Genomic DNA, 288,358 nt, shown 5'->3' on the forward strand with positions numbered 1-288,358 from the left:
AGACTTTAATTAAACCGCTGATATGATCTGGTAACGTATGGCACCAAGAAGACACACAATGTGTTCAATTACATGTACGAGACGGTTAAAGACCAGACTGGTTCAGACACGTTTTACTCAGATTTAATTGATTTTACAATCTCTGTTTAATGGAATAATTTTACAGTGTAATCTTTATGCTCTTATTAACACAAATTACAGTTTTACATGGCCTGCATATCTAACCATACTGCTTAGTCTAATCTTTTTCTTTTTTAAAATGCTTTTTTAAATAGTTAAAATAGTATATTAGTTTAAATAGTTGTGCAAAATAGTGTTTTTTGTATTTATTATTTCTTTTCTTTTTTTTTACTGTGCACTTGCTTTTTATTTGGTGTATTCTTTTACACTTTATTCTTGTGTGTTTTTATCATACTTTTTTAAATGGAACAGTTTTTGTACTTGTGCAATTACAGTAAAGACGTTCTATTCTATTATATTGTGTTCTATATAGTTAAATGGTATCTGTGGACACAAATATAAATGTTCCAACTGCAAAATCAAAAGCATACATGTAAGTAAGTAAGTAAGCCAGAAGCCATAAATGAAGCTATTCCAACTTAAGTTCGGTAACTAGACCAATTATTAAAAGTGTGTCTTAACATTATCTCTAGGTTTGTCTCCATCTTCCACCTTTCATTACAGGAGTCACTCTGCAGGTTCCTCTACCATTATCTTCCTCCCCTTTTTATCCCATCGCCGAGACCCCTTCACATCCCTTTTCATCCCATACCCTTCAACCCTTAACATCCCTCCATCTATTTGTGTCACCACCTGTCACCTCAACCCAACTCAATTCATATAGCAAAAAAACAACAAAAAAAGACACAAAACCATTAAAAAGCAATAAAAACAATGACAACAAAAGAAAATAAAAAATAAAATACGCTAAAAGCACCAAACTCTCATGCTGAGTTGACCAAAAATATAAAATAAAAATGGGTTTTAAGACCAGTTTTCTGATGTGCATTGGTAGATTATTCCATAGTTTGGGAGCAGCAACAGAAAAAGCTCTTCCCCCTCTGAGCTTCCTCTTGGACCTCGTCGCCTTCAGGAGCAGCTGATCAGCTGACCGAGGAAGCTCAGAGAGGTGAGGCGGGGCGAGACCATTTAAATTTACTGTCTGGAAGTGCTGATGTGCAAGAAAAGGCTTCACCTTTCCCAGCCTTAGGTGAAAAAAGCTGGACTTAATTACTGCACCAATTTGACGAGCCAATTAAAAATCACTGTCCATCTTAAAACCCAAGTTGGAGGCTACTGGCATTATATAAAACAGTAGCGGGTTCACAAAAGCCACTAGAACCAAACTCCATCACCTCTGTTTTCTTTAAAATAAAAAAAAGTGCAAGGCGGTCCAGGTTTTAATGTCCTCAAGTCATGCCAGGAGTGGATCAACAATCTTCTTCAACGGCACATATATCTGACTGCCGTAAGCGTAACAATGGAAAAAAGCAGGGGCCCTAAAATCGTACCCTGTGGAACGCCATACGACTTAGAAACACCAAGGCTTGAACTCATGGTCCTGTCTACCAGATATGACCTGAATTCTCAATTGAGAGCAATACCACAAAGGCCCACTATTAAAATGAATTAAAGTGTGGTGTTTGATAGTAAACGATAAACTATAAAAAACATGAGTCATACCGGTCCAGCGTCTACAATTAGACGACAAAATACTTAACTTACCTTGTCAATTCAAGGAAGGACAATTTGTAAAGTTCATCTTTGAAAAATCATGACTGGCTGGCTGTCTACCCGTCACCATAATCCATCAAAAGTGTCACAAATTATGTATTTTTTGTAAGTTATGAGGCTTTTGGTAAGTTTGTTTGCACATTGAAAATGTCTAAACAATACAAAATTAGTTACTGTGTACGATAATTACAGTACTCCATATATTAACCTATAAGTTGATGAGTGTTGTGGGACCCAAATACAGGGGACACACACAGGGAACATAGCAGAATGAATAATAACAAAAAAAGCTAATTTAGTGAAACACAGTGTGAAATAAAAGCGCTGCAGTCACAAAGAAGGGGAAATCCAGAGAGATTCTGGCAAAACGAGAAATCCAATTAAAAGATTGGACTCATACACATCAGCATCCGAACAGAATCCAACAAAAGATGGTCCAACAGAAAAAAAAACAACAACAACAAGAACAACAAGGAAAATGAATCTGAAAAAATACGTGGAAGCAGGAGCAGAAGAGTCAACAGGGGGGCATCAGAAACTTTGGGCAGACAGATAATTGCAGGACTAGTGCTGGGAGGCAGCTGGCATTGTGATGACTGGAAGAAGGGTTGTATCCAGAATTTAGACAAGTCATGAAAGCCATTTTAAAGAACACAACAAATTATAATATAAAGTATAACTTAGTAACCCATATAAGCCTTTGAAGGTAGATTTTATCAGACAGTGCAAAAAACGGCATGTATATATAAGAATACAGGTACGTACATATAGTTAAGATTAAGAGAAGTATTGCACAAGTATATGTAAGAGATATTGCACATTAATTGGGATATTGCACGTATGTAGTTGTGGGTCTACTGGGAGCAGATGTGGTTGTAGAGTCTGACAGCAGAGGGAAGGAAGGACCTGCTGCTGCTAAACTTAACTAATAACCTTTTGGCTTTCACATTTAAGTAACTTTAGAGCTTCATAATATGAGTCTGGAAACGTTCCAATGGTGCATTTCAAGATGAACAGTTGGGTAACCAATCATTCTCACTGTTAACTGTTCATCCACTAAAGTTACTATACTGTCATTTTTCTTTCTTTTGCAACAGACATGAAAACTAAATCCAAACATCTCACTTCTCCTGAAATGGTAGATATTTTCTTATCAAACTAAACAAAGAACAATAGAGACCACAATTCCCTCAATAAGCTGCCACTTATTATGGCAAATCATCCAAACAGGATGCCGCGTAATCTCTGTAGGTATATAACTCATCAACGTTCGTGTTTAATACGAGCATCTTTGAGTGTTGTCAGAATAAATAGGCAGCAAATGCTCAATTTCTTCATTTCATTAAAAGTTTACAGAGCAAAATGAAAAAGAAAAACATTTTTTTAAATAAACATTTATTTATTATCCTTCATCATCTTGATCCCAGAATTTAGTTTTGTGCTGAAATCTTTGTCTTACTGGGAAGAGTTCTTCATTAAGGTGTTGTGTTCCAGCCCTCTCTGTTTGTCCCCATAAAGAAACATGTTCCCAAATTCACCTTTTAAGTAACTGACTTAAATCAGTGATTGTGGTGTTGCATTTACTGGCGCCTCAAAGTCTCGCGGATCTTCCAGCGCGCCTCTTTGATATGTTTCATCACTCTGGAGACGCACACTTTGAAATCCTAGAAAAAGGGACGGCATTTTTAGAAACAAAGAAAAAATGTCTAAGAATAAAGAACCAAAGCAGGTTTCAGTTGTTTTCTTTTACAAAGGAAGAGGCGTTAAAGAAATCCTTTATGAATCAGAGGACTCTCCCCTCTCTCTCTCACTGTCTCAGGTTCTATTTGTAGTTCTTCAGGGACCTGCTGGTTTTAAAACCACGATCACAGCAGCAGCATCTTTAACTTAATGTGAAAAAAACAGGTGGTGGTGGACTTCAGAGCTCAACACACTGTGACTTGAGAAAACGTAAGCAAAGTTAAGAAACACAGACGATATATAAACGTGGAGCAGGACAGAGACAGCAGCCTGTTTCAGCAGCTTCTCATTCTTCATTCTTCCAGATGGACCAGAGTTTGTTCAAGGTCCTTGTCTCTGTCTGCACCACTTTGTCCAGCTGTGAGGTGTCCTTCTTCTTAGCGCTGCCTCCCAGGGACAGTATACACCACAATCCACAATACAATATTTATATACACAGCAGATTCCTGGAGATGAAAAAATCTGGAGTGAAGCAAATAAGAGTCTGACCTGCAGCTGTAAACTGATGCACTAAATTTTAAATAAAGGCATTAAATCAACAGGACGGTGCGTAGTATGGACACTTTCTTATATGTGATTCGTAAAATAAATGTTATATCAGAATATAGTTCTATTCAAACGGTCCATCACATTTCCTCCTCCTCTATGCTCCACACACAAAACCGTCCATTCACCTTATATGTCCATGTTTTTTTAGCCCAAGCTGTTCTCGTCTTCTCATTCATCAGAAGTGTCTTCTTTGTAGCAGTTTAATAAAGGTCTGATTCACACGGTCTCCTCTGAACAGAAGATGTTAAGATGTCCCTGCCTCTTTAACTCCGTGGAACATTTATGTTGAAGTTTTTAAACTTTCTGCATTGACTGAGCTTCGTTTCTTAAAGATACAATGAGCCTCTGTTTCTCTTAACTTAGCTGAGTGGTTCTTGCATTAATAAAGTTTATGAGAGGAACTGAAGAGGGCAAATGTGCATCAACCCTTCCCTCTGCACAGCACAACTGATGGTAAGTAACTCCATTAATTCCCTCTGGACGAGGCTCACCTGTGACCTGAGAACCACCTGATCTCTGGTCACTGAAGACAAACGCACAATCTGCCGGTTCTACTTCTTCTTCTTCTTCGCCACAGAGGATCATCTGCCTTCCTTCTGTCACACATCAGTCCAGACACTCGTCTCCACCCACCCTCTTCTTCACCTCTTTCGTGCGCTGTCCATTAATCTGGATGGTTGACCCCAGGTACTTGAACTCGTCCACCTTCGCTACCTCTACTCCCTCCATCTTCATCTTTCCAGCTGCCTCCCTCTCGTTCACACACATGTATTCTGTGTTAGAATTAGGTATACTACAACATAGGACTGGCTGGGATACCAGTTCATACCAAATACAGATATTTTCTTTTTGTTATAATATGAATTTTTAATATAATGGCATACCCCCGTTTTGGATGACCTGTCCCCCGGCCCTAGATGTCTGCGAAAATTTCCCCAATTTTAGCATTTTATGAATGAGAAAAAAAAAAACGTTGCACGTACACTACAGTTATTACGGTAGCCGGTTAGCTACAGCAGCTATAGCAGTTTAAATATATTTAAATATGAATAAATATGTAAAAAATAAATGAAACCAGAATTGTCCCTGTTTCAGATGTCCCCAAATACTTAGGACAGTTGGATGACCAGTCCCCTGGCTATAGATGTCCCTGGAAATAGAAAATATTGCGCACACACAACAATTATTACGGTAGCTGGATGCGCTACAGACATAGCAGTTTAAATATGAATAAATGTGTCAAAATAAATGAAACCGTGTCCCCGTTTAATAGCATAGACTTTTTACAAAAGCAAATGTGCTGTAAATTTGACTAATTATACTGTTGTTCCTTTACTTATGGCTTAACTGACCAACAATTAATTTCACTGTTAATTTTTTCAAGTTAATCCTGCACATGACTTTTGACTTTGACACCCATTGAAATCAAACAGAAGCAGCACTGATTAAGAGATCATAATGTAGCCTGTAGGGAGGGGTTACTTGGTCGGACGCCAGCGCGTGGACAGTGTTAATCTCTCCATCTCCTCCTCCTCCTCCCTCTCAGAATTTTCACATCTCTCATTCAGCAGGTTCACCAGACCCCTGAGAAAAGTCTAACCTCAGCATGAACCCGCATTTCACCTCAAATATGACAGCTTACACTTCCCTCTCATCTCCCTGTTCTGCTCTCGCTCTGACACACACACACACACACACACACACACACAGACACACACACACACACTGAGGCAGACACACACTCGTCTCAGTTTCCCTCTCATCTCAACACGAACAGGAAAGTTTGCAGCTTCCCTTTTCCTTTCTCACTCTTTTGCTCTATATCTCTCTCTCTCACACACACACACACACAGACACACACAGACACGCACACACAGACGCACACTCAGACGGAAGCTCGGCTTTGTGAAGAGGCGGTAAGAGGGAAGAGGAGGTGGTGAGGAGAAGAAAGAGCTGGGGAAATGTAAGATGTGTCACCGTGACCTTTGATGGTGACAAGTGTGAGAGCACTGCCATACAACTGCTGTCTTTACCCCCGTCTCTGGCTCAGTCTCCGTCTGCCTCCTGCTCTCTGAAATGTGTGGATGAAGAGCAACTCGTGTTTGTTCCGAGATGTGAGAACACTGTTCTGAAAGCTTGCCAACTAAAGCAATTTAAAATTGATCACAGCTGCTTGTGTAGTTTCAGCAGATACAGAAAGTTATAATCTTACTCTGCGTTGGGCTGTTTTGGTATTAGAATATATAAGACATAATATAGGTGTATGGGGTGGGGAGGGACAAAATGTTTGGTTGATTAGACATTTTATATATTAGTTTTCCCCCACAAATTTAAATTTCCTTAAATACACATTAACATGAATATATATATAAAATATATTTTGTTTTCCAGCTATTCTGTTCATTTGCTTTATTACTATAGAAATGTTTTTACGGTATTAATAATAGTAACAACAGACAACAGCAGGTAGAGGAGTAAATATATGTAGATAGCAGCTGAGCAGAATTTTACAAAGAGGAAATTCGGACGGGCATCTCTTCCCAACAATACACCATCACATCATCCCATCCATCAAACACCCAGGTGCCTTGAAATACAGGTGCATCTTTGCACAAAAGTGTCCATTGTCAGCTGCAAACCTGCCGTCATTCGCTCCATCGTGTATAATTAAATATTTCCTCTATAACAAAGCGGAGAAATAAGTGTCTGATCCATCACCAGTGACCAACCTAAGGTTCATTCTGATGATGTTCTGTTACATTTTTAAAGTGGGTTATAATAAATTACTTTTGTTTCATGTGACAAATGTAAAAAATTTACTGCTCTAGGAAGATTCCTCGGACTCAGATCTTATCAGAATATGAGAATAGTGACTAGCGAGTAGTGGGATAGCGAGGATGACGGCAGATCTTTGCTGGAGCGACTCCAGATCAACTCCAGCTCATGGAGATAGAGTGACGTGTGAAAAGAAACTGGGTGTGCAGCTCCGAGCATCTGCACTCACGTTCTCATGTTAAATCTGTTTTTGTTGCATCCAAATCATGAACTATTCACTCTCTGGAAACTACAGATGCCTGTAGGTGTATATGAGGCAACGCTGCAGTCAGCCTATGTCTTTAATGTTATTTTGGTTGCGTCTGGACCTTATAGGAAAAGTCAGACGTTCACCAGTACCATTAGAATTCATCGTCTAAGGACCAGGAATCCATCCACATCCGTCCATTAGTAGGCAAGACGTGTCAGTCAAGCTATGCAGCTCCCACCTCCGACTTCTTCGCTTTAAAAGGTCTCCAGCTTTGCGAGTGTGTGCGCGCCTGTAGAAGAGAGAGCTCAAAATAGTCTTCGCTCAAGTCCTTAATGAGAGTCTTTCCCAATCTCAACCGCTGTGATATCTATTTTAAGACTAAAGCCGCGCTAATAGACGCGCAGAGAAGTTGTCGTTCAGTGACTGATCCTGCACCTTGTCACCAATTAGCGTTCCTCCGGGCTGTTTCTAATTCCAGACTTTGTTTTTCAAGGTCTCCCCGTATCCGTGCCTTCTCTTTTAATTGTCTGTGATGTTTTCTCTTTCTCTAGTCAGTTCCACAAAGTCGTGTAAAGAAGTATTTTGGGTAGGAACAGTTATTTCTCATTACGCAGTCACGTTGAGGCATGTTAAGCAGCGACTATAGGCACCAGGAAAACAACAACAGTGTCCTTGTTGTTTTCTCAGATATTTACAATGATTGTTCGTTAAGTTTTTGTGACAGTACAGAGTTCACATCCAAATGAATCCTGTGAAGCTACTCACTCCTTGTTTACAGCACAGGTTCAGGTTCATCAGGACTAGAACTACCAGATACCTGAACAGTTCTTTTCCACCCTCCCAGATTTGTACCATTCCCAAAGACACTTAGAACAGTAGAACACAACCGCCCCATTTCTACATGCACCATCCACAGCAACAGCCCGTTACGTTATGTGGCGCTGTGTCAGGCTGGGACACAAACAGAACCAACTTTATTTAACAAACAAAAAAAAAATCACTCCAGATGGAAGAAAACCAATGAGGCAAAAGTGCAACCAACAACTCACGGTAAAAGCGCTACAAAGAAAAACCACTCCAACGGATGGAAACCAAAAATCTCTCAAGACAAAGTACAAAGAAAATAAAGAGGCAAGATTAAGATAAACTGCGGCAAAAAAAACATGAGCATGAGCAGCTGGGGTGACCGCATGTTAGAACAGACGAAACACACATGACAAGCGAAGACGCAGACAATATATACAAGCAGACAGGAAATGGGGAACAGGTGGAAACAATCAGCAATCAGGCAGGAAACACACCAGAGACACATGAGGGAAGGGGAAGTTACCTGAAACGAGAGGAGAGTTACTTTTCAAAATAAAACAGGAAATCACGTTGTGACACCGTGTACGTTTTGCATTTGGCCAATAAAGAGATTCTAATTCTAAAAAGCATGCAACGGACAATTAAATTCTTTTGATTCTTCATCCATTGCCCTTATGGTGACTTGGTCCATAACTTTATGCTGTGTATTTTTTTTTTTATTATATCTTGAAATTCTGCTTCGTGTGCTCCCTCCATGTGACCCCTCTCCCTCCACGCTCCCACTGATCTCCACATCTCCATCTCCACCTGCGCCTCCCTGCACACCTGCACTTTCTTCCCCACCTGCGAGCACAGACCCTCCGGGGCACACAAAGCCAAGTGAAACGCCGGCCATAATGCCCCCCGTTGTTGAGCCTGGGAACGCCTCCATTCCCACCCGGTGACACCCATCCGGGGCAAACCTGCATGCAAGACAATCCCCTAAGAATGTCCGGGCTTATCTGAGGGGCTGTTATTGCCGCTTTGTCCCGTGCCATTTCCCAGATTTCTGTGAGCCCCGAGGCCCAGACCTGAGGGAGTATCCGTTTGTCGCACATAAAAAAGTAGAAATACATTTTTTCTTTGTTCACAAGGAAGTTCTCCTGCTCGCCTTACCTCTCCGCCTTCTCCTCTCTCTGCTTTCAAGATGCCAGGAAAAAAAGACGTGAGAGAGACTCGGCAGGAGAGGAGAGGAGGAAGACAGAGAGAAGGTGAACAGAGGTGAAGAAGAGTGGAGAAAAAGCGGTAGTTTTCACCTCCTCATCAGGGTGCTGTCAGGTTTATAAATAACAGTAATCAATGGCTCAGCTCACTCCGTCCTCTGCACTAATTGCTTTAAGTGCTTAAAAACCAGCTCATGCACTTTTTTTTTTTTTTTTTCCGAGACAGCATAGTTACAGAGCTGCCACTGTGCTTTTGTCTTGTCCGCCGCTTGTTTCACGTGCTTTCGGATTCATGTGGTCCCATGATTAGTTGGCAGAGGTGGGATCGAGTCATTGTTTTTCGCAATTCAGACGAGTCAATTTGTCGCTTTGTAGGGATGGGGCAGTACGACCAAAAATATATATCATGGTATTTTTCGAAATTCTTACTATATCACAATTTTGTGATGTTGTAATTGTGTGTTTACAACATTTTCTACTGGTTGAGAGAGGAATTAATGCAGTAGATTGACTAAAGATGATTTTTTTTTACTGTGATCAGTAAATATTGTAGAATAATCCCACACTAGTAGTAAAACAGGTTTGAATATAAATCCAGGGAAATTTACAGATCAAAGATTAAAAAAATAATAATAAATTTAGTTGGCAGAAGCCCAAGGGTTATAGTAGCATTATGCCTATCCTAAGCAATAATTCCAACTGAATATCTACAGAAAAATCCAAAAGTTAAACTATTCAAATAAAAACCAACCAAACAAACAAAATCAATTACTACAAGGCCCAAGTTAAGTCACTTCAAACTCCATCTTCTCTCCTTCTGCTTAGATTTCTGATCCTGACGACTAATGGCAAGTTTTAAAGTTTACTTAAGGTAAATTTAAGACAGATTTAACAGAAATTTATATTTAGCATATAGAGTATACTGCACATACAGCACATACAAACACTTCATTTGTCCTAAAATCAATAGAAACAAGAACCTAAAAGGCCACTTTTGATCCTCTTTCATCTCTGACTATGTCTGTGATGCTCTCCTTTGCATTCTGCCTTTTCACTTCACTGATTTATCTCTGTTCATTAGTTGATATACTTAACCAAGGGTGGCGTCACCTTTAAAGGTTAGCTCACCAAGATTTATGGAGAATTAACTACTACTTTTCTCCTTCAGTAATCATTGATAATTTTGTACAGCTCGACAGTGAATGCTGTACCTGTTCAGAATGAATGAATGAGTTGTTTTTTTTAATTTGTGTCTGTTTTTAACATGACCCTCAGATTTCTTTAGCAGGGACGGCAAGATATTTATGTAGACATGTCCCGACCAAGTCCAAGTAAGCTGAGGTGTGCGTTTGGTCCGCGGAGTTTCAGACTACCAAGCAGAACTCTACAGCCATGAAAGTGACGGATTTAATTTGTCAACCTTTTGTATCTCTTACTTTAAAAAACAGTTTGATAAATAGCCCTGAAATGCCAGTTTGTTAGGGATAAAGCAGAAAGCAGCAGAAATAGGAACAGCAGTGTCGCTTTCAATTTGACGCTAGAAGCTCTGACGCTGAGAGGTCTACGAAGCTCAGCATCTAGCATCCTTCAGGCGCCGGTGTGGAGCAGCCCGGCAGAATTTTTAGGTCAGTGATTGGATGTGTTCATACTGCAGTGCTCCGTAGGACTTGTAGCTTAGCGCTCTCCAGTACTTTAGACTTTCCATGAATTTTTTACAACCCTATTGTTCATTGTTTGTGACAGACTGGAGAGTTTATCCAAGCCTGAATTCCTCCTCCAGCTACCACTCTCCTCAGTGTCTATTTTAAAAGCTGTGGACTTGATATACTGTACTCTTACCCATTAAAACTCATCTAAGTTATTACTTTTTTTTGTCATATTTGACTATGTTGAGCACCCACCTGCCTGGTGTAACCCAAATTTATCTAAAACAAGGGTCTGCAGTCAGGATGTTCAAGAGGATAATGACATGAAATGATTTTATTACCTCTGTGCTGCATGGATAGAGTGTCCCAAAGTTTGACTCCACACAATGAGATTAAAGAAATACAGTATTGTATAGACGCCTTCATGGCCGACAACACTGTGACATCGCAGCGTTAGCTGGAGGCAAAACAGAGGGAAGCTTGAGGCAAACAATGTCAATCAGGAAAATGTTGTCATGCTGTATTTTTGGGAGCCAAGATCGAAAAATCAAAAACACTAACTTGAAGTTTCACCGTATACCAGTCACTGTCAGTCGTAGACAAATTTGGTTAAACGCGATTAAAAGAAAAGACTGGAGTGACACAGTCATGAATAACTCTCTGTTTGAAGTGCACACATGATGGTTAGACTAAATTGTGACTGAAATAACGTTAAGTTGATCGTTATTTGGAGGATTCTTGATATGTGCTAATGCTAACACTAACCATGAGCTTACGCAATGTTAGTTGTGTGTTTCCAAGCAGAAGTTGCATTCACTATGTTAACTTCCACAGTGGTTCCACTTACTTCTTGTAATATCTTACAAGGCTTCACTTGATAAAGACAGACCCTGTGGGCCCCTTTTCTCCTTTCGAATCGTCCATCCAAAGGTGATGGTGAGTAGTGGTAACTCACAGTCTCGGGGAGTGAGTGTATTAATATATTCTCTAAAATATATGTATTTCCTTGTCCATTCTTGCCAAAACAGTCCATTGAGATATGCTAAGCAGCGTTTACAGGCTATAATGTTTGAAATGTTTTACCTCCAGTTAAGCCCCGCCCCTCAAAAAACATCACACTGTTTACAAACTGTGAAGGGGTCTGTACTATTAGTCTGTTGGACTAATTGCCACAGTGAACATGTCTGATCAGTGTTTACTTATTGCATTTCAAATTTGACATCACATTATTATTATTATTAGGGGACGATAATGAGTTTTTTGTTTTGTTTTGTTTTGTTTTTCTTTTTAGTTCTCTGAGCTCAAAGGTTTTCCAGCACTAAGTGTAAGGCACAGTTTCAGCTGATCTTACAGACGTGTGAAGTTCCACAGCTCGCGCCCCAACAGTGCAGTGGGTGCTTTTGTACTGATCTGTCCTGCTGTCATAGATCAAATCAAAATGAAAAGAAACAAACCCCTGGGACATCCCAAAGGCTTAGTGGGCTTGACAAATCTCTTTTCGTCTCTGTCTTTGGTTTGTCTCCTTTATTTTCCTTATTTTTTTGTTGTTTTTGCTTTTCTTCTTCTTCCTCTTATTTCCCAATCCTTTCGACCTATCATAACCCCCCTTTCCACTTTTCTCTCATCCCGAGTCTCTGCTCTCAAATCTTCCTTCTCTCAAAGGGAAGCTCAACGGAACACAATCTGTTTTCCCACTGACCCCGGAAAAAGTTTGTTACTTTCTATAAAGACTAAATATAACTGTAAAAGTTTTTTGTTCATAATTGAAAACACATTTGCAGCCTTGGTCAGTTTTGATTGTCATTTTGTCTTCACAAAACTTCTTCAATATTGGCCAAAGCAACTAACACGTCCAATGACGTAGGGAACAACGTAAAATAAAGTATGGAACAAAATGTATCGTAAGTGCACTTAACTCTTGACAACATCCAAAGTGACATCTCAAGGTTAAAACTAAGGGTTTAACTAACTTTGTTTTTACTAACAAATTCCTCAAAACAACTCTCTCTTCCTGGGGCCAACAGCACCATCATTACCGTAATGGAAGCTTTGTGTTTCAGAAAGCGCAAATTCCAGAAAGTGTGAGCTACTGTAATTCAAATATCGCAAGTTTTTTTTTATATGCAGGCAGATGTTCACATCTTAAAGGGTTAAAAAGCTGATTTTTTTTTATGTAGGTCTGGGTGGAATGAATAAAAATGTATATCATAATGCATATTTTTCAAATTCTGATGGTATCACAGTATTTTTTTTTCATGCATAATCACGTATTCAGAACATTTTCTACTGTTTGAGAGATAAAGGAATGCAGTAGATTGACTAAGCATGGACCATTTTATTGTGATGATGAGTAAATATTGTAGAATAATTTCACACTAGCAGTAAAACCATCGCACGGCCTCGTGTTAGCGCTGCCTGCTGACGAGGAAATCCAGGGACGTTGACAGCTCGGAAATAAAAAAAAAGAAAGATGAAATGAAAAAAATGGTACATGGTTTCATTTATTTTGACATATTTAAACATATTTAAACTTCTACGTCTGTAATGTCAATAGCAGCGCGACCGATTACCATAATAACTGTAGTCTATGTGCAACTCTTTTTTTATTGTTAAAGATCTTTTTTTATTAAAGATTAAATTGAGGACATTTTCAGGTAGAGATATAGCTGGAAGACAGGTCATCCAAAACGGGGACTGTCCCCAGAAATCGGGGACGGCTAACCCTAAAAACAAACATCAAAAACGTAAAAAATACCAGCATTCTGTATGAGCTGCCCAGCCCTAGTATGTTTATATAATAAGTACGAATGTACTATATTGGTGTCTGTTCCATTTGTTTCATGTCCTCTTTAAACCTCTTTAAACCTGACTTTAAACCTCCTTCTTAAAATGGGGATTCAGAGGAGCTCAAATCAAAAGTGAAATGCGCGGCCAAATGGCCGGTGAACCGCAAACCAAAACAGATTTTGTTGGGATAAAAACAATTATGTGTGAGAACATTAGAGAGGACAATTAGTGGTGAAATGGTGCTTTCGTTCAGCGACATTAACAACAACAAAGAAGTCTTGTGGCTGTTTGTTTAGCATGATAAAGGCTGCACAGAGTGAGTCAAATAATGTGGGCTTCTCCAGACAAAAGCAGTCCATCGAAACTCATTAGAGCTGTGAATGAGACGCATTAGCAGTGTACAAAGCCTGGTTATGATGATGAAAGCAAAACTGGAGCTCTGAAAGTGAAGGATGTATTCATTGTCGTAAATTTCAAATGCTTTTTTTGTTGTTGTTGTTGTTGTTGTTGTTTTTTTCAACAATATGGCAAGAAGGTACAAAAGGTCCCGTTTGTATTCTGCAGAGACTGGCAAGCCGGCTCATCCCAGCTGTTATTATTTTTGGCATTTGCCTCGGCTATAAATGGCACAATGTGCGCAGTGTTTGCTCAAAACACCACCTAAAAAAGTAATGCCACCACCTGTGGACACAAACAAGGGGTCTGGAGGCTAATGTTGGCCACAGAAGCGTAAGGTTGACACAGTAAATCTTGTCAAAGCGGATAAACACTTATCTCCGACTGCAGTGAAAAGCTTTCTTTGTCTCGGAGAATGTGAAAGTCTCATAAAGATTTTATTATTTATCTTCTCCTCTACCACTTGTGTCTAAAACTGAGAGAAGGAAAGACTGAGCAACACAGGAATAAAAAAAAAAAAGAAAAAAAAAGAAGAAGCTGTTTAAGGCCAAACCGCTGCAATAAAAGTGATGTATGAGATGTCATCTGGCGATTGGCTCGATACATCACGCTCAGAACATGAGCACATCTGTGCACATGCACACACTTACTCTGTGGTGTGATGACGCCCCGTCTGCCCGTAGGCTAATAGATGCAGGATAATTTAAGAACTTTGCAAATAGGGGCTGAAGAAATCCTTTATTGCAGTGTATTAGCTCCACGTCAACATCCACACATTTTTTATTTTTTTCGTTTAGGTGGAAGTTTTGTAGTGCTCGGGGCACGGGAGCATTAAGGATGAGAATAAGCAGGTGAAAACTAAGTGGGATAACAGAGACGGCGGCGGCTCTGATTGATGTGTCTGCTCTCTGATGCTCGACGTTCCAGCAACACTCAGGTTGTGTTCACGGGTTTAAAATACTGGATGTGGTCCTCCTAAAGAAAAATATCTGTGAGCAATCTGTTAATTTAAGGTTTTTCTTGTTTATTTATTGTTACTTAGACTTAAACTTAGGGCAGCTCGGTGGGTAGCGGTTGTTAGCACTGACCAAATTTAGACTTATATAGACTTACATCATTCACAGTGGAACTGTCCTGGTCACAGTAGCTTAGCTGCACATCTCCAACTCACTGCCGACAAGCCCTTCAGATCAATATGTTTATCCTACTAATGTCCTTTTTGCTGGTACGACTCCCCCAACAAACCACAGCTACGACAGACTCGCTGCAGACATTGAAAGACCTGAGCTTCCTGAGAATGTAGAGTCTATTCAGGCCCTTCTTGTCCACAGCATCACTGTCGTTCCTCCAGTCCAGTCACTGATTGGCACAGAAAAAGATTAGTAGTTAGAGAATAAGTCGAAGAAGAAGAATCACGGAGCTACTGGTTACCTGGTTTCTAATTTAGATGAAACAATTCAGTGTTCTTTATAATTAGTCGAAGAGCCAACCTGACCCCCAATTACAATTTTCTTAAGGTGGAAAGTTGATCTGGAGTCGCTCCCTTGGAAACTGATAACATGTTCCAGCAAAGATCTGCAGGGGCAATTAAACCGTCTGGGTGAGCTTTATGTGGCGATGGACAGAGGAGTAACGGTGACATGGTTACACATGTCATCTGGGCGCCGTGGAGTTTAATTTGTTTCCAACAACATGACTCTGATTGCCCGTGAGATTTTCCAGTTGGATGCAGTATTTGTATTGTTCTGCATCGGCTGAAACATGCCTCACAATGATTATTTTACAATATGTTTTGAAATGTAAAATTTTATTGTGCTACTACCTACAGCTGTTAGATAAACGGTGTGAAGAAAAAGTACAAAAACATTGTGTACTATTGTGTACAGTATGTACCGCAAAACTTGCAGACCTATCTAATAAGAAAATTAAGATAACAATTTATTACAAGCCAATAGTTTCATAGTTTAGCCAAATTTTAACGTAAATAAATGCATAAACTTCAGTCTTGCTTTTAAATGTTTTGATTTGTGAGGACGCTGTGATCTAACTACTACTACTTTTGTAACTACAAAACAGAACTAAATTACCTGTGGTGCAGCCTGATCAGAATTTATTGAGTGCAACCAACTAGCTAGTATCATACGCTAGTATAGTGTACGTGTGTTAGAGCGTAGCACAGCAGCACAGAAAAGTTGACGGAACCCCACAACATCACTTGAGTTTTCTTTAGCCAAGTTGTGCTAATATAACACTTGCTAACAAGTAAGCTGCTAATGAGCTAACAGGCTAACTGCCTAGACTGAGCTGAATATTATGCACAACATTATAAGCTGTTGCCATACAGTAGCGCTGGTTATACATTTAAAGCTGTGGCTGCTAGCAGCACCGTGACTGAGGAGCGGCTAATCAGTCAACGCTGAGTTCTGAACAAATATTAGTTCACGATAGAACGACTTCTTTTGTTTTAAAGGTAGGTTAAGCATTTTGTGTTCCAATGTGAAAGAGCTGTGAATAAATACCGAACCTCCTTTTTGACAGTATGGATGTGAATTGGGTCTTAAATTGTATTCGTTGTGGTCTTAAAAAAGTCTTAAATTTGACCACCTGCAGAGACCCTGGTATAATAAATTAAAAGTAGAATACTGAACCCGTGTGGAGGCATAGCCTACTGTATTCTCTTTAGCTGGTGTCAGGAACTTAAGTAAGGATCCCTAGGATGCATAAAGTTAAGTGATGTGATATATAATACTTATAAAGTGACACGTTAATAAAGCCGCTTTAAGATCTTTTCATATTTTCTCTTTTAAGCATATCTTATCTTTAGCTTCCACTTTCCACTAGCTCAGGATGTGTCTTTGCAAACTACAGTCTGGGAGTTTTCAAAATCTTTATGTTTGACTTGTGCCCTCAACTTTTCTCCTTCTAAGATATCTTCTAAGAGCATTTCAACTGAGAACCATCTAAGACATAATAATAGGAAATGACTGCACACACAAACGAGCCCCTCTCACTTTGTGACTGTGTCGATAACGTTTAAAAAAAAAATGACTGCTCGTCATATGGCTGAGGCTAGTTTCAGGGTCCTGACCAGTGCATCAAGTCAAACGCTGCAGACCCTGTGTGCACCTTTTCATTGCTTGGAAAGTGAAATAAAAAAGTTGCAGAATTTTTTCTCTTCCACCCGCTGGGAGGAGATGGTGACAGTGGGTAAGGTCTGGACTGGCGGTAGGGTGGTGAAGACACTTGAAGTTGCCCACCCTGCTGGCCTTGCCCTTGGCGCTGACAGCACTGTTGCCCCTGCACTTGAAGATGTCAACTCCTTGCGTGTCCGAGTGTGTGCGCGAGCGGCCTCGGCTGAATGGAGACACTTGGATGGCAGTCACTGTGACAGGGTCAACAAGGAGGGAGAGCACTGACACTGACATTGCTCGACCTCCGATGACCGCTCTATACGCACACACACAAACACACAAACACACACACACACACACACATCGGGTACATGTGCATATAACACGCGGAGAGGAACGAGAACAAAGTATAATATGAAAAATCTGGTCTGAGATTTAATTTTCCTCTTGAGAATCAACACAGAATTGTCACACTCACACACTTGGAAACTGTTTATGCTCTTTAATCCTGTAAGTATTAATTTCATGATATTATAGCTGCAAAAAAAAAGAAACTGACATATTAAGCTGTGAAAGCTGATACTGCTATAAATATATAAAGACTTCTCTAGTAAACAGAATGACTGGCTTTGGTGATATTAATGAAACCATTTGAAAAGGTACAGTGTATTCTCACTGAAGCTTTGTTTGATGCACTTAATATGCAACATCAGGTAAATTAAAGCTCTGACTGAAAGGAAGCGTTCATCTTTAGAGGAAGTTCTTCAGCTTCGGAGGATACTACATATATTACTGCAGTACTGGGAAAGTTACAGCAGCATGAATGTGCGTCGTCATTGGCTGCACCTAATTTGCAAGAGGGCGGGTTCGTGTTAGGGGTCCTCCTTACTTTACATAATTTAATTCCAGGTATTTAAATTCAATTTAACACTATTTGTCCAAGCGTTATGCTTGGTTGCACCGGAGACTCCTGGAGGCTAGAAGAGCTGTCACGGGTCAATGGGTTGCACCCGGTCAGCGTACCTGAAAACAGGGAGGCATTCAGAGTGTTATCTGGCGCAATGGACCACCGTGTCCAACTCTCATAGTGCGGAGGGGCAAATAAGAATGTGGATGAAACTAGGTGTGGTCGGACAAAGGTGTAGGTGAGGCTTTTGCCAGGTTTCCACCATTGACTGAGTGGATGGATGATATTTAGGGGATGTTGGCAGACACTTTTCAGTACATGAGCAAAAAGAGCTACATTCTTGAATCGAGTTTAGTTGGTGACGACAACAGGAAGAATAGATGTCTTCAGCAGAAACCATGAACACGCGATGGGTAATTCAAAAAGCACAACTTCATGTCCTAAAAGATTTGTGTCCAAAATAAATAAATAAATACCTAAATATATGCCGTAAATGCTATTTATCTATGTATTTATTTATTTATTAATGCATGCACTTCAGCATGAACTTTCTGCCTATTAGTTGATCGGCGAATACACGGATCGACTGCACATGTCTTGAATTGAAATGGTGCAAACCAACTAATGTGGCAGAAAGTAACACTGTCAGTCAGTACTATATACATTCATACATGCAGTGGAAAACCTGATTTAACTATTTATGGCATAAATATTTAGGTATTTAGTGATTCATTTATTTATGTGAAATATCTGTAAGTATTTTCTTATTTATTCATTCATTTTTTTTAATTATGAGTCGGTCCTCCATATATAGGTGTCCCTGTTGAACAATGTTTAAATCATCAACATTATTACCTGTGGTGTCCCTCAGGGATCAGTGTTGGGCCCTGTTTTGTTCATTCTATACATAAACAACATATGTAAGGTTTCATAAAGGTTAATGTTTATCTTATTTGCTGATGACACCAAGAGCACTGACATTCTTGGAGGTCGCAACATCAAAAGCTGGTTTGATATTGTGTATATAATATAAATGTATACTGATAAATTAAGGGTGTGTTGGTCACGGTTAACGTCATCCATTTCTGCGGCTGCGTTACACTCCACAACTGACTACAAGTGTCAGTACCGTACAGTTCCACCCTCCCGAGGAGCATGGATAAAATACTGAACGGAAATAGTTTTAAGATTTGAATTGGTTCTTTTTTCTTTCTTTCTTTCTTTTTTACAACTTAGCAGTGCTTCTGGAGTAGCTTACGCCAACGAATGTGGCTTGAATATTTATAATAAAGTGAAGTAATGTGTGCTCAGAGGTGAAATTAAATGTGAGAGGCACTGTTATACATAATAACAGCCCATATTATAACATTATACGGTATTTGACTTTGGCATTACTGTCCAGGTGTAATGTTTCGCATTTATCGCATTGTGACTGTGCTCGTGGAGAGCTTTTGAGTACACCTGCTGCTACATTAAGTCGTAGAATAAAAAGGGCAGAATTCTCAAGATGATTGATTGTGCTCAGTAAGAAGCTTCACCCAGCAGCGAGAAACCCTGCAGCAGACACAGTTACCATTATGGGTTATAGTGTGAAGTCATCATCGCGGTTATCATTCTTGATGATAATGGACTTTATGTGGAGAAAGAGACAGATGGAGAGTGACTGCACAGACACATTAATGTGTCTTCTTTCATTTTTTAACCTTGACCCAGCTATCCTGCTCCCGCGGTAACCACGGCCACAGTAAAACACACACTCACGCCCGAAAAGATGAATTCTGCAGAGGTGGTAATTTATAATTAGTTGCACAGCGTGACCGTAGTCCCGCTCCATCATGGACAACCTACAGCATACATCCTCCACCGCATGCACAATAGCAATCAGTGTTCAAGGCAATCAAGTAATCACATTTTTAATAATGCATCTCCCACTGGGGGACAGTCTACCAGGATGTAGGCCAAATATTAGATAATAAGCAAAAACTGAATAAAAATGCAACCCATTATCCTCCATTTTTACTGTTTCATTGCACTTTTAACACCAGTTTCTTCTTCTTTTTTTTTTCACTCAGCAGCAGCGCTTTCAGCAGTGTGCGGCTGTCAGAGACTGACAGCTCTATAAGGTGACTCCAGCAGCGAGACAGGTTGCCACAGAAACCCCAGAGAGAGCTGCAGGCTAATGCTGAACAGCAGCAATTGACACTGGAAATAGTGATCTCTTTGTGGCTCCAACCAGGTCTCAGAAAAGACAGGGTTTCGCGCTTCCTGGATGAGTCCGAGCTCAGGTGTCTGTCTCGGAAAAGGAAAGCTCACACCTGCACGCAGCGTGAATCCCTTTTCCCACTGTGTCGAAAAGTGTACGCCGCAACTTGTGTTACCGCGTTTAGTGTTTTTTGGATAAATGCCAACATTTTGAGGTACACACAGATGAGGCAGAACATTAAGACCGAACATTACCATAGAGCTAATTGTGTTGATTAGCTTGTGCAAGGCCTGGGATATGAAACAGGACCGGTTTCATTTGGTTTCAAGAGGATGCTTTAAGAGATGGTGGCAAATAGTTTCAAAGAGCTGTAGACCTCTATAATGGCTCTTAGCACCGGATATCAAACTACTTGCTGGGTTGGAGCATCTCAAAGACACCAACAGAACTTTTTCAGTTCGTCAGTCGTCCATTTTTTGACTGACAACACATATGTCATGTACAGTATGTGTATAAACATTTGGGATGTTACTTTTGAGTCCTTTTTTTTTTTTTTTAATTCACCTCAGTCCCCCTCTCTCCATTTCAACAGCTGGTGTTTTTAAAGGGTACGCAGACTTCATCGGGTTAGTCCTGAAACTCACCATGGCGCCAACCTCCAACACCGTATGCAGCCTCACTTCCACGTTGTGCCCATCTGTGTTTCTGGATTTGCACAGCACCTGCAGTCACCGTCACTGCAAAACCGCATTTGCACGTACGCGTATGTGAATTGAGCTTTACGACTCCTACGGCCACGCTTTGCTTTTTACTGTAGTGACTCGAGCTGAACGGCAATTAAGCAACAAACTGCGTCACGTTGATAATGCTGACGAGCAAATGTTCAAGGGCTAAAATATTTACCATTTCTACCACTTTAGTTTGATGTACACACAAAATACTGAATTAATATTGAGGGTGATAGCGGTGACTGGAGGCATCGCCCATGAAAAATCCACAAGAAGTTTTAAATAGTTTCAGTTCAAAGTATTTCATGTTCATGGACTAGACAACAAGTTTTTGCACCTGTTGCCTTGTCTAAAAAATTGTGATTAAAGCAAAGTGTCTCTTAATGTTGTGGCTTAGTTTAGCAGCAATAATATAATATAATATAATATAATATAATATAATATAATATAATATAATATAATATAATATAATATAATTATTTACTTGTTTTTGTATAATTTTTTTATTGCTCAATTTTCAGTGTTTCTATATTTTATTCTGTATTTTTATTCTGCATTTTATTTGATTATATTTATATCTGTCTCTGTTTTATATTTTTATTTATTCTTATTTATTTAGATAATTTTTTTGATAATGATCTTTTATTATTTTAACGTGTCCTTTTTACAGTCTACATTATTCTCCATATCCTTTGTTTGTTGTTGTTGTTTGTTCCACTTTTTTTAATATATATTTTTGTCTGATAGGTGCTATATAAATAAAACAACATTGATTAATTGAATATGCTGGAACACCAGAACAGTGGTTTGTAGCAAATGTGCATGGTCTCATTAATACAACATTGTTGATCAGTAACTGGCACAATCTTTGCATGGCTGTGTGTTTATTTGTCTGCCTGGACGCAATTCTTATTTAGCTGGTTCTCTTTCTCTAAGACGTTCTCTGTTTGCTCTGTGCACTTTGCGCTTCGTCATTTCCAACGGATTGCAACCATTTGAACTCTTACACTTACTCTTACATTTCAGATCATGGTGCATTAGAGAGCCGGCCTCCCTCAGTCCAGGTCCATGGATTTATCTGAGGTCTGCTATCCCCTGAAGACTTCTACAGTTGGAAAGCCGATGACCTCCACTTTGCTTACATTTTCCAATATTAGCTGTTTTGAGGTCATGCACATTTGATGTGCTAAGATTGGCGATTGCAGTTTAAAACCTCACACACTGTCAAGAAATTATTTTTTCTTTTAAATATAACAAATCTAGGGCATGACCAGAACAAGTGTGTCAGACCTCCAGGGGGCTGAGAACATCCATCGAGTTATTGACTGTTTTTTTGGGTAAATCTAGGTCGATAAAGTTTATTAAAGTTTCCTCATGTGTGGTCTGGGTTCCATCCCGGGGGTCTTGTGGGCATTTCTGGAGCGTCACAAAAAACAAATGGTGTTCATACTTGATTCTGTTTAGGGTAAGAAAGTAAGAGATTTCTCCTTTATTATGTAGGCTGCCGGTAGGCAAGAGTTTACTTCACGAATAAAACAACACCTTAGGTTATTTGTGCAAAGATTTTACTACCACACATAGTTATACAGTATTTTCTGCAGACAGATGTTGGGGCAGAGTTGAATGTAGATGTGTGAGAATGCAGGAAAGAAGACCTGGGAGGAAAATATACGTGACGTTTAAGACGAGAACCAATGAAGCATTTCATTTTAGTGACCATTTTTAAACTTAAATTTTCTGACTGTGTGTGTGTTATACCTGCGAGTTAGCATCCTGGTCATTGGAGTGGGAGGGTGGACACTGCACAGTGTTCACAGCAGAGTTGCAGATGGCACACTGAACGATAGTTAGGCTCAAAGGATGGATCACCCAGCTGTCCCAGCCCAGATCTGCCAGATATGATGACTTTATTTAAAAAAAAAAAAGATGTGCGTTATTACAGAGTACATATAAACATCTGTTGTGTACTTTTCATGAAGATCTCTGTGGCCACGGAACAGCATCTCAGGCTTGTTTTGTTTCCGCTGTCAGGAGACTCAGAGGCAGCCGGAACTGCAGCCGGATGCGTGAAAAGACATTGTAAACGATGAGCTCCAGGACTGGGCCACCGCAAAGGCTAGTTTGAATTTTAGGTGCCACTTACGTTCGCTGGCTCGGTGAAAAATTGTGCTCGTGGTTCTCTTCCACTGGTCTCTGATGCCGGCCAGCCCACCGGCAGGAAGCCGCGGCTCGGTCTGCATGTTGAGAGCCTTGAGGAGGTCCTTCCTGACGGACTGCCATGACTCACCCTGGCACCTGAACGCCACATATAGGTTAACAACAGAAACACGCAGAAAATCTATAGAGACAGCATGAGTGCAGCAGCTTATCCCAGCGCACGGCTTTTGCTCACGTTCACGTTACACATTGCCGACTTTCTAATAATATGTGCTGAAACAATCCCCATGTCCACATATGAGGACATCATCTTTTTTTTACCCAAAACTACTTCCTGTTCAAAGATGATGTTCCGTTTTTTATTCTTCTTAGGTGTTATTAATCCCAAATACCTTGGAGAAATTAAAAATGCACAACAAACAAAAGCTCACATCTCAGAAAGTTAAGCAAAAAAATCCAGCAGTAGCATCGATGTCAACCCAATACAATGGCAAAATATACATAAAACTCACCAGAACTTAAGTGTTACATTGAGGGTTGTAAAAAAAATGTGAAAAGGGAATCAAAATCCACCATGAAAATGTTTTTCTGGGCATCGATTGCCTCTCCTCCTTCTGCCATTGTTGGTTCAACAAATAGCTCAAAAACGTTAATAGGGACAATGTGGTTGTGCAGCTGGCGAGAGATGAACATGACTTAAACAGAGCAGCTCTCTGACTGTCCGATCAGAGGAGGAGAAAACACTGACGCTACCACAGGCCACAGAGAAGACCTAAGAGTACGAACTTGAAATATGATTGGATAAAAGCTCTGAGGCAAATTACACTGCCAGAAGCGCCACAGCTGAGACAGACAAGCTGCAAAATGAAAGGAATAGGATATTAGTAATAATTTAATAAGATTAATGGGAAGGTTCAGGCCGTTTAGGCCAGCAGAGAAGGTTTTAGCCACCACTGCTACTGCCTCAGTAATGTGCTGACAGATGCCATAAAGGTCTGGAGGTGTTTACACCTCAGTGGGTGGTCGCTACATGGCGACACGCAAAACACTGGTAGCAAATTAGCCAGAGTGGCCATAATGTCTTTGCTCCTATCTGAACACTCACTCACATGCAATGACAATGCTTAATTCTCTTCATGCTTTTTATAATAATTCACCTCTTTCACCAATTTCTCTTAACGCTTTTTTTCCCCCCTATTGTGCAGTAGTAGTAATCCTGTTAATTATATTTAATTTATTCTGGTAATGACTCAAAACAAGACTGAATGAGATTGTTTCATTCCAAGGAAGATTAGGTTGAAGCACTAAAATAGACATAACAATTACACTTGGCAATAAGAGGGGTATTTCGCAAAGAGAAAATATAACACAATTGTCGTGAAATGCAAAATTAAATATAAAGTAACACCAAAAAGAAATGGTCAAATTAAGCAGTATTACAGCTGGCTGCATAACACTAATGCTAAGATCCCATATCCAATGTAAGTGTCAAAATAACACCAAACACAGAGACTTGAATTTAGTGTGCATCATTTTATGATGTATATGTTAGTAGTATTAGTGTATTTTCCAAAAAAAAAAGCTACGCCACAGCCTGTTACTATAATTTAAAGTTGTTAGATCATGGAACAGTTAAAACAATGTCCAAACATCCACCAGTTCAAGATACGATATAAAAACATGGCATTCAAACAGTACACAGAGAAAGAAAGGGGTTAACGTAGGGGTCTTATTCATTTCCACAACAGTCAGGAATTATTTATTTACTTATTATTCATCTCTGCCTGCACTGAATATGTGCTCATGTATGTGTTTATGTGTGTGCGCTAACATGTGCATGTATGTATTTACATATAACAATCCACTCACTCCTTTTCAAGTATGTAAATTAAATTATAAATTGTTAGAATATTTATTTATTTATCTGCTACCACTATCTATGCTTGTGCAATAGTCTTAAATTTTGATATATTTGCATTTTTTGCTGTTTCTTGATGAACGTTTATTTTCCTTATTTACATATTCGAAACAAACTTCTCACTCATTCACTCATGTGTGAGATCCTGTAACTGTACATTGTGTGGTCAGATCATCCAACGCTGTCACCTTGTGTCAGAAAGAAGAAACTGCACTAAATGTGCTCATTGGTACGTAAATCTTCACCATTAGAGGCCTCAGATCTGCACTGATCCTGGCTTCTGAAAGAACGAACGAACACCAGCCGTGTTGATTTAGCCTCTCTCGCGGGATCAGGCCGGTTTGATTTGCTGAAAAAAGAAAAGAAAGCTTTTGATATCAATATTCAGTCTTACATCGATCCATTCTGAACGGTAACTGATTCACGTATGTGGATAATTCGTCAGCCCCCGATCTATGCATGCATCCTCCATGCAGCAGTATATTTCGGTGGAGGTTTGTATGCGTGTCACTGAGCCACCCTGTCCTCTCTTTCACCCCGAAAAACAGAAATACTCCCTCGGCATCTTGCTCTTCCCCTCTCTCTCTTTCTGTCTCTACAACCCCCCCCCTCCACACTCTATCTCCCACCGCCTCCAACTTGCTTTGATCCGCCCCTGCAGCCATGCTGGAAAGATGACAGAGAGAGGAGGGGGGGGGGGGGGGGGGGGGGGGGGGGGGGGGGGGGGGAAGGAGAGAGAAGAGAAAGACGTGACAGCTCCTCAACAAGTGTGGAGCATCTGGGGAAGAGAGAAATGGAGAAAAAGAGGCGAGTGCTATTCTGACGATGAGCTTCTCACCACGGGAGGAGGAGGAGGAGGAGGAGACATATGCAGCATCAAGAGCTGCTGGCGCTGGGTTAAGCGCGCACATGCTCGCTGCTCTGCTTTTACACTCGCATAATGTGTTAGCTGAGTCCGTTTTAATGCGGATGCTGACACATCCACTAATAATCAGTCGCAGAAACTTTTTCCGGCACATTAAACGGATCTTGGTAGTGAAGCAAAGACATCAACAAACTAATCTTATTTAACAGGTGTTGTTTGCGCATCTCATCTGATTTGTGTTATTTCCAACCGATGGGTCAACGACAGGGATGCAGATTTAAGTTACTTATCCAAGTTACTGCGCTTCACTATTGTCCCCGTATTCCTGAATAAAAAGATATATTTTTGCTTTCTTCTTGCATCTCAGGGAGTGACGGCACAATGCGACAGGTCTTCGTTTCCGACGAAGTGAGGACAACTCGCTCTAGTACAACGCAGCATCACAAACAACTGCAAATACCGCCCCCATTTTGAGCTTGAGTCAACTGTGGGGAACTGTGGTGTAGTGGTTAGAGGTGCTGCTTGTAGGCCAGAGGGTCACAGGTTCACCTCCCCAATTTTTCTCCCATGCATAGAGATGTAAATAAAAGACTTTGACTTTGTAGCAAAACCAGTAAGTTGCAGAGGGAATGCTGCCTGTTTTTATAAAAACATGTATTTTATTTATTTTTTTAAAGTAACTTTTGATCTAACTTAGTTACTTTTAAAATCAAGTAATGAGTGAAGTAACAAAGTTACTTTTTAAAACCAGTGATGAGTAATCAGATTACTTTTTCAAGGTAACTGTGGAAACACTGGTCAAAGATATGTAGTTGTCCAAAGACATAGCAGTGAGTCCAGCTGGCTGTCATTGGGTGAGCGGTAGGGGTACCTCTTATGTAATTTTAACAATTACCATAACATAAAGTTGACGTTCTTAAGATCTCTATACAATCTACAAAAAAACCCCATCAAATTACGCATTTTTACTATTAAGACAACAACTTTACATTGTTTTGCAATTTGTGTGGCTGTATAGTTTATAGAGTGTGAACAAAGATAAGGCAACACGCTGGGACCCTGATAACACATCACTAATGTTAGAAATAAAACAGATACCCGTATCTGATGGGTCTCTGCTGTTGTGGAAACCATTATCTGGCATACAGTCCTAGTAAGACATTCAGGTCCAGGTCTCCGGTCCGTCGCAGGGCAAAGAAACAAAGACAGAACCGCACTCACACCTACGTCCAATTTAGACCCACCAATTAACCTAACGAGCATGTCTTTGGACAGTGGGACTTACTAGAGCAAAATGTGTATTAATTCACAAACTACTCAACAGTATCCTCCTGTTTGACTGAAGTCTGCTGAAACAGGCAGTGGCACCTGTTTGGGGTAATTACTCAGTATTTTTTGAGGATCCTTTTGAGTACATTTCCCCATATTCACTACCGTAAGCAGGCAGCGTAGAGAAGGTGGGGAATCTTGGAAGAAGAACCTGGAAGAAGTCCAGACATCTGTGCATCCTCACAAGGTTGGCAATCCAGAAGGGTTGCAGGGTTAAGGGTTTAGGCATGCAAGCCAATGAATAGAAAATACAAGCCAGGATCACGTTTGCAGAATAGCTATGCTTGGTTTATTCAATAAATAAACCAATATTTGCTCTGTAGCTTCTGCTGCTTTAAATTCACGCATAACGCCACTGGAAATGTTTGCAGTTGGGTTTGGAGATGTCATAAAGACTCATTAGCATGTTGTTTGTTTCTGCCTGTTTAAGAGATTTTGAGAATCATTTCAAATAACACCGGCTTGATGTTTTGTGTGCTACAGTTTACAGCTTCCTGTCCAACAACCCCAAGGACTCCACACCACTCACACTGAGAAGACATATGTATCTCAAAAGCTATTAAAAGAACTTAGCAGGGAGGTGCTGAATGTGGTTTGATCAGTATTGGTGCTGATCACTGTGTATATATATATATTTTTTAAATCGTTTGCCTTTGTTTTACGACTACCATATCCAACCTTAGCCTGGAAGCAGGACCAACGTCCACACCAACAATTAAACAAGTCATTATGCTTCGGCAAAGATCTGCCAGGCCAGTAGATCGTTTGTGCGGGCTTTATGCAGTGATGCACAGCAACATAGACATATACGTACATCATCAGAGCACCATGGAGTCGAATTTGTTGACAACAAAATGGCTCCGACTGCTTGTAGGACTTTTCTGTTGCACACAGATGTATATTTTTCTCTTTGTACTGGTTGAAACGCAGTTTATAGACTGTGCAAAGTAGATGCTAATGGGTTCTCAAGAGACAATATCCTTTTTTTTTCAACATCCAACGTGTTTAAAATAAAATTTAAATAATTAATAATTAGCTTGGAGGCAGGTATTTCTTTGTTAATGCACTGCAGAGCTATTCATAATATATATATATATGTACCTTTTGAACACTCAAAATAAAAATGATCAGGACCAGATTAGGGGCAAAACAACTTGAGCTTAATATCCCCTAACAATTACATCTTTATCACCGAGGATGGAGGTAATGTATAACTAATGTATTTTCTTCTCTCCCCGCAAATTACTTTGGATGTTCTTGTCTTTAAAATATACTAAAACAGTAATCCTTTTACTGTGAAATGTGATGAACTTGTAACAAAGTGAAAAATAAATTAAAGTCATTATTCACAGTGTGACCCCATAGGGAATCCTGATGCATTTTAAACTCATTCCTATATAATAGAGCACAGAAAAGTATGGCCATACTTTTACTCTGTAATTACTTTTGAAGGGCAACTGCATAATTACTCCTTTAGAGACTGAGCAGAATCTGCAGTTATTTTAACAATAACCATAACGTAAAGTTAACGTAGTTAGGATCTTGATACAGTCTAGAAAAAAAACATCAAACTATGCATTTTTACTATTAAGACTAAAATTTAAAGAAAATGTAGATATTCCTTTTTTAACAACTTAACATTTTTCACAATTTGTGTGGCCATATAGTCTGTAGAGTGTGAACAAAGATAAGGTAACATGCTGGGACCCTGATAACACATAACTAAAGTTAGAAATAAAACTGATACCCGTGTCTGATGGATCTCTGCTGTTGTGGAAACCATTATCTGGAATACAGCCCTAGTAAGACACTGCATTCAGGTCCATGCATTCCTTTTGTTTGTATAATATCTGCTATTCCCCCAAAAGAGAAAGGCTTTTTCATTTGGCAAGCACCTGATATACAGTATGAAGTACATGCACATATGTGATGCATAATTGCATATAATACACGTCTCCTCAATAACAAGTTATTATCCTAAAGTTGATCAGGAACAATTCATAAACACAGACTTTCCGATTTAAATTCCTGCCTCTGCAGACATCATACAGCTAGCCCGAGGAGAGTTATCATATCATTTGCATTCAGATAATAAATCATCATTGTTACGCACATTTAAATTTGATTTATTTTAATCACAGAATGGATTAAAAAAAAAAGATGCTATAAATCACTTCTTCTTCTTGTATGCAATATTTGGCTTTTGTTTTGCAATTCAGCGTCAAATGGTGAAAGGCATGGAGGGGAAACTTTCCTTTTTACATTTGGGATTTCCATACTGCAAGACACTGGTAGAACCCACAGGGGTGACAGATGCACAAGCAGATGTAAACATGCAGCAGATAAACTGAAACACAAAAAAATTTGTTGTTTTTTTGTGATGTTGAAACGGTTTGGTTAGGTGTAAACATACAGGTGCTTAGGTTTGGTCAAGAGTCATTTGGCAAAAAACAAACTGGTTTCCAATAATAAACACAAGGTTAAGGTTATGAAATGGTCATGCAGAAACAACAGTACTCATCCATTCATCCTGACCTCCATCCAAACATTTGGGGCAGATTTAGTAAGCACATAAAATTAGTGGCAGGCAGCAATTAAAAAAGACACACAAATATCACTTATGGGGGTCACTTCGCCAAGAGAATTATCAAAAATGTGCAATTCTTTTAACACGAGTGCAGTTCATTTCCATAATGACCAATGCAGTCTATCAAGAACTGTGAAAATTAGCAAGCAACAAAATTCATTCATTCATTCAGCCACATGAACTATTCCATCTATGCAAATACCATTCTGTGTAATTGAATGGAGGTATTTTTCTTGACATGTATTATTTATTTCTACATATAAATCAAATAAAATACATCATCCACTGCAGTTCACTGATATATATATATATATATATTAACAATTGAATAGTTCTGCTACATCAGTGTTTATAGACCAATACCCTGCCCGCAGCATAGTAAAATGGAGTTTATTGACATCAACAGAAATGTAAAATAGCGTTATATTCGTCCTTTAAGTGTGTATGTGCATGTGACAACAATCATAACCACACTGATAAAGTTCAGCTGTGTTCTCACTTCAGACGTGAGATTGAGATCTTCAGGTTTGTTGAGACCTGTAGAGCATCTTGTGCAAGAATCTGTTATGTTAATAAATTCTAATAATGGAATGACCATAATTAGACCGCTGATACTGATGCATCAAGTCATGAGACGTTGCCAATAATTTTTATTTATTTTTTTTTTTCAGTTCAACTAAACTCCATGGAAATAGCATTTTTTTTCAAATTATATTTTGAAGTTTGCCTCAAACACAAAAACATTAAAACTATAAAAACTCGCAGATGACGAGGTCAGATGGGATAGCGGTCTATGAACCTGGCCAGGAGTGTTCAATCAGCTGGAAAAATGTAGTTACAAGACCACCAAATGCTATGAATGATTAATTGGATCTCAAATGCATTCACACCTGTATTTAAAGCTGCCCTTTTGTGATTGGATCGCCCAGGATGCATGCTAATAGTATACCACGCCTGAACAGGGCCATAGTTGAATTTATTAATTCCAGGAGTCCGGACGGCTTCACAAGTACCGATGGGATGTTCAATGAATGCAAAGAACGTGGCCTACGTGTGAGGAAAGAGGATGTGATCTTGAAAATGTTGATTTTTTTTCTTTCTCTCGCTACATATTTGTCTACATAAACCGTGTGGGAAAATTAGAGGACAAATCTTTTGGTTTAGGTGGAATCGAAATGTCATGAAGATTTAGTGCTGGACTGTTCTATTTGAATGTTTTCACTAGTGTACCTAATGAACTGGCAAGTCAATGTATATTTTACGCACACTAGCAAATAACACATGCAGAGTAGTTTTATTGTCTGCAGGTTGGTAGTGCATCTTGATGTTTAATAATAGCTGCAAGAGAAAGCTCTGCAAGTCTTGTATGAACTCGCATCAAGAATGTCTTTGGCACTGAGGATGAATTATGGTTTGATGCATCCGATACAAAACTAAGGCAACTGGACTCTCGTTGACTGTGTTTCACAACTCATGCAGATCAACAAGGAACTGAAGAATCTGCAAAGATGAAGAGTCCACTTGCCTTTGTTTTGGTTTTTAACATACCATGACTTTCAAGCCTCATGAGAAAGTACACTGATAAAAAGACACGGTGCTCCATCTAGTTAAAAAAAAAAAAAAAATTCCCCATCATTTTATCCCGTAGATCAAACAAGAGTAGTCTCTGATGGAACAACATTAATTCTGTAAAGTCAGTTTACTTTTTCAAGTTAACTTTACTTACAAAATAATGTGGTGCAATTTCATAAAATTATACAAAAAGTTGCCTCACTTTTGTAGTAGATGGAGCATCATTTTGTTTGTTTTTTTTAGCAGTACATGGCCGATTTACAGCTAAAACCTGCTTGCTAACAGTGTTAGCTAGTCAGTTTACTTGTGCAGATGATATCAACTTACTTTTAGTTAAGTTTACTTAACTAACAAAAGTGAGTTGAAAAAGTTACTTTTGCAAGGGAAGTGAACTTGTAAACGGGATAAAATGATGCAAAAAGTTGTCTTTTTTGACAGTGGATGTAGCACCGTATTTTTATCAGGGCATGGCCATTTACAGCTAAAATACCTTGCTAACGGTGTTAGCAAACGGCTAACCGTTGTTAGCTAATGGCTAACCGGTGTTAGCTCCATCTCAACTTACTTTAAATTACAGTCATTTGCAAACTGTAGGTAGAAATTATATTTGACTCAATTATTTTAAAACAACTTGCTAACATTAGTTTCACATAAAAAGTCTTTTGAAGCCACTTTAATTCCAAATTGCATCGAGTAATTTAAAGTATATCGATGTAAAACCTGAAAGACTGCAGTGACTAACAAACTATATCACTAACATTAACTTAATTTCTACCTTTAAGTCAATTTTTCCGATTTCCTTCTTTTGCAGAGCTGCATCGGGGCACTGTTGAAGCAGAGTTAATAAAATGAGCAAACTGTGTCTTCATACGATTTCTTGAGCCACTTACATATATCTTGTTCATGAAAAAAATCTAAATCACTTGTATTTTGAACAAATGTAGACAAATTCAAAACATAATATATTCATCTCAAGAGACAAACTGTTTCTTTTAATCATTATTATCACATTGTTTCTAAATTGCATACTCTTAGATTGACTTTTTTTTTTCAGTGCAGTACTTGTGCACAGTTTTGGTCTCTCGTCGAGGAAGCTGTGAAGAGGGCAAGTAAGGACGAGAAGTTACCATTCCATGCAGGTCTCTGACCCTTGTTGGCTCACATAACTCTGAACGCTGCCAAGCATTCGAGTAATTGTTGTTGTTTTTTTTTTTTGCTTTGGGCTTTCAGATATTAACATCACCTGCAGGAGTGTTACACTTCTTCCCTCCTGTCCTTGAAAACCAACTGCAGGGGAACAATATTGTTATTATGTTTATCAGGAGAGATTTCCGCCTTTCATGTAGAGCCGAGAGATGTGATTACTCGTATGCACATGTGAATGGACACGTTGTGCTTCATAGTACTGAAAGTTTGTATTATTCACTTGTATTTGTATTATGCCAGGAGGAATTCTGGGTCAAAATGCGGAACAAGTAAATTCTGATTAGAGACACCTGCACAGTCTAGTCTAACTGTGAAATAGCGAGGCCTTTAATCACCGGTTTTGTTGCCGCTATCGCAAAGGTGTTAATTAAATTACATGCTCCAGCTCTGAGGTTATTACATTTAGGCGTGGTTTTCATAACTTCGATACCGCTGAAAGGATCAGACAAATCAAATACGAATTCACATTGACAATCTCAAGAAAAACTGAACAGTAAGACTTTCAGCCTGGCTTTCTCATGTGTGTACTTCTCAGGTATATTGTATCAAACACATGTGGAATATGTCCTTTATTCGTGCCTCCTCTCCCCCCCACACACACTCATTCCTGAATGTTCTCTCTCACATGGAACAAGGGACAAGGCAACAATGTTAAGTATCTCAAGGCCAAGTTGGTGTACAGGAAGATAAAAAAAAAAAAAAAATGCCAGGTTCCCAGGCCCGCGTGCAGCATCCCCGTCTCGTTACGCCCATCTCCTCCTCCAACCAGACGGACGGGACCAGCCTCTGTTTGCCGCCGGTCAGACTTGAACGTTGCTCATTTGTAGATCGACTGTCCTTCTCGCCCACCATGTCCTTTGCGTCCATTGTCATGACGGTGCTTCTGGGCACTTCAGTCGTGATTGCATTTGTCTTGCGTTCATCCAACGAAGATCCTGCGGCCTCTGCCAATATGATTTCCCGCCACGGGTCAGTATCACTGCATCAGTATGTGTTGTTGGTAGTGTCATTGTCGCTGATTTATGAAGAGCGTGCATGCATATGTAGTGAGGTCACGTAGGTTAAATACCAGACTCTGAGTGCGTGCACAGATTAAACCAAGACTGACTAACAAAAACGTTTTTAAATTACTTTAATAGATTTTTGAGAGTGTGATGTCGATACATATATCTGGTGTGCGCTGGGATAAGCTGCTGCGCTCACGCTGTCTCTATAGATTTTCCGCGTGTTTCTGTTGTTAACCTGTATGTGGCGTTCAGGTGCCAGGGTGAGTCATGGCTGTCCGTCAGGAAGGATCTCCTCAAGGCTCTCAACATGCAGACCGAGCCGCGGCTTCCTGCCGGTGGGCTGGCCGGCGTCAGAGACCAGTGGAAGAGAACCTCGAGCGCAATTTTTCACAGAGCCAGCGAACGTAAGTGGCATCTAAAAATTCAAACCAGCCTTTGCGGCGGCCCAGTCCTGGTGCTCATAGTTTACAATGTCTTTTCGTGCATCCGGCTGCAGTTCCGGCTGCCTCTGAGTCTCCTGACAGCGGAAACAAAACAAGCCTGAAATGCTGTTCCGTGGCCACAGAGATCTTCATGAAAGGTACGCAACAAATATCTATATGTACTCTGTGATAACATGCATCTTTTTTTTAAATAAAGTCATCATATCTGGCAGATCTGGGCTGGGACAGCTGGGTGATCCATCCTTTGAGTCTAACTATCGTTCAGTGTGCGATCTGCAACTCTGCTGTGAACACTGTGCAGTGTCCGCCCTCCCACTCCAATGACCAGGATGCTAACTTGCAGGTATAACACACATATATATATATTTATCTATTAACAGTCAGAAAAATTAAGTTTAAAAATGGTCACTTAAATGCAATGCTAATCTAATCTAATCTTGTTAGATTAGATTAGATTCAACTTCATTATTACACATATACAGGTACAGAGCAACGACATGCATCTAACCAGAAGTGCAATAAGAAGAAGTGCATGTTGCATAAATAGCGTGTTATATAATAAGTATGGTACAGGTTGGTTTTATAGCATATGGACAATATTTGTGTGCAGGTGAGACCATATGTACAGGCAAGTGAGTACAATATACACAATGACTGATTGACTGATATTACTAATAATATACAGATGTACTTGTATATTAAAAGACTATAAACAGGATCTATAACATAATTTATACCAGTGGAAGTGGGAGATGATAAATTAGGTGATCCGAAACACAGATAAAGTGAGCATAAAGTTGTTACTTTCCACCCTTTGCGCCTGAGTTTCTTTTTACACTGGCATGTTCTGGAGGTGAACAGCTGCAGCAGCTGTAGATAAGTTCGCTGCCAACATAAATGTGCTTTGCCAAACGCAAGCCAGTGCTTTCCACCGAGTCGGTTAACCAGACCGCAGCGTGACACCAGGAATGCGTCGCAATAGTGACTAATAGTTCGATTATGCCTAAAGATGGGAGATTTACTAAAAAAAAAAAATAACTCACTATGGAAACTTTAAGAATATGTCCAAATAATCTGTAGATTCTGTGAAAGTTGTGCATAAAGTTGCATTCCTTTATTTACCTGTAAATACGATCACATGCACACCATAACCGTTTGACTTCCACACTAAGAAATACAATTAAATATCATTCATTTTTGGTCTATATTGTGCACCGCAAACTGAATATTTTGACAAGTCATTATTAAAAAAGTTCACACAATTGTTCAGATTCATACAATATAAATACTGACGTTGTATGATGTAGGTTTTTGAGCTATGGTCGTCTGTTCAAAAGTGCTATATCTCAAAAAGTATAAAAGCCACAGCATAGAAATTTGTGTTCACACGAGTAGCAAATTTGTGTATATTACAAGTTGAATGGTTAGCTATGGACTACATTGTCTACTACTACGAAAAAGTGTGGTTACAGTGAAAGTTTAAGGATTAAGATGGGTAAAATAAAACAATCCATTCATTGAAGCCTTCTTAGGGAAATGTGCAGCAGCACTGTACAAAGTAGCACTGCAAAAATGTACGAAGTATTCATTCACATTTTATTGTTCAGAGAAGAACTTCCACACTAGCTCTGGTGCGTCTGTGCTCCACTGGCAACAGCTTTTGTCACAAACTGCAGCTGCGTCTTCTAAAATGTAGTTTATAGACGCTAAGCTTTGTGTGTAACAACACACGCCTTCAGTCTAAGTGTGCGTTTGTGTTCCTCCAGGACCAGGTGCCGTGTTGTCAGCCCACCTCCCGGGAAATGGTGCCCATTGTCTACATGGATGAATCCAGCTCCACTGTCATCTCCTCCGTGCAGCTGACCCGCAGATGTGGCTGCGCACCTGCCGACACCCAGCAGCCCAGTGAAGAGTAGGTCGTCTGAGAGGCTCGAGTGTGTGCGTTGTACTTACAGACACCAAATGAAAAACATAAAAAACATCACATGCAAGTTTGTAGGTTGTCGCTTTATTTTAGATTTTTACAGCGTGTATTCAGCTCTCATTGGGGGAACCAAAGATATGCTTTCCTTTCACTCTTATTTTTGAAATAATACAAAAGTAAATAGCCAGACAACGGGGGAAAAAAATCCCCAAGCTCTGCCAATACAGTCTACATATATGTGTTTAATCTCTGTAGGTAAATCCACGTATACTTCTTGCACCAAGCAGTGGAAATAACGAAGTAAGTACAGCTGACACGTGGCTAAAAATGCTGCCGTTTTATCCTTCTTTAAATCTCATGCGGCGTATTTATAGTGGCTAACTGAGTATTCCCTCCAAAAAACTGCTGAGAGCCAAATCCAAGCATAAGCCAGTCTCTAATCTGAGCAGGCAAACTGAGGTCAGATAGCTGGGGTCCTACATTGTGTGTAGACTCGCTGTTCTGAGGGGTAAAAGTTGTTTGCGGGAGGAGCGGTTAGGCGAAGACCAAGCTTGGTGTCAGTTTCTTTTCCAACATCTGTACCAAACGGCACTAATGCATTATGTTGTACAAATAACTAAGCCCAACCACTATGAGCTTTAAAAATGAATCAATTCATAATAAATCAAAAGAAGTCATTGCACCGTTGCTGCTTTCACCGGGGAAAGAAGGAATATAATTTACGATCCAAGTGAATGCAAAATATTATTGAATTTATTTTGTTGTGTTGTGAGAATACAGAACATTGAGTTTGGTTCACGAAATACAATTAGAGTGCTTTTACATTCATTTACTGGCAGGAGAAGTAAATAATGTTCTGCTGGGAAATTTTTGGACTGCTTAGACATGTACCACCCACTTAGACCAGACCAGGCGCCCCTCAGCTCATAGCCTTAAAGGCAGCATCCAGCAGGATGATTCACAAATTCACTAGATCCCAAACTGATCAAGTATCTGTGGGAAGATCCACAGAGATCCCTCCCCTCAACCTATAGCACCCAAAGGCCATCAGCCATTAACAACATCCTGTTGCCAGACGCCACAGTGCACCCTCAAATGGTGGTCATAATGTTATGCCTGATCGTGTATATGCTGTGTCAGTTCTCATTTGTGACTGTTTTATCTTTGTCGTGCATTTTGTGTTGATTGTTTTGTTAATACCTCACGGTTTACTATTCACAAGTGTCTTATATCTTATCACAGTTTCCATCGTATCAAGTTTAATTCATGTGCTTTACCATCATAGTAATTACTCTACGATATTTGAATAAAGGTGATTAAAAATCTATGTTTTGCTTTCAGTTCTCTCTGTGACCGTCTTCACAAGCACATTATACCATTCAACTTCACTTACTTGTTGAATTATTATATTTTATCTGTTTGGTATATGGTATCATTTCAACTTTCATTGCTGAATTTGTTGCGTGGACCCCAGGAAGACTGGAGACCACTTGGTGGAAGCTAATGGGCATCCTAATAAAAACTAAAGAAAGAATAAAGAGTATGTAAAAAATTTAAAAAAAAAAGATTCTGCCTGCTGGACAGTGCTGTTAAGACACGTTAAGAGTAGAGGGAGGGAAATATCAGATGACGAAATGCTGGCGCTGTACTCCAGGAAACCAGGCAACATGTTGCGCACTTGTGAGCAGCCTTCATCGATTTCAGCTGCCGTGCATGAATTTGAGTTTAAGGCTTGAATATAAATCTTTTTCTCGCCGCAGTGGAGTACTAACTTAATGATTCTCGGATCTGGGAAGATCTGGGCCTAAAGCTCAAAGTTGCCACCAGTTTTTTTTTTTTTTTTTTGATACTGGACACGATGCCAAGGTTCATCAGCGTTTGTGTGTCATTTGCCGTACTGTCCCGACTTCTGCTGGCTGCCGGGGCGGTCGAGTGTTCAGAGAAAGAAACGCTGCTGAGGCCAATTCCCAGCAGGGTGGCCCAGCCAACGGAGTGTTTGATGGAGTGCACTGGCATGACGTTCATCAAAAAGCTGCAGCTTCAGGACAATCGCAACATACGGCTTAAAGACTCCACGGAAGGTAAGGAGCTTCAGAGTGACGGTCTGGGCTCTTCATGCAGGGTTACGTTCTGTGCACGGGCCTTCATAAACTAATTTCTTTTCGCAGGAGACCTCGGGGAGTACTGTTGGTCTACTGAGCTCAAGTGCACCATTGGCGAGAGCTTCGAGCACGCCTACGTGGTGCTGCCCGTGGATCTATCTGCAGCTGGAAACGAGCAGCTGGAAGTCAAAGCCGCCGCCGCCGCCGCCACGCTGACCTTGCACACCAGCCCCACCACGGTCGCGGACAGCTGCGGCCTCCGCTACGACGCCACGCGGCACTTCGGCACTCCGGGCGCGGGGACGGCGTTCTGCGTTGAGGTGGTCGCCCAGGGGGACGCCCTGGGCGACAAACATCTCAAATGTCCTCCCTATCTGGTCACCTACTGGCAGAGGAATCCAAACCAGTCCAGCCAGCGAGGCGGTGGATAAATTGTTGGCAGGAGAGCTCGGATCTGTTAACCAATTCCACCCTGAAACCCCCTGCGTTGAAATGTTGGTTAAGTCTGTAAATATAGACACTGAAAGCAGAAAGTTTGGCCTCTCCTGTTCTTACATACTGTATTATGGTGACCTCTACTGTTCAGGACTGTTCTTAGCTTTGATCTCACAGCTGATAGTTTGCTAACCGAACCCTTCTGAGGACACCTGATCTCATATTCCTGCCAGCGACATCTTCTAAGCACATTTGGTGGGAGTTTATTCATGTTATTTCATCCATAAATACACCATCCTCTCACTGCACTACTGTGATGTTTTGTTAGCTTCCTCATACTTTATAAAAACACTGTGTCATTTATTTTATCATCAAGCTATGAGCACGTCATGTTTGCTAAATTGATCACATGCAAAATTCTTTTGTGTCATGCATGGGGGTTTTAATGTCCTGAGTTTGTATTTTTCGGGCTCCCTGTTCTATTTACCTGTCCATTTATTATTTATTATGTCCCTCATTCTGAGCCTGTAGTTACACCCGATATGCACTCACTTGTAAGATCATTAGGTTCTGCACTAAAACTTAGCTTCGTAGTGGTTATGTTGATCTTCTGCATTTGTTAAGTAACGGAGAGAGCCGTGGATTCAACTGTGTTTTTATTTTGGATATATATATATATATTAGAGTGGATTCGATTGAACGAGTGCACCTGACGCAGGTTTATTATCAAGTCAAATGCAAACGTGCAGGTTCTCGTTCTATAAAAAGGAGTGGATTGTTTTGATGTTGATATCTTTGTAACTGCCAGCAAGGTTGATTTTTTTTTTTTTACACTCTTTTACAGCTGCTTGTTGACATGTCATGTTTTTTTGTTGTTGTTTTAACCCATTTGTCTTCTTGTTATCACATGTTCCAGTAGTCTAGATCTAGATGTCAGAATCTAAACATTAAAGACTTTGAAAAAGTAAAACCAGATTATTGGATTGCTCAACATTGGGGCGGCTAGTTTTTTTTTTTTTTTTTTTATTCCTATCTCGGTGTTGGGTTCAGTGTTCGGTTATCGCAGCCTGCAGCTGCTGACTCCTAGCAGTAGCTACAACCACAAGGAAGCGGTGGGAGACGTCTGATACTCAAGGACTCCTCTCATTCATGCTTCTTTGTCAAATATCTGAAGCTGCAGTATCCCAGAGTAATCTCCTGTCTGTCTGTCTGAGTGTGTGTGTGTGTGTGTGTGTCAGAATAATTGGCTGGATTTATGGGTGACAGGAATAGTTAAGTGTGTCATTTGGATTTTCAGGGACAAGGGTTCACTTGCTGGTGAACGCGGCAGACAAAGACCCCTGCAGAGACACACATGCACACACCAGCTGACTTAGATGCGTAGGAGTTTCTCGGCTTAGTGTTTGCATGTTGCGGTGATGTCTTTATTCGCGACGGATGTGTGGGATGGAGAAGCCTGCATGTAAGACAGAGGCAGACGCTGGAGCTCATCGCACGATGGAAACACACACACACACACACACACACACACACACACACACACACACACATATGCACGCTTTCCCAAATCTGACAAAGACTGCAATAAAGCTGATGTGCTCAGCATTACCGACTGTCCCACAGATGAACTCCTGCTACTGAGATTCACTCTAAATTGAAGGGAGCCTCATCAAATACTCCAATTCCCCGCTGTTAGCCCCCTCGCTTTAACACACACACATGCACAGACACAAAAAAACAGAGCACGGGACGGCGGTTGAATACTAATGGCGAACCTATTTACATTTCAAGCTGTACGACTGTCAGCTCATCTCTGTTTCAGGGAGAGTGTGGGGAATTGTCAAGAACACAGAGTTCTCGTCTGGCTCTTAGTTTTATTCCAACCTTTAAACCCGCGACATAATGCCGGGATGCTCCGGCATCAAGGCCTGATAATGAAACTTTAGTCAGGCCGTTCTCATCTTTCATTTTGTTTACAAATCCTGTGTTTACACCAGCGTCCCGTCCTCTGAGAAACCGACACAGGGATGGATGATGATGTGACGTCTCCCTCTCTCTAGTTCCTCCCGCCCTCCCCGCGCCGCTGAAGGCAGTCAGAAGCCGCTTTTGAAAAATGGCACTGCTTTTCAGAGTCTAGACCTATTGAGATATTCTCATTAGACGTCCTTCGCTCTGTATGAAAAGCTCAACTGGTGCTGCGCTGAGAGGTTTAATGAAGACGGAACGAATGAAGTGTAACCAGAAAGAAAAATGTTGCTAAATGGAGATAAGGTTACTTGGCAGGACTCAGTCTGAACTCCCAGCAGCAGCATCCGTATCAGCTGATAACGTTCACACTCAGAAGGGTTTATTCAAGGGTTGCTTCACCCAAAATTAAAAAAAACAAAAAAACAGCAACAACTAATTTTCACTTGTATCGTCACGTGCAGTCCCGAAAAGCATCAAACGCTATAATAGTCTCATGGAACTGGCTCTCATTAAGACTGCCCCAGGAGAGGAAGACCAAGAGTTCATTAAAGTTACCAGCATCAGAAACTGCAAATTAACACCAGCTCACGTAAATTCTTCATTCACAGAGTTCAGGCCTAACCCTAACCCTGACCCTAACCCTAACCCCTCTAGCCACTCCCCCGAAATCATCCCCTCCACGCCAAGATCCTGCCAGTAAGTTGAAAGACAGACAACTTTTGTTAAAATGCCAAATATTATTTTCAGTGCCAAAGATCGAAGTCAGGGTTCTAGCCTATCGCAAATGACGTCGTGCCTCTTTGGTGAAATTGGGAACATGTGGTTTTCACCCAGCCAATCAGTGATGATCCTTTACGTCTTATAGTTAGTTTGATACCACTGATTTTCTTTCTGACCCGATGCTGAATAAAATTCAGGCTAGTATCGGCGATACCGATCTGATAGCGATACTTTGTGTAAATTCACCCTAATGTGTCTGGTAAAGCTAAAAAAAACATAGTGTTTCAAATAATAAAAAATACAAAATATCAGAGTAATTTATTTATTTATTTCAAACTCTGAAGTATATTGAGGTAGAGGCAAAAAGAAAAACCAAACAGAGACACAATCATACAAAATATGTGAAAATGCTTCAATGTTTCAAACACTAAAAAAGAAATAAGTAAAATAATTGAGAGATAATTAAAATAAATGATTGTTTCTTAATTGTGACCCTGTTCTCTCCTCTTCTGTCCTCCTCATCATAAATACCTCGTATTCTGTGTTGTGATTTAACCTGAGTTTGTGTTTCACAAGGTTTGTTGTGTTGCCACAACTCAATAGTTTAGTTACTTTCCACCATGTTCCTACATTAACTACATTAATTAAGTATCGATATTTTGATTTGAGAATCGATTTTCGAGCTTAAAGACCTGGTATCGGAAGTAAAGTATTATCGGGAACCACATTCCAGACACGATGATAAGGGTCGATGCTGGTTTGAAGGCAGAGAGTAAACACACCAAATACTGATGTGATTTCAGTCTTTCTTTTGTTCGCTCACTTTGCATTTTGTAAATTGATAAAAACAAACAACCACAGCTCGTGTGAGACGTTTCGGAGATAAAGTTAGAGAGGCCGGGTTGAGATGGTTTGGACGTGCTCAGCGGAGGACCTTTGAATGCATCGGTCGGACGATGCTGCGGTTACAGCTGCCAGGCAGGACGTCTGGACGATGACCAAACAGGAGGTTTCTGGATGTAGGGAAGGAGGACGTGAAGGTGGAGGAGGATGGAAGCAGATGATCAGCTGTGGCGCCCCCTGAAGGAAACAGCCGAACGGCAAAGAAAAAGATCCTGCACTGGTATATTTTCCTCTTAGTTTAATGATAAAGGATTAGTATTTGTTTCTGTTACGTTCCTCTGTTTGTTTTTCACTATTTTTACTACAGAAGGGAAGGGAACACCGAAAACACATACCAGTAACCTCCCTTACATTTAGTTTTCTGGCTCATTTAGTAAATTCTGTATGTGTCTTTGTAGTTTGACTGAACTTTATCTTTAGACGTTTATGGTTAAGGATCTTATGTTTAGAGGGTGTGTGTTGGGCTCACATTTAATGCCACTGCCAGATCTTTGGTTTTTGGTTCGTGTGCACTTAGTGCTGTTTCCAACACATGCACACGCTTTACATAAATCACTGCGTTAGGAAGGAACTTAAGCAGCAGCACAGCCTCCTCTCCATCTATCTCCCTCACACTCCCTATATTTCTTCCTCCGCTTATCCACAGCATTGCCTGCAGCTACTCATCTGAGAACAGAGCAGAGAAAATGAGGGAATCAACTCCAAAGTGGAGGAGGATGATGTGTAAGAACAATCGTTTGCGCCAGGAGGCATGATAAGCCTTTGAATAGGAGGTTCATTTACGGACGCTCTTAACCCTGTTGCTTTTCCTGTTTCTCTCACAGCGTCAGCAGGTTGTTTGCAGACTGTCAGACAATGAGTTCACTAACTGAGGGTGTCACAGTCAGGTCAAGAGACATTTTAATCAGACGTTCACACACACAGGCAGAGTTACCGAGTCAAACATTTGGCCAGCAGGCATCCACCACTCGTGGCTGACTGGAATTAGTAATGGGCTCCGTTCTGGCAAGCGCTCGTCTGAGATGTGAGCGCAGTCCTGCACTGCCCTCTTTAGGCCAAACTCTGAAATGAAAAGAACCTAGTAACAAGAATCTCATCTTAGCATTTTACTTGAAGTTATATTAAATACATCACAAAATACAAATATTGTATTGGATGTCTTTAATCTTAACTTTTTGTTATGACATTTTAAGAACTCTCACCTCTATTAAAATTAAACTATCTGTAATTTAGGCATTTGCTAACAAATAAAAGAAATCTCAAATCATAAGTCACACCCTAAACATTAGAAACAGCTTCTTTAATCTTTACAATTGTGTTTTTTTATTTTTAAAATTATTATTATTCCGAATCATACTGACTGTTGCATCTCAGAATAAAGTTTGTATGTATTTTGTTTGTTTGTTTATATTCATATTATTTGTCTCTGAAATGACTGTAAGTGGCATCAAACGACAACATTCAAAGTCTCTGAAAACTATAGGGCATGCACGTGATGTTGTCGCAAGCGTAGTCTCCATGGTTACGGCCACGGAGATTAGCAGCATTAGTTTGAATCATAGGCTTTAATAGAGTCTAAATTGAAAAAATGAATTAAAAAATGCAAAGAGCTGTTGTGCAATTGACTGACCCAACAGATTTGAAGTGTTCAGAGATATATTTTTACAGATATCTGCCAAAGAAAAGAGAAGTAAATGGGTCGCTGCGTTTGCGGTCTCGCTGTATTTACTGATACATTTCACTGTTTTTGCCTCTCAGGGGGGCGTGGCCCCAGGTGGCAGTGACGTCAATGCGTACCCTCTACACAGTAGCTTAATGTACTTACTATTTCTAAGCCAATATTAATTATCTCTCTGGAGGGGTTTGGCCCACAAGACAAATCTATGATAAATTATCTTTCTTTTCACACAACCGTTCGACAACTAAACTGGGACAGAATGTCAGAGTGGTCAGTAACATGACTGTAAAGACACAAAGCTCAGACTGGAGAATGATCCACGGGCGACTATGCAGGCATGAAGAAAGAGAGTCACTTCCACGGTTACCATGGAAACATACCTGCTCAAGACGAAATACCAAACAGAGTTGTGCAGCCTTTTTCACCCAAAGCCAACTTCGCATCATTTCCAACTCAGATTCAAAACAAACCCTCACCACTGTCTACAATTTGACAAAACCTGCACAAACTCAAAACACGTGTGAGTTTTGAGCTCTTCTGTGTGAGGCACAGTATTTGCTCTACATTCGTTTTCGAATGATGAAACATGTACTGTGTTTATGGTTTACGTATACTTTGCATTTTTTGCAACGTTATTTTGCATTTCTCTCTGTAACACCTCTTATTTTTTATTTTTTCTTAGTCATATTTTGTTGCCTTCATTGTCAATATCTGTACATCAGTCTTACTCCAGGCAAGACTAAATGTTTGGTGGTTAATAGTCAATGTGTCCAGGATCTCTGTATGTTTAGTGAATAATCACTTTTTTTTTTTACAGCTGAAAGGAGCCAAAATAACTAGCGTTAGACTGAAGAGCTAAAGGTTTGGGGAGCGGCATTTGGTTGACCTTTAGTTGTCAGATATGGTTTTCCTGAAATATTTCTCCTGGATTTCAGCTACAGACTGATCGCATGTTGCTGATTGTGATCTTTACATTTGTATACATTTTGATTGATTTGGTCGAATTCTAGGTTTTGGCATTTGAACACCACTTTATTCCCATTAGACAGCTAGTTCTAGGATCAGATACCGTCCTTCTGAAATATCTGTCTGATGAGGTTTTGGTGGCTGAAGGTTAAGGTGGTGATGGTCTTGACATCCCTATAGCTTTTGGTCACTTTTATTGCTGGCACCACTAAATCTCAGGAACACAGAGAGAATTTCTGCCAAGGTCTCTGTGGTTTAAAGTTAAAGTGTCTAGGATTTCTATGTCTGTAGATATTTACTTCAGTCTTACTCCAGGGAAGATTAAATCTTTGGTCAGTGTGTCTATATGTCCAGTGGATTATCACTTTTGCGTTTTTTTTGCAGCTGAGCGGCGCTGAAATTGCTCAATTGGGCGAGTGTTAGACTGAATATCTAAAAGACCCTGCTTCAATCCCGGGTTTCAGCAGCTGGTCATCCCTTTAATCCTTCAAACATCTGGTTCTAGCATTCGGTTGTCCTTCTGCCCTCAGAAATGGTCTTTTTGAAATATTTCTCCTTGAATTCAGTGACAAACTGCTGGTGCTTGTGGTTATGATCTTTACATCTGTAAAGACATCTGGAGACAGTTTTGCAATCAGATGTGGATTTCTATGCCTGTGGTCCCTTGTTCAATCCCTGGTTCAATTCCAGGTTTCCAGTGAATACAACTTTAATCCAATTAGACTGCGAGTTGTAGGATTCACGTCCCGTTTGTCGTCTGATACGGTCCTTCTGAAGTATCTGTCCATGATTTCAGTGACAAACTAATGAGGTTTTTGGTGGTTATGAGCTTTCCATCTGTACAGGTTTTCAACACTATATTTCAGGAACACTTAGAGGGAATGTCTAGAATTTCTATATCCGACGACCTGTCCAGGGTGTACACCACCTTTCGCACGATAAACGCTGGGATAGGCTCCAGGAACCACTTCAACCGTAGTGAGGATAAGTGGTAGTAGAAGATGAGATCTGACATTAGTCTTACTCCAGGCAACACTAAATCATTGGTGGTGGATAGTCAGTTTGTCCAGGAACTCTTTATGTTTAGTGGATTATGACTTTTGCACTTTTTTATAGTGAAAGAAGCCAAAATAGCGGTAGCGGGAGGGCGAGAGTCTGTATCTTCCCCTCCAATCACGTCGCCCCGTGTCCATCTTTTTCCATCTTTGCTCTCGGCCAACCCCCGTAGCCATTGTCCAAAATTACCGGGGTGGACCAATCGCGGCCCGACATTTCCATCTTTCCGATGGCCAATCACGACGGCGCAAAATTCAACCGTCCGGCCTTCACGCAGATGTAGATCATGCCACTTCTTCTGCCGAGGTTCTGGTCTGTCTCCTGCCTCAGAGGCCAAACGCCTGATCTCCACAGGAGGGATATCCACTCCTCCTCTCCCATGACCCTATGTTTTTTTTTGTTTGGAAGCCATTTGCTATTAACAGGAAAATTATATTTATACCAATACAGCTAATATTTGCTCATAACAAAAATATGACCAATGTGCACACTTTTGTAACCTACTAATACACAGATATTTGTGCACATCGTAGGTTCTTACTTGCATACAGTCACACAAACAAACAGCTAATTATAAACTAATAGCAGTAGCCTACATATTATATATTTATGACAACAGAAGTGAATACTATACGGATTTCATTTATACCGTAGCCTATTATCAACTAGTAGCCTACTAGTAGCAGCAGTGCATATTGAAGACTTTGGTTACAACAGAAGTGAATGTAGACAGTAGACAGATTTACTGCCTAACGTTACTGTAGCTTATTATTAACTGGTTACAGTGCACATTCAAGACTTTTGTAACAACAGAGGTGAAAACTATACAGATTTCATTCATACTGTTATGCTAAAAGTACATGAGAACATACTCTCATACTCTGACGTCATACTGGCATACTGATAAGCAGCACGTTACAGTGATAGAGCGTTACTGTACGTTACTGGGGATTACAGTAACGTACGTTGCTGTCGGAGCAAAACGGTCACGTTGGAACTACAGACGCGATGCGACGTCAAAGTCGTTTCTTTTAATAGTTATTTCTCTCTTTAATATATCATTAATATCTGCCTAGCTACACGTTAGTTGATTTAATACAACATTAAAAAGGAGCGTGTTTACGTTTTGCGATGAATGAAAAGTTAACTCCGAGCAAGCTAGACAGTTGACGGAATACAATGATATTAGCCACATATTTACCTTTTGTAGTTAAAGACAGCTAAGGTTGGACGTCTTTCCAATCATTCGAAGCGGTAATTTTGAAATGACAGTAGAGGTCTCCTGCGCCAGCGGCTGATGGAGAAGCGCCGTCGGATGGGCCCTCGGAAAGATTGGAGAAGCGCCCGATTCCGTCAATTGGCTGGTACGGGATTGGAGACAAAAGTCGGAACCCGCGATTGGTCCACCCCGGCAATTTTGGACCATGGCTACGGGGATTGGCCGAGAGCAAAGATGGAGAAAGATGGACACGGGGCGATGTGATTGGAGGGGAAGATACAGACTCTCGCCCTCCCGGGAGTTGGGAGAGCGTAAGACTGAAGATCTAAAGGTCTCTGGTTCCATCCGTTTCCTTCCATTTCGGCAGCTGGGTAAACTTTCTGATCCTTTAAACACCTAGTTTGATTTGGTTGTCCTTCAGTCGTCCTGTACGGTCTGAAACATCTCTCCTTAAATTCGGAAACAACCTGATTGCCTATTGGTGTCTGTCTTACTCCTAGCAACACTAAATCTCAGGAAGAAAGAAAAACAATTTCTTCAGAATTGCAAACATTTTCTTGGCTTCAGCTTCAGACTGACAAGGTTTCTGGGGTTGAACGTTAAAGTTCCTCGGATATCTGTATCTGTAGATCTTTTAGACAGAAGTTCTAAAGGTACGATAAACGCTGGGATAAGCTCCAGGAACCACCACGACTGGTCAGCCATTCAAAGCTTTTTAACATCTGGTTCTAGCATTCGGTTGTCCTCCTACCCTCACATATGGTATTTCTGAAATATTTCTCCTTGAATTCAGTGACAAACTGCTGGTCCTTTGGTGGTTATGATCTTTACATCTGTAAAGACATCTGGAGACTCTTTTGCCATCAGATACGGATTTCTATGTCTGCGGTCCCTTGTTCAATCCCTGGTTCAATTCCAGGTTTTGGCATCTGAAAACCACTTTAATCCCATTAGACTGCGAGTTGGATTTACCTTCTGCTGCCAGATACGGTCCTTCTGAAGTATCTGTCCATGATTTCAGCAACAAACTTATGAGGATTTTGGTGCTTAACCAACCACCACAGGTTTTCAGTAGTCTCACTCCTGGCAACATTTAATCTCAGGAACGCTCAGAGGGAATGTCTAGAATTTCTATATCCGACGACGTGTCCAGGGTGTACATCGCCTTTCGCACGATAAACGCTGGGAATAGGCTCCAGGAACCACTTCAAACCGTAGTTAGGAATAGTGGTAGTAGAAGATGAGATCAAGTGTATCGTCTTACTCCAGACAACACTAAGCCATTGGTGGTGAATAGTCAGTTTGTCCAGGAACTCTATATGTATGCTGGATTATGAGTTTTACACCTTTTTTTCATGCAGAAAGAGCCGAAATAGCTCAGTTGGGAGAGCGTTAGACTGAAGATCTAAAGGTCCCTGGTTCAATCCCGGGTTTTGGCAGCTGGGCAGCATTTCAAAGTTTTTAAACATCTAGTTCTAGCATTCGGTTGTCCTCCTACCCTCACATATGGTATTTCTGAAATATTTCTCCTTGAATTCAGTGGCAAACTGCTGGTGCTATGGTGGTTATGATCTTTACATCTGTAAAGACATCTGGAGACTCTTTTGCCATCAAATACAGATATCTGTCCCTGTGGCCCCTTTGTTCAATCCCTGGTTCAATTCAAGGTTTTGGCATCTGAATACCACTTCAATCTCATTAGACTGCGAGTTGTAGGATTCACGTCCCTTCTGCCGTCAGATACGGTCCTTCTGAAGTATCTGTCCGACGACCTGTCCAGGGTGTACATCGCCTTTCACACGATAAAAGCTGGGATAAGCTCCAGGACATCTGGTTCTAGCATTCAGTTGTCCTTCTGCCCTCACATGTCCAGGGTGTACACTGCCTTTCACACGATAAAAGCTGGGATAAGCTCCAGGAACCACCACAACCCTAGTGAGGATAAGTGGTAGTAGAAGATGAGATCAAGGTATCAGTCTTACTCCAGGCAACACTAAATCATTGGTGGTGGATAGTTAGTTTGTCCAGGAACTCTGTATGTATGCTGGATTATCAATTTTACACCTTTTTTTCATGCAGACAGAGCCGAAATAGCTCAGTTGGGAGAGCGTTAGACTGAAGATCTAAAGGTCCCTGGTTCAATCCCCGGTTTCGGCAGCTGGGCAGCATTTCAAAGCTTTTAAACATCTAGTTCTAGCATTCGGTTGTCCTCCTACCCTCACATATGGTATTTCTGAAATATTTCTCCTTGAATTCAGTGACAAACTGCTGGTGCTATGGTGGTTATCATCTTTACATCTGTAAAGACATCTGGAGACTCTTTTGCCATCAGATACGGATTTCTGTCCCTGTGGCCCCTTTGTTCAATCCCTGGTTCAATTCCAGGTTTTGGCATCTGAATACCACTTTAATCCCATTAGACTGCGAGTTGGATTTACCTTCTGCTGCCAGATACGGTCCTTCTGAAGTATCTGTCCATGATTTCAGCAACAAACGTATGAGGATTTTGGTGGTTAACCAACCACCACAGGTTTTCAGTAGTCTCACTCCTGGCAACATTTAATCTCAGGAACGCTCAGAGGGAATGTCTAGAATTTCTATATCCGACGACGTGTCCAGGGTGTACATTGCCTTTCACACGATAAAAGCTGGGATAGGTTCCAGGAACCACCACGACCCTAGTGAGGATAAGTGGTTGTAGAAGATGAGATCTAGGTATCAGTCTTACTCCAGGCAACACTAAATCATTGGTGGTGGATAGTTAGTTTGTCCAGGAACTCTGTATGTATGCTGGATTATCAATTTTACACCTTTTTTTCATGCAGGAAGAGCCGAAATAGCTCAGTTGGGAGAGCGTTAGACTGAAGATCTAAAGGTCCCTGGTTCAATCCCGGGTTTCGGCAGCTCGGCAGCATTTCAAAGCTTTTAAACATCTAGTTCTAGCATTCGGTTGTCCTCCTACCCTCACATATGGTATTTCTGAAATATTTCTCCTTGAATTCAGTGACAAACTGCTGGTGCTTTGGTGGTTATCATCTTTACATCTGTAAAGACATCTGGAGACTCTTTTGCAATCAGATACGGATTTCTGTCCCTGTGGCCCCTTTGTTCAATCCCTGGTTCAATTCCAGGTTTTGGCATCTGAATACCACTTTAATCCCATTAGACTGCGAGTTGGATTTACCTTCTGCTGCCAGATACGGTCCTTCTGAAGTATCTGTCCATGATTTCAGCAACAAACGTTATGAGGATTTTGGTGGTTAACCAACCACCACAGGTTTTCAGTAGTCTCACTCCTGGCAACATTTAATCTCAGGAACGCTCAGAGGGAATGTCTAGAATTTCTATATCCGACGACCTGTCCAGGGTGTACATTGCCTTTCACACGATAAAAGCTGGGATAAGCTCCAGGAACCACCACAACCCTAGTGAGGATAAGTGGTAGTAGAAGATGAGATCAAGGTATCAGTCTTACTCCAGGCAACACACTGAATCAGTCAGTTTGTCCAGGAACTCTGTATGTATGCTGGATTATCATTTTACACCTTTTTTTCATGCAGACAGAGCCGAAATAGCTCAGTTGGGAGAGCGTTAGACTGAAGATCTAAAGGTCCCTGGTTCAATCCCGGGTTTCGGCAGCTGGGCAGCATTTCAAAGCTTTTAAACATCTAGTTCTAGCATTCGGTTGTCCTCCTACCCTCACATATGGTATTTCTGAAATATTTTCTCCTTGAATTCAGTGACAAACTGCTGGTGCTTTGGTGGTTATCATCTTTACATCTGTAAGACATCTGGAGACTCTTTTGCAATCAGATACGGATTTCTGTCCTGTGGCCCTTTGTTCAATCCCTGGTTCAATTCCAGGTTTTGGCATCTGAATACCACTTTAATCCCATTAGACTGCGAGTTGGATTTACCTTCTGCTGCCAGATACGGTCCTTCTGAAGTATCTGTCCATGATTTCAGCAAACAAACGTATGAGGATTTTGGTGGTTAACCAACCACCACAGGTTTTCAGTAGTCTCACTCCTGGCAACATTTAATCTCAGGAACGCTCAGAGGGAATGTCTAGATATTCTATATCCGACGACCTGTCCAGGGTGTACATTGCCTTTCACACGATAAAAGCTGGGATAAGCTCCAGGAACCACCACAACCCTAGTGAGGATAAGTGGTAGTAGAAGATGAGATCAAGGTATCAGTCTTACTCCAGGCAACACTAAATCAGTCAGTTTGTCCAGGAACTCTGTATGTATGCTGGATTATCAATTTTACACCTTTTTTTCATGCAGACAGAGCCGAAATAGCTCAGTTGGGAGAGCGTTAGACTGAAGATCTAAAGGTCCCTGGTTCAATCCCCGGTTTCGGCAGCTGGGCAGCATTTCAAAGCTTTTAAACATCTAGTTTCTAGCATTCGGTTGTCCTTCGTACCCTCTACATGGTATTTCTGAAATATTTCTCCTTGAATTCAGTGACAAACTGCTGGTGCTATGGTGTTATCATCTTTCATCTGTAAAGACATCTGGGACTCTTTTGTCATCAGATACGGATTTCTGTCCTGTGGCCCCTTTGTTCATCCCTTGTTCAATTCCAGGTTTTGGCATCTGAATACCACTTTAATCCATTAGACTGCTGAGTTGGATTTACCTTCTGCTGCAGATACGGTCCTTCTGAAGTATCTGTCCATGATTTCAGCAACAAACTTATCAGGATTTGGTGGTAACCAACCACCACAGGTTTTCAGTAGTCACTCTGGCAACATTTAATTCAGGAACGCTCAGAGGGAATGTCTAGAATTTCTATATCCGACGACGTGTCCAGGGTTTGTACATTGCCTTTCACACGATAAAAAGCTGGGATAGGTTCAGGAACCACCACGACCTAAGTGAGGATTAAGTGGTTGTAGAGATGAGATCTAGGTATCAGTCTTACTCCAGGCAACACATAAAATTGGTGGTGGATAGTTTTGTTTGTCCAGGAACTCTGTATGTATGCTGGATTATCAAATTTACACCTTTTTTTCATGCAGAAGAGCCGAATAGCTCAGTTGGGAGAGCGTTAGACTGAAGATCTAAGGTCCCTGGTTCAATCCCGGTTTCGCCTTGGCAGCATTTCAAAGTTTTTAAACATCTAGTTCTAGCATTCGGTTGTCCTCCTACCCTCACATATGGTATTTCTGAAATATTTCTCCTTGAATTCAGTGACAAACTGCTGGTGCTATGGTGGTAGTAGAAGATGAGATCTAGGTATCAGTCTTACTCCAGGCAACACTAAATCATTGGTGGTGAATAGTCAGTTTGTCCAGGAACTCTATATGTATGCTGGATTATGACTTTTACACCTTTTTTTCATGCAGAAAGAGCCGAAATAGCTCAGTTGGGAGAGCGTTAGACTGAAGATCTAAAGGTCCCTGGTTCAATCCCGGGTTTCGGCAGCTGGGCAGCATTTCAAAGTTTTTAAACATCTAGTTCTAGCATTCGGTTGTCCTCCTACCCTCACATATGGTATTTCTGAAATATTTCTCCTTGAATTCAGTGGCAAACTGCTGGTGCTATGGTGGTTATCATCTTTACATCTGTAAAGACATCTGGAGACACTTTTGCCATCAAATACAGATATCTGTCCCTGTGGCCCCTTTGTTCAATCCCTGGTTCAATTCAAGGTTTTGGCATCTGAATACCACTTCAATCTCATTAGACTGCGAGTTGTAGGATTCACGTCCCTTCTGCCGTCAGATACGGTCCTTCTGAAGTATCTGTCCGACGACCTGTCCAGGGTGTACATCGCCTTTCACACGATAAAAGCTGGGATAAGCTCCAGGACATCTGGTTCTAGCATTCAGTTGTCCTTCTGCCCTCACATGTCCAGGGTGTACACTGCCTTTCACACGATAAAAGCTGGGATAAGCTCCAGGAACCACCACAACCCTAGTGAGGATAAGTGGTAGTAGAAGATGAGATCAAGGTATCAGTCTTACTCCAGGCAACACTAAATCATTGGTGGTGGATAGTTAGTTTGTCCAGGAACTCTGTATGTATGCTGGATTATCAATTTTACACCTTTTTTTCATGCAGACAGAGCCGAAATAGCTCAGTTGGGAGAGCGTTAGACTGAAGATCTAAAGGTCCCTGGTTCAATCCTGGGTTTCGGCAGCTGGGCAGCATTTCAAAGCTTTTAAACATCTAGTTCTAGCATTCGGTTGTCCTCCTACCCTCACATATGGTATTTCTGAAATATTTCTCCTTGAATTCAGTGACAAACTGCTGGTGCTATGGTGGTTATGATCTTTACATCTGTAAAGACATCTGGAGACTCTTTTGCCATCAGATACGGATTTCTGTCCCTGTGGCCCCTTTGTTCAATCCCTGGTTCAATTCCAGGTTTTGGCCTCTGAATACCACTTTAATCCCATTAGACTGCGAGTTGGATTTACCTTCTGCTGCCAGATACGGTCCTTCTGAAGTATCTGTCCATGATTTCAGCAACAAACGTATGAGGATTTTGGTGGTTAACCAACCACCACAGGTTTTCAGTAGTCTCACTCCTGGCAACATTTAATCTCAGGAACGCTCAGAGGGAATGTCTAGAATTTCTATATCCGACGACCTGTCCAGGGTGTACATTGCCTTTCACACGATAAAAGCTGGGATAAGCTCCAGGAACCACCACAACCCTAGTGAGGATAAGTGGTAGTAGAAGATGAGATCAAGGTATCAGTCTTACTCCAGACAACACTAAGCCATTGGTGGTGAATAGTCAGTTTGTCCAGGAACTCTATATGTATGCTGGATTATGACTTTTACACATTTTTTTCATGCAGAAAGAGCCGAAATAGCTCACTTGGGAGAGCGTTAGACTGAAGATCTAAAGGTCCCTGGTTCAATCCCGGGTTTCGGCAGCTGAGCACCCTTTCTCAGCTTTTAAACATCTGGTTCTAGCATTCGGTTGTCCTCCTACCCTCACATATGGTATTTCTGAAATATTTCTCCTTGAATTCAGTGACAAACTGCTGGTGCTATGGTGGTTATCATCTTTACATCTGTAAAGACATCTGGAGACTCTTTTGCCATCAGATACGGATTTCTGTCCCTGTGGCCCCTTTGTTCAATCCCTGGTTCAATTCCAGGTTTTGGCATCTGAATACCACTTTAATCCCATTAGACTGCGAGTTGGATTTACCTTCTGCTGCCAGATACGGTCCTTCTGAAGTATCTGTCCATGATTTCAGCAACAAACTTATCAGGATTTTGGTGGTTAACCAACCACCACAGGTTTTCAGTAGTCTCACTCCTGGCAACATTTAATCTCAGGAACGCTCAGAGGGAATGTCTAGAATTTCTATATCCGACGACGTGTCTAGGGTGTACATCGCCTTTCGCACGATAAACGCTGGGATAGGCTCCAGGAACCACTTCAACCGTAGTTAGGATAAGTGGTAGTAGAAGATGAGATCAAGGTATCAGTCTTACTCCAGACAACACTAAGCCATTGGTGGTGAATAGTCAGTTTGTCCAGGAACTCTATATGTATGCTGGATTATGACTTTTACACCTTTTTTTCATGCAGAAAGAGCCGAAATAGCTCAGTTGGGAGAGTGTTAGACTGAAGATCTAAAGGTCCCTGGTTCAATCCCGGGTTTCGGCAGCTGATCACCCTTTCTCAGCTTTTAAACATCTAGTTTGGAAGTTTGGTTGACGTTTGGTCGTCCTATACTGTCTTTCTGAAATATTTCTCCTTGAATTCAGAAACAACCCGATGGCCTCATGGTCCTTATCATTGTTCCATCTGTAAAGAGTTTCATCACTCTGAACATGTTTTTTGTTGATGAAGGATAAGTAATCTATGATTTCTATGTCAGTGGCCCCTGGTTCAGTCCCTTGTTTAATTCCAATTTTTGGCACCTAAAAACCACTTTAATCTCATTAGACTGTGAGTTGTAGGATTCACGTCTCTTCTACCATCAGATAGGCCCTTCTGAAGTATCTGTCCGACGACCTGTCCAGGGTGTACATCGCCTTTCACACGATAAAAGCTGGGATAAGCTCCAGGAACCACCACAACCCTAGTGAGGATAAGTGGTAGTAGAAGATGAGATCTAGGTATCAGTCTTACTCCAGACAACACTAAGCCATTGGTGGTGGATAGTTAGTTTGTCCAGGAACTCTGTATGTATGCTGGATTATGACTTTTACACCTTTTTTTCATGCAGAAAGAGCCGAAATAGCTCAGTTGGGAGAGCGTTAGACTGAAGATCTAAAGGTCCCTGGTTCAATCCCGTGTTTCGGCAGCTGATCACCCTTTCTCAGCTTTTAAACATCTAGTTTGGAAGTTTGGTTGACGTTTGGTCGTCCTATACTGTCTTTCTGAAATATTTCTCCTTGAATTCAGAAACAACCCGATGGCCTCATGGTCCTTGTCATTGTTCCATCTGTAAAGAGTTTCATCACTCTGAACATGTTTTTTGTTGATGAAGGATAAGTAATCTATGATTTCTATGTCAGTGGCCCCTGGTTCAGTCCCTTGTTTAATTCCAATTTTTGGCACCTAAAAACCACTTTAATCTCATTAGACTGTGAGTTGTAGGATTCACGTCTCTTCTACCATCAGATAGGCCCTTCTGAAGTATCTGTCCGACGACCTGTCCAGGGTGTACATCGCCTTTCACACGATAAAAGCTGGGATAAGCTCCAGGAACCACCACAACCCTAGTGAGGATAAGTGGTAGTAGAAGATGAGATCTAGGTATCAGTCTTACTTCAGGCAACACTAAATCATTGGTGGTGGATAGTTAGTTTGTCCAGGAACTCTATATGTATGCTGGATTATGACTTTTACACCTTTTTTTCATGCAGAAAGAGCCGAAATAGCTCAGTTGGGAGAGCGTTAGACTGAAGATCTAAAGGTCCCTGGTTCAATCCCGGGTTTCGGCAGCTGATCTCCCTTTCTCAGCTTTTAAACATCTAGTTTGGAAGTTTGGTTGATGTTTGGTCGTCCTATACTGTCTTTCTGAAATGTCTCTCCTTGAATTCAGAAACAACCTGATGACCTTATGGTCCTTATCATTGTTCCATCTGTAAAGCGTTTCATCACTCTGAACACGTTTTTTGTTGATGAAGGATAAGTAGCCTATGATTTCTATGTCTGTGGCCCCTGGCTCAATCCCTTGTTCAATTCAAATTTTTGGCACCTGAAAACCACTTTAATCTCATTAGACTGTGAGTTGTAGGATTCACGTCTCTTCTACCATCAGATAGGCCCTTCTGAAGTATCTTTGATTAATTTCAGTGAGGTTTTTGGTAGTTATGATCTTTCCATCGGTATAGCTTTTCATCACTCTCAGTGTCTAGGATTTCTATGTCTGTAGATGTGTACTGATGTACACATGAGATTTAGTTTTGCCAGAAGTAAGAGTGATGAAAAGATTTACAGATGTGTAAAAAAAAAAGGCCATCAGTTAGTCGCTGAAATCAAGGACAGATGTCTCAGAAGGACTGTATCTGACGACAGAAGGAATGTGAATCCTAGAACTAGCTGTCTAATGGGAATAAAGTGGTTTTCGAGTGCCAAAACCTAGGGACTGAACTAGGGACCATGGACATAGTAATGATGTCCTTCAACCAGAATAAAAAAACATGTACAGAGTGATGAAAAGCTTTATAGATCATAACCACCAAAAGCCATCAGTGTATCAATGAGAGATATTTCTGAAAAAGGATGAAAGTGAAAACAGCGAAAGTGACAGTCCAATAAACATATAGAGCTCCTGGACGTACTGACTATCCAACACCAATGGTTCAGTCTTGGCTGGAGTAAGACTGATGTACACATCTATGGACATAGAAATTGTTCAACCACAGAAACCTTGTCCGTCTGAAGCTCAAGCCAAGAGAAACTGTCAAGAAAGTCTCTCTGAGCGCTCCTGAGATTAAGTGTTGCCAGGAGTGAGAGTGATGAAAAACTATGCAGATGTAAAGATCATAAAAAGCTGTGAGTTTGCCAGATATTTCTGGAAGACCATATATGATGGCAGAAAGTCAACTGAATGCTGGAGCTCACTGTTTAAAGTGAAAAAGTAATGAGCTGGCAAAACCCAGGATCGAATCAGGAACCTCAGTGTAACAATCTCCCATCAGAGCTATTTGTGCCCATGTTGGTTATAAAAACGTGAAAAAGTGGATAATCCACTGATCATACAGAGATTGTGGACACATTAACAATCCACCACCAAAGATTTACTCTTGCCTGGAGTAAGACTGATGTACAGATCTACAGACATAGAAATCCTAGACACTTTCACTTTCAGCCACAGAAACCAAGATAATGTTTTAACAATTGTCAAGTATCTGTCCTTCAACGTCAATTTGATGAGGTTGTGTCTCATCAGTTTCTCATCAGTGTCTGTCTCTCTATTTCAGCCCTGCGATGTACTGGCGACCTGTCCAAGGCGTACCCCGCCTCTCGCCTAATGACAGCTGGGAAATGCTCCAGGCCTCCCGCAACCCTCCAGAGGACAAGCATTTACAGGAAAAGAATAAATTAATGAATGAGGGGTTTGGGTGGTTGGAGGTTAATATTCACATCTGTAAATCTTTCCATCCATTTTTCTCCATAATGAAATCTTGAAGTGAATTTCTTGAGATGTGAGACAAATATTTTTGTGACATCAAACAACACAGCAGTTATATTTACAGTGACAACTGTGATTAATTGTTGATGGTTGAATTTTAAGTTGTCTAGGATTTTTATGTATGTAGACCTTTATGACACACCTGCTGAGGTTTTGGATGAAGTTTGACGGGTCTAGGATCTCTATTTCCATCCATCTGTGCATCATGTGAATTGGTTTCACTGGGAAAATATGGATTAAATAAGGATAAAGATTAAATATTAGCTTGTTAGCGTGATACCACAAAAATATTCAAATCAAGCTGTGCTCTGCTTACATACTTGACAAACAGACTGAGTGATGTGCTACGATTTATGTCTTTTAACAACCCAAGTACATGCCTATAATTTTAAGGAGTGATTGATTGACTAAACTTTCTCATATGCTCAAATGGACAAACAAAGAAATAAATAATAAAAAAAAACAGAAACAGTTTCATTAAGGCACTGTTAAGACATAGAAGATTGTGGCAGTTTTATTTTTCTATCTTTCAGTCTTATTTAGGTTTTATTAAAAAGATTTCACATTAATTTTGACATTTATCAATTATATTAATAATACTTCTCCAAAAATAAATAAATAAAATAATATAATAAAAAAAAAAATCATCAATGTTACAAATTACCCTGTTTATGTAATTACTGCTCTAAGCCTTTGGAGGGCAGAGTGGACTTTTTTTCTTTAACCCTTTAGGGTTTGAAGCTGATATTCCAACAGATTCCATCTGATTAGCAGTGATAAATGAACAATTTAGTCTTTGAGTTCCGTAAATATGAAAATTATGCAAAATTAAGTGAGCTGAAATAAGCCAGCAATGTCGATGTAAAAGTTAACATGTCACTATAAGTGAGATTAAGTCCACATAAAAGATTCGCCTCCACCAACATCTCGACACCATAAATAGATTGAATGACATCTGTCTACTTTACAGTTCTACGGACCCTCATCAGGGTGGGCGGTGATTGCAACACACACGGTCTAGGAATGGCGTAACACTTTGCCTCCGGTATTATTAATAGTTTGTATCACATAAATATTGCCACACCTCATTCGCTTGTCACTTCACTAATTCGGGCTGAGCCGACAGTGCAGTGATTTAATCACGCAATCCTGACATTGATTTGGGGACAGAGACACAGCTAGCTAGCCAGTCTGTCATATTTACTGTTTGTCAAATGTATGCAGTGCATTAGCTTACAGGCTCACATCTGAGCCAAAGGACATTGGAGAAGTGTCCCCTCGCCGAGTCGTATCTAAGGGTCACCCTGTTTGATTCGTGAACAATGGCGCCGTTAGATCAGGAGATTGTGTAAGGGGTAATGGTCAAATTTTTAGGTTTTAACAGGCAGTCCTGAGGTAACCACAGCATCAATGACACAGTACAAGCCTGTGTTAATAATTCATGGCATTACCTTAACAAGCTAACATTTAATGTGGTCATGAGTTCAGTGAGTTTTATTGTATTGAATGTACTTTGTTTTACTTTTGTTTTAAATTTTTAATGTGCAACATTTTGTCTCGTGAAGCACTTTGTTTTTTCTTAGTTTTTTTTACCTGTGAAAGTTGCTATATAAATAAAATTTACTTACTAGATTATGATGTTGCATACACAAAACCAACTGAATAATAATAAAAAAAATAATCATTAACCATAGCTTGAATAATCAGAAAACAAGCAGAAACCAGGACAACTGGACTTGAAGTGTGTCTTGAGGATGCTTGGCCACTCCTCAGAGTAATTCCTTTAGCTATAAGAGACTGGTGAGGAACATCTGTGGGTGTTTCCCCATCAGAAACTCACATGACTATTAAAGACCAGATACTTTGTAGCTGGAAAAAACACTTTTGATCCTGTCTCCTTCCCTGTCAACAATAAATCCTGACGATATGATTAATTAATTAAGCATGAACTTTGCAGTTACTGATCCTAAACCCTGTGTAGTTTAATTGGGGAGTTTGGGAAGTAGAATAATTTTACCCTAACTGTGCAATGCTGTATTCTTTGTTTTGTAACAAGACGGTCTCCAACTATTGTGAATCACTGCTAAATATTCATCTTTACTTCATTCTCAGTGTGAATACGGTGCCTTAAGTTAGAAAAAACATATGTTTACCCCTTTATATGTGAGTGTCGCTATGTGAGAGAAGTATAAAACCCTGAGCCCCGGCCGGCCTGAATGCATGTTGATAATTTTTAGAGGAACCTAGAAAGCAGATTTATCCCTGCAAAGTAAAGCTTGGAGGAAGAAATTCTGAAATATCTTTTGCATAATAATTCGGAGGAATTGGGTAAGGTGAAATTTAGCTACAGATATTTTTTCCCCCAGAGATAGTTTTCATGCCTTTTTAAAAAATAAATAAATAAATAAGAGAAAAGAACATACAATTGCAATGCTACAGGCTGCACTTGTACAGATGCAACTGCTGCCTGCATAATATGCTGCTGCAGTCTGCCAGGTGATACAGGGGGGAAAAAAAGGGCTTGTCAAATAATAGCACAGGCAATGTGATCACTGAAATACGTATTGTATGTTAGCACGAAATACACCCTTTACGCAATGTTTTGCACACTACGTAAGCTCTAATATTGTCATGTTGCTTTGTGATCTTTTGGACAGATACATGTTTGCATCCAACCTGAGGGCCTCTTTTTGTTTTCTTACAGTGCCATTTCAACCGAGCCTGATAACGGAGGCGGAGGAGTATATGCTGAAAGTGCCCCAACGAGCAGCTGAAATACCCAACGAGAATAACATTTGTCGTTCAAATCGGCCAATGGGGGCCGCGGAGCGCCACGCTGTGCCTCTCGCGGCGCCGTAGGGGGGCGGTGCTTGAAGCCGAGGACCCACCCCTCAAGGCCGCGGCGTTTGGTTGCACACAGGCTGCAGTTTCAGTTTGTTTTATTCACCATTTTGAGTAGCTGAAGGTAAAAAAAAATAAGAATATTTGCGTTTGGGGTGCAAGTCGCTGCCATACTTTTATTTTCACGCGCTCTCTCGGACGGTGGAGTTGTGCGTCAGACCTCGTTCCCGTCGGTGTTTTGCAGAGCGGGAATCTATATTTCTTTTTTTTTTCTCCTCTTCCCCCCCTCTCCTGTGCTTTTTCTTCTCCCCCCCTTTTCTTACATCCTTTAACCTCTACAGTATTCCTGCAAAATGTCAAGACCAGTGAGGTAGGTGTGCTAAATCTGTCCTGTGCTTTCCCCCCGTGAGTTAATAACGACACCGCGCAGGCAAGGCTGGCTGGCTGGCTGGCTGCACGGAGAACGCGCACGTCGCCTCCATGTTGTGTTTTATGAGCCGGGAATTTGTTTATTTCATGAAAATATAATGGGAACGTGCGCGCGTTGCGTTTCCGTTCTGTGTGTGTGTGTGTGTGTGCGCGCGTGTGCGTTGCGTGTGTGTGTGTGTGTGTGTGTGCAACCCCTCGTTTTCTAACATGGATCCCAGCAGCGGTGTGGACTGTTCGCCATGTCTTGTGGAGATACGCCGCCGTGTCGTGTCTGCCTCGCATTTTCACGGATCCATTTATGCGCATTGTTTGGGCCAAATGTAGGGGAGGGAGGGGGGTGGTGGAGGCACATTGGTCGGTGCGATTTGAGCGAGCTACGTTTTAGCGGGTTGCTCGAGCCAGGCCTGATAACATTTTCCCCTTTCTCACCCGAGAATGAGAATATGGCTACCCATTCATCCAGGGAGGCTCCAAAACCCTAATACCCCCTCCCTCCCTCCTCCTCCTCCTCCTCCACCCCCCTCTTTCCAAAAGAGAAAAAAAAAACACCGGAGGAGGTGTTGGTCGGCCTCAGGATTTGATCTCGTTACCGCGCAGACTGGGCACGTCGGTGCTGTAGTCACGATTACATGTAGTGTTTTTTTTTTTTCACCCGTGCATTTTAATGCGTAAAAGTCGTGTTGGTGAAAGGTAACGTGGTTGAGGGGGGGGAGGAGGACGCAGGGAGAGCGGGACTACATTTTCGGCGCTGGCAATAAATTAACACTGATGTCAGAGGGAGGCGGAGAACTACAAAAAAAAAAAAAAATACCACACCCCCTCCTCCCCCCCCGGTTCAAAAGCCCTACTGTGATTAAAACGCATGAGGTGTCTCTAGGCTCTTTTATTTCGAGTTAAAATGCCCTTCTGCTTCAGACTAGAAGTCATTTCATGCTTATCCAGTGTGGGCGTGATTCTCGAAATCTCGCGTTTGTTCGTGGAGTCCTGTTTTTTTTGTTTTTTTTTTTTTTAAACTGATCTGTTCCTCATTGAATGAAAATTGGATGCACGTTGTTAGGACTTGGAGAAATCTTTAGGGACCGTGTGATAGTAACGCTTCAGGAGGGAATGGAGTGTAAATACACACACAAACTGAACTGAACTGAACTGCAATAGGAATTAGTGTTCATTAATTATTTATTACAAACACCGTCACTAAGGTTTTCACCCAGTGAAAAATACTTCCCAGCAAAAACATGCATGAAAAACACATGTTGCACAAATATTGCTCCAAACAAATCAACATGACAAGTAAGCGCAGCCTAAAACAGCACATTATTAAGGTTCTTTGACGGTGTCAAATATAAACAGAATCCTTAATGATAAAATTCTTTAGCCAATAAGAAAATAAAAATCAACTGCACCAGCAGTCTTCAATGGTTTTTAGGCCGAGGACCCCCAAACTTATGGAGAGATTAAGCAGGGAACCCCTACTACTATATTAAACATGGCCTAGCACTGTTTATACATTTAAATTATTATTATTATTATCATTTTGCAAATAATACACAGGCACAAATATTCCTTTTTTTTATTTCGAACATGCAACGGCAGGCCATAAAAATGTCTGGTCAACCAAAGATTTTGCGCCCCCCTCTCCCTGCACTGTGGCCGTGGACGCCCCGGTTATGTGAACTACAGCTTAGGAAGATAATAAATTAAAGTTTTGGGGAGTTTTTGACTGATGGTCACAGAAAATGGTCACCATATATGACAAAACCCTCCTAGAGTGATATGCTAGTTTGTAGCTGATGAGAATGACAGTCATCATGGATGGATGGATGGATGCTTTTTTCATCCCAAACTGGGAAATTTCGCAGTTGCAGCTGCAATGTACAAGCACTCAACACCATGCATACTACGTAACAGGAAAGCACAATATACTACATACACAATATTTACAAGAATTATGAAAATAAGTGAACACAAAAGGAAAAAAAGAGGCGTTATCTGTCACATACGGATGAGGAATTGAACAGTTGGGTGGCTTGATGCAGAGCCCCATGTTTGCATGATGCTCTCTCCGTTAAATTATTAGATGGATGCTTTCAGTCTTTGCACAGGCTTGGATCATGTTGGACCAATATCATAATCATCATCTGCAACTGTTCTCTTTCCTGAGCCTGAACCCATGACAAACCTTTCATTTAGAACTGATGAAGCCTCTTGGATCAGTGGTAAAAAAAAAAGTTCAGTTGCCTTCTGCTTTTGATTTAATCAAGTCTTTGTCCAAACTGGCTGGAGATTTCAATCCTTACCAAGCACATATAAACAATAGTTTCATCAATTCACCCTTTCTGCAGTTTCGATGACTCACTAGAACTGGGCACACTGAGATTGTGGTCTCTGCCGTCCCCAAGACCTGGACCGTGATATGGTGAAAGTTCAGCTGGCATGTCACTGGCTCCTGTCTGGGTCTATTAATGTGATGAGTGTCGGCATGTGTTCCTGCTTTTGTAATCAAAGTACTTGTAAATGTTTATGGCACCATTAGACTACCTTCAGAACAGACACACACTGCTGCAGCATTGTGTTTAACCCGGTTAAGACCCACAGATGCCTAATGAGTTTACCAGGCAGCTGTTGGAAATGATACGAGATACCAGCAGCACGCTCAGTTTGAGGTGGTCGACTCATATAAGAGGTCTTTTGCAGTTCAGTTTTGTTATTTTCAGTTGTTTGCATGTAAATGGATTAACCTCTTATCATTCCAGACTATTTGCCAAACTCCCCCCTCCCCCTCCGCCATACCAAAACTCAATTGAATGCTGTTCATGAACATTTTGGAGCTCACGCATGGTCTTGGTCTCTTTTTGAAAGCCAAGACTCAGAAGTTTCAATCACAAAAGTGAGAGTCACTCCAAGTGGTATTGTTCTTGTGCAATCAAAGTTAATGCACAATCAATAAATAAGCTGGTGTTGGTTGTTTCGGCTGTTGGTTGAACCCTATAATGACTTTTATCAATCAGTGCGTTAAAAAAAACTAATTACTGCCCTAATTGGACTATAACAGGAGAACTTAAGCACATGTAAACAGGTTACTCCGATTAAAATCATAGTTCTTATTATCAGATTGAGACACCCAGATAATGCGATTGGAATTCAGTTTTCTCCGGCTTGTATACGGTAACCGCAGTTTTCCAATCGGATAATGCTCCACAACCACTGCGCTGGTGTGTGACCCCTGAACATTAACATCCAAGAAAGCCAGTCGTAGAAGAAGAAGCTAAACGGAGCCGCTAGAAGAAGCGTTTGAAAGATATTGCATTTTTACCTGCACCAGAAGTAGCACAAAGGTTATGTACGAGATTCAAAAATGTACTATTATCCCTATGGTTGTTGTTGTTTGAAATGCTGGTCTGCCGCATGAATGACTCGTTTATTATATGACGTAATGGGTCAACTGGAAAATGGGCCGTATTAACGTGGTATTAACCCGCTGAAAAGACACGTTTCGCCACCTAGTGTGGAGGAGGAGGACAGTTATTCAATTTTCTTGCGCTGCATTTAAACTGGGACAAGGACTGTAGTCAGGAAGTCGAATTTTGAGCATAGCTCGATTAAGCTCTGCATGTAAACGTGAAATCAGAGGGAAATTACATACTTCTTGCAGCATTTACTCAAACAAAACCTGCGTGCAGAGCTCTGATTGGTTCAAAAAGCTACTGCCGTCCCATATAGGACCGAGCTGAATGTTAAATGTGACTTAATGCGAGTTGCTATTTGTGAAACAAAACTTTAAAAAGTAGAGCTGAGTTTCCAGCGTTTTTAATGGTGCTCAGCTCAGTGTCAGCACTGCGTTACAGCTTTTTGAAGGTGTGTGTTACCTGAACCACTGCTGTCACCTGAGGCTTTCCCCATACACTCTGCCAAATTAGCCCGGGAAACTGTAGAACTTACACCAGTGTCTTATTCAGTCACACAGTCAGGGCGGGGGAGCAATTGAATAATACAATTAAGACATCCGTGCACTGCCAACATGTCGTATAATAACTTCATCGCCCACACCCCAACTTCTCTGTCTGCTGTGTCTGGTGTCAGGTGAAGGCAGCAGAGTAACTCATAACGTGTCTGTATTTTTTTCACAGGAACAGGAAGGTGGTGAACTACTCACAATTCAACGAATCTGACGATGCAGGTAAGAGCAAAGCTTTCAGTTTATATGAGCGGGGACAGAAAATACAAAAATAAATAAAATTAGTGGCGTCCTGGTCCATGCATTTTTAAAAAAACATTCTCGTATGGGTATCACCCTTCATTCAAACCCTGTCTTTATGTTTATTTTAGGTCTGCCATAAACCAAAACTGCATCCCTGTAGCGTCAAAACATCTTCTTCCTCTTCTCTTTTAAGGCCGTGTTGACAGTAACACCGTACAGAAGTAATGCAGTTACTGTAATGCATCACTTTTTGCTGAGAAGCATAACAAAAATAATTGTAATATTTTACTTGATACAAATGTCAGTAACACACGTTACAGTGGATTTTACACCCGAAATGAAATAAATTAAGTTGTTCGTTTTTATAGCAATTCAAGATTAGCAGAGGAGGAAAAAATATTTGAACAAATGTTAACTTCCTGTTAGTGACTCTACATTCCCCAGATGAACACATGCTCATTATTTTCAGTTCATCAGAGAAAAGGATACGAAGAACATTATAGTTTAAGTTCACTTTGTGTGTGAAACCAAAAGATGTCATGAAATAACACAAGTAACTGAAGGAAACATGTAGCGTGGTGCAGCTTTCTTTAGGTGTTCGGTTACGATATACAGTAGTAGCTTCTAGTAATATTGATTTCAATATGAATACACCTAAATTTACAGTATCTCTATCACAGCATGTGTTGGGCCATAACTGCTCCTCTATGTTGTACTGTTGTTAGCGTTAGCTTAGCTTAGTCATGATGTCACATCACCTTCTACTGGATGTGGAAATGAGCTGCACTGAATGTAATAACATCTATTGAGAACGCACAATCCACATTTCCAGTTATTTTTGGTGAAAGAAACGCCTTAAAATTCAAAGATGGTATTATTATAATGTAACTAATTACTTTAAAGTTACAGTAACGAGTAATAAGTAATACTTTTAAGGCAGTTGGCTAGCTGTGTGGAAGTACTCTGGAAAATGAAGTCAGCAATATGTAAATGATGCAAAGAGGATGTTTGGCGAGGTGGTAGTAAGAGCAGGGGTCTTGAAAAGTATTCAGAATTGAATTATTGACTTTTGAGAAATGAAGACCCTTAAAAAGTATTAAAAAGAAAAAGTGGAATGTGTCCAGTACGCTAAGGAAAAGACCGCACTCCCGTCTACAACATCTCGATGTTGCACCAAATTTCCAGATGATTTAGGCGCTCTGCCTGTGTGTTGTCCCTCCAGGGTTTCCGTGGGGTTTTCAGAAGTATTAAAAGTTGATAATTCAATTTTGGGGCATTTCAGACCCTTAAAAAGTATTAAAAAGTCTTATCACGACATTATGAGGTCTTTAAATTCCGAAAACATTTAAAAAGTGTCGGAGTTTATTTATTTATTTAAAAAACAGAAATGGACCGGCAACATAAAAACTGGACTACTGTGGGTGAATTGTCTCTGAGAGCGGCAGGACTTGCGTGGAAATTCAAATGCACAAATGACATTACGAAAGACCAGAGAGTGCACATTACGAACCTACTTTACGTCATGGCGTTAGCCACAAGGACACTTTTAGTCACCGTAAGAGGAAGCTCTCCGCTGCTAGCTTCTGTGCCAGTAGCGTTACGCCACCACAACCTAGTGTTGACGTCATACCTTCACTGATAGCTGCACATGAAGCTACAGCTAAGACGAAGAATTCTGTGGTATGATAGTGGTCTATGGTCTTTATCATATCAAGTGTCACTGATGTAAATGGTGACAATTCAAAGTGGCAGCGAGGTGTAAAAAAATGGTGAGAAGGTCTTGAAAAGGGTTTAAAGAGGCACTCAGTAAATTCAGTTATATGCACTAGGATCAAATACTTGTAAACTAATATCTACCTCTCAGGATGTTAGCATTCTTAGCTAAGATAAAATACTTGACTTGCATGACTGTGGACTTATTCCTTCCTTAATTCTTGTGTGCAGATTTATGTAAGAAAGAAGCTATAGTCATTTCCTTTCTCTCTCCGTGTGTGTAGATGAGGAGTATGGTGACGACAAGCCTAAGAAGGTGCGCACAGCCCCTCGTGAGCCCAAGCACAAGCGCTCAAAGAACTCACAGGATGACAGGTGAGTCCTCGGAGTTGTGATTGAACTCCCACAGCAGCTTCACTGTAACGGTAGAAGTAGAATCCACCAGTGGCAAAGAGACACACCGTGAAGGCAGCTGTGGGGTGAAGGGCTGCATTTATGGGATAAATCCCTATTCAGACATTTATTTTCCAAATCAAACAAGGATTTTCATAGAAACCTGCATCAACATTTCAAGGTTTCACTCTGCAAAGTAAGCTCAGCCGAATGAAACCACTGCATGAATAAAAATTTAATCATTTAACCTTCGAAAGCAAGCATGTCCATGTAATTTCAAGGTTTTTGTTCATCTTGTCGCCAAACTCTAACAGTTGTATTTGTTTTTCCCAATTCTTCGTACCAGTGAGGACTCCGATGACAAGCTCTCCAAATCTAAAAATGATTCAGCAGGTAAGTCGGTCAGATTTACGGTGGGGAGGTTGGCTCGGAGCGCCCTGTAAAACGCTCACCGTTGATTAGTGCACACTGGACGCAGGAGACCCGGCTCACTGACTTCCTTCTGTGTCACTGTTGCAGACGACTTTGGCAGCGAGGAGGAGGACAATGAATTTGGAGAGGAAGAAGAGGAAGATGGAGGAAGTGACTATGAAGAGAAAAAAGGGAAAAAGGGAAAGAAAGCCAAGGTGGAGAAGCCCAGCAAAAGGGGGCCAAAGAGAAAACGGGCTGCAGGTAACTTTAAATATTCTACATCTTTGAGTTTAATTATATAAATGATTGAATATTTAAATGTTATTGGATGTAAAGTTCACACAGGAGCAGTTTAAATTTATAAACTCCAGGCCTATTTCACATAGTTTTACATATAAATATCAAGAGTAATCACTAATGAATCTTGTTTCCACACCTGTAGAATTAAACTTGCTATAGTAGCATGTTTTTCTACTGATACATACACTGATGTGTATGTTGTTTTATCACACAGTACATTGAATTATTTAATAGGCAATTTAGACTTAGTTAAAGTTAAGTTAAATCACGTTAATTTGATGCAGAATCTGGGTCTGTAGCTGATGTGCACCTTCCCAGAAATGCAGGGCTTAAAATTTTGCAGCACCGTGACTGAACTCCAGTGTTTGGTGTTTGATTGCGATTTTAAAAAAAAATCAACATTTAGGAAAAAAAAAAACAGCCAATCAGAAGTAGGGTGGGAGTGGGTGTTGGAAAATTTGGTTCCAGAATAAAAATATTTTATGTGCTGCACATATTTTAATGGTCAGCAAACGGTGACAATATACCAAACTTATTTGTTCTGCTCCGAGTTAACCTGTAACGTCAATGCTATGATATCAGAAGTCTGAAATTTCAAAGCTGGAATATAGAATTTCAGAGTTTTAGTGAAGGCATCATCCAAGTTTTTTCACAGAAGTCACTGTTGTCGGAAAGATGGAGAGTAAAATTATGAAGCTAGGAGAACGTATCGTAAATTAATATTACTAATATTAATGTTAATCACCCCCAGAAAAAAAGTTCAGGTTCAGGATTTTTTTCATACTTAAAGCCCTGGAAATGTAACTACGCACCAGGGCGACAAGCTGTGATTGGTCCGGTTGGTAGTAGCATATTTCTGCTTTAAGCTGCTTGTAGAGTATTGAGGGCCGACATGCAGTAACCTTCATGCCTTTTTTGCTTTCGCCAACATTTTGGCCGAAGATCTCCAAACCTCCTCAGTTAATCTTGTGGAATATTAATTGATACAAAACAATCAAGGTGGAGAAGCAGTTGGAAATCCGAAAGCACAAACAGGTTACTACCAAACGGACCAATCAGACAAATGGCCCCAAATGATGCTGTTGCTATGCAGTTTAGCTACTTAAGCTAACATTGGTTTCATGTACAGTAGCACATTTGTTATTTGTCTTTAAGGGAAATCTTCCAGATAATTCATATCAAATTGGGTTCAGATTGAGTCCTACTGCATATGTGAAATGTCTGAAGGATGGAAAAATAGGTGTGTGTGTGTAGAGTGTTTGGTTGTGGAGAACTGAGCTTACCAGACTTTCCTATAGCCTAACAGTGTTCTAGCATTGTAACGCAAAATCAGTGCAGTCATTTAATTCCAAGATTTTGAATTGAACGGTGAAGATTATTCATGCGTTTGTTTCATCTGGCTGTAATCTTGTTTACAAGTGGAGCACAATCCGAGCTGCTAAACTCTTTATGTTGGCTTCTCATGATATTCTAAATTTACTTTGACATTTTTGTGATTACTTAAAGAACATGTCTTCTTTAGTGCCTTAAGACCTTAATTTTATGTATTCAGGAAACTTCTTGTTGTTGCCGTTGTACAATAACTCACAGAATTAATGCAAGCACCAGCTGTGTAAATACCTGCAATAGTTGTACACCGATCAGGCATAACATTATGACCGCCTATCTAATACTGTGTAGGTTCTGATATTTCAGAAAATGGACATGGACCTTCTGAGAATTGTTGTTAGTCGGGGTCATACATACTTGATATCTACTTCTCCTGTCGGTGGTTTTAATGTTGTGGCTGATTAATATGGAAAAGTACCATTTAAAACCATAGTACCATTTTAAATATATTAATTACAAAAAATTAACAGCGTTCGTCACTGCACAATTTCCCGGTGCACCAATTACACTGATGCATGCGTCAACTAATGCAAAATGGAGGAATTTGTTAAAAGCTTGTTGCTATTTCTGGTTGATTTACCAGAAGAAGAAAGAAGAGGAAGTTATTATTATTATTATTATCTTTTTTAACCATTTTAAGTCTATTCTGTTGTACTTGATCTCCTTAAAATGGCACTTCAACTTAAAATTTCGATTAATTGAGATTAATTTTTAACAAAGCCTCTAACTAATTGAATTAATTTTCTAGTCAAGTTCCTAGTTTTTATAAATGTTAAATGTGATCTAAATTGTTACATAGACTCTTTGTAAATGTACTGATAGATTATGTTTAATCTCGATTAATGAATTACTAGAAGAGAAAAAATAACAATATTGCAATATATCGCGATATTTTTTCTTCCGATACAATATCGTTTTTAAATGTATCATATCGTGACTCAAGTATCGTGATACGTATCGTATTGTTAAGTCCTGGCCAGTACCCACCCCTATTAATCACACAGAGCCACGCTGGATCAAATTTACCAAAGAGGTTTGATGGATATTAATCTTCTCATATTGAGAAAAGCTTTGGCAGAATTTCAGCAAATTCGACCAGAAGAAGTCAGTCTCAGTTTTCCACCTTTTTTAGAGATCTAAAATAATGAAGAGAGAAAGTGGGGGCCACTGACCTTACTTCAAGCTGACGAATATCTAAGCAATACCTTTACAGCCTGAGCCCTGTGCTTGATTGGCAGCTCTGCGTGTACTCTCCCATACATGCCCGGAGTTAATTCCACCCACATTCCTAGCTGACGGTGACTGATTGAGCCGTTTGCCTACAACACTCAGACATTGTGACATGCAGCTTTGATTTATTACTGTGAATAGAACGGGGTGATCAGTCGGGCTCCGTTCAGACCCTGCATTAACATCCATCCTGAGCAATCTGGACAGCTTAAGTACAGGTGTGAACACATCTAGGATGCATTGAAGTCAAATTTGAGCGACCCAGTTTCAGAGAGCACATTTTGAGGTGCTCTGTAACACATTTGAGTGCATTCCTTTGTGAATCCTGGATTACATTAAAGACGACCTCCGCAGCAGGGGTGCTCTTGCATAAGCTGCGTTTTACTGCTTTCAGAAACAAACTGCTACTTTGAATGATTGGCAAAAGAAAGTGTGGTAGGTTCATTAGTGTTAAAAGCTTTTTAAAGCGTTTTACTAGCTGTTAACTAACTAAATGATAAATAAATCTGGACTAGAATTAGCAAATGTGTGCGATTCTGTCTACTTACATAGACAAATTTTAATTAATTTTTTTTTACATCTCTCACAGTATGTTTACAGAGCGGTTGGCATGGCAACTGGTGGTCGCCATCATGTCACATCCTGCTTCTGTAGCATCAAATAACTAACTAAAATGAAACTTATCCAAACTGACCTTGAAAAAAAATGATTTGACCTGTATTTTAGTATTTTACTTTGGCTCATCCACTAACATGGAGGAGGTGGAGCTTATGACCTGTACTGCAGCCAGTCACCAGGGGGAGCTCTGCTCGCTTTGGATTCACTTTAATAGAGCAGTTGTGCTGCCCATCTTGAAACAGTCTATTCTCTGTTGTCTTATTCTTATTTGCCTGCCACGCTCTAATTGGGTAAAAATGTGTGTCCTCTTGTGTAGATGACAGCGACGACGACAGGGAAGTGAGTCGAAAGCGTACAGTGCGTCAGGCGGCCTCCAAGGCTGTGTCCAAACAGAGAGAGATCCTTCTTGGTGATGGAGGCAGCGAGGACGAGGAGCACGAAGACCAAGAGGAGCCCTACCTGGACCGTACGTACAACCCGACGTACACCAACACAGCAACCAGCATGACTAATAATTATATAAACCTGGCTCCGTCACAAAGAAGATTGCCTGCAATGTGTCCTTTTCTAGTTATGCTTTATATGCACCGTGAACATTAGCTTCTATTCAGATCAGTCCAGCCTGTGTTTAGTGTGAGATTCTTACTTTTTCCCATTTTCCCGTGCAGCTGACGAGTCTGGGAGCGACGAGGACTTCATGGTGGAGGACGATGACGACAGCGACTACGGCCGCTCCAAGAAGAGAAGCAAGAAAGTGATTCGACGGGGACGGCCAGACAAGAAAGAGAAGAAAAGTCCCAAACCCCGACTAAAGGCTACAGGTGAGACGGACGATCGCAATTCAGCTGCGCAGCAAGTATTTATAGATTTTGTCGGAATCTCTCACTGATAGAGCAAAAAAGGAAATCAAAAAGACCAGACAAACCTGTGGTTAAATGTGATGAGATTAAAGGATTGGACTGAGGCGATCATCAGAAATGCTCATGTGTCGCATTATAAATAATATGCTACGCTAACACTTTGATAGCCACCTTCATTTACTTCGTATTTTGATAAACATAACACAGTTAACAACATTTTAGTCTCTTAGCCATTAGCATGTGTAATAGACTATTGCATGTGTATAGGTCACAACTACGTACACAGATATGTAACTGGTGCAGTCGTTGACCCCTAACCTGAAGTCTGCTAGCGGCTAGATGCTATTCCAGCTATTAAAAACATTTAAGACAGTGTATGAAATGTCTGCACCTAAAATAAGAAGCCTGTGTATTTCATTTACATGAATACTAAACATAAGCTGTTGAGATGTGGTGGTCTGCGGACAAATATATTGAAGATTAAATTAAAAATCAGCAAATAAAATGTATTTAGAAAAAACAAACTGTTAAATTTGAATGTAATTTGCAAGTTAGTTGTGATGAAGTTTAACTAGTTCATGCTACATTTACAGTAGTTTCCTCCTGGTTTTGACCTTCTCTCTTTTTAAATTATTGTAAATCTCTGTGACGTAAACCGATGATTCCCAACCACTGTGCCACAGGAAATTCACCAATTTTATTTAATTGGTCAGAAAATTATCATTTATTTTACTGCAGATAATTAGTCGTGGTTCATTTATGGCAGGAAAAACAATTAAACACTTTCCCACTAGATGGCAGAAGGTCGATTATTAGCCTGTCAATCTACCATTCAAACAACAGAATAAGATGCGTGGAATGGGACAGCAGTGATAGAGAGATGAATAAAATATAAAGGAATATAAGTACTGTAAAACTACTGGATCCTGGAGAAAGTTCTGACCCAGATGAAGGTCCTAGTATGAGTAGTGGTCAGAAGGTGGCAAAAAAGTTCAGTTCAAGACGATACAATGAAAGTTTTCTTTCCTTTGGATTTACTTTTAGCGCGGAACCAACCAGACCATTTATTTATATGGGCTCACTAACATCAGATAAAGTCCAGATTCTACAGCTAGTGTGACATCAAACTGACAGCAGACGATCTTTGTTTCATTATTTATACTTTAATTATTTATTTAATTGTTCCGGCACCGTGAGGCGTTTGATCGCGAGATACTGTCAGGTTCAATCAGTCAGTTGAGTTCACCAACGCGCAGCTTTCCCTTTCCAAACTAACGTCACTAGCCAATCAGAAGTAGGTAGCTGGGGGGGCGGGGGGCGGGGCCTTAGAAAGCTTGGTTGAGATCCAGCTGCAGGTGGAGCCCTGAGGCGTCACACTCGTAAATTACTGCTTCCAAAATTAAACTACTGCTGCGCATATTTTAGAGTTTTTTTTCTCCTCTGAGTTTACCTGTAACCTGATATTGGAAGTCTGGCTTTTCCGAAATGGAATATAGAATTTCTGAGTTTTCATGAATGCATCATCCAAACTTGCGCTTTTTTTTTTTTTTTTTTAAATGAAAGTCATTGTTGTCTGAAGATTCAGAGTAACTTTATGAAGCTAGGAAAATGTGTCCTAACTGAAAACAAAGGACTTAAAATAATAAGAAGAATTAATATGAAATGTTAGGATGTAAATTTATGCAGTTTAGAGCTGGAATACTGCTGCACTGTAAGAGTTTACAAATAGTTTTTGTATCAATTGAAGCTGAATAATAAATAAATTATTAATTCGCTTTATTTATAGCTCTGTATACTTTCTGTGACATTTTTATTTAGTGGTGGGCCATGGATGAGGAAAGGTTGGGAAACACTGGTCTTAAAAAAAAACAAAAAAACATCAGGGTTTAAAAAGTTGCGTAATGTAAAGTTTTATTAACACAAATAGCTTCTCATGCTACATTGTGAGACCACTGGTAAATTAGACCCTGTATTAACATGGGAAACGCTGTTGTAGCCTCATCCATTTAAAGCATTTAAATGTCCCCGTCTCCACAGTGACCCCCAGCCCGATGAAAGGAAAGGGGAAGGGGCGCCCCAGCACCAAGGCCGTGGAGAAGAGCTCACCCAAAGAAGAGGAGGAGGAGGAGCCCGAAAGCCCCCTGGAGGAAGAGGAGGAGGAGGCAGAGAAGAAGGAGACCTCCCCAGCCCCCAAGACGACAAAGGAGGCCGCGGGAGGAGACGAGGAGGAGGAGGACGAGGAGGAGGAGGACGGCTCAGAAGAGGAGGCGCCCTCTGGAGAAGACTAGAAGATGGTTCCCGTTTGAAGCCCATCCTCGACGTCTCTCTCTCTGTCTCTTCCCAACGTTTTTTGTTTTATTTTGTTGTGATTCTGCATTAGGAGAGCAACAAAGTTTGAGTTTTATTTTTTATTTTTTTTTTTCTGTCCCGGTGGCCTGGCTCAATGGTTTGGACTTGATGTGCTTCGCCCCCCTTCCTCCTCCTCCCTCCTCCTCCTCCTCCCCCCTCCTCCCTCCCCGCCCTCTTTAGCGCCCTTCAACCGAGACAATGTGCTTACGTGACCATACACTATATGTAAGGAAGTTGTATCCTCAGCAGCCTCTTTCACCCCTCTATCCTCTTTATATTTTAGGTCTTTATCCTCGTGAGCATCCGTCCCGAGTGTGAACAAACCAGCTCACTAGTGTTTGTTTCTCCTCTTTCTACTTTTACTCTTGTTTGCTTCACTGATACGTGCAACCTTTTTTTTTTTTTTTTTTTTTTTTGTGGGGGGTGGTTGTATCAGTAAGCAAAGCGCTGTATTTTCCAAAGCACCGTGAAGTCGACTCATGTAGGGGGCGGAGCCTGCGCCATCTCTTTGGTACTGCTTTTAACTGGGCGTGCAGCTGCTGCTTCGTAGATCAATTACAAGTCGTAGACCCGAGCGTTTGCTACACACGCCGGACTGCTTTTGTTTGTTTTTTTTTTCCTCCAGACACCGTGTGTGCGTGCGTGCGTGCGTGTGTGTGTATGCGTATGCGTGTTTTATGCTCATGATTAAATTTGTATGCTTGTGGGGTTACTTCCTGTGTTATTGTTTTATTTTTCCTCTATTCTCAGCCCATCAGCTGCCTTTGTGAAACACATTCTGTTGTATGTTGGGCTTTCTAATGATCTAATGATGATGCACCATGCTACGTGAAGCGACCCCCTCCATTCGAAACACACGCCCCCCACCCCCGCCCTCCCCTCCCTCCGCCCTACACACCTCCCTCTGCATGGCTACAGCATCTTCTCAACATTCAGCCCCTTGTGCCAGGCACCCTAAAGTATTTTTTATTTTTTAAGAAGGCAAGCGCAGAGATGTCTCTTCTCCCCGTTTGTTTTTGTTTTGTTTGCTTGTTTTTTTTTTTTTTTTCCTTTTCTTTGACAGTTAAAAACAAGAATGTTGTTTTTTTTTTTTTCTCCTGTTGGTTCATTGTTCTAATTCTCTATTCAGATTTTTTTTTGTAATGTTTGTTTTTTAAGAAAAGAAATAAAATGTATCTTGATTTTAAAGAAAAAATTTGACCCCTTTCAATCTGTTTAGCCTGACGGTCGGAGCGGCCATCTTTCCCCTACCTGTCTTTTCATTCATTTTCCTCCTCCTCCTCCTCCTCCTCCTCCTCCTCCTCCTCTGCCACTCCCATCAGCTTAATGGTTACTGTTGGTATCCATGTCTGTTTCTTCAAGGCTGTTTTTCCACATGAGTATTTCACACGGATATGTTACCTGTATTTCTTTTGTTTGTTTGTTTTTTGTACACTACTGAGGCTCACAGTCGATTAAAAGCCGCCTCGGTTTGTATCTGCTACTCGTTCTCGTCTGTTACTGCCTTAATTTTCATTGAGTTGAGTTTCGGTAGTGGCTCTGACATCACCACTGGAGGCCCGAGAATGTAATCTGTTCCTCACGTTTTAGGTATTTGCTACAAGAGGGCAAAAAAAAAAAAAAATTAGGCTTAAAACTAGTCGGCGATTTGTATGATCATCCAAAGCCATACGCGATCTTAAAACTAGTGACTCGGAGATCAGGTGCAGCACTCGTGAGACGAACCCGTTTTGCGATGAGTAGCGTTTGACATCAAAGCAAAAAAAAGCAAAAAAAAAATATATAAAAATAAAAAAAAAGTGCTATTGCGATCTTGGGAATGTGTTTTCATGTTGAGTCGTCCCAAGTCTGCAATAGGGAGTCAGTCCTGGATGCCTGCAGGACACACTTGAACCTAGTCCTTGGTTTAGAAGCACATTGGATTGTTTTTCCGAGTCCTCGTTAGCAGGTTAGTGTGTTTTCCAGCTCCTAAATTGGCGCCAACTCTGTACCGTCATTTTAACATGATTGGACTTGAATAAGAACATATTAAGAGGAAAAGAAAAAAAAAGTATTTCTACAGATTTAAAGCTCCGAGAGCTGTTTGCAGTACGATCAAATACTGTCTTGTAGTTAACAGCACTGAGGGCTTGAATGAGGTACCTCTTCATAATCCTAAAAGAGGCACATGGCATAAGGCTATGAATTTCTCCTCTTTCATCCGTTCTACGGTTTCTTATGTTGTACTGTTTCTTTCTTTTGTTTTTTTTTTTGTTGTTTTCTATCAACCTTCAGTTGTACTGGCAATGTAAATGTAAGCCAAATTGTGATTCCTACAGGAGACCAAGTGGAGAAGCTTTTGTCAGTAGTGCGGGAAAGGATCGCTGAACTCTTGAATCTTTTTGCATGTTGTGGAAAAAAAAAAGTGTGACGCGACGATGATGATGATGACGATGCTGATGCTGGTAATGGCAATATTGTGGTCTTACAAAAAAAGAAGTATTAACGACGATGTTGATAATGTTTTGGTTTCCCAGCTTCTAATAAAGGCAACCTACTTTTTATACAGATTAAACTACTTGTTTTGTGACGTTAAGCTCTGTGGGGGAAGGAGATGCGCTGGTTAGTGTGTCTACCACTAAGGATTGAAGTGTGCACACAAATATTGTTTGTTCTTTATACCATAGACTGTGAAATGAAGCCAAAGGAAGTAGAGCTCCCCCTGGTGGCTGGTTGCAGTATCGGTCATAAGCTCCACCCCTTCTGTGTGGGTCAAACTAAAACACTAAAATACACGTCAAATATTTTTTTGGATACGTTTTAGTTATTTGACAGTACAGAAACAGGATGTGACATAATGCCGACCACAAGTTGCCACTGCTTCTGTAAAATGGTCTCGTTGAAGCGTGGGAATTGTTAAAGACTATTTTTATAAATAAGTACAGTCCATCAACAACATCGTGGCTCCACTCTCGGACCGTACTGATCAGACTCTGGTTTCAAACTGCCAAGATGGCGCCGCCCGTATTCCTGGGAAAATAGCTTCAGTTTAGCCTCCAAGGAAGTGGAGACACGTCGTCCATATTTATATACAGCCTATGTTTTTTTTTTAAATGTAGCCCATGTTGACACTGCTGACCCAGATGGACAAGAAGACTCTTTTATCTATGAGCCATGCTTAACTTTATTTTTTCTTTATATATAGATAGATATGGTAAGACATTGCACACAAGGAATCATAAATGTGGTTTATCTACCCACTCTCCAACATAAATGTACCTTGACCCTTACAACTTTGCTCTTTATTGTCCCACAACAAGAAGTAAATCCTGCAGCAAGGCCCGTAAAAACAACAGAAACAGCAGGTCATAGTAAAACTGAAAACACGATATAGAGACAAGACAAGATTCGATCTGGTTGAAACTAATGTGAGGAGGATACTCACTGGGTACGTAGCTCTGTGTTTTAACCATGCTGGTGGCACAACTGATCAAATCTAACTATATAACACAATAAATTATATGATTGTACAAATTGAATTCTGCGAAAAGCCTTCCCCTCAGTTCTCTGGAGGGTTGCAGCGTGTTTTATTTCTGTTTTGGTGAACAAAAGTGAATAAATGGGCTGTTTTTCCCATAGCAATGTTTTTCAACTTTAGTCCCTAGCCAGAGCCTGGACCTGAATACAGCAGAAAATCTTTGGGGGAAATCAAATAGGACTGTGGACCTCCCAATTTGACAGATGTGGCACTAAAAGAGGGAAAATATTCGAGAAGAGTTGAGTATCTGGTAAATATCAGGAGAATTAATTTCGTGTCAGTGTTCGCTGACCATTTGGCAGTTCGTACGGATCATTGTCGAGCCCAATTTTTCTCACATTTTTCCTGGTCTCTCTGTAACCCCCTGCTACATTTTTATCATGTTTTTCCCACTCAGGGGGATGAAAACAGTTATTATTGAATCAAATAAAACCAGAGTGCTCCTCTTTTGCCAAGAGCACACCTGCAGCGAGATGCCAGAGGCATGCCTGGAGGTTCAGTAGGTCAAAGACTGTCCCGGTTTTATGTACGTAAAAGAATAAACCTTAAGGTCCAACCCCAGCTGCAGCCCATAACCATCAATGAAAAGAGTGTGTAGAGGTGGATTAGACCTAGAAGTATCTGAGTCTACAGCTGGATCACAAACTGCAGCACGAAGAAGAAGGAACCTCACGGCTGGATGAACTGATACAGAAAGTGGACTCTGTGACAGAGCTGGAGTCCTTGGACGTTAGTGGCAGAAGATTAAAGGACCTTGATCAAACTCATCATGACTGATGTCCACCACCCTCTACACAACACCACAGTTATTTGTCCCCAAGGCCGTAAGACTGTACAACACCAAACTGGACTGTGATCACTGATGATACTACTACTCATATATCTAACTATCTATCTGTCTGTCTAATCCAATTTTAAAGTGCAACAAGTCAACAACAAAAAAAAGCAATGGTATTTTCCTTTAATGAAACCAGATGTACTCCACATCTCACCCATGGATAATTACAGCAGCCCATGCTCTGCACTGAATAAACCCGGTGCTTGTCCACATTCAGAAGACAAACGTTCAGAGTCAAATTCAGATGACAAACCCAGAGTCATAAAGTCTAAAATTACATCTGAATATTGTTCCAGAGTCACGTCCGTGAAAAGTTTTCCATTGACTGCTGTAAACAACTTTCTTTTTCTTCATCCTGATCCTCGTCTTCTTCGCCTGGTTTCACATGAATCAAATCAAGGCCGTTTTCTCGTTTAGCTCCTTTTCTGTTTTTCATTATGTTGAAGGAGGAAAGGTAAATTTGTGGGTTTAGCATGTTTTATTTTTGCTTCTTGCTTATTTACTGTACTATTTTAGAGGCTAAATGGAGGTGCCCGCTTGAAAAGCCCAATGATATGCAGTCTACTGCTGTTGGCTAGGCTAGGCTAGGCTAGTTAGCTGGTGTCTTCTTGTTGGTTTCTAGCTGGTAGCTGACTGCTAGCCTGCTGGTTAGTTTTCAGATGGACTGGGCCTCTAAATGTGTTTTGGCACAAGGTATTGGAACATCTTATCCTGTGTAATAATGATTCTAAAGCCATACCTGAAATACCAAACAGCACAGAGGCCGTGCTTTACATGCGCAGTGAAATAATCTGTGTTTGAAGACATCATGGCCCTCGACTTCCAAAACATAACAGAGAGCAAATGTAAAGAAGTGATAACAGTGTGTTGAGAAGAAGTGTGGGAATTGGAAAATGCATCCTGGCAGTTTATGAATTCACTTAATTGTAGAGAGACTGGAGGAAAATAGCAAATATAGCTGCAGTTATTAATCCATACACACTTGCTAATTTAATGAAATTACAGGCAGTCAGTGCATAAACTAGGTTTCTTTCAGTGGTTCAACAAATGCAAACGGATTCAGCCTGATCGCACCAGAAACAAGAGACAAAAATAATCCCGATCACGCATGTAACATGTTATGTTATCTTCCTCTGCGTATCTGCGGGCGCTGCCACACCACGAATGAGTCCCGGCTTCGTGTTGTGAGGCCTTACGCGGCCTCCACCTGCTGCTCCAGCCTGCTGGCTTTTTTTTTTTTTTCTGGTCTCCGTCGCGAGGCAGAAATGTAGAACCGACGATGTGACGTGCCGGCATGTATGTGAGGCAGTCTGGTGAGAGCCGCGTTGCTAGCTAGCGCGAGGCACATGTGCGCAAAGTAATAAGATGTGAACGAGCGCTCCGCTGTCATCACACCCACTGGGAATGAAATGAATATACAGAAGTGCATGCCCATGTATCAAGTTTAAAATAAAAAAATAAAACATTCTTGCACAGGGAGTCGTAGAGAGCAATACCCCGCCGTGCACTGTTGCTAAGAAACCACTGGAGTCTTTGCACTCCTTGTGTGGTGCATTATGCTGCAGTCCTCTCATCCATATGCTGCTTGCTGGCTGCTACAGGGCATCAGTTACTGCCAGCGTGACAGCTAATTACCCACTGATTGGAAATCACCTTCAAATTGCCCAGCTGCTGTATGTGTCCTACATGTTTAGCGTTGCTCCTGCTATAGTCCACTGTTACTGATAATGTAGGCCAGTGGCTGAAGTATTGTGAAATGATTTCTCTCCACACCCTGACCTACCATTGTTTCCCAACTCAGCGTAAACATCTCAGACTTTTCAAAGTCAGCTTCTCTTATCGTTGACACCTAGAGCCTAGTAGGACATTTTCTTTTCAGTCCTCTGCACAGATGGACTCACAACACCACATACAAAGTGTAGATAGCGGCGAAATGAGCAAAGAGTTCACAAAACAGACTCGCTTTATATCCCTCATCTACCGAAGGTCACACAGCCCCCCCACCCCCCTCCTTACAGAGATAACTTGAACTGAACTGAAAGCAGTAAAACAACTAGTGTAATATAAATGCCAACTCCTCACATCTGCGGTGTTTCAAACAAGTGACAAGGCTAACGTTTAAATCAGGATTTAAACGCAGAAAGAAAGAAAAAACACATTTCAAAGAGATGAATATATGAGACCAGGTCCCCCCCCCCCACACACCTTCGAGCATGAAGATGCTCACAAAAAAGATGAATACAGATACCTGACGTTTATTGTGTAAAGATTTACCATTTGAAGCCTGATGTTTATGATTTTATGCAGAATAAATGTTGTTATTCGGAGGACATGATGTGTGATGTCCTGTAATTTATTTCAGACTAAGACGTCTCATTCTATCTATCTATCTATCTATCTATCTATCTATCTATCTATCTATCTATCTATCTATCTATCTATCTATCTATCTATCTATCTATCTATCTATCTATCTATCTATCTATCTAGAAGGTCTTTCCTTCCTGCTGCTGTTGGGCTCCACAATGAACATTCGTCATGTGTGCAATACTATTACACCTCAAGGTCCAATACTTTCACCATTCACTACTTACTATATACTGTGTACTACCACTATGTACTCGTCATCTGTCCAATTCAATACCCTTTGTATATATGACAATATTTGTATTTTTCTTTTATTCTGTTTTATTTTATTATTATCCTTTTATACGGTCTGTTCTTTACTCTTGTTACTTTTGCTTTGTATGCTGTCGCAAACTGTAATTCCCATTGCAGGACATATAAAAAAATGACAGCATCAAGGGATGAGGCTGAAGATTTAACTGAAAACTGCTTGTACAGGAACATGGACCTCACGTCTTAGTGTCCTTGAGTGAGACTCTGGACCCTGAGACCTATTGTACTGTCCTACAACCACTCATTTGTAGCATGTATGGTGATGTCAGTGTTCCTCTTAAGTCCATCACTAATTGCTGATGATTCTCAGCTGATGTATAGAGTAGAAAGTAAAAAAAAATGGGCGGGTTTTTAATGTTGTTTGCATATAATTAGAATATTATTAACTGTGTGAGAATGTGCAAGCAGAATTTTGCTACTACTTAATTTTTCACAGTTTTTCATAATCTCAAAATCATTCTATCTAAATGACGTTTCTTAAGTAAATAAAAATTATTAATAGTGTCATTAATTAATTTCCTGGCAGCTTTTAGCTCGACTAATATTTACTGCTGGGTTTTAAATTCTAATACAGCACAAACAGAGTGTGTATAAAGCTCCCATGTCTTAGAACAGCTGCAAAATGTACTTAAATGAGTCATTCTGAATCGTTTGAGGGGGTTTACGTGTTTATGTTCGCCGTGTGAAGAGCTACTGTTTGAGGGCTGACGTTTTATGGCTCTGTTGAACCACCAGAGGCCCTCTTTGCACAGCACACCAACACCACATCATCATCAACAGCCTCCTAACCTGACGTTCATTACTTGTGCATGCTACACAACTCTCATAATCTTTATATATTGCAGAAATGTTTGCAAACTGACGACAATGAAACGACTGATTACTAGTTTGTATTTTTTTTTTCACACTTTCATAGAAAAGTGAAATTAAAATTTCTTATTGCGCCTCTGCTGGCTCAGATTATGTGTTTTATCATTATTATTATTATTATAATATTATTTCCATTGACATAGAAACTATCTACACTAGCAACCTAGTGGTTTATGAGTACCAGTATTTAAATATGTTCACTAAACCTTCTGGGATGAACAGAAACATAAATTGCTCACTTTCTGATGCCAAATAAAACAATCAAGAAATGGAATTGATAATGAAAAGAAAGAGTGGGTACGCTGCAGGCCCGCTTTCTGTTTTTTTTTTTTTCTGTTTGGAAGGAGCCTGGGAAAGGTGATTATGGCACTAGTGACTTCCAGCTGTCAGGCCACACAATGAAGGCATGTTATTCCTCCTGTTCCTACCCTGGCTTCCTTTGTCCCAACGTGAATAAAACCATATCATCTGTTTTTCCTATTGTCGCTGTGGAGCGGTTCAGAGTCTGTGATTTAACCCGGTGTGTCATTAACTCTCTTCTGACAGGATTTTTTTTTTTTACTTTGGAGGCGTGGACATGCATGTGTCGCTGGCGGGTTTCTGCTAGCCCTTGGGAGGTGATCTCCATTTATCCTGGCAACTTGCAAATTTAAACAACAACAATGTAATAAATATCAGGTTAGTTTGACTTCACAAACAAGGGAAGTTCAGAAGCTGCCTTAAATACGTAAACTCAACTTTGAGGAAAGCTTTATTTATAATATAATATAAATTGCTCCAGAGTCCGATCTTTATGCTCCCTAGCAAACTGAAGCCTTTTTTTCCCAGTTAGCCTCACTGATTATTGGTTTTCTTAAGGCTACAGAGTCGTTCAGTCCCAATCCCTTGAATTCCCTTCACATTCAACATGTGGAAATGCTCTTACTTTCACTACCAAACATAGCCCTGAGCTCTACTGTTGTTTTTCTTTGATTTGATTTCACCAAAATGTCAATCAGGATTTTTCTTCTGACCACATTCCTTCCGGCAAGATGGGAAGAAGAATCCTTCCAGTGTTTAACAATGTGTTGGACAGTTCTTCACCCAACTTTAGTTTCTGCTTCAATCTCCTCAGATTTTATTCTCTGCTTTATTCTCTGCAGACCTAACGTCTTTTCCACATGGTTGTTTCAGAAATGAGAAGCTACTCATTGCATCAGTTTGGGTTAAATAACTTGTTGCCAGCTGAAAGATATTGCCTGAATGTCTCATTGTCTCAATGTCGATGTTTTGCCGCTCATCCAAGTAGCTTCATCATTTCTAAGGGAAGTGGGAGTGGGAAGTTGTTGTTGTTTTTTAGAGGCCTTTTGGATATCCAATAGGAGGCTCGTACCAATTAGTTTAGCTAAATGCAGGTGGTGACTGACTGAATGCAGTAATTATCCAAGGTTCCCAGTTATCCAGGTCATGGTTTATAACCAAAAAGCGTTAAAAAAAGCAACTGGACTTGTTGAGCTTTGAGAAGATGTTTCGCCACTCATTCATTTCTTCAGTTTTATTTATATTGCGTCAATAACAATACAAATTGTCTCAAGATCACTGGCGCTGTTAGACCTATTTTATCCTTAAGCCCTCCCTAAATAATTTGGTGTTGTTTTATTTATTTATTTATGCAAAAATTCAATATAAAATGGTCAAAATATGAGTTTAAATAAATAACTGTGTTAATCACTTAAATATGATCATAAATCCATTTCCCTTCACTTCGTAGTGTTGGGTAGAGTGAGCCCCTTCAGTGCATCTTTATCTCATCCACCTATTAATGTTAATTTATCAAGTAATTAAGTAATATTTTTCAGCTTTAAATTGCAGCTATTTTAGTCACATATATAATCTGTGCGACTACAAGATATTTGAGAGCAAACAATTATGGTGTTATGAGTGAAAGTCATGCCTCTTTGTTGACTGAATTAATAACTATAAATACATTCTCTCTTTGTTAGTTGTTTGTGCATCTCCTTGGGGGCAAAGCCCCCCCTGTCCTTAAAACCTAATGACGCCCCTGCACAGGACGCTTTACAAACCTCCAGGCAAAGAAAAACTCCCTTTTAACAGGAAGAGCAGCTCATATAGAGGAACACATCTGCCCCTAAGAGTCAGAAAATAGAGGAAATACATAAACAGATAGATATTTAAACACATATAGAATCTGATGATGATACAGATATAAAATGTAGCTGAGTTTGAGAATATAACAAGTATCTTATGCAGCTCTATAACTGAAGAGCTGCTCATCTGAGTAGCTTCTTCAGTTCTAAGGGACTAGTGGAAAGTGTTTTTTTAGATATCCAAAGGAAAAAGGAAGCTTGTACTTATTTGCTTAGTGAAATCCAGGTGGCGACTCTTTTATTTATTTATTTTTTGGCCAGGCAGTGTATATGTGTGTTCTTGTTATTTTGTCGACCCCTGCGTGTACCCCAATCAACAGGCCACTATTGTGTCCCATGAAGTGCCGGACCCCTCCGTCAACACATGGCAGCGAGGCTTCGTGGAGCGGCGGCCAATCGGCGCGCCGCTCTTAGGGCGAGCCTCCGCGGCGCTCGTCCAATCGGCGCCCGGCTCCTCTCGAGCTGTGTGCGGCGATGCGGTCACGTGACGCGTGGAAAAGGAATGCCAACATGGACCCGTGGCAAGGACGGGACGTGAGAGAGCTGCGACAATAACACGACGGAGGCGGCGGGCAGAGAAGACGGAGAAAAACACGGAGAGACGTCGACGCCGAAGCTCCTCGCCAACGAGCCCGCACCCAGCCGCGCACGGTAGGTCGAGCCAAATGTCCGGGAGTCTCCTGCTCGGGTCCTCCGGAGCTACTGGGGGAGTATAAATAGAACAAATTTTGACCCAGGCGAACTTGAGACGACGTGGATTCCTATGCACGCGCAGTCGTACCCCCTACTTTAGTAAATACTCTCGTATCTCAGTTCATCTGAACTCGGGGGGCTCGTTTCGGGGCTGGTTCTTGGCCGTGCGTCTGTGGGCGCGTCGGTGCGGGCCGTGTTCAGCCCAGCGCTGCTTTTTCGAGGCCCTGCTGCAACATGTGCCCGACGCTCTCTCCCTGCCTGACAGCAGCAACAAACATCCTTTACATAAGTGCAAACGGGGGGTGGGGGCATCTTCCTTCTTCGCGGTCGCCAGCGTGTCTGTGTGGACTCCAGCTTCAAAATTTGGGGGTGGGTGGGTTGGGGGGTGCGGTTGAAATTTGCGGACCGGTCAGGCGTCGCAGATGCACGGGTGGAGGTCGCCCCAGCTGATCAGAGCGGAACTTTTTTACCTGCTACTTACAAGAAATAACAATTTGCCCATTATGGGGTTTAAAATTTAAAAAACTGGAGTCACACACAGCATTTCAACGAAACAACAGATTATTTTGGGCCTGTTTGGTGGAGGTCTTTAACACATCTCTTTGGAGTGGCTATTAAAAAAAAAAAAAAAAACTAAAAAGCTTGGGAGTATATAAGAGGAAGTATTGTACATTTGGCTCCAACTCATGGCTTCCAGACAGGAAGTGTTGATGCCTCACAATCCCTTTGTTAAAACTAAGCTTCAAGTCCTGAATATCATTGTTGTTTTTTTTTAATATTGTTGCATAATTGCAAAAATAATATTTAATAAAGTGCCCAAAAACTGAACAGGAATGATCTTTCAACCTATTGGTTGTCAAAGAGCTTCCCATTCGCTCACGCTAGCCAAACCAGGAGCTACTCAGTTTTTGGCTCAAGGACAATTGAGGACGGAACTGTTTCGTGGATAACTTGCTCTACCGACTCATAGGCTATGGCTACAGCCCAGATCATACATACCTCCCCAGAAATGTGACTATGCGTGCAAGAGTGCCAGAGCTGGGATTGGTTGCGTTTACATGCACAGCTTAAACAATCTATGCTTGAAATTTGACTTTCTGAATGTGGTCCTTGTCCCAGTTTATATGGCAATGGAGAAAATCGAATAACTGACGGGAACATGTCCTCCTCCACACTAGGTGGCGATGTGTGTCTTGTCAGCGAGTTAATACCATGTTAATACGGCCCACTTTTCCAGTATAATAAACAAGAGTCGTCCATGCGGCACACCAGCGTTTCAAAACAACAACAACATGGATAATAGTTCAGATTGTTTTTTTTTTTATCTCATATGTTATATGCATGCTGCGTACGGTGCAGATAAGATGGCGCTATCCCTCAGGTGGTTCTTCTACCGGCTCTGTTTACCTTCTTCTTCTTCTGCGACCAGCTTTCTTGGATGTTTTTGTTCCAGGGTTAGACACAGTAAATACACAGCGCAGCGGTTGTGGCGCATGCTAACACGTATTGTCCAGTTAAAGTCCAATTAAGGTGTATACATGTCAAGTAACAGTGTTTACATGCACTGAATTTGTCCGGTTAAAGCCGAATTAAGGCAATAATTAGTTGTTTTTTTCACGTGCACGTAAATGTACTGACTGAAGAAAGGTTAGCCGAGGAGGTTCATACATGCAAACATTTATATGACTCCTCATCAGCAAAATTTCGCTGAAAATTTCATTTGCCGTTGTTGAAAGTGAAACGGGAAATGGGAACAAAAATTAACCCGACTGGCAAAAAAGACACAGCGCGGACTAGTGTTTGGGTGGAGTTGTTACTGAGCAAGTCAGACTGATGAGTGCATGAATGCCTCGCAGGTCCTACAATACTCTAATAGGGCCTTAAGGGAACAAACACGCTGCACAAAGGGTGGTATGAAGAAAGTCAGTAGGGGTGCAACACACAATTAATTAAGCAATTAATTAAGCCAACAAAACCCTACCAGGTGTCCTTCAGCAAAAACTTGAACCTGAAATTGCTCCATGTGTGTGACAACTGGAATATAATGAAGCGTCGGATGGTAGTGGACATCCCCCTGAAAGCCCCAGAACATCCGGGGCTTTCTGACCTCAAAACAAAAGACAGCAGTGTTAGTATTTGAACTGTTACAGATAGATAAATACTTTTCTTCCTACAAGGTCTAGATTCAATTCGATTTGATGTCAGTCACTGAGAGATTTTTCAGTTTTGAAATTACTTCACTAAAACTAATCATCTGTTCTGGAGATTTGTGGAATTTTCACAATAATTTCCCCTCTAGTTTCACATCTTTCATGTACCTTTGCTTTTGTGCAGCTCATCTCTGTCGTTACACTTTTCAGTCATGATGATGCTCTTTGGGTTGTAGATCCTGTCATGTTATGCATCTCTCTCACACGGTTACTGATACCGAGGCTGCTGCAAGATTTCTAACAAAAAGATGTAGGAAATAACTTTGATTTAAAAAAAATTACATCTTGTAGATTTTTTGTTGTTGTTAAACCTAGACACTCGGGGTGTGCAGGTGAATAATACAGGCGCATTTCCCATTGCAATCTGTATTAGCCGTCATTCTCACCACTGTTTATGCTAATTAATGGCAGAACATGGCAATGTATAGTAAAGACACCTTTCCTAATTCAGAATAGAATAGAATAGAAGCAAAATAGTGCAAAAAGGTATTATTTACAAGAGATTTACAAGAGAAAGGTAAATTATTTCTTCATTCATACTTTCGCATTGAAATATTTTGTATTATGAGAAAATATTGGAGGAAACACTCAAAATTATGGTTATTATATAACTATATATATAATATGTATTATATTATATGGTTATTGGGATTTAATTGCCAAAAACTTAAGTATGGGAGTAGCAAAATTACACCCCATATAATCAGGTCTCAGAAAAGTTCAACTAAACTCTACCTGTTGTAAAAGTGACAAAAACAATAAACCTGAAGTTGCTCTGTTTGTGTGTGAGAATGAAGGATATTTCATCCTTCTACCCCAACACTGGAAGGCGTAAAGAAGTTCCTGAGGGAAAGTCTAGTGGCAGAAATGGTGGTTATTATCTAGCGGCGAGTTAACCAAAGAATTAATAAATGGACTACTTATAGAAATGATCCTGCATATAGGAAAAAGAATCCACAGTTAAATCAATTGTTTGTTGCCGCAACAATTATACGTGTTTTTCCCTGCTTTTGTTATTAATTAATCTGACAGTTCGCTCTGACAGTAAAGAGAGGAAAACAGCTCCTAGAATTTCCCACATTCCCTGAAGTGCACGTCTTGTTTTGCCCAACAAAGAGTCAGATGATTAAGACGCATCAGATGCATCAGATGGTTACAAATGACTGAAACATGTAATGGATTACAGTCTGTGAACATTTTTTTTGTACGTTTTAATATATTTAGTCATGAAGAGAACTTTATTGTCAACTTAGTAGGATTATCGCCTGTGTGTCATTTGGCAAGTGCTTAAATACAGTAAATAAAACACGGTAGTGTCCTTTAAAAGCATTAAAGTAAACAGGCAGGGCTGTGCGCTGCAATGCCATTTTCACTTTCTGGTGCATCTTAAAACCTAATCTCACTGCTGCCTCTGCAGGTTTCGGTGATACCTCTTCGGGCTAGAATTTCGTCAACATCCCTTCTACAGCATTGGCCTGGATCAATGGTGTCTCTCAGCAGCAGAACGCTGAGTTTGGAGAACGACCTGTTCAGGGACAGCGGCCTGTTCTCCCTCGGCCAGGGGGATGGAGCCTGCAGCAAGGGGGGCAGCTCGGCCTCCTGCGACAGCCCTGACGCCGGGGAGCTGGGGACTGCGCTCTACTCCAGCCCCGGAGAGGAGGAGGAGGAGGAGGAGGACGAGGAGGAAGATGAGGACGAAGGGGCGCATCTGCATATTTTCCTAGGAGCAACAGGAGACGGGGAACTCGACAGTCAGGAGCCAAAGCTGCCGGAGTTCCCTTTCCAGCCGTCTTCTCCGTTCTCCCCGACCCTGGAGGATATAGAGGAGTTCCTGAGGGAAAAGATGCAAATGGTCAAAGAGGGGCTGCTGGTCCCCAAAGAGGAGCCCTCCACTCTGTTATGTAGCTCCACTGACACTCCATTCTCCACTGCGCCCCAGGTTGCTTCTCCAGAGACTATCAGCGACCCAGGGACGAGTGACTCTCATTGCACTTCCGGCCCAGACACTCCTCAGAATGACAAAGACAGCCCTGGCCCAGCTAACCCTTCCCCTTCGGCTCCGGTTAACCCCTCGCCATCCACCCTGACTCCCCCGGTGCTCCTGGGTGCTCCGCTGGTTCTCCAGCTCCAGCCTCTACCTTTGGCCCAGCCTCAGACTCCAGCGGGTTCTCATCTTGAAGGCCAAAACGGCATTTGGCTCACTCACCTGGTCATGGGGCTCCAGGGTGCCGCCGGACAAAACGTCACCCTCCTAGCCCCCCAGATGCCCACCACCCCCACCACTTTGCTGTCTCTAAATAGTGTGGATAACAAGTCAACTGACCAGAAGTACGTGAAGATCGCCCCTCTGCCCATCACCATGAGGACTCTAGAGATCACGGGCGTGACGGGGCTCGCCGCCGGGCAGGGCGGCGGCCTCTTAAAGACCGTGCCCCCCCGGGTCACCAGAGTGCCGCCTACGGAGAGGGTCCACAAGTGCTCCCACCCAGGCTGTGGGAAGATGTACACCAAAAGCAGCCACCTGAAAGCTCACTTCCGCCGGCACACGGGGGAGAAACCCTACACATGTAGCTGGCCTGAGTGTGGCTGGAGGTATGTAGCGTTCTGAACACGTTTATGAACAAGATCCCACGGGTTTTGGGAGGTTTTTGTACTCGTTGGCGCGATTGGCGGGATTCTGAGAAGTCCACTTCGAGTTTAAAGGCCTGCCAGCTGTAAAAATCTCTTCACAGCGGTTTATAACAGGAGGACAACAGCCAGTAAAGATATCCTAGAGACATCCTTTTGATCTTTATCACAATGACTGTCATCTAACTGGAATGCAGCTGGTACATATTTGTGTGTTTTGGATTATGTCACATTGAGCATAAATATTCAAAACATATTTATCGGATAGAAAATCACACTGGTTGGACTGTTCAGCTCTGCCACATGTGCTTTTAGGTATTCTGTTTTATCTAACACATCTGGTCCAGACTGTCTTTATGCCTCCCAAGGACCATTGTTTTGAGTCTTCTTTGGGAGTTAAAGAATCATCATTGTCTTTTTGCAGTTATGAATGTCCAGTACCAAGCACAATGGCTTGTTATAGGAACGAAAAATAGATTTTTGGAAATAGTCGTACGATGTGGAGTCGCAGATTAAAAACAATATAGAACCGGAAAGTCGGACGTGGAAATGTGCCTGATGCATCATCTTTAACAGGACGTGTAGCTTGTGTGCTAATCTGAAACCCTTCATATGGTTTATATCAGAGGTCTTCAACGCTTTTCAGGCCCCAGACTGATGAGAGATTAAGCAGGGACTCCCTATCTACTATATGTGTTCTATATTAAACTTGGCTTAGTGCTATTTAAAAATATACATTATTATTATCATTTTGCATCCAATATTAAGCTCTTCATCATTTTTTTTTTAATTAAAAATGTGCAGCAGTAGGGTTTCCATGCAACTTCTGTAAACACAAACATACATGTAACGGAAATAAAACAAAGCTGTTAGCTTCTCTTCTGCTAATATTGCTTCTGGATTTCACCTGGGAACTGAATAGGCTCTCGGCCAATTGCGGGGAACCAGCGTGTAATATGCTGCCTCGTGATTGGCTCAGCAGTGATAGGGGCGTGGCCTACTGTATCGCTGAATGAGTGACGTGTTGACTGAAAGATGGCATCTTCTGCCTCCATTTATCCCTTTACTAAAATATGTTGGACTCATATTAATGTTTATTTAAAGAAATTTAAATTTGTGGGCGAAAAATTTAAAAAATACATATAAAAAATGTCTAATCAACCAAAGATTTTGCGACCCCCCTGCAGTACCCCCCCTGTGGTTTATATAGTTTATAGCGTGTCTCTAACTCCGCCCATTTGCTCTTGCGTCCCCAGGTTCTCCCGATCCGACGAGCTCTCTCGCCACCGACGCTCTCATTCGGGCATCAAGCCATACGAGTGCTCACTGTGTGAGAAGAAGTTCGCCCGCAGTGACCACCTGTCCAAACACACAAAGGTGCACCGGAGCTCCAGGCCCAGCAGGATCATCAGAGCCACAGTGTGACGCCTTCAGCCGGCCTAAAAAGCCCTGCCCCGCTCGGCTTCGTCTCGGGCGGCGGGCACGAGGGTCCACGTTCCCCTCAGGACTTTTGGTGCTTTCCGAGCAGAACTTTTCAAAAGATTCTTGAGAGAGCTGACGCAGCTGGCGCAGTTACCTTCCTTTCTCTTCCGCCCCGCTATTTACCTTTCAGTGTTCCTTCTGAGCAGCTCATCTTCTCTTAAGCTAACGGCCACCTCAGGAAAAACTCTTCCGAAAGTGGATTTTCTGGCCTTCACACAAACCCTGACACAGCAACATGCATTAACGGGAGACGTTGACAGAGGCCCTCTTGTAACCACTGCTTGCATCAGGTGCTTTTGACAGTAGGGGTGAACTAATAACGGGGTCATCTGTAGTTACAGTTCAGAGTTTGTATATTACTTGGACTAAGTTTTTGTACATTTTGTTATGTTGCAGTATCATTCTACAACTGTTTAAATAATTATTTTCCTCAAAAGTCCCATAATATGATAAAAAGTGAAAACACGAACATAGGACATTTGTGCAAATTTATTTAGAAAGAAAGACTGAAATATGTAATTGACAGTAACTTAAGCTTTGGTGGCTGTAGAGTATTAATTCTCACCAGTTTTGCTCGATCAACTTTAAAATCTGCTCTGTGCCTCAGTTGGTGGACATTTGAGGTCAATTCAATACCTAATATGTAATTAAGACATATGTGTGTACACCGATCAGGCTTATCTTTATGACCACCTTCCTAATATTGTGTAGTTCTCCCTTGTGCCTCCAGAACAGCTGTTTAGAACAAGGTATCGTCACAAGATGGTTTAAATGTTACTTACTCACCCTGTCAGTGGTCATAATGTTTTGCCTGATCTGTCTAGTTCAGAGACAGGACACCATGACCTAATGACCCAATGCACGGGGGAAACATTTGCAGAAAATTCAAAAATTTATTTCTGCAACTTTTTGTCGTGTCACACAAGAAGAGTCGAGGCCGTAATTGCTGCCAAACGTCCCTCGGTTAGTTCACTAAGACAGCGTCAGGATATTGACTCTAGAAAAAATGGAAAAAAACAAATAATCTGTTAATATTGAGCGTGGATTGATGGGGAAAATAATCATTTTATGATGAGACTGCAAGATAACATGAAGGGGGTAGAGTAGTTTCCGAATGCACGGTATGTAAACATTTTACCTTTGCAGTTCCTCAAAGGCAAAACTTCAGGGTTCACATACACACGAAGCTTCCAGACAGCGTCCCTGTTTGTGTCACGTGATCCGATCGTAAGGCTCGGATGGACACGACTCACGCTGTGGAGGCATTTCCGTCAGATGAATTCTCCTTAGATTTCTCATGTTCAGAGGTTGATCCGACTCTGAAGGAAGGACGTGACTCCTCGCATCAGAGACGTCAACTCCCGTCGGTTTTACTCACAGCTCGGCCTGAGGAAGAACTCTTGACTCAGTGTTTTATGCTTCCAACGCTAGCCTTTATTGCATTCATTCAATTGTGATCCGCCGTGTTTGGACCCCTATGCCTTGTTTTCTGTCCTAATCTCTTTATCGATGCCTTTGTCCATATCTGACAACCTGTCGTGATCCTACTGTCATCATATGACTGCTTTTATTAACTGTGATCCTGATAAGGGAGGGGGGTTGCCAAACCAGAAATCCCTGCTCTGCCCATTTAGAGAATGGAAACTACACCCTAGGTGTGTATTGGTTTATAAGCTTCTTGTTCTCTGAATATCATTGTGGCCTAGAAAACTACTCGGCCTATACATGACACTTTGGTTCAATGGTGCAACAATGATGTGAAATACTGCTCTTTCTTATTTACAGTAGCAGTTACTGTAAACATGTTTCTGTTGGTTACTGCAGCAAGAAAAGCTAATAGTTTAAACGGCTGGAAAGGCAGCTAACATCTATTCAATCACCTGTATTAGCATATTCATTATGACGTGTACGGAATTTAAAAAGACAAAGATAACGTGTACAGCTTGTAGCCTTTATATAGATGTTTTTTTTTTTTTTTTTTTTTTTTTCTTTTTAATCAAAGAGAATTTTTCAATCAGCGCGTTAAGCTACTCAGTCGTGTTTCTGGAGAGGTTTTTTGGTCTGTTATGATGAGTTTTGATTGTAGCGTGATCAATCTGTGGAATGTGAGACTGATTATAGTCTGGGATGTGGAGTCCCGCTCTGCCCATTTACAAACCGTTTGAGCTGAGTCCGCTGGTATCAAGTGCACTTGTGTTGGTGGAAAGTGAGAAACGGTCATCGTGCTCTTAATAGGCAGTCCCGTTAAATGTACGGGAACTGTACGACGCAAAAAAAAAAAAAAAAAAAAAAAAACGAGAGAGAGAAAAGGAAGGTTAAACTGCACCATGCAGCACTGTCGCTATCCGTTCTTTAATCTCAGAACTTTGGTGCTCGATAACCCAGCAGTGCTCGGCGTGGAGAGCCTGTGCAGCTGAAAGCATAAGGCTTCACATAACTGGATTGTCTCTGTTGAACCAGCAGGCACTTAACTACTACTACGCACCGTAGGCTACTGGCAATCTTAACTTTAGCTCGAGCAACATTGGTGCTTTTGAATAAGCTCAGAAAGCAGAGCACTTCTGTATGCATGTAGCAGTGCACAGCCATGTACACAGCGATCGTCCTCATATCCTAGCATTCTGAATACACTCGTTTCACTCTTTTTAAAAAAACAATCATGCTCCGTAACATAGAAACCCGTTGAAAGCAGACAGACGGACAGACGTGTTTATCTGTCTGAACCACTGCCGTCTTTGTGTCTGAGCCTCCCCAGGCTGCTTCTACTGACCTAGATCCAGGCCTGTGTTCCCTAATCATCATCAGATTCTCTCTCTCTCTCTCTCTCTCTCTCATTCATGCCTGTGTATCTCGTTTAACACAGTCACTACTTTTTTTGTTTGTTTGTTTTTTTTAAATACCAGAAATGCTATTTTCCTATTTGCAAAAATAAAGAAATAAAAAAATTAAAATCCCTGACTCTTTTGATTAGCTTAGTTTAGCTATGGACATTAGCTGTCCTCATATGGGGACTTTAGATTTTAGGTTTGTGGCAACTTATTCTGCTTCATTTAGAGCTGTTGTCCTCATAAGGAGATACTTTAATTTGCCGTGTACTGGTATCGAAGAGTCAGTACACTTGTTTCTTTATGCTTATTAACTTCTCTATTTTGATATGACATGAAAATTAAACAAATTCGCAAGTACTCGTTTGAGGACGTTGGGATTTCATCGTTTCCAATTCTGCTTTTACATTAAAATAAACTTTAAATACACTTTTCTTTTCTTTTAGTACACTTAAAGTGACTTAAATTATATACAGTGTAATATACACTGAAATAATCCATGCGTCTGCATAATTCCAGTTCAAAGATAATGCTTATTTTTTCTCCTTCTTACATCCTACTCATCTTCAAATACCCGAAGATCTTAATGTCGTTGTAAAGAAGTTCGGATACATTCCAAAGAGATGCTTGTGTCTCAGGAGGTATAACTACAGCGTATCCCCAATACAGGAAATGCAAGTTCCTAAATATTGCCAATAGTGTCTTATGAGCTAGCTTTTAGCTTATTTAACTGTATGACCCACTAGTTTAGGTTCAGTCTCATCTCATTAAATCTGTCAACAAATCTGGCTACAAAAATGTATTGTATTCACATTTTAGTGGAGGTCAAAGCCAATTATAAAGACGATGACGAATGAAAGTTAAATCCACCAAGTGGCCAAAGGCATAACTGCAAACGAAGGCTAATTTGGCTTCGTTTCCAGTGAACGTGTAAATCGTGTTTGCTACCATGTTCAATGTGACGCTAATAATATTAATGATGTGTTCAAATTAACAAATCAGCAGAAATATAATAAAATAAAAATAAAATGGTAATAATAATTAAATAAATACAATAAAATACATTTTTTTTTCACAAGTCTTGCATATGTGCAGCTTAACTAGAGATAGGAGTAAATATACACTATATACATGGGAAGGATAATGGTGATAAGATTCAGCGTGAAAGAGAAAGAGGGGGATTCTTATTTTTTCGCTTTGAAGCTGGTCCTTTCTTCCTCTGACAGACACAACTGGAAAGTACCAAGAGCCAGAAATTCCATTCCATATTCTGATAAGAAATGATTTTGGCTAAAACACTGCGCCGTATCTTCACATTTCAAGTCAAAACATCTGACACAGTGTCGCATCGTGATATAAAACAAACACAGAGCATCAGTGGTATTTATTTGGAGGGGCCACGCCCCTTCTAACCTGTAGCTAATTTTTCTCGTTTTAGTAGCTGTAGCTGCCTCTTACTAATAATTGTGACCCCTAGGGGCTGCGCAGAGGTACTGCAGGGAGGTGGTAAAAGTCTTTGGTTGATTAGACATTTTTTTATGTTTTCTTTTCTTCAACCCCCACAAATTTAAATTTCTTGAAATACACATTAACATGAAACCAAGATATCCGAGTAAACAGATAAGGGATAGCTTAATATTGAATGCAAAAGGATAATAATAATAATAATAATAATAATACATATTTATAAACAGCACTAGGTCGAGTTTAATATAGAACACATATAGTAGGTAGGGGGTCCCTGCATAACCTCTCCATCAGTTTGGGGTCCTCCATCAAATTACACATATTTGTTTGGCCCAGTGTTAATATTAAATATAAGCTAATCATATTGCACTGGTCATTATGAAAAATTTAAAAATATAATAAATCTAGAAATGCTGCTTATATACACGTTGAAAAATATTAAATCAGAAATGTGCAGTAACATATAAAGCAGCACATCTTAAATGTGGATTTCCAAATATTGCCTGGCTTTGGTGTAACGGGAAAGTTGCCGCCCCGCTCTCCTTTTACTTGCGTCTCTGTTTACCTGCTCTCTCCTAACACCACAGATTGTCTCACTGAAGGGACACCGATCAGCGTTTCCCGCAGCGCTGAAAGACAGCGGGGATTACAGCGCAGAGTGGGCGGGCGGGATAACCAGATCGAGGCCACGGTTAACAAAAATGCTGCACAGATTTAAATCCCCGTAATTGCTTTCAAGTTCTGGGTTTGACCTGCAGGCAGCGTGGCGAGGCATCTCGCTCTCAGCTCGACGCTCTGGGAAGCAACAGCCAGGCTGCAGCTCTATCTGACTGCACGCATGTTATGTTGGAATTTCTGGCTCTCGGTACTTTCCAGTTGTGTCTGTTGAAGGAAGAAGGGACCAGCTTCAAAGCAAAAAAAAAGAAAAAGGAAAAGAATCACCTCCTTTTCCCCTGTTGGTCTTTCACGCTGCCTCTTATCTGGAGGGGTGCAGTCAGATAGAGCAGCTCATCTGATTCCTGGTTTTTCTGTTTTGATTCAAGAGCTTCTTTTTTTTTTTTTTTTTGAGAAGGAAGTGGGGCCAAACAGGAGAGAAGAGAGCAGGGAGTTTCCTCTTAGAAATGAAATGCTACCCGGAGGCTGTAATGTAACAGGAGCACTTGACAATAGTCGTGACCAGAGGTTACTATAGGACAGAGCACTGTACTGTCTTTTAAAGAGGAACAGTACCACCTTTAAGAAGCTGTAGTGTATGTAAATGTGGCGATGTTTAAAGACAAGAGTCAAGTTATTCACCTGGTTCACTGGATAGCTTGAAGGTATTTCTCTGCAGTTGAAAAGAAACTTCAGTTGAAAAGCCTTTTATCCCCTTTTTCTTTTGTCACACTGGCCTAGATACTGGAAACTGAACTGAATCAAAAATCTTGAGAAAAGTTCAAAGCAGCAATTCTCGAGGGTGTTTTTAATATTAACAGTGGATCATGTGTGTGTGCGTGTAATTTGAGAGAAACACAGTGTTCAGCGGATTTCTGTACACACACAGCGAAACATTACGAAATAAACAGTTTCACCAGTGTCCAGTGTGTTAAGGTCAGTTAAAAATAATTTTTTACTAAACAGTGACACGAGCTGTCGCCTGACTGCAGTTCGCTGTAACTATAAAACACACGTTTAAATATCTTTGCTTTGGCTCATTGCTTTGGCTGAGTCACCCAGAACGTTGCAGTGTTTGTTGACACAAAAAGTTTGCATGTAGCTGGGGAGCATAGGTAACATTTAGCATGTTAATGTTGTGCTCGATGGATGTGGGAATAAGAAATTAGGATTTGACACCTGTGTCTATTCCTCTTCTCCTTCGACAGGGCCATAACATCTGTTTTTACTTTCTAAAAAATTGCAGATTGATGTTGTTTCTAGATTAGCTTTACATCAAAATATAAAGGTATGAAAGACTGAGCCAGACTGTAGCTTCAACAATAAACACAACCTGCAGAAGATAAAGATAATAATCACAGGAATTATTATAGAGCACATTTTTCCTTCAGCTGTGAAGAGTCACTCAACTAACAGGTCAGTCCGGTATGACCACTCTATAAATACTGTAAAACAAACAGTAGACCTATTCAGCTCCAATGTTTTTTTTGTTTGTTTGTTTGTTTTTTTTTTGGTGGGATGACAGAATCCTACTGGGACCTGTACTGTGATCTGATCGGCTGCACTCAACTGTGGCCTAAAGCCTAAAGGCCTAAACACTGTATAAAGATGAACAGTGGAACGGCTCCTGAAAAGTGAAGCCAAAGCAAGTAGAGCTCCCCCTGGTGTCTGGCTGCAGTATAGGTCACAAGCTCCACCTCCTCCATGTTAGTGGGTGGGACTAAAATACATGTCAAATAAATATAATTTTAGGTAGTAAAGTTTAATTTATTTATTTATTTTTTTTTGGATAAATTTAGTTTTAGTTAATTATTTGATGCTACGAAAACAGGATGTGGCATAATAGCGACCAGCGGGTGCCATAAAGTGGTCCTTTGGGGCCGTGAGAGTTGTAAAAACAATTTTAAAAGTAAGTGCAGTGTATAATCCAATATTTACTTGTAACTGGTGGAGGAAGAGCAGAGAGTAATATTAATTAATTAATTAATTAAATGAAACCCAAGTGAGTCTAGAGGAATATGGTACAAGATTAAATGTACCTTATTGAGCATGGTGTTTTAGATTTTGCCCATTAAACAAATAGGGTTTTTAAATTGGTTGGTTAATTAACACAGGTTGTCACAAATGTTGCTAGGCTAAATTTGGCAACCTGTTTACTCTGTGGTCAATGAATAACCAATGAACATGTTCAATGTGTTAGGCCAAGGCCCAGTTCCATTTCCTCTGTTGGCTCGATCACTTACACCACCCTTGGCACCACCCTTTTGTTTTGCTGGGTGTCCTGTATCCGTTACAGATCAAGGTGTATTAATCATTTAGGTCTGGCCCTCTATATCTTTGCAAAAAAATTGCAAACGACTTCAAATGTGTTCTTTAATGTAGATATGAATTTTTTATAACAAGTGCTCCAGAAAAAAACAACAAAACTCAATGTCAGTAGACCAATGATTTGTGGTTAACAGTAAAGTTATGTCAGTGTCTTGTGTGGCTTGGAAAGTTTCCCGGGGAGCTTATTTCCTCTTCCACAGGACCAATCAAATCTTTTCGGGTTTTACGGGTGGATCTCATCCACGTCATCTGAGCTCCACTGAGCTCAGTTTGGTCACCAAAAGGCAAACATTTCTTTCAGTGTGACTCCATGGAAGTACCCAGTATAAATAGTTTTGGTAGATAATGGTAGGATGTAACCAAGAATGTATAGATTATAATGCTATAATCAGTTCTTGGACATAATAATAAATATCTTAAATATTCTGATAATTCCCTTAACCATTATGTGAAGGCTGGTATGTCAAAAAACAAAAACAAACAAACAAAAAAACTAACTAAAACAACTGCTTCTGCTCTCAATTGAAGAATCCACTTGGATGAGGTGTGAAATGTCAAAAGAGAATTCAGACAAGATCAGGTGAAATACCAGTATTCAGGTGAAGGGACTCCAAAACTAGAGGTCTTGCTGAAGGGAGAACGGGACTGGGTGACGTGCTGCCCCCTGGTGGTTAATCTGAAAACATACAGCTTCTACTGTGTCTAGAAATGCTATTATAATGTATTATATACACATAAAAACAAACAAAACAAACAAACAACATCTCCACTGCACAAACATAAACCACAGACACAGGCAGAACCTGACTGTATGTGTGTACAGACTGTATACAGCCTATGAATGACTATAATGGTGACACACTGATGCCGCTTAGTTTTTTTTTTTTTAATCTTTTTTTATTTTTAGGAATCAATTTACTGATTATGTTTGCGGAGGGATAGATTATGCAATCTGTCTATGAGTGGGGATTCTTGAATGAGCTTGAGTGTTCCCAAGTTCATGTTAATGTTCCTGCTAAGAGATGTGATGTTACAAAAACGTCTCTAATTGGTGATGCTCGTTAAGCTCAGAGCACCGAACTAGTGATATTCGGCTGCAGTGCAAAACTAAATTCAATACAACGAAACAGCAATAAAATAAAATTGTAAAACTTAAAAATAGATAGATAGATATTCATGCATTATATTCACTTTATAATAAGTAAATATACACTTACCTCTCACAATAATCACCCTTGGAATAAACAGAGATATAATAATAATAGTAGTAATAATAGTTATTAGATAGATATGTTTTATTTGTCACATAACATAATACAAAAGTGAAATGTATTTTTGTACCTACAGTCAGTAGCAAAATTAAAAAAAAGTACTACAGTAAAAACATAAAGTATAGTATAGTATATTAACTACCCTGGCATTGTCACAGTTTTATGAGGTAATATAACCTGCAAGTGTTAAAGTTCTGCATCGAAAAAAAAAATAAAAAATCCTTGCCCCTATATTTCAACACACTGTAAACTACTGGCCTACGTTGCATTTTTTGTGGGCAACAACAAAACAATAAACACAACGAGAGAGGAAGTGATCTCAGCGTGAGTTTAATGACGCATTTATGTACTTTTCGGAGCGTGGGAAAATTGGAGCGAGCGAACGCAATCGCGCGCCGACGAGTGAAGCGGCGGAGATTGCGCAAACTAAATCTTTAAGCATTTGTACGGGTGGCACCACTCGTAGCAGGCATGGCCCCGACGCGTCAAATCAAAGTAAAGCGATTCACTTATCTTATCTAGCTACTCAAACAGAAACCAAATCGAGCATTACAACTCAAGCGCTGGTGTAGACACGGAAGTGTACGGGGATCAGTGAATGCGGCATTATTTCCTGTTCTGAGGATATATACCGTCAGTGGAAGCAGTTTAATGTCTTTTATGTTCAGGTATTTGCCTGACGCGCGGTTTGACGCTTCTCCTCCGAGCTATGGCCGCGTAGGAAGCTTTTCGGAGATGTTTTGGGAACACTTCGCCGCGGCTCGACGACTCGGAAATCCAGCGGGCTCGACGAGAGAGGTAATACTGGCAGGAGGCAGGCTAACGCGAAGCTAAAAAAGCTAACTCACAGTCAGCGAACTAACGCCAGTGCTTTGATTTGTGTTGTTTTTATGGTCTCCTTTTCGGTGTGTGCGTGCGTGCCAAACGCGTCTTTACGCGTCCGCGGTGCACTTTGGTGGTTCAGCCAACCGGGAAGGGGCTGTCTAGCCTTGAAACGTAACGAAACTAACCCTAATGTTGTGCATCAACAAGTGGTCTTTTTATTCTGCTCGCTCTCACCGTGTGGGTGTCTGACAGCAGAAACCAGTCCCTCCAGCCTGCAGAGCGTTTTTCTTTTTTTTTTTCTTTCTCTTTTTGCGCACGAATAACCAATTTCATACGATTATTGAAGACAAGTCGTTGTTATCTCCCTCAGCAGATAATGTCGAGCGTTACATAACCTTCATTGGTAATCTTTTTCTCTGGCAGCAGTGTTTGACACCGTCCTATTTTTGCCCTAAACATGACTACTTGGGACAGATTGTGTGTGTGTGTGTATGTGTGTGTCCGTGTGTGTGTGTGTGTGTGTGTGTGTGTGTGTGTGGGTTGGGGTGTCTGGATGAGTCAGGGCAGATTTATTCGTCCACATAAGAAGCTTATGCGCACACGCAAACACACATGCGGTGACAGATTCTGACAGCCAGAGCTCTAGTCATATTCAGCCTGTGACACTGAGTGAACAAAAAAAACAAACAAACAAAAACAATATAGCGGGAATGCCACCTGAAAAGCTCAGGTTGAGTGATATTTGATGGTTTAGAGCCGGGGTGTCAGACTCATTTTTAGTTCAGGGGCCACACACACAGAACAATTTGAGATCAAAGGGGCCGGACCAGTTGCACAATAGCTTATTACCTGGTAAATAACGACAACTACAAATGTTTCCCTTTGCTTTAGTGCAAAAAAAAAAGTACGACAACAGTGAATTTCTTAAAAAGTGCAAGGTGCAAGCGCAATTTCTTATTTTATCAAAAAATTTCAGCTAATATCTTCAGTGTAATTTTAGAAAATTCATCTCACGGCCCAGATTGGATTCGATTTTGGGCCCCCGGGCCTTATGCTTGACACCCCTGGTGTAGAGGGTGGTGGACGTTCTCCACGATGGACCGGAGTTTGTTCGAGGTTCCTGCATCCGTCACCGATGTCTCCAGCTCTTGTCCCACCTTCTGTATCGGTTTGTCCAGCCGTTGTGTTCCTCCTTCTTAGTGCTGCCTCCCCAGCTCGGCAACAATAGCCTGGTAGAACATCTCCAGCAGCTTCCGGGCAGATGTTAAAAGATCTAGAGCGCCAGTTTAGGTTGTGATCCAGATGTAGACCCGGGTACTTCTAAGTCTGAACCACCTCTACACACTCCCCTGGACCTCCGGACGTCCACAGCCATCTCCTTGGTTTTAGCTGCACCGATCAGAAGGTGGTTTTATTTGCACCATGAGACAGAATTGTTCACCAGATCCTTCCCTGATGCACCTCACGGCCGCAGAGTCGTCTGACAAATTTAATACAAAGAAACGTCAGTGAAACAAAAATTTATTTATTTTTTTTTTTCAGAAAATTTGTGAAAAACACTGTTAAAAGCTCCGACGCAGGCCGCTCTCGTCAGGACGAATGTCACAGCGGCATGTGTCAGCGCGGCGGTAGCTGTTAGCGTGGCCCTTTCGCCTCAGCTCGGGTTGTCGGGGTGTGAATTACAGGAACACAAAATCTAAAAGCGAAAACATGGGGAAGTAGAGGCCCCTTCGACGGCGAAGGAATCGAACGCGTTTGTTCAACTCGAGCAGATTACTGGGAGTGGGCTCTGAGCGCCGGCTAATAATAGGGTCTTCAGCGAAAACGGTGATTGCATGTGGCAGAAGGTTTTTTTTTTGTTTCTCGTCACAATGACAAGTGGAGCTGCAAGTCCCTTTTCAGTGTTGGTAATGAAGTGTGTTCAATAGCTGCGTCGAACACAAGACACCTCATCAGAACATCTGCCACGTGGGAGGCCGCCCTTCGCAGACGAACACGGGTGACAGTCAGCGTCTTTGGTCATAGCTGCAGCATGTGTGCTACGCTCCTGCATGCAGAGTAGCTCTTCCGAATGGCCATATTTACTCGTCTGTTAATGGTTATCTGGTTAACTTACAGTATTTCCTCTTGAGGGAACAGTGGATATAATTAGGTATGAAAGCACAGGCTTGTGGGGGGAGTTTAATTGTTGGGGGTTTCTTCAGCTAGCATACAATACCTGTAGACTGATCCATTAATAGCCGTGTGGGAAAGCACATCTGACTGCGCTCGCGTCTTGTCTATTTGGGACCTCTCAGTTGCAGCGTTTCCACTACATCTAGAAATGCGCAAAACCAAAATATCTCAATAAAAAGCTGGTAATGACGCTGCATTTTGAAAAACCTCTAAAAATAAGTCCGGTGGAAACACTTTTTTCCGTGTCACCACACATGACGCAGGGGGTCATGTGACCAGTTCATTTGAAGTCCATCTTCCTCAAAGCGAAGTCTCGCATAACAAGAATTTACAAGATTCGCAAAACACCTTTCAATGGAAACACGTAATGTACTTTATCGAAATAAATCGAAGCGGTTTGATCAAAAATGTATGTCACGGTATTAGTTTTTTCATGCATAATCACGTGTTCACAACATTTTCTACTGGTTGAGAGAAGAATTAATGCAGCAGATTGACTCAGGATGGACTGTTTTATTGTCATGATGAGTCAGTATTGTAGAATAATTCCACACTGGTAGTAGCACTGCAACTTTAGCCCGACAACACTCGCAAAAAATGTTTTTTTTGGTTGACATTGGATTTTTTTTAAACCAAAAAAAAAGCCCCCAAACAACTGACACATCACTATTTTTGGCTTCTTTCGTGTCTTCATGGTCTTCTCGTTCTGCTGCTTCATGTTTTGGACCTTTCCGTCTTCACCACAGCTCGCAGTCACACCATGTTTGTTTAGAAGCGCCTCATTGGAAATGGTTCGGTCTGAAACAGAGTGTCGTGGTGCAGCGTTACGAAAGTTGTGTAATCAAATACACGGTATGGTATATTAAAAATTCATGTCATAACAGAAAAAAAATCCCAGTATTGAGCTGGTATACCTCCCAGCCCTATGTATTTGTGTTGTTGTATTGTTGTTAAATGGGTCTCATGGTGCCCTCGGAGGGCGGAAGTCGGCGCTGGGAATGACGTCACACCTGAGTTGTCGTCGTTCCAGTCACAGAAGTCTGAAAACAAGATGGCCGTGTCGGTGAAAGCTCCTGCCTTGTCCAAATATAACTTGGTGGAAACTTGATGTGTTCAGTATTTACATTTTAGTTGAGTGCAGAGGGAAATTAAAAGAGTTCTTGATATTAACTAATATTGCTGCTATAATATTAAACTAAGTTACACAAATTGTAAATGGAACAGATGGAACTCATGAGTTTTTTACTAGAATTATTTACAGTGATGAAATCTACTAGACCACACGAGGCAGAAATGTATAAAAGTATTCAATTTAAATGTAGAAAAAAATACACTATAAATCACAGTTTGCCACGATGGTGTTTCACACTGTTTTGGTTTTACCAGGTGTTTTTAGCCGTTGTTGGCGCGACATGGATTTGTAGTTCCCATATAACACATGAAAAACCTATATATGTGGAAAAATACTGTCTGTATGCAACAAAAACTAATCAGAAGTGCTAATAAACGGAATATGACGGGACCTTTAATCACTGTTTACACACGGGGCGGCCATCTTGGTAACTGAGCTCAGGGAGCAGTGACGACTGTTTGACTTTCTGAGTAGAAAATCCCACTTTCCGGGAGTTCCAGTTGAAAATTCCAACTCGGAACTCGTAAATTCCGACTTTCTGGGTAGAAATGAAACGCACCACGAGCCTGGGTTGTGGAACAGCTCCAAAGCGTATTCAGACCGAGGTGTCTGTAAGAGGTCTGTTTGTTTTTAGCCACAGGTGTGTGTTGATTAGGCAACAGTAGTTCCTGTCCATTGTGCCGAGCATCATGAGATATGCCCGGAATTTCTTTGTGTGGTTTGTTTCTTCTTTAGTTGAATAAGTCTTATTTTCATGTGTCTTGAGTGTTTTGATATTGTATTCAGTTGATATTTTAATCCTTGTAAAACATCTTTAAAGCTTCTATCACTTAGTTATTAACAGAAAATAGTCGGGGGAATCAATTAATCTCCCGTTTTCACTCCTTAAAGGGAAAAGATTCAGCGTCTTACATTAAGTATAAGAAATGAACTGAACCGTACTTTGCGTGTGAGAGCGAATTCATTTGAAGACGCATCGACAGATTAACACAACTACACACCGTTTGCAAGTTCTTAGGTTGCACTAATCAAAACAACGTGTTCTAATGTAACAGTCCCGCGCTGCTCAGTTTATACTGAATCTGAATTTATTTATTTATGGAAGACAAACAACCATAACACTTACAGGGACAGGGACAAACCAAACAACAATGAGAGTTATGTGCTGTGTGTGTGTGTGTGTGTGTGTGTGTGTGTGTGTGTACGGGTGTGTTGTGTGGGTGAATGTTAAGTCTGGAAGGAAATATATGTTTGTAAATGAGCGATGCAGTGATAGAAAAGGTGGTAATCCGACCGGATTACTGTTGAACCGTAATGAGTTACACACAGAAGGGTTGTCAAAATAACAGAAACATGTGTCAGTTCAACACAATGCGATTGAAGAGCACTACAAAGCACAGGCTCCCAAATGAAAACACAGTTGAATCATCAGCTCTCCCAGTTATTTGAAACTAATGCTGGATGCTGGAAGCTTCACGAAGCATTAGAGGTGACAAATGATGACCGTTAGTTCCAGTCGGAAGTTTATTTGTATTGAGACAAACTTAAATAGTATTTACACATTTGATATTTCTGGCTTTATTTGTTGTTTTCATGTTTTCTAGTGTGTGTGTGTGGTGTTAGTAGGACGAAAAAACATTGGTGTAACATTGAATCATAAAATACTGCGAGGAAATTACATAACAGGTCAACTGGTTCGGGACATTGAGCCGTTCACATGTTTTATGATTATTATGGAATTACAATAGAGTTTATACGAACCGTGGAATGTTGGTCATTGTTATCATTATTATTATTACTATGAGACTCTATTGCAGCGTCATTTTAAAACAGAATAAGTACATTTAAAAAAAACAAAACATTCAGACATAAAGGTATTCCCTCCAATGTTTCCTTAGCTTAGCGGAGTACCTCAGGGAACTCCTGGCTGGATTAACTAGTGCAGTGGTTCCCAACCTTTTCCTGCTAAGGGCCAACGTTTAAGTCTCAAAAATATAGATACAGAGGCCATAGGACGCGTACTCAGAGCACTTTTTTAATGTCAAACAAACAAAATTAAAACATTGCACTCTTACTTACGTCTTTCTCCTTTTAAGATGTCCACTTGAAATATCAATACAGGTTGGGAATCATTGGACCAGAGCTCCAATAAAACCATTTTCTGATCTATCTATTCGACACATACATTAAATTTCTCAGGGCTGCCTCACATATTGGCACACTGGAGAAAACAAGCTAAAGTAGTAACTGGCACTAAAACCATCTGCATCAACAGCCTCAAAGAGTCATTATAGGCAACTGTGAACTTCTGTAAGCTGCTCTTCTTATGCCTACACCATAAATAAGCAGTAAACCTCCCTTAAACAAGGAAGATTTCACTAAATGATTTCATATTTCATATATAGTTTGCAACGTTGACAGTATATATCCGTCATCAACAAGGTCATCTGAGAACATGTGTACAACATTCTGTACATGCCACAAGTGTATTATTATTATTATTATTATTATTATTATTATTACAACCAGGCTGTAAGACATTGGGGAACTAGAAGTTGTATTTCAGACAACACATTCCTCTGGTACACCAAATGCAGCAGAATTGTCGTCATAGCAGAGCACTGAGATAAATTCCAGCCTGATGTTTCCACGCTGCTGAATGGACAGAGAGGTTTCATGAAAAGCAGGATGTTGACAGATCCTGACAGTGGCCAGATCTGAAAAGCAGTGAGCTATGATGGGAAGTAGGTTTCCTCCTCTTTCATGTCTCAGGCGTCTACAGGCTGTCAGGATGCAGAGGAGCAGCAGGAGATGGAGACAAAAGGTGGTCGTGCTCTCACGCTGTATTTAGGGTTATGTGTTGTGTCCACGCACACCTTATGACAGACTCCTGTAATACCTCCCGTGTCCTCGCTTTTGGACTCACTTTCACCTGCCTATCTTCGAGTTTCGTCCTTTCCCCTGGCGAAAAGAGGAAGCTCTCATTTTTTTTCGTCAGGCAGCTTATAATTAGGTGACTTTTGAGAATTGAGTGACGGACAAGAAGGACTATTGGTTGGTTTGAAGCATGTTGTTTATAGACCAGGACTATGTGTAGACTGCTATTGGGGCCCATTAGTCAAAAGGTTTGACTGGTGGTTGAGCTTGTCACAGTCTGTGAAGTGCTCATGAAAATGTGAGGGAACATTCTGCACACGCCCACGGTTCTAAGAGGAAGTCTAACTAGATAAAGTGAAAACACCTGTGTGGGTGTACCTCCGCTGTTCATGTGTTCACGGCCCGCGATGAAAGTATAGTATGACATCAGCAGAGCCGGTTAGAAATATCTAAAGGAGGCTGAACCTCCTCTTCTGAACCCTAGAAATAACCCCAGAATAAGCAAAAGTCAGCATTATTACTTCCCTTTTTCTTTTAGACTTTACTGTCTAAAAGGGCCCAAGCAAGCGAAAAGGCTCGGTTACAGCAGTGATGCATTCAGAACACTTTGGTTAGTGATGTTTTTCATCCCCCGTCAAGAACAGCTGAGGTCTAATTCCAGTTTTTATGCTTTGAAATAACACAATATTTGCACATTGTTTGATTTTTAGCCATGGAGTTGTGCTGCCTTTTAAACACCTGCAGATGTTTACCCTCAGGCCGTGCTAGTAAATCTTGCACTGCATCATTCATTTGACCAATGTAAAATCACATGTAGATGGCTTAAAAGAATAGGACGTCCTTTCATCTTCTAAACAGCCCCCGTCCTTTCAAAAGCTGTCATACAATCCCCTTTGTGCAAAGGATGACTGTTTTTTTAATACGATTTTGATGCACAATCCAGATCGGCAAGGCATGAAAAAGGTGGTGCATGGCTGCAAACTTTCATGAAAGCAGTCGCAACTGAAGGTGCTCGACTTAGTCCGGCTGTTAAAGAAAGCGCTCTCATGGTGTGTGGTGGCATTATGGTCCTGGAATGTGGGAGCCACATGAGCGAACGGTGCTTGTGGCAGATGGTGGACCTCGCCTCTTATTCTTTGCCTTTATGAAACGGCCATTACACAACAGGGATTTCAGTGAGTGGCTGCTTATGAGTAGGTGAGGATGGATGAGATTGAATCAGATCAATGAGATCGGACTCTCATCAGGTGGAAGTCGTAGCATTTTATCATGATTTGCAGATTTGCTTGTGCATTCATTCATTTAAGGTAGGTAGGTAGGTATTTAGGTAGGCGATCGGTTCCAAAAGGCGTTTATAGAAAGGCAGCTGAACTTGAATTTTTCTGTGGACTGAGTTAGGTAGGTAGGTAGGTAGGTATGTAGTAGGTTAGCTGATATATTCAAGAATTAAGATTATTTTAAAGCAGCTGTGATGGATGGATGGATGTAAGGAAATTCCACAGCTGCAGCAGCGATGTACAGGCACTCACCACCATACATACCATACAGAAAACGTTGAGCAGACGGATGACGTGGGTATAAAAACTCTTCTTCAGCCTCTCAGTCTTTGTCCTCAGACGGAGGAGACTCCGGCCTGATGGAACTCAGGACAAGTGGGAGAGGGTCCGGGGTGGTCGGCTTTCTTTTAGGATCTTCTTGGATCTTAACCTGCATCGTTTTGTGAAAATATCCTTCAGGTTGGGGAGTAATGGGTTGTAATGGTCCACTCAGCTTAACGGACCCCGGTTCTTGAGGACCAGGAAGTCCTGCTAGTGCAGTTTCCACCAGTTCAACTGATTGAAGGAAGAAAGTCAGATCAAGAAACAAATTACCACTTTCCATCACAGCATAACATTGCGACGCGTCTAAGATGGTATTTTTTGAGAATTGTCAGCCCTAAGGTTGGTTGTGGTTGATGAACCTAATTTTTTTCCATGTATCTCTTTTATTTTTCCAGTGAAAGACATGGACAACTCTGTCACCCTGTGGCAGTTCCTTCTCCAGCTCCTGTTGGACTCTAGTAATGAGCAGCTCATCTGCTGGACCAACGAAGAAGGGGAGTTCAAACTGCTGCAGGCGGAGGAGGTGGCCCGGCTGTGGGGCGCCCGCAAGAACAAGCCCAACATGAACTACGACAAACTCAGCAGGGCGCTCAGATACTACTACGACAAGGTAAACTCACGTGCACCGTCATCCACCTCGGGAATGACAGCGGTGAATTGCAGTTGCCATGTTTCTGATGCGTAAGCAGTATTTCGGTCTTCAGGCTTCAGTTGATACAGCGAGACGGCCAGTTATCCAGCCATCCAGCCTGTTGTGGCCTGTTGTCATTCCTGCAAGGAACTTGGTTGAACATGTTGATCCGAAAAGATTTGTTCTCCCCATTTCTTCAAACATTTGACCCATTGTTTCCTTTTGAATTCTTTTCAAACATCTGGTGTTGGTATATGTATGAGCAGGATGCTGGTAAGAATGCGGTCTGGAAAGATGTGTGTCTGGTAGATTGGCCACAGCGTGATTGATAGGTCGCAGCTCTGCTGTCAGCCTCAATTTGAGTCTTTTGTTCTGATTCCATCTGCCAACCATAGCCGTGGCTGGATGTCTTCAGCTGAGGGTAATGTGGTAGTCGCTGCACTTATTAGTTTGCTTTGCAGAGGACTGTGGCACAGATGTAGCAGCGCTGGTGATTCACAGTTTCAAATCAAAAACATCACGTTGCTTACGTAATGTCAGCAGTAAGATATTTTACTACAGGGTTTTTACTTCAGTAAAACTTTGAATTCTTTACATGTATTTACCTCCAAGGAATTCTCTGATACAATCTTGTATTAGGATAAATAATTTTGACCAATCCGGGGTCAAATCCAGTCTATTTGCAGACTTTTCACTTTAATATATTAGAAGTTCCACTACTTCTCTAGGATTACAACAACAACAAATAAAAAAGAAACCTTATATGTGTGAGATCAGATGTATCTACGTGATGAACTGCATAGTTGAACATGTTTCAAAGCAACAGCTGGAGCATCAAAGAAGACTGTTTCCTCCAGGCAGCTGCAACGAAGACGTCGCACTGCAAAATAGTTAAAGAGCACTTTTACTCAGTTTTAAGATGTGTAGAAAAATTTTAGTGATTTAATAATATCAAATAATACAATATTATTTATCAAACTAGTGTGATGTCCACTACTACTACTTGATGCTAATTACTTCTCTATAGCACCAAACCCTGCCCATACATCATTCTACATGGTGAGCTCAAACTTAATTCATTTTTGATTGAAGGGGAACTTTAACGTCCACTTCAGAGTCACATATAGCAGAGGAGCACAGTGCCTCCTGTCTCCCACTCTGCTTGTGGTTTGGCAGAGGCGCAGCATCATCGTGTGGGTGTTCAGGGCAGGGCTGCTCTGGTATGTTCGGCTGCAGCGTTTGCAGCTACTAGTTTTAGTACAGACAGGAAGGACAGAGCTGTCCCACGCACAAAGATTTTTTGCGGTCTGACTATTTTTTACTCCTTCTTTGGAACACTACATCAGCCTCGAGTCTTGTTTTTCCTGTCGCTGTGCGTTTCCCGCTTTTAATCACCGTGATGTTGCTTTTCTGTGTCTTCCAGAACATCATAAAGAAGGTGAATGGTCAGAAGTTTGTGTACCGCTTTGTGTCCTACCCGGACATCCTGAAAGGAGACGTTGCTACCCGAACTGAGGGCGGGGATGCGAGTGCCGGGGGCGTCCCTTCACTCTTAAAGAGGGGGGACAGCACTCTGCAGGAGGGTGAGTCTGGCGACAGAGCCAAGGTGGGGGGTGGCACAGCAGCTCTGGGCTCCAGCACCAAGCAGTCAAATCGCAATGACTATATCCACTCGGGCCTGTACACCTCCTTCACCCTCAACTCTCTGCAAAACGGACGCCAGCTCTTCAAGTCCATCAAAATAGAGAATCCGGGTGAGAAAATGGCCGAGAAGAGGGGTCTCACCGCCACCTCACAGAGCCAGGAGGCCCTGCCTCAGCCGCAGCAGCTAACCGCCGTGCCGTCGGTCATCAAGTTCGGAAACACCCCTCCCAAACCAGCACCAGCACCTCCTCCTCAGGTCGCCATAGAGCCCGCCCTGATGCCCAGCCAGCTGGACCCTCTCCAAGCGACGCTGCAGAGGGCCGAAGACATCAGCACACACTCCTCCTCCCTGGCCCCCCAGTCCATCTACCCCTTCGAACACATGCGCCCGTCGGAGCCGGCGTTCAGCCTGCCGGACCTGACCTCGGCCAGCCCGTCACCGAGCCTCGCGCCCGACTCCTCCCAGGAGCTGGTGATCGACAGCGACATCGAGTCCAGGTCCTCTCAGCCCGCGGACGCTCAGGCTCCGGAGCCGGCAGACGTTCACGCACAGGAGAAGGCGAGTATACGTGCATACGTGCTGTACTGATGTCACACGTGGCTGGTTAAAGAAGATAAAACATGAGCCGTTATGCTAAAATTTTGCAGAACTGCGGTTCATCTGTGATATTCGCTCATCACACGAGCATTAGATGACTCAGTTGCAGAGTTTCCATTAACCATTAATTTCCATTTTCTGCAATTTCCTGTCAACGCCATCACTGGAGATGACACAAGGCATCATGTGACCAGTTCACTGGAAGTCCGTCTTCCTCGAAATGAAGTCTCGCGTGACTTTATGAGAGTTGCAGCTCATTCACGAAACATGTACAACAAGTGCAACTGAACTTAAATGAAATTTGTGTTTTATATTAAATTCAATCTAGTTAAAATTATAAATGTACATAATTATTATAATTTTGCATTCAGTATTAAGCTATTAGTATTATTATTAACAATAACTATTACTGTTATTATTACCAAGTAATCAGAGTGTAATATGTGGCCTCGTGATTGGCTCAGCAGCGATAGGGGCGGGGCTTAGATTGACAGGTCTCGGCTAGTGTGGCGCTCTGTGTGAATCGTTGAGACAGCTCCTGTATCGCTGAATGACTGAAGTGCTGAAAGATCTTGTCTTCTGCCTCCATTTGAAACATGCATGCAACCTGAAGAACATGCTCACCCACTATATCGGCCGGTATATTCCTGAATTGACACCTTTGTTTGTGTGAATCAGGTGGACAGCGGCATGGGTCTGTCTGGAGATGAGACCAGTCTGGTGGACGCTGAAACCAGTTCGTCCTCAGTGAGCAGCAGCACCACAGTCAGCACCCAGAGCTCATTGAAGACACGCAAGCCACCGAAAGTCCTGCAGATCAGCCCCCCCGCCCTGCTGGTCACCGCCTCCGACTTTTCTCCCATGAACCTCTGCAGCCCCTCGCTACCGACTGCATCTCTGACACCAGCATCTCTGATACGTGACGTTATCTTTGTTTGCTACTAGGTTCCAGGTGGACAATTACATTCTGTTTGCTTTTTTAGGCTTCCAGGTGGAACAATCACATCTGCAAAACGAAGCAAAAATTTAAACATTTTTTTTTAAACACTGATGATGACGACAGTGGAAATTGACATTACACGTAGCTTCCTTGTTTTTCTGTGCATCTAACTGCAGTACTCATATTCATTCTGTTTCCCGATACTGTCCACAGCTGGTAAACTAATACAAATTAAATAAATTATTAAAGCTTGGCTCCAAACTGCAGCAGGACTGGGCGTATAGCCCAAAAAAATTAAATATGGATTCTTTTCAGTGTTACAAATGATTCACATGAACTCAAGACAAAACACGTTTCTGAAATGTTTCTGGCCTGGCTCATATACAGATTCAACAGCCAAAGGACTCACTCACAGGGACATCCATGTGTGTTACTGTTGTAGAGGATGAGAGGATAAACATTCACAATTAATTACAACAGACAGGTTGAATTTTTAATTTTGTTCATCAGACAAGTCTCCAGTATGAAGAATGGCATAAGGACGGTGTTATTTCTGGCAGTGTCTTAAATTAAAATCTGGATAATTAAGTTCTTAAATTGTCTTAAATTTACCATAAATTTGCTGTGGGTATTAAATTTTAGCAGGTGTGCTTAATGCGAGTGGGAAACCATCTAAAACCGTAAACCATCTAATAGTGTGTATTTGGTGTTTGAAAATGAGAGTCGCCGCAATTAATAGCTGTTTACGGCACGTCGCCTGCGGACGTTGACGTCGGGCTGCGTGCAGTCATTTAACGGTTGTTTAGGTGAGCGTGGTTCAACGTTTAAAGATGGGGAAGTGTAAATTCAGTGATGAGTGGACGGAAGAGGATTTATTCAGGAGGTGGTTGGTTGGCTCCGGGTTGAACGCGAATGTGAGGCAGGGTGCAAATTCTGCAAAAAGAGTTTTTCATTACGGACAATGGGGCTGAAAAGCCGTCGAGTCGCACATGAAAGGAGAAAAGCACCAGCGGTACGTGGCTAGCTAGCCATAGCGGGGCCAAGCTAATCCCTGCAATGTTTGCAGCACCACCTAAAATCACAAGTTCACAGTAAGTTTTTATCTCTATTGTAGGAGGCAATAAATTGAGTATTATATTTGTTGGTGTCTTAAAAAGGTCTTAAAAAGCATTAACCTCCTGAGACCCAAGCATTTGTTTGGATGCATCTTAATTTATTTAAGATAAGATTAAGATCTTTACGTATTTGGGATTAGTGGGACCTAAAAAGTATAAATATATAGAAAAAAAAAATAAAAAAAATAAGCATCATCTTTGAACTGGAAGTAGTTTTTGAAAAAAAAAATAAAATTAGGTGAACACAGGGATCATTCCATGTATATTACAATTGAAGTCACTAGTGTGTATATATGAATAAATAAATATGAAACTATTTATTTTAATGCAGAAGCAGAATTGGAGTAAAATCCCAGTGTCCTCAAACAAGTGTTTCTGAATTTAAAACAAGTCTTAATAGAACAGAATAAGCTGCCACTAACCTAAAACATAATGTCCCCATATGAGGACGTTGGGTCTCAGAAGGTTAAAGTTGACTTTTGTAATGGTGGAAGGTTTAGACCTCGTCAGACGTTGAATGACTTTGGATTTGTTTTTTAGAGTCGACCAGTATGTGGTGAAAGTTGAGTGGACTAGTCGATGAAACACAGTGGAAAGTGATGCTTTGCAACAGTGAAGTCTATGATCTTGACCTGAATACACATGGTAACAAAAGAAACTACAGAGACTTTTCTGCAAGTTAACTGAAGCCTGAACGCAAACCGCTGTCGACAGTAGCCCATGTCAACACCACAAACCTCATCGGCCTGACACAAAAAAAAACACGCTCTACAACCAACTAATAATACACAACACAACTGAACATAAACATATTTAAGTTCATCACTACTGTGCACTGCAGATATGTATAGCCTGTATATAAATCGACACCATCTATAGCATTTGATAGAACACAGTGTGTTGTAACATGAAAATAACGCAGCTGAGATAAATGTTTTCTTAAAAAAAAGTGGCTTATAACTTGTGAAAATGAAATTTACCAGCAAATACTTGATGTGCAGCCTCCTCAAAATATGTAGTTTAACAACTTGGGGTGTGAACCATATAAATTAGTATCATGTTTTGTGACATAAAACACTAACACTTGTGTAGTTTTCTTGCATCTTTGCTGCGAAAGTTTGCTATTTTTGAGTTGTGGGTTTGTGACTTAGTTGTGGCTTTGTAGCTCCACCTCCAGCTTTGCTGCTTTGTTTTAACTGCTCACGCTTTCACGTTCTGTTTTAATTATTTTTTTATTTTTTATAGTTGTTGCGCAGCACAAACATTGCGAAACATAACCACTCCCACATCAGTAAATCTACTCCAGCGTATTGTGTGCGCCAGATCAAGGAGCGTCGAATCCTCCGCGTCATGTGTTCTCACAGGGAAGCTGAAGTAAACAAAACGGGGATTGTGGTGCAACTACTTTAAATAAAGCTGTAAATCCGCTGACCCACACACACACACACACACACACACACATACACAACAGTCTGGTGGCAGTTGGAGCAGGTGGAGATAATGATGCACCTGCGAGCTGGTTTCCAACCACCAAACAAACCAAAAGATGAAGAAGAAGAACAACTCACTGTAACTTCGTAACTTTTGCAGTGAGGCAGAAAATTTAGCAAATGTAGGTGTGAAAATCTTTATTCTTCGTCGTGAAATGGAGGTGAGATTTAAACTCCCACGACACCAAAAAAAAACGGGCCTACCAGACATTCAGTTTTCCACGAACTAATCCACCATCCATCATTTATTATACTACATGTCACAGTCATTGCCACTCAGTGTGGAATTTTGGCAGAAGTCTCCTTCATTTTATTTCTTTACAAGCAACTTATCATTAGTTGTGATTTTTTTATGGAAGTGTCTTCGTACAGATGCCGTAACACTGGCTCTTTCCCCCTGAAATTAAGTTACAGTTAACCTCCAGCGTGCACCGATCCTGACCAGCAGGGGGAGGTAGTGCTCCAGTAATGAGTGACTCATGACTCTTGTTCTGTTGTTCAGTTTTGATGTGGTTTGCAGGTCACATGACGCTGTTTGGTACTGGAAATGATTAAGAGACTATTAGATTTTCTGGATCAGAGTAGGTCAAGTCTTCTCGGTCATGAGATGCACCTGGGTTCACCAGCTCTCAAGCAGATTCTTCTTCTCTGTTAAGTTTTCTCTGCCTGTGAGTAACTTAAAGCACTACGTGTAATGCTGGATGTTCTCAATGGTCTGTAATAGTAAGTAGTGTCTGTATGTTTGATGCTGCATGGAGTGGAAGGTCAACTTTTAGGCGGTTTATTTACACTTTAGTATTTGGCTTCTTCTTCATCTCTGCAATTTTTGAATTTACTATTATTATTATTATTAGTTTATTGAATTGGGACAATGCACATTAATCAACATTGATGAATTAACCATCAGTGTAAATGCGCCAGACTTAGCACAAATGCTAAATTTCAGCTGTAGTCACAAGGCAGCTACACAACACAGACACAGACGACTTTAAAACAACAATCACACACTGGACAATTACAGAACCAGACACAGACGATGTCAAAACAAACCAAAAAAGACACAGACGATATCGAAACAGACAATATTATGACAAAATATTTGACCCACAATTATTATTAAAAAAAAATAAATGAATGGACCAAGCACCCAGAGAGTGTGCATCAGATTAAGAAAAGTATTTAGACTATGTGAGTACACGTCTGATTTATTTTAACCAATGAGAATTTTTTTTTTTAAAGTAAGTGGATGTCGCAGTTTCTGTTGTGTGGTGGTGACTCGTTCCAGGAATATGTTCCTCTTACAGATAAGACCATTTGGGAGGATTTGGCTCCAGACCTCGGTACATCACAGCCTCCTCTAGTCTCTCGTTGTCCTCGTTCAGTGCTGGGGGGCAAGAACATTTAAAACTGTGAAAATGAGACAGACGTCCACAAAGCTTTGGTCGCCGTCTGTTGAATTTAAGAATATTCTACTTCTTTTAGGATGTTACAATGATCCTCTTCTGATTGTTTTGGATCAATAAAGATTAACTGAGGACGTTCACAGATACAAACCAGTGATGCCGGTTTTTTAGTAACATTTCTACTTTTTTCCAGTAACGACTAATCTAATGCTTTACTATTTCCAATCCAGTAATCAGATTTTTCTCATTTTTGATTTTTGATTTCTTCTTGTGTCGCAGGGAGAGACGTCACGTAGCGACAAAAAAGACTTAAAAGTCTCTAATTCGAGACTTTGTATCAAACCTAATGAGTTTGGTAAAGTTGAAGTAGTTGGTCGGGTGTGTTGTAGAGCAGGGGTTCAGTTTGCCATGGCCCTCTTTAAAATCTGAAAATCTCTCGCGGCCCACACAACAACTCTGATCAACACACAAGACCAATTATTTCTTCTTTTTATTTCATGAACAGAGCAATACGTTACCATGGCAATAACATGCACATTAATAATCCATCCACATGCACGTAATGATTTGTACAGTAACTAATGTAATTATTCTATTATTATTATTCAAAAGTTGGTCAGATAAATGAAGAATAAAACATAATTTAAATCACATGGTTTTGTTTTATTAGTTGTGATTACTTTTAATTACTTTTAAATTAAAATATTTAATGTTTTAATAATGGTTACTTAAAACAGAAAATGACCTCTCGCGGCCCACGTGCAGTACCTTGGGCCCGCGGGCCACGCTTTGGGAATCACTGTTGTAGAGGAAATGGGGGTGGGGAGGTCGGCAGCTGCTGAATTTAAGTGATAAAGTAACTTGTAGTCTTAGTTACTTTTGAAATCAAGTAATCAGTAAAGTAACTAAGTTAGTTTCTTGTTACCTCAGTGTACAGCAGTAATGGTTTGTTGTGTTCTTCTTCCCCTTTAGACTCCTACTCTTTTGCTGACTCCCAGTCCCCTGCTGTCCAACATCCACTTCTGGAGCACGCTCAGTCCGGTCGCTCCGCTCAGCCCAGCCACACGGCGCCAGGGGGGTCACCTGTTCCAGGTGAGTGCATAAGAGTGAACCTCCTTCAATCTATTTCTGTGTGTAAGTATAAAGCCGCCCTAATGCTCTCCTTCGCGTTCTCTTCCAGTTCCCGTCAGTTCTCACCCCTCAGTTCCAGATTCCAGTGCACAGCATGGACGGGACCAACACACCCGGCCCCATCTCACCCGACCCCCAGAAAACATAGGATCAGCGGGTTCCTCCCCACACGCAGCGTCGCAGACGATCCCTCCCGTCACTTCTGCTTCAGCTCTCACATCCAGGACAATGATCTGGGAGCCGAGTCCGTCATCATCACTCTGGAGTTTCACTGCCACAGAATTCATACTTCATTCAAGTGTGTGAGCGGAGGGAGGGTGTGGAGAAGCGTTGGCTGGATGAGGGCGACGGCACCTTCACCCTTCAGGATGTTTTTCTGTCCGTGCACAAGCTGACGCCACCGTCATTTTCCCCCCTGATGTGACTCATTTTGTCCGGCTTTTGTGGAATACTCAGTCCAAACGATCCAAAGCAGGGAAGAAGAATCGCCATGGCAACAACGCGTGCGCTCGGATTGGACCGTCGGCATCCATCGTTCTGTTTCACGCTTTGGACGCAGAGCGTTTGCAGATATCTGAATCTCTCCTTTTATAGAATTTCCGTCTGATTTCGTGCAAGTTGTGTCGTCGGCTAATAAGACGGGTTTTATGCCGTCGGTTCCCGGCCTGTTTTTCTCCTGCGCTCACGATGAGTCTTTCTGTGCTCCGTCCTTAACTTTTACTCTAGCTCATTGGTGATGCTTTAACCTTATACTCTGCATGTTTACCTGCAGCTCTCTTTACCTGAGCTTAAATGTCAAGCCTTGCCTCAGCTGCTCCGAAACGTTGGCCATATCCACAGAGTTTTTACCTTATGACACGTGGCCGCAATCCAAGACGAACCTCGAATCATGCCTCTATGTGTCAGTTCTAATGTACAGTATATAAGCCGTAGAATAGGCCTGAAAGCCAGCGTGGCCTGGTCTGCCTTCAGTCGGTAAACTTTCACGTGGGAATGAAAGACAGCAAAGCCATAACCCCCCCCCCCCGTGCATGCATCTCGTCCATGCATCATGTACTACGCACCGCCCTACCTAAACACCTCGACGTCAAAGACTCCCACACTTTGAAGGGTTTCAAATTAAATGTCGCACGGTTCCAGGAACAGTTCCAGTGTTTGTTTGCTTTCTTGCCGTGAACTAGACGAGGAGGTGGAGACTGGGAAGTAGCTGGAGGGAAACTGGCTCCGTCCAGACACAACACAATTTGCCTTCCATCACTTCTGAAGCTCAATGATTAGCTGGTTTATGATGGGGTTAAGGGCCGGACTATTTCTAAGTGAAAACGTGCACAAATGAGATGTAACTAAGTGAAGGGTCTTCAATGTTTTTCATGTCACTGACCCCAAAACTGATGGAGAGATTAAGTAGGGACCCCCTACCTACTGTACGTGTCCTATATTAAACTCAGCCTAGTGCTTTTTTAAAAATACATTATTATCATCATTTGCATTCAATTTTAAGCTATTCAAATAATACACAGGTTCAAATATATATAATATTTGTTTTAATTTCAAGCATGTGCAGCAGTAGAGCGGCCATGCAAACATAAACATGAATACATACGGATAAATATGGGACTTAATCCTGGGAACTGAAAAATGAAGTTAATGAAATATGCTTTTGAAGGCAGATTGTTTTGTCGCCAGCTACAAATTCACAATAAACACACACACACGACTTTCGGCAAGAAGGCAAATAAATGTCAAACTACTCCTTAAGATCAGCTGGAACTGAAACCAGGTGCAGTTGTTTCAGTTAAACTCTGATGTAACCTCCAAATGTTGGTGCCTACATTCTCCTTGTTCCAGTCTGAACGGTCTCAACCTTCTGAAACACACTGATGAGTCTCTGCCTAATCGGATATTAATCATTTGTGTACCTCTAAAATTGCTCCAGCATGGGCTCTGTTAGACCTCTATGCTGTCTGCTCCCCCCCCCAGCCCTCATCACTGGGGCTATAACTCCAGTGTCTGGCCATGTAAGAGTAAGACTCGACCCCCCCCCTCCACATCCAGCCTGCTGATCATCATAACGTTTCGTGTACACCGACATTTACACCGAGGGCTGCAGAAACCCTTTGAATCTCTCCTATAGATTATCAGCCATCGCGCCTGTTCCTCCTGATTTTAAAGCCATAAAGTCTGAGACGCAGACTGAAGAGGTAGATCCCACTTTGCTATGCTGTTAAAGATGGATAGTTTATATCACACATGTTTACATGGCACTCGGATAGAACCCACTGAAGTGTGCGCGTTCGCCAAAGTGTCACTTTCTAACCCAGGGATGGATGACCAGTGAATCTTTTAGGGCGAAGACTTATTTCTACTCCCAGACCCCGGCCCCCTCAGCCTCCAGTCCATCACAGTGATACAAGGTGCCTTACCACAGCCGAGCCCAAGTTTCCTCCGTCAAACGTGGATGTGGAGTTCCGTCACCGGAAAGGTGACAAAGAGAGGTCTAGCGGTGTATAACAGTGCTCCTGTTTGCTTTTTATGCCATATCTTTGCGTAGACCAAACCCCAGAAACACAGGGATGTCTCGTGCACGTGCACACCGAGGTTCGAACGCGCCTCGGCGTTTTGCTTTTCTGGATGCATCATTGTACATACAGACAACAAGTTGGGTTAATATGCACAGCATGTCAAATTCTATCAGGCCATGTCCCGTTCTGACCTGCTTTTCAATGTTTGTGGTAATAGATCTACTCAGAACGTATCTAAATATACAGTATATAGAAAAACCTGTTAAGTATTTTTGTGTAACCTCTTTTTATTTTCCTGTACCTGCCAATAGAATTTTAAGATTAATTTCTATTTTTGTAACGGCCAAATAGTTAGATGTCCACTGTTTTTTTGATTCTCTGAGTTAATGTTTTCTTTGTGCATGTTTTTTTTGTTGTTGTTGTTGTTGTTGTTTTTTTTGCCAGGCGATGTCGGCTACTTTTTGGGAATCAAAGCCTTATGGGGGAAAATATAAATCTATGTTTTCTATGTTGAGTGTTTTGATATACTGTCATGTTGATATTGTAAATGCAGATGTGGTGATGAAACGTTTGCACTTAAAATCTTGGGGTTCCTGTTGTATTGGATTCTGTCACTTTTCTATGACTCATATTTTTCTCTTTGAAATGTTGTTACTTATTGAGAAATGTATATTTTTTTCCCAAAGGGAGGATGCAAGTGTGCACTTCGTGTTTTGTACGACAAATCGGGGCTAAAGATCCAGCGTGTGTCGGGTTTAGATTCTATTTGCAGAAGACTTGTCATTGTTAGACTTTCATTGGTGTGTAATCATCCTTTAACTGTCAGTGTCAGTTTAAAATGAGCCAATCGTACAGCAGCGTTTTCTCCTAGAAGCTTGGACGTAGTTCGCTACAGTGACTCTGAAACCGACACACTGGTCCTTTAAGTCTAATCTTTTACAGTGTTTGTCAAGTAATTTTCACAAATTTGTAATTAGGCACTACCACACGATATTTATTTATGAGAATTTATTGTAGAGCACAATAGAATTGGAAGTCTATAATATTGCTTTTTTGCAATAACTTTTATTAAAAAACAAAAAAAAGAGCCCATTTAAAACATTCATACCGTGAGTTCTCCTCCTAAAACTGTCATTTACATTTTTCTTCATTCTCTGATGATGTTTTCCCTCCACTTTAAAATATAAAATCTTGTTTTTAAAGAACACATTTCTTGCTTTGTCCTGTCCAGTTCTCTCTTTTTGATGCTTTTTATTTTTTTTTTCCAAATGTTTACAAGCTACTTGTCTTAAGTGGCGTATTGACACGTGAGGGGTGTTATAACGGAAGGTGAGACCAATAATAAAAGATCTCTAACCATGTCTCGCCTACCTGCTCGCATTTATGTCCGCCAAGAAATCCACCACACACCTCCGTGCTGAAAACACTTGAATCAAAACACACTTTAATGATTGCACTGTGATTAATACAGCTGATTGTTGATCGTCAGGCTTGAAAGTCGGTCCCAGTAACCGAAGAAGAACGCCCGCCTTCCCTGAGATTATTTCCGTTTTAGTCGCTCTGGACCACGATCTGGATCACGAGTCTCCCATCTCAGGCTTCTCCTTCAGGTCCATGCTTTTAGATGAATCTGAAAGTTAAATAGTGCTCATTGGTAAAAACAAACACAGGTCGTGCTGATGTGAAACAGGCAAAGCAAACACAGCATCCTGCCACCTTCAACCTGACATTGACCCAGTGTCAACATACAGTTTTGTTCGTCAGCGGCTGTGAGAGTTTGGGAAGGATTATGAACGGATTTAAGTGTAGTCAGAGCTGTAAAATGAAGCAGAATTAGGTCCCAAATATAGCAGGTTAAAAAAGCAAAGCTAAGCTACTAGGAAACGGGGAAATGAGCCCCCCTCCCAACCTACACAGGCTCAATGGACACAGATTGTAGAAGATATCTACACAATGGAACAGATGACACCCCGCCTAAGACTACAGGAAGCTAACTTCAAAGAAAAATAGATGAAATGAACAACATTCAACACTGAACAGCAACAAAGACCATAGAAACACTGACAGATCGCCAAAGCTGTAACTCCCACATGTTACTTTGTAATTTTTGCATTTATTTAAAAGAAAAAGTCTTAATAAAAAAAAATAAAGTGAAAATAAATTAACATTTATGTGTTGACTTAACTGTTGAAACTAATGTGTTTGGAGGGAATTTGACAACGCTGTTAGCCAAAATACTAAGAATGTTGCAGCCATGATTAAAATGTAGTGCAGTCAATAAACACTATAGGGAAATCTAGCTTGACATGGGACAAAACCATCATTTACATTTGTAAATGGTGTAAACACCCTGAGCACACAACTCCAGTACTGTACTTGAAAATGAAGTTAAATAAATTCTGAGTATTTTAATTATGTGGTCCACATTTCCATCCACACATCCTTCTTTCTGCAGACACTTGGTAAAATAAAACGACAAAAAAAAAAAAGCGACAAACCTGGCCCAAAGGCCTGAACAACGATGGAAAACTCGGGATGGAACCAGGGACCTTTAGGACTCGAATTCACTCAGAGAACCTGGGTTACAAAGTGTAACCTTCCATATTACACGACTCACCGCAATGAAACAATGCTCCAGCTGTTTCTGTGTACAAAGTACACACACTATAAACATTTAATATGTTATGAGGACATTTAACATCATTTAACCTGTCATTATACCAGGCTTTGGAAACTTTGAATGATTTAGTCTGCTGCAGTATCTAGATGTCTTCTGGTGCTAAAGTTAATTGAATTGAAGTAAGGTACATGTTTTTGCAACTTTCCTTTAAATGTGTCTACCTGGTGTGCTGTGTGTTTACCTGGTTGCTCGTTTCTGTGGATACTCTTTACATAAAGGAGCAGCAAGAACAGGCAGAAACCAATGAAGGACGCTATTGTGCAGCACAACAGGAAAGAGTAACTGCCATGACTATGGATCACCTGTAGGTAGGGAGACACACACACACACACACACACAAACACACACACACACACAGTATAGGTTTCTAATCTGAAGCACTTTTGGAAAAAGCACCATTTCCACTTCAGCTTCTGCCACAATAATGTGGTCACTTACTAAAGGTACTGTGTACTTTTCATGGTTAGGTTGTTGTGTAATTGGCTTCGTCACACCAAGGCAAAGCTTCGTACAGGTTAGACTACCCCACCCTGGATATCGCTGTCCCTGTTCACAACTAGAGTTAACATTCATGTCCTCATCCATCTCGAGCCATCACCTGTAGCTTACAAACATGTGGACAAATATAAGATGTCAGAATCATTTGTCTTTTTTTTTTTTTTTTTTTGCAGATGATGTCGTCCTGTTAGTGTCATCAAATTACAAAGTGGTCACAAGTAGCTGTAACTTGGCTCCTCCTTAGAGTGGCTGGACTCAGCTTTAAACATAAGCTGGGTGGGAAATTTTAGGACAAGCAAGCGCTGCGCATTAGCATTGAAAGGGGCTCGTTGAGGCAGTTTAGGCATCTAGTAAGGACGTCTCTTTGGAGGGAGGAGACCCTGAATTCACTGCAAAGTTTGTATATCTCAACTGGTCTTGGAAAGAAGAGCTAGAATGCGTTTATAGGGAGACTTCAGATAAGTGCATGAAAATTAACTCTTTAGAAGGCGAGGAAACAACTTCGGCAAATTTTTAATTGAGTCCAGGTGAATCTGAGTGAGGTTTAAAACCATGTGGTTTTCAGTCAGCCAATCAGAGAAGGCCAAGGAAACATTCTGAGCCAACTGCGGTCTTCAAGGTATGAACGTTGAACGTAACTTCTTCATTAGGTACCGTGAAGAAGCGGACTAATGTTTTCTAATGCACTTTACCGCCTCCTGAGACCCTGCGTCCTCATATGGGGACATGAAGTTTTAGGTTTTATTGCAGCTTATGCTGCTTCATGTAAACCCATTGTTCTCGTTAGTGGACACTTTAATCTGCCATCTAGTGGTGGCAAAGGTTAAAACTTATTAATTTATGCTTATTAATGTTTCTAGTTTGATATGACATGCAGATTTAACAAATTACCAATATTTTTTTTTTTTTTAGCAAGTACTTGTTTGAGGATGTTGGGACTTCATTGCAATTCTTAAAATAATATAAATAATGAAATAATCCCAGCGCCCACGTTTTTTTTTTTTTTCAAAACTACTACTTCCTGTTCAAAGATGAGGCTTAGATTTTATACACTTTAGATCCTACTAATCCCAAATAGAGAAATTAAAAATTGCACAGCAAATATATGGTATATTATTGATCTTGATTTTCTTTTTCTTTTTCTTCTTTTTCTTTCCTCTCCAAGAATGTAAATCAGATTTACATAAAGACATTACCTGGAAGCAAATATAAATGTTTCAAAAAAGAAGGAAAATGGAAAAACTAAGACTGAAAAGTATTGTGGAAGCATAAAATAATTCTTACTGATCCAACGAGCAGCTGCAGCAACATCTCTCCTGTGCTGGCACTTGTCACCAGGACTGTTGTGGCACAACCTTGAAGACACAACGAGGCCAAAATGTCAACAGGAACCGAGTGAGAAATGGCAAATAAGGAACAAGTAACAAGTGATAAATAAGTAATCAGTCAGAGGAGAAACATGTATTTATATATTCTTTGTCTAAGTCTAATAAAAACAGAATTAAAATGATTAAATCATTAATAAATAAGTGAGTAAGCAAAGTAAGTAGATTAACAGCTAAATAATTACATGAGATATTTTTTTAAACCTGTTTGTTCACCCAAAGTAAATAGCTCAAATGTGAACGCAGAAAAGTAATAAAGGTCCAATCCTGAATTTACTTGCCACATCTTTGTACCTTAACTTTACTTCTGTGTTAAATGCTCTTTAATGAGGTAGATGTCACTAACATCACTCTAAAGCTCAATAATCACAATACAAAAGCAGAAAAGTTGTAAAATTCTAATTCCTTTTTATCTAAATGGTTTTATTCGACATGTATAAGATTATAGTTTCAGATATTTTTTATTTATTTACAGATTCATTCTCACTTTAGAGCTTCTTATTTCAGTGAACGTCTTCCTGGTCTATAGCCTCCGTTTACCTTTGTAGTCCAACACGTCCTCTGTGAAGGCCAGCATCAATGGGAACACACTGCTGATGCACAGTCCTAACACACAGGTGCCAATGAAGAGAAACACGCAACTGGTGTAGAAGATCAGCAACAGGCACTGGACCACTATGACCCCCGCCTGAGAGAAACAGAGCAAGAGGACGACTTCATTATTAAGCACTTCTTTTTTTACCACGGCAACGGGACGCAGGGGAACCGAGAGCTGTGATACAGAGAGAACTACGCAGCAACAATGAGCTACTTTAAAACGAGGAGTGTTTGACGTACTGACACAAGACAGTTGTCCTGATTGTCTGACTGTTTAATGACTAATTGTCAAAATTAGTTGTGTATCAGGAGTAATTTGTTGTGTGGCACAGATACTAGATCAGTTTGGGAGCGAGTGAATTTGGAGGTCAGATCAACACCTTGTGCTGTTTTACTTTTTGAGTTGCTGCCAAACCGTTTTTGTGGCTGCATCCTGCTGGAGGATGGCTGCTGCCCTCATTGCTATGGGGTGAGGGTGTCTGGTCTGGTCTAGGTGGGTGGGCTACGTGTCTAAGTAACATCCACACAAATGAATGCCAGGTCCAAACATTTCCGCCCCAGAACATTAAATTGTCACAAGATGCTCAGTGTTATTTACCTCTGTGTACTTCTATGTACATCTAATCTAGAAGGAAAGAAAGAAAGACACCAGAAATACAGTAGGTGGTCTATTGTGGGTTCCTCAAGCGCGTTCATGAAAAGGGGCCACATGGCAAAACAGCTCAACCCCCGACAACTGTGCACTCGTTTGGACATCCTTCCAGTGTTGCCACCAAATCCCATCATTTACATTCCCGCCCAGATCAAATATTTGTTTTGAGCTATTGTCGTACAGCTGCTATTGCTCGCATTAGTCAAGCCACATAAAGTCTGACCTCAGTCATTTCCCTCTAACAACAGTCAAACAACCACAAGATCCCTGCAGTTTTATCCATTTACTACCGGATTCACTTGGAGACGTGGAGACTCAGCTAATGTTCATACCAGACAGAAGGTGAGCAGCCTGGGTGCCGCGTATCTGTAGGACAAGTAGATGAAAGCCAGTCTTCCTGCCGTGATCGCGGCCCAGAAGACGCTGTCCAGACAGCCGGCCGTCTTGTGTCCCATCAGCAGAGGAGGGGACACGGCGTAGGTGTAGACGAAGCCGGCGTATGAGCCCTGTGGGACGAGGAACCCAGCGGGAGGTTAGCCAGAGCAAGAGGCTGTTTGTTGCCCTACTTCTATTGGGTAATTAAACCCAAAACAGTTCCCACAATTCTATATTGTAGTTCTATAATATAATATTCATAATATCTATATTCTTTGTGAAAGCTTTTATTTGGTTTATAATTGTCCATTTTATGGATTTGCATCAATAACCGAATTGAATTTTAGAAATTCATTGAATTTACAACTGATTGATTTACTGAAGAAAACAGTTCATAAATTAGCAGCCAGGGTCTTTTTTATATTGTTTCTAAGCAGATGGATGTTCACCAGAGACAATACAGGTATAGGGTTAACCCTAACACTAACCCTCAAGCAGTATATTTGGCTCACAACTCTGCCTTAGCAAATATACTGTGTGTTCCTGACCCTTTTTAATAAATTTTATTATGATCCATTTCTGTTTGTGTTCTTATTAAGCACTTCTTTTATTATGCGCTTATATTTTTATAGCACTTACTGCACTTAATTTATTAACCCTTTTTAAGCACGTGGACTGGGAACATTTGAGGCGCAGAGGGCCCTCTTTCTTTTTACCCCATTACCCCGTAGACCCCTCATCATACCCCAAACATCAGTTCCAGGTCTCCCTGGCCTCAAGGACATGAGGAAGGAAGGAACGGACCTCAATCTTCCTGACCCCATACCCCGACAGAAGGCCAGCACTATCTCATCCTACAAGAACTTTGAACCCTAACCCTGACCCTCAAGCAGTATATTTGCCTCACATCTCCGCCTTTGCCTTCATCCCTTGGCATACATAGAACATAGTGTAAAATGATATTGGCGGCACGTGTGAAGCACTGGGAGGAATTCTCACTATAATCCCATCGGTGATGAAGAGGATAGCTCCACCTAGAGCGTGGAGGATGAAGAACGTAGCAGGTCGATCCCGGAGTTTGACAAGATCACAGCAACCAAACACACTCCCGTGTCCTGAGGAGACGGAGGAGACAGGGACACTCAGAGGTCTGTGATGCCATTTTAAACTCGCACGCGGACGAACACACACATTTCACGCCCGCTTCACCTTGGTCATCGTCGCCACCGGAGCCTGGGCCGGACTGGTGGTTGCTTCCGAGCAGTTTCGGACTTTTGCTGGAGCAAGGCAGCAGCCTCTCGTGGTACATCAACGCGAGCACCGCCGCTGGAACGGGAAGCTGCCAGAGCACACACAAACACACACACACAGTCAGTGACGCACAAATGTTCCATTGTTTGTCAAGTTAACAGGCAACACTTCTTGTCAGCTGACTCAATTTGTGAACCTCTTCCGAAAAAAAAGAAAAAGAAAAAGAAAAGAAAAATCCGTCCATACTGTCTGGAGCAGCCCTATTTAGAACCTCTGTATGACATTCATATGAATGCACTTTAGAACAAAGATTCACCAGAGTTAGGTGATTGTGTTGCTAAGTGTGTGTTTTTTTTTTTTTTACTTGTTGGCCTGCAGGTCCAACAAGCCATCGAGCATTACGAGCTAATTACACAACTATGCGTAAATGCTGCATTTAATTATAAACTTTGCAATTACAATTGCCTGACAGTGTTATAATTAGTCTCACCTTGCAAAGCCAGAGAGGAGTAATTAGGAGAAAACAGTGAAGTAGAGCAAACTAGAACTTGTTCTTACTCCTTCGGTCCTCTCGATCATTTACACAAAGGAGCTGTTTAATTAACGAACTGTGGGTCACACTAATTAAAATGCTTAGATGAAGCAAATATGATGAGAGGTCACTCTGTTAAACTTAACACACAACACGACTCTAACAGCAGCTGCAAATATTAATAATAATGTATTATTTGTGTTATGTAATAATGTGACACATGATTTAAAATTCAATTTGTATACAGTTTTAAGCTAATTTCTGTTTTCCCTGTAACCCATCTCCTTGACTCAAGGACTCAAGGGATCAAGGGTCATGAGTAGTGCTTCAGTCTTGACTGAAATGTTCTGAGTGAATGGATAAAAATGGGTTCATAATGTTTCCTTCAGGATAAACTTTTCATCTTATGCTGCCATCAGGTCAAATTCCTAACTTGAGCAATACTTTGGTTTATGGCCAAGTCTGTGAACTCATTGGGAAATTGCAAATTGCGTCTTGTCTGTTCTAGTATTTTACGCCACGGACTGTACGAAGATGGACGTTGGAGCAGCTGCTCAATAGTGAAGCGGTTTCGTAGGACTATGACTATGATGATGTATAATCCAACATTTCTCTGTGACTGGTGGAGGTGGAGCAGGGCGTAGTATTAATTAAACAAAAGCCCGAGTGAGTCTGGAGGAAGTGTGGGCAGGTCATCGATAACGGACCATACTGATATCCCTAGGAAAATAGTCACTTTGGCCGGTGCAAGGAAGCGGGAGAATGCTGAACACACGTTGACATCCTGTTATTAGCATCTAGCGTGGAGTCACACTACTGCTAGCACCACCCTCGTTATTTGGACTAGAGACAGACGTGGGCTTGTTTAATCCCTGGATTAGCCACGGGTTTTGAAAAGAACATGTGGACAGACACAGTTATCCATAGCACGTGCACGCTAATTTTCCAAAAACATATTTAACATGTAAACAGTATATTGGATATTCAGATTTAGGTCTTTTTTCCAAATGTAGCATTGTCAATTAAAATGTAGTAAGTGGCAATATTACTCAGGTTTCAGCAGAATTGTTTGGACATGGAAGATAAAGGGTGAAACTGTAGCAAACCAGCTGTAGCAACCTGCAACAAACTATCACTATAAAAACATGGCAACTGGACAGAGCTGCAAAGTAGAAGAGGCTTGGCTTAATGGTCGCGAGTTATCACTTAAATCACCACTTTATATCCAGTGTCCGGTCAACAAGTACCTGACATTTGCGTCGGTGTGTATCCTTCCACCGCTGTGTAAATACTGGAAATGTCATTCAGCACAACTGCAGCGGCATAAACTCACATTGATAACAGCCATGATCCAGAAAGCGTACGACACCCTGGTGACAACAATGCCCTCGGTGTGCAGAGGATACTGGGAGATGTTGTTGGGCGTCACTCCGTGGCCGGCCAGGCTGCTACGGAGGTGCTCCAGGTCTGAGGAAGAGGAGGAGTTAGCGGTCCAGTTGACTCCGAGGACGCAATTGTCGTCTGCCAGGAATGGATCCGCCACTAGAGGACTGACCAGTGCTCCCAGGCCTATGAAGAAATGCAAGGCCTGGGGAGAGACGTGAACAATGGATACCGAACGAGCTGTGCCTGTCTGACGTTATGCTCCTACAAAAGACCCGACAAACGCACTCATATTCACGTGTCTCTGACCTGCAGGAATATGGCCGAGTCCTTCTGGTACAGCTTCACCAGCTGCAGGTTGGCGATGGTGTCGATCACCCCCATGGCTTTGCCCGCCACCGCCATGGCAAGGGACAGCAGGATGAAGTGGTGACACAGCGGTATGATGGCAAACACAACTGAGATGATGAGAGTGCAGGACAAGAGCGCCACCAGGGAGGACAAGAGGCTGAAGAGGCAGAAAAACAGGAGAGGCGCGTCACCTGCAGCATTATGTAAACAGGCTGTTGGCGACGGAAACCATCCGTGTACAGGATTTCATTTGTGTATGATGACCCATCACTATGAATCATTGTGTTAACACCAGCTTAGAATGAGCCTTTCATATCTATCAATGCAGCAGGCTTTTCTAAATGTTGGAAGGTAAGATCCAACCAAATAATCAAATTCACTGGCCCCTTTTCGGTATAGAAATATTGTGAGAAGTTTATGACGAATTTTCAGTTTGAATTATTGGTAATGGCATAGTTTCCAGTTTATACGGTTGACAACAACACTGGCAGTATTTTTGAACATGTGATTTCCAGCCTGTTGTTGTTGCAGAAAAGTCACCTTGATGGTCTGCTGCTCCACTAACGCTTATTTACTTAGTAGCTTTATCACAGCCTAGGTACACCTCCACGTTATCGACACCTTGCATTCTCCCCCTTTTCCAGCCAACTTTTCCCCCTGTCCTCCTAACCTTGTCCCTGCGAAAATGATCAGCGAAGTTAACTACAGGGAGAAGGACATTAGCCACATACCAGCAATGAATATAGGGTTGGAGTTTCCGATCATCTATAATTTTACAAGCCGCAGTTTTTTTTTATGTACTGCAAATTGCTGTACCAATATTACCAATATATTTACAGCTTTGGCCGATGGCTGATACGCACTGCAGATGGAGGATAATATAAAATTATTACATAATAAAAATGACGCAAATATGTATTTGTAGCAGTAGATTTCTAATAAAACATGTCATATATTTGGAGAGGCCAAAGCACTGGATCCATGTCTGAAGAATGACATGTTCCAGAAAAGAAAACAAATCACAAAGGGTAAAAAAAAAAATGAAACGGCACAAGCAACTGGACAACAGACAGACTGACCAAACTGAAGAATAAAAGCAACATTAAGAACAGAGGATGGATCATGAACGTGTTGAGAGACTGGTTAGGGGAGAAGAACTTGGTTTTGACAGCTATGTTGAGCCTAAATCAGGTCCTGCGTTCATTTTATGCACCGGTACAAAATGTCACCAGCAAACCGTACTCTACATCACTCTCTGGTCTGGGATATACATTATCCCATCCTTAAACACCTTAAACACCAATGTATTGCTGCAAAAGACTTGCAGGTGGATCTAATGTAGGAAGAAACCAAAATACGAGGCCATCCAGAATGGAAAACCTTAGTTAACTCCAAAAAAAAAAAAAAACACGAAAAATAAATGAATTTCTTTGACCTACTGATCAGTAATCTGGTGAGAAGAGCACCAGGAACATCTAATAAAAGTCCAGCATGGAGGTGTTTCTCTTCTATTGTGTTTTGCTGCAGCAGGAACTTGACAAATGTAACCATGGGACTGGTTTTGGAGGAAGAAGGCCTCGCTCCAGCCCGATAATCACTAGCCATCCCAGCTACGTTGTGATCTCAATCGTACTATGGTGCCTCTAAGCCAGCGTTTCTGTTCTGGGAACATTCTCGAGCAGTCATCAGTCAGTCCTATTGGAAATGTTGGCAGCGGCGTTAAGATTTTGCACATGATGAACGGACTCTAATTACGCGTTGTCAGAATCCTGCGGGAAAACAAAAACACGAGGAGGTCACGACGGTCAAATGATCATCACACTGTCTTGAGGACATGTCCTCACTGCAGAATGAGTTTCAGGTTAAAATGGGCTCGAGCCATTTTAATTCTAGACTGCAGAAGAATTAAGCAGAGATGAGTGTTCACCCACTCTCTGAAGAGGAGCTGTGGTCTAATTCGGGACTGTACGATCACCTGTTTGAATCCCCTCCGTGACCAAACATGCTCCGAGTGCGGCCACTACTGTGTGTATGAACAGATGGAGAATGATGGAGAATCCTTATTATACTGTTTGTTCCCTTTTATCGAACTAAGACACTATGTGTTGATCCATATTAGTTCACCTGCAAACAAACCACTGTGTAACAAAGGAGGGAACAGCAAAGGCACGAAAAACTTCCGTCTTGTTTTGAACCTACTTCCAGATGAATGGCTGCTTGTTGAGACCTGGAACGAGCCTCCGTCATTTGAATGTGGCACATTTGACATTCAAATTAGGAAATGAGTCTAACTGTCGGAGGAGAAAGCCTGGCTGCGGATAGTAAATTATTTCAGATCCGTGGTGGTTACGAGATTCCGCGTTGCACTTGACCATTTCATTACGTCATGGCTGTCAAACTGTGCACAGAAACATCGTCGCATGTGAGATAGTGACAGTGTGAGATAATGGCTGCACGCTATACTTTGGTCCCTGTGTTTTGATGATGATGTCTTTGTGTCATAACGTCACAATAAAACATTTTTTTGTCCAAACTGGGCACATTTGAAAGTGTAGAAGTGAGCATTGCCATCACACCAAATAATTCACGTCTAATATATTATATGGGTTTTGCATGCACAAGTATAAACTGATACTCCTTTGTTAGGTTAAAAAAAGGATAGTTTGTATCCTACATAACAGGATTAATTAGGACCAAGTTAGAAAGAAACAGGTTGGGAGCAGTGAGTGTGTGTATGATAATGAATCATAATAAATATTGATTCACTACAATTTAAATACTCTTTCCTGATGGGACCTGATATCAAATAGAAGGAAATAAAGTATGAGTATGTAAATTTGGATGAAGCCATGCATTATTAAACTTATTAAAAGAGAGTGTGGAAGATATCCCAGGTTCAGAAAACAGCAAATCGTATGTTAACCATCTATTATTTTTTATATGTATTAAATAAATACAGGGACTAAATTCATTCTAAGCAGCCGTCCACAAACCAGTCAATCTAATTCCGCTCTGTTTTATTTATTGAGCGTCAATTACAATGCAAATAGACTAGAGGCGCTTTAAATCACATGCAACCTTCCTCCCAGTGTCAACTAACTCTGTCAGACTCACGTTTTCTTGAAGCGTCCTCCCACGGCGCTGCCCAGCAGCAGAAACAGCTGCTGGGAGAAGAAGACCCAGGTGATCTGGGACAGGGAGGACTGGGTCTGACAGCGCAGGTCCAGGATGGTGGGTCCCAGGAAAGCGATGCACAGGCCGAAGCTGAAGAAGACGCTCCAGTAGGTGAGAGTCTGCTGCCAGTGGCGCTTGAACAGCGACCACACGTCCTCGTCCAGCAGCTTCATGGCGCTTCTTCTTCAGAGGAGACTCGACTCACAGATGACAGTCGCTCATTTTTCACCGCGAGGATCCGTCAACCCAGACCTGACACAACACACTGTTAACAGAGTAAACAGAGTCTCAGCAGCTTGGGAAGTTTCCACTTGAGTTCCAGTTGTCTTATTGACGAATGGGACTATGATTGGCTGTTATCCCAAAGTACCGCCTCTTTTTTTTTTTTTTTTTCGACTGGTCAGTCCATTCATTCACGTCCAGTTTAAAAAAAAAAAAGAAAAACTTTTCTTGAGAAGGATCCATAGGCTGTATATAAATATGGACGACAGAACTCCACCTCTAAAACACCTCTAACATTTTTCAGGCCCCAAACTGATGGGGAGATTAAGTAGGGACCCCCTACCTACTATATGTGTTTTATATTAAACTCAGTTTAGTGCTATTTATAAATATACATTATTATTTTCATTTTGCATTCGATATTAAGCTGTAAAAATAATACACAGGTTCAAATTTATGAGTGAAGTGCTGACTGTGCCCCCCCTTCCTGCAGTACCTCCGTGGACTCCCTATTGAAGACCTATACTCAAAGTGAAGCCAAGTAGAGCTCCCCCTGGTGTCTGCCTGCGGTATAGGTCATGAGCCATGTTAGTGGATGGGACTTGGGCTGAAATAAAACTAAAATACACATAAAATGTTTTTTTTTTTTTTTTTTTTTTCCAAGGATGGTTTCTGTCATTTTAGGTGGTTAATAGAATGTTGATGCATGTTCAAGTGTCAGTTTTTTTGCATAGGTTAATGCACCAGTTTTGTATAATTAATTGATAAATTAATTGATTCTTACTTTGAAATGTCTTAACTGCATGTTCAGAGTGGGGACACTGAGACCTGGGGACTTAAAATACTGAGTCATCAGGTAAATTTTTATTAAGTTGCCAGAACTTGAAACCAGTTCAAAGCCAAGTGACGCAGAAAAATATCAGTCTATACTGCACATAACGTAACGTAATTCAATGCTTTTCATTACGTGGTTGTAACAGGTCCTCTGGACTGTGTTTTAGAGGAGAAGATAAATGAATGAAGCTTCTGAAGTTTGAAATTTAATTCTGCTTTTACTAGAGTGTGGGTTTATCTTCCTGTCTATGATCCGGTAGTGCATTAGATTAAATTAAACAGTTAAATCAGTTAAATCCCTGGGGTTGTTGAGATTGTAGGAGCTACAGTTCATCCAATGTATCAGTCTTCAGTAAAGAACATCTGACACGTCGTTGTCCAATAGCACCATCTTCTGTTCATCTGTGTTATCGTATCTTTCTTTTAGTGGCGTCTCTTCAGTTTTCCAACATACGAGCTCAAACTGGTGTAAAAACGTGTTTAAGAGGAAAATAAATAAAAAGATGCACATTTTCAGAGTTTTTAAAACTTCAATGATTTATTTATTTATTACTTGATCAATTATTCAATCAATTTAATGCCTGGTGGCAGTCACAGTACATTCAATTTCTCATGGTATTACAGTGTAGACAAATCACACAAAATATCACATCTTATACAAAATCTAAACTCATCTTTTATAAAACATTTAGACATCATCTGCAGTTTTTTCATCATTTTTTTTCTTTTAAATACAGTGCTCTATTGTTTGTTGTCTTTTTAACAGCATAAAACTCACTGAGAAAGATGAAAACATCTGTTAAAATACGTATATATATATATATTATTTCCTTTTCATTACAGTATTTAAAATAGCTTAATTTACCACAGCTACACACACAGTAATACTTCTGCCATTAAGGGAAGGGGGAGGATTAAGGAGAAACTGTAACATCCACAACTATACATCCCTCTGGAGTCCCTGCAGAATTTCTCCCTTCGTTGCCTTCGTCTTTGCTCTCACTCACTGACAGGTGAACAGAGGTTTGAATGGTCGCAATATTATTTTCTTTATCAACTTGTAGAGGTAGAAAAACTTTCACCGACTCTTCAACCACATCACTCTGTCTCTTCACTCACAGATGAACACAAACCCTCCTGACGGTGCCCATCAGGCACCAGACCAGCGCTTCAGGAGTTCAGTGCTTGGCTTTAAGGGCACTTGAACGCACCCGGTTCTCCGATCACCGGTTAGCTTCTCTACCTCTGTCTTCACAGAACAGTCTCAAAATGGCAGCGTGGCCCATAAACGCGTGGATCGACCACCCATGCGAGCTACCTAAACAGAAACCAGACGTAGGCGTCTCCAAGACCCCCCAGATTCATCCAAAAACTTTCTTCAGTCCTGACTGGCACATGTGAAGTCCTGGGTTTTGCAATTTCTGTAGTGTAGTTCACTCAGTTTTAGTTGTTCAGGTCCCATGTGGAGCATTGGACTCAAACATTTCTATGGAATGGATCTTCATTTATTTAAGATAAGATTAAGATCTTCATGTATTTGGGATGTGTAGGACCTTAGAAGTATAAAAAATAAGCGTCATCTTACGACTGGAAGTGGGTTTTTGAAAACACAGGGATTATTTCACTGTAGATTACAATTTAAGTCACCAATGTGAAAATGAAATTGAAAATGGGAAACAATAAAATCACAGTGAGCTCAAACGAGTACTTGGGAATCTGTTAAATTTGCATGTCATATCAAACTAGAAAAGTACAGAAGAGTATTAGGGTCACCAATGACAAAAAAACTAGAGCAGATTTTTATTTCCATCATGCACTTTGAGGAAAAAAGTCGAAATTTCAAGAAACAAAGTAAAAAATTCAAGAAAAAAAGACAGAATTTTGAGAAAAAAGTTGAAATTTCACCAAAAAATAAAAAAAATAAAAAAGGAAATTTTGAGAAAAAGTTGAAATTTCACCAAAAAAAAATGAAATTTTGAGAAAAAAGTTGAAAATTGATCTTTAAATGCTGATGACATACAACAGTCCAATAAAATATATCAGCAATATAACTGAAAAAAATTATTAACACTCAATACTCCTCCATCGTAATGATGTCAGTTTGAAGGTGTACTTTCTACTTTTTTCTCGAAATTTTGACTTTTCTCTCGAAATTGTATTTTGATTTTTTTTTCTAAAAAACTGTGACTTTTTTCTTGAATTAGTCTAAAAAATAGTCTAAATAAGTGAAGTGCTGACTGAAGGATAACGCCTTCTGCCACCATTTATCTTTTAGTAAAATATGTTGGATTCACGTTCATGTGCGTTTAAAGAAATTTAAATTTGTATCTTTGTGGTACAAATGTGGTCCCTGTTGCATTCAAAAGCTCCCACTCCCTCGTGAATGCTCCAGTGGTGAAAACGCCTGCCTGCTCGCACCCTTTACGTATATGTTTCTAGATCTTGACCCTATATCTGGAGGCGACTTTCCACATGTGATCTGAAAGACTCTCGATGAGTGAACAAACACGCGATCATCGTCACCAGCCAATCAGGATCGGAGAGGCGTCTTTACGCTGCGAGTCGAGTCGGTTTTGGTTTTGGCACCCTAGACTCTTCACACACTACGAATACTGACAGACGGCGAACCACGTCACGAGAAGACACTTCGCGTTCCGCCCAACTTTTTATCTTCTCAACGTGTGACTCTACATGAAGAAACAAGGAGATGAGAAACGATAGCACACACCATGCTCACTGTTGTTTCTGCTCACATTAAAGTACGACACAGTCCTGCCTGGAAGAAGATCACGGCGATAGGAAGCCACTCGTCGGCATCCCTCTGCTTTCCTTTTTCTGCTGGATCTAAGCAGCACCACAGAGGGAGGGAAAGGTCGGACTGGGCGCCAGAGTGGATAAAGGAGAGAGTTTCCTAGTCACAAGACCCAATCACTTTTGTATATCATTTTTATCATATGGCAGTAGCTTAATCTATGGGCGCGAACCCAAACAGTCATGTGGTTAAGTGCGTGCAACACAAGGGAAGATGGAAAATTCTATCTATAGCGTATTTTTCATTGCACATACTTTTATACTTTTGTAGATCTACAGCCAAAAGCTGCTCCTTAGTGAGAGGCCAACTGTGCAAAACATAAGGGGTAGTGGTGACTCCAGCTGAGAGCAAACTGCTACTAGAAAGCACCCGTAGGATGTACTTTCCCAGCGTACTGGTTTAGGAACGAGGGGCGTTTCGTATCTCGGAACCATGTAAGGAAAGACACAAAAGGTACGGGAGCAGGCCTCAGAGGACACTTCTGGTTTGTGCAAATAGGAGACTAAAGAAATACAAACACTCAGTGAGTTATTTACAGACACAAAGCAAACGCCTCCTAACAAACTGGCTACACTAGACCAAATATAGATTCTTCACAAGCCAAAGATATCATGCACATATTACTAAGGCAACTTCAAAAAACTGGAGTGAAAGTCAGCTGCTAACACTGAATGCAACAAGACCCCCATGCTGAGCTGAAACAGGAGAGGGGGGGTGGTGGTGGCGAGGGGGGGGGGCGCCGTAGCAAGTTTGTCTACATGAATCCACTTAATCACAGAGGTTCATATTCACAATGTTGTCTGATTTTATGCTGCTAGGTTCAGTGTTTGTACTGTAAATGACCAGAGTTGTGCTACTATCGGACTTCTATCTGTACTGGGGACTATTTTGATCCGGACCAAACGGATATTTTCCACCTTTAGTTGCACTTTTTTTTTTTTTTACTTTAAGTCAGTAAACCTCTGCAGTATTTGCTTGGTTCCATTCTGCTTCTGTTACAGACATGTTGGTACCGTAATACCCAAACACACTCAAGATCTCAGCTGACAACCACCATAATAATAATAATAAAAAAAAAACTTTTTCATCCATTTCCTGCAAGAAGTGTCGTTCAAGACTGGAAGCTATAAAAACTTGGGCTCCATTTCTTCTATGGTTCAGTTTTTCTCCTTAAGACATCTATGCAGTTGGGAAATAAATGTCCACGGCTTATGGCTGGGTGTCACTTTATTTCAGGGGCTGCATGAAGCCCAATTTGATCTCAAGCAGCCGGACCCGTAAGACAACAGCATAATGACCAGTAAGTTACGACAACTCCAGATTTCTATTAGTTATAGTGCAAAGAATAATGAGTAAATTAGGAGAGTAACTAAATTAATTAAACTATCCTTTAAAAAAAAAACAAATAAGTGCAATTTGGCCACATTTATTGTCTGCTGTTTAGTCCTGGGTCTTAGTGTTGTGTTCACTTCTCTTATTAAATCAGTGGACAAGTTGCACTTCACTTTTTGCAATTTCATGCTTTGGCCCAGATTAGAGTCTCCGGTGGATCAATTCTGGTCCCCGGGCCGTATGTTTGAGACCAGTGGTTTATGGGAAATAGTGTCTGTCTATGGCGGGTAACATAATAAATACTCAAAAAACAACAACAGCAACAATAACAAAAAAAAAAACAAACCTAGGTCCTTGTCCAAACACACCAAGGAGCCTCACCACAGAGTGTTGAAAATAATTAACTTGAATTTTTAGTCATTAGTGCAGTTGCTATTAATCTGAATTAGTTTCTTTTGTACATGTGGAATGAAGCAAGAATAATGCAGCTCTCCATTAGTCATCGCTATATTAATTTTGAGAATTGCTTCATTGTTTTATGTGGAAGCCTTGTTCTGTGCTTCACTCTAGAGTTATTATATTATATTATATTTTAGATGTTTAATTTAGATGCACATACTACATTCGCTAATTAACGAGGGCCTTCACAGCACCCACAATGATGTTACCATTCTGGTTCTGGGACTTTTCTAAATTTTCTTCGTTTCTTGCTTAAAAACATGGTGCAGAACCCACGATAAGGTGGAAATCTGGGGCTACGGGAGGTGATTAGGCACCACAACCAAATCAGGACCTTTGAGCTGCATCACCGTTTCTGTTCGTCCCAACAGTATTCAGGGAACACTCCTATCCACCTGAAACCGTGTGATGGTTCCAAATGTCTTAGCAGCTGTCTCACATTACCAGAACCTTTTCAGAACAGAGCGCTAACATACGAGTGTGCCGGGGACGTACTGTACCGTACACGTGTGCAGAATGGAAGAGAAGCACAATTTACAGTTTGTTGAAGCCTATTTCTTCTCAGGATGAAAGACACATGTATGTCAAGAGGGTGTGGTGTGTGCAACGAAGTATTGGCAGCATGATCAGTGTCACTGATTGTGCAAATGTGTGCAAATATGTGTTTGTGTGTGTGTGTGTGTGTGTGTGTTTCAGCTCAGACATTTCAAGTGCAAGTTCTTCTCCAGTGACCCCCCCCCCGTGCCTCCATGGTAAGCTGCCACGGAAATGAGTGAGCGTGCATGAGTTGTGTGTGTGCATGCAGGTGTGTGTGTGTGTGTGTGTGTGTGTGTGTGAGCGTGCTTGTGAATGTGTTGAGCTGTGTCGGCCTCGGTGCTCTGGTCTGAAAAGGCCGCTCCTCCTCCAGCCTCGTCCTCGTTCTTCTTCTAGAAGATGCTCTGTCTTCGGTTCTTTCCTCGACCTGAAACGGGAGGAGGTTGATGTCGTGCTCGTGAACAAGGCTCAAAGAAGCAACGACTCATGCTTTTCACTTACAATACACCGATCAGGCATAACATTATGACATGTCCTATGTAAGTGACATGAGTAAAAGATGGTCGATGTTATTAACTTCTACCGTCTGTGGTCATAATGTTATGCCTGATCGGTGTTAGGAGTTTGATGCAGGGACGTCAGAAAGATTTCGTCGAGATCTTCAAGGCTTTCCTGAGCCGACACAAGTGAAACTAAAGCCAGAGTGAGACTTTTGAATATGTTTAAACAACGAGGCAGCTCTTTATTTATTTCCCTTTTCTTCTCCGTTCCTCGGAGATTCTCCTCCGTGGTGAATGTATTATTTGTGTCAGAGTAAACAAAGTCAGCACGCTGGCTGCCTTTGTTTTAGCAAAATACATCTGCAGACACTTCAGAATCCACAGCAGTCGTCAGGAAACAAAAGAGAGCTGCGGTTAATTCTGTTTAGCGATCGTTAACAGCTCAAGTTTAATTTGTGAGTCCTATTATGTGTAACATAAAACTCAAACCAAAACTCAACGCTCTAAGGTAGGATGTGTGTTTGTGTGTGTTATGTGCAGGAGATTTTTGTGAGGTGGCGTCTTGTTCCCTTACTTAAAGGCTGGAACACGGAGCTGCGGTGGCCGGGATCCTTCTGCAGCTGCAACTCTCTCAGGGAAAACACAGAAGCAGCTGAAACACAGAAGAACAATACAGCTTTGATACGAACACGGACACCTGACCACGTCATTCATGTTCCTGTACCTTGAATTTTTTTGAAATTGTGAATGGATTTGATTCAGTTCAATTCAGCACCAAATCATATAAAATCCGAATATTATAGTTTTTATTTTATTATAGAATAAAAAAAGGCAACAATTCTGCCGAGAGCAGCATGTGGTGACATAAGCATCTTTTATTTAGCTACATTTATCACAAATTAAATGAACTAAAACTAACTTAAACTAACTGAAACTGAGGCTAATCCACTTTTCCAAATCCATACTAGTTCATATGGATCATTGTTGAGTCCAATTGTCCTTAATTTGATCTGATAATCCACATTTTTCCTGGTCTCTCTGTATTTACTGATACATTTCACTGTGTTTTTGCCCCTCAGGGGGCGTGGCCTTGGGCAGCAGTGACATCAGTGCACGTAGTTTTGAGTGACACCTGTAAACGAAGCAGCATCTGGCTGAAATCTAAAGACGCTGGGGGATGGCAAAGCAGAGTGTCGATACTTTTTTTTGTTTTTAGAAACAGAAAATGAAATTACCGTTTTTTAAAGTTTTGTTCTTAAAGAAATTTTGAATTTTAAAATGAAAACCAAATAACTGCTCTTTTTTTTTAGTTTTTACCCTTCAGCTACGTAGTTTTGAAAAGATGTGGGTCACTGACCTGCTTCAGACATTTATTTATTTATTTAAAAACTAAAGTAAGCAAGACTGCACTTCCTACTGTCATAGTTTGCAGAATCATAAAACAAGATATTAACGTGGTAAAACGCAAATATAAAAGTTAATAAAAGCATCGGTGAGGTTTGCAGTTTAATTCAGAGCTAACAGTGTGTCTCTCCAGACCTTGACCTTGTGTGGCAGTTTGTACTTGTCGGTAGCACATTTACGGTGGAAGTGCAACCTGCTGTTCACAGCCAGAGGTGCGAACCCCCCCCTCCCGAGATAGGACACCTGAAAATATCTCCATACGTGTGCAGTGTGGGTTTGTGTGCATCTTACTGTCTGCCAGGTTGTGTATGTGATCCCCGAGGCTCAGGAAGTAGGGGTGTCGTAGAGCGGCTTCCGAGGAGATTCTGGTCCGTGTGTCGTACTGCAGGAACAGAACAAGAACAGCTGGTTAAGAGCCCTCGGAAATCACAGCTCTGATCCGTCTCGTATCCAACTGTGGCATTTTATTTCTCGTACCATCAGCAGAGCAGACAGCAGGTCGATCCCTTCCGTGTCCAACCTGACGGAGACAAAGCAAAACGTCACATTTCTGTTTTAGGTTTCTTTTTTTGTTTAAAGTATTTTTATTGATTTTTCATAATACACACAATAACATTACTGTACCATTAAGTCACCAGACAGGCACAACTCAATCAAATTTTATAAACTAAAAGTAGAAATAATGAATTAGTAAATAAAGAACATACTAATAAACAGGAGAAAGAGAGAAAAATAAGAAAGACTATACATAGAAAGTCATAATGTTCCTCGTATTCATGTTCCTCTATGAAGGTTAAAAATTCTTTCACAATTCAAAACTTCGTCAGCACGGCCTCTTATAGAACAGCAGATTTTCAAATTTCTATTTTAGATTTTTTAGAAGTTAATATGGACCAATCAAAGGCAACACAAAGGGAACACATTTCTTGGTGTTTTGCCACTGGAAAGGATTTATTAAAAGCTATAACTCAGTTTTAAGGTAAAGCTGAATGTCACTAGAACAAATACAAAATATATATATATATAAATGTGTGTCCCTATATCCTTTATACAACATTATTATAAAGCAGAGTCGACACCAAAAGTATAAAACACGGTACGCTGGTGAATGTAATGCAAATAAAACACTTAACATGTGACATTTGACTTCATAAAATAGTAAGCGCACTCAAAATAAACCTTGTATTCATAAGACTCAGAACCTTTAAAGAACTGAATTAATTTCTCGCCTACGAAGAGCTGAAAAAAAAAGAAAATTAAATTCTTTCTATTCCATTCACATACATTAAATGTCTAAATGTTAAATATTATTACTATTTACATGCGTACTTACTTATTCACATTTAAAAAATAAATAAATAAATCAAGGCAAGAAACAGCGTATTATTTTCAGACGTCAAGCTGCTTTAAGATTTTACAGCTCATGTTATTATGATTCACTGCAGCCGCGCTGAGGAAATTGTCTGTCACGTGTGTCCTAAAGTACGCAATCAAATTGATTTACAGTGTCTTTGCTCAGCAGAGAACGGACAGAAATAATAAAAACACTTAATAAATGGCGGTTACAGCAACAACATAAAGGACAACGTGATTTGTTGTCAAATCGTTACTATTATTAAAAGCTTATTAAAAGCAGCAGCCGTGTGTCCGTCAATTTTTTTTTAAATGGCTATGACTTGGACCAGCTGTTTTTAAAAAGGGATTTAAAGGGACACACCACTGTACAGCTGGATTGTCATCTGTCCTAATCGTGCAGCACAGCTGTTAGCTTTAGCTTAGCATAGGCACTGTAATGTGCAGTGTTGCAGTTGTTCGCAAAAGTGATAAATAAACTTATATATAAATAAATACTTCTTGTGACCTGTACATTCACATTAAGTTTAAATGTCAATGCAATTAACATGAAGGGATCGTCTAGGGCAGATATAGACTTGGGATTATACTCCGGTACCAGATCTGTTCCAGATGACGTCACGACTTTGGGGATGTTGACGTTGCATCTTATAATTGGTTGGACAACAGGAAGAAGTGGAGGTGGATGAGAGGTTAGCAGTTAGCGGTTGTTATGGAGGCAGAACAACTTATTGGTTTTGTTTTGTCCTTTTATTCTTTGGATAAATTGATAAAAGCTGTATTTTTTATTTAATCTTTTTCAGGATAAAAATTCTTAAATCTTTTTGCGTCTACTACACAAATGAATGGATTATACCCGAATTATTTTATTACTTAATTTTTTATCAAAAATGTGCTGTCAAACTTGATTGAGCTATCTCTGCCAAACATGTTGTGAAAAATAAATTAAACTCATGGTGTCTAACCACGAACCAATCACACAGTCCGAGCAGAATGGAGCCAAACGTAGCCAAACATATAGCTGACGTCATCTGGAAGAGCTGGATACTCGGGGTGAGCAGATCTGGTACCTACACCAGTGTGTTGACGGAGGTACTCGATGTGAATGTAGAGGTCACGAGAAGTAATTAGGAAAATTACTTTAGCGAAAAACTGGCTAACTGGCAACACTACATTACAGTGCCGATGCTAAAGCTAAAGCTAACAGCTATGCTGCCGGATTAGAACAATGCCTGGACCGATTTAAAAATGCCTTTTCCCACTGACTTAATCTCACACAGAGGTGGGCGTGTCACTTTAAGGCTACGACTGGGAAAAATTATTTTGTTTTAGCAAGTGCCTGAGATTAAGTGCCGGCATAGGTCACATTTGAGACGGCTTCTTTTACTTACCAATCAGAGCCATTTATTAGATTGACCCAGAGGATCTTTGCCAGAGCGTAATCAGTTCCCAACGGAGAGACTCAAACTTTTATTGGTCTGGATTATTCCACTAATAATTCCTACATTTAATTTACACATTTATGTCACTCACATGTTGAATAACTTCATCTGGTGCTGCTGCCGTGTCAAATTTTCCTTTGTGCGATACTTTGTGACGAGGCTCATCTCCATCAGCATCAGTGCTAGCTTGCATATTGTGCTAATTAGCAACTGCATTACCATGTTAGCGTGGTTGTTGTTTATTTTTGTTTATCAGTCACCACTCAGCCGAACAGACATTAAACAAAAAGTGCGTTGACTTTACCGCGGCACATGGTTGATGAGAGCTTGAGGTCTGTATTGAGGAAAGAGGTAGGATCTAAACTCCTCATTAGTGGTGATAGCAGGCCAAGTGTCTTCTGTTGGAGTGCCTGGAAGACAAGGACACATGGGAGACGAGGATGAACACAGTGTGCCTGCGCTATTAGCACACAACCTATTATAGGTCTGTGTCTGTATCGAAAGGACACACTGAGTATTAAATGAGGTGGTGGAAAAAGGTATGTGAACCCTTGGCTTACATAAGTACCTGGACACTTCTTTAGTTGTAATAACCTCAAACAAGAGGCTTAGGTTCTTTGAGACAGAACTGCTTCAGCTCGGCCAGACTCCTTGGATGCCTGGTCTCATAGACTCTCTTATTATTATCATTATTGAATGAGTGAAATGTGAATTTTATTTGTTTGAAAACATTATTTTTGGTTGTAACTTAAACTGACTTGAAGCCACCACTTGGACACTATGTTAATAGTTATATATATAATGTTATATAATGATATATATATATATATATATATACTTATATCTCATCTCATATACTTATCTTATCTTGTCATAAAATGACACAAACCAGCTTTGAAAAAGAATATTTGCTGCATACTTTAGTGCTTAAGTTTGGCCTTCTTACACAGAGGGGATGTGATATTGCAACCGGTCACCAGGGGGAGCTCTACTTGCTTTTGCTGCACCTTTTAAACTCCCTAGTCCATCTTTATTTACAGTCTGTGGTTGGTCTACAGTGCGACTTTCTTTACAATTACATCTATAGACCTGATATCACCAAAACCTGTTCAATTATTTGCTGTTACTGTCACTCTGGGATGCAGATTAATCCGAGATGCTCTCTTACATTTTCGTGCCCTTGTTCATTTTACTCTGCGTGTTACAATATTCTGACATCGTGTTGCTTTCTCACCCATGAGCCTGAAAATCAGATGCAGTTCCTCCTTGACAGTGGCACCAGGAAACATGGGGCGACCCGTAGCCATCTCATACAGGATACAACCGACGCCCCTTAAAGAAGAGCGAGGAGATGAAAACACACCGGGAGGAGGGCTTCTAATAGAAATTGTCCTCACGTATTACAACTTTAAGCGAGATCATGCTCAGCAAAAACACACACACACACACACACACACACACTTCAAAGATCGCTGATCATAAGTGCAAATAAGCCTGGTGTGAGTGGGCACAGTGCAGTCTTTTGTTCTACGCAGGATGGTGTGATGAAGAGGCGCCCTGTGGTCTGATGAGAGGATACGTCGCTATACGAGCTCATGAAAGACCGTTGTGTTGCTAGAGCACCACATTTAAGCCTCTGATTTAACAGAGCTGTGGGGGTGTTCTAACCATAGCGAGCGAATAATGAGCAAAAACACATAAGGAAAGCGAATGCAAACAAATTAGGCTCCTTTGTGTGACTAGTGACTCACCTTTTCTGCGAGCATCCTGGGATATTTTAATAGATAGGAATGATTCATGGAAATCCTCGAGCCGTTTGATATTTATCTGACTCACCAAGCGACAATATAACAACTACGAGTGTGACCAGGTGCGATATTTGCGGGTCTGACGTGTGTTTTGGTGGCTCAGGGGGCGATGTAGAGGAAGATCTCATTAGCAGTTGCAAGTATACCATTTTAGCCATTTTCTTATTCTTAACTCCTGCTGTTTCGTCCACTGCTTCGTTCACTCTGCAAAATAATTTACTGCTCACTTTGCTTGTCTAACCTAAGTATGTTGGCAACAGTAACCATGGTAGGAGCCCTCTGTAAGCCCTCTGACCGGGGTCATTAATAATATATTGCTTTATTTCAGCATTAGCTGTAGCTTATTTGTATTCATAATTCTGCTTAAACATACTAAAGCCTGGTTTATATTGGTGAAACCAGCCCACATGGAGCCTAAGCCATAAGGGGCTGGGTCAGGGATAGCACTTACACCTACGCTGATCTGGATGGGCCCTGATACTGATCTCCCAATGCAAGTAATGTATTCCGGGTAAAGCTGCTCATTTACAGCGTATTGTTCTACTCACCACATGTCAATGGGCGTGGAGTATTCTGTGGAGCCCAGCAACACGTCAGGAGGCCGATACCAGAGAGTCACCACCTCATTGGAATAGGTCTTAGTGGGGACTGACTTGGCCCTTGCAAGACCTGGACAACACAGTGTTTAAAGTAGATCTCAGTTACAGGAGCGTGGATTTTTTTTAAATTTTTTTTTTTTCATTTTTGTAAGGCCATTTTTAATTAACCTCTTGAGACCCTGCGTCCTCGTATGGGGACACTTTTGCCTGCCATGTACTGGTGCAAAGAATCAATACACTTGTTTATTTATGCTTCTTCTAACAAATTCAGAAGTACTCGTTTGAGGACATTAGAATTTCATTGTTTTCAGTTCTGGTTTTGCTTTAAAATAAACTTTTTTATATTTTGGTTCACACTGGGGACTTATATTGTGAAATAATCCCTGTGTACACATTATTTTTTTTTCAAAAACTTCTTCCAGTTCAAAGATAATGCTTATTTTTTATATTTCTTATGTCCTACTAGTCCCAATTACCTAAAGATCTTAATCTAATCTATAACAAATGCTAAGGTCTGAGGAGGTTAAACCTGTATTTTGTGCATCAGTAGCACCTTATAATATAAATGGCGTCCAGTTAATCAAACCACTGGTGACCATATCAGCTTATTGCCTGTGTTTATTTAAAACTTTCAGATATAATCAGGGAATATTGGTGTTTATCCACATCCAGCACAAAACTGTGAAAACTCAGAGTGAGGGGCACAGTTGCTAGGATACAGGAGGTAAGGGTGTTAAAGTAATCAGGACAGGAGATCTCAGAGTGGCTGTAAAATAAAATTGGAAAGCAATCGCGCCGGGAAACGTGCTTTCTTATTCCCAAGCGTCTGTGTCTTTACGACCACATTTGCATCTGGTGCCGGCCCGAGTGTGTGTTCCTTCCTACCAAAGTCGGCCAGTTTGAGCTCGCCCTTGTCGTTGATGAGCAGGTTCTGAGGCTTTAGGTCTCTGTGGAGGATTTTCCTCTTGTGACAGTAGGACAGGCCACGCAGCAGCTGGAACATGAAGATCTGCAGGAAAGCACGTGAAAGTGTTGAAGATCTGTATAGATGAATATGAAGCAATACCCACTTTGAAACTAAGTACCAATGTTCTGACTAAATACATCAACACAACAGCTCTGCACTAGCGTCTACGCTCGTCGTGATTAGTGTTTGATTACACTGGCAGAAAATTAGCTGCTCGTTAAATAATGAGATCCTGTTAAGGTGTTGTACTTTTTTGTTTGTTAGTTTTTCTTTCTTACCTCCTTGATTTGAATTTCATTTTAATTTTCAGGTAAATGATGTTCAGTAGTATTTCTCATTTGTTTTCACTCACCCACTTCACTGGTTATATATTAGTACTTCGCCATATTAAATTTAAACAACAGCAAACTTCTACATAATTATGAGAAGTGTATTAAATCTAGGTGGTTTATCGGTTCATACTGAATGCTGGTATTTTTTTTCATTATGACATGAGTTTTTAATATACCAGCATACTGATGTATTTAATTACACAGCGTTTGGAAAGAAACACTGTGAGACACAGTTTCAGACCAAACCATTTTCAATGTAGCGCCTCTAAACACACATGGTGCGACTGTGTCACTGGGAGGCGTGGTGAAGATGGAAAGGTCTGAGAAACAAGAAAAATGTGCCATGTCGGTTGTTTTTTTTTTTAGGGTGACGAGACATCCCTGGTTTCTGGGGACAGCCCCTGTTTTGGATGACCTGTCCCTGAAAATGTCAGTTTTAGGTTTTTATGAATGAGAAAAAAATATGTTGCGCCCAGACTACAGTTATTACGGTAGTCGGTTGCACTGCTATTGACATTAGAGACGTAGCAGTTTAAATATGTTAAAATATGAATAAATATATTAAAATAACTTAAACAGTAATTGTCCCCATTTCTTAATTTCATCTTGATAACATTTAATTATCATTATTTTTTTTTTTTTTATCTCTGACCTGTAAATGTCCCCAGATTTCAACATCAGCAGTCAGTGCTAACACAGGGCCATATAAACCTGTTTTACTACTAGTGTGGGATTATTCTACAATATTTACTCATCATCGCAGTAAAATAGTCCATCCTTAGTCAATCTACTGAATTAATTCCACTCTCAATCAGTAGAAAATGTTGTGAACACATGATTATGCATGAGATGACTAGATGAACGGTGCAGGATCGGTTAAATAAATTCTTACCTACACACGAGCAAATTTAACTTTTACACAATTTATTTTTTTCTGATTGTGAGGAACATTTCCAAGGAAGTGTCTAAAAAATGTAGCAACTATAAAATGATGTTTTTTTGTCTTTGTCATTTGAATACAGTATAGCATTAATAACATAATCCAGTCCAGTATGTAACATGTTAAAGTTTTTTTGTTTTTCTTTATTTATTCCTAACCTTTAGAAGAACAGTTATGTATTAAATGGCTCTTCTTGGATCCCTCTTAAAAACATGACATTTTTGTTTCTCAGAATACTGGATGCTTGGTTTCCGTGCATGTGGCTTACCTTGACGTTATGCATGCTCATGAGATTTCCACAGTTGTCCAAGTACTGCTTAAGGTCACTGTCCTGAAAAACAGAACAGCAGGGTTCACACTTGGATCTTTATGTATTGTTTAAGCAGCTTTAGCAAACACGCTAATCTCGAGCTGCTATACTCACAAGATATTCAAACACCAGAGTGAGGCAGCGGTCAGTGTGGATGATGTCGTGCAGCGTGACAATGTTGGCGTGCTTCAGGTTCTTCAGTAGAGACACTGGTTAAACAGATGAAGGAGAAGCAAATGTTTTCTCTGCGTGCCTCCGGGAACACGACAACAACGATCTTATTCAAGAGCCGTTTAAACTTGGGATAAAATCATCTTGTCTCTCACAGTTAAACTGATATAACCTGCAGCGCTAAATCCACTTTAGTCTAAACCACTTCTGCCCACTATGAAGTCACATCTTATTTTAACTTCCCCTGGATGAACCTGCATTATCAATGCACTGAGGGTCCACGCATTTAACTGAATTTTCAGTTAAACAGTTCAACATAATTGACATCAATTGAGATGTGCAAGTAAACGTTGCTTTCAAATTCCTCTTTTATAATATGCACCTCAGTATTACATGCCACCAACCTCACACACATGCAAAGTGAAACACCTATAATTTTGGAAGTCTAAAAGTCTTCTAGCCTAGAACAACCATGGAGGTCACCAATACCAGTTTAATGCTCACCTAGGTTCTATGTGTGGTTATGGCTCTTTTTTTCCCCAAACAATTAACAGTTACAAAGGAAGTTTTGTTTTATAATGTTCTAAAATGCTGCGGCTGTTACTCGTTAACTTGTTTATTATTGACCTATCTAGTGTTTCATAGGTCTTACTAGGTTTTATTAATAGTTATTGTTTATTATTAATCTGCTATTTATTCATTTCAATCATACTTTGTTAACACTGAAACCTGAGATCTGCATTTCATTCCTTCGTGTTTTCCTTCCATGCTGTGAATGGCAATAAAAGTATCTACTGTATCTATCTAAGTTGGTTGTTGGCAAACACCCTCCTGTTGGGGGTCAGGAGACTAATCATAAGGCCAACAAATCGTCAATCGACCAGTTATGCTCTTAATTTTAATTCAAGCTTCGACAGATTACTGTCACTGTAGGTTGTTAAGACACAATATAGTTATTCTGGTAGGTCACTGGTGGATTTATGCTGAAACTAGAGACACTGATCACTTTTGACGATAGTCCAAACACAAGTCTTTATACGCTCACTTGCCACTTTATTAGGTACACCTGTTCAATTGCTTGGTAACACAAATAGCTAATCAGCCAGTCACATGGCTGCAATTCAGTGCATTTATTCATGTAGAGGTGATCAAGACAACTTGACAAGTTCAAACCGAGCAGAAGAATGTAGAAGAAAGGGGATTTAAGTGACTTTGAACGTGGTATGGTTGTTGGTGCCAGACAAGTATTTCAGAAACTGCTGATCTACTGGGATTTTCAGGCACAACCATTTCTAGGGTTTATAGAGAATGGTCCGAAAAAGAGAAAATATAAAATGCCTTGTTGATATGAGAAGTGAGAGGAGAATGGGCAGACTAGTTGGAGATGATAGAAAGGCAACAGTAACTCAAATAACCACTCATTAAAACCAAGGAATGAAGAATACCATCTCTGAACACACATCACGTCCAACCTTGAAGAAGCTAGCATAGCTGACAGGCCACTCCTGTCAGCTATGAACAGGAAACTGAGACTACAATTCACACAGGCTCAACAACACTGGACAATAGAAGATTGGAAAATGTTGTTCAGTCTGACGAGTCTCGATTTCAGCTCGACATTCAGATGTCAGGGTCAGAATTTGGAGTTAACAACATGAAAGCATGGATCTATCCTGCCTTGTATCAACGGTTCAGGCCGGTGGTGGTGGTGTAATGGTGTGGGGGATATTTTCTTGGCTCACTCTGGGCCCTTAGTACAAACTGAGCATGGTTTAAATGCCACAGCCTACCTAGTATTGTTGCTGACCATGTCCATCCCTTTATGACCACAGTGGACCATCTTCTGACGGCTACTTCCAGCAGGATAATGCACCATGTCACAAAGCTCATATCATCTCAAACTGGTTTCTGGAACATGACAATGAGTTCACTGTACTCCAATGGCCTCCACAGTCACGAGATCTCAATCCAATATTTCACCTTTGGGATGTGGTGGAACGGAAGATTGGCATCATAGATGTGCAGCCGACAAATCTGCAGCAACTGTGTGATGCTATCATGTCGATATGGACCAAAATCTCTGAGGAATGTTTCCAACACCTTGTTGAAAGTATGCCAGGAAGAGTTAAGGCAGTTCTGAAGGCAACCAACCTTTTACTAGCAAGGTGTACCTAATAAAGTGACCAGCCAGTGTACATTTGTGTTAGTATGTGTATTCATGTGCATACCTTCTCTGATAGCAGTGCAAGGTGCCCCCTCCTCGTGCTCCAGTCGAATCTCCTTCAATGCCACCAGGTTCTCTGTTAGTTTGCTCCGCCCTTTAAACACCGTGGCGTACGTTCCCTGCAAACACACACAAACACACAAACAGATATCCTGATAATTCTTTTGCAGATGATGTGGCTCTGTTTACTTAATCAGTTTGTTTCAGTTTCAGAGGTTTGGAGAAGCAAGTATCTTTCTAGGACACCATTTTCACAGTCAAGAGATTATACAGCTCTCATGTAGCCGGACCTTAGTAGGACACTGCTTGAGAAAGTGATGAATTTTATGAACTTGAATTTATTTTGTGTTTGTGGATAAAAACTGAAGAAACTGAATGTTTTCCACAGCGCAGTGTTGGTTGATTCTCAGCTAAAGCCACACAAGATTTGCAATTGCACTTTTTTATGTCACGTTTTGCATAAAAACACCAACTGAGTCTGTCAAAAATGTCTGTTAGTGAAATGTTGTGATTGTCATGTCGGCTTTATGATTAATGTTTGAAGAAGTCATTGAATAGTTTTAACAGGAGATTGTTATATATTCAATCTGTGGGTGAAGCTACATATTTGGAGTCTTTTTGAAAGGACTTCTTTTTATTTGGTGTTTATGCATGAAAGCTCAGTAGAGTCTGTTAAAAAAGATTTTTGTTTTAATTAAAATGCAGGTAATTGAGTGCTTTATCATTACATTGCATTACATCATCTCAGGTTCAAACAGTACAATATTTCCACTCAATAAATTTGAGTAGTTTAAATTTTCTTTGATTTGGGTAGCAGGTTTAGTCAATAAGTTGTGATGGTAGGTCCTGAACAGTTGAGAAGCCCTGGTCTACTGTTATAGTACATGAACATAATTAGTTCTGACTGACTGACTGAATGAGGATAGAAGTTATAACTCATCATCTATGAGCTGTATCAAAACCTTACATCAATATTATGGGACAGACTTTGGTTTAATCCATGAATTAAACATATATTTACTTATTTAGGATGATTGAGGTCTTATTGTGTTTGTGCAATGATACGTTCGCACCATTATATTATTCTAATCAACTACTTCAGGCTGAAAAGAAAGACAGTCCTTTTGTCTAATGAGCAAGCAAAATACAAAACTGAGGTACTTTGTTGTGAATCACTGCCTGCTACATGCTATATGAATGCCTTTGTGAAACACATGTCAGGATAATTGACAACAAAAGCAGCTAATTTTCATCCCTCGCCACCAGTTTTTTCTGCCACTGAGCCTTGTGACTGGAACTAATGCAGACAGCTTCTTTCACTAATCATTCTTCACTCCTTAAGGCAATAACTGTTCTCAGATAAATGGTGTGGGAAGTGCCCATGGCCCATGAGCCCTCCTCGTCTAAAGCAGATTGCTAAGGAATTTTTCTTTAGCCAAGCCAAAAAAAGAAGAAAAATAATAAATGGTAATAGATAGACTGTAGTTTGCTTAGTATTTTGGCATATGAACAAAGTATATTTGCTGGACAGGACTGATTTTGACAGGTTTTTGTTTCCCCCGAAGTGAAAACTCACAGCCAAACTGATAAAGCTATGGAAGACTTGGTCAACATTATCCACTAGGGAGATGTGTTATCCTATTTTAATTAAGTCTGCTATAGCTTGAAGTTATTGAAGTTATTGCTCTGTGGCCGCAGCAGTGAGTGTAGTTGTTGTACACTCATCCCTCACTGGACTGTGTGTCAGTTTTATTTTCTGTCCATCTAAAAACTATTGTGAGGTGTGAGCAACTAGTGGTGACGTACCTCACCCAGTTTGCCAAGCTTCACATATGTCTCCAGTTTCCCAAATCCTATGTCAGACTAGACAAAGCAAAAAAAAAAGAAGAAAGAACTAATTAATCACAGTGTCAATTCCTGTAATTACACCATGCATTCTTTAACTAATGTTTGTACTGGTTAATTAAACACAAATCCCCGGTTTATCCTGTCAACTAAGCAAGAAAGAAATACATTAATTAATTGAGAACTTTAAAAAAAGATTTTAAAAGAATAGCTGACTTTTATTACTCATTATATTAAGACAGAAATATAAAAAACAACACAGTCAGACACTCGGATAGATAGATAGATACGTAGGCATGTACCTTTGTAAGTACATAGATAAGAAGATAGGTCAATAGATAGATATGTATATAAGCAGATAGATATGTACATACGTAGATAGATACGTAGGTACATAGATACATAAATACGTAAGCCCTATATGCACAGTATTACTTTTACCTGGGGGCCTCAGGTAATTTGTAATAATCACAGAGGTCGCCTGTGATCTTAATCCCGCGAGAGTTGGCTGTGAATTATAAAATAATAATTACACCGCAAATTACCTGCGATAATTTTCCTAACACAGAGGTCCTCTGATAATACTAATCCAGCGTGAAACAACATCTCTGTGATGTCTGTGGTGAGTTTTTAATTTTTAGAGACTTTTCTGCCTCTTGTCACTTAGGAATTATAAAGGATGTGTTATAACTCAAACTTTGGACAGATGTTAGAGTGCAAAGTCGCTGAATTATTTGCCTGTTTAGACGGATGACGGAAATCATTAAATCAACCATTAATATGTTCATCAGCAAAGCTGAGTCTGATTTAAATAGTAACAGGTTATTGGTAATTTCTTCCCCGGGATGAATAGTATCAAAAATATATTTTTATCATCCATTATAATTTGCAAAGTAATTAAAACTGCCTGACATGCAGTGGTGTGAGGCGGGAAGTAGCAGAGCCATAGCAACGGATCGCAAATTGGAGCAAATAACAGAGTTTGTTTATCCTGTGTGAATGTGCCACATGAAACACAGATGTAGAGGGAAATATTTGAATCACAGGACATCCTCAGGTAAAACGAATCCCGTGCAAATAGGGCTTATGTCGATAGATACACAAGTACATGGATGCATACTTAGGTATGAAGATAGTAGATAGATAGATAAACACTAACCAGAGAAGCACGGCGTGACATGCGACTGAGAGGTTTGCAGAGTGGTGAGTTTTCACTCTCCATCTGCAGCTTCTTGAGAAACTCTGGAGGCAGGCGGATGTCCATGGGCAGAGACATACGCTTACTGACGTCCTGAAAGAAAGAAGTAGACATAAAGGGCTTACCACAACAGTGAGTAATTGCGTTCAGTTATGGGTTCGTTTAGTTCGATTCATTTAAATATAGTTTACGGTCAATGTTTTTGACACTCTTTTTATTTCGAATTTGTATTCTTCTTCTTTTTATTTCTCAGAGAAGTTTTAATCAGTTGCATCTGAGGAACAGTGTGAGACAGTGTCAAACTCTGAGGCAAACAGTTTTCTGGATGCTTGTAATTACAGTTTGGCATAAGCTAATACTAAAACGCATGCCTTGACTCTGCGTAATCCATTTATTATATTAAATGAAGCACTCAGGTTGTCAGCTTGATCTCGTGGTGACAGCGTTCCCTCTCTGTTTGCAATGCTTGAAGTCAGACACGGTGAAGAAATGTTTCTGTTTTCCAGCTAAGGTCACAGTAACATGGTTCTAAGTTATGGTCAGAGCATCATTGTCTTAAAAGAAGAGTTTGACAACTCTGCGGATGCACTTGAGGACTGACTTTTTGAGGTATTCATAAATCAAATCATAATAACAGAAATGGGGGGTGAAATATACAAAGCTTTTCAGAAATGTGACTGTGGTGACAGAAACTACAAACATTATAGACCCCTTCATGGCCTACAACACTGTGACGTCATGGCGTTAGCTGGAGGCAAAAGCAAAAAGAGTACTAACTTGAAGTTTTGTTGCATACCAGCCACTGCCAGTCATAGACAACTTTGTTTTAACGCGATTAAAAGAAAGGATTGGAGTGAGACAGTCATCAACAACTTAGACTAAATTGTCACTGAAATAACGTTAAGTTAATCATTATTTAGAGGATTCTTGATGCCAATGCTAATGCTAATGCTAATGCTAACTGCGAGCTAACTCAATGTTAGTTGTATGTTTCAGGGGTGTCCAAGCAGAAGTTATTTGTTGTAATATCTTTAAAAAAGACAGACCAGACTTCGTCCCCTCTGTGTCCTCTTTTGGTCAAATCGTCCATCCAGTGAGTAAGAATGTAGGGGACGGCAAATATAGTCCCATCAGTCAGAGTCAACTTTTTAAAATAACACTCACGGTCTCACGGAGTGAGTGTATTAGTATATTAGTATATTCTCGTTTTCCTCATCCATTACTGCTGAAAAAGTCCATGAAATGGACTGGTAACTGGAGTTTACAAGCCACAGTGTTTTGCCTCCAGTTAAGCCCCGCCCCTCAAAAAATGTCACACTGTTTACAAACTGCGAAGGGATCTATACGAAAGGCTGTCCAAATGAGGAATTTCAGAAAATGCAAAATAACCAAAGGGCTTGTTGTGCTGCTGTGCTCACAGAAGGTTGAGTGGGCTATATGAGTACTTACTAATTGGAAACACAGCCAGAGATCAGAAGTCATCTAACTGTGGAATTCCACCTTGAATTTAATATCTGTCTCTGTGTGTCATTTGGCAACGTCTAGCCGTGACTGTGGCAGATGTATTCGGGTAAGGCTTGGATGCAATTACTGAACGCAGCATCGTCTTTCTTGGTGTGAATTTTGCGTGTCCTCCAGCTTTTTTAACACACTGTGATGTGTGCACGAGTCCATTTAAAGTGTCAGTGGTGAGCCTGTTCCGTGGCTCGATTTTTGATCAAGTTCACTTTAGAGAAAACACGCTCACATGAGGCGTTTGAATGTGAGAAAACAAGCACTTCAAGCACAAAACATGCCATTAAATGCTTCTTTCCTGCCTGTGTCTTTCATTATTAAGGCAATATACCAGAATTCATGCACGACCATCTCTTTGGAGCTGTCAGGAAGATTTATTAGAGTCACCTTTCTCCACTCGCTACCTATTGCCTAAACGCTGTTTGTGTCCAGAAAGCGAGGCACGGCTTGCATGAGATGGAACAGAGATGGCACTCAATTTTAATTTCCCCACAAGCAACTTGGAGAAACTGCATACGAAAGTCCGTGGCAACAGCAGGTTGCAGCATGTTCTTACCAAGGTGCTGCATCACACCTACGCACAGGTACATTGCAGAAGGGTTAGAGAACATAGAAAGATAAAAGGATGTCTTTGCATGTTTTACACATTGTTTTTCTCAGAGCTGTTATTTTAACCTTCTCATTTTGAAAATGCTCATGAATGCGCATGAACTTCCAAGACGTCCAACATGTGAAAGTACAATGACAGAGATTCATTATTCATCTGCTGCAATCAATCTGGCATCCAGCCACTAGTAATGGGAGGTCCGGCTCTTATGACTCCCAAATGGCTCTTCACTTAGTTTCACTTTGAGCCTTCAATTTTATCAAAATTTAGTGATTATGAATGGTTTGTGTGCTGGTGATTTCATAAAAGCCTTATTTTTATACATTTTTTCATTACAAAATAAAATACGGTAACTATTTTAATCAAACCTTTAAATGCAGAACTGGACACAGAACCTCAGCAAACAGATCAAATAAAGGCCTCAGTCTTAGCATTATGTCACTTTAGTGCAGGCTGGCATTCAGAAATACCAGATTCCACTGCCTGAATGTCCGTTTTCTCTCAAATTCTTCACTTTTTACCGACGCACTTGCATTTAAATCTGGCTCCACCATCTCTCTCGGTTGGTTTGTGTGTCCTGCCCCAGCCTGAATGGGTTCTCAGGAGTGGCTGAAGCTTCGGCTCTCCCCAGCAGCAATCAACTCTTCACGTTCACTACAATCGGCTTTTAAAACCGTCTTGTTCATGAACGACACATCACAAGCACCCACTAGTCGGTGAAAGAAAGCTGCAGAACATCATACATTGAGCATACACCAATACATCAAGCACATCCACTTGACAACTCGGTGCGGAGAGAGCCTGAGTGCCTCAGGTGGTTTCAGCATTTTGAGGCTCAACATGACAGTCGTCCTGAAATTCTTGCCACTTGATTGGCGTTGTTTCTGAAATAGTTATATACATCTTTGGCTAAATCGTCACACATGCAGGGAACCTGTTTGCAGGGCACGCTTGCACAAAGATGCAATGTATGACAGACACGTTTATGCAACGCTATGTTTTGAAGGTCATCTTGACTTGTTTTTCCCCATCGTGGTGTTGAAGGACTTGATCATTTCTGTACACAGCCTTTCTGCTGAGGTTCCGTCTGTGACAAACTCTCTGTTCTCATCAGAAAATATCTGAGCCAATTTCCAAAAACGGGTCTGGATTTGTTCTTCTTCATAATCTCGGACAAATCCTCAAACTAACAATCTCCAGTGAGATGCTCGGCAAAAACTGGCAGTGGCCTTACTGTGTCCAAGGTCCAAGATGTGTTCAGCTAGGAATCCTGCTAGCTTAGTTTCAGCTGTTTTGTTCCATTTTTGTGTTTTCATTCATTTGTTGCAAACCCCGGACAAAAGGTTTGATTTGTTCTCAGATTTTAGGGTTTGTGTGCTTTTATTTTCTTTGGCATGATTTGTGAGAAGTGTAATATCCAACACCAAATGAATGCCACTGCAGCGGCAAAAGGCTTTAGCCTCGTTCCCAGCAACAAGCTGAATTCATCCCTTAAACAAAGGTTCCCAGGCAGAGCGATAAAGCTGCTGTGTTGCTGTTTTCCTACCAGTGTTTGTGTCTGAGCTGCCGGTTTCTTTTCTTTGAACACTTTTTTTCTACAGGGTCCAAACACATGTTGACTTATTTTTTTGAGTTAATTGCAGTGCCAGTGCAGCTCCTCAAGCAAACATGAGCTGAACGCTGCTGTGACTGACGGTGAGAAGGAGCCACGGAGGTATGAGCTGCACCGTGGGTGTTCACGCAAATCAAAACAACATTTTTTAAAAAGTTTTTTGGTTGCACGGAAGTTCCAAACCTAATCATGTATGTGGCCTTTTTTTGAAGTATTTATCCAATATCATATCTACATATATATATATATATATATATATATATATATATATATATATATATATATATATATATATATATATATATACTCATTGTATAAATTAGTGTATATCTGTCAACACTGGTGTCACTATACAGTACATATCTAATGAAGCCACAGAGCATATGAGATCACAGGCTCAAAGAGCTGTGAAGCAGTCATAATATGTCTAATTAATAAATCAGAGAGACTAGTTCATGCCACATAGTTACATTAATTGCACTAACCCTACTGCTACGGATGTCAAAATAGTTTATAATACAAGTAATTAAGTTGCAAGCAAACAGTATTGATGCCATTTCTAGAGAGATTTCGTCTGTGAAAATTCTCAACCATGCAGGTCATGGTACATTACTTCTTCAAGGTTTAGTGGCAGAACATCTTCAATAAACTCTGCAAGTCCATTTTCCCCTGTTTCAGCTTGTCTTTTCGATAAACTTGAGCAATTTTCCCAACAGTTTCGGCCTTTGCAACGCAATTTCTTATCCAAGGTCTGTAAAGTGTCATGTTTGCCTCCACTGACGAGCCACAGATAATATTTTGGTCTTTTACAGTAGTTTACAGAGAGAGCTGAACGCACTGTGACTTTAAGAAAGCACACGCAAGTAGACAAACCACAGGCAGTTTAAGAAAACATGTGCATCCATTTGACCACAGATGCGCTGCCATTACATACAACTGAAAACAGAAAGCGAACACAAAAACGTGCTGCAAGCAGCGCACAACAGAACTGTTGCCAGGCCCTAATGAAGTGATGAACCGCACTTGTTGTTCAAAGCTTTATGACTTTTGGAGCTGTTGACATTTGCTACTGGTGAGTGGGAATGAGCTGAAACACAAGTTGGTTTTCTGCTTATTATTTTTGTTATTTTCACAACCCCCAACAGCTTATTTGCTTCCAGTTTGAATAATGTGCCCTTTCCTCTAATCTGTATGCCCCAAATCCTTCATATCCTTATCCTCTATAAGCTTTATAATGTCATCTAACTAGTTTTCCTATATGAAAACAGATCTTATTTTATTGATTGTCAGTTAAATAAACTTAAAGGTACAGCGTATACACTGTACCTGGAAATGTGCGTTGTTAAAATAATGATAATAAGCAGAAAAACGACTTACCAGTCACAAACGTCAACAACTCAAATTGCGTCTAGTAATGATGTTGATAATGATGTTGTTGGCGCTTCTTGCAGCATGTTTCTGTGTTTCTGTGTGGCTAAGGAGGAAACATGCTAGCTGGGGAGAATGCTAAAGGTAAGGCTAGCTGATTAGTTTTAGTAGTTGTTGGAGGTTGTGTGTGTTTTTATTTTTATATGTGATTTGTTTTGTGCAGGGCAAACTGTAAGACTGTTTGGTATTTTGTTTTTGTGTTTGTGGGTCGTGGGCCCCATCCCCTACCTGAACCAGGGTCACTGTTAAGCCGTCTTGAAGTATTGGTGGCCTAACTTAACTAACTTAACAAAACATCAGTGAAGGGAGGTGCCCACTCGAAAACCCCAATGATGTGCCACATACTGCCTACTGCCGTTAGTTAGGCTAGGCTAGTTAGCTGGTGTCTTCTTCTTGGATGCTAGCCGGTAGCTGACTGCTAGCATGCTGGTCGGTTTTCATTTGTACTGGGCTTCTGTTTTCGGTTCTGTTGTGTACAGTTGCAGTGCACCTGTTGTCAAATGGATGAAAAAGCTTTCTTAATTTGCCTATGTTTTGTCTATTTGCACATGTTTTCTCAAGTTGAAGTGCGTTTGAGCTCTCTCAGCCACCGTAGACTTCTCCTTAGGTTGAAGGTGTGTTTAGTAGAGCATGTCTCCATGTGACAGGCAGTTAACAGTGAAATCTCCACCGTGAGTGAGTAAGAAGTCATTCATTAATGAAGGATTACTACAATAATAGGACAAGTATGTCAAATGGGTTGTTAATGCTAATTGTCTGTTAATGAATACATTCTGGTCTAAATGCTTTGCAGGTCTGTTAGGTGATGTAAATGTTTGGACTGTCCGTTGGAAAGGTTGCTGCGATAAAAGAAACAGCAAGCTAAAGAGTCATCATTAGAAACCAGAAAGAGATTTTTCACATTCCAGGAACCATGAAATTATCTGAAACTAATGCCTTACGGATCTGCAAAAAATTAATTAGCGACAACTTGCGAAACCCCTCTACCTTCATCTGTCTCAGCTCCCGGCCTTTCTCACAGTCACAACATTATTTCTGTCTTCACTGCGCCTTCCTGAGACTTTACTTCCCTCTCGGCATAGCTTCACTTGGCTGTCTGGTACGAGCGGAGTCAGAGGAAGAGTCGGAGTGAATCACTTGCTCCGCGGGGAATTTATCTGCAAAGGTGGAACAATGAACTCTCTCACATTTCCAATAAAAAAAGTCTGGTTTCTGTGGGGAGGGTTAAAACCGTCTGAGGTGACTCATCTATTTGAGCTTGCAGAGGTCGAAATAGAGAACTGGCTCCTGAGCAAGAGTTTAAAGAGAAGGACAAACTACTTGTGCCACTATTGTACGTCAGACTTTTCTTTCTTTTAATGTGCACTTGAACTTTTGCTATCAGCACTGAAGTGACAACATGTGAATTACAGTGTACAGGGGACTCTGCTACTCACCTCCATGGAGAAACGTCTGTGCTGGGCCTTGCTGTGGAAGTGGAGGTGGGAAGGAGACTGAGCTCCCGGTGTGGTTGGTTCAGGGCTCACCGGGCTGGCGTCATGAGACGGAGGACCCAGTCTGTCTGGAGTCAGGCCTGACGGCAGAGCAAAAATAATCACTGGTGTTGGACCCCCTGGAGGGATGAGCATCATTCACAAGGGTTTAAATCTGGTGGCTGTGAAACCAGAGCATGTGAGTCACACTATCTGAACGCTCATCAGGCCGTTTAGTGACCCTCTGCGCGGAAGTTTCTGCGTTCGTTATGTTTCCGAGCATATTTAGTTTGATCTCCCCATTAGTAGCTGCAGAGATGATTCTTTAATTAGTGGAATCGAGCTGATTCCACATCAAAGGCAGATATCCTGGTCCGTGAAAATCATTAAATCCATCTTCAAAGCGGTATGACACGGTGACTTTGACTAAGTGTATAATATACACGTAATCAGTTAAATTTCTTCTTTCCTATCTGTTCTATCAGTTTAGGCATTTCTTTGCTTTAATTAGACTGGAGTGGAGGTACAGACGGGAAGTTGGTTTCGACTTTACGTGAAACAAAGGTTGCAAAGGTTATGTTAGAGGGCTGGGAAATTAACCACAGACACTGCAGTTACAGTATACGGTACATACCTTAACCTTTCATTTCATTGTTAACTGTCAATGACCTCATTTTGAAACCTGTGCTTTCTCTATTTTTTAAAGACAAGAGGCACGAGTGTCAAAGTTACCCATTAGCAGTTTATCACCTCGGGCCTAGCACAGGAAAATACCCGGCAAGGCTGTGCTTAAAACTGGCTACACCGCGCTAACAACTCTGATTGGAACCAAACTGGATGTTACTCCATTTTCAGTCTTTATGTCAAGATAACACCAATAGTTTTCTGGTTGTGTCTTTATCTAGGCAGGAGAGAATTTAGCAGCTTTGAAGTAGATGAAGACCAAAAGGAAGAACAAGTTTATAATGCCACGATATTAAGCACATGTTGGTGACATCAGTCTCAAGCAAACAAACAAATTACATCAAACATTAGCTTAGATTTATACGATAACTCTGCTTTAAGAGGTTACGGCAAATCCACTATAGCTACCGTTTTTTTTTGACTTACCCCCTTTTACTCTTGTCTGTCCATACTAAAACTACAAAGTAAAACCAGGAATGCCAGAGAGAAAAAAGTGTGTCCCACACACACCTTGTTGTATACCTCCTGCACTTCCTGTCTATCTCTGCTGCATATAACCAATAAAACAGAAAAGAGCCCAAGGTTGAGCTAGTTACCAAGATATCACATGGAGGCTACCTGTTGTTTGCCATCAAATGTTCTTTGAACCGGTTTTAAAATGTTTAATTGAAAACACATTTAAGTGTTTGTGGCTGTGATTACAAAACAGTACTTACACTTGTGTGTAAAAATAAAGGTGGTTTTCATTATATTTAAAAATCCTCATTAGTACTGAATTATGTAAGATGTGCAAATGTTAGAAATACAATTAAAAAAAAAAAAAAAACTTGAAAAGCCATTTGTTTTAACGTGAGGGTGAAATGCAATGACAATATTGATAATTACCAGTAAATGTTTTCTGGGTTATCCTTGTAGAAATAACTTATATCAAGTATCAGGTAGAATTTAATAGATTTCTGTAATTTCTGTATGGAAAACATTTTTTTTACCAAGGTTTTTCCAAGTAAATATCACTTCACATTTTTTTCAGTGTACGGCAATAGTTGCGATCTGTTATGATGTAGATTATATTATCATATTAATATTATTATATGTAGTCATTCACTGATTTGTTGAGATACGACTTCATGTTAACAGAGACCATGCTCACCCTGACTAGAGAAGAGACCAGAGGTAAAGTTATTGAAGCAAACGTTTCCGATAATTAAACTGCGAGCGCTCCAGCATGGGCGGACTCCAGCTACCGACCAGGATGGTGGGAAGGATGTGCTTTGATCCTCATCGTACGACACTGAAAACTGTAAACGACGCGCGTTTGATGCCAGGTCGGCATCTTTTCAGTGCTACAAGGCTGTGAGGTTTCCGCTGTGGTTTGATCTGATGTTTCAATGGTGGGTATTAGCGAATTCACTGTTTTGGTGAACATGTGTTTCCAAATCATTGACAGCCTCCAACCCTGTGTGTGTGTGTGTGTGTGTGTGTGTGTGTTACAACACAAAAGCGCGCTCTGTTTCCATGGGGACAGTAGCTAACAATGGGAAGCAGGTCTCGGTGTTAAGGAGGAGGCCTCGTGCAGTACGTTTCTTCAAAGTTTCCCTCTCATCACATATGTATTTATACTGTATGTATGTACACAAACATTACAGCACGGCCTGTGGCCTGTCTTGTGCTGCACACACACACAGCATCACACAACAAGCCGCAGATGCATGAGTGATAGTGAAAAGATGAAACACAGACGTCTGTGTGGACCTAAACAACAAGTTTTTCACTGCACTATGAAGAGGCCTTTAACAAGCCGTGCTGTGTGTCATATTGATTGACAGTCGATATCAGCAAGGAAAGAAGAAGAAGAAGAAGAAGAAGAAGAAGAAACGACAACCTGTTTGCTAGTCATTTGAATATCACTGCTACTGCACTCCTTTGATCTCCTGATGCTAATTAGGGTCAGTAACGGCGACACTGATTTGAACACACACATGCTCGTCCCCGCTCTCACACACGGCGCCTGATTGCTGAGAGATATGGATGGATGCGTGCTAGACATCTTGTTAGGAAAAGGACAATCCAATATGGCGCACCACATGGGGTTTTTGTAGCATTTCCGTCTGAAACCACGCTTACAGTGAGAGGCAGAAAGAGGCAGAGACGACCTTAACCATAGAATCTCATTTGGACAATATTTGCAGAATTCTTATCTATGTTATGTTTTTTCATAATCACAGTGCAATCAGAAAAGTGAAAAAGCTCAAATTTCTTCTTTAAGTTAAACATCTCCACATTTGCAGCCCCTCACTAAAATGTATGGATCATTTGCTGTGCTTGGTTTGGTTTGGTTTTATGTACCAAATTTGGTAGGGCTGAAGTAAAGAATCTTTTAAAAGAGTGGTTTTTCAAATCTTGCCTGGCCTGGTAATGGGGACAGGGGGACTGTGTGTTCTCCCTCATGCACATTATTCATAGAGCCCAAGTTTGTAAAACAGCATAGGCCATCTGGGGTTCAAGTTTACTTTTCTACTGAAATCCATTTTTATCTTGTGTCTTATCAGAGATTACTGTAAGAAGATGAGCTTTGAATAATAAGCTTCCAACAAAACTAGGTTTGTCCAGAGCAGCTAAGTTTAAGGGATTAAAGTTGTGGCAAATCTTAATGCAGGGCACCTTGAAAACGGCAATACAATGAGTATTAACAGTGACCCTAATCAAGATTTTCTAAAAAGGTATCAAAAAGAAAAGAAAATACAAAGAGAAAAGCGTTCTACATGTTGTGTAAACCATACACACTGTACACGGTGTGGTACTTTATCATTGACATAGAAATAAAATGGGACCAAGCACAGAGCCTTGGGGCACTCCTGTAACAACACTTGACATTAAATCAGTTTGAAGTGAGCCCATTAACTTTCTTTCATGCACTACAACATACCTAGATAAAAAAAATAAAAAATAGTAACTAGTCCACTTATCGTACAGTCAGTAACCTTCGTTTCAACGGGACATGAACCACAGCGTAAAGTGAGAAACAATACGTTGCTTCGTCTCTAAAGTTATTAACATATCAGCTTCATCTGAAGTAGCAGCGTTATATGAGCACAGTGACGGCCTCCTGCTTAGCCGGGCTTGTTTTGGTGTGTTTCCTTTGTTTTTGTCTTTCAGTTACCTGGCTGGTAGGCGGAGCCTAGTTAGGTGAACTGGGAGCACCTGGCCAGACCCGGCTGTCAACTCCCATCCCTCTCTGTCTGCTTTTGTTCCATCCTGAGGTCGCCCAATTTTGTTTGTCTGGCTTCGGCCTGATTCTTAGTTATTTTACGTCATGCAACACTTTACATTCAATACCAGAACATGCACCCATCAACGGACACACTGATAAACACTGACATCAACACCCCACCTATGTGGTACACTTTCGTTGTCATTATTTATCCTTGTTTGTTATAAATTCTTTAATGTTACGTTACTGTGTATCTTCGCTTTTTGTCTGGTGTTTAGCCTCACAGCAGTGTACCAGGCTTTAGGCCTCCTGCACGCTAACAATGATAATGCTAACACGTGGATGATAAGCAGGTGCAAAGGCTAGCTTTATCTGTGGTGGTTTAGCAAGATACAAGAGGAAGGTTGATGCGAGCCGTGGGTACGACCATAACCGTAAATGCAACTGGTAGTGTGCTTTGAACAGGAGCCAGTGTACATAAGCCAGATAAGAAAATCACTTGCTTGTTTAGTGTGTGTGGGTTCATAATTAGGGTGAGTAATAATGCTAAAAACAACTCTCTGCCACATAGAAGTGATTTAAACCTACTTACTTGAGTAAGTTGTTTCTAATATCTAGCTGGGCTTGTCATAATGAAAATGTGGCATGTATGTTTTTGCATTTTTGCATTTGCATCCTTAGGTGATACTAATGAGTTCACTGTTCTTTCTGCTTGGAGACTGAAAGGCTTTCCGTCTTTGTGTCTGTCGGTTTGAGCCCATAATTCTTGATTTTAAATCAGATAAATTATATTACAGAATCGTATTCTTTGACAGGCAGGAAGCAGTTAAACTCCCCCGGGGCACTTATTGTTCATACTGTGACCTTTTCAGAAATGCCACTTTTTGCACCAGTATGCATAAACGTTGTTGCTGTGGAATAAAAGAATCAATAGCCCAATACAATCAGAGACAGTGCCTTTGTGTTCATTGTGTGGCGAATGACAAAACACTCCAGCATTAGTGATACACTATTATGAAGAAATATACACTTAAGAAAGAAATAGGACTTTTTTTTTAGATGGTGCCAATAAAGTTTATAATAAAGTCTAATAAAGTTAAAAGGCTATTATATAAGTAAATACATTTCTGATGTCCTGATAGCTAATAAACGCGGAAATTATTGATTATCATTAAACGTAAAAGCCTTATGCTGGTCATTTTAAAGACTAAATGTCCTAATTAAGTTATGTCTACCAGATGAAGGAAGCTGTACTCGGACTAATTGGAAAGTAATTATTGGAAGGATCAGTATCTAGGGACATACTGGGAACGCCTATTGCAATGAGAAAAATTGATGACACTCTGTTATGTGTCAATTACGTACGGGGCTACTGAATATAGAGCCAGAAAGTGATCAGGTCAAATAGATATTCAGGTCCCTGTCGTGTGTCTGCCTGGTCCGGTAGAGTCAGACTCAATTTATCTACAATTATGAGTCTGGCAGCACTCTATTTAGATGTCATCATGGGTTTAATACAGAGACAAGAAACACCTCCACGTACAACCGGATAGTCCTCCAACCAATCGGAGATATTTTGTTGTAAACAGTTTAAACCTCACTGCACTCAGATGACACTCTTCTGTCCACTACCACCCATACAGCCCACCCAAGCAATTCTTTGCCAGAGAGTATAATAAGTTGCCAACAGAAAGACTCAAGACGAGGCTTCTGGGCTGACTCCCAGGTTAGTGTCTCCCTTTAAAGTTTAAAACTTGGCATGCCCGCACATTTAAACCTCCCTACGCGCCACCAAGCTGCCTTTATTATAGACTGTGGTTTATAAGTGAGCTGCACACCTTTCTAAACTAAGGACATAATGGACATAGCCATTCGAGCTGCTCCTCTACTTCCATTTTTAAGATTAGTCCTCCTAGCATGAGCTTCATACAGTGTATAATAATCTATAACATCTGGCTCTGTGTTTAGCATACTTCCCAAGGTCAAAATCACTGTATTTTTCAAAATTCTGAAAAACAGTATATTTTTCCATGTGTAATCAGGTGTTCACAACATTTTCTACTGGTTGAGAGAGGAATTAATGCAGTAGGTTGACTAAGGATGGACTATTTTACTGTGATGATGAGTAAATATTGTAGAATAATCCCACACTAGTAGTAAAGCAGGTTTATATGGCCCCGCGTTAGCACTGACTACTGATGTGGAAATCTGGGGACATTTACATCTCAGAGATAAAAACAGGGAAAAAGGGACGATTACGGTTTCATTTATTTTGACATTTATTCATATTTAAGCTGGGTCATCTTTAACAACACTAGCAGTGTGACGGGCTACCGTAATAATTATAGTCTGCGAACAACATCATAAAAAGCTAAAACTGGGGACATTTTTGGGGACAGCTTGAGCCGGAGGACATGTCATCCAAAACGGGGACTGTCCCAAGAAACTGGGGACGTCTAGTCACCATACGGCACCGACACGGCAACTTTTTTTTGGCATAAGTCGTCTTCTTCATTTTTCGGACCTTTCCATCTTCACCACCGTGTGTTTAGAACAAATACACTGATGTATTAAAAATTCATATCATAACGTTAAAAAATTACCAGTATTCAGTATGAGCTGGTACAGCACCCAGCCCTGAGTCCATACTTAAATACATACATAACGCTGATGAGTGACTCTGAATAGAATAAAAAAATGTAAATTTACACAATATTTTGAACATGTGATGATTGAATCTTGGCAAACAGCGCAGTATTTAGCATTAGCCAAGCCATTACCCCTCACATACTAAGAAGGGAACAGTAAAGATTGAAGAAGATTGTCTCCCTCCTTGTTCTTTACTCATTTCTCTACCTCGTCCTCTTCCTCTCAGTCTCTGTCTGTCCCTGACTGGTTACCTTTGCTGACCTTAATGATGCTGACACTGATGCAGACTGATGGACTCTGCCAACCGGCTGCTTCTCTGCACCAGCCGGCTGAATAAGAGCCTCTCCCACCTGCATGTTCACATAGGTGGCAGGAGCTTTAGTTGCCTCGTTTTAATTACCGATGTGGTAACATCCAACGGGGTCAGATGCAGCTGATGATTACACCACATTCGTACGTTATGATGCCGACGCACTTGACAGTGAAGCAATTTCAGTTCACCTCGTGTGACCTTGCAGCCCTTGCGTGACCCCACTTTCTTCACATTTGCATGTTTATTGGCTTTTCTCGTACTAAAGATGATATATCAGTAGGATGCATGCACGAATAAAGAAGAGACTCTCAGTGACCGAATTCAGATTCACTTCCTTTGCATTAGCCACTCCAACTTATCCCACCCCATGAAACTCCTCATTTCCCTTTGAAGCCTGCTGACCTTCTGTGGCTCAGTGGTGGTACCAGTCATAGCCGGAAAAGCTCTGGTTAATCTGTGAGAGGCTGCTACAGACACGGAGGGAAAGCTTTTGTGTTTTCTATTTCAAATTTGGGTCGGACTGCGGCGGCAGCAGCAGCATTATGGAAACGCAGGGTTCAGTGAAATGAATGAATGTGCTTTGTCAACCAATCCAACTAATTTATAAAGCATAAAGAGACAATGTCGATTGTTACTGATGCTGCATAATTGTCATTACCACTGGAAACTGGCAATGTGAAAATAATTCTTTGGAGTGAGGATGAGAGATTTTCAGTCGCAAACAAGTTGTGAAAACAGCGCTGACTCATCGCCGCGTTCACGCTTTCAGCAGAGCAACAATACATTTCATTTAAATGTGTCCGCATGATGAATGTAATGCAACATTGGCCTGTCTTTTAGCTTAGTTTCTTTTCCTCTCCACCAGAAGGAAATATCTTGCTCTCTGCTTAGTAGGCTCTCTGTAATCGCTGTGTCTGGCTGCGCTGTGGTGAAGAGCAGGTGGTGTGCAGTCTGCTTTTAGAGTGTTTATACGGGCTGAAAACAGCTTCCTGTTGCAGCTGAAAGAGACAGATGAAGGTGTTGAGAGTGAACCTAAACAGGAACTTTGAAAAACCCATCAGCAAAAAAACGAGCAGGAACTCACCATGTACGACTGTACTATAAGGTGAGCTGCTGATTCGAGAGTCAGTTCTCACACGATTAACTAGAGCGACCACGTAAATGAAACATGATCCAGCTGGGACAGAGGTAGATGAATACTTAAAGTTCTCTTTGTTTAAATGTTGTCTAAAGCTAAGGGGGGACGGCTGGGTTGGGTGATTATGAGAGATTCCCTCACATTTCCCATGTTTATTTGATCAGTTGATTAGCGCAGCTTTAACTTTAATGGGACCCTAGCTAGCGTAGCTGAGGCTAGGCTGAGGCTACATCAGGGATGTTTTTTAGTTTTTAGTTTATTTTTTTTATTTCATCCACTGATTAAAACAAACAAGACTGTATGAAAACAAACGCTACCAAATGTGAATGAAAGGGAGTCGAAGGAAGAATCATTTTATATAATCTGCCCCTTTACCCCAAGAATTTTTTAACATTTGTTTTGCACTTTTAGCTTTTTAACATTTGTATTTATCTATATGTATGTAATGTGTTTATTGGTCTTGTTTGGACTTGCACTGGCACTTTCCACAATTGAAGTTCCTTGCAGAAGAATAAAGGGATTTGATTTGAATTGAAATAAAAATGTCAAGTATATATAATGAAATAATGATCATCTACTCTTCATCTACAGGTGTTTTGTTTGGGTTTAAGTTTGCTTGAGTACTTTTTCTTTTCCAGCATTTATCCATCGCTGTCACTGCTGTCTCACTCGAAGCATCGCGACTTATTCTGTTGTTTGAACGGCAACAGGTCAATAGACAGGCTATTATCTACCTTCTGTCACTACAGGTTGCTGGCACACATGAACAAAGACTAATTATTTGCAGTAAATAAATCATTTTCTGACACGTGATGATAATCACTGCCATAAACGGATTCCTTTCACAGAAACGCAACGTTCCATAAGTTTAGTCCTGAATCTTTTTTTTTAAGGCCTCTGTTCCTTTTAAATTATACTTGCTTTCTCTCTCTTCAGATCTTTTCTAAATGTTGATTGTCAATGTTTTTTAATGAGCTTTTAACATAATTTGCAGAATACTGTATTCCAGGGATCTTCAACATTTTTCAGGCCAAGGACCCGAACTGATGGAGAGATTAAGAGATTAAGATTTAACTCAGCCTCGTGCAAATTATGAAAATACATAATTATCATCATTTGCATTCAGTATTAAGCTATCCCTTATCCCTTTATTAAAACATGTTGGATTCACGTTAAAGTGTATTTAAAGAAATTTAAATTTTTGGGGAAAATTAAAAAAAATATATAAAAATGTCCAATCAACCAAAGATTTTGCGACCCCTCCTCTGCAGTACCTCCACATTCCCCCTAATCCACTAATTCTTGAAATTTCAACAATTTAAACTGAAGGAATAATGGATTTGTTGGATCTCTATTTTGTTTTCTGACAATTACTCTTCTGGCTCTTCTTTGCAAAATGAAAACTCACTGAGTGTGAGACGACTGTGTAGTTGTGAGACGTGCATCACAGAATAATAAACGAGTTTTTAACCATGACCTCGTCTTTCCCTAACCTCAGCACAGATCTGTTTTGTTTTTTTTTGCATGGGGGCACAGGATGAAAACAGAACATTGACATTTTATCACCTTTAAAAGCAGATTTGGCTGAAAGCCTCCTTAAAGGTCAAGGGGACGACATCAAGTAAAAACCATCTCTGGATTCATCATATATGATTCACCGATCAGGCATAACATTAAGACCACCTTCTAATATTGTGTAGATCTCTCTTGTCCCTCACTCATCAGAGAATGGACATGGACCTTCTGAGTCCTGTGATGTCTGGGAACAGGATGTTGTTGGTGGGGGCCTTTGGGTGCTATGGGTTCATTCAATTTACCTCGGAGGGTGGAAGTCGGAGCTGGGAATGACGTCACACCTTAATAATCTAGCTCCATGTCTAAGTAACATAAACACCAATGAATGCAAAGACCTATATGAACTGTTTTTAAAATATTCCCCAAAATAAATTAATCATTTTTTTTCCTAGTTTTGTTTCTTAATGTCACGGACAATTGAAAAACAGAGAATAATTAATCTGAGATGCTTAGTGAGGGGAAAGGGCGACCTTACCCTGAGTGTGCCGTATGTTGAGCTGGTTGATCTGCTCGGTGAACTCATTCTCCTCGATGGTCTCAGTGCGCGGGACGGACAGAGAGAAGCGCCTCTTAAAGTTCTTCATCTTGTTCATGGTGCTGAGGAGTGGGCTCTGGGAGGAGGAAGTCAGAAAGAGAAGCAGCTTTGATTTGACTCCCGGGGAGAAGTTTAAAGGTGCAACATTTTCCTTTAACGAGACAACACAAACTAAAAGGCAAATTAAGACTTCGGAAATGCGACACGTTTAGAAACACGCGGCTTCAGTAGAAGGAACCAAAGTGTGACGACTCTCCGCTGCACAGGCTACGTGACACGGGCCACAGTGCGCGTCGCGCGGCTTTGATGAACCTTTAACTGCAGCTTAACCAAAGACGGTGTCATCTGATAATGAGGCAGAAAACAGCAGGAAAGCAGCTGATCAATATACCCTCTCCCTCAGAAGGTTTCACAGCCGCAGCCGACCCTGCTAGTTAGTGTCCGTCTTCTGTTCTTTCCACCACTTTTTTGGATTCCTCTTTTTCTCTGGTCTTTGTGCAGCAGGGACCGGTATCATGGGGTCCGCACGATCTCTTTGCCGTCATGGAATAAGTGCATGTGTGTGTGTGTGTTTCTGCTCATTATTGCGATCAGCTAAGAGATGTGTGTGGTGGGTTCAATTACAGCAAGTCTCCAGATTCCCTACTGTTATTTTTAGGCAGCAGATAATCAGAATCACTGTCTCAGAGATATCTCGGCTCATCGTTAGATTAAAATGCCTGCGACTGGGTCCATCCCAATATGTGTGATGCACACATGCACATATATATATTATTTTACTTAGATTCTTTTAACACACAAAATCAACTGTAAAGGGTGGAAAGTGTTAACAATCTTCAGTGCTGAACGTTTCTAGCTGCCTGAGAAACCTCATTAAAATCACCCAGCTCCCATTAGGGCCGCGCAATTAATCGAATTTTAATTGTGATTTCGGCTGCCACGTTTAAATGAACCTGATCGTCGGTAGTATTTACATTTAAAATGAGGGCTCATCTCATCAAGCACCTTCTCAACCAGTAGTCAGGCAACCACCAGGGGGCGAGCACACGGTTAAGGCTTCATTAAGCTGAGCAAATAACACGCGAACGCACCTTGCAGCGGCCGCCTGAAGTCACTCAGTGGACTGGTGAGAGCTTACTTAGAGTCATTATGTCATGAAGAGCTAGAAGCTACGGCAGCAACTGGAGATGAGGAGCAACATGGTGAAAGAAAACGCTGACAGGCTGTTGTTTCTTTCCAAAAACCTGTAGGCCTCATGTTATTGCCTTTTCTGTATAAGCTGTATTTGTTTTCACTGAGTAGCACTTCATGATTGCACTCTGTAACAGCATTTACTCTGTTGGCCCTTGCTAAATTTTTAAATTCTTTTATATATATGCATATAAATATGAAAACTGTTCACACATTGTTTGTTTAGAAGTAGTGCAATAAAAATACAAATGTTTTCCCTAACACGATCATGATTATAATATTGATCAAAATAATTGTGACTGTCATTTGGCCATAATCGTGCAGCCCTAGCTCCTATATATAAGAGATAAACCATGGCTTCATAAAGAATACAAGACATCAGAGTAATTTATTTAACAACTCTGAAGTATGTTGAGGTAGTGGCCTCATTTACCACTAATAATAAAAGTAAAACCAAACAGAGGACATAATCATACAAAATATGTGAAAATGGTGTTTGGAAAAAAGCAATAAGTAAATAATCAGACCATTAAAATAAATTATTATTCTATTCTGTGTTGTGGTTTAATCTGAGGTGGTTCACAAGGTTTGTTGTGTTAGTTACTTTCCACTGTGTTTCTACTTCACCTCCAAAGACTGAAGTATCAAAAGTATCGTGTTTTGAGTTGAGAATCGATTTTAGAGCATAAAGACCCGGTATCAGAAGTATCGATATTTCAGTATTGATGGGACTTTTGAATTTCTACTGGATTCCATTTTTTCACAACGTTAGAACCTTAAAAATAAAATTGCCAGAAGACACACGTCCTCTCTTTCTTTGTTGAAATGATTTGACTTTTCCAATCAAAACAGAGTGAACAGCATGTACTGGAGTCATGGAGAGAGGCAAACATCTCTGGAAGGCACTTTTATACAGTTACAGATACGGCCAACTCTGAATGAACAGATACGATAACAGCAGCTTGCAGACATTATCGTCGGACCGGCCACGCTCACGCTCACGTTTACTCGATGAGGATTGTCTGTTTTAGAACTGAACAATTTCTGGTTTTGACAGCACGGTTACACAGTCGTGTTTAGTCACAAATACAGGTGCAAGCGGAAAACTTGAGAGTCAGATCAAGGCGCTAAACTCACCACACGTTCTCATTTGCAGAGATGAAATACAAATCTAAATATAAAGGTGTAAGATATGCATACAGGCAAGATAATGAAGACATTCGCAGAAGCAGAGAAGCGTAGGTGGCAGCAGTAAATGGAGCAGCGAGTCGGGAGCAAAAGCTGCTCAAAAGGCAAAGACGGAAGAAAAATAATCCCCAGATCAGAGCAGAGGAAGGGAGGATTTCTAATTCCGGAAAAAAGGGGGGAAGCCTTCACGTGACTCGTCTCTGCGGAGGGGACACGTTCTTGGTGGCACAAAAAGTCAATGCCACAGCAACACTGAAAGCAGCAAGACCAACCTCAACCTGTTCACCTCAACAACAACAACATGGACTGAGCTCACCACAATGATGCACTCTACAGGAAGGGACAGAGGAGGCTCTACCTTCTGAGGAGACCGAGGTCTTTGGGAGTTAAAGGGGCACTCCTGAAGACCTTCTACGACTCTGTAGTGCTGGAAAACTAGCGTCACAGACAGGGAGAGGAAGGTCATCAGGAAGGCCAGCTCTGTCCTGGGCTGCTCCCTGGATTCAGCGAGGGAGATGGGTGACAGGAGAGTCCTGGCTAAACTATCATCCATGCTGGACAATGAGCGCCACCCCCTGCAGAGTGACCTGACAGCACTGAGGAGCAGCTTCAGTGACAGACTGCTTCACCCTCACTGTGTGAAGGAACGATGCAGAAGGTCTTTACTTCCTGCTGCTGTTAGTCTCCACAATGAACATTTGCAATGTCGTTCAATACTTTCAGCATTCAATATGTATTGCGTACAACTCTGTGCAGCATCCAACAATTCATCTCTGTGCAATTCAACTCTATTATATACACCTGTTCAATTGCTTGTTAGCAGAAAAAATAATCAGCCAATCACATGGCTGCAATTTAATGCCTTTATTCATGTAGAGGTGATCAAGACAACTTGCTGAAGTTCAAACTGAGCATCAGAATGAGGAAGAAAGGGGATTTAAGTGACTTTGAACGTGGTATGGTTGTTGAGTATTTCAGAAACTGCTGATCTACTGGGATTTTCACACACAACCATCTCTAGGGTTTACAGAGAATGGTCCAAAAAAAGAGAAAATATCCAGTGCCTTGTTGATGTGAGAGGTCAGAGGAGAATGGGCAGACTGGTTGGAGATGATAGAAAGGCAACAGTAACTCAAATAACCACTGGTTCCAACAAAGGAATGCAGAATACCATCTCTGAATGCACAACACGTCCAAACTTGAAGAAGATGGGCTACAGCAGCAGAAGACCACACAAGGGGGCCACTCCTGTCAGCTAAGAACAGGAAACTGAGACTACAGTTCACACAGGCTCAACAACGCTGGACAATAGAAGACTGGAAAAACGTTGCCTGGTCTGACGAGTCTCGATTTCAGCTGCTACATTCAGATGTCAGGACCAGAATTTGGAGTAAACAACATGAAAGGATGGATCCATCCTGCCTTTTATCAATGGTTCAGGTTGGTGGTGATAGTGTAATGGTGTTGGGGATATTTTCTTGGCACACTTTGGGCCCCTTAGTACAAACTGAGCATGGTTTAAATGCCACAGCCTACCTGAGTATTGTTGCTGACCATGTCCATCCCTTTATGACCACAGTGGACCATCTTCTGACGGCTACTTCCAGAAGGATAATGCATCATGTCACAAAGCTCATATCATCTCAAAATGGTTTCTGGAACATGACAGTGAGTTCACTGTACTCCAATGGCCTCCACAGTCACCAGATCTCAATCCAATACATAGAGCACCTTTGGGATGAGGTGGAACGGGAGATTGGCATCATAGGTGTGCAGCCGACAAATCTGCAGCAACTGTGTGATGCTATCATGTCGATATGGACCAAAATCTCTGAGGAATGTTTCCAACACCTTGTTGAAAGTATGCCAGGAAGAGTTAAGGCAATTCTGAAGGCAACCAACCTTTTACTAGCAAGGTGTAACTGGTGTAAGTGCCTGGTGAGTGTATTATATATGCTTTTGCAAACTGCCATTTCCCCACTGAGGGACATATAAAGGTTTTCTAATTGTAATTACGCTACAAAGAACCCTCAATAACGTCTAGTGACAGATAAAGCAGCAGCAGAAACCTCAAACATTTATGCTTTCAGATCAGGTGTGTTTGATTTCATGTACAGTACATACAATATAACTTAGCAGCACTTGCTGTAGTACTGCAGATTCAGTTCACTAGTGATCACAGCATTTCCTAGATAGCAATCAATACACGCAGTTAACAGAATACACAACAGGCTCAAAGTTTGGGATGCTGGTATAATAAAATCCATCAGACATAAAGCAGATTAAGGGGTTGAGAAAAATGGAAAGAGGCTCAGTGGGGAGAGAGAAATCAATATCACCAGGTGGGCCAAAGTGCTGGCGTGTTTGGGCGACTGATGTTTTCACCTGTGAGAATTTGTGAGGCAGCCTTTGTAAAGACAGACTTCCCCTGTGTCTCAGCAGGTTATATTGAACTGTAATGTGCACTAGAGAAGGGATCCAGCGTACGACATAGAACAGAAAACTAACAGTATGTTGTTGTTACAAACAACGGTACAAAGACTTGTTTGTGTAACAAGCTGAGCAGCAGTGCCGGGCTGTAACTGGTAGCTTGGGCTTCTGATGTTGTACAGAGGGGGACATTTTTAGCTGTGACCATTACTGTGCCATGTAGATATCAAGCCAAACTGCTTAAACCATAGTGCGATGTTTGTTTTTAACAGATTAGAGTAATAATCTACATTTTTGCCTGGTGAGTGCACTGAGAAAAAAAAAAAAAGTAATATCAATCTATAGTTGTCCTTTCTAGGTAGAGTGCATATTCTGAAACCAAAAGTAAACAATGTATGACTACGCCAGCTGCAGAAAAGTGAGCATTGCATGTAAAGCCTCCTTCCTTGATTATGTAACAGATGTGTTGCAGATTTTCTGCACATGAAACAAGAAGACTGTATGAAGTACCATGTTAAATGTGCTGTAGGCCTGTGTAGGCCTATATCCAATTCTAGCTTCTCTGTGAACACTTACTATTAAAATGGACACATTATGTGCAATTTCATTGTCTTTTATGTTAATTCCGAGCAGCAGAACTCAGACTGGGGATGGGCGATATGATGATAGTAAATCATGACCAATTACAATGTGAAGACGACCATGTCAAACTGCAGAGATCGTGGGATCGTCTAGGGCACATTTTATAAACTGCAGTTCTATGCTGATGCACGGATGCACCAGACGTATTACGTCGTCAACCTGACCGACCAATCATAGCGAATTACGGGCAGTGACGCGCTTTCTTACCCGCCTCCTTGTTTATGTGTGTAGCGGTAGCCGCATGGAGCCATGGCTGAAAGCCAAACGGAGTTGGTCACTAAAAGAAATTCCACTTCTATTATATGGAATTGGTTTGGATTTTCCTCAACTGATGAAGCGCGGGCAAATGTTCTGTGCAAAGTTTGCACAGGACAGGTTCGCACGTCGGGTGGCAGCGCGACGAACCTGTTCAATCATTTGAAGAGGAAGCATCCCACATACAGGCAAAACTGCAACTATTTAAAATAAAATGTGTTAAGAAAGGTTCTTTGGACTTAATTGTCTATTTTTTTTAAGATCGTGATAAAATCAAAATCGTGATTTTATGTTTTGAAAATCATTATATGATATTTTTGCCATATCGCCCACCCCTAACTCAGACTATGGTTAATAGTGAAAGTAAGAACATTTCCCCACTTACAATGTGAAGGGAACTCAAGGGATTGGGACTGAACAGGTTTGTAGCCTTAAGAAAACCACTAATCAGTGAGGCTAACTGGGAAAAAAAGGCTTCAATTTACTATGGATCATAAAGATTGTACTCTGGAGCTATGCAAGAAGGTCACATTAAAAGAGAGGTAGATGAAGTGATGCCCCCATCATACCTAGTGTCCAGTAGCCTGTGGGCGGCAATGTTATGATCTGGGGTTGCTGTAGTTGCTCAGGTCTTAGTTCAGCAACATTCTGCCCAAAGAACGAGGTCAGCTGACTACCTGAATGTACTTAACGACCAGGTTATTCCATCAATGGATTTTTTCAGGACAATTGACAATGCCAGGATTCATGGGGCTCAAATAGTGAAAGAGTGGTTCAGGGAGCATGAGGCCAGATCATTTTCACACATGTATTGGCCACCACAGAGTCCAGACCTGAACCCCACTGAGAATCTTTGGGATTTGCTGGAGAAGGTTTGGCACCTTGGTCAGACTCTCCCATCATCAATACAAGATCTTCTTATCTAAACAATGCCACAGAGAATGCTGCTGTAATCAAAGCTAAAGACGGTTCAACGAAATATATGAGTGTGTGACCTTTGTTTTTTGGCCAGGCAGTGTCTAAGTGAGTAATGCGGTTTAAATAGTAAATTGGACCATACGTATTACATTGTTGAATTGTAAATATCTAAATTTATTGTAATGTCTAGACAGCTGGCTGTTAAATAACCCATTGAGTAGGTCACCTTAGTCATCACTGTGATACATCACTGCACGGCAATTTTTGAGCAACAAGGAACTAAACATCGACTCATCTGTAAGCTGTCTCAGAACTCATTTTCACATTTGAATTTATCTGAATGAGAAACAAGTTCAAAAGCTTTGCGTCACTTACAAATGTTTGGCAGTCAACACCACTGAAAGTAACTGAAAACTTCAGCTACTTTGAGGGTGCACACCTGCCTTCCTGTTTACAATTCACACCAAAGTTATGACTGGGAGAATAGTCTAAATGGAACCTTTGAAACTTCTTTTGATGGGTGAAAAGTATGTTCTATATCCTACAAGTGCAGAATCAGCAGAACGTAGCAGCGAGGCAACATATTTACTGTTTGCGTTGTCAAATTCTTTCTGTTCATCATCTCTGTGTCTGTTCTGTATCAGACCGGACAACCAAAAGTGTCTTGAACTATTTAATTGCATGAGCGGTGCTTTTTGGGAAACTGAGCAGTTTTATGCTCTGGAGCCTTGCAGCCAGGAGTATTTGACACTGTTGTCAGAGCCGATCTATCATAGGGAGGAAGCCGGTCTTTGTGCGAGCAGTCAGAGAGGGTCTCACAACCTAAACCACAGACAGCACACACTCACACAAAAAGGCATCTGCTCAAAGCGAGGTCCCAGCGGATCATTTTTCCTCCAGTGGCTGTGACCCTGCGTGGACACAAACACACTTCGTGTTGCCACGGTGCTCTCTCTTTCCTCCCTCTCCCTCTTTTAAAATTCCAATTATTCTTTGATCTCCGTCTTTCTATCTTCCCATCCCCACCCCTCTCTTGCATCTTTATGTTGTGCCGTTTCTTGCTCGACTTCTGCAGTGCAGTCCGCCGTTCATTCAATAGCGAGCTCCTGTAGTATTGCAGATGTGTTCATTCAGGTGTCATGTTTAACTCACAAGAAAGTCTACTGCTCTTTTTTCCCTCTTTTATTACTGGAACCAGGAGGACGGGAGCCCAATCCTCCCAAGATGAGTTCCCGCTCTAAGTTTCTGCAGCCTTATTTATAACCTACACCCCTTTGAATCCTGTCAGTTAATACAATTATTCGCAACTATCAATATTATTAGTGGATGTTCCACTAACATCCACAGCTCAGCAGCAAAAGGGGCGGGGTCTCTGTGTGAAACGGTGCTCTGTTGAGACAGCTCCTGTATCGCTGAATGGGCAAAGTGCTGACGGAAAGATAATGTCTTCTGCCTCCAGTTATAAAATATGTTGGATTCATGTTAATGTGTTTTTAAGGAAAATTTAATTTGGGGCGGAAAATTAAAATAAATATATATATATAAAAAAATGTATAATCAACCAAAGATTTTGCAACCGTTACTAATGATGTTAGGCCCACGCAATGCAAAACACACTACACAATGAACACGATCTTTTATTTATATAATGCTTTTCTATCTATTGGTACTCAAAGAACGACATTAACATTCATACGAGCATGCACACACCAACGCCGAGCATCTGAGGCAAATTGGGGTTCAGGTTCTTGGTCAGGGACATGTGTGTGTGTCCATGTACTAAGGTTCAAACCGCTAACCCTCTAGTTCACGGACAACCTGCTTTACATGTTGAACTACAGCCACCCACATCATTTACATACAAACCAGTCAACATTGAACATCCATTAAGACGAGTTTTTATTATTTCCTGTTTCTTATTTAAGTAAAATTAGAATCTAAGCTCTGACAGAGAAGGTTGAATTTAAGTGAACAATGATCAGTGACAACCCGGAAATGTGAAATGGTGAGCTTTGGGTATAAATACTAAAGTATTCAGTGGTCATATGTGAGGAAAATTATTTTGTAAGCCTTGTATGCGTTTGTCATCTGTTATAAGCTACTGATTTATACTAAACACTGTGCATGACCAGAAACTAGCCTTCTATGGGAAAAAACAAAACAGGTTTTTCTCTTCCCCTTCTTGGAAAATAGAAACTATGTGGGTTGTTTACATAATACTGAAGAAATCAGATTGTTGCAGAAAGCTGATAACTCAATTACTTAAGTCCAAATCAAGAAGTGGTCAGTGCTAACACACACATTTTCCTGTTGGTCAGTAATCTAATCCACTGCAGCAGTTCAGTGGCTCTTACCCCGAGGGAAATATAAAGGACTGTGTTTAATTCAGCCAAAAGCCATATGTCGGTGGTCTAGTGACCCATGTGCGCTATGTCTAAATTAATCCAGAAAGCTACCTTCAGATGCGCTCATTTAGAATGGGGCCAGCTGATGGAAAAGATGTGGGGCTTGTTTGGATGGGCTTCATGTTTTCATGCAGGTCAGTGGGCATAGTCATCAAAAAAAAAATATCACACACACCGAACAGTCCATCCGCATAAAAGGCGTACGACGCAGCCATGAAGCTGAGCAACTGAAACTCAGATATAAAGCCCGGGGGCAAATATTTTCTTTTGTCTTTCGTCCAATTAGTGTTGAATGAACAAATTAATGAATGACTGAGGGGCCAGTGTAAAGCAGCTCTGGCACGGTGTCAGAGCAAACCATTAACAGCGAGGCCACAGCTTCATCCGACCACTGTGTTTGCCCAGTGAAACCCGGCCTGCCAGTTTCTTGTTCCTGACAGCTGGACAGGCTGCCAACACAAGCTGTGATATGTGGGACGGTCAAGAAGTAGACGAGGGGCAATGAACAAGTAGAACGCAGGTAAATGAAAAAGAAAGATTATTTGGACAGTGCTATGTAGAGATGCAAAAGGGGAGACTGGAATTTAGTTTTCATCTTTTGTGTATGATGCTGATTTACCATTTTGTCTTCACAGTTCAGTACTATTTTGGGCATTGTGTTTGGGATGTCCCCCTAACCAACGTCTTGAGATTCCTTCTGGTAGCAAATCAAGTTGGTGCTATTTAAAACAAGGATCTACCAAGAAACATCCACATTGCACTGACTTCATGTCCCACAGTAAAGTACTTCCACACGGTGGACATGTTTAGTCTCAGGACCATTTTTGGAAGTTTTGATGCAACCAATCAGACAGAAGAGGAAGAAAACATGCTTACACTACACTTACACAGGTTTATGGCAGACCTAAAAAAAACCAAAAATAACTAAAAAAAAAAAAAGCCTGATACTGATCTTCAGATACCAATCGGGACATTCTTAGATTCTTCTGTCTGACCTCGCACAGAGTCAAACTATCTGAAACTTGCAAACTATGGAGCAACAAATGGTGACATTTATGACTGAGCTGTACAGAAATAAAACACCTCACCCTTTAATTCTCTCTTCTCTTCTACATGTTTACCTGAAACCTGAATGTGGTCTGTACACACTTCTCTGGTGGCTGTACACAGAAAGTCAACTGTTTCGTGATCTGTATTTACATCTTTCACAGTTTTGGTTCTGTTCTCTTATCCAGGTCAAGGTTATCTAAAAGCTGATGTTCCTGTTCAGCCTCTATATATAGCTGGAGAGGAAGAACGGAAAAATCTTCAAACTGTGAGAAGAAACACTGAATCAAGATATCAAGTGTTTACCTTGAAAAGTCCTGGGTTTATCTGGCAACACCCGAAGTTATGGTAACAATAGATGCAAAAACTGTCGGTCGGTCGTCCAATGAAGGTTGGTGGTTCGATTCTGCCCTGTCCCTCGTCTGTCTGTTGTTTAACCCACTGGTGCATGATTGCAAGCGAGTGATGTTTGGTGGTGGTGGTCCCCCACGTTTTCCATCAGGGGGTGACTGTGTGAGCGAATGGATAATGTATCCACTGTAAAGCGTCTTTGAGTGTCTGTGATGAAGCACTATGTAAAACTGATGCATTATTATTCTTATTATTTAGTGATACAGCTCACTGTGGCCGCTCCATCTTGTTCTTTCCCTGCAATGTTTCAATCTCTTTATCACCATAAAATGCCAAAAATGGCCGCTATCGCATTTTGCATGAACAGTAGAGGAACACTTTGTATTCCTTTGTGACTTCCTCATAATAAAAGTCAACTCAATTCTTACCAGTTAAATGCTTTTAATGCGACTGTGTAGCAGTATGTGCAGGAAGTGTTCTACTTGTGCCCAAAAGCTATCGTCTGATAGCGTTGCAATGATGCAAACATATTGCACTACACTGGTCAGTGGACCTGTGGACCGTACGCTGTGTTACCTCATTCAGCGAGAGACAGCGACTTAACAGACATTTATTTATTTTTTTAAATCTTGGAGCTACTTTAAATCACTCAGATATGAATTCAATACAAATAACACAAGGAAATCATACTCACGTGAGCTTCTCTTTATCTTTTCACCACATTAAGTAGTGTGTGGGTGTGAGACAGTGAGAGGGAGAAACACATGAACACATCTGTTTGTGTTATCGGTGCATGTGTGCGATGGGTCACGTGATCTAAAACTGACCTTGGGCCTGGGGTGACATTACTGCGTGCTCCAGTGCTTCATATGGACTCAAAAAAAAACAACTGCATCCACACACACACACAAACACACACTCTCGCATACACACAGATTTTCCCTAAAGGAGATGAATGCTGGCGCTGCTTCACAGAAACCACAGTGGTAAGGAAGAATCGCTATTAAGCAGCTGGTGTGTATAGTCTGTAATGCCGCAAATCCAATTTTCAGCTGCCACATGACAGCAATGATACACAAATATAATGGAGATACACATCTCTGTTGTGGCAGAGAAGTCGTTGGTGAAATCTCTCTGACCGCGAAAGGCACATAAACAAGTCTGGAACCCGTGCAATATTTTCAGATTATGCCAGCAGATCAAAAACCATTGCGGCATAACTGGTCGCATTATCGTTGGACCCATCCTGCTCTAATGTTTCTTCAAAGCGATCTCTGTCACAGACCAAACTGTGTTCCCAAGATAAAAGGTTCTCCCCACACCCAGGCCCTTAATTGTGAGGCAGTCACATGCATTTGAAGAAACAGTGACACGTGACATCACACGCCCACTCAGTTGTCACTTCGCTGTACTCTTCATGCAAGTGCAAGATGCGGAAGGGCTGTCAATAAACTAGGTAGGCTATATGGGAAGCCGACAAACAAACTAGGCAATTGGCTAGGGCTCCGAGCATGAAGGGGTCCCCCAGAGACGACTGATATTGGTCCATGTCAATGACAATGATGGAAGCTCTATGGACACTAGTCTCCCTTAATGGGGCCCCCAAGGTGTCCCTTGCCCAGGGCCCCCAGATTGTCTTGAAACAGCCCTGACAACAGCGCTAGGTGTGTAGTTAGACACTTGATGAGAACGTTTACTCCACACATATGTGCTCTAAATAAGGGGTTAGCTATTTCCAGCTGAATTTAGCACAAAGATTAAAGGCGGGGGGTGACAAAAAAAAAAGCTTGCTTGACCCAAATTGTGGAGACAATAAGCCAATAAATAGCTACGCTGTAATAATTGGCTGCTTTCAATGGCGCATTAGTCCAAATCCAAACACAAACAATGCCCCTTTGTTTAACTCGCAAATTAGCAGCTGTGAATGTCCTGGCACATTTGTTCAATGCCACTTATTAGTTCAGCAGATTTGTAAAATCATGTAACGTAATTTAGTGTTAATGTAAAATGAATTGACCCTTCATTTCAAATGCAGTAAATACAGAGTATATGACAAAAACATGTGAGTGCAGACCCTCTTGAAATCTATTAACAATATATATATATAAAAAATAAGCCTTAATATGCAAGTTTATGACGATAATCGTGGCAATTTGTAGCCGTATTAAAATTGGTCCATGAGACGGGGTAGTCTACAACAGTGTCACTACCAGCTGAGCATATGCTGTGGTTGAATGCAGTAGAAAAAATACCCTTGTTCCTACCTTTGGAGAAGATGCCAGTGGATAATAGTTAACTCACTGGCATCTTCAGGACAAGTGGGGGACTGAGGATGGATGCCTCCTTTACTACATCCTGCAGCACCTTGAATCCCCAGGCAATTTGGCCAGACTCCTCTTCATTGATTCCAGCTCTGATTTTAACTGAGTACTAAAACCTCAAAGTCCCACCTCTCCTCCCTAATCCACAGGACAAACAGTTTCCTCCACGAGTACCTGGGACTCACACTGGACAATAAACTGAGCCTTGAACAAACCCACCACTGACATTCATAAACCCTATCAACAAAGACTCTTCACCATCCGTACACTCAGAGCACTTTCAGTTGCCCCCTCCTTCTGCTACTTCTCTATAAAAGCGTTGTCCAGTTCAGCCTTGTAAGTGCAAAACACTGCAGTTCATCGAGTGGCCACTCGAGGCTCCAAAAGGAAGAAAATCTCCATAGACATCCGTGTTAAAAATCCCAACTTTACAGCATTATTAAACATGTTTACAGCCTGGTACAATAATGGTTTTGTTCTGGGGGGACAGTGACAGGTGGTAGCCTGAGCTAACAGGTAGGAGAGAGTTGGGTGGGCGGGTCTCAACATCCGACACCACCACCCCCCCACATCCATATATGGAGTATCCGAGTGTGGGCATTGTAAAACAACATGGCGACCGAGTGATCCGCCCAATTCAACCATTCATTTTCGCGGTTCAGAATCCAGTCACGTCCGTCACCATGGGTTTGTTCATAGTATATACAGTTAGTGTTTACTGCTCTCCCTGCTTCTTCATCATGGTTTCAGCCCCCAACACCATTCCACTTGAACCCAGCCACCCCGTTAATCCACATTTCGTAATGCTTCCTTCTGGTCATGACTACAGGTAAATAAACTGGGACAAAGTTAAATACGAATTCCGAATGCAATAACTCAAATGAACAAATCTGAGACCGTAATATGCTAGTTGGATATGTGTGGTGGCGAGTATATGGTGGTGGAATCTACCTTAACCTTTTCAAACTTTACATTTAGCTCTAGGGATTTTCCACAGTCTGCCATGAGATTTATTTACCAGCATGTCGCTATCTTCTTCTTCCTGAGTCCTGACTACTAGTTGAATGTGTAGATGTCTCTTTCTGTTCACTACATCATACAAAGAACTGTAGTAGGTGGGATCACCACATTCTTTCACCTAAATTCGAAACAAAGCCAGACTTTCTTCTCCGCAGTCTGACTGTTGCCTTCGTGAACACTGTGAGACTCTGTAAGAAGTTGTGACAGATGAAAGCCACATCTGAGCTCCTCCTTTTAACTGCTTTACTTTACCGAGACTCGGTTTGAGACAAGCCATTGACAAGTGTGATTGACTTAAGAGACAGAAGCAGCCGAGCAAGTTGTTTTTTTTATCCTTCCCATGTCCACAGTGATAATCAATCTTGCCAGACATGTCTCCGGTAATCGTTATGTAGAAAAACATCGAGTCTAGACGGAGAGTAAACAATTGTCGGTTTTAGCCTGTGCACCAACAAGCCTTCTCTTTCTTGACATCTGGTGTGGCCTGTAACACACACTTCAAAAATATGATGTCACATCCTGCACATCTTCGACCCCTCTTTGTTCTGGTCTAAGGCTTCTCCAGACAACAATCACAGCCTTCATTTCTCTCTTACAAGCCCATACATTCAACTCTTTCTTTTTTTTTTTCCTTTTATCTCATCGTCCTTTACTCCTCATCATCCACGTCTCATGTGCAACCTGAACTGAATGAGGGCCAATAATAACCCTAATCCTAACCCTTGACAAAAAATGAAAACTTCTTTGACCGTCACAATAAATCTCTTTGTGTCGTCCTCAGTTTTCAGTCCACATGTCACCTCCTGCCCCCATGTCAACAGTAGTCTTACTGTTCAGATGCCGTGAGTGAACAACAAGTACCGAGGCCAACATGAGCCTGACTTATTGTGTCTCGGGCCACTATGATTTATGTAACGGGACACAGATGTCAGAGTGGTTGTTCCAATGGAGGATTCGCAATTTTATAACAGAGTCAGTGTATGGGTAATTAGCCTAACTGCTAACAGTGTCACTCCATCATGGCAGGAAGCCAGCGAATTATTTTAGGGTGGCTTTAATGTTTGTGATTTATTTCTCTGAAGTCATATCATTTAGATTCTACCACAGAGAGGCGTCTGTTATTACACAAACCAGCTTGTCTGTCTTTTTTAGGCATGACGGAGCAACAGTTGAGTGTGTGTAACCCATTCTCAATGGGTTTAGTCACCCCGAAAAAGAGGCTTCGATCTCAGCACAAAGCGTGGCAGTGTACTGGCACTTATTCTTTCCCTCATTACCATGATCAACAGGCAGGACAGCATCTGCATTACTACTACAGTCCACTTACTGACCCTTAAATTTCATCTTAGCTTGAATTATTCAAAAGAACCAAAAGCAGTCGACGTAACACTGCCACCACCAAACAAACAATCCTGGGAATTGTGGAAATAGATGTTTATTTGTATCAAAATGACACACACGGTGTTGTTTATACAGGCCTGCTGCACGGCTGACGGATTCTTTCTGAGAACCAAAAGTGCTCTCAGGTCTGTCTGCCGACTGTAGTCAGATGGGGTCAACCCTAACCCCAACCTAACCTAACCCTAACCCAACCAAGCAAACCTCCCCTGTAAACCTTCAGACCTCAGACCAAAATATGTGCTACAATGTGTTACCAGGCATGGCACAAAATAAACACAACTGCGCTGTTGATTTAGCTGCTTTAAAGGGATGATCATGCTCAAGCAAACACTGCCTGAAGGACCTTTGTTGTGACACAGTGTAGGGCACACTGTAAAGTTACACTGGGGCTTGTCCTCCTGACAGTCAGAGCTTTCTGGATGACGGACTACAAGGCTGCATGTTTTGTCATTTCCACTTGCCATGAGCGCTCTAAATTCTGCAGCTGTTTGTGGACTGCTCACGAGTTTACGTTTGGTTTTTACTGTTTTCTTTCTCCCTGCTGCACTGATGTGTATTGATATAACAGCAGCCTTGTTGGAGCTTTACTGGCATGAATATACAGCATTAACCACAAAAGGTGCATCTTGTTGAGAGGAATGATTGTGCTTTACACTTGTTGAGAGTTGTTGGAGCACGGATGAATTGCCCAGAATGGATCATTACGTGTTTTGTCCTGAAAACTTAGTAAATTACAGAGTGATTAATTTCCAGTGACGCATAAATATTACCATTTGACTTATAAGGGACACAAAGGTGACATATATACAGTTTTTTATCTGAAGGGGTTTCACAGGATTTCTCAGCAGGTACTTTAGGCAAGTTTACAGGGAGATAACTTCAGGCTCTACTATATTTTATTTACTTAGTATGTAAAGTAAATAAGGTCAGATCACTAGTTTACAAAAGCTCCTTAATTAAAAAGTCCTAATTACAGAAAGGAATAAAATATTATAATAATATGCTTTTGGCTAGGTCAGTTAGCTGGTGTCTTCTAGTGTTTTACTTCTGATCTTGGCAGAAGTGTAGGTTGAAGTGTTGTTGCATGTCCTATCACTTCTTACCCACTGCTATTGGCTAGGCTGGTTAGTTAGCTGTTGGTAGCTGACTGCTAGCCTGCTGGTCGGTTTTTCAGTTGGACTAAGCTTCTAAATGTGTTTTGCCTCCAATTGGCACAAGGGATTGTAACATCTTATCCTGTGTATTAATGAACACACATATAATATAATAACAGAGTATTAACATACACCAAACCTTAGAGTCCTTAGATTCTGCTATTTTGAGGCTATTTGAGAAATGAGTCAATCTATTTTAGTAATACGTTAAAGCTAATGGTTCATTCTGGACAATGCGCCAACAAATCTTTGTGTGTAAAGAACAGTGATTTCTCTGAACATTACCATAAGATGTGTCCATTGTGGTAATACTGTATATACATGCCAGTAAAGCTCCAACAAGGCTAGTGTTATATCAAGTCTATTAGAAGACTTAAAATCAATGAAACTACTTGGATTTTGAGATCAACTGGAGATGCTTGTGTGAGTTTATAAATATCCTCTGCTTCAGTAGACAGGATCCACATGAGCATCGCCAAATTGTGAGCATTTATGTACACGGTGCAAAAAACTAAATTGTTGTATTACTGCTGATTGAGTTCACTAGTTTTTACCTATTCCCCAAGGAATGATGTTTCCCTTGTCAGTGGACATTCATAAGAATGCAACATGGACATGTGATCTTGTAAATAAACTTAGCTTGGAAACCAGGCGAATTACTTTGCCCACAATCTTGAGCTGTTAACAGCCGATGTTAGCCACTCACACTGAGGCATAGAGTCTGTGGGAGGCGTTTTTTTACCAAATAAAAATGCAAAATCCCTAGAATGAAGGAAGTATAATCTGTCCTCATGCCAGAGGAAGTCTCCTTTGTGAAAAACATATATATTTTTAGTTAGATTTTTTTAATCCTGACGTCCGGCTTATTTGACAAATCAGCACCGAGACCAATGAACACACACAGTTCCCTTCTGTAACAGTTATTAAGAAGACTTACAATCAATGACACTAATCTGGATTTTGACAAGAGATTAACTGGAGATGCTTGTAGGGGTTTTTCCTCTGAGTTTAATAAATATCCTCAGTAGACAGGACCCACATGTGCATCGCCAAATTGTGAGCATTTATGCACACGGTGCAACAGCACTAACCTTATTGACTATCCATAACTAAAAGTTAGTCCTGATACACATTACTTGTCGTATTATAGAAACGTTATCTGGGTTATTATTGAAACAGATAATGGTAAATTATAATCTGTCATTTTTTATGGTTTTATAGTTTAATAATTTGGGAGTGACACATTGTTTTCACTGTTACTGAAGCAAAAACACTTTTTCTTTCTTTCTTTTTTAAAAAAAGAAAGAAAAAAATAATTAAAATAATAATGTGGAATAATGAACAACACACTGAGCTAATGATTATTTGTGATTTGTTAAGTATGTTGCTGCTGCAGACTTCACTGAAGCATTTCCTTTTTTTTCTTACTAAATACACAGCCGTTCTCCTTTTTGGCCAATTATTAATAATTGGCAAATATTATTATTAAACGCTCTTACTGCACAATCCATTGATATTACTTTAGGGATTGTGCATTAACTGTGAAATGTAGATGTGTGTGTTTGCATTTCATGTCTTAGCATATATTATTAGTGATATTGCCTTTTATTATATTTTATTACATTTGCACTAAATGGACCACGCTTAATTTCATTAGCGTGGCTGCAGTAAAAAATCTTTTCCAGTTCACAGGCAGAAACATGCAGCAGAGTTTAACATCTTTACATGTGTCGGGTCGCTTTACATCACATTACGTGTTGGATTATTCTGGGGCGTTGGGACTTTGACCTTCGTTTTTTCCCTCGCGGTCATGTTTCTGTCAGGAGCCGCTCTGTGACTCACAGCTTACCTCACACCGCTCAAACACACCGCATGATACATTTCCCAAGGTGGCTTCTGTCTGTGTCAACGTCTCGGGCCAGAGTCTTAAAAAACTGCCCCAGCTGCAGTGCCGGACTAGAAACTTGTGCGAAAAAAAGGCCAGCAATTATGCAAAGCGCCATGACGCTCGACAACAGCTGAAAGTAAATGCACCAGTCACCCTCCTGCTTAGAGAAACAAGCCAATCCTGAACCTCAGGGTACCGCGATGATCGCCAAACAGCTTCTCTCCAATAGACAGCCCCTGTCACAACAGTTGTGTTTGTGCAGTCTTCTGTGAAAGCAACGTAATTCTTTATAACGCACAAGTTGCCCCAGGTAGGTTGACTAATCTTAAATAAGCTGGATTGCTCAGTCCGCCCACCTGTGGGAAGGTTTTGAAGCATTCTGGCTGCGACAGAGGGAAGCGTATCCAGCAGCCCTACGGGTCATTTTTTTTGGATATGTAATTGCAGCAGCTGCACGGGATGGATTAGTAGCTGTTGTTGTTCCTGTATGCAAAGATAGAATATAGTAGTGATGTAGGTGAAACTTTAATAGGGCTGGACGGTATGACCAAAAACGTATATCACAGCATTTTTTTTGGTTGTTGTTATTTGTTTTTGTTTTACAACATTTTCTACTGGTTGAGAGATTAATGAATTAATGCAGTAGGTTGACTAAGGATGGACTATTTTACTGTGATGATGAGTAAATATTGTAGAATTATCCCACACTAGTAGTAAAACTGGTTTGCACGGCCCCGTGTTAGCACTGACTACTGATGTGGAAATCCGGGAACATTTACAGCTCAGAGATAAAATAAAAAAAAAAAATAAAAATGTTCTTAGAAAGAACAGGGACATTTACGTTTTCATTTATTTTTACATATTTATTCATATTTAAAGATATTCAACTACTATGTCTTTAATGTCATTGGCAGCGCGACCGGCTACCGTAATAATTGTAGACTATGTGCAACACCTTTTCTTTCTCATTCATAAAAAGCTAAAACTGGGGCCATTTTTGGGGACAGCTATAGCTGGGGGACAGGTCATCCAAAATAAGGACTGTCCCCAGAAATCAGGAACGTCTGGTCACCAGTGATGCAGTCGCACTACATCTGTCCTTAGTGGCACCACATTGAAAACGGTCCAGTGTGAAACGATGTCTTGTGCACAACGTTCCTAACGCTGTGTAATCAATTACACCGGTATATTAAAAACTCAGGAACATGAACAGGTATATATTGCATATCAATATATATGTATATAAGGAGCTGTTCTATTTGACATTCGGCTGCTATCCTTTAAACACGGAAGATAATTCTCTGGACTTGGTTAAAAGCCAATAAATGGAACCTTGATCTTAGATTATTTGTGTGTTTAAATAGTTCTTCGGTGCTTTAATTGAAAGGGAAGTTCATTTTAATCTGATGCGTTGCCTTTAGAAAACCAGGTCAAGGGCTGTTCAGACCAGAACGAAAACTGCAGTGGATATTTTTCATCTGATTTTCTTACACAGAATGAAATCTAGCAATGAAATGCGTATAGCATCAAATAAATAATGTGGAACATTAGTGGTGCTGCAGCCATGCTTCATTGTCGGGTCCCTGCGTGCACACGAGGACACTCCAAATTTGTTATGACTGCATCTTGTGTCGTGCCACTGTGCTAATTTACATTTGTAAGGAGGAGGAGGAGGAGAAGACATAAAGCTAGTAAATATGCATGTTAATAAAGAGTCGCAATGCAAATGTTTTACGAGAAGAATGAGTAAATATAGCTTATGCAAATTTACAAGAAAGTTCATGCAGGGCTGCTTAAGTGATCTGAGCTGTATCAGCTTCCTGGTTACAGAAGGTACGTTTATACAGTTTATTCTACTGACCTATGAAGAAGCATTAACCACTGTAAAAAAAACAAAAAAAAAAAAACAGAGTAATGATGTGATGCTTGTGTGCTTATTTAATGTTAGTGATCTTTGTCTTTGTCTGGAAACAGGTTTGTGTGTAGACAGAGTAAGGTTTCTGCTTTTCCCGGACCATTTAACCTTTCAGTGTTTCCTCACAGTAGTCATGAGTGTGGTTCGGCCCTGTGGGAAACGCAAACTGATTTCCATTAGGTTTGTTTGACCAAATGTTTGCACTTCTTCAGCGCTGGTGCCAGGGCTATTGTTGAATACGGTAGGGTCTATCTCCACATTATCATGGCTGAGTGGGCACGGGGCTGTGCCGTGAATCAGGGACTCAATAATACGCAGCCTTTGTAAACACTACCGTTGTGGCTCCGCTGAAACATGCTCAGGTGAAATGATTGCTGTTATTAGAACATAAACCTTTCTCTCACGCAAAGAGCGTATTCTAAACTGGTGTCTTAATGTTGTCTGGAATATTGTGACCGGACAGACCGAAGACATAAAGCTGACAAAAGCACAAAAAAACAACAAAACAGAAGTGATATGGGGCATGTAGAATATTTCTGGGTGAACCTAAAGTCATTATGGATGTGAATGTTGTTCTCTAGACATGTACAGTATAGTGGGCTTTATTAGTTCTAACTAGCTGGCAAGGCAACTTTTTCGTGTGTCCTATCTAATGGTAGGTTTAAAAATAAGACCCCCCAACAAAACGAATTGTTGATGGATACACACATTGATATCTCGCTTCAAGAAAAAGCTGCATGTACGAGGCCACACGTCCTCAGCAGCTGAAGAAATGCGTACTGGGATTTGTAGTGATTTGTAGACTTTACGGTATTTACAAGATTTTTACGGACGAAAAAGTTGAGAGGATGAATCAGGAATTAGGGAGCCGGAGAAACGCAGAGATGCCCGCAACATCGCAGCAAAACTTAAATAACATTTAGCAAACTGGGTTCCAAAAGTTGGTTGTGTTTCGGTTTGTAGGTTTGTGATGTTTGGTTTGTCAGTGGAAGACGCTGTGCCAAGTTACAAAACGAAAGCTTCCAAAAACATCACAGGATCTGGCATGGCCATCGCGTTGTGGAAACACTATAACCTTGTTGTGGCAACATATATAACCTCTAACCTTCTTGCGCAAGCGCTGCGCACAACAGCAGAGTCTGTACAAAAGTCTGTTTTGACTTACAGCTGTGGTCAGCTTGGTAAAAAAAATTTTATCTGGTCAGTGGTGATGTACTACTCTGAGACGCCATAGAAACAAACACTGTACGTATAAAACCTTGAAAAAACGTATTGAACTTCTGCTTTTTCAGGCTGTTGTAACAGAAACAAAATTCATATGTGACATTGCAGCATTTTTTTTTGGGTGAAGAATTTCCAGCACTTTTCTACCAGAGAGAAATGCAGCCTTAGTTCCTAATGTTCCCAATAAAACATTTAAGATTAACCCTGAATGGATCACTTCCTAAGCTAAAATAACACTTCCTAATAACCACTCAATCTGATCTTTCTACAGCTGTGGGAACCCTCTCTGACACAACGCACTCCCTCGTATACCCAAACATTAACCACCACCACTGAGAGACGACTTTAAAGTCAAGCCTAGTGACACTTTATGGGTTTGGACCATAGACTGTTTAGGGGATTTTCACAGCGCATCATCAGGCGCGTCATAAATCCATAAATCGCCATGTTGGAGGCACTCAGCAAGACAAACAGAACTCACGGACTGAAGTAGATCGTGGGAAATGGTAAATTATTGCTGTGAAAAAACATTTGGAAATTTTATAGACTGCCATAAGCTACCAGAGGAAAGGAGGCGCCTGTGGTTAACAAAGCTAAACCAGGATCTTTTAGCTAATTTTGTGGTGGGATGATATAATATAATTCATATCAAGCTACTTGTTTCTTCAGGTGATATTTGCTGGCCTGTTATTCCAACAGATGGAATTCAATCTGGTTTATCCTTTAGATAACAGCCAGACTTTTTACCTGGAATACAATGAGAAAAACACCAGATTTTAGCTCTAAATTTTAAGAAAAGTGTTGCTACTGTAGCAGGATATTAAATGTGACCAGAATCAGATATATGTAGTAGAGTGAATTATATTATTATGATTACACTAGAAAATTAGAGTCACTGCTATCAACATTTCAGTTACCTGACAAGAAACTTGCAGGATTCTGGTTGATTGATTTTGTCATTGTTCTCTCTGATTTGTAATAACTTTTGTTAGTCTATAAAATTCCAAATGTTTTTCGCGGTCTCCCTGATTGGTTCAGGCCACAAACACAACAATAATTCACCATTTTACAAAATCTACTTAAGTCTGTGCGCTTTGTTCACCTTGCCGAGTGCCTCCAACATGGCGACTTCTGACACGCCACGAAAACTCTTTGAAAACTCTAAAGTGAAGTCACAGCAAGTAGAGCTCCCCCTGGTGGCCGGCCGCAGTATAGGTCATAAGCTCCACCTCCTCCATGTTAGTGGATGGGACTTGGGCCAAACTAAAACACTACAATGCACATCTTTTTTGGTTGTTTGTGTCAAAGATGGTTTCTGTCATTTTAGGTAGTTAATATGATGATGATGCATGTTCAAGTGACTAGTTTCGTTTTAGTTATTTGACGCTATAGAAAGAGGATGTGACAGTGCTAAGTAGATTAAAGATGTTTCACCCATTTTTTCATACATCTGCTTGAAGATACAAATCTTTATCATGATGAAAAAACGAATGCTCTGCAATGACTGGGCAATTTCTGCTCAGAGCAGAAGTTATGGAGATTTGGGTTGAAATGTTTGTCAGTGTCTTCATCAAAATGTAAAACTGAATGACAAGAAAAAAAAAAAAAAGAAGTCATCCACTCTAAAAACATATTTCCTCCTGACACGTTCAACATGTAACACTTTCTTTCAACAGAAGTGTAGCTTCTCCCTAACATGTTATTTTTAGTGAATAACACTACAGCAAGGCTGCAGACTACTCTGTGCGTGATTCAACAAAGTATGACAGAGTGGTATGGAAACGGGAAGGACACACACGCACGCACACACACACACAAAATCCCCAGTTATTCTCGCTGGTCCTTAAAGGTAAACAGTGCTGTGTGTACGGTGGTTATAGAAAGCCTTCTGTGAATACATCACTACTCTCCCCTGCGTCGGGTTACATGCGAGTACTAATGCATGAGGTTCACCAGAGACGAGAGAGGTGGATGAGTGAGTGGGTTTGTGGGCGGGTGGCTGCAGGGGAAGGAGGTTTTATACGTTCTAAGATGTTCTCAATGCAGAAGTACCGGTTACTGCACAGACGGCTGAAAGCTTCTCCCTCAAACGTCCTCGCACAGAAGACCTGTTGCACTCACTGCGCATTACGTAAGGGCTCATGTATAAACAGTGTATACGTGTGACCTTGTTTTCTGTCATATCTGTAATGAACTGTCAGTACTATCAGTATGGCCAGTGCACAACCACACATTTGTGTATTTGCAGCACACGTTGCATCAGTTTCATTTACATCAGTTTCTACTATGGTGCAACCTTTTACATTAAGCACACGAAGCATCAACCTTACAGCGACAAACCCAAAATACAGGAAACTAATTACGAGACACATGTGAACCCGTCGAGACTCCTGGAGATGTCAAGCGAGCTTACGAGAGATTCTAATTAGAAAAACTGCCATCCTCAGGTAACGACATGTTCCTCCACCTTTGCCTTAACCTGACCTTGTGGCCCCCTTGTGTCTTAATGACAGGTATGAGCGGATACGGCTGGAGAAGAGCTACTTACTTACAGGAGAGCAGAGGTCATCTAAACACGCCGGGTGGCTGGAGACGGTGGTGGTGGTGGTGGTGGTGGTGGGGAGGGGAGGGGGTTGCAGATGGGCTGGGGAGAGGGTAGGGTCGAGGAACCTCCTGCCTCTCCGCTCAGGTTTCCCCTTCGCCTTCCCCCAGGTGTCACACACGCAGCAGAGATAAAATCCACAGAAATGCAGGCGGCTCTGTCACGGTGATGGACAGATAGCTCAGCAGCTGAGACGTAGAGGGGGAAAAGAAAAACCTGTTCTCAAGTCTGACAGCTCTACCCTTCCACCCCTCCCCTCTGTCCTCGGCGCAGGGCAGCGAGCACTGCCTCGATGGCCAGATAACTAAAATAATGACACAGAAACACAGTGGGGACAGCTCAGGAGAGGAGAAACTGCTGCTCAGGAGTGCTTTATAATCAGCCTGCAGCTCCTCCCCCACCCAATCTCTCACCGGGGCCCTCCTCTGTTGGTATGGCAACGGCCAATCACCACCTAGACATAACACAAGCCTCCTCCTCTCCATCCTCCTCCTCCTCCTCCTCCTCCTCCTCCTCAGCCAGCCTCTGGTGTTGACAGTGTTGTCACACACACTGGCCACATCCATGGAGGCGTGCGCGTACGTTTGTGCATGTGAAAGAATGTGCTTCGGTGTTTACGTGTCTGGATGACTGAGCAGAGTGCATGTGTCTGAATCATGTGTTGTGTTTATTTAGCGCCAAATCACATCGTATGTCATCTGAGGTTTTCTTACATAGTTGGGAAAGAGCCTTACCCCGTATCATGGAGAGAAACTCAACGGCTTCCCCTTCAGCGTGGAGTCATATAAATAATGCTGGCAGAATAAAGTTAGTGACATGCAATAGTGTCATATTGTGCGTGGGGAGGGTGGAAAAGAAGAGAGGCGTTAGGTGCATCATCAGCCTGTAGCCTGTAGCCTATAGCAGCCTAAATAAGGGGATTTAAGGAAACATGCTGAGTCAGTCGTTTTATCAAGGTCTCGTTTGTTTAAACACTGTTTGCAACATGTTTGTTAATTCCCAGACCCCTTTTACGTCACAGTGACGTCACAAGGCTGAAGCCGAAGGAAAAACAGAGGGGAGCTAGAAGCTAACACTGTCACTTTCAACCATGAAAAAGTCCTCTTGTATTTTTTGGTGCAAAAAAAAAACGAAAAATCAAAAACACTAACTTGAAGTTTTATCACATACCAGCCACTGCCAGCGCTAGACAACTTTGGTTTGGCAAAGACAAGAAAAATGACTGGAGTGAGACGATCATCAACAACTTGTCCACTTCATATCAGATAAGATTAATATGTAATACATCATCAGTTTCAGTCTGTATAACGTTATAGGTTAGGATAAGTTGTAACTGAAATTATGTTAAGTTAATTATTATTTGGGGGTTTCTTGTTACATGTTAATGCTAATGCTAACCACTAGTAAACGTAACGTTAGTTGTGTGATTCAGGGGTGTCCAAGCAGAAGCTGCATTTACTACGTTCCCCTCCGCAGTGTTTCCACGTACCTCATTGTAATATCTGTGTTGAAGAGGCTTCACTTGATAAAGACAGACTAGACTTCATCCCCTCTGTGTCCTCCTTTGGTCAAATCGCACAACCACTGAGCGAGAGTGTAGGGGTCGGTGAATATAGTCCCATCAGTCAACCTTTTAAAATAAAACTCACAGTCTCGGGGGGTGAGTGTATTAGTATATTCTCTAAAATATGTTTTCCTCGTTCATTCTTGCCAAAACAGTCCGTTGAAATATGTTAACTGGCGTTAACAGGCTGTAGTGTTATAGAAGTTTTTCCTCCAGCTAAGCCCCGCCCCTAAAAAAAACGTCACATTGTTTACAAATCATGAAGGGGTCCATAACCACAACCCAAGAGCCTTTATGACGAGGAAGGTGGATTGTTTGACAAGTTGCTTGTCTGGCTAAATGCTCGTGACCGTATGAACCGTCATTCAGCTCTGTATGTTATCAGACACGGGCTTTTTTTTTTTTCTGTATTTTGGAAATCTTGCTGTAGCTTGGACCTGAGAGTCTCAAGAGTTTGTGAGAGAAAAAGAACCGGGTAACAGGTTGTTGAAACTGGTTAATTGTTATGTAATTTGCAAGTGCTTTCCAAATTCAAACCACATGCGCACATAAATTATCGTAAAAGCTCATTATAGACTAACTTCCTTATTTAAACTGATCAGAGAAGGTCAAGGAAACATTCTCAGGTCAAGTCAGATGTGGTCTACAAGGTCCATCTCCTCATGAAAACTGAGCATAACTGCTTTATTAGGCACCATAAAGAAGTGAACTAATGTAGTCTAATGTGACAATGTGTCTTGACAAGTGCCTGAATCACTACTTGTGTTCTAAAGGTATATTATCTGTTTCATAGGAAGCAATACTGATTAGTAATTCTGCCCTTTTTTTCCTTTGCCCATGTCCCACTGAGGACGTTACACATTATACAGGAGCCCATTATTCAGGAACAGTGATTCAGGCCCTCTTGTGGTTACACACAGTGCACACACGTTGTGTTTCCCTGGCCACAAGATACTTGTATGTACATATGGACTGGGAGTTGATTCATTCATGCTTTGCTTTGGTGGATGGAAAGAATTGTTTGCTAGAATACGACTCATTTAAAGGGTCAAGATGCTTTTCAGAAACGCCTCTAGACTTTATTTCTTTTCCACAGTCCGTCTCCAGTCCACAAAGTCCACCACAGTACAGGACACACATTTTAAAACGGACAAAACGGTATCAAACATTTAGCAGAGTCCCCTCTGACCCACTTAGCGAGGCCTTTTGTTAAAGGCAGCTATGGCAGCAGGTATCAGCCTTTTTCCAAAGCAAGTCCTTCTGCACCTCCGTGCTCTGTGTCTTCGCCCTGAGGGGAGTCGAGTGAAGTGGGTGTTTAGCAGGTGTGTGATGTCCTGTTTTATTGCGGTTGCGACACGTGTAATGACTCTGTTGTTGAGATGTGTTAGATTTGGTGTGGGGAGAACGATTTTTTTCTGGAAGCTGTGGTGGTTATGAGTGTGCATTTGGCCTCGTTTTTTTAACCGAAGAAGCAAGTGGGACAGTCTTCAAAGCGTAACCGCAACAGGTGCAGCGTAGAACCCAAATGTAGCACAAAACTATTATTATGATTGGTAATAATCTTCACTGAATCTTTAGCAAGAATTATTAAGCAGGACGTTAACAGTCTCGTGCAGTTGAAAACTTTGCACCAACAGAGTCCAGAGGAGATCCAAAACAGGCAGAGTCAGCAACAGGTCAGTCCATAAAAAAGTGCTGGAGGGTCTTGCATTGGAGGCGAAGAACAATCTAGCAAAGATTGAGTGAGGAGCTTAAATGCAGGGCTGATTACAGATGGGGGCCAGCAGGGAGCGCAGGTGAAAACCGAAGAAAAAACATTCAGTTTCAAGATGTTTGTGAGTGACTTGCACAAAATGGAAGTCATGAGCTTGTGATTACGACATTGGAAGTGATGTATTCTCCTCAAGAAGTTGTGTAAAGCGAGTGGGCGTCATTCACAAATTTACTCGCTAACCGGTTAACAGGTTTTAAAGGCAGCATCAAATTAGTTTGTTGTTTTGTTTCTACAGTACATATGATTCCCGAACCCTTCCTTTCTCCTTTTGGTGGCATTCACTGGCGGATCTGATAGCGTGCTTGCACTGAAAGGTCCTCTTCAGACAGATGGCCTCACGCAAACTGACAGAATTCATGAATGAATCAATGCAGGCAGATGTTTAAATTAAACAGGTTGCACATGAAACTAACTAAGCAGATTCCAATCACTGGCAACTGTTCTCCAGCCCTGATTATAACTTAGTTTAATGTGAAACGGATGAATGAACATGTAGGCTACTTGCACTTTCTCTTTTTTTTTTTTTTTTTTACACGTGACTGCAGATCAAATATTTTTCCTCTCCAAATTGTCTTTAATTTAAATGAAAGCCTTTGTGGTAACAATAACCAGGTACTATGACTAAATGTTCAGTATTAAGCTAATGCCATAGCAAGAAAAGATAAGATTTTGGAGGAAAATTACAATATATGTCATACCATGTAAGCACGGAAGAAACAGGCCTTTTAAACTTTTTTCTTGTATGAAAACAGCAGAAGAAAATGAAGAAAACACAGACGTTCTTTCAGCGGATTCAGTGATGTGTTACAGAACTATAAGTGGAGTTCTTTTCTGCTTTTTGAGTTCTGTTTTCTCTCTCTTGTATCGTCTCCCTTCATTTTTATTTATTTATTTTTTTGCCTGGAAATTATGGTAACCTAGTTTCATGGTCTTTCCATTTGCCGTAAATAGACGGTATGTACTGTACTTTGTATATGTTCTCTGTCGTTGACGCAAGACACAAATCCACGAAAAAGAAACACAGACTGTTTCCACCATTTCTTAGATTGTTCTCATGCTGCGTATTCATAAATAAAATTGTTTATCATAATTCTTTACACTAACTGAACCACAGAACTAGAACTATATTTAGCTCTGGGGACTACTGATTAATTTCTGGATGTCTGTGTTCCCTGCTTGCAGATATAGCAGAGGTCAGCAGCATGCAGCTACAGCAAGTCCAAAAGTTCACAAGCGAGCGCATATGCCAGCAATGGGTCAGAGAATCACAGCAGACAGAGTAAGTCATTAGGCCTGTCAGAAACCAACAGACTCAGTCCCAAGATTGGTGGCCACGGAATAATTTTAGAATCGTGCCAGGTTTTTTGGCAGATCGGTCGTGTTTGGACATGCACTCCGAGGGTGGACTTGATGCCTGATTAATCACATGAGGGATAAGAGATCTGGCTCTTCGACAATCGGTTGGACTTCTGTCAGGTCAGGCAGCCTGAGCAAATCCAGTTTCCCACTTGGCCGCTGTCGAGATTCCATATATACATTCACACACACACCCACACCCACACATATATATATACATATGTACACTCACTTGCCACTTTATTAGGTACACCTGCTCAATTGCTTGTTAACACCAATAGCTAATCAGCCAGTCACATGGCAGTTCATGGTGATCAAGACAACTTGACAAGTTCAAAGCAAGCAGAAGAATGTGGAGGAAAGGGGATTTAAGTGACTTTGAACGGGGTGTTGGTGCCAGATCGGCACTGCTTCTACTGGGATTTTAACACACAACCATCTCTAGGGTTTACAGAGAATGGTCTGAAAAAGAGAAAATATCCAGTGAGCGGCAGTTATGTGGATGAAAATGCCTTGTTGATGTGAGAGGTCAGTGAGAGAAGAGTTACAGCCAAGGAATGCAGAATACCATCTCTGAACGCACAACACGTCCAACCTTGAAGAAGATGGGCTACAGCAGCAGAAGACCACAACGGGGGCCACTCCTGTCAGCTAAGAACAGAAAACTGAGACTACAGTTCACACAGGCTCACCAACACTGGACAATAGAAGATTGGAAAAACGTTGTCTGGTCTGACGAGTCTCGATTTCAGCTTTGTGACAGCTTTAGCCCTGCGATAGACTGGAGACCTGTTCAGGGGGGACCCCTCCTCTCGCCCAATGACAGCTGGGATAGACCCTGGCAACCCCCATGACCCTAGTGAGGATAAGCGGTAGTAGAAGATCCAAAGTACTGAACAAGTGCGAGAGCAAAGTAGAGAATGCATATAACTACACAAATAAAATAAGTAAAAGAGAGTCAGTTGGAGGACCAACATAAAGGGAGTTACAGTCGTGTAACTGTCTTGTCACTCAACCAAATCATGGCTAAAATTGCTTAATCACTGATCACCCTATCTGTCACGGGGGGCATTTTATCGGAGAAAACGTGCTGTCTGAGCCCAGAATCAAATCAGGAGCAGGTTTATTCAGCGGGGAGCCATTAAAGGAATGACAAAGGAACGGCAGATTGTGACTGGACAGGTGATAAGTTAGTGAGAGACTGGCCACTTAGGTTCAAGAAAAGTTTAACTGTCCCAACAGCAGCTTTAATCACTGACAGGAGAATCTCGACCATCTTGTGACAATTCAGTCTACTGGGAAACATGTAGCACCCAAATTCACTGGATCCCAAACTGATCAAGTATCTGTGAGATGATCCCCAGAGGCCGCTCCCCTCAACCCATAGCAACCAAAGACCCCCCACTAACAACATCCTGTTACCAGACACCACAGGACGCCCTCAGAGGACCCGTGTCCATTCTCTGATGAGTCACGAATGTTTTGGAGGCACAAGGGAGACATACATGATATCAGGAAAGTAGTTGTAATATTAGGCCTGATCAGTGTGTACAGTAAGTCATGTATTGGACCATGTTGGCCTTATGCCATTCTGTATTGTCTCACAAACGTCAATCACACATATATTCAGAAGAAAAAAATATCAAATCCAATAGCTGCACTGACAACACAAACTGGTTCTGAGTTCACATTCAGGCAGCCCTGTACTGGACAATATCACCATTGTACAATATAGGTTTTGCATTCGACAGAGCTGCAGTATCGTATCAGTGTGCTGTTTTGATAATGTATAGAACACAGCAGTAGGTTTTATAAGATGGAACTTTGCTTTGGACTCATCTGTAAAACAAGTGTGTAAAGAAAAAGACCAGAAAAAAAAAACAAAGTGACACAATGAACAGGGTACAGCCAGGAGCCTGGTCGGGAACATTCCTCAGTGTGATTAGATTGCCCTTGTCCTCAAGTACAGGGCAAGTTCCTCTCTCTCTCTCTCTCGCTCTCTCTCTCACACACACATGGAGAGAGGTGGTCTACGAGCACAACGCATTACAGAAAATTAAAATCTGTCCTGGGGAGTAGCTGGCACAGAGGAGGCTGTTTCATATTTGATGAGCAAACACTGGAGTTCTCTTTCCTTGTGCCGAAGCTTGGTTGGTTGAATGCTCACAGATGCAGGCGAGTAGGTGTAAAAACAAAACATTGTCTGTTCACACACAAATCATCGTTAACGACGCATCTGAGAAGCTGGATGACTTGATAAAAATCACAAACACAAGCATAAGTGGGAACTTATGAATTATGAACTGCTCTCGAAACTATTTCTACAAGAATCTACAGAATGCAGCAACAGCGGAACCGTTTTCTTCACTTTGCAACAAATCCAACCAACCCGACTGAAAAACAGCACAAGAGCATGACACAGCAGGTAATAATAAAGAAGTGCTTTCCTGTGATCTATTATGTAACTTACAAATGGCAACAATTTCTTTTTCTTTCGTGGGAGGAACACAGCATCATTAAATAATGTCTGCTACTGTGCATCAGGCTTTTCTTTGGTTACTTTTTATTTTAGTAGATGGCCCACAGTTACGGTTTTGAAAAGCTGTTAATTTCAATTTGTTGAAATAAAAGCCTGCAACTCTTAGAACATTCTGTCTCTGTTGGTGTGTCGGTTGTGGAGTTGCTGTCCCCTGGCAACCTGGAGATACCATCAACTCAGGGATGGAACACGCTGTATCACGTTCCCTGCAAACTGACTGGATGCTTCAAGCTCCTCCTGAGAGCAGTGGTTACAGTCATTCTTTTCCTCCTCTCAGGTTAAACAAGGCCGTTGATATTTCTCGTGCTTTCCTTAACTCTGCTGCAGAAAGCCTTGGGTAACGGGCAGGGTGGGAGATTGTGAGCTCTGATCAGGAGGTCACTGGGGCTTGGTGCAGACATTGGCGACCTTAGCCTCCCCTGTGGGGAAGGTGAGAGGCTGGTATCCAAAAAACAAGAAAGATTGGTTCAGGCATGGCCAGCAATCATCCAGTACACCTGTTTGGGACTCTGTTAGCTGTAGTCATGGCAAGGAAAATTGGATGAGCCAGGGAAAAAAGACCTGCTGCTGTTCGTAACGACGAACGTGTCTTCTTGAGCAACCAACTTGTTGCACTTCTTGCAACTTCTTGCATGCATGGCACCGCAAAAGGTCATGAAGGCATCATATCTAAAGCTCTCTTGTTTCTGCTATGTCGAATAAGATCCTCCTAGGGGGGTCCTTCTTGTGGGTCCTCATATGGCTGAAAAAGCCAATTCTGGAACCACACACTTTTGGACAATGTGGGCATTGAAGTGATGTGCTGGGGGTGAGATGTGGATGAGCCTGTTTGGTGGACAGCTTCTCTTTTCTTTGCTGTTGCTTAGCTCTGGTCCCCTGGAGGAGATCTTCTTCGTGGATGGTGGCTCCCTCATGTAGAGTGTTCCTCCAAGTGCTTCTGTTTTTTTGCTACGTCTTCCCAGGAAGTGCTGTCTACATGGAATTTCCTTTGGTTGATCCGAATATTGTCGTTGAATCTCTTTTTCTGACCTCCAGGAGTTGCTTAATAAAGGACCTGCTTAGGTAGACACGTGTCAGGCATTCAAATAATGTGGACAACCCGTCTTAGTACACTGCTGTTGGTGCGCATGTCTTTCTAGGTGATGTTCTGGATCCTGCGTAGGCACCTCTGATGGTAAGACTCCAAGAATCATATATATCAGCTGTAGATGGTCCATGTTTCTGCACCCTATTAGAGAGCAGGCAGGACAACTGCTTTGTAGACCAGGAGCTTGGTCTTTGCCAACAAGTTCAAACACTCTTCTCCAAAGTTTTGCAACGGTCCCACTGGCACAATGATGGTGTACCTCACTATCAATGTCTGCCTTGGCAGAGATGTGACTTCCCAGGTAAGGAACTCACATTATACTCATAAGTCAAAGCATGAAAACATAACACTTTCAGTTTGACTCATCTTCCCACGAGCACAGACACTGAAATAATCCTGTGGGGTTAACTGCATACAGTGATCCAGCTCTTTTAGGTCACAGTAAACAGTCACGACAGTGTACAGCATTAAGCACGTCAGGGCAATGTTTCATGTCAGTATGTGGCCTGTTTTTGACTACATCCTGCTCTGATGGAGGCCATGCATCGGTAAAACAAGAACAGTGGGATATAGGATCAATTCAGTTGTTGCTTTTGGTCTTTTAATGGGATTGTTGTAACAATAAGAGAAATATAGATTATCACCGGTTGTGCTCTCTCGGGACTGGCCACTCGAATGATCGAATGATAGATCTGAAAATAGGTTGCCTTTTAACATCAGGCCAGGGACAGCAGATGAAAACTAGCCTCTTGGCTAATTCTGGCTCATTTATGATTTATTACATCTACAATTGATCATTTATTAATGTGCATCATCCCTGACAAATAAACCAGTAAATAAAATAAAAATGCACCACAAACAGCAGAGAGCTGACGTCAATAATTAACAATATGGAACTGCATTCCCTTGTCTTTTCATGCTGTTTTGCCATTTTCAGCGCAACCTATTACACAACCGTACGACTGCAGAGAAGCACACACACGAGGGAAGACACACATGCTACCCACGACCACATGAGGCTCACAGGCTGCTTAGATCACAGACGTTATCCCGTTCAGCCAAATTAGATTTTCCCTGCAGGGGAACAGATGGGGGAGTTTCCCCTCTGCATTGAACAGCGCAGCCAGAGACGACTGTCTGCGTCGCTCCTCTCAGTCGGAGGATGAAGACACCTCCTCCCGCCCTGCTGAGACCTCTATTCTCCCTCAACAGCTGCACCTCCTCAGACACAGACAACAGGGGCATTTCCAGTGGCAGTGGCTCAGCTCTATGATGCTGTTTGCTGTGGCTCCTCGAACATCTTCTATATTTACTACTGCTGTTAAAGAAAATAAAAATCCAATTAAATAACTCTGTGTAATAGATTTTTAAGACAGCAAATTGTGGTCATGAGCTCTGGTGTTTCACGCCGTTTAACATACACAATGCCTCTGGGATGCCTGTCATCATTCACTTCACTTAGGTAAAGAATGCAATGGTAAAGGTCGGAAGCAAGCATTGAATTTTCATCTGTATTCGGTAACACGCTGCTTCGTTAGCTCTTCATTGAAGCTATATGGGCTTACGTTACAGTATTTCCTTATATACTGCCATGACACATTGTGTTCCAACAGCATTGCAATTTGACACTGCGAACTGACTTCATGTCGTTTCTATTTATGTCATGTTTGATATGCACTTATTGATGCATCAAGGAATTGTCTCCTCTTTGTCTTATTATCAAATCATATCAATTCAAGTCAAGCATTTTGACATACATACAACTGTAATGCAGACAGAATTAAATTGCATTTCTCTCTGAGATCTGTGCAGACTTCGGAAAATAGGTAAGAGATTCATAACATAATTCAGACAAATAAGTGAGAAGCCTCAGTTTATATACTAAAAGACGTAAAATAAAATAAGTAAAGTGAAGGTACATGGCGCCCTTCCCATCCGTTCTTGTCCCCCAGCCATGCTCTCTGCTCCATGCCACGATTTGTACTTTGAGTTTTGGATTACCCGCCGTCCACAGTGTCTTTAGTCATCTATTTTCATCCCGGCCTCATTACCTTTGGTCCTGTACTTGGGTCCTTGGGTAGGTACAACCTACCTTCCTGACACTCCCAAAAAGGAACTATAAAGGACTTTTTTTTTTTTTTTTCCATCAGACACGTGGATGCCCATGCCATTGATTTCGAGTCGATTTTCCTAATGAATAATGCAGCCCCGGCTTTCAAGACACGGAGATAAAAGGGAGAATGAAACCTGAGGGCCGGGGCGCAGGCAGATGGCTGCAAAGAGACGAAGAACAAAGAGCGGTGAATAAACACTTAGAAGGCCGCTGTGATTTGGATTCACTGTTGTACAGTGTTTTGATATGGTTACAGTTTCATTACATCAGGTCTGTGAGAGATGAGCTAGCTAAGCTGTTTAGTTGCAGCACTGCTTATCCCTGTGAATTCCAGACAGACTGAAAAACAGAAATGCAGAGACAAGAATCCGGAAAGCGAGAATGAGTTTTTCCTCACTGGGTACAATGAAGTTCTCGAAACAAGGCTGGCAAACAAGGCGATGTGAATCCAGAGAGCAGCAGAATGGACAGAGCAAAAGGAAATAGAAAATCATTTCATTCAAGGATATTAATCTGACAGCAGTGATTCGGCTCTGTGAGGTGGAAAGAAACTCCTTGATGGGTAGCCAAGCGGAAAGTCTGACAGACGGACAGCAGGGGAAAACAAGCTGGTGAGATGTGAGGTGAGAAGGAGGAGGCCAGTTTTGCCAGCAGAGGAGCCGTCTCCCTCGTTACAACTTCTGTAATTGGAGCTGCCTGAGAATTTACTTTATTATAGAAATGTTCTATAATGTGTGATGTCAAACAGCACTTCAAGTATTCTAAATAGTCTCCGAAACAAATGTGCCAGAGTCCTTCGTAATTCCTGGTTGTTCTGTATGTTGCTTCAGTCGCTGCAAAAGTCCTGTTAGCACCACCTACAGGCTTCAGTGCAAGTATTGGATAATACATGCTTGCATTCAGATGCACTCTATTGCCAGAAGTATCCGCTTATCTGCCTTTACCTGCATATGAATTTAAGTGGCACGTCCCATTGTTTATCTACAGGGTTTAATTTGATGTCGGCAAACCCTTTACAGCTTCAACTTTTCTGCTTCTTCTTCTGGGAAGGCGTCATGGGAATTTTTGACCAGTCTTTACCAGAAGTAAATTTGTGAGGTCAGACACTGATGTTGACCTAGAAAGCCTGGTTTGCAGTCTTCATTGTGCAGGTCTGTCTTCCACACCAAACTCTGTCATGTTGTGTGCAGTCATGTTGGACCAGGAAGGGGGTCATCTCCAAACTGTTCCCACAAAGCTGGGAGCATGGAATTGTCCAAAATCTCTCTCTTCACACTTGGCACAATGCAGTCAAACAAGTACCGTTCCCCTGGAAACCTCCAAACCCAGATTGGTCCATCAGATTGCCAGAAGGAGAAGCGTGATTGGTGACACCAGAGAACATCTCCACTGTTCTAGAGTCCAGTGGCGGCGCTTTGCACCACTGCATCCGGCGCTTTGCATTACACTTGGTGATGTTTGGCTTTGATGCAGCTGCTCGGCCATGGAAACCCATTCCACGAAGCTCTCTATGCTCTGTTCTTGAGCTAATCTGAGGGCCACATAAATTTTGGAGGTCTGTAGCCATTGACTCAGCAGAAAGTTTGTGATGCCATTTTATGTGGCCTGACACTAAATGATTTCTTGAGTTGTTGTTGTTTCCAATCGTTTCCACTTTCCACCGCTATAAAACCACTGACAGTTGACTGTAGAATGTTTAGTGGTGAGGAAATTTCACGACTGGTCTTGTTGCACAGGTGGCACCCTTTCAGTACCACACTGGAATTCACTGAGCCCCTAATAGACGACCCATTCTTTCACAAATGATTGTAGAAGCAGTCTGCAGCCTAGGTGCTTGATTTTATACACCTGTGGCCATGGAAGTTATCGGAACACCTGAATTCAGTTATTTGAATTTGTGAGTGAATAGTATATTTTAGACAATTACAGGACATTAAATTTCTCACTCAAACAGGGAGACTTCAAAGCATCCATAAATTATATACAGTAGAGAGATATATTTGGAAGTCCGTCATCTCATCTCATCTGACAGCGAGGAGAAAGATTTTCCTTCGATGCAAACATGAGGCGGCTCTGTGCAGCCGTTACATAACTGGTTTAGAAGTTCGCCTCACAAGAATAGCGTTGACAACTTGAATTTGACTTTTGTCTCATAAGAATATTTATTAACTGCAGCCTCTGGAAGTGTTTGCGCGTCGGCCGACGCGGCAGTAACAGGCTGTGCGATATCCTCAGGGCTCTACCTCGTCAGGGAGATCTGACATTAATTAGGCGAGCTGACACTAATTACCACCATCCACCAACCCCCAGAGAATGAAAGTTCTCTTGACATCTGGCGGGTTACTTTGGACTTGGTCCTCTCATGGACTGGTCCCTGCTGTAGTCGTGGGTGGAAGGGAGAACAGATTGAAAGAATATGACGTGGGTGGAGGAGTTACGGAGATGTGAGGGAGGCAGAGTTAGTTTGTTAAGAATGCTCCATATATGTGTCACATCATAATAAATAGACAAAGAAACCTTATGTTGGGGAATTGCTAATTTAAAGTTATGACAGACTTTTTCATCCCTAGCTTTCCAACATATCATATGAAAAAGACGAGGTTTCTTACCTTAACTCACCCCTAATAAGATTTAATTTGTACATTTTGCCAGGATTTAAAGTCAGTCAGGTAATTAATTATTGTAAACCGCTGTATATGTACATCTCTAAGGTATGATCTTCAACGAAGCAGATTTTTCTTACCCTCCAGACGAGTACCAGTTTCCTGGTACCTGACCTTTTCAACCAATTTTTCCTCCTTTGTATTCTCACTTCCTGCACCTGTATTGATCCCTCGGTTCACGTCTCTGCTTGATTAATTCAGTCGCCTGTGCACCGCTAATGTGATGGCAATATGCTGTTATAATTACCATCTGTGGATGTGACAGATGCTTTTCAAAACATTGTGGTAAATGGCAGTTGGAACTCAAGAGGTGTAATTGGGAGGAAAGTGAGACAAATGCATTCAGCATATTACGGAGTCGATTCTTTAAACACTTTCTAATGAGTAGATAATTACATTTCCCATCACACACTGTGCCTTGAGTTTGTCTTGGTGTGTGTCTTATGGCATGATGTGTGTCACTGGTTAACTGTCCAAGTCTATTTCCCTGCTTCCATTGTGTTACTTATTTATATTGTCAGTCACACTTAACAACGTCTCTCCATATTGGCCACATTCAATTTGCTTGTATCAACCCTAAAGAAAGGCAAAAAAACATCAGTTGTCAGGGATTCAATCGAACTTCTTCAGTAACAGATTCTGCTTTTATACCGTGCAGGAATAAACACAACCTTTTCATCTTTTCTACAAAAACTGTTTTGGTATATCTATACTATATATAATTTTGTCATTCAACATATCTGTACAGACTGGGGTTTTGCATTACTCACCTTTTTAAATTGTATTTAGGCGACTGTCACTGAGTGAAAGTGGATGCTTTTCATTTAGCTGTGTAGACATCAACCATCCATGTCAACTCTGCTCATACTCCCATTCCTACTTGGAATTTGAAGAGAAGTGTGGTAGAGTCAGGGAAGATGGTAATGGCTAGAACCTTTACAAACCACTCTTCAGATATCCTACGGGTGATGCATAGACTGTATATAAATATGGACAACGTGCCTCCGCTTCCATTGGTCAAACTGATGCTACTTTCCCGGGGATACCACTTTCATTTTTCTACCTCCACCAGTTACAAAGAAATGTTGGATTATACACTGCACTTAATTATCTATTTATTTTACATGGCCGTTTCATGGAGTAGTTGGCATGGCGACTGGTAGTCATCATGAGGTCATAAACTGAAAAACTGTAAAATTGAGACAAACAAAATGATATGTTTTTGTAATGATATGTCTTTAATTTGGCCCATCCACCAACATGGAGGAGGTGGAGCATATGACCTATACTGCAGCCAGACACCAGGGGGAGCTATACTTACAGTCTATGTAGTGATGCCACAGTATTTACTTATATAGTATAGTTACAGAGTCAGTACTTTTCAAAGAATTATATTCACAGTGACATGAAAATAGACTGAATTGAACCAAAGAATGATTATTTTCTATAATTCATTTATTACTTTTGTATTAACCCATGAGGAGGCTTCTCTTTATGGTTGACTTAGATGCAGACAGGCCGACCTCCTCTAGAGTGTTCTTCACTTGTTGAATGTTGTGAAGATTTATTACCATAGAAATGATTCTGTGATCATGAATTTGTTTCGTGTTTGCAGCCTAAGGACAGTTGTCCTTCACTTACATCGAGAGCTCAGATAAACACTTGGAATTAGATTAGATTTTTACCTGCATAACTGATGAGGAAATGATGAAGGAATGTCTCACATCTGTCCACAAAACTGTTTTTTTAATCAGTTATCCAATTACCTTTGCTGGGTGCTATATATCAAAGACCTGCAATTCCTAAACTCTTCCTCCAGTTTGGACACAAATGACCTCAAACTAGAGTCTGAATTTTAAGCCCATATTTGTTGAATAATTGGCAAAACAGTTAAAAGAGTGAAATTGTCAAAAATGCATGGTTCTAAACATAGGCTTTATTTTATTTACAGTAAAAAGAGGCCTGCAGGCTTTACAATGCCCAGGTTAGCTCTAGCGGTTGTGGTAATGATGATGGGGTCAGTGAAACTGACCAAACTGTGTTCTCTTTTTCAGCCTCTAAGTAACCAGGAGGGCAGAGTTGAAAGTAGGGGTGGAGACGAATCCGAATACAATGTACAGAAAGGCTGAAATAGTGTGTTTTTTATGTCTTATTTCAGACAAATAGTTTTCAAATTATTTGTATTCGAGACAAACATCAAAAAGCTGCCTTTCCTCATGTGGCTGCAGAGAATATTTGTGCGTTTGCTTGGATTGGGTGACGTTCAGGAGTCAGGGAAAAGTCTGGACTCCTTTTACCTCAACTGGATTGCAAAGGCAGCAAATACCTTTTGGGAAGCAGAGTTTGACCAGGAGATTATTCCGTTACGTTACTTTAATACTTTAAGTCTGCAGTCAGGTTCTCTCATGATAGCATTTGTTAACTTGGTATTTCAGACTCTTGTCTATTAGTAACCACAGAACACGGCTGTGCTGTGTGGCTCCTGGAACTGTCTCAGTTTACATCTGTATGAGTATTTTTTTCATTGTGATCAGTTGATTAAAGATCAAAAAGCATTGTTCAGGTGATGAAAGCATGTGTTAGTACTGTTTTACTGGTAGCAGCCATGCACCCTTTACCTCTAATTTGGAAACTTAATATTATCTCTATGAAAGTAAATAACCTGCATCTCAAAGAGGATTTCCTTTTAATTTAGCTAGCAGCTTTAAGTTCCACTGACTGTAGCTTTAATTTGCATGACTGACTGTAGACTCTTTCTTTACATGATCTCACCTGAAGCAGATGTAAGACTTCAAAGATCAGTGTAAGTGCTCCAAGTCTCCAGCAGAGGGCAGTGTTCACTCGAGGTTTTCACTCCTGTGGGTTAACGAATTGAGTCTTGAATAAATTGCAAAGGTTTCCATTTACCCTTCTTATGATACTTTCACCTGTAGAAATGGTTCACTCTTAAAATTACTGTTGTTTTTTAGATTCATTGGCTAAATAATATTAAATACTTAATTTAGTACTTTACCAGTAACCTGGTAACTCTTAATTTTGTGTAGCCAGTGGAGTGAATAAGTTGTTCTAAGGTCAGTTTTCATATATAATTAATTAATTCATTAGCATTAAATGATCATAATGATCACTGAATGATCACTGTGTCTGTGTCTACCTTTCAGTCCATTCACAATCACAGCTATTGGATTGTAGCTGAAAATGTCAGTGTCTGAAGCAGAGCAAAGAAACGGGAGGTTTGTGTGTTAAAGTCACACAGGACACATTTACATTAGATTAGATTAGATTAGATTAGATTAGATTAGATTAGATTTAACATTTAAGTTCTATAAGAGTGAGTGGAACCAGCTCGGTGCTAATCTGACAACCTGCACAAATTATGTAGCCTTCCCTGGAAGCAAAAAAAAAAAAGGATTTTAAATAATCAAACCTGTCAGCACTGATTAAGCACGCTGCTGCTGCCATGTTTTTCTTTTTTTTTATATATAAATAAATGGTCAATGGAGTGGCCCCGACTCTATTAATTCTCAAAGAATCTGAAGTTACTCGGCACATTTTTACTTCACACATTAAATTAGGAGCAAATTTTAGATTGTATTTTGTGTATAGTGTTCGTGTGTTTTTGTGCAATGTTCGTAGCGTTGTGATGTCGGCACCTCTGTACGGGGTCCTGTGCCTCTGTGTTGGATGTTGTTTTGTATTTTTATTTTCAGACTAGAGATGAAAATTAGCTTTTTGCTAAATCTGAAGCTGTTCATGTCTTTGACACTGTTTATTAACGTATGTGCACGTCGTCCATAAACCAGAGTTTGTTGAAGGTCCTTTAATCTGCTCTTGTCTCTACCACAGAGTCCTCCTTTCAGTTTGTCCAACTGTGACGTGTCCTTCTTCTCCTTAGTGCTGCCTCCCCAGGACACCACAGAGTAAAGGAGGTCAACGATAGTCTGGTAGAACATGTCCATCAGCTTCCAGCAGATATTAAATGACCTTATCCTCCTGAGGAAGCAGAGACACCTCTGACCTTTTTTGCAGACTGAGTCTATGTTGGCTGACCAGTCCAGTGTATGATCCAGATGTAGAACCTGGTACTTATAGGGCTGAACCACCTCTACATACTCTCTATTGATGGTTACAGGGTGTAGGTGGGACCCGGACCTCCCTAAATCCACCACCATCTCTTTGGTTTCAGCTGTACTGAGCCTCACACCATGAGATGAAGCTCCATATTTCTGTACTCCTGCTCCTAAATGTTGATAAAGCTTATTCCCGTTTATTGCCAAGCCATGTCACTGGTTGAAAACTAGACTATACAGAGTCTATATTCAACATATGTTCAATGTAACATGGTGGAATTGGATAGCATGCCACTTCTGGCACATTTCTAATTTATTATTTTTTTTAAATGTCATTTATTTCCTTACACGGACGTGTGTGCAGCTAAGAGCTTAGTCGTGTTAGTTAGTGGTGGGATCAGACTGGAGCTCTGCTTTATCTGGCAGAGAAACAGTGATCAGCTATGTGTGGCAACACTTTTTATTCTGTGTGTGACTAATAGAGCTCGAGCTTATAAAGAGAAACTGGCACATTCTTTAAGTTATTTGGAAAAAAACTGTTGCCCGGACGAGCGTTGACAGTCACCGTGAAATAAAATGTAATGGGTACACACAGATGAATATTCCTCAGTCAGTGAAGCGACGAAATGCGCTTTAAATGTAGCCTGTGTATCTGGGAAAGACATCTTGTCAACATCCTTTTACAATAATAAAAGAAGCTGCTAGCACCGAGTGTGAAGATGATTTGGAGTGGCACTAATAGCACACAGCGGTTTGTAGCTCGCTCACCAGAAACACAATTAAAGAAAGGCAGCCGGAGCATCCGCGGTGCTTGTTAGTGGAGGGAATTATGAAGTGTTTGAAACATACAGGCAGATCAAAACACAGTACGTATGGGACTGTGACAGCAACAACCTTTCGTGCTGGCTTTTATATCGGCCAAAAGCGTGACACGGGAAGCAGATGGAGGAGTTTCGCTGGATGATTTGTAAGGTTGCAGGTTGAGTGCTGCTAATAGAGCTGCAGCATTTTTTTTTTTTTTTTTTAATGCAGGCACAGTGGAGGGTTTCTGGCTGTTTACTGTAACCGAACGTATTTTGAGGTTGGTAGACGAGGCTGGAAACCTGCATGACAAGAAGTGAGTCCAAAGTATATACATACGGACAGCATGTCCCCACTTCCTCTCATCGGCCGAACTGATGCCATTTTCCCGGGGAAGCAGGCGGCACCATTTTGTGAGTCAGAGTCCAATCAGTACAGTCTGAGAGTGGAGCCACGGCATTATGTGATACTCTACAGCATCAAATAATTAAGTAAAACTTATCCAAAGAATCGACACTTGAACAGGAATCAACACTATATTAACTACTTAAAATGACAGAAACCATCCTTGAAATCAAATTATTTGACGTGTGTTTTCGTATTTTAGTTTAACGCAAGTCACATTCACTCGTGATGTGCAGGTCGATACTGAAATATCGATACTTCCGATGCCAGGTCTTTTTGCTCATAAATTGATTCTCAAATCAAAATATCGATACTTTCGATCCTTCAGTCATTTATATTTCTTTTTTCATAGTGTTTGAAACTCAAATTTCATATTTGGTATGATTGCTTCCTCTGTTTTATTTGTTAAGGCCACTACCTTAATATACATCAGAGTTTAAAATAAATAAATAAATTGTATTTTTTATGAAGCTATGATTTGAAATACACATTTTTTTTTTAGGTTTACCAGACACATTAGAGTGTATTTACATAAAGTATTGGAACGGATTGGAAAGGAAATCTGTGGTAGCGAACATCCACATACCATTCTCTAACATGGAGGAGGCGGAGCTTATGACCTATACTGCAGCCAGACACCAGGGGGAGCTCTACTTGCTTTGGCTCATTGTAGAGGAGCAGTTACATATTTATGCAGTGTATGAGTCAGTCAAACCGGCTACAACCATAAAGAAGAAGCTCTGGAGATGAATAAATGAATGAATGAATGAATGAAGGAGCTGGTGAAAAAGAATCTGAAGAAGTAGATGGACACAGAACAAACAGGAGATGAACAACAACCAGTGGTGATTGGAAAACTAATGACAACAAAGGAAAAACAGTCTGGACTGTGACACATCTGAAAAAAAGCAATAAATATTTGCCTTTTGGTTTAATGTGTATAGCTGAGCTTTTAAGACAAAGCATAGATGAGGCAGAATGGACTTTAAATGTCTACAAACTAATGCAACATGAAAAGATTTGGAAATAATATATACAAAATTATACAAGTTCCAGAAATTGCAGTTGTCACTGTGCAATTGCTTGACTGGCTTTATTTGTCTGCATTGTTGGGCACATTAGGGAAAAATATTTTAGTGAGAAGTGCCAAAAATATTTCTTTTTGACGTGCTGCTGTCAGTGTACTCTGACTGACTTCATGCCTTGAGCTGCCTTACCACTGCAGAACAAGAAGCACAGACAGAAAACACACAAGAACCGCTCTGGTCGTCGCTCATCGCTAGCCTCTCCAACTCCCGTTGTCAGGGAAGACAAGGAGAAAGCAAAACAGATACCAAGTACAGAAGACTAGCGAGCAAGCTGCAGCCAGACCGTTTCTGATGCATACGCTTCCATTGTAACTCTAACAAAGAACACGTTTTCTGTTTGGAGTTGGTGGGTTCTTCATTTTCATATGAACTGGAAAGGAATCTGATCTGTTTACAAATGCTTGGGAAGCTTTCTCCGTATACACAAGCTTCACAAGCGTTTCATCATTTAGCCTAATAGCATAACTGGCCAAGTCATTTTTCACTTACTGTTGCAATGTTAATAAAAAATACCAATGTGCTTGCTTGGTTTTCCAAAAAAACATTCAAATATGCCATTAATCTCCTTCCTGAATGCTTTCTCCAACTGTCACTGACAATTACAGGCTTTATATCAATTTTCAGTCTCTCATGTAACATCATCAGCTATGTCATGTACTTGTATCACGATCAGAATATGCTTCAGTCACATGTATGTTTATCTCCTCCTTTATTCCTCATTTCCTCTCTCTTTTTCCAGCCCTGTTTACCTCAGGCACAGGCCATGAGCTGGGTTCTGCTCAAGGTTTCTTCTTGTTAAAAGGGAGGTTTTTTTTTTTTGGTTTGCCTTCGAACTTGCTCGGGGGGGATTTACTTTGGGTGTTGTAAATTCAATTAAATTTTATTGACATGGCGTCAATAACTACACAAATTGTCTCAAGACGCTTCAAAAAAACCTCGGCCTGAGGCCAAGACAAAACTTTTTCCAGGAGGAAACCTTGACCAGAACCCAGCTCATATGGAAGGACCCAAAGATATTTTAACATCTGCACACATGTGGAATCTGATGATAATCTCTCCATCAGTCTGGGGGTCCTTGGCCAGAAAAACATTGAAGACTCCTGGTTTAGGGAAATAAAGATTGACCTTCAGTTATGTCGATGGTCAGTATAGTCAGTCCGTCGTCTCATTTAGTGCATTTGCTTGTTCAAGTTCCCTTATGAGAACATCTCATCTCATCTTCTACTATCACTTATCCTCACTAGGCTGGAGTCTATCCCAGCTGTCACTGGGCGAGAGGCTGGGTCCACTCTGGACAGGTCTCCAGTCTACTGCAGGGCTAAGTCAGAGACAAACAACCACTCACACTCACACTCACATCTAGGGTCAGTTAAGAATCACCAATTAACCTAATGAGCCTTTTTTTATCATTGCCGTCAATTGGAAAAATGATCAAAGTTTACAGTGAAATTACCAAGTTTATGGGTACTTTAGGTACTTTGGGTACTATAGGTACTTTATGTGAGTTTACTGACAATCTAAATAGCTCTTCAAATAAAGATAACTCCCCCTCTCCCCCCAAAACATGTATTATATTGGAAATTGAACTGGAAAGAGAAATGTTTAAGTGGTTTCATATAATTTCTAAGTTTATATTCTTGTCATCTATAACATTATGAGTACAACTCAGAGTCATGTCACATACAGAAGTATTCTGATGACTCTCCAGTTGTGTATAAGAGGTGAATGGGATGAGGAGGCGTATAAAGGACCGGTGGGCGGATTTGTGGGGTGGGCTGGAAGGAATCACCTGCTGCTTAACGTGGACAAGACCAAAGAGATGGTGACCATCGACAGCAGACTGAACTGGAGGACCAACAGTACAGCTGTGTACAAGAAGGCCTGCAGCAGACTCTACTTCCTGAGGAAGCTGAGGTCCTTCACCGTGTGCAGTAAGATGCTGGAGATCTTCTACCAGCCTGTCGTGGTCACAACCCTTTTCTCTGCTGTGGTCTGCTGGGGGAACAACAACAGACCGAATAAACCGATCAGGAAGGCTGGCTCTGTCATTGGCTGCACTCTGGAAACTTTTGAGGTGGTGGTGGTGGAGAGGAGGACACATAGCAAACTGCTATCAATCACTGATAACCCCGACCGCCCTCTCCACCAGATGATAGACAGACAACGGAGCTCGTTTTCCAGGAGACTCAGACAAACTCCGTTGTCTCAAAGGACGCTACAGGAAATCTTTCCTGTCTCAAGCCATACGCCTGTATGTGACGGATAACACTCTGGACATTATTTCTTTTTCCTTTTGAATCCGCTTATTTTTATAATTCTGTAAATATCACGGCCCAGAAGATCATCGGCCACCCTCTCCCCTCCCTACAGGACCTCTACAGCACACCGGGTTTTCCAGCTCCTGCCCTCTGGCAGACGTTTCAGGATGCTGAAAACAAGGACAAACTGTTTTTTGCCTTTTCCCCAAACAAGTGCAATATCATACAGTCCTGTTTACATTCTAATTTGTATATAGTGTCCTTTTTAGTTAGTTTGTTGTACATGCCTTGTCTAGTTTAGTTATTTATTGAATATTTATCTTTTGCACTGACGGGAGAGCTGTACCTAAATTTTGTTGTGCAATGTATATTGTTATATGCTACCGTGCAATGACAATAAAGACTCTCTCTAATCTCTCTAATCATGTTGCTGCCTATTGCTGCCTCTATCTATGTATGTTGAGGTCAGTGTCCCCTTTAAATTAGGAAAAGTCACTAAATACCAAGCAGATAAAAATTTTTAATCATATATTTAGAGACCTTGAACACTGAATGGGGTCATTAAATTGACTCCAAAGATAATAAGAGGGTTAAAAGATGCTATAAAGGGCTCTGTGAAGTTATGATTTGTTCATATTTTAATGATACAAGTCTCTAACTAAATGAGGAGCTAGAAAGCAAAGAATAATTCCCAAGGTCCTTTACCTTTTAAAATGAATATATCGTTCTAGTAAAATGTTTGTTCCATTAAGATGAACTTGCTTGGACACAGATGTGATGTTACACCTAAGCCACTGGATGGCAGCCAGGACACACCTGAGTTTGAGCTGCAGCGTCTCTCCCCTCCTTTCTCTCTCTCTATCTCACTCACAGTGATCTCAAACGGAGTGACGGCAGGTATGAAGGCATTTCTGGAGCTCCTGTGAAGCAGTTTACTTTGAACACTCAAGTGTGAGAAGAAAACAGATCACGAATCGCTCTCGTTGGCACCTCGCTGTCTGTGTGGTGAGAAGGAGGGTTTTTTTTTTCTTTTTTTTGTGAGGATTTCTTGGCATTCTGTCTCTCCCTTCAAAGGCAGTAAGTGTTCTGTAAGCACAAGTAAGAGCCAGAATAACAGAAGCTTCTCAATGGCAGCAGCAGCGGCAGCAGCAGAAGACTGTGGGTTGTCTGGACAGCTCGGAGAAATGTGAGGGATGGCACCGATGAAACGAGGCGACACGCTTCCGTCTATCTGCATTGTGTAACGGTTTCACCGCAATTAGCAACGTGTGTTAATAATAAACTCCACCTTAATAGTTTGACACCTCTGCTGCCAACAAAGAGGACTCATTTTGTCTTTTTTTATCCCACAACACAATCGGCCAACTCTCGGTAATGTGGGCAGGGTCTACCCCGCATTTATCACAACATGACTCTCGTTTAGTGTTTGTCCCTCTGATAAGTCTTCCAGCTCATGGATCCATTACTCACACTTTTGATGTATCACCAGTACCTCAAGAAATCTTTTTTTTTTTGCCTTTTAGCACCCTCTAAAAGTTAGAAAGAGCATTGGTAGGCTGGATAGGAACAAAACATAATAGTTAAGTCTACCTTAACCTCCTCAAACCCAGTGTCCTCATATGGGGACGTTAAGGTTTAGGTTTTATCGCAGCTTATTCTGCTTCATTTAAACCCGTTGTCCTCGTTAGTGGACAGAGATGTATATTAGAGAGACTCTGGCCACCTAGGGAATGGAAGGTCTGAGCCATCCCTCTATGCTGATTGGTTCTGAGCTGGTCACATGTTTCATGGGCGCCATCGGCTACGGCAGCACAGGACCGGGAAAACGAACCAAAACAGAGAAAGTTATGGGAGCAGAGATTAAAAGGAAGAACTGGATGTCAACTGATCTCTTTGTTAAGATTTTATGTAGTAAAAATAAAGTCATACCATCATTAACGTGAACCTTGATCACAAAAATACACCAACAACGCTTTACAAATGAATGAAGTTTGAAGTTAACCTAGCCTTATGCTAGTTAGTTAGGCTTAGAAAAATAGCAGCTACCGTCATATATACTGTGAAACCCATGTTGCATGTAATTTATGGCCATGCAGATAGACAAACTTTGCCTCAGTTACTACTAAGTTATTAGTAGTAGCTAGCGTGCTAATGTTATAATGATGCTACTAAATAACAGTAAGACTTGTTTAATTTTCACTATTTGTGACTAATTTTAAGTTTTTAACGGTGATGGATGAACACGGAGACTGAGGAGAAGGTAAACACAGCTCCATGACTGATGAGGTGATTGGGCTACAAAACATTTTAGAATCTTCCCTCTGATGTAGCAAACATGGCGCCCATGATTTGAGTTGAATAGACTCTCTAATATACCGCTCTGTTAGTGGATGCTGTAATCTGCCATCTAGTGGTAGCAAAGGGTCAATACAGTAGTCGGTGTAACATGATGGCGGATTCATTCTACAGACGATCACAGGACCAAAGTGGACGGAGATAGAAAACTTCATTGAATGTTACAGTTGAAACTTATTCATTTATTATTATTAACATTTAACAGATTTTACCAATAGCAATGCGCTACAACGTCGCTAATTATCAAGTTGAGGACGTTGGGACTTCATTGTTCTGTCTTTGCTCAGCCATGTTCAGGTATTAAAATAAATAGTTTCATATCTCGTCTTTATAGTATAAATAATGAAATAATCCCAGTGTCCACATATGAGGACATCGTTTTTGTCAAAAAACCACTACTTTCTGTTCAAAGACGATGATTAGTTTAAGTCCTACTGTTCCCAAATAATTTGAAGAGGTTGAAAGGAACAAAAAAAATCTGAATTATTTTTCGCTTGCTGTAATCATTCCCTGTCCACAGTGGGTAGCGGCATATCCAATTTTAAAAGATTTATCCGGAGCTAATGTTTGGTTTGAAAAACCAAATGTGGATCTTCCTAAGTTTAACCACCCACCCACACTGTCTCTGTTACTGTAAACCTTAGAACGGGATTTATACATATTTGGATGAATGTGGGATTATTTACATATGAGGCTCATTAGTGGATGATTGAAGGGGAAAAATCACAGCAACCAATTCTGTTTTAACTATATTACTTTACACATGGGTGTTGTTTTAAAACAGACTCCTAAATATCCAGTAGCACCACAGCTTGGCTGGAGCACATCATAAAAAGTCAGTGGTGAAAGTATTAAAAACCTTTGCTTAAGTAATTGTGTTCGCACCATCACTGTAAAAAATTACACGCAAAATAAAGATGACAACTACAGCTAATTCCATTACGGATTTTTTTTTTTTGTGGGATATAGATTCATTTACGGTTTCTTTTCTGTTGTATTTGTTTAGCTTTTTTGTTTGTTTTGTTTTTTAATAAGTCTTAATATAAATCAAACTCAAAACAAAAGTTACCCAGAGGTTTCCGATTCATTTTATGTAAATCCAATCCTCTTTTATTTTATAAGCTTTCCACATAATCTGCATGCATAAATCTTCATCTGAGAAGAAAATGAAGTAGATATACGGAGTTTAGAAAAATGAATAATATTCCCTTGTTATGTAGAAGTGTACTTTCCACCCCTGAAAATATGCAGTCACACCAACAAATGAAAATCAGGATATTAAAAAGACATTTAAGCGAGGAAAGGAAAATGTTGTTTAGTTAAATGTCAGCAGTGGATAATTCCATAACACACTGATCAGGCGTAACATTACGACCGCCTTCCTAATATTGTGTTGGTCTAAACTTGTGCCTTCAAAACAGTTGTGACTCATCAGAGAATAGACATGGGTCTTCTGAGGGCGTCCTGTGGTGTCTGGTAACATGATGCTGTTAGTGGGGAAACAAACCTGCTAAGGTATGAGTAGGTGTGCACAGCTCAAACATTTGGGTCCATGCATATGCTCATTACGGGGCTGTAACAAGGCATGAGCTCCGGTTTCATGTAGTTTTCAAATCAGTGGCTGCACACGCACCATATATCCAAACACTAATTAATGCACTGGCACTGAACACCGCCGTTACACGTAGCGCTTAAGGCGCTGAGTTGTTCAGGCAGAACCCAAACGTACGTCTTAACTCACAGGAGCCTCGGGGCAGCAACGCAAAAAGCATCACGTGTCTAGATGATGGACCAGTGGATGAGGCTTCATTCTTACATTTCACTGAATTCATTTATGTGTTTCATAATATTACGTTTTGAGGGCTTTATTATCCTTAAATTCCGAGAGGAACCTTCACGCGTTTCTCACATCTCATATATGGGGATGTGCTTGGTTTCTAATTGTGCAGATGAATTGTTAAAGAGTGTATGTTTCTCAGCCCTCCTCCCTCATTCACGCTGACACGCCCAGACTAAGCGCCCTGTGTTCTTCTGAACAGCAGAACAGCTGGAGAGCATGTTAATGCCTCTTAAATTATTCCACGAACAACATCAAATGCTGAGTTTTCTCTTTCTTCATCTTGTATTTTCCTTCTCACATCTTTGACTTTATCCAAGACATTTATCTCCGCCCTTGTAACCTCTTCTCTGACAACCTTCCAGGAACCAGGAAGTACTCTACATTCCCTAGTTTTCCTTACCATTTCCAACACTGACATAGGCAAAATCTGGTCATGCATTTCTTGGAGTTGATAGCCTATCAGAGTTGGATCTGGTCAAGACTTCATGAGTTGAAATTTTCATCCCCCTACGTCCATTTTCAGGCTCTAAAGGAGTTAATCTTCCACCATCGCTTGGGCCTTGACTGAAGAAAAACAGCTCATAAAAAATTGAGAAAATCGAATATTAAAGACAGAACATATCGTCCATTATCGTGGAGACCAGTGGAGCGCACACTGTAATTATATGAGCAAGTCAGATGTGAAGCGTCAAATCCAGTGGTTATGAATCATCGCTAAACCTGAGGCGACGGCCGATACCAGATTTAATGTAATTAAAATGAGCATGAAGATCAACATGTGTGTCTTTTAAGAAAGGTGCTTAAGAAAACGACAAGACTCCGCTTGCGCGCTCACAACTTTTACAATTAACCGGGTTCTAAATTGCGTTTTCGACTAAGAAAATGAACTACGCCAAACGAGCTGTGAAGATTTTCTTTCTGCTGTTTACCAGTAGACGCACGGACAACTAGCACTGAATTACTTCCATAATGAAGAAACCGTAACCAAACGATTCTCTGCCAAGTTGTGAAGCATTTGAACTCCTGCCCCATTAGTCTAATGCATCGGGTAATTATGAGATTGGTTTCTTGTAATAACAAATCTTCTACTTATAATTAGAAGATAGAAGTCAGTGATTAGAAGACTCAGAAGAATTAGATTATCATTTCTTTTTTCTTAAAGTTGATCTCTTCCATACAAGCAAATTGAACAGAATAACTTTGGATATTAATCACTTGGACTGATTGGAAAAATATCACATGGACAATGGGTTTTAGTAATTCAACTACATAAGATGAAATAAATCAACTCATAGATGCATAAAGATTGATTGTATTTTATTGATGGTTTTGGAGGTGTTTCCTTAAAAGTGTCCACCAGAGGCCTGAACATCTTTTTAGAGGTCTCAGGAGAGACCATTAGAATAACTGGAGAGGGGGGGATGCAAATGTTGGTAGTTGCCAGGATATCGTATGGTGGATCCAGCCTCAGAAGATCTGTGTCCATTCTCTGATGAGTCACAACTGTTTTGGAGGCACAAGGGAGACCTACACAATGTTAGGAAGGTGGTCATAATGTTATGCCTGATCGCAATGTGTATATACGCACATGGTCTGAAACTCATGAGGGGAGGAGACGAAGGGTGAAGGTAATCCCACAGGTGGAAAAATACCAATAAAGGAAGTACAACTTAAATTTACCAATTACTACATGAAACAGGAAATACAGCATCCCTCATGACCCTAGTGAGGATAAGCTTCAGTAGAAGATGAGATGAATTCAGGACAGCAAATAAAAAATAAATAAAAAAATACCTGGAAACATTTTGTTAGCTGGACACTAGTGGAAAATAGTGTGCAGCACAGTGTTGTCTGCTACTATACATGACAGGAAAGGTGAGAAACTACCACTTATAGAAGAAGGAGCTATTGTTCCTCTGGTATATGATGGGGCTTTATGCTCCAACTTACATATAATTGGGGCTGGTGTCATTCAAACCACAAACAGGAATTATTACAGCAGCAACACTTCTGAAGCAAAGTCTGAGGGATTCCTGCTGCTTTACCATGTAAACGTCACAGATCAGGATCTGGAAACCAGTAGAAATGACTTTTCTTGTAATTGTGACATAATAAGCTATAATTTTAATTCCTCTTTAATATTATTTTTTTGGTCTTATACAGTAGAGTTCAATGTTGCCACAGCAGGGTATCTTAAAAAGTCTTAAATTCTCCTAAAATATCATTAAATTTCTTAAATACGATTTGAAAGGTCTTAAAAATGCACTGACGTTACTTTTATTTAATACAAATGTATAAACCTCAGACTTGCTTTTAAGCAAAACGGAACTAAAGTACCTGTGTAGCCCGGTCAGAATTTATTGAGCACAACCAGCTAGCTAGTATCATACGCTAGTATGCTGCTGTGTGCGCGCCATAGCGGTGTGTTAGAGCGCAGCATAGCAGCGGAGGAACCACACAGCATCAGGCCAAGTTGTGCGAATACAACACTTACTAACAAGTAAGTTACTAACGAGCTAACAGGCTAACTGCTCATACTGAGCTGAGTATTATCCTCAACATTATAAGCTGTTGCTATACACTAACACTGGTTACACATTTAAAGCTGTGGTTGCTAGCAGCGGCTAATCAGTCAACGCTGAGTTCTGCACAAATATTAATTCACGATAGAGAAGCTTCTTTTGTTTTAAAGGTAGGTTAAGCATTTTGTATTCCAATGCGAAAGAGCTGTGAATAAATTAATATATTTTTCTGCAAGTAATTCCGGACCTCCTTTTTGCCAGTATGGATGTGAAATGGGTTTTAAATTGTATTCATTACGGTCTTAAAAAAGTCTTAAAAAGTCTTAAATTTGACTTGTTGAAACCTGCAGAGACCCTGCACATTGTTACATTGAAAAAGTAATCGAATTACTGATTACTCCTTTAAAGTACGTATTAGTTCCATTAGTTCCATTAGTAAAAAAGAAAAAAAAAACATTACATATATATATAAAAAATGTCTAATCAATCAAAGCTTTTCTGACCCCCCTGCAGTACCCCGGACCCCCTGTTGAAAACTTACGCTCTACAACATACTGTACGACCAACTTCTTTAACTCTCCCCAACTCACTGTTTTTTCACCAAACTCTTGACTTTTAAGTCTTTCTTTTAGTTTTGTTTTTCCTCAGGGATGTGAACCTCTGACCCTTCTGCCTTCAAGCTGCGCCTCTAACCAGTGGTGGTATTTCCTTCCAGCTCATCTCTCTCTTCCCTCCATCGTTGTTTTACCTTTGTGTCGCTGCGTAGTTACACCTGAGCCATCGTCATGTTGAAAACAAGACTTGCTGCAAACGTGACGCAAGAAGAAAACAAAAATACAAAATGGGAAAGAGTAGAGAGCAGTAGAGTATACAGCAACTTCCTCGGGGGATGTAGACGTTTTTCATAAAACTTTAAAACTTTCCATTGTTTGAGACAAATGTAGCCCCCTAGTGGCCAAGTACGACTGTACATTATCAGAGCAAAGGAAAGTGTGAACTTGTTTGGAACACAATGTTACTTTCAGTTCTGGGGTCTGTGGAACTTAAAACTCTGATTTCATAACCCGCCCCCTCACCTCACAGTTTCTGACAAACAGACACGCACGCACACACACATGCGCACGCACACACACACACAAAGCCCAGAGGAAACAACAAGATGCTGGAGAACACTGCATTTGCAACTGGAGCAGACACAGTTTGCCCGACAGGATTTTCTCCAAATCCTTTCGATTGAATTTCTGCCTCCCGCGAGTGGAATCTGCTGCTCCCTTTTCGGCCCAGCGTCCCCGAGCAAACATTTGCATCAGCTGTTTGTGTTTGCCAATACATTATGACTTTGAATATTTTAAAGGGAAAATAGAGTTCTGTAACAACCCTCGTCCCTTTGAGCGGGGGGACCGCCTTTTGAATTAATTCCAACTGGCTTTATTTAGTAGTTGTCACATAATTTGGTTTTATGTGTGACACACACACACACATTTTCTCTCTTTTTTTCCTTCCTTAATGCTCAAAGAGGCTGTGAATTACCAAACTCCACAAAACTTTATACATGGGATGTAACTATGACGTGTTCATAAGAGTCATTTAGTTTAAAGATCTCCCAAAAGCCTCATTAAAATTTGCCCTAAAGCTTACCTTTATCTGATGAGATATATCAGTCAGGTCTATTCCCCACGATAAAAATTACTTCAAAGGATTTATTTAGAGCTTTCCTCGTGCCCAGTGGGTTGAAATAACACTTTCACTGCATTGGGGCTTAGTTATGGGGCGGTAGCATCACACCGTTTCACACAGAGCGCCACGCCAGTCGAGACCTGTCAATCAAAGCCTCCTGTACACTGTAGGCCACGCCCCCTGTTTATGAGCCAATCACATATTATTCCATTCAATCATATACAAAATAAAATGTGAAATGAAAAAAAAAGAATATCTGAATCTGTGCATTATTTGAGTAGCTTAATATTGAATGCAAAATAATATTAATAATGATAATAATGTACATTTATTATTTGCACTAGGCTGAGTTTAGTATAGAACACATATAGTAGTTTGGGGTCCTTGGCCTGAAAAACGTTGAAGACCCCTGATCTAAACTATGAAACACAGTGAAACTGTAGCTCTTACAATAAATTTAGTCTCTACCTGAAGTATCAGCTTCTGAAAAACCAAACATGTTAACATCATTAGCTGGATCTGCCTTACAGCCTGCATGTTGTCTCTGTTGTCATCTATAGTTCTGGTTGCTGTATTTGTTTTAGCTTTGAGCTAGGCTAATGGCTAATGCCTGCTTTTTAGTGATGAATGATAATGATAATGGTTATTAAAACATCTTACCAAATGGACTACAGTTGAAAATTAGCCAGCTGGCTAACACTGGCACATTTACTGCTACGTTGATTAATGTTGAGTGTCATTGTTTAAATAAATAAATGAAATGAGTGATGTGATGGTATGTCTGATAGTCTGATCTGAAGTGGCTTAGTGCAGTATTTTCTGTGCCGCTCAGACTGTACTTGCTTTCCATCGGCGGTTTTATTGATGAGCAGAGCTCTGCAGGTGCTCGGGCTGGTGGGAGCGGTGGGCGTCCCTCCCATTTCATTCAGCCATGTTTACTTCAGCTGATATAAACTGAGCGAACGCAATTGATTTTGGGCGTCTGCCTTTCAGCGAAGTTAGTGGGAGAAAAAAAAAAAAAAAAAAAAAAGCAGGAAGAGACAGCGGCACCACCTCGGCGCAGCAAAGAGGAGGAGAAAGAAATGTGTGTAAGAGCGATAGAGACAGACAGATGGCGGAGCTACACAGGGGCCTGCCCTAATGCAGTTTCGTTCAGCCCTTATCACCACTGGCAGCATTTTGGCACAGTCTAAAGAGTTACAGGGAGTTGTAAACACAGCTACACTCTAAAAGATTTATTACTCATTTCACAGCACATTTCACAGTGACATTGACATTGCCACAAAAAGACGGCAAATAGCAAGAGGTTTTTTTTTTTTTTTTTTTAGAAAACTGTATCGGTTTTTAACACTGATAAATAATGTTAAGGATGAGGATATTACTACAGTGCAATACGAGATCCACGGGTCACATGGCTCCAGTGGGTCCAAGGTTTCCCACATCCACGGCCTCTACAGTCGAATAACATGTATGCTACGAAAAGAGAATGTCGGTCATTTATTACATTAAATCTAAAATATTTTTAAATCAGCACATATATGCTGATAAAAGAACATTATTATATCATATACAGTGGGGGAAATAAGTATTTGATCCCCTGCTGAATTTGTAAGTTTGCCCACTTCCATAGAAATGATCAGACTCTGGTTTTTATGGTTGTTTACTGGTTATGGGTATAGACAGAATATCAGTCGAAAATGCATAAAAAACACACAATCTAAAAGTTATAAATTGTTATGTATTTTATTAAGGGAAATAAGTATTTGATCCCCAACAATTCACTTAGAATTCAGGCTCCTACAGATTGGCTGGTGCGCATGTGGCACACAGCTGTGCTCAGTCAACTAATTACCAATACTCCTGATCTTAACTCGTCATGTATATAAAGCACACCTGCTCTAAGAATCAGTTTCTTACATTCCAACTTCTACAGCACCATGGGCAAGACCAAAGAGCTGTCAAAAGATGTCAGGGACAAGATTGTAGACCTGCACAAGGCTGGTATAGGTTACAAAACCATCAGCAAAAGGCTTGGTGAGAAGGTGACAACTATTGGTGCCATTATTCGCAAGTGGAAGACCCATAAAAGGACCATCAACTGTCCTCGGTCTGGAGCTCCCCGCAAAATCTCGCCTCATGGAGTGAGGATGATGATGAGAAAGGTGAGGGAGCAGCCTAAAACAACACGGCAGGAGCTTGTTAATGATCTGGAAGCAGTTGGGACCTCCGTCACCAAGAAAACAGTTGGCAACACACTGCGCCGTTATGGATTGAACTCTTGCAGTGCCCGCAAGGTCCCCCTGCTCAAGAAGGCACATGTACAGGCCCGCCTTAAGTTTGCCAGTGAACATCTAAATGACTCAGAGAAGGCTTGGGAAAGTGCTGTGGTCTGACGAAACCAAAGTTGAGCTATTTGGCATTAACTCGACCCGCCGTGTTTGGAGGATGAAAAAACGTGAGTATGACCCAAAGAACACCATACCCACGGTTAAGCATGGAGGTGGAAACATCATGTTTTGGGGCTGTTTTTCAGCAAAGGGTACAGCAAAGGCAACTTCACCGCATTATGGGGCCAATGAATGCAGCCATGTACTGTAACATCTTGGACAAAAACCTTCTTTCCTCAGCAAGAACACTGAAGATGCCTCGTGGGTGGGTTTTCCAACATGACAATGACCCAAAACATACTGCCAGGACAACAAAGGAGTGGCTCAAGAAGAAGCATATTAAGGTCATGGAGTGGCCTAGTCAGTCTCCAGACCTTAACCCGATCGAAAACCTGTGGAGGGAGCTGAAGCTCCGAGTTTCCAAGAGGCAGCCAAGAAACTTGAAGGATTTAGAGACTGTCTGTAAAGATGAATGGGCCAAAATCCCTCCTGCGCTGTGTGCAAACCTGGTGACCAACTACAAGAAACGTCTCATCGCTGTGCTTGCCAACAAAGGTTTCTCTACAAAGTACTGACTTGTGTTGTGCTTGGGGATCAAATACTTATTTCCCTTAATAAAATACATAACAATTTATAACTTTTAGATTGTGTGTTTTTTATGCATTTTCGACTGATATTCTGTCTATACCCATAACCAGTAAACAACCATAAAAACCAGAGTCTGATCATTTCTATGGAAGTGGGCAAACTTACAAATTCAGCAGGGGATCAAATACTTATTTCCCCCACTGTATATCATAGTATAACTTATTGCTGCTTAAAAACGTTTTTTGTATCAATGCAGATTTTATTTACCAGGCTATTTTTCTACCAACCCACTTATGTTAATCAATATTCGTCCATTTTTACCTTAATTTTTGTCCTCATTAAATCTTAAGGGGAAATATCTGGCTATGAAGCTTTGATCTGAAACTTTTTTTTGGTTTTTACCAGACACATTAAGGTGTATTCACACAAAGTATCGCTCTGAATTTTACTCAGTATCGGATCAGGAAGGAAATCGGTGGCATTGACCAATCGCTACTCGCTACTTCAGGATGAAACGAGACACAGCTGAACTGTAACCCCGTATGCCGTAGCTGCACACTCAACCACACGCAGTAAGTTGAGCTTCAAAGGAAACTCATTTTAGATGCTAAAGATCACGACTCATCATTTACTCCCTATTTTTTGCCTTTTTACGCAATTAATTTATAACTCTCCTCTTTTTGATGCCTAAAAATGTGTCAAGCATTGAAACTATTTCAAACTCAAACATGTTTACACCGAATTTGGGTACGTTTCATTGTGTGCACCCCCCTCTGAAGCGTCTTCTTTTTGACAAACTCAAACAGTGGACTGGTTGGTTTACTGGTATCACTGGCTGTTTCTCAATGTGTCTGTTTCTGTACTCGTCCAAATCCACGGATGTGGATGTTCCAGAGCCTGCCTCTTTAATCGAAGGTACATCGGGAGGTATCCCAGAACGCATGCTATTTAAATTACAGAATGACCCCGATGCCTTCTCCTGTCATCTGGAGGCTGTACTCGCCAACCCTGAACTGCCAAGTACGCTCGTCCAAAGTTAATGTACTTGCTATTGAAAAATGCTCATTGGGTCTAACTCGTGTTTTGTAGCTGGGTTTGTTTGTTTGTGATTCTGCCTTTGAGAGTCATGAGGCTGAGAGCTGCACCTCCACTGGCCTTGTAGTGGCAGTACAAGTTTATTCGGCTTATTTTCCACTGTATAAAATGTTTATTTTTATCAACTGGTTTTATATTTTACGTCGCACCCCTTGGAGTTGGGTCGCGGAAAGTATGAGGCATGATCTAAGAGCTGATGCAGTAGTAGTTCATAGATTTTAAAATCAAGGTCTATATAGTTGTTAATGAATAGGACTGTGTGTATGTGGTTCATTAGAGAAGGGAAGAAAAAAGACACTATCTGTAACTTTATATGACTCACTTTCTTCGCAATTAGTTGCAGAGAGAAACACAGAAAAATAACTACTCCTTTCATTAGTCATTTTTTCAACATTAGTTTACTTTTTATCCAACCTCAAGAAGTAATACATTTCTCACAGTAGTTCCTCAGTTTCTTTTACTCATTATAAAAAGTATATGATTGGCCAACAGCGTGCCGGAGCCTGCTTCAAATTAATTAATGCCTCTTATAGAAATACTAATCCCACAAATGCAGCTCGAAGCTGCGTCTCAGGAGCGGACGGTGACATATGGTAACGATCCTGTGCCGTCAACATGACAGCGTGTCATTGCCTCGTCCCTGTTAGACAGTTAACCTTTGCTGGCTGTGTATTTCTCCTCGGCCTGATTTATAAATACTCAATGTCAATTCAGGCTATGGTACAAAATGTCAAAACATATCGAACTAAACTGTGATGGAGCAAGGTCATCCGTTATCACCCACATTAAAAGAGATCATTTCCTGTGGGGAAAAACGAGCTCTGCCTCAACGTCCGTACAGATTGCTGTTGTATGTTTCTTGAGGCGTAGTTTTCTATCAGCAGCAGATATATATATATATATATATATATATATAAAGCTGTCCACCAACTCAATTTCCTTGCCTTCGATTGCAGTGGGCGGTAATCCTCTAAAACATATTGCTTTGGTCTTAGTTTTGAAACACGTACACATACACGTTAAAGAGGGGTTTAATCATAGCGCGAGGCAAATGTTCATTCATCTGTGTCACTGCAAAATACTATGGACCCCTTCACAGTTTGTAAACAGTGTGACGTATTTTGAGGGGCGGGGCTTAGCTGGAGGCAAAAACATCTCTAACACAATAGCCTATAAATGCCGGTTAGCATATTTCAATCGGCTGATTTGGTAAGAATGAACGAGGAAATCACACATTTTAGATTTGTATTTCACGTTGTACAGATTGTTGCATGGGACTACATTCACTGACCCCTACACTCTCATTCACTGGATGGACGATTTGACCAAAAGAGGACACAGATCGGACGAAGTCTGGTTTGTCCTTTATCAAGTGAAGCCTCTCCTACAAAGATATTACAAGAAGTAAGTGGAACCACTGTGGAGGGAAACGTAGTAAATCCAACTTCTGCTAGGACACCCCTGAAACATGCAGCTAATATTGTGTTAGCTACCAGTTAGCATTAGCATTAACATGTGACAAGAACCCCCCAAATAATAATGATCTTAATGTAATTTGTCAAATCGTCCATCACTCACTGGATGGACGATTTGACAGGACTGCCCATCGTGCAGACATTTACACAAACCTAACCGAGAAACCCGACATCTACACGAAAGAAAAGTGAGACACCTATAACAATGTCTCGAATGGACATGTGCAAGATTTGCAATAGAAGAATTTGAATGATGTCTTTTGTCCATATGGACACAGAGGGACTGTCTCTATCAAGTGAAGCCTCTTCTACAAAGACATTACTAGAAGTGAGTAGAACCACTGTGGAGGGTTACGTGGCAAGAACTAACATTGCGTTAGCTGGCGATTAGCATTAACATCCAAAGGGCATTGAATAAGGGCAACTATACTCGTAGAATTTTCTACAATCTGAGCAGCTTCTTCAGTTCTGTAGCATTAAGATGTAACAAGAATCCCACAAGTAATAATTACACTGAACGCTGAAATTGGTGATGCATTCATTATATATTAATTATATCTGATATTAAGTGTGTGCGTTGTGGTTGATTGTCTCACTCCAGTCCTTTTAATCACCAAAGCCAAATTAAAGTCATCTACAACTGATAGTGGCTGGTATGCGATAAAACAAGTTAGTGTTTTTGATTTTTCAGTTTCGGCACCAAAAAAATACAGCTGTTCTGTTTTTGCCTCCAGCTAACGCCATGACGTCACAGTGACGTAGGCCATGAAAGGGTCAATAAGGAGCAGTCTACAAAATGACTTCCACAGTCAGTAGGTTTCAATTCTATTCATGAAAACTGCTGTTGGTCATCTCACTGGAAACACACTTTTCTAATCGTAATTGATTGGCTTTATTCTCTTTAAATTGCCCCGTGTACCAGTGTTACGTTACACTGCTTTCGAAGCACTAATTATCAGAACTCAACTTCACCATCTAGTCGCGAGAAGTTTGTAATCGTTTAGTTTCTAACTTTGCTTTGCACTCTGTTACACAAGCCAGTGAAGAAAGGCTCCAGCTGATGCTAAAACCTATTTATATCAAGTTGTGTAAGCTTATATTAAAGGAGGAAAAGAAGCACAAGAACACCCACTTGAAACAAAACCACAGGATATCTGTATTACTCAACAGGGTATTAGGCTCAAAGAAGACAAACAATTGTCTGCTGCAATATAATGGAGAGAACTTTCACTGAACTTTCGACTGAGGGTTGTTTGTTTTTGCACATTTTCAGCCGGCACATAACAACAAAATGTGCACGAATAAAAGTAGACTGGGAGAAAGTGCAATGGAAACATGCTTCATGTATTATTTACTGTCCACATTTTCCACTGCACTTTCAGTGTGTACGTAATTCAAAGGGTTTTTGCATCTGATTAAAACGGAAGCGTTTGTTTCGATGAAAGGAGCCTGGAAAAAGAGAAAGAGACGTAGAGACGCTGACAGGCACTTGTAAAGATGTTGTAGTGAGCGTGTCGGTAAAAGTATACATATGAACACAATAGTTAGTCTCATTTATCTTACTGATTACTTTGCGTTGTGTGTGTTTTCTTAAAATAGCTAATGGCTGTAACTTTAAATAAAGCTGAGCATGCCAGGCAAGAAAAAAAAAATTGTCTAGATTGTGTAGACAAGGAGCTGAATGTCACTGCATGTTTAATTTTTATTTTTAATCGTTTAAATTTCGTTTTAATTTCACCTGCCACTGAATACGACAGCAATGTGTGGAACTTAAATATCAAGAATGTTGCCAGTTCATGAACATGGTAAAATTCAGTCAACAACATGTTTGTTGCTTTGCAGCTCATCTGTCATACTGAGCTGGCTCCTCACCTCCTGCTGTCTCTGTGACTGGAAAAAAAATAAGGTTTATTCCTCATGACACTGAGTAATTGGTTGTGTTTATTAGAATTAAATATTCATGTGCTGATTTGCCTCTGGTCATGCGGTGAGATGCAGGTATAAATGTTTATGACATGTGAAACTATTTGTGTTTATTAGGTTTATGTGTCAGGAGCGACATTAATAGATTTGTGTCATATAAAATATTCTACTGCCACTAGTACCAGTGAGAAATCTACTAGCGTACATCACTAACTAATTATGTAAAGACTTAGGACACCATAACTGTCCTCCCAGGAGGACCATCAGCTGTGACAGAGACATAGTAATAACTCAAGGATGGATTCTCTCCTTTTTGGGGAGCAAAGGGAGAGAAGGGGCCTGGTGTTTCTGCTTTTCTTCTCAACCTCAACAAAAGAATTGTAAATGAAACCAAGGCACAGAACACGACCCTTATCTTCTGTTATTTTGGTTTTTATAAATAGAATATTGTTATTTTTAGCTACATACCATCAGTGGAACAGTGGTCAAGTATGTGTTTATGTAACACTATTCTGGGTACTTCACGCACTTTACTGTCACACTGACACATCTACCCATTCGTAAACACAAGCATTCACACATGTGCACACACACCGGGTGCCAATCAAACTTGTGGTTCAGTGTGTTGCTCAAGGAAACTTAAGCATGTGGTCCACGTACCTGGATCTAACCTCTCTTTGTGTCAAAACTACTGCTGTCAAACAATTATTAATCAGATTAATCACAGGGCTGCTGTCGATTAATCGCGATTAAATATCATTCATATTTAATCTATATTAATCACGTTTCATTTTTCATGAGCGACTTGTCTTAGGGACAAGAGATGGAAATTAGCCTCGGCTACAATCTGGCATATTTAACGTAATTTATAATGTTCATTAATGTGCTCCTAATTTAAATAAAGAAAGAAAAAAAAAGAAATAAGGGACTATTTCTGCACTTAACGAGGAGAGGCGACCGCTTCTTATTTACAGTGTTGCCTGCAACCGAGGACAGTGATTGCAGGAGTGGCGAGGTATTTGCAAATCGGCATTGCTAGCTTGTCATGAGTTCCTCAATGAGATGTGGTTTGCCGCAAGCTGGGCGACGTGTTAGTGCTAGCATCATCTCCGACTAACGTTGGCTTGGCCTTAATGTGGTATTAAATTTCCCAACGTGCTGTTTAGCATCTTTGATCTTTATGGGTTGATTCTGCTGCCTGTCGCGACTGGATCAACTGTAGAGCTGGGCGTATCGATCTAAATATCGAGGCTAAGATTGGTATGGGATCGATACTTGCGTGATGAGATCGATACTTTTGTTACAGTTTCTTTTCTATACCTCCAATGAATTACTCATCTCATCACAGAGTTCATGTGAGGAGCTTCTCCATCCACATCCCTGAGTTTGACACTCAGATCCTAGCATCACAGCAGCATCACACAACTGGAACTGATGCCGTTATTGAAATGCGTTGGTACTAAGAAGAGAAGACAATTATGCAGGAATACAGAACCACTTCTTTGATGAAAAATAAATGAGCCAACATTTCCCTCTAAGCAACTTTTATATTTATTACCACATTGTTGCTTTTCTTTACTTATTGTGCTCAACTAACTACTGTTACTCACTTTATTTTCCATTGTTGTTGTGTTGTTTTCATTGTTATATTTATATTTTTGTTACATTAAATTTTTTATATTGTGAGTATTTAAGAAAAAGAGGTTTATTTGCCTAAATATTTGTCCTGTATTTCATCATTATCATAGTCAACTAAAGGGAAAATTCCCAAGTTATTCAAGGATCATGACATTTTGAGAAAAAGGTATCGGTATCGGTGATACTCGCGCTGTATTTACTTGGTATCGGATCAATAATAAAATTCCGAATATATCACCTAGTGCTAATCAACTGCACATGTTGTCAGAGACTTTCAGAGTCATTCTGTGCCCCAGATGGGTTAACTGCATTAAAATCGTTAATCAGATTATTCATGATGATGATGATGATGATTAATCCGCGTTAACGGGTTAATTTTGACAGCCCTAGCCAAAACATAATCAAAGCTTATAACGATGGTTGATTTTGTTTTGTGAGGCCATCAGATCAGAGAACGTTTCACTCTGGATGGAAATTACCAACAACTGTTTATCGTGCACTTATGGTAATTTCTATCTCCTTAACATAAAATTGTTCCCTTCAGCAGGTGTAAGATTGTTAAGATGTCTTTTTTTTTTTCTCACTGACTGACAGCAATAGCTTGTTCCGGCTCGTCGTTGGATCTCTAATGTATGAGCATATGTCTGCAATGACCAGACCACTTGAGAGAAGATGCAGAGACAGAAATAAATGAGTATCTGAGGAGGACCACATAATCAGCTCAGCAGAATAAAGAGACGGCTGCACATCAGCCTCCATTAGTTGTTATTCTCCGACCATTTGTGTCCACGCTGATCATTTCTAACTAAAGTCTTGTCCGGTAGTTTGTAAGGTTAATGAGTTGGCTGGATAAACTGGTCTCCAGCAGAATCCATCACGGTAACTGCGCCTCACACTGCAGCCGGCTAACGATGATGCATTGCCGCAATATCAGGCGGACACACGAGATGCTAAATGGTCGGGAATCATTGTAAATTAACCACAAAACCGAATTGCGTGTGAGACTATCCGGAGGCAATTAACACACAGGTGATTCGCACAAATAGGTGTCATTCAGACCTTATCGCTTTAGACGAGGAAACACGTCCATGATTTAATTTCTGATCGCTGCATCCGATAGAGAACGTGTTTGCTGGGGGAAGCGAACACACAACAAATCCTCTCCCACCCGAGGCATAAAACTGCAATCATTATTAGGCAGTGCTCTGTGACAAGGACACCGTTTGAGTTCAACCCTGTCATGGACAACATGGAGCCTGTCTGATTGTGATTAGGAAAGTAATCAGAGGTAATTGCAGTTCTGTCAAACTATCGTGCCGCACAAATCTCTTGGTCATGACTCGCAGGTAGAAAATTAATGTGGAAAACCTAAACCATGTGTCTTTGTGACCATGTCAGGATTTTAATTTAGAGGAGAGTTAACATTCAAATGGAGTTTTAATGGGAAAAAATGCATTAATTGTAGTCCTTTAAATAGCGGTTGTCTTTTCAATTATAAGTTTCTCATAAATAATAATAATAAAAAAAAATATGTTTTTAGGTTTGAAAATTCCCTTGATGATCGTATCTTCACAAATGCATTCGGCCAACTGCAAAACCTAGTTCTGGCCTTTAGTGTGTGGTTATGTCAGAATATTTAAACAACTTTTTTTGGCAGTACTGGCCTGTTCTCCTGGAGGTCAAAGGATGTCATTAGGGGTGGGCAATACGGGGAATTTTGGTATCAATGCGATATCAAGTAAAAACAGGAAGTATCGCCGATACATTTGAAATGTCATGATCATTGAATTTTCGCTTTAGTTTGTTGATTATGATTAAGATAAAATACGGGACAAATACGTAGTCAAATAAACCTGTTTTCTTAACTAATTACAATATAAAACAGTTTACACGCAATTGCTTTTGAAAAAAGTCATCAGAACAATGTAACGTAAACACAACAACAATGGAAAATAAAGTCAGTAACAAAGTCAGTTGAGCAAAATAAGAAAACAAAGCAACAATATAATAATAAATGTAAAATTTGATCAGGAAAGGGAAATGTTGGCTCATTAATTTTCCACCACAGAAGTGAGTCTGCATCCCGTGTAATTGTCTTCTCTTCCATGTACCGACGCATTTCAATAACAGCATCAGTTCCAGCTGTGTGATGCTGCTGTGATTCTAGGATTTGAGTGTCAAACTCTGTCCATATCCAACCTTTAACTACAGGTGTGGATGGAGAAGCTCCTGCAGACTTGGAGAGAAGCTGAGCTCATGTGAACTATACGCCCAGCATGGAAGCCATGCTTTTTTTTTTCTTTTTTTAATTTTTTATCAGACTGTAGCTGTCATTAAATCCTAATTTCTCTTCTTTAATCACTGAGGATTTTACGATGTGTGCAACAGCGCCCCTCTACATGTTATATGGCCGAATACGGTACTGCACTGTTGTCTGAAGGGAATCCAGGCAGAGTTGGTAAAAAAATAAATAAAAAAGAAGAAGAAGATGTGATTCACCAGGAATGTGTCAGGCCAACACAGTATCGTCATCATCAGAGATTAGCAAATTTGTGTTAGCAGAATTAGGAAGCACAGTGATGGAGGATTATAAGTGAATAAGTGATTTAAGTCAAGTCAAGATGACAATGCATGTGTGAGTGAGGGCGAGAGAAAGGGAGTTCAAAGTGTCTGTTAGATAACAAGTGTGTATACTTCCCAGTAAAAGGAAACTGGGCGCTTTAATAGCTCATTCCATAACACTCCTCAGTCAACTGCTCCTCTATGTGTTCCTTCTTTAATGATCCAACACAATCAATTTGAAAATTGTGTAAATGGAGAAAGAGCTGGAAATACGGGGCGTGTAGTTACATTTCTGGGGAGGTGAACGTCAGGCTACAGCGTCAGGGTCTGGGTAAGGTCTCAGCTGTCATCACATTGATCCAGGAGCCTAAACCCGCCTATTACCACCACCTCCAAATCCATAAAATTGGATTTAAGGTTCCATGTTAGATGTCAATGTGTGTCAAAGTTAAACGTCGCTTAAGGAGAGACAGTTGGAAGCTGTTTTATTTATACCACAAAGCTCTGCGTTACGGCGCCGTTGGCAAGAGGATTTAAAAAAGATATTTAAAAAAAATAAATAAATCCTTTCACTTAATGAGAAATTGCTCCAGTTGTCTAGGTTTCAAACTAATTTTTCAAGGATCCGTGTCGTTCAGGAGCCGCACGCAAAACAGCTTGAGCCAAAAAAATGTCTCCATCGTCACAGGATCTATGCAAATGCTGGAGGTAAAGTGCACGTGTCTAAAATAGAAAGAGGTTGCACAATTTGACCTGCAATTAGCAGGTGTGCTGGCGAAACAGCTGTGATGTCCACATTAGAGCAAAACTACAGTTTGTCAGTGAACATACACCGAGGCCCCATTCACACCTTCCATTAACATCCAACCTGGGGATGTGGATCACGATCAACCACCTCTAAGTAGCTGTATTCACGCCCGGCATTAAATCGTGTCTCCACAGATCCTCCGATCTCACTGTAAGTGCTTGCTGGGGAAATGATCTGCTACATATTTTGGAATAAACTGCAACATCTCACGTGTTATTAAGTTATTATTTATCTAGATTAGTTATTTTACAGGTCTGTACAAAACGTAATCTCATTGCTGCGCTGTTTACACCAGAGAAAGACAAATCTCTGGTAACGAAGGTGAATGAAGACACCGGCCGTTAGTGAGGAAGCACGTAACTAACTCCACGTGGCACCTTATAAATCAACATAATCACACACATAATTGACCTGATGCTGTTTTATTAATGAAGGAATCACACACTCGCTTCCAATTCATCCAGGCCCACAATTCCATTAGATATATTCATTATTTAGTTAGTTAACAGCTGCAAGTACAGAATTTAAAAGGCTCTCATTACTTATGGAAAAACATCACATGCTTTTTAGGGGATTATTATATTAATAATACCTCTTGTGTTTTGTTTTTTTGTTTGTGGTCTTTAATGTGACCCAGGATGTTCACACTACCAAAGGAATTCCTTTAAACATAACTAAATGTAGTAGGGACAGTGATGGGAAGCCGGCGTGTAATATGCAGCCTCATGATTGGCTCAGCAGCGATAGGGGCGGAGCCTACTGTGTACGGGAGGCTTAGATTGACAGGTCTAAGGTAGTTTGGCGCTTTGTGTGAGATGGTGCGCTGTTGCGACAGCTCCTGTATCACTGAATTAACTGAAAGATTTGTCCCTTTACTGAAATATGTTGGATTCATGTAAATGTGCATTTAAAGAAATTAAAATTTTGGAGGGAAAATTTTTAAAAAATACATGAAAAATGGATAATCATCCAAAGATTTTGCGACGCCCCTGTAAACCACCTAGGGGTCATGAACCCCTGTTGAACACCTATTTCTTTATTTTTATGTGGAAATCAAGGTCAACGACTATACATTTACATTTTTATATTAATATTTTTATTAGAACATAAGTGCAGACTCAAGCACTGTCACATTAGTCAACATTAGACCACTTCTCTGTGGCGCCTAATGAATCCGTTATCCTCAGTGCTCATGCAGAGATGGACCAAACAGACCACATTTGACCCTGGTTTGAGCTGGAAATGTTGCTTTGATCTTCTTTGATTGGCTGAATGAAAACCACATGCTTCTAAACCTCACTGAGAGACGCCGGGCTGCAATTTAAAATGTGCGCTGAAGCTACCAAATATGGTTCCTCGCTCTATAAAGGGATAAGCTATGCCAGGATAGATGTCAATGCAGGGTCTGCACAAATCTTTGGTGACTAGCAATGTATACTGTTCAGTCCACCTGAACTTGACAGCAGATGTGTAAGCTGCATAGCTAATTTGTTCAACATTTAATTGGCCTGCCTGTGCAGAGAGCTGCACCTTGAATTGTGTTTTGTTAGTAGTGTTTTATAGACAATATACCGTGAAGATCATGGGAGTGTGCCTTCCAGTTGCAGCATTAGAATATTGCCATGTGCATCCATTTTGTGTTCTTCCAAAAAATATATATATTTCCCCTTGTTCGGTGTAGTTGCTAAAGTAGATTTGCACAATTTCACAGCAGCACATAGCAGCCAAACTCTAAGGCCTAACAGTTTACTCAGCAGCAGATTCATCCATTCAGTGAAATGTTTCAGTCCTTCTGGCTTTTCACAAAATAACTCTCCCCACTTTCTTTTTTTTTTTTTTGGGAGCAGACGAGCATTTTTGTGAGCATGCTGAGGAACAGCAGGGCTTTTGATTAAACACAGTAACATGCAGGCAAAGAGAAAAACAATATTTTGAGTTGAAAAGCTGATTTGCACACAATTCCATTTGAAGTGGAGAATGACTGGGAAATTCAGCAAGCGAGCGCCGAGCAGCCCCACAATCTGCAGCAAAGTATGAAGATGGAATAAAAGGGAGGAGGTGTGTTTGTTTGTTTGTGTGTGGGCGCAATTGTTTAAAGGCTCCCGGTTGGGCTGTGACGTATGCCTGGGTAGAGTCGGCCAACATGCCTCAGTGGTGTAAAACAGCCAGAATGAAACACAAAGCCCCCACAGTGGATGATAAACAGTCTGTCTCGTAAGCACTTTGCAATTCAACTTTGATTTTAGCCAGACTGGAACAACGTCGTAAGTTATCACAATGTTCTAAGGCCATGTTCAGACCTGGTACTAATGTGTGTCCCAAGTGATCCAAACTGCAAAATTCTTTTGGCTCGAGCCACTTGTTTTCAAGGTTACATGCAAAACTAAGATGGTAACAGTGGCAAACATTGTACTCGCTGAACAATATCAATTCAATTTGCAATGAATACCATGCAAAGGAATGGAATGAATTGAATGAACCAAGTAGACTTCACACTGACTTCATTGAATTAACTGATAAACGGTTTTATTGATAGTTTTGAAGAGGAGAATGGAAGTAAAAAGGGAAGACAGTTATGGCGGTGAGAGGTAGGGGTTGGAAATAAGCTAGTGGTGGAATGAGAAGGGAGGAAGGCAGAAAAATGAAGCCCCTTTCGCACTTTGTCACGCAGTGTGAAAAAGGTCGACTCAGCGTTTCGACCCAGGCGAAACGACCCGGGATTTTATCGTCTCGGCTTCGATGTGAACAGGAATGCTGCGTCGACCCGGTAATTTATACGACGGCGTTGATGTATTTTCCCGTCACATTCTGATTCTGTCACTGGACGACCTGTCAGACTGTGTCGTCGTAGAAGCTCCAGGGCTGCGAGCAGCTCAAGAACAAAGGAAGCAAGAAAAGTTTTGGTCTACTCTCGTAAAAGAGATTTTTGTCCATTTTTTCCAGTCAAATAAATGAAATATGTTGTTACACAATTGTTAATGCAGGTGCTTAGGTGAATTAGCCTCATGTCATATTTGGGAAATCACACCAATCAGCAAATGGATCGGAATTATCTTTGACATCACAAACCAACCCCAAAAGATACACCACAAAAAAACAGCAAGAGATGCAGTATGTGCACTGTATGATACAACTTTTACTGAAAGAAAAAAAAAAATAGCTTGGAACTGATTGGTACATTGGCCACGTCAATATACATCAGGCTACTTCCCTTTACTAAACATCAAGCTCGGAGGTAGCTGTCATTGTTGAAAACATGCAGACATCATCAAAACACACGGCAAAGTTACTGGCTTCATCCCAGTCGTCTACATCCGGAGCGAGTCAGACTACACACTGGCTGACTGACGCAACAACCTGGCGAGGAATGACAGGAGAACCGGGGTTGATGTACTACTGGGTTGATGAGAGACTGGTGTGTAGGCTGATGAGCAATCAGGAGGCCAGAAGGGGGCAAGAAGCCGTACGCCCACAGACACAAACCGAAGGAGACAGACGAGAGAGCACGGGAGAGGCGAGAGGAAGGGAAACCACCAGAAACACGAGAAATGAACGTCAGGCTTTATCAGAACTTTTTTTTTTTTTTTTTTAACTCCACCGTGTTTGAGAGCAACTGGGAGAAACCAAATCAATTTGTCCTCTAAAAACTCCGTTAGCATTTTCAAACATTTTGTTAGCTTTGATTCAGAAAAGGCTTACAGTTCTTCGTTGCACCACTTTATTTCATGATTTAAGTGATGGGTCTTTAATAGGGGGTCTGCAGTGGGGTTACAAAATCTTTGGTTGATTAGACATTTTATATATATATATATTTATATATATATATAAATTTGCCCCAACAAAATACACAGGAATCCAACATATTTTAGTAAAGGGATACATGGAGTCAGAAGACGTTATCTTTCAGTCACTCTACTGTTTGGAACATGTTTGAAATGAAATGTGTTTTATTTGAATAACTTAAAAATGCAAAGTAATACTAATAATGTATATTTACAAATAGCACTAAGAGTTTAATATAGAACACATACAGTAGGTAGAGGGTCCCTACTTAAACTCTCCATCAGTTCGAGGTCCTTGGCCTGAAAAACGTTGACCCCTGATTTAAGGAACATTTTGGCTCTTAGTTTGAAAGTGTCTTTTCTCTCAGTCCCTCGAATTTTGACAAATGGAAATGAATCTGGATCCTTGAGCTCCACAGAACGACCGTTCCCCCCCAAAAAGACCTCACAGCACAACCACCGACAAGAACATGACACGTGTGTTTAAGAGCTGAAGCATTTCATGTCAGCGCGCGTGTGTCTGTGGGCTGATGATTGATGATTAGCATGATGATAAAAGTAGTAATCACCCTGCCAGCGAGCTGGAGGCACAGCGGTTGCTGTTTTTTAAAAGTGGTACGTCGTTACATGTGTGTGTGCGTGTGTGTGTGGGTATGACATTTGTGTGTGTATAGCTCTCATCAACACCCCCTCGCCCAGCTGTCTGCTCGTCAAGACGTTTCGTGGCCCGAGTTTGTTTATGTGTTGCCGTTCGGCCTCTTGGACCGCGGCGCGTCGTCTGCTACTACGGCGGCGGCGCTCGCGTACACGAGCGCACCCGAGCGCGTGCGCGACATCTCAAATTAGACGACGTTCCTGGCCGCGAAACCACTCAGCCCTGCCAAACACAATGCGCCGTTCATGTGGGGAAGGACTATGATGGCAAGACGAACGCACACACACACACAATCACACACACACACAAAAGCAGACACGGTGACTCATACATCTTAATTAGAAGCTAAGCTGCGGCGTGTTAGCATTAGCGAGGAGAGACGAGGCTGTCACTGCGAGCGAACGAGAAGGGGCGATAATACACGCGCGGGCACACTCGTTCATGCGTCTCTGGCAAATGGATGGCCGAAAGTCCAATTAGTTGTCTACCTGAGGAAGTTATAAATGTGTGTGTGTGTGTGTGTGTGTGTGCAGGACGGTGTAAACTTTTAGAAAAAGCAAACTATCAGTGGAAAAGAAAGGCAAACAGACAACGTGGCCAGTCTGTGTGTGTGTCCTTGTGTGTGTGTGTGTGTGTGTGTGTGTGTGTGTGTGTGTGTGTGTGTGTGTGTGTGTGTGTGTGTGTGTGTGTGTGAAGCCAGCACTTCTAACACGATGTGAAAACCCCACCAAGATCCTGTTGTTTGGTTTGACGGCGTTACTGGTCACTGGCATTTGTCGAAGTTCAGCAAACACTCAAATACGCACGCACGCACACACACACACACGGTGGCATTTAGACGGAGTCATAGGAAGGGGGGGGTGGTGGTGGTGGTGGTGGTGGAGGTGGTGGTGGAGGTGGTGGCGGCGGTAGGGGGAGTTCAATGACGTCCCTGTTGCCACGGGGATGAGGTGACCTTAAACGGCTCATCGTGAGGGAGGAACAGGGGAGGTTCCTGTGACCGATCTGCTCACCTTAACGTCAAACAATCCGCAGCCACAAACACAGCTACGTACACCACTGTTTAGCAGGGGGTGATTTAACCATGAGACGCCCCCACCTCACGGGTTACACATCAGGTCCACGTCTAGTTGTCGACAGCCCGTCCTTCCAAACCCCTCCTGGAGCTTAGACTCCCTTCTACTTCGTTTTCCATCCTCCATCTTTCCCAGTTCTCACTTTTTTACTCTGAATTTTACCATCTTTTTCCCCCTTCCCACCCCTTTTCTTACCACGGTCATTTCTTGCATCCAGCCCGTCTGCTCCTCCACTTTGCAGTTCACCCACTTTCATTCCCCAGAGAACTGATTCTCATCCCACACACAAGAACCAAATAGGCTTAGTGTCATTTGACTGAATCAAAGAGGTGGCTCCATGTAAATGCTTTTGTTCACTGGAAGGGGAAAAGGATTCATTCATAGATAAGAGGTATTGATACAGATATATTTAAATCAGCTGGAACTGATCAGGCCTCAACTTCCCACCAAACACCAGACGTCATTTCAACGTTGGTTTTTGGGCTAAATCTGGTCGGTCCGTCATAGTCTTGATTTAGTCCAGAAATAGTCGTTGAAAATTGGGTTGTGTCTTTTTGAAGACGTCTTTTCAACGACTTTTCAACCAAATTTAGACGTTGCTTAGACGCACACGAGTGACGTCATTTCAATGTCTTTTCAACTACTTTTTGCTGGGTGGGTTGTGTCCATTTGGCAAACCTAGCTACACCCCCCACTCCACCTTGTTCTTTTCGACACTCGCTGACCGGTCCCTCGTACTGGGAGAGCTTCCTTCAGGCGATCTTGCTCAAACAGAACTGCTTGTTTGGGTGGATTCAGAGCCGAGAACAACATTTGATTATTAAAACTGAAAATACGTGGAGAAAGTAATAACACCTCTGCATTTTTTTGACACCCTTAAATTTAAAAACTAGAGTCAGAATCAATGATTCCAGACTAGGTTACAGTGAAAATGATGATTGATTTTTTTTTTCTTCTTGTAATGTCTAGGGTCCGTCGCTGTAGAAGTGTGTGATGTCCAGGTGGAACCCTCTGAGAAAATCAATCACTAATATTACAGCGCCAAAATGTTATAAATTAGCTGGGAATTAGTTGAAGTCAGGGCAACACAAGAGACACTCTTCTGCAAACCTGTAGACGACACAATCTTCATGTACAGTTCATAGCAACGGATCACGCAAGACATTTGTTACTAAGGTTTTTTAAATAGGAGACTAATGTAGATAGAGCTGGTCGTCTATGAACCAGAGGGTTAGCAGCTGTGTCTCAGTTTGGTTTTTCTGTTGTTATATCAGTTCGGCTTTGTAGTAAATGAGGCCACTATCTCAATATACTTCAGAGTTTAAAATAAATGAATAAACTACTCTGATGTCTTGTATTCTTTATGAAGCTGTGGTTTTCCAGACACATTAGAGTTTATTTACACAAACTATCCGTATCGCATCGGTATCGGCCCGATACCCGCCTCAGCATCGGGTCGGAAAGGAAATCAGTGGTATCGAACGTCGCTACAAGAGCATTTGCTATTCACCACACATGGACCACACATGGACACTGTGGCTCGTAAAGCTGGTGTCAGAGCACACGAGAACTATTCATAAATCAAATCCAAGACAAACACATCTCAAGGATAGAGTTGTTTGTTCACAGTAACACAAAAGTGTTGGGTGCAGCTTTTCAGGATCGGCTTTTCATATCACCTGTGAAGCGTGTTTCACCACCATGGGGACTGAGCCGCATGCACTGAGAATTCTGCATCGTACTCAAGAGTGAGGAATTTTGCGTGGAAACGTTCAGCAAACGGACAATCGTGTACGTTCCTGGAGGAGGCCTGTGCAGGCTACTGTATATGTTCCTGTTAAACCTGATCACTCTGCAGATACGCACAATTTTCTGAACCATTTGCAACTTAAGTTACTGTACCCACCACCAACCGTCCCCGTGTGATTCCTGCACCCCTTCTCCACCTTCTCCCTCTCCTCCATCCAACTCTCTGTCCTTTCTTCAACCAATTTTGTACCTCACTTCTTTCCCTCATCCCTTATTCCTTCTCGCCATAGTTTGAAATGTTCTTATTTCCCCCTACAGAGTCCGTTTGCCTCTCCACACCCCATCTGTCTTCCTTTCCCTCCCCGTCCCCTCTTTTTTTTTTTTTTTTTTTTTTTCCCCCTCCGTCTGATGAGATGAGATGCAGCTCTGCTCGTCAGATTGCCTGTCTCTCCTCCCTGCTTTCTTTAACACTTGTAGAAATGACCTGACACATTCAATCCCAGGTTATTACACAGACATGCCAACTTTCTCCCTCTCTCTCACACACACACACACACATAAACCCAGAAAAAGCACATTCACAGCGGCTGCCGCGCACACGCACACCCCATTACAGGAGCCCAAATGAAAATGAATTATGCATTCTGTCCTGCCACTCGTAACAAGTATATGATACATCCCCTCTTTCCGCACAATTGGGCACACGGGAGCACGTGCGAAAAAACGCCCGGAAAGTGGGTTGTGCACAAACACACACGCACTAGTTGCACAACAAAAGCGGGCGAAAACAAAGGCGTTAATGTATTATCGATGCTAATCTCCGACGAGCACGGAGCTCGTCGCCGACCGGGCTGACGAAAAAACTCCTCACGACCAAATATTTGGCGGCGGCGCTGAGATCTTCTCTTGAAGCGAGCGCACACGCACACACAGCACCCGAGGGCCGCCGTTGTTTTCGTGTTGCAGTTTTTGAATGATGTGCCACCCACAACCGTCGCCCCCCTTCCTCCCCCTTCCTCCCCCCCTTTACCTCCTTCCAAGTCCACGCCAAGGTCGTTGGCCTCTCTCTGGCTGGCTTTAACATTCCCCTCGTATCCCCCGTAATCCTCACTGTTTAAGCCTGAGGTACAAATACATTCTATTCAACCCGCACCGAGGGGTCCACTAATACCCAGCAGAGTGTGTGCTTGTGTATACATGTACGTGCTTATGTGCTGCTGAGTAATGTGTGCTTATATACACCTCTCTGTGTGTGTGTGTGTGTCTGTGTGCGCGCACACACCAGTCTCTGGTGGGCTTTGTGTTAAACACCCATCGGTGCTTAGTATTCTCTCCGTCTTGCGTCCTTGCATCCCCGCGCTTATTCTTCCCCTCTCAGTTCTCCTCTTTCAGATGAAAATACCAACGGCCCGACGGACAGAGAAAAGAAGCGCGGACAGAAGAAAATAGCGGGGAGGGCAGATGGAGCTGCAGCGGCAAAGCCACCAAATGCAGATGGAGAAAGTTCATACAGCATGAGCTGATGTAACCTTGGCACTATGGTGCGCATTCTTCGGGAGATAATTAAAGAGAACCGAGCGCGCTCAATGGGCGTCCGCATTATCCTCCGAGTGTTTCCACACAGAAAGGGTTCGGTGGGCGCCGAATGGATGGAGAGGAAGATAAACCCACCGACATTCGAGTGGGTTTACGGGACAAAGCCGAATAACGTTCAAGTCCCAGTCACACAGTCCGTGCTTCTGTCAGACACGCACACACGCCTGTAGCCGGTTTTATGCTTAGTAATCGCAGGTGATTAGCTTCATCCCAGCAGAGGGAAAATTGAAGCTCGCTCGAAGCAGCACGAGCAGCAGTTTACTCCAAACAAAATCTAATTTGGCGTGTTCCCGGGCTGCTGCTGAAATGTGTCCCCGCCAGATGGTGGGAGCAGACATGCCTCACAACGTCCTCAAAGCAAAAAAAATAAATAAATAAATAAAAAAATGGGAGTTATGATAAAACTGACACAACTAAAGTATATAAAAAAAAGTTTTGTTGTGTAAAGCTGATGAAAGTGTTCTGGTGGGAGGCGAAGAAGCCAACAGACTCGTCTGTTCAAACTTCAGTTGACGAGTAGTAGTTGAGATTAGTAGCAGAAGACCCTTAAACTCAGTCTGAAACATCTTAATTAACATTCACTTCTTCTTCTTCTTTTAAAAATAAGGCTGCACGCTTGGAAGCACTTGGTTCACTGATGCAGCTACAGGGGAGATGTGCTGTATGTGCCCATACAGAAGACAAATGGCACTGTGCACGCACTCCTTCCTCTTTCAAAAATAAGGAACTATTGTCTCCGTGAACCAAAACGGGTCCACATTGTTTCGTTTGTGAGGCTCCACGCTTTCAACAATGTACAGTTTGTCAAATTTGACTCTGAATGGGCCGGTGCAAATTCAGCTGCCCACATTATAATAGGGTCCAGGGCAGAATTCCCAGAGCCTGGACGTGGTGGTGGTTGTGTTACTTGTTTAAAGCCTGAAAACGGATCTGAACGGGTGCTGTGGTGATGTGACTGATAAGAGCTCAAGGAAGAAACCCAGTCGGTTGCTGGGACCTCGTAGCGGTCGTGTGTGTGTGATGATGGAGAGGCGGCGGTACTTACGAAAGACAGAGAGACGGGATTCAAATTATATTTAACAGCGTGCGAGAACTAACGGGCAGAAGGAGCCTGGGTAGAGATGTCTCCCAGCGTTTCTGATACGGCAAGATCAAAGTATCCATCCCAGAGAAATAACAGCAACACTGGCCCGGATGCTACAACGGCACTTTTACAAATAGATGAGGAAGCAGGACCAAAGCTTTCGCTAAACAACAACCAAAACAATAACAAGAAAAAGGCCAAGAAAAAGCCAGGTTGTGTGAACCGATATTCTCAGGATGAAAAGCAGCTTCAGGCTAAAATAAAATGAATTAATAAAATCAGCCTTTCGGTTTCTAGGCTGTATGAGGTGTGTTCTGTGCATACACTGTGTATATACTGTACGGTGGGTGCTGCTGGTTGCCAGTGGTGTATATTTAGAAACAACTGCCACTGAATATTGGCGACTGACCAATCAGAACCGAGTATTCAAGAGTTAGCCACTTGCTAACGTTATCGTCCCGTTCAGTAGCCGTACATGGATCTGGAAGCCAGTTGCCATTTGTTAGTGTGAGTTTTTTAAAGTAAGCTTTGCCATCTTTCGTGGATAATGTGCTAGCGGAGCTCGACAAGGGTCCGTGTATGTTGTGGTCACTGGATTTTCTGTTCTGAAAAGGATATATATATATAAAAAAAGAAGAGTTATTTGATCTTCAGTTTTCTTTATCGGGCTCGAGAAGGGATAAACCTTAAAAACTTTAAAAAAACAATCTAGTTTCATTTTCTGCTTCTTAATACAAAAATTGAAATCGTTAGAGGACAGAAACAAAAGAAACTGAAATTTTTTTCATATTTTTCAACCAGAAGTTGCATTTTTCAAAATAAGAGCACGCACAAGGAGGGTAAACTGTGTTTATAGCAAAAGTGCCCAAATATATGATGTCTATGTGGTTTCTCTAGCCCACACACATCAGAGAAATGTTAGCTAATAGCTAACTATTCCCTGGTTATATAGTTATGTTTATTTTTTACCAAAAATATTTTTTTTTTCTGCAGTCATGTCCTCTTCACTGAGACTCTTTTATTGTTTAGAAAAACAATGTATTGATCGATGTCCACCAACTTCTGTTACACGGCACCGTCCTCATGCGTGCTCTTACTTTGACCATTTTACTTTTTGTTTCTAGAAGCAGAAAATGACCTAGGCCTTTTTTTAAAGTTGTGTTTATCCATACTCGACCCCGATATAGAAAATGCCTTGAATTTCTATTTATTTATTTTTTTTTGAATTTTAAAATGAAAATCAACCACTTATTTATTTATTTATTTTTTTAATGTCCTTTTCCGAACGGAAAATCCAAGGACCAAAACATACGTGGAACGACAAGCCACCACAAGCTATAAGAGAATATCTTTCATTCACGCTTCATTCTGAGGATCAAGTTCAATCCACATTCTGGTAGAAATTTTGCGTGTGCGCTTTTCATTTTCATCTTATTAGGGAGATTATAGCAGGGGGGGGGAGGTCATGTGACCAGGTCCCTGCAATCACAGAGGTGGTTGGAAATATGAATAAAATATGCAAAGGGCAGTCGGTCACGTAGAAAGAATTTATTTTAATTATACAATTGCATCTGTGTTTTGTAATTGCAATCCCTTCGGAGGTTAGCGGCGCTAATGTCAAGTGTCATCTGCAATTTTGAAGCAGAAAACTCGTTCTTTAGTCTAAAAAGCGCCAGGGAGAGGCTGAACTGAACGGTGACAGAACCGACAGAAGGACGACTCCATCCTCTCCTACACCCTTCATCTATCTGTACGACCAGCTGATATGTTTTACCTCCTGACTACACCCAAGTGCAATCTGAATCAGTCTTCTTCTAAGACTGTTTGCGGTGCTTGTCAGCGGTAGTGGTAGGAGAACATTACTTCTTCCCAGACGCTGTCACTTCTGGATGTGGATTCATCCTGTACTTCAACTCCTATTCAGAGATATTCACAGAGGGGAAGACGAAAGCTTTGTGTTCGCTGCAGCTCTGCACCACATTTAATTTGACATTTAAGTGCTTTTTAGGGCGATATTCTCATTTTAATTGATGACGTATAGCTTTTTTTTTTTTTCGTCTGTCAGCAGATTGAAATATTTCCTTGAGATTAATCGCATGACAACACACACAAATTAATCACACTACTCACTAACTCTTTTTTTGTATGTTTTTCTATTGGTTGCCACATGTATTGTACTGCACATCAAACATACATACAGATCCTATGTGTATGTAGCAGTGATAACAATGATAATCACATTTCTATTATGATGATGATTAAAACAATGCTAACATAGAATTAGTAATAGTAGTAATAATGGTGATTATAATGATGAGGTCTGGTGGCAGAAATAGAGGGTGTACACCTGACGTCACAGCTGGTGACGTCTCCATGGTTACGGCCACTGAGTGGCGAAAAGTGACAGTTAAACATGGAGATTAGCAGCATTAGTTTCAATCATGAGCTTTAATAGCGTCTGAATTGTAAGATGTATTTAAAAAGTGGAGAGCTGTTGTGACTGAACCATCGGATTTGGAAAACGGTCGGAGACGTCTTTAGATATCTGGAGATATAACCAACAAATAAAAGATGAATAAAAGAGAAGTAAATGTATCGCTGCATTACCAGGAAACAACTGGAATCCAGACACAGAAACCTGGTGTTGTGGTTCACATTTAGAGTCAGGTAATATTAATTTACTGATGAAGTCAAACCTTAAGTTACTTCTTAAGTGACGTTGTGGAGGTTCTGTTGTTGTTTTGGTGCAGTTACAGTCGACAGTAACTATTTCGGTTCCAACAATAACAATAAAACAAACGGAATATTTATGATCACTCCTCATCATCGTTTCAACGCTACAGTATTGTATGACTAAAGTTACTTCTCAGTAAAGCTCTTAGCATTAGCATCTTTTATTAAGTTACATTTATCATAACTGAAATGAACTAAAACTAACTGAAACTGAGGCTAATCCACTTTTCCTAATAAGGGGTACTCTAGTATTCAGCTGTTGGAGCTGTGTTGTATAAAGTACATTAGTATTAGGTTGTACATTAGTATTAATATAGTATTTTCCCAGCGTTGAAATCAGGTCCATATAAATATCAGGAGAACTGATTTCTGGCCACACGTCAATGTCTGTGGACCATTTGTTATTTGATAGTTCGTATGGTTCATTGTCGAGTCCAATTAATCTTAATTTAATCTGGAAATCCACATTTTCCCCGTCTCGCAGTATTTACTGACACATTTCACCATGTTTTTGCCACTCAGGGGGCGTGGCCCCAGCCAGCGGCGATATAAATATAACTTTAATGACTGCAAAAATAGTAACAATAATAATTATTCTGATAATACTAAAGGTTATGATAGCAATAGTAAAAGAGAGAAGGAGGGAGGTATGTGAAAAGTAGAGGATGCATATATTCTAGTAGGGAGATCTACGTCCCTCTGGTCCCTTCTTCTTCTTCTTCTGCCTCTTCTGGATTTCATGGCAGTTTTGAGCTACATCCACGGTCCCTCGCGGTCGTCTGCAGGGTAAAATTATTGACTACAACTGCACTCGAGATTCTGCCTCCTATTTGTGTGTGCACCGCACCGACCTCAGCTGTGATTAAATACACCTCCAAACATAAATGCAACACTCTACACAGTGTCTGGGTGCATGCGCTCGCTTAATATAGGCTGCAGCCCTGATGATCTGCCCTTCAGAGTCCTTGTAGAGGCCTGCTAATTCAAGGCTAGATGTGATATTGCTTTTACTCATTTTTTTTTTTGTGGAGCATTGTAGAGCAGGCAGAAATTAGACTTAAAATAACATTTTCAGGATGAATCCCTACACGTTTTCCAGAACTTGAAAAAACATCGTCAGCAGCTTCGAATCATAAAGTCTCTTTAATGTTGTCTTCTTCTTTATTTATTTATTTATTTATTTATTTACTCACGAATATCAGTGCATCACCGCAGTGCGGTTAAAACAAAGTTAAGAAAAAAAAAAAAAAAGTGAAATTAGTGAAATATTTCAACCAGTGAACATAAATTACGGAGTGAATTGTGTTACATTCTCGCCTTCCCCACATTATATTAACAGCACACTGCGCTGGCGCTGAAAATCAGCGCCGGGCGTAAATCACGTCCTGCAGAGACATTCAATACAAACATAATTCCAGGACAGGCTCAGTTGGTAATAAAAAAGTGATGTATCCCCTCCTGTCCCGACCCACTGAGTCTCCGCTTCAACCGCTCTCTCTTTTTGCTCATATTTTAACACGGCAAATGGCTTAAAATGGGCATTAAATAGATGTTTTTCTGAACTGAAAATGGATCCTCGGGATGTGTGTGTAGCTGCTGGCAGTCGAGGTTGTCGCATATTTATTGCTTATTACGAGTTGTTAACAAATTGGATATCTCGCGCTGGCCATGCTTTTCTGTTTGGATATCTTATTAGATATATATAGATGTTAATGCTCTTGTACATTAATGAACTGTTTAACTGTACGGTGACAGGGTGCATCTGGTCCGGTGTGACCCCGGTGGGGACCATGCAACCAGGCAGAGACCATGCACTCTCCAAAGACATGCTCGTTAGGTTAACTGTGAATGGTTGCTAAATGTGTGTACCCCACCTCACGCCCAATGACAGCTGGGATAAGGCTCCAACCACGCCCACAACCCTACTGAGGATAAGCGGTAACAACGCAACACACTGATCTACAGAGATGCTTTGCTTGATTTCAAGTGCTAACCTGAACATTCAAGTTAACACCTTCCTGCAGATGCTTCAAAATAAGAGCATTATTAACAAATGAGTGGTGTATGTCCACTGAAACAGTAGAGGCCTCATGATTTGAAATGGATGCAAATCTTATTAAGTTTGTATTAACGGCATCATGCAGTAAATAACACTTGAAACTGATGTTGTCATTAGACAAAACAAATCCCGTTGCCCTCTGTAGTTTAGGTAGATAAAGGTCTTGGTCACATATAATAAATATAGTAAAATAATTTCTATGAATGTCATATGATCTTTTTTTTTAAAGGATATTTTACTTTCAAGGTCCCCTTGCAATTACACCACGGACCACTAGGGGGCGGCGGACTGATCTTGAAGAATTACTGTATTGCAATTGTCCTCCATACGGAGGAAAATATGCATTCACTGAATAAATGTGCCACTTTCCAAGAGCCGGCCACATACTTCAGCCCCATCTACCTACTGTAGACATATATATATAGCACTGACTTAATCACATAATAGACTGAATTGAATTCAAGGCATTTTTTTTTTTCCTTATATGTATTGCAATAATGGGCTACGATGATTCTCATTCCAGGGCTACGTCAGATGAGAACGCGGCCGCGGTGCATGTGTGTCAACATGGTTAGAGCCTCTATGGAGCATGTTATGAGTCGAGTAAGTGGTTGGACGGATGGTTTAGAGCTGATTGATGCCGGCCCAGCCGTCTCTAATGCTGTCTGGCTTATAGCATACAGAATGTGACATTGGTTTGGTCTGGAGAATATTGATCTCGAATGGTTCTTGCTGGGCGTAGATACGGGGGGGGCTGTATTGATGTACACCATGGCTCTCATTTCAAGCTCATCTCACCCTGCCTCTGAGCGTGTGTGTGTGTGTGTGTGTGTGTGTGTGTGTGTGTGTGTGTGTGTGGGGCAGGAACTGCGCTGGAGGCTACTCGACTGTGAAATCGTGTGACGTTTTCTCCATTGCGCTTCATTTAGCCACACATCGCCCATCTCTCATTCCTGACAAGTTTCTTAACTGCTCCAAAATGCAAGCGCCTCGGGGTGGGGTGGCAATGTAGCCCTGTCAGTGTACAATGAGGTGTGTGTGTGTGTGTGTGTGTGTGTGTGTGTGTGTGTGTGTGTGAGGGCTAAAGTGAGTCTAATAAAGCTAGCAGCTGCCATGGAAACCGGGGCAGAGGCTAACTCATCCTCTGTGTCTAGGGACCCATCAGGTCCTCGGCCATGGCACAAACAAGTGCGCGCACTCAGACACACAACCACACACACTCATGTGCACACACACACACACGCGATCGTGTACCGAAAGGCATGGTAAATTACTCTTAGAGGGAGGCCTCTCATACGGACCCGCGTACAAACGGGCAGACGAAGTGCCGTGAAATAAGCTGTGGCACCACAAGAAACAGGAAAGCAGGCTGCCTGTTCAATAACCACTGTGACTCCGTTTCCTCACACACACACACACACACACACACACAGAGTTGTGTGTTTTTCTTTCTTTGGGAGAACTTTCCATTGACATAGTACAGTCCTTAGCCCCTCACGCTAACACCAACCTCCTCGACTAAGTGTCTAACAACCAAGTCACGACAGGTTTTTAACCCTTTAAAAAATTTAAAATGTTAATATTCTTGAAGCGTTTGGTCCTCGCAACTTAATAAAACCAAGAACACACACACACACACACACACACACACACATGTGCACTTACACGCACATATTTGATAAGGAAGGGGAAAGGATTACAGGCTGATATTGAGCGACTTAAGCTATCTTGACTCTCATGTGATGTATAATGCAAACTGTGTGTGTGTGTGTGTGTGTGTGCGTGTGTGTGTGTGTGTCTGTGTGCGCATGTTCTTGTACAGCTGTCTTTCCAAGGACCCGCTTGAGTTTTACGCCATCAGATTGAGGACATGTGTGGAAAGTGAGGACATTTTGGACAGAGGCTGTTTGAGGGTTAAGACTCAGTTTTAGGGTAAAGATTACATTTAGGTTAGAGTTAGGGATTTAGTGGAGATGATTAGGGTTAGAAACTGGGGAGATGCATTATGCCAATCAGTGTCCTCACAAAGATAGCCATTCAAACATGTGTGTGTGTGTGTCTGTGTGCAATTGGTAGACACGAGTGACAGTCCGCTCAGGCTGACGCCATGACAACAACATTTTCGTTTATTGCATTTCTAATCTCTGTTTACATAAACCGTCAACATCCAGCATCACACACACACACACACACACACACACACACCTATGTATATGCATAGGTACAAACATCCAGGCGCACACACACACACACACACACACACACACCTCATCATCCCTCCTCTAACTGTCACTCAGACAATGAAAAGGGCAGGGGAAGCCAATCAAAATGATCTTTAATAAGACTATTACCCATCAGGCCGTGCGTCTGTGGATAGATGGGTCTCAGTGTGTGAGTGCGGGTGGGGGTGGGGGATGGGGGTGGGGGGGGGACGTTTGTCTGACATTTATAAAATGAATTGCGGGGCACAGGCTGAGGAAATAGCGCACATCTATGTATTACGTGACGCACGTTCACCCTTGGCCTCGCACTTGACAAATCTCATATTCTCGCTGACATGCCGGCAGAGAATTAGACGACGGCAATCGAAAGGGTGATTGAAAGGGAGACGGTGGCAAAGGCGACGCTGGGTGTCACTAAGGTGTCACGAGATGAGGAAAAATGACAACAGTTAAGGCAGGCAGCTGACTGGTTTCCTTGACTGGACTGCTGATTCAGTTAGGCCCGATGAGATGAGACTTAAATGGCACCTGTGGGAATATCGGCTCAACCGGGGCGGCAGGGGAAGCATGGGGATGTAACTGTGAGCCGGTCGCTAAGTGAAAACAAGGCAAGAAAAAACAAAAAACAACAAAAAAACACAAAAGCGGCTCAAGGATTACATATTAGCAGGTCATATCTCATCTGTTTCCTCAACAGATTCAACTTTTTGTTGGTGCCTTTCACCTCCGGTCTAGGAAGAAAAAGCATGTTGCACTAGTTGCACTAGACGAAGACTTATTTATGTAGCTCTAAGTGGAACTATCCCAGCGGGTTTGTTAATGCCTACATGAAGAAACATTAAATGAAAATGTCATCTGAGAAAATGCAAACGGAGAGAGACGAGGGAAACCACCCACCAAAGACTTATTAAGAACAGAAGACTTCCAGCGCAGCATTTCAGAGACGACCATCAGCACAGTGAAAAGAATCAAAGAGTAATGGCCAAGTGGAAAGATTCAGTATGTTTACATGCACGGGAAAAATTACATACTGCCTTAATCCGACTTTAAGCGGACGACTTAAGTGCATGTAAACATGTTACTTTGACTAAACTCGGAGTTCTCCCTATCTGATTAAGACACCCACTAGTTTTCCTGCAGCATGTATACGCCTTAATGAGACTTTAACTAGACAACACGCATGTGCATATGCTCTACAACCGCTGCACTGGTGTATGAACCCGCAACAAAAACCATCCATGAAAGATTTCAGATTCCAGAAGAAGGGAGGGATAGCGCCACCTTATCTGCACCATAAGTAGCGCACACGTTACCTACGAGATTAACAAAGCTGGTTATGGTTTGAAATGCCGGTCTGCCACATAAACGACTCCTGTTGTTTATTATACAACGTAATATATGTCAACCGGAAAGGGGGCCGTATTAACCTGCTGAAAAGACATATTTCGCCCCCTAGTGTGAAGGAGGATAACATGTTACCGTCATTTATTCGTTTTTCTCCGTTTCATATAAACTGGAAAAAGGACCACATTCAGAAAGTCGTATTTCAAGCACAGCTCCAATAAGCTGTGCATGTAAATGCACTGAATGCGAGTTTCTAGTAGATGTATTCTTCTTTTTTCATTCATTTCTTCCAGTAGAGGGGCTTTTTTTTTTGCATCCCCCGATAGAACTCATTGGCGTCACCACTGGCCAGACTCACACTAGGATCCATGCAGACTAGGATTGGCTCAGATTTGTGTTATCCACGAAAGAGCTCAGGCTGGCTAAGAACAAGGTAATGCATGTACAGTACATGGTTAGCCGTTCGAAAGGTACAAGATCTGCAAAACCAACCGAGTGGGATGAGTCACCAGAGCACACAGCACATGGAACTCACAGCTTGACTTTCTGGGACCTGATACACGTGTGAAAGGAGAAGTGACCGTTTTTCTTCAGTCGCTGCTGCCTTGGTTTTTATTCCTCTCGTTCCTGAGATTTCTTGGTAAACACAGAGCGTGGACAAGGCGGCGAACTTTTATTTTTCTTGCGCTGGTCTCTTGATGACCTTTGAGTTTCTGTGGATATTGGATACTATAACTCAGCAAACAACTTTTTTTTTTATTTATTTATTCCAGAGTCAGTCACTGCTAACACAAGCATTAATTTAATCCTTTCCTATACAGTGGGGGAAATAAGTATTTGATCCCCTGCTGAATTTGTAAGTTTGCCCACTTCCATAGAAATGATCAGACTCTGTTTTTTATGGTTGTTTACTGGTTATGGGTATAGACAGAATATCAGTCGAAAATGCATAAAAAACACACAATCTAAAAGTTATAAATTGTTATGTATTTTATTAAGGGAAATAAGTATTTGATCCCCAACAATTCACTTAGAATTCAGGCTCCTACAGATTGGCTGGTGCGCATGTGGCACACAGCTGTGCTCAGTCAACTAATTACCAATACTCCTGATCTTAACTCGTCATGTATATAAAGCACACCTGCTCTAAGAATCAGTTTCTTACATTCCAACTTCTACAGCACCATGGGCAAGACCAAAGAGCTGTCAAAAGATGTCAGGGACAAGATTGTAGACCTGCACAAGGCTGGTATAGGTTACAAAACCATCAGCAAAAGGCTTGGTGAGAAGGTGACAACTATTGGTGCCATTATTCGCAAGTGGAAGACCCATAAAAGGACCATCAACTGTCCTCGGTCTGGAGCTCCCCGCAAAATCTCGCCTCATGGAGTGAGGATGATGATGAGAAAGGTGAGGGAGCAGCCTAAAACAACACGGCAGGAGCTTGTTAATGATCTGGAAGCAGTTGGGACCTCCGTCACCAAGAAAACAGTTGGCAACACACTGCGCCGTTATGGATTGAACTCTTGCAGTGCCCGCAAGGTCCCCTGCTCAAGAAGGCACATGTACAGGCCCGCCTTAAGTTTGCCAGTGAACATCTAAATGACTCAGAGAAGGCTTGGGAGAAAAGTGCTGTGGTCTGACGAAACCAAAGTTGAGCTATTTGGCATTAACTCGACCCGCCGTGTTTGGAGGATGAAAAAACGTGAGTATGACCCAAAGAACACCATACCCACGGTTAAGCATGGAGGTGGAAACATCATGTTTTGGGGCTGTTTTTCAGCAAAGGGTACAGGGCAACTTCACCGCATTATGGGGCCAATGAATGCAGCCATGTACTGTAACATCTTGGACAAAACCATCTTTCCTCAGCAAGAACACTGAAGATGCCTCGTGGGTGGGTTTTCCAACATGACAATGACCCAAAACATACTGCCAGGACAACAAAGGAGTGGCTCAAGAAGAAGCATATTAAGGTCATGGAGTGGCCTAGTCAGTCTCCAGACCTTAACCTGATCGAAAACCTGTGGAGGGAGCTGAAGCTCCGAGTTTCCAAGAGGCAGCCAAGAAACTTGAAGGATTTAGAGACTGTCTGTAAAGATGAATGGGCCAAAATCCCTCCTGCGCTGTGTGCAAACCTGGTGACCAACTACAAGAAACGTCTCATCGCTGTGCTTGCCAACAAAGGTTTCTCTACAAAGTACTGACTTGTGTTGTGCTTGGGGATCAAATACTTATTTCCCTTAATAAAATACATAACAATTTATAACTTTTAGATTGTGTGTTTTTTTATGCATTTTCGACTGATATTCTGTCTATACCCATAACCAGTAAACAACCATAAAAACCAGAGTCTGATCATTTCTATGGAAGTGGGCAAACTTACAAATTCAGCAGGGGATCAAATACTTATTTCCCCCACTGTATGCCAGGGTACTTATTCTTTTTGGGGAAGAGTTGTGATGTGGTGCACAGTTCCAAACAGAGACACTGCAGAAATATGGAAAAAAGAATAAATGGATTATGCAAATATGAAATAACCCGTAATAGGCTCCTACAGTCTGTAGCACCAGAAATGCTTCCATATCTGTTGGTTGATTATTTGCTTTTGCACCTGTTTGGTATGAGCTGCATGGAGTGGTGCAGCTGGGGTCGTGCTTTTGTGTTTTCGGTTGCCTGAGACACGCAAACATTGACCTTTTCTTGGTTGTTCAAGTTTCCTTTTCATTTTAATTTTAATTGCTACATCTTGCTTAGTGAAGGTTTGTATTATGTGTATAATTTCTGACAGGAACACTATAATCCAATGCACTGATCTCAAGTCAGTAAAGTTTTAACTAATGATCATTTCCTGTTTTAACTTTATACTGTGAGTTAAAACAAGTTATTATGCTACATTATCTATTGAAGAAAAACAATTTTATCTTGACAAATGACTCAGTGTTTCGACTCACATTTCCAAACTAAAGTTTCTGTAAACTTCAGACAGATTCAACTAATTTTTGCCAGAAATTTAACATTTTATTTAGCCGTTTAGAGAGGAGGAAATTAAAATTTGCACCACCAAAAACGTTGGTATTCCAAAAAAATCCATCCATACATTATATTTATGGTGCCATTTATTTTTTGCTGACATTAAACCGTGGCCTAATCCTCTTTTGTAGAGAAAAAATCCTCTTTATTTCAAAGAATATGAATTATATTAGCCCTCCTCCTCCTCCTCCTCCTCCTCCTCCTCCATAGGTTTGGTCAACTCAAAACTTAAGGACATGAGTTAAATGGACACACAGACAAATCTCACAAGAAGTCAACACAATAAAAAACTGAAACTGAGTTCAGTATCAAAAACTTGTCCCAACCATTGGAGTTAAAGAGAAGAAAAAGGTTGACATGACTTAATGGGGCTCTAATCTTCCTTAAATTGGCTTGTATGTGTATTTGTTATTGCAGTTCCTTGATTACGTGGCTTTAGATTATATCTGTGCTCATAATAGTGTCAACGGTAAAAACGCTTTCCACTTTAGGTGAAACCAAACCAAAATACCGTATATTTAAAACTAATAGCTACAATGCATATATACAGGTAAAGGTAAATTGTAAAAATGTAGGTAAATTCAGTGTAGAAATAAGTGGTAGACGTGTAAATTTGTCACAGTAACACCTGCTGGATCACTGGGAGTCCATCCCCGTGGAAATGGGAAACTTCAGACTGAACACTCATTAAGCTTGTTCATGAAGAAGCGGCGAAGAGCTGAAGGTGTTCTCAACCAACGACACCTTAAACATTCTTACAGCCCTTAATAGGTGTTTAACAAAAGCTTTTAGAGCACATTTTGCCACCTAAATTGATTAATTCCACTTAATTTGTGCTTGCCTGCCAGCTATGTAATCTCATTAAAGTGGACCCGTACGGCAGAGGGACTCGATTGTTCGCTGCCTTTTAACACTAGCTGCAGACATGAGAGCGTGTTGTACCGAGTGCAGTTTGGTAGTGTGAAAACGTGACGCCAGCCAGCGCTCGGAGTGTTTTCAACGACTGAACCGCTGTAGCGTTTTTACCGTGGCTTATCCTGACCTTTTCTAATGTTGCTGCAGTCACAGGGCAGAGCGCAGCCATTATCGAACCTGAACCTCTGTCCACACGAGCTCTACTCTTGGGTGTGTTTACAGTTTACTTGTCATCTGACACCATGACGGACAATTTGAGAGCAACTGCTAATGCACCCTCGCTGAGTGCAAAATTGTCAACTTTTAACGTTGTGGACAAAAGGTTCTTCTAGACTACTTTAGCCCAGGTTGGTGAAAGCCATTTATACTTGTGCGCTCGTCGGTCTGGCTCGTTCTGTGACGACTCCCCCCAAACACTGGTTGGCGCTGTGTCTTTTTTTGACGGTTGGGTTACTTTTGTTTTTTCCACTTCCTACTTCACTTTCAGCAAATGGGGACTGAAACTTTTGCCAAAATTTGGCCGAAGACGAGTCATACAAATTGTTAGCCTAATACGTTTTCAGAAAACACACAAGAAAAAACTGTTTTTAGCAGGACATTGGTATTTTTTTTATTGACATTGTAATACTAAGTCTCGATGGGTTACATCTTTAGGGACCTAAAACAATCAATGATGAGATGGAGAATCAGCCAGAAATACTAAAGTGGAAACATGCTACTACTAAACAGACCTATCACAGCGTTTGCACACACACATTTCTAGGTAGGTGCATGTCAGCTAAGACGTTAGGGTCTGCGTACGCTGTAGCTACAGCACATCAAATTGATGAGGAAGTCTAAGTCGTCTATTAAACAAGACAGTTGGGTTTAATTCCAGTTTCACTTTCACCATCTCAGCTCACATACATTCAAAGGCACAGGACTCGGAAGGGACAATATTTTCCCTTCATATACGATTACTCTGGATTCTTCGTGTGTGATTAATTGGTTTGTACAACATCTGGCAACTCCCGACTTTCCCGTGCTGATGAAATGTGAAGCTGCATTTTCAAAACACGTCATTTGAATCGCTGCTTCCCAAAGGGGTGTGAATCTGATCTGACAAGACTGTAATCCACGCTGACTCGCCTGGTTTCCGAACTACCTGGCTCACGCCGACTATATGAGGGTAACTGATCTGAGCTGTCTGTCAAAGGCAGACGCACTCTTCCTACTTCTTGTGAGACAAAAATTCTCGGCGTGGATTTGCTTCTCTTCATGTTGGAAAGTCTTCGCTAACGGGAGTTAGCGATTCCAACGTAGATGCGGAGCTCGAAGCTGAACACGATGCCCGAGTGCGTCGTCTCGGCTGCTCCACCACATGAAACAGTGCTGATGCTCATTGTTGTGCATATACACTGAAAACTGCAACACACACACACACAAATCCTTGTACTTCTATCTTAGTGAGGACACTCACTGGCATAATGCATCCCCTACTCCCTTACCCAATGCTAACCATCCTGGATCTACTAAGATCTACTAATTTGTGTGCACAATCTAGAATTTTGTCTGGAAGTGCGGTTTGTTGGGTATTTACTAAGACTGATTGCGTGAATGACAGCGGCTGCAAACGGCTATATGTAAATGAGGGTTTTGTGTGCGCTACTGGTGTTCACCGTTAAGACTGCAAGCGCAAAATGACACTTGGCGCTGATACATTGAAGGTGTCAGCTGAACAGGCCCCATGTTGCATATTCATTGAGGTCACCGACTGGATGCCGATGCGCTGCTTTGCACCTTTGAAAGACGCAACCCGTAGAGCGCGCTGCTAGTTTGCACGCGAAATGAGTTTTTGCACACGCAAACCTTTAGTACATCTGGCTCCAAGTACCAAAACCTAAACCTTTACCATAAAAAAAAAGAGTTTTAACCCTCAAACAGCCTTTTTTTAAAAATAAGGATCGGCCAAAATGTCCTCACTTCAAAAAAAAAAAAAAGACTTCACTTTGTTGGTGAAAAACTCAGCCCTCAATACGTAGCAAGTACAAGAACACACACACACACACACACACACACACATGCAAATAGACACACATTGACTGGGAACAATAGATGTGGAGGGACACCTGCTCTCTTCTGATATACCCTCCTCCTCCTCCTCCTCCTCTTCATCCTCCCTTCCTTCCTCGCTGCCTCCATTAGGATTCAGTTCAGGGCTCGGCTCAGTCTCCCTGAGTAGGTTAGCCATGCGTGTCATGGCGAAATCCATCCAGTGAATGATAATGAACTAAGCAAGTGTGTGTGTGTGTATGTGGAGGTGGCACGCTTGCTGAATCACTCCCTCTATCTATCTATCTATCTATCTATCTATCTATTCTCCTCCTCCTCCACCGCGTCTTCCTCGTTGGTGGTGTGTCGGCTGGAAGGACTGCCCCCGTACTCTGACACACTAGTGCGCACACACACACCACACACACCTCCGCGATGTGTCACTACCCATTCCACCTGCCTCTTCCCGTCATTCCCCGCTCACTGTTCCATCTACCTACACTTCTTCTTCTTGCTCTTTCCCTCCTCCCTCCATCATTCATCCTTCCGTCTCTCTTCTCTCGTTGTGTTTCTTTTTTTTTTCCTTCTTCTTTTTTTTTTTTTTCCACCACCCCTCCTCCCCCTCCACCACCGCCGCCTCCCCCCCCCTACGCTGTGTGTCACTGCTGCCGGGAAGAAAGACAAATGCTCCGGCCGACGAGAGTACGCAAAGAGAGGGGAGAAGACGGCGAGGGCTGGAGTGTGTTGGTCGGAGGAGCTCGGCGGTGCCCCCGTTCACCATGAGCCGGACTCTTCTTTGATGGAATATCCTGGACGGCGGACGGCAGAAGGAGGGAGAAGAAGAAGAAGAAGAAGAGGGAGAAGAAGAAGAAGAAGCTGTGGAGATCGAAGAAGAATAACCAGGACTGAGTAGTAGACAGGACGGACAGCGCTCGCCTCAGGAGGGTACGGAAACACAGAACCAAACCAAAAGAACAAAAAAAAAAAAGAAAAAACATATGACATGCTCTTGCCAATCATTTTCTCTCTAACAACTTCAGCTCCTCTGTCCCTTTTGGCGTTTTTCATTTGGGTTTTGATCTCTCTCGTTCTCTCTCGCTGTGTCTCTGTCTCCGCTGAGTTGTGTCCACAGGCTCTGTTTGGGACTTTGACTAATTGTGAAACTATTCTCCGGACTCGGGCGAAGACGAGACTTTCTATTCCCTTCATTTCTTTTTCATTCTAATTAATTCCCCCCTGTGCAGACCCTCAAAGAGCCTCTCCCTCTCTCTGCCTTTTCCTCCCTCTCTCCATCTGTCTGCCTTTGAGAAGCAAATAATTGGATGTGGAGATTGGCTTCTCTGCGGCTGAGCCGGAGGATTGAGGCTGCACGGCACTTCACTTCGCACAAAGACGCGATAGTGCGCGCGCAAACACACACACACACACACACACAAATACACACAAACGCGTACACCTGGAGTGTGCGCGCTTGTGTGCGAGCTGAAAAATCTCCTCCTTATCGACTCGTTTTTCTTTACCGGAAAAGTCTGGTGTTGTTCTGTAGTTTTCAATTTCTCGGCAAATCCCGTGAAAAGAACTAAAGCGGCGAGACATTTTTTCCGGGACCGTCCAACTTTTGTCTGTGGTTCACCAAAGCCGAGACAAAGACCGAACGAAATCCTCAGGCATGTTGCTAGACTAAAGAATGTGTTGTTATTCTGTAGCCACTGTGGTCATTATTACTGTTTGTTCCAGCTTCTGACACAAACTGAAATAACCTCATGATATCGAGGTGGTAATTGGCAGAGGTGGGAAAAAAATCTCAGCAAAAACTGTGAAACCTTGAAGCTATTAAAATTCCCTTTGAATCCTAAAAAACCCTTATTTCACCAAAGTAGGTAAAGTAAAAAGAAAAAGGACCCAATTATTAGGGGGGTGGTGGGCATTGGCAAAGACTTCACGATTCGATACGTATCGCGATACTTGAGTCACGATACGATACATTATAGCGATATTATGATATTGTGAGAAATTTCCAATGCAAACTTTCTCAATTAACTGTGTAGAATATCGCAATAATGTATCGTATCGTGACACAAGTATCGCGATACATATCAAATCGTGACGTCCTTGCCAATGCCCCCCCCCCTTAGTAATTGGGTTATTTTTCTTTTTACTTTACCCGCTTTGGTGAAACAAGGGGTTTTTTTTTTTTAGGACTCGGAGGGAATGTCACAGCTTCAAGGTTTCACAGTGCTCTGCTGAGTGAGTAGAAAGTGAAAGAATGAGAGAGAATGCAGAAGCTGGAGTGGCCGAGAGAACCTTTGAAGAGATTAGCAGCGGAGGTATTTCCCTAGAGAGAAGGAGAGAGATGAATAAGACGAGGAGCAGGCTTCTGAGACGAGGAGACATGAGCTGTGTTGTGATGTCGGCGTCCTACAGGCTCGCTGACGGAGGACACACACACACACACACACACACACACCTCGACACTTAGAGATGTAAAGCCACTCTCGTTACGTCTTCTGCTCTCAGAGACCACTCACAACCTTTCCACACACACACACACACACTTGAAAGAGCCACACTCACATAAACAGTCACTTTAACACACATAAATGGAACAAGAGGGACTCTGCTTCACTGGAACCCTTTTCACATCGTTTCTTTCTTTCTTTCTTTTTTCTTTTTACTCTCTCTCCCTCTTCACCTTCCCGCCCAACCTCACATCTCATCCCTCCTCCCACTCCTCCTCCCACTCCTCCTCCTCCTCCTCCTCCCGCTGCTTAGCTCCATCCAGTTCAGTCTCATTGTCCTCACACACACACACACACAGACACACACACCTTGCCGCCCCAGTGCGAGTGTGCACGTGCGTGCATGTGTCGGTGCGAGGAGACCGGGGTGCAGCTGGCCATTTCTACGCAGCAGCACGGAGGAGCGCAAGGGTCCACTCTGAGGTGAGTATGTGTCCTCTCCTTCTCCGATACAACACACTTTTTAAAACATTTTTGTGTTAGTTTCTAAAGTGTGCGAGTGCCTGCGAGTTAGTGGGCTGTGCAGGGCTGTGTTTGCGTTAACCGGGGAGGGGGTGGCGGGGGGGGGGTCAAAGGTGCTAGCGGTGACATTTGAATGGCTGCGGGGACTGGACGTGGAGTTGAGATCGTGTCTCATTCTGCTGGTGTGAGCGAGTGAATGAGTGAATGGGTGAATGAGTGAGTGTGTGTAGCCGGAGGGTGAGCTCAGCTCAGCTCAGCTCAGCTCAGCCTGTACGTGCTCCGCTTGTGAATTTTCTGACCACGGCTTGTGTCTTACTCTCTGCCACATCTCGACGAGCCTGCAAACTCTCAGCCTGTTTTCCTTCAGTGATGTCGCGGATCGATGCTGAAACATCGATACCAGGTCTTTATGCTCTTAAATCCGAAATCAAAATATCGATACTTTTGATACTTCGGTCGTTCGAGGTAATGTAGTGGAAAGTAACTAAACTACTGAGTTGTGGCAACACAATAAACCTTGTGAGACACCTCAGAATATGAGGCATTTATGATGAGGAGGACAGAAGAGGAGAGAACAGAGTCAGAATTAAGATGCAAGTTTTCATGTTATAGTAGTTTTTAATAGTTAAATAATCGTTTTAATGGTCGTTTTATTTTTTCAGTGTTTGATTTTGTATGATTGGTTTTTCTGTTGTTGTATTAGCTCGGCTACATAGTTGATGAGACCTCAATATACTTTAGATTAATTACTCTGTTGTCTTGTATTCGTTATGAAGCTATGATTTTTTAGGTTTACCAGACACATTAGGGCGTATTTTCATAAAGTATCGGTATCGGATCGGTATCGCCGATATCGGATCAGAAAGGAAATCGGTGGCATCAAACATCACTATTTTTCTTAGATTTTCCCATCTCTTATTCTCTCTCGCTCGTTTCTGATTCTGTCTGAAGTGAAGTTCCCCGTCTTCCCGTAGCTGTTGTACCTGCTCACGGGCAGCGCTCTGCCTCTGCATGCTAAACGCAGATTCTCCGTTCACTACATGGCTTTGTGAAACCCAAATGATCCTTTCTTTCGCTCTTTTTCTTCGTTGCTCTGCCTCTTTCCGTCTCACACACACACACACACACACACAGACACACATATGCGCACATTCCGTGGCGGATTTAAATATTTCCCGGCGGGGTTGGAGGGCGAACAGAAATAGATCTAATTCTAAATCAGGACGGAGAGCTCGGCTCAGGCAGCCTCGCCGTCCTCACTCTCTCCCTGTGCAGCCAGCAGCTACACAAAAAAAAAAAAAAAAGTTCAAAGATTGAAATTTACCAGTGGAATTATATGGAGCAAATATGCTGCAACAGGGTCGAGTAAACCTGGAAACCAGGGAGATGTGAATGTGTCTTTTTATTCCACCCCGGGGAATAAAACTAGACCGAAACAACGCGCTGACAGACCAAAATGGCCGATTTGGTTTTAACAGAAATTTGGACTTTTTGAATGATTCCGGGCGACTTAAGCTGCATTGATTCGTCTGTTCTGCCTCTCGGTCGCCCACAGTGGACGGCGGTGGACGGATTAACTCTGAGACCGGAGCTGAGATACGGATCTGGAGTTTATGAGTCTCTATCTGTCAGTCACGTCTGTCTGAGATGCCTGATTCCAGAGCGGAGATAGGGTAGGTCACGGCCCGCCACCTGCCTGGAGACAGAAACAAGGAGGCAAAGACAGCGATACGGAAGAGGAAAAGAGGAGGAGGGAGGGGGGGGGGGGGGGAAGAAAGAGTGTGTGTGTGTGTGTGCGCTCGTAAGTCAAATTGTTAGTTTGTGACAACGGTGCGAGAGACACAGGAGGACGGGGGCGGAGGGTTAGGATAAGATGTGCTGCAGGCTGGATAAGCAGCACCTGGCTTGACAGAGAAAATAACAGATAAGAATGCATGAGGGGGGGAGCGAGGGGGGAGCGTCCAATATCTATCTACTGTCAGAACGGATGTCACGTCAAGATCCACTCATCCACACCTCTCTCTGCCTCTGCCTCAGACGCCCCGACTAACCACCCTCTTACTTTTCACTTTTCTTTTTTTTCTTTACAACAGCAAAGAACAAAAGACGACATAATACATGCAAACCCTCTTCTCTCTGCAGTCAGGAAGGAAAGAAGGAGGAGGAGGAGGAGGAGGAGGAGGAGGAGATAAGATAGAGGGTGGTATGAGTAACGCATAATGTGTAAAGGGGGCTGTTATTATCCAATTATATATATATATAAAATAAAAATAAGCTGCAGTGCAGTTGCTCCAATATGAAACTTTTGGAGTAGGTGGATTTTGGGGACATTCAACACAGTGTGAAGTAAGAAAGAGTTTAACGTTACATGTTTTCAATCTGATTTCACTATGACTAATTTAGTCCGTTGAATCTTTCGTCATTACATTGCAAATGCATTACATCACAGCGAATTCACTCTGTTCTGCAAACTCACGATGTTACGCAACCAACTTCAATTCGCACCATAGTGGCGCCCCCTTTTCGAGTTTCTTCCGTTGCTGTGTTTCCGTTGCCCCTAGAAACGCGCAAAATCTAAGTATCGCAATAAAAACTGGTGATTTAACAGCTTACATTTCTCAAAAAAACCTCTGAAATATCTCAAAAACGTTTCATGAGGTGTTTTTTTCAGACGTATCGATATAAAACTTTATCGCAAAAGTCCAATGGAAACACTTTTTTTCACATTTCTCCGTCACCGGACATGACGCAGGGGGTCATGTGACCAGTTCACTTTAAGTCCATCTTCCTCAAAGTGAAGTTAAAGAGAATTGTGGGATATCGTGAGACGAGACTTTACGGGAGTTACGGCTCATTCGCAAAACACCTTCAATTCGTACAAAGAGAACAATACGAACAACACAAAGCTACTGTGACTCATTTAAAATGATGTACATGCACTTGTTGGAAACTTCTGAGTCCGACGTCTATGCACTGATAATCCATTAGATCACAAAATGTTGCTAATTCATTCCATTTAAAGACCGGCTTCTGCAAACTCCAGAAGGTAGACAACTAAACCAACCACATCAACCACATTGAGATTTTTCCAACTTCAATTCTCACCACAGTCACGCTCACTTTCAATTTTCTTCCGTTGCTACGTTTCCATTACCCCAAAATATCGCAATAAAAACAGACATATCGATATATAAGTTTATCGCAAAAGTCCAATGGAAACACTTTTTTTCACATTTCTCCGTGACCGGACATGACGCAGGGGGTCATGTGACCAGTTCATTTTAAGTCCATCTTCCTCAAAGTGAAGTTAAAGAGAAAATGGTGAGACGAGACTTTACAAGAGTTACGACTGATGCGCAAAACACCTTCAATGGAATTCGTACAAAGTGCAAAACTCTTGAAAGTAGACAACTATTTTTCCAACTTCAATTCTCACCACAGTCACGCTCACTTTCGATTTTCTTCCATTGCTACGTTTCCATTACCCCAAAATATCGCAATAAAAAACAGACATATCGATATAAAAGGTTATCACAAAAGTGTAATGGAAACACTTTTATTTTTAGAATTTCCCCGTCACAGGAGATGAAGCAGGGGGTCATTTGACCAGTTCATTTTAAGTCTATCTTCTTCAAAGTGAAGTTTATGGGAATTATGGAATTTCGCAAGACTTTTTGAGAGTCACAGCTCATTCGCAAAAACACCTTTCAATGGAAACACGCACAAAGCGCAATTGAGCTCAGAAATATGTTTTTTTTGTGAAAAACTACAACGGAAACGCGGCTAATTTAACATGGAGTCTTCTGAGTCCATCGTCAATGAACTGATAATACATTACATCACAAACAACTCCTAATTCATTCCATTTAAAGAAGCTTCTGAAAACTCCAGACGTGAGACAACCAAACCAACCACATCAACCAGGTTGAGATTTCTCGAACCTCATTTGTCACCACAGTCGCACTCACTTTCGATTTTCTTCACTGACTGGTAGCAGCAAGTAAACTCTTTGGTAGCTCCGTTAATTGCAGTTCATGACTTAAAAAACTGAAAGCAGCAATATTCACATATGATTTTAGATGTAAAATTCATGGGCGCTGGGATTATTTAGCGCTGGCTTGGCCTCTCCATGACTTATTCTACCCACTAGATAATTAACGCTCGCCGAGTATCACACATCTTAGACACACACACAGCCGGTGATTTCAGCTGCGGTCGGTAACCAAAGGAGCGTTACTGGCGGGTGAATAAAACATGCATCAATCCCTCTTCCCTTCATGTGAACTCCCCTCCTCCGTCCTCCTCCTCGCGGTTCGACTTTTTTTTACCTCCTATCGCCCCTCTCTTCCATCTCCTCCGTCCCGCTTCTACTTTTCACCTTCTACTTATCATTCTATCCGCCGCACCTGTTGTTTCCATCGTCTACCCTCATTTCCTCCTTTATCATCGTCTCTCCCTCCTCTAACGCCGACGACTCCTCCTCCCCTCCCGACTCCATCCTTTTCTCTCTCCTCTCCAGCGTTCCCCGGAGACGAGCCGATGTGTGCAGGCCGCTGCAGCAAGTGCAGTTTAGCGGGGGGGGGGGGGAGGGATACGGCACAGTGTGTGTGTGTGTGTGTGTGTGTGTGTGTGTGTAGATACTTGAAAACAGTCTTTCAAGCACACACACACACACACACACACACACACACCCTGTAGACACTGCAGGTGCTGCATCAAGATAAATGAGCCGTCATTAGCCAATCAGGTCAGCCGGTGGGAGGGCGATGGAATACCAAGGAGTGAGATCAGCTAGTGGAGGTCAAGACTCTGACGGGGGAGATGTGTGTGTGTGCGTTCCTCTGTTAGTGTGTATTGCACGGTGATATTGAGAAGGAGGATCCCCTGATTAGATCCGAGCTCCCTCAAAGTTTTCTTCCTCCCCTTCGCTGCACGAGCTTCCCCCTTTCCCTTCCGTCCTCCTCTGGGAAGCGGAGGAGCCGTTGCAGATTGTTGCGCCGCCATTCGACGGTCTAATTGGTATCTGCGGCCCGTTGTTTATCTCCTCGTCTGCGGCTCATCACGGTCGAAGGAGGCGGAGGCTGAGGAGGAATTAAAAGCTTCTTCTTCAGAAGTCTGGTTTTCACCTCGGAAAATGTAGACGTCAAAGTGTTTTCTTCTTCTTCTTCAACTCCTCGCGAGGTGCTCCTCCGGGGACGAGGCTGTGGAGCCAATTAGCGGGAAAGTTAAACCGCCGCACATTCTCATTACTGTAATGTAATCAATCAGCGCTCGCGCACGTGTGTGTTTGCCCACTTAACATTTACACTAGGGCTAACGCAAATGGATTTAAAACTTGCTTGTTGTCACAGCTAACACGCTGCTAGGGAGGAGGAAGGTAGATGATTAACCTTGTGGAAAAAAACTAATCTCCCTCATTCTGTCCCGCTCTGTGAATGCATACACACATGTGTGTGTGTCTGTGTGTGTGTGTGTGTGTAGCGTGCTTTCAGGACGGACACTGGCTTTCTTTGATCACTAATCCTTTCTCTGGCTTCACGTTCTGTCCTGCATTCTTCTTTTCCCCTGCCCATCTCTCCGCTCTCCTCTCATCTCCTCTCCTCGTCTGCCATGTCTGCACCGTGAGCAGCTTACAGTTGAATATCTAGGGCAGGGTGCCCTCTCTCTCCGTCTCCCCGTCATTCTCCCTCTCCCTCTCCTCTCCGCTTTACCGCTCTCTGCTTTTCTCGAGCGTTTGAGAGCTTCCTTTTTCTTTTCTTTGTCTTTAATAAATCCGCACATGCGTGTTTTTCGGTCCCCGAAGTCAAACGTTGCTGTTGCTCTGGAAAGTACCGAAGTCACGCAGCACCCAACGTGTTTTTAGCTTGTTGGTGTGTGAGAGTTGTCAGGTCCAAGTGTTGTTGTGCTACTTTGACCTTAGATCAGGGGTCTTCGAGGTTTTTCAGGCCAAGAACCCCAAAACTGACGGAGAGATTAAATAAAGACCCCCTACCTATTATATGCATTCTTTATATTTATTTATTATTATTTCAAACATGTGCAACAGCCTACTTAACCTAGCTACTGTTAGCTTCTCCTCTGCTAACATCGCAGCATGCGTCTGGGATTTTCACCTTGGTCAATTGTGGGGAACCGGAACAGGGTCGGTGTGTGATATGTGGCCTCGTGATTGGCCCGGCAGCGTCGGGGGGGCGGGGCCTACTGTGTACAGGACGCTTAGATTGACAGGTCTGGTGTTGACTGAGAGATAAAACCTTCTGCCTCCATTTATCTTATTATTAAAAAAAAGACATTTTAATTTGTGGGGGAAAATTTAAAAAAAAAAATATAAAAAATGCCTAATCAACCAAAGACCCCTCCTGCAGTACCTCCGCAGACCCTCTAGGAGGCACGTATCCCCTGTTGAAGACCTATGCCTCTTAGATACATCATTACATACTTATCAATGGATCTGAGTGCTGAGAGATGCTGAATTAGTTTTCAGTGTTGCGCGTTCCTACATAAATGTTGGAATTTTCTGAACAGATTTCTCGTATTTGTGTTCTCTTTTTCGCTGAGAAGCCCAAAGCCTTCAAACAAAGAAAGCATTCTGGATTTTTTGGACTGACTCATCCCTCCTTTCGAATATATCCTCAGGAGTGATTAAAGTAATCAATAAGTCCTTAACAGATTTACTAAACACACGCATAACAAGCATCGCAAACAGAGAGACTTTTTTAATACAGTGTTGCCCGACTCGTTCGGTTCCACCTTTCCTCGCTCGTGCTCTCTCCATCCGTCCTTCGAGCTCCCTCTCTCCTCTCTCCTCTCCATGCTTGTGAGATCACTGTGACCTTTGCGTCCTGTTTTCTCCTTTTTCTCGCTCACTCATTTATTTTTTTTTCTCTTCCCCTCACAGTTTCAGGTAATCTGTCCAACCAGCTGAGGCGAGAAACCTCTCAACTGCAGCACACACACACACACACACACACACACACACACACACACACAATCTCTCCGTCTCTTTCGCACACACTGTTCACAGCTCGTCTAAGCCTCCTGCCAGAAGCCTAACGGCATTGTTATTCAGCACGTTCGTAAGTGTACGGAGGGGCTCAGTGGTCGGCCAGACAGTTGTAGTGCTACTGAGACCTCGTAATCTCCCCTCTCTGTGGGCAGGACTCGTTAAGCCTCGTTCCCCCACTGGGAACCTGGAGGTTATAATTAACGTACCTCTAGCAGACCTCCAGAGCACCTCGGCGACTCTCTGTAGTCCGAGACGCGCTCCAGAGCGCGGCGAGATAGACGCCCCCAGAGCGAAACCGACAGTACAAAGACGGGAATGTCAGGAAAGTTCAACTTTTCCAGCCTAACAAGTAAACTATCTGGCTCGTGCTGTACTTTTACAGTTTCGTGCTCTTTCTCGGTTTTTTTCTATCGCGGCTCTGAGGGTCACGCTGCGTTTTTCCCTACTTCTGCAGAAACACAGAGTCGCATAAAACGCTGTGTCTTTGGCGTAGATTAAAGCAACGGGTGCGACGGTTCTTGAAGAAAAATAAAATAATTAAATTTGTTTTTGTGTTTCATCTAATTTGACTCATAAGCAGCCCCGGCACTGCCAATTTTTTAGAAGCACTCTAGGGATCCTCATCAGTGACTACTTGCTAGATGAACTGATCACCCTGCATATCCAAGCACGCACGTCAGCAGAGAGTAAAAAAACATGGGACGTGGAACAGCTCCTCTACAGTGAAGCCAAAGCGAGTAGAGCTCCCCCTGGTGTCTGGCTGCGGTATCGGTCATAAGCTCGAACCCCCGTGATGTTAGTGGATGGGACTTGGGCTGAACTTTTCAAAGATGGTTTCATTCATTTTAGGTATTTAATATAATGTTGATGCATGTTCAAGTGTCACTTTGTTGGGTAAGTTTCCGACTTCTGAGTAGAAATGGAACGAGTCTCGTGTCGTGTCCTCGGACTGCACTGTGTTCAGACTCTGGCTCCAAAGTTTCAAGATGGCGTCGCCCATATATCCAGGAAAATAGCGTTATCAGTTTGGCCAATGCAAGGAAGTGGCTATTTTAAGCAATAAAATAGTCTCCAAATTAACCCTTTTACTGACATTGTAACCACACAGTTGACCTTTGTTGTAGCATTAATAGTAGTTTACAATAAGATGCTTAATTTCTCATTTTGTACCTATTTTCTAACCAGTGCTACTCATTCAATATGTAAGAAATTTGCAAATACATTATATATACAAATATCTAAGCTGTGGGTTTTATACTTTTTGAGATATAGCACTTTTGAACAGAACATAGCTCAAAAATATAGATCATACAGCCTCGGTATTTATTATTGTATGAATCTGCAGAGTTCAGTGAACATTTTAATAACGATGTGTCAAAATCCTCCGTTTGTAACGATATTTAATCGTAATTAATCATATTTCTCAGCGTGAAAGTCCCGTTCATGTAATTGGACGACGTGCAAAAGCAAGTTTCGCATCTCAGATGAGGTGGAGTGAGCTGACCTAGTGAGGGTAGAGAGAGGACGGAGCAGGTGGAGTGGTGGTGGTGGTGGTGGTGGTGTATTTGTGGGGTGGACGGGGGGAGGGTGGGGGGGGAGGAGGACCAAGCACAAAGCAGTGGCCTGTGGAGAAGAGAGAAAGCTCCTGTGTGTTCCAGAGTCAATAGGTTCTTTGTTTGCCGAGCATGGGAGACAGTTAGTCATGTGGACAGACGGAGACTCCAACAGACCATAGTGTACCTGCACACACACACACACACACACACACACACAATTTAAATACCTGAGCCTCACAGGGTGTCATTCAGCCTCCAGTAGTATTATACCTGCTTCACCATATCAGTTTTTTCCTTTTCTAAACATATATGCACCTACTCATCCCACCCTGAGCGTGACGACTCGCTCGTGCTGCTTTTTTTTTTTTTTTTTGTTTTTTTTTTCCGGCCCTCTCTCTTATCTGGACTGGGGCAGGGGGATCAGTCAGGGGGGTTTTTTGTGTGTTTTTTTTTTTTTTTTTTTAACCTGGGAACTGGACAGAGGGCATTTTTGTTGGGCAGGGGAGTGAGGGACAGCGAGACAGAGAGAGAAGGGAAGGGAGGGAATGTGGGAGCGAGGGTGGGGTGAGGCGAAGAAGAAAAAAAAAAAAAAAGCAACAGATACAGGTAGAAGCTTTATTATGCAGGTAGCTGCGCGAGAACCGCGGCGCACGTTAGTTTCAATGTCCTGGAAATGGCGCTGAGAAAAGAAGGAGACAGGAGACGTTGGACTCGATCCGGTGAGACGCAGGGACGGGGGTTTGTTCTGCGGCCACGCAGAACAGCGAGAACTGGGGGAAAAGGAAAGGGCAGGTTTTCTGCTGGTAGTGGCAAACGCACCATGTAAGTAAAATAAAAAAAAAAAAAAGCTTTTTCTTTTCTTTGCATTTTTTCTTTTTACATCAGCTCTTCTGCTTTCATAGTAATCGTTGAATTCCATGAGCCGTAATGAGCCTCCTCTCTAAAGTGTACCCTCTGCATTTCGTGACCTAAAAAAAAAGGCTGCACATGAAAGAAAGAGAGCACTCCGGGAGCCTCGCTATTCGAGGCCGTCGCACTGTGTAACGTGCGGTTTATGCACCAGACAGAGCGCGCTGACGGAAAACGCTCCGGACGGAAGGTTTCTCACCGGCTACTCACAGTCCACGGGAAGAAGTCAGGCGCATGTCAGCGCGAATCACGCTCACATGCAGGATTTCTGCTTTGTATGTACGCGCGTGAGTCCAAAGCCCGGCTTGGTATAAATAATGGATAAAGGCCTAATAAGCTTTCTGTGGAACGTCTCTGGGCTGTTGACCGTCGGGATCAGCATTAGGATTCTGCCACTCAAACTCAGAGCTGCAACACTCAGCTTATCTGCGCCCCGCGCATACGTACACAAACCCCGCGCACGTCTGATCATACGTGGGCGCATTGATCGCCTTATCTCGCCGTCCAAACAAGATGATAACAAATAAGCCACATTGTCTGTTTCCACAGAGGATCTCGATAAGACGCGAATCGGCTCGCGCACACATATGCGGAAAAAAAACACGCGTGAATATATCGAAGCGCATACGTGGAGGCAGGGCGAATTTTTACAGACGTGAGGCATGAAAAAGACGGATTAAAACAAGGATGGATGACTCTGACATTAATCCTATCTGCTTCAAACTCCCCGTGCTTTATTCTCAAACCCTGCTTCCCCGCTTTATCTCTCCTTTCTTCTTATCTTCTACATGTCTTTCCAGCCCTCTGACTTTCCCCTTCTTAAGCCTGTGGCTAGAATAGCCTCTCAAAAAACAAGGGGCTCCCCTTCAAACAGAAAAAGGAGCTCTTTGCCAACCTGATACAGAGGAAATATCCAGATGTTTAGTACCTGATATGGAACCACCTGAACAAGGAGAGTTGTTACTTTAAACAATAATCAGAACCAGTTTGTTGTATTTATTTTTCTTCAAACATGCTAGTGGAGGAAGTTTGTTGCCACGTGACAGAAACAGGTTAAAACCCCTCTCCTTATTTTCGCTGCATAGATTTTTACTCTTTACAATCTTTATGTTAAACTAGGCCTTATGTGTTATGGACAGGTTGAATCTGCCAGAATCTCTCTGACATGTATTTTATTACACTGTAATCTGACAAGGCGGCCATCTTGAACGACAAAAGCGTCGTTAAATCTATAAAACGGTTTTTGAATTACCGTAAGTTTTTACCAGAGTTTTGCTTTTGTCTAGAAAACCTTTGTGACATCTCAAGATTATGACAAACAACAAATTCCTCCAAACAACTCCCTCATCTTGTGCCGCCCCCCCAACCTGCGTCATCATTACCGTAATGGCAGCTTTTTTTCCCGCGCAACTACCCAGAGTTCGTTCATACTGTTGAGAACTGTGTCCATTGGTGAGTTACGGTAATTCAAATACAGCAAGCTTTTTTTTTTTCTTAAAGGGTTAAAGATGTTTGCTCAAGTATTAGCTTCGTAAAGCCAGACTCAATTCCCATAAGAATATGAGTCTGATATTTCATTGTGTTTCAATTGATACAGCGAAAAAATATGGCTATATGCCACTGGATCAGCCCTACAACCAGTCAGAGACACTTTGCTGTCAACAAAATTCATCACATGCAGGTCTGCAGATGTTTGCTGGATAATAATCAGTTCCTAACAGTGACTCTAGACCAGCTTTGAGGACGGTGGAGCTTGAGCTGGATTCCAGGGTAGGAACAAATACTTTGGTTTGACCACCACCAGGTTCTGCCACTCGGAAATGTTCCATTCATCATACATACTAAGACCCCAAAGACAAATGTTTAATTAATGGGTTTACATCACCAGCATCAGTGTCAGTTAATATATTCACGTCTTCTCTAAAGAAGAAAATCATTATTGCTGAAACACATTCCTGACCTAATATACTGTTGGACTGTAATACACCGGCAAATTAGCTCCAAATCACAAAGGCCTGGACTCACAGGTCCACTCAAAGTGAATTAAGTAGATTCTTAAAGTGCTACAAGTTTAGTTTAATTCATTCGGATCCCCGTTAGCTTTTACCTTAGGTAACACTTTTATTTCATTCACTGATTAAAACAAAACCATTCAATATAAACACAAACGTTTCAAAGGGAGGAGAAAGAAGAATATGCTTTTATAATCTGCCCCTTTACCCCAAGAATCAATTAACAAAGAAAACCAACAACACAAGATTTTAGTTCCGGAGATGCAATTCCATCACACAGAAGAAAAAAGATTAACTATTTTTAATTAATTTCAATTTTAATTAAATTAATGGAATGACTACACAATGGGAAGCACAATCAAACTAACATACTGTCCTTAATTGTTCTTTTAAATGTAAATTTTCATTTGGATTCTTTGGTTTCTTCGTTCAGATTCTTCCATAAACTGATTCCTTTTCGAGAAACACCCGTGACATAAGTTTATTTTTTTCTGCTCCTTTCAAGTCATACTTGGTTTCTCTGTTTTTCAAATCAAATCTTTTCTGAACGTTGATCGTTTTTTAATGAGCTTCAAACATAATTTGTAGAACACTGTAATCTACTAATCCTTGAAATATCAACAATTTTAACTGAACTAATTATCTTCCTGGGGTCCACACAAAATACAACACATACAATTAAAAATAAAATCACAGGAGAATCATAATCCATAGTTTAAGTGACAGTCTTATGTGATTGTGTGTTCTGAAGTAACAGTCTCCATCATACTGAAAAATAATCCTTACCTCACTCAGGTTTTTATACTGACGTCATGTTAAGCGACTGACCCTGAGAATCACCTCTTCACACACGAAATAATCTAACAAACATTAAGACGGGAGATAAAAGTTAACCGACTCGTTTTCCTCAGAGCTTTATTTCAATTTTAAAACATAAAACGTACATATGACATATGAGCGACAACCCTTTACTGTTGGCAAAACGTACATTATTGTGTGTCCCTGTAAATCATGTGCTGCTAAATTCTCAATTAACTCCAGTATCAGTATTAGTTTTTACATGGGACAAACGTCTCTAATGAAACCTGTTAGACACAACTGCAGGAGCGACTCCTGGTCAGAGCTGAGCCTTTTGTCCCTCCCCTTCAGCGGTGAGGGATACTCGGGCATATCAGAGCTTAGAAATTAATAATTTACAAGTGAAACTTTTATCAGAGTATTAAATAATTCAGTTCGCTTCTAATCTCCTTTTCTTCCTTGAGCTAATATCGCTAACAGCTAATATGATAATGGTCTGACCGGAGTTCGGCTCACGCGAGGCGCCATGTCGTTCGTTTATTTGCGTACGTGTGGATGCACGTGGGCTGCGCCGCCTTCCCCCCGTCTCTCTGCTAATGTTGACTCATCCGTTTCTAACCGGTTAATAATTCAGAGGGTCTGCGGGCCCGAGTTTTCCTCCGTGTCATCCCTGCGCTCGCGTGTGAAAGAACACAACCCCCCTCCCCCTGGAAATTACACGCCGACAAAACAAGACGCCGACTACGATGGCTGGCGGCGTGGCCGAAGACGCTGGGGTCGGGATGGGAGGCGAGTGGAGGAGAGATCGAAGGACGAAGTGCGGGAGGGATTGGAGGATACGTGGGAGACGAGAAGGATGCACAGTGGAGCGCGGCGTCTCGGCGCTGTTGTAAATCCTCTGCTGGGCCTTGTAAGCTGTCACACAAGCTGAGGGTGTTACAGGCGTGGAGCGCGGAGAGCTGCACGCCCTCGCGGACACACTCAGGAGTCGGCGCGTGGAGAGGAAAGTTTGCTCGCTGCTGTGTTTTATGGCTTTCTATTCCTATGTGATTTTCTCTGGCATGTCACATAGGGTCTAAAGCCATTGGGTACAGAGCGGGAGATCTGCAGACGAGGATTAGACGCGTATACGGGAACGCAGAGAAGGGATAATACAAAAGCACATAGGGGTTTAATAGTATACACACACACACACACACACATACATGCACACACCCACGCACACAGACATGTATACACTGCATAGCCAGAGGCGTTTTTGTCTCTGCTTGCAGGCAGCCCAGAGTCTAGCTCGGCTAATTGCCCCCATATGAGACAGGCTAGAGCGCGTATCAATCCCTAAAGCCACACACACACACACAAATGCAGACACTTTATGTTTGGTCTGGGCCTGTTTTTGTCACACAGTCTCTCCCACTGGCATTACACACACACACACACACACACACACACACACACCAAAGGTACACTCCCCAGCCAGTCCTGCTAGTGCTGCTGACTCAGGTTGGTATTTAATGAAGCTCTCAGTTTCACCTAATCTCAGCGCTCGTCTGCGATTGGCTGCTACCACGCTAGCGGAAAAATGTTAACGTGGGGACATTAGCGAGCCTGCTCTTTGTGTGGTTTTGTGTGTGTGTGTGTGTGTGTGCGTGCGTAGTGGAAGAGTGAGCTGGAGATGGAGAAACAGCGGGTAAGAGTACGAATGTGGTTGAGTGACAGCGCATCCGTCGACAGCCTCGCCGGTCTTTGCTGCAGAGTGTGGAAGCGAGTGTGTGTGTGTGTGTGTGTGTGTGTGTGTGTGTGTGTGAGAGGTCTATTGATTGAACCTCTGTAACTTTTTGTGCGAGTTTCTATCTCGGCGTAGTGCAAACACACAGACACACACGTTGCCTTGAGGAGTACGTCAACAGCTGTTTTGTTATGTATTTACTAACCTACCAGGAGGTGTGCGCTTGATGTGAGTGACGAGAGTCTGACACATAGTAACCGACCACGTAGTGACACCTCCGCAATCAGAGCACAGGCATTTCCATCGGGGACATTTAGACTTTGTTCTGGACAGGCAGTCGGATAAATGGGAATTAAACTCACGTAGCATCTATTCCATAGCAAAAACGAGTATGTGACATTCATTTAACCCTTCATGCATAGTGGTCACTATAGTGGGGGGAGCTGTGTTTTTATATATGTATGGGTTGTGGTGTTGGAAGTGCATATCAACCAATCAATTGGCCACTCGGTGGAAGTGCAATTTTTCGTTCAAAATCAAGATTGCCGACAGAGAGCCAGAAATGCCTCGGGAATTTTGTATAAATATTTCCATAGCAGGGCACCACTGGATGTAAAAATTATATACTGGCATCAAGTAACATCTAAGAATTAATAGAACTGTTAAAGTTTCTGGATATTTATTTTATACTAGCAGACATTTGTAATTAATCATGTGAGTGGACAATTTTGTAACTCCATGAAAGATGGATTCCTGAAAAAAAAGTCAATTGCATCATTTTTAATGTGCCTAAAGAGGAATAAAAATACACAGGAAAAAAAAAAAGCACTGAAGTACTTAGACTTAGTAACCTACGTACATAGCTAACACCGGTGAAAGTAATTTATACTTGTGCTCGTCGTTGTAAAAGCACTAGTCGGCGCTGTGTCTGGTTAATTTTTGTTTCTACTTCCTGCTTCACTTTGAACAATGGCGACCAAAACTTTCTCAGAAATATCAGATGAAGTCATATGAAAGTCTGTATCTCCAAACCTCCTCAGTTAACCCTTTAAGACCTAAACATCTGCCTGCAGATAACAAAAAAATATTTAAATTACCGTAACGCAAGTGTGGCTGAACACTGAGAGGTTGCGTTGTCATTACGGTAATGATGACGCACCGCTGCTGGTTGGCTGCAGGTTGGGGAGACCGACGTGACCCAGGAAGAGAGATTTGTTTGGAGGAATTTGTTGGTAATGTCACGAAGGCCTTTCAGACAAAAGCACAACTTCCCAGTGTTAAACCACACTTTGAATTTTCTCAATAGCACAAACCACTGTGAGTTACGATAATTCAAAAACTGCGAGCTTTAACAGATCGCCATCCAAAACAATCAGTTCGAAAACTGCACAGAGCTGGAAACGTTGAAGTGGGAATTTAGTGGAACTGGAAATTCAATCACAGCTCTAGCGCTCTGCGTCGCTACGGTGTGTAGTTTTATTTCTGGGGGGGTGCATCAGCTTCGGCTTTGCGTAGGTAGGTAATGCAACCTCGTAATCATCGGCCCCAAACCCTTCACCCAGTCCACCCAACACTTCTGTCTCACCGTTGGAAATTCATCCCTGACTCCCTCCTCCCCTTGGATTCATCTTTGACACCCACCTCAACCTTGAACCCTTGAACAGCACATCAAACAGGTCACAAAAACAGCCTTCCTCCACCTAAGAACCCCCCCCTCCAGCTGAAACCCTCATCCATGCTTTCATCACCTCCAGACCAGACCACTGAAATAGCCTCCTGCACGGTTTAACCCTCCAAACTCCTCAATGAACTCCAGATCACCCAAAGCTCCTGTCGCTGCCCGTCTCCTCACACACACCTGTTCACGTGACCACCATCGTGACCACCCTGTAAAACACGGAATAGCTTTCAAGAGCCTCCCCCAAACCTGGGGGGACAGAGCCACCCCCCCTGTCAGACACTGCTCAGACCCCAGCACCTTTAAATCCTTTTTAAAAACTCATCTTTTTAAGATCGGTTTCAATGTTTATCGCTGCTTCCTGCTCATTTTATGCAACGTTTCATTCATTGTGTTCTTCTGTTTTTATTTTGTGTCCTGAAAAGCGCTATATAAATAAAATGCATTATTATTAATATATTATTATCATCTGCGTTGTCGCCATAGCCGCCGCGTCAGCTTAACACAGGAATATATTTATGCTCATATAATGTGATAAACGTTATTAGAAATATCCAGTCGCTGAGCATAAAGGTCAGGATGAAGATTAGGTTTGGATGAAAACACTCATATATCACCGCATGAAAATGTATATCCTTTAAAACCCTGGATTATTCACAGCCATGTACACCCGGCGTAAACGTTCTTCAGCCTTCGCTCACTGTGAGAACGTGTCAGAGAAAGATCTGTTATCGGTTTGGCAGCTAAGACACTGGTTTGTTAGGGGAAGCTCACTGGTGTGGTTGTTAATTAAAAGAGTAATTCATTAACACACAGGATAGGATGTTACATTATCTTGTGCCAAAACACATTTAGAAAAACAGTCCAACTTAAAACCAACCAGCAGGCTAGCAGTCAGCTAACAGCTAGCAACCAATGAGAAGACACCAGCTAACTAGCCTAGCTAGCAGCAGCAGGCAGTATGGGGCACATATATTTTGGATGAGGATTTATGCTTTACACACTGATAAAAGATCCAGTTATAAGGCAAAGTATTTTTTTTATTTTATTTTCAGTTGAAACACGTCTCAGTATAGAATCTCAGTACAGAATTCAAACGTTGAGTTATTCTGCTAAGAATTTTCTGTCCTTTTACACATAAAAAACATTATACTTATGACATAAGTAAAGAATTTTAGCATCATCTGTGAATTTCTAGGTGTAGAACAGTCTGAAATGAATGGTCACTGTTAACTATGGAGCAACATGTATTTAGTTGACCTATTTGAGTCATGTTGCTGGTTAAGGCTACTCCACCACCAACTGTTTTCATGTGAAGAGCCCTCCATTTCATTTACGATTTAAAAAAACAACAACCTTGACACCACCTCTATTTGAAGGGACTGCATTGTTATCCACTCTTGTAGCCGGCAAAGTGGCTGGGACTCTCTGAAACAAAAACGTTGTTGATTCAAGAACTAGAGATTCAAAGAAATCTGAGAAAACAACTTATGAATTCCGTATTCCCAGGTTAAATTGATACCTACAGGGATTTTACAGTCCTCACGTCAAGTTTGTTAATTTCCGGCGACTTTGGGTTCAAAGTAGCCGCTACAAGACTAAGATTAGAGCTAAATATTGTCGTCTATATTGCACAGGTCACTTCCAACTCCACTACATGAAATGGCATGTTCATGCTCACTTGATAATATTTCCTTCATTCAGCAAAGTGAACAGTCTCTTCATCATATTGTTTCATCAAAAGTTCCAATCGGAAAACTTTGCCTCAACTTGCATGAAAGAAAAAAAAACTTTGACACTTTGATTCCAGATACCCGTGTGTGTTTAGGGTTCTTCCTCGAAGAAAAATCCACATGAAGCAGTGGAGCGATGTCTTGGATGAAGGAGGAAGGTGGTTTTAATGTCTCCTCTCTTTCCTCCCTCTGCAGGTTCACGTGGATGAGCTGCGTCAGATAGGACATGCCCTTCACCTGCGCCTGCTTCTGCGGCCTCAACGGCTTCTGCCGCCGCCGGAGGAAGAAGAAAAGGGAGCAAGTGGAGGAGGATGAGTGTGAGGAGGTAGAGCAATGGAGGGACCAGGAGACGGAGGTGTGACAGCTGTGCTGTGAGCAGAGTCCTCCTCACCTTCACTGGGTCTTCATGCTTTAATGGACTGGAATGTACGGCCGGGGTCACTGCTGCTCCGATCAGGCTGCCTGTCGTTATATCCGGGGATGTTACAGCAGGGACGGTAATGGGGTTTGAGCAGGCGCGGCTTTTATTTAACATTCTGAATAAAGTGGGCGTTTTTGCAGCAGATACTAAGAACAGGATCCGCTTCACAAACGCCCACTTCATTCAGTAGTGTCTGTGACAAAAGGCTTCACATTCAACTTTTTTTTTTTTTCCTATTTCTGTCTCAAGCCATACTTTTCAAGATGAATGAGGCTGATGAAAATAAAAGAACACGAACACAGCTCGTTCCCCATTATCCATCCCCGCTGCACTCAAATTTCCCTTGGCAGCTGACTGAGAACTTCGCTTTCGCTGATGTGATTCCAAAAACTAAATCTTATCTGTTTGATTCATTTCTTTGCCAAAGCTGGTTGTTCTGTGCAAGGTGCGAAGGGGTGACGGGGCTCCAGAAATCCATTATTCCTCTCAGTCACACCACTCAGCGACGCCCCCGTCTCCCCCCTTCGCGTCTTTAATCGCGGCTCCTCCGCGGAGACCGAATTGGAACCAGGGCTCAGCGGAGCTCGGCGCCTCCTCACCTACCTGCAACGTGTCAGATCAACTTAGTGCAAACTTCAGCCGAGTGAAAAAGTGCACGGTAATTTCCAGAGTCACCCATGGAGGGCCAGAGCCCATCTCGGCTTTTCACGCTGAGCTGGGCCCGATCTAAAGCCGAGCAGCTGTCCAATCAGCGGCTTAGCTGGAGTGTGAAGATAGGAGTCATAGGTCGGGGCGAGCAAAAGGGTTGGTGAGGAGTCCCTCCTCTGATGCCGTAGTATCCCCGTCTCATTAATAGGCAGACGGGTAATTACAAATACCCATACACACTGATGCGGACGCAATTGATTAATGTCCCCTCGGTGGGAGTGGAGTGTCTGTCCGTAAATGTCACTGCGGTGCTCTTCCAGCTGTCACCTGTTTGAGTGTGTAACTCTGTACGTGTGCGTGTGTGTGTGTGCGCGCGTGCATGTGGTTGTGTTTCTTCTTGGCTGCAACAATAGACTTCCAAAGCTGAAACAAGTGGTTGAGATATCTACTCAGGCACAATAGTACAACTGCACATCCACACATCCACACACACACACACACACACACACACACAGGTCCCATTAGCATGTGTGATTATGCATGGCACGTCCAGTCAGGCAGTGGAGATGTAATTAACCTTTTCCAGCAGGAAACAGATGCCTGGATGTCACAAACACACACACACACACACACACACGGACGCGCACACGTCTGCTGTCAGGGAAACAAAGCCAACGTCACGGTGTCACGGAAACAAAGCCCCAAAAGCGCCGCCTGGCACTCTGTGATAATCCCCTCACGCATATTTACATTCACGGCTTAGAAAACGCCTCGCTGCCGCTGTCTCCACCCACCCCCCCGTCCCCCCCACCCTCGCCGCCGCTCTCCGCTGGCACCCCCCCCAGCCAGCCGCTGCCCTCCCCTCCCCTGCCCTCCCCTCGTGTGCGTCCACCTTTCGGCCCTCTGCTTAATTCCCGCTTCCCTTTGCCACCTTCCCCCCCCCCCCTCGCTTCTATTTTTCCACACCTCTCCTCAAACTCTCTCCTTGCTCGGATTCATCTGTTTATTATCAGTGGATAGTACACGGCCTCGCATGGCAGCTCCCATAGATTAGCCCCCACCCCACTCTCGTTTTCTCTGACACTGAATATCAGGGATTTCTTCAGGCGGGCAAAAAGCTGCTTTACGACAGATTAATGGACGGGCCTGATTGTGTCTCTTGGTGTGTGTGTGTGTGTGTGTGTGTGTGTGTGTGTGTGTGTCTGCGTGGAATGGATTGTCTGTTTACTCATTCTCCCACTACAAGCGGCGAAATGAGACAAAGCTAAAGCCATTTCACAGTGTAGAGCACCTATTATGATTCACTGTGTTACGACGCAGCCCTAATGAGAAAGAGGGAGAGCGAGAGGAGGGGTCGGAGGAAGATGGGGGAGAGGAAGAGCGAAAAAAAAGACGGTAATGAGAGCCCGAGCTGAATACGGAAGAGGGGAGCTAATGTTAGACAGAGCAGTCATGCTAATTGGCTACAGTGGATAACTTTCTGATGCGGGGGATGAGTGTGTGTGTGCGTGTGTTAAAGGAAGTGGGGGGGGGGGGGTCACAGTAAAAAGAACAGCCAGATCTGTTGGTGTTGCACTCGTTTAACTCTCCTTCTCTAATGAGAAGAATATTCGCTCCAGTAATGGCGAAAGATTTGAAATTGCGACCAATTTGTTGCACGCACACATAAGCGGTGGCAGGACGTGGTGGTGATGGCGGCGGCGGCGGCGAGAGTGGGGGGAAATTGCGTCGGCATCGGGGGGGTGGGTGTGTGTTTTCCCTCAAGCACCGCAGCCCAGCCCTTTATGGATCATGGCAATTTTCAGGGATTGCAACTCAAGGACACACAGCTAAAAATAGAGGGGTGGTGCACGACTCTTGCAATAGCAGCGGGGGGGACGGAGGGAGGGAGGGAGGGAAGGAGGGAGGGAGGGAGGGAGGTGCGACAACGAAAACGAGTCCTGTCGCATTAGATTTGGGTCAGAAACGATGGAGGAGCCGACGAAGCGGAGAGTGTTAAAGACGGCGGGGAGATTCATCACTCGCTGCTCTCCGTACGTCTCACGCGTCTGCTCCACCGCCGCCCTCCTATCCCCCACCAGCGCGCGCACACACACACACACACACACACACACACACACACACACACACACACACACACACACACACACACACACACACACACGTCATGCACACACCTGCAGAACATGAAGAGGGAGGGTGTTGGGAACAAGGACAGGAAATGGGAGGAATTGGCGAGAAAGCCGCTGGAAAGACAAATGATCGGTAGAAGGGGACTGGGATGAGGCGGAGACGGAAGCAGCTGGGTGAGATCATGTTAATATATGCCGCTCTATTAACGGTGGAACGGGTGCGTACGAACGTCCAACGAATGATCCCAGTAAGTAAAACAGACCGGGCCCCAAAATGGTGCAAGGAAGTTTATCAGTAGAAGGAAAATGGTTGCAGAGATGATGATGATTTTTTTTTCCCTCTGGTTTTCCATGGCGTCGTTTTGAGAATTACTCCGTAAAGATCGATCCATAAAACTGCATCTAGTTGTAGAAAGGCTGTAGTACATATCTCAGGACTATGCATGGTGCTGTTTCTGCTACAGAACCGAAAAAGGAAGAAGAAGAAGAAGAAGAGGCGGAGCATATGCATTAACCCTGTGCGCCGTAGGCAAACATACCCTTTGGATTACAGTCCGTAATCCAAAAGGCGTTTGAAAAAAGGCAACTGGACTTTCACTCATCCAAGTAGCTTCCTAAGTCCTGACAGACTGGTGGGAAGCTGAGGTTTAAGTAGAAAAACTCTGCGGGTTAAGCCCATCAGAAACTTGCTTGACCTGTTTCTGCAATAACCAAAATCTGGTGCCACTAATTACAGTCCGTAATCCTTGTTGGTTCATCGTGGTGGTGAATCAACAGTATGCACTGCCCTAGCCACCCAACAAGAGTCGATATCTGATGCAGCACTGTCACAAGCCTGTAGTCCACCACTGATGTTGTTGTTGTTGTTAGGAGACGTCGGGGGCTAGAGGGTCGAGGAGTGAGGCGATGACATCATGGCGTCCAAACAAACGGAAAGAAGAAAGCGCACATTCTCCGTCTCCGACCGTCATGGATGGTCGGCAGGAAGTTGTAAGACTTAAACGGTTTTACCCAAAAATCGTACTCATGTAAACATGTAAGACTCAGGGTGGGGGCACGACTCAGGTAACTATACTCTATAGGTAAGCGAAGGAAATAGACTGACATGGGCCATGGTCTTGTGAAGGACCTGGGAAGGAACTTCTGAATTGTGTCATAGGCTCTGTTTCCAGTTGTAAGAACACATCGATTAGACGTAAATAGGCATATTTCCCAAAATTACCAATCCATTCACTTTAAGGGGCGACATAGTAGTGTGGTGATGCCTCACAGTAAGAAGGTTCTGGGGTCTAATCCTTTCTATGTGGGAGCTTGCGTGTTCTCCCTGTGTCTGCGTGGGTTCTCTCTGGGTACTCTGGCTTCCTCCCACCGTCCAAACACATGCTCGTTAGGCTCACTGGTGACTCTAAATTGTTTGTCTCTCTGTGTTAGCCCTGAGACAGATTGGAAACCTGTCCAGGGTCTGTCCAGTGACAGCTGGGCTTGGCTCCAGCCCCACCACAACCCTCAAGAAGACAAGCGGCCACATAAAACCTGAAAACTCTAACCGGGATATTTCCCCTCCAAACAAAGCTCAGACACCAATGCATCAGAAGGTGCTTTTAGACGCCAATTGACACCACCGTGACTGCAGCCCAGTGGCCACAGCTATACTTTAGGTGCGCTCCGTTCAGGTGCCACCCGAATTCCACAGCTACGGTCCAACCTTTCAAAAGGCGTGGGGCCTGTTTCACAAGCGCAATTTACAACTACATGCGATCGCAGAGGGTGGCGGTGTCATGATTTAAATATTGCACATGCTTGCGTCTACATTTGGCCACGTGTGTGCAGTTTCTTTTTATTTCGAGACACGTTCCACGGTTGCGAGCTAAAAAAAAAAACACCCTAATGGTTGAGATGAATGCAATGTACCTGCACCATCCCACACATCGACTATATTCCGCTCGCAATCCTGCATGGAGTTAGATTTATGAGAATGTCAGGACCTTTTCTTCTGGGATAGGAATCCTCTACCGTTCAATACAGCTCTCTTTTCCTCCATTGTCTCCTTACCGCAACAGACCGCCGTACCTACATTACCACTCCTCCGCTCACTCATACCCGTTGCGTTTTGCCTAATGAAGAGGAAAGCGATGGTCCCTCCAAGGCTAATTAGGAGGACTGAGATGTGGAGCGCTGATAGACTGGTTAGAGAGTCAGAAGTAAGCCAACAACTCTGGCCGCTTAGAGCTCCCACCAGTCCCAGAGCACCAGAAGAGAGAAAAGGGAAAAGGGAAAAGGCGTGCGTGAGAAAGGAGATAAAAAAAAAAACAAGCAGAACAGGAGGAGGAGGAGGAATATATGGCGTAATTGAGACTTTAATGGGTTTTGTCAGGAGCACCTGTCAGGGTCAAGTTAAAACGGCTTCGGTGTGAGAGGAAGGCAGAGACAAGAGGATGGGAGAGCAGAGAAGGGGCCAATTGGAGTCGGGCTCCTGGTGAGGAGAGGCCCTCGTCCATGCCAGCCTCACCTGATTGCCAATTTGTGCCAGTCCACAGATATCAAACGCCAATACGAGCCGCACGCAGACACACGGAAAGCCGCTGATTGGAGAGTGCTAACCAACTAAAAGCACCCATACACACCCAATCACACACACACACACACACACATGCGCCGCACTCCTGCTGTCAGCCCACCTACGCCGGCTGATTGGGCACATCTAGGAGCTTAACAAGGTGTCCACGGTGCAGACCCGAGCGTGTGATTGGAAGATAAAAACCGCCGCCGTTAAATATCTAATTCTCCCCCATGTCTAGATGAAAATAAGGTGCAACGCTGATTAGATTGCAGCCCGCTGTGCCAACCTCAGGTCTTCGCCATGTTCATTATCAGCCGCCGCCGCTCCACCTTCCCACCCCAAACCCCCGACCAATCCCATCTCTGCTTGTGTTCGCATGCCAACCTCGAACCCCCGGCTCGTCGTGAAAAAAGCAATTCCGTCACCCTCGAGAGTTGTGCTCGAGGAGCAATGAAATTAAGTGGAGTAAAATTTATTTATAAGCCACTTCTAAAGCTGCACCTGGCAATTTA

The 288,358-nt window shown here is 41.6% G+C and overlaps 7 protein-coding genes and 12 non-coding genes across 21 annotated transcripts; 16 read left to right on the top strand and 3 right to left on the bottom strand.

The window, feature by feature from the left end:
* Positions 1 to 22,139: 22,139 nt before the first annotated feature.
* On the bottom strand, positions 22,140 to 25,841 carry LOC125006351. The gene is made up of 5 exons (XM_047582308.1): positions 25,769 to 25,841; positions 22,999 to 23,193; positions 22,824 to 22,907; positions 22,614 to 22,744; positions 22,140 to 22,271 (listed from the first exon to the last, which is right to left on the bottom strand). Exons 1-5 carry the CDS (start codon positions 25,839 to 25,841, stop codon positions 22,140 to 22,142), a joined length of 615 nt encoding a protein of 204 aa, XP_047438264.1.
* A 7,336-nt stretch (positions 25,842 to 33,177) lies between these two features.
* LOC125006942 (bone morphogenetic protein 5-like) lies at positions 33,178 to 37,190 on the top strand. The gene is made up of 5 exons (XM_047583475.1): positions 33,178 to 33,458; positions 33,749 to 33,900; positions 33,993 to 34,076; positions 34,152 to 34,282; positions 35,706 to 37,190. Exons 1-5 carry the CDS (start codon positions 33,193 to 33,195, stop codon positions 35,853 to 35,855), a joined length of 783 nt encoding a protein of 260 aa, XP_047439431.1. The 5' UTR covers positions 33,178 to 33,192; the 3' UTR covers positions 35,856 to 37,190.
* Positions 37,191 to 48,276: 11,086 nt separating this feature from the next.
* trnaf-gaa lies at positions 48,277 to 48,349 on the top strand. The gene has a single exon. It is a non-coding gene; the product is annotated as a tRNA-Phe (tRNA).
* A 645-nt stretch (positions 48,350 to 48,994) lies between these two features.
* Positions 48,995 to 49,067, top strand: trnaf-gaa. Its single transcript has one exon. It is a non-coding gene; the product is annotated as a tRNA-Phe (tRNA).
* Positions 49,068 to 49,740: 673 nt separating this feature from the next.
* On the top strand, positions 49,741 to 49,813 carry trnaf-gaa. Its single transcript has one exon. It is a non-coding gene; the product is annotated as a tRNA-Phe (tRNA).
* Positions 49,814 to 50,475: 662 nt separating this feature from the next.
* On the top strand, positions 50,476 to 50,548 carry trnaf-gaa. Its single transcript has one exon. It is a non-coding gene; the product is annotated as a tRNA-Phe (tRNA).
* A 659-nt stretch (positions 50,549 to 51,207) lies between these two features.
* On the top strand, positions 51,208 to 51,280 carry trnaf-gaa. Its single transcript has one exon. It is a non-coding gene; the product is annotated as a tRNA-Phe (tRNA).
* A 662-nt stretch (positions 51,281 to 51,942) lies between these two features.
* Positions 51,943 to 52,014, top strand: trnaf-gaa. Its single transcript has one exon. It is a non-coding gene; the product is annotated as a tRNA-Phe (tRNA).
* A 257-nt stretch (positions 52,015 to 52,271) lies between these two features.
* Positions 52,272 to 52,344, top strand: trnaf-gaa. The gene has a single exon. It is a non-coding gene; the product is annotated as a tRNA-Phe (tRNA).
* Positions 52,345 to 52,989: 645 nt separating this feature from the next.
* On the top strand, positions 52,990 to 53,062 carry trnaf-gaa. Its single transcript has one exon. It is a non-coding gene; the product is annotated as a tRNA-Phe (tRNA).
* A 673-nt stretch (positions 53,063 to 53,735) lies between these two features.
* On the top strand, positions 53,736 to 53,808 carry trnaf-gaa. Its single transcript has one exon. It is a non-coding gene; the product is annotated as a tRNA-Phe (tRNA).
* A 673-nt stretch (positions 53,809 to 54,481) lies between these two features.
* Positions 54,482 to 54,554, top strand: trnaf-gaa. Its single transcript has one exon. It is a non-coding gene; the product is annotated as a tRNA-Phe (tRNA).
* A 570-nt stretch (positions 54,555 to 55,124) lies between these two features.
* Positions 55,125 to 55,197, top strand: trnaf-gaa. Its single transcript has one exon. It is a non-coding gene; the product is annotated as a tRNA-Phe (tRNA).
* Positions 55,198 to 55,767: 570 nt separating this feature from the next.
* Positions 55,768 to 55,840, top strand: trnaf-gaa. The gene has a single exon. It is a non-coding gene; the product is annotated as a tRNA-Phe (tRNA).
* A 4,580-nt stretch (positions 55,841 to 60,420) lies between these two features.
* On the top strand, positions 60,421 to 76,825 carry nucks1a (nuclear casein kinase and cyclin-dependent kinase substrate 1a). The gene is made up of 8 exons (XM_047583835.1): positions 60,421 to 60,748; positions 64,935 to 64,984; positions 67,003 to 67,093; positions 67,458 to 67,504; positions 67,631 to 67,783; positions 71,376 to 71,525; positions 71,728 to 71,880; positions 73,957 to 76,825. The coding sequence occupies exons 1-8, from the start codon at positions 60,732 to 60,734 to the stop codon at positions 74,205 to 74,207; spliced, it is 912 nt and encodes a 303-aa protein (XP_047439791.1). The 5' UTR covers positions 60,421 to 60,731; the 3' UTR covers positions 74,208 to 76,825.
* A 7,746-nt stretch (positions 76,826 to 84,571) lies between these two features.
* si:ch211-117k10.3 (Krueppel-like factor 15) lies at positions 84,572 to 94,290 on the top strand. The gene is made up of 3 exons (XM_047584291.1): positions 84,572 to 84,970; positions 88,640 to 89,814; positions 91,107 to 94,290. Exons 2-3 carry the CDS (start codon positions 88,706 to 88,708, stop codon positions 91,273 to 91,275), a joined length of 1,278 nt encoding a protein of 425 aa, XP_047440247.1. The 5' UTR covers positions 84,572 to 84,970; positions 88,640 to 88,705; the 3' UTR covers positions 91,276 to 94,290.
* Positions 94,291 to 99,997: 5,707 nt separating this feature from the next.
* Positions 99,998 to 121,322, top strand: elk4 (ETS transcription factor ELK4). Its single transcript, XM_047583164.1, has 6 exons — positions 99,998 to 100,675; positions 108,883 to 109,097; positions 110,542 to 111,321; positions 112,039 to 112,284; positions 117,281 to 117,400; positions 117,489 to 121,322. Exons 2-6 carry the CDS (start codon positions 108,891 to 108,893, stop codon positions 117,585 to 117,587), a joined length of 1,452 nt encoding a protein of 483 aa, XP_047439120.1. The 5' UTR covers positions 99,998 to 100,675; positions 108,883 to 108,890; the 3' UTR covers positions 117,588 to 121,322.
* On the bottom strand, positions 121,210 to 133,150 carry mfsd4aa (major facilitator superfamily domain containing 4Aa). The gene is made up of 10 exons (XM_047583163.1): positions 132,780 to 133,150; positions 129,624 to 129,822; positions 129,265 to 129,519; positions 127,358 to 127,487; positions 127,148 to 127,263; positions 126,106 to 126,279; positions 125,065 to 125,212; positions 124,424 to 124,494; positions 122,823 to 122,943; positions 121,210 to 121,591 (listed from the first exon to the last, which is right to left on the bottom strand). The coding sequence occupies exons 1-10, from the start codon at positions 133,010 to 133,012 to the stop codon at positions 121,539 to 121,541; spliced, it is 1,500 nt and encodes a 499-aa protein (XP_047439119.1). The 5' UTR covers positions 133,013 to 133,150; the 3' UTR covers positions 121,210 to 121,538.
* Positions 133,151 to 135,766: 2,616 nt separating this feature from the next.
* Positions 135,767 to 195,160, bottom strand: cdk18 (cyclin dependent kinase 18). Of its 3 annotated transcripts, none has more exons than XM_047583662.1 (16): positions 194,767 to 195,160; positions 170,805 to 170,940; positions 160,724 to 160,860; positions 154,087 to 154,218; positions 152,889 to 152,945; positions 151,087 to 151,201; positions 148,802 to 148,896; positions 148,646 to 148,708; positions 147,024 to 147,147; positions 146,088 to 146,208; positions 144,966 to 145,063; positions 144,036 to 144,141; positions 141,414 to 141,456; positions 141,228 to 141,318; positions 140,107 to 140,184; positions 135,767 to 139,459 (listed from the first exon to the last, which is right to left on the bottom strand). In XM_047583662.1, the coding sequence occupies exons 2-16, from the start codon at positions 170,920 to 170,922 to the stop codon at positions 139,425 to 139,427; spliced, it is 1,413 nt and encodes a 470-aa protein (XP_047439618.1). In that variant the 5' UTR covers positions 170,923 to 170,940; positions 194,767 to 195,160; the 3' UTR covers positions 135,767 to 139,424. The 3 variants fall into 3 exon arrangements, with proteins under 3 accessions (XP_047439618.1, XP_047439617.1, XP_047439619.1); XM_047583661.1 differs by having other exon boundaries at positions 194,763 to 195,160; XM_047583663.1 differs by lacking the exons at positions 170,805 to 170,940; positions 194,767 to 195,160 and adding an exon at positions 160,275 to 160,444 and having other exon boundaries at positions 160,724 to 160,861.
* Positions 195,161 to 288,358: the final 93,198 nt, after the last annotated feature.

The sequence above is a fragment of the Mugil cephalus genome, chromosome 4 (genome assembly GCF_022458985.1).
Source record: "Mugil cephalus isolate CIBA_MC_2020 chromosome 4, CIBA_Mcephalus_1.1, whole genome shotgun sequence".
Taxonomy (NCBI): domain Eukaryota; kingdom Metazoa; phylum Chordata; class Actinopteri; order Mugiliformes; family Mugilidae; genus Mugil; species Mugil cephalus.

Excerpts from the sequence above, each read along its gene's own strand:
- LOC125006351 (XM_047582308.1), bottom strand. The coding sequence starts at position 25,841 with ATGTGCGCGCTTAACCCAGCGCCAGCAGCTCTTGATGCTGCATATGTC. Across the intron at positions 23,194-25,768 it reads CTCCTCCTCCTCCTCCCGTG|ATTTTCTGCGTGTTTCTGTT; the intron begins GTGAGAAGCTCA and ends CTGTCTCTATAG. Across the intron at positions 22,272-22,613 it reads ACCAGGATGCTAACTCGCAG|AAATGCCCACAAGACCCCCG; the intron begins GTATAACACACA and ends GTGACGCTCCAG.
- LOC125006942 (XM_047583475.1), top strand. The coding sequence starts at position 33,193 with ATGCCAGGTTCCCAGGCCCGCGTGCAGCATCCCCGTCTCGTTACGCCC. Across the intron at positions 33,459-33,748 it reads AATATGATTTCCCGCCACGG|GTGCCAGGGTGAGTCATGGC; the intron begins GTCAGTATCACT and ends TGTGGCGTTCAG. Across the intron at positions 34,283-35,705 it reads ACCAGGATGCTAACTTGCAG|GACCAGGTGCCGTGTTGTCA; the intron begins GTATAACACACA and ends GTGTTCCTCCAG.
- si:ch211-117k10.3 (XM_047584291.1), top strand. The coding sequence starts at position 88,706 with ATGGTGTCTCTCAGCAGCAGAACGCTGAGTTTGGAGAACGACCTGTTC. Across the intron at positions 89,815-91,106 it reads TGGCCTGAGTGTGGCTGGAG|GTTCTCCCGATCCGACGAGC; the intron begins GTATGTAGCGTT and ends TTGCGTCCCCAG.
- mfsd4aa (XM_047583163.1), bottom strand. The coding sequence starts at position 133,012 with ATGAAGCTGCTGGACGAGGACGTGTGGTCGCTGTTCAAGCGCCACTGG. Across the intron at positions 129,520-129,623 it reads ACTCGGCCATATTCCTGCAG|GCCTTGCATTTCTTCATAGG; the intron begins GTCAGAGACACG and ends GTCTCTCCCCAG. Across the intron at positions 122,944-124,423 it reads TGCAGCTGCTCGTTGGATCA|GTGATCCATAGTCATGGCAG; the intron begins GTAAGAATTATT and ends CCCTACCTACAG.
- elk4 (XM_047583164.1), top strand. The coding sequence starts at position 108,891 with ATGGACAACTCTGTCACCCTGTGGCAGTTCCTTCTCCAGCTCCTGTTG. Across the intron at positions 112,285-117,280 it reads CAGCATCTCTGATACGTGAC|ACTCCTACTCTTTTGCTGAC; the intron begins GTTATCTTTGTT and ends CTTCCCCTTTAG. Across the intron at positions 117,401-117,488 it reads AGGGGGGTCACCTGTTCCAG|TTCCCGTCAGTTCTCACCCC; the intron begins GTGAGTGCATAA and ends GTTCTCTTCCAG.
- nucks1a (XM_047583835.1), top strand. Across the intron at positions 64,985-67,002 it reads CAACGAATCTGACGATGCAG|ATGAGGAGTATGGTGACGAC; the intron begins GTAAGAGCAAAG and ends CCGTGTGTGTAG. Across the intron at positions 67,784-71,375 it reads AAAGAGAAAACGGGCTGCAG|ATGACAGCGACGACGACAGG; the intron begins GTAACTTTAAAT and ends CCTCTTGTGTAG.
- cdk18 (XM_047583662.1), bottom strand. The coding sequence starts at position 170,922 with ATGAACAAGATGAAGAACTTTAAGAGGCGCTTCTCTCTGTCCGTCCCG. Across the intron at positions 141,457-144,035 it reads CTCATCAACCATGTGCCGCG|GTTGGACACGGAAGGGATCG; the intron begins GTAAAGTCAACG and ends TGTCTCCGTCAG. Across the intron at positions 140,185-141,227 it reads CATACACAACCTGGCAGACA|CTGCTTCTGTGTTTTCCCTG; the intron begins GTAAGATGCACA and ends TCTGTGTTTCAG.